At 45.6% G+C, this 254,220-nt stretch overlaps 3 protein-coding genes and 1 long non-coding RNA gene across 9 annotated transcripts in view; 2 read left to right on the plus strand and 2 right to left on the minus strand.

Moving 5' to 3' along the window:
- LOC135907704 (salivary peroxidase/catechol oxidase-like) overlaps nucleotides 1-2,303 on the plus strand; it is a 65,872-nt gene extending 63,569 nt beyond the window's left edge. For all 4 annotated transcript variants that reach the window (XM_065439412.1, XM_065439413.1, XM_065439414.1 and 1 more), the window contains 3 exons: nucleotides 32-201; nucleotides 1,724-1,826; nucleotides 1,961-2,303. In XM_065439412.1, coding sequence (XP_065295484.1) covers nucleotides 32-201; nucleotides 1,724-1,826; nucleotides 1,961-2,042 — 355 coding nt within the window. In that variant the 3' untranslated portion in view covers nucleotides 2,043-2,303. The remainder of the gene's footprint in view (nucleotides 1-31; nucleotides 202-1,723; nucleotides 1,827-1,960) is intronic.
- Nucleotides 2,304-23,840: 21,537 nt separating this feature from the next.
- LOC135907736 (uncharacterized) lies at nucleotides 23,841-27,219 on the minus strand. Its single transcript, XR_010566100.1, has 3 exons — nucleotides 27,147-27,219; nucleotides 26,976-27,036; nucleotides 23,841-23,998 (listed from the first exon to the last, which is right to left on the minus strand). It is a non-coding gene; the product is annotated as an uncharacterized lncRNA (long non-coding RNA).
- A 36,576-nt stretch (nucleotides 27,220-63,795) lies between these two features.
- On the plus strand, nucleotides 63,796-117,523 carry LOC135907707 (S-adenosylmethionine synthase-like). Its single transcript, XM_065439419.1, has 9 exons — nucleotides 63,796-64,020; nucleotides 89,973-90,050; nucleotides 90,185-90,307; nucleotides 91,290-91,402; nucleotides 96,996-97,139; nucleotides 98,484-98,702; nucleotides 101,077-101,259; nucleotides 108,509-108,642; nucleotides 116,312-117,523. Exons 1-9 carry the CDS (start codon nucleotides 63,891-63,893, stop codon nucleotides 116,412-116,414), a joined length of 1,227 nt encoding a protein of 408 aa, XP_065295491.1. The 5' UTR covers nucleotides 63,796-63,890; the 3' UTR covers nucleotides 116,415-117,523.
- sfl (N-deacetylase and N-sulfotransferase sfl) lies at nucleotides 116,879-243,583 on the minus strand. 3 transcript variants are annotated; one of them, XM_065439416.1, is made up of 16 exons: nucleotides 243,418-243,583; nucleotides 199,265-199,350; nucleotides 193,892-194,517; nucleotides 188,333-188,562; nucleotides 181,877-182,080; nucleotides 180,487-180,613; nucleotides 180,282-180,397; nucleotides 179,920-180,105; nucleotides 168,558-168,686; nucleotides 161,117-161,299; nucleotides 160,366-160,462; nucleotides 158,319-158,442; nucleotides 155,308-155,482; nucleotides 136,402-136,572; nucleotides 134,783-134,892; nucleotides 116,879-128,620 (listed from the first exon to the last, which is right to left on the minus strand). In XM_065439416.1, exons 3-16 carry the CDS (start codon nucleotides 194,457-194,459, stop codon nucleotides 128,398-128,400), a joined length of 2,643 nt encoding a protein of 880 aa, XP_065295488.1. In that variant the 5' UTR covers nucleotides 194,460-194,517; nucleotides 199,265-199,350; nucleotides 243,418-243,583; the 3' UTR covers nucleotides 116,879-128,397. The 3 variants fall into 3 exon arrangements, with proteins under 3 accessions (XP_065295488.1, XP_065295487.1, XP_065295489.1); XM_065439415.1 differs by lacking the exon at nucleotides 243,418-243,583 and adding an exon at nucleotides 206,598-206,750; XM_065439417.1 differs by lacking the exons at nucleotides 199,265-199,350; nucleotides 243,418-243,583 and adding an exon at nucleotides 206,598-206,750.
- Between the last annotated feature and the right edge of the window lie 10,637 nt (nucleotides 243,584-254,220).

Here is a 254,220-nt window from a genome sequence, read left to right on the forward strand (position 1 = left end):
GCGAGGCCTGAACGCGTGTGCCGCTCCGCAGGTACCCCGACGACATCGACCTGTTCCCCGCGGGCGTGAATGAACGCTCGGTGCCCGGAGGCACGCTGGGCCCCACCTTCGCCTGCATCGTCGCGGAGCAGTTCCGAAGGATGAAGAACGGAGACCGCTTCTGGTACGAGAACGGAGGACTGGAGTCGTCTTTCAACGAAGGTCAGAGCACATGAGAAGCTTTACCGTTGACTTCCTCTGTTGCTGGTACTGCTCCTGATCATTGTCTTCTGGCTCGTAAAAGCGGTTGTCTACGACAACCTTTTCGAGCGAAATAGATGAGCGTACGTGAGCTTCTTAGATTTGTATAATCAACGTCAGCATGTCGTACTACGTCTGGATGATATGTAAAAAAAAAACAAGCAAATAGAGCAGTGGGACCACCGCTGGTCCCCTGTTCAGTGGCTCTCTCTTTTGCTGCTGCTTTCTACAATAAAAAATCGAATAACTGTGTTCGAACCGACAGCAAGACCAGTGCCACACGTGGTGCTGAGCACGCGCAACTACAGGCACTCTAATACCGTAGCCTCAACTATATCTCTCTGTGTTAAGGCGTTTGGGACGCTTTGTTTGGAATGCGCACGAACATCCACCATACTGACGTACTTGGAGCATCCCCATAGAACAGTTAAATACAATAAACAAAGAAACGAGCACGACCAGATCTATGAGAAGCAATTTACTCTTTCCAGCACCTTCCAAATATTTAGTGTTTTTGTTTGCCAGACGGCCGCAAATCGAGATCTGCTACTCTGTTCGTATTTGCTTCAATCGAGTTTGTACAAAAGCTTAATCTGGACTGCGAAATCCCGGCTGTGCCACAAGCGTTCGTATTTTCGCCTAGAGTGCTTCAGCAGTGACTGAAAGAAGTTAACTTCGCTCGCCGCGAGCTTTGCTTCAAGAACGTCAAGCAGTTTTCTTCACCAAAACATATGTGAAGGCGCACGAACGCGCCTCGTGTCACGCGCGAAGCGTACGACCCGCCACGCGACTGCTGTCCTTCGAGCAGCGCCCTCTCAGGGCCGCGACAAGGTCTCGGCGCACGCTGTTCGCTGACGCCATGCGTGTCGCGCACAACGGCGCCAGGTGGGAGTGGCCGTTGGTGAGCTCACTTCGAACACGCGCCTTTGTCGACGCTGTTCGCGCGCAGATAGTGGCCCCTCTGCCCAAGCAGAGTGCCGCATTTTCTAACTCTTTGTCATCGTTGGAATCATGTAGAGGGCCTCGATAAGTGATCAACCTTCTGCGTGCACTGATAATCAATGGTAGCTAGATGTGACTCGCCAATCTCTTTCTTTATTTTCCCTTATTCCAGATCGTTATTTATAACCTCGCATACAGTAAAAACCACCAGTAATGTTGAGCATTCAAATTATCATTGCGGCAATAACGCAGTCAACAGAAATTGCCTATACCTTCTAAACCTTCAGACAGGAAAGTTCGAATTTCAGTAAGAATGCCACTCTAGTTCATTACAATCATTTACACTGTTTAGACACTTAAAGAATACAATGAATAGAATATAAGGGGGGGAAAACGAATGACCGCAGTTTTAGCATTCGCGTTATGTTATATTTCGTTGGGCTCGGCTTTGCATGCTTCACGACCCCCGCACCTAAGCTTGCTTGTTTATGTCCCAATATGATGTCTTACTCCCTCTCGCTTTCTTTCTTTCTTTTTTCAGTGCAAGTTGAGCAAATCCGCAAGGCAAGCTTGGCTCGCATCATTTGTGATAACACAAACTTGCAATACGTACAGCCCCTCGTTATGATCAGGGAAGCAAACTGGTGAGTGCCTAGAAACATTTTCTTTCCCTTTCATCGAAGAATAGGCATGATGTTTACAAACAATAAACATTGCAGTTCTTTCTTCAAACTTCAAAAAACTTATTACCATCGCACGTTCCCTCCGTTCAACACAGGAATCCTAAGGTCGACTGTAGCGGTGAGGACATCCCACGAGTTGACCTTGACAACTGGCAGAACGAACCAGTCTGGACTTAGACTTTCCGCCACCTCCACGTGCCAAGAGTCAATGCGGCATGCATCTTCCCTTTCTGTGCTAAAGCAGTTCCCTCATGTTTCATACAGTGTCTCTTAACTATGTTTTGTGCTGTTCCAATGTGACCTGTGTTGTAAAGTGTTCATTAAACAAACGCCAAAATGAAAGAAATTACATCCTCCTGTATTACTAAATATGGGCCTTACTTTATTTGGCGCCTTACGCGCTCTAAAGCGGGGAGAAATAAACATTTTAGCCCCTGTCTTGTCGTAGTGCACATTTTGCCTCGCAGGCTCACGCAAACTTCGCGTGCACCGATTGCCACAGCGCGTGTATCTGCATAATTCTTTTTTTTAAGTTACGGAAGTGGACTTCGTTCTTCGCGAGACATAGAGTCGATCTTTCCGAGAGTGTTATTAGAGGAAACAAGAATGAAACGGGATAACGCTCCAAACGCACCAATGCAACGTGAAGCAAGTCCCGCCGCAGCCTTCTGACGACAGGAATTCGACAACGTCGACCAAGAGGAGACGCATCTCGATAATGTATACGAGCAATAAAAACAGCGCTAAACGACGGGACGAGTGAAGGGACACAGACAACAGCGCTGACTAACAACCAAAGTGTGTTTATTCCGTCAGTCAGCAAATATATGCTCCGCCGCTATCTGAAACCACAGAATCTACAGAATAGGGCTAGCGCAGGGGGAATTGCAATTAATGTGATAAGAAGGCAATCTCCTTCGGAAGGAGAGAAATGGACGGAAGGCTTACACATGCTTCGCCACTAGCGTGAATGTGGAAGGCTTCGGATATAAGGCGTGCGCGGTCATCACGATATTTTGACAGATAGGTTACACCTTCGAAAGATGGCTTGCAGCCACATTCATTGCAATGCAGTGACAACTGACTATCTTTTGCCCGTTTTTGAAATTTGTTGAAGTGCTCGCGCATGCGGTCGTTGATGCAACGCCCCGTTTGGCCGATATAAAAACGCTTGCATCCCCCTTTCATGCAAGCGTTTTTATATCGGCCAAACGGGGCGTTGCATCAACGACCGCATGCGCGAGCACTTCAACAAATTTCAAAAACGGGCAAAAGATAGTCAGTTGTCACTGCATTGCAATGAATGTGGCTGCAAGCCATCTTTCGAAGGTGTAACCTATCTGTCAAAATATCGTGATGACCGCGCACGCCTTATATCCGAAGCCTTCCACATTCACGCTAGTGGCGAAGCATGTGTAAGCCTTCCGTCCATTTCTCTCCTTCCGAAGGAGATTGCCTTCTTATCACATTAATTGCAATTCCCCCTGCGCTAGCCCTATTCTGTAGATTCTGTGGTTTCAGATAGCGGCGGAGCATATATTTGCTGACTGACGGAATAAACACACTTTGGTTGTTAGTCAGCGCTGTTGTCTGTGTCCCTTCACTCGTCCCGTCGTTTAGCGCTGTTTTTATTGCTCGTAATCATGAACCAACCAGCCCAAATGCGTACTCTTTTGCAGTTTATTTCGATAATGTCGTCGTCGAGTTTTGGTGCGCGTGATATGGAATTGTTACCGCAATCGATTTTGACTATATTAGTGCATTTCCGGGAATCACGTTCGCGGTGCAGTTGCCTCGAAATCAATCGTTCAGTGTCAGCTGCTACTTCGCTTCCTACACTGCAGTGTCTTTGTCGCGCCGTCATTTCCGTGACGACAACCTCGGGGTTAAAGCGCACACTGACCGCCAAACAGGGGTAGGATGTGGGGGAGCACACCTGCCCCTCCCCTAAAAAATGACGTGAGACAATAACCGCCAGCCTCCCCCTTCCCTCATCCCTTTCCTCATCCTCCCTCTTCTGATCAAGAAGAAGAACAAGAAGAAAGAATTCCTGGCTATGCCGCGCTCGTTTGTCGGCTGACCATGACTTTCATTTAAACAACTACAAGTGTTTTCGATTGGATAGACCTTCCCGAGGTGGTGGATTAGTTTTTTTCATTTCGTCTAAATTCTGTCATAAAGCAAAAATTTCACATCATACTCTATCAGCTGATTGTGCAATCCTAATATTAGAAATAACTATTCCTGGTCCCCCCCCCCCCCCGCTTTGTATGATTAACTCTTTCCCGCTGGGGTGCAAGACGTACGCGCACTTGATGTCGCAGTGTCCTATTGCAAAAATAACATATTGTCGGCGGGAGACTTCAACTCACACAATGTGTCATGGGGATTGCGCAATGATTCATCTGGGAAACGCTTATAGGATTGGACTAATGCAAACAATTTCACGTGTTTGAATGCTAAAGTTGCCACTTTCATGCGTTCGCAGTCGCGATCTGTCCTAGGTTTGACAATTGTTACCTCAGGCGTTTCCATCTTTTCTTGGGCTGTGGTCGATGCCGCCACTAGTAGGGACCACCGTCCGATTGTCATTGATATTAACAACCCCCTGATTTCTTTAAATAAACATGCGCAGACTTTTGTGGACTACTCAAAATTTAAACATAATTTACAGTGAACTTTGTCTTCTATGACAAGTATGGAAAGAAATATTAAAGCGGTGAGCCTTTGTGCAATATTGAGAGGTACCATTAAAAAATCTGAATGTGTAGTCTCATCAACAAGAGGCTGTAATGATTGTCCGTGGGGGAATAGTGATTGCGCACGGGATTGTAGACGCCGGAAAGCTGCATGGAAGAAACTTATTTTTAATCAGTGCCCTACTAATTGGAGTAACTGTAAGTATGCTGCTGCTATATTTAAAGGAACAATTTTATTAGCGAAGTAGAAATATGATGAAAAACGGGATGATTCTTTATTGAAAAGTGCTAATAAAAAAGCACTGTTTAGGTTTCTCCGCTCTCATAAGGCCGTTCCAATGCCCATAAATATTGACACAGTTGTTCTGTCCCCAAAGGAATTGTTGGAATCACTAGGTAAAATTGTTAAAGGTTTAGAACAGCGCTTTACAACTCAGCTGCAGGTAAACTTCGTAGGAGCTCTGGCAGGGGATAATTTCGTAGAGGTAACAAAGGAAGAGCTTCAGCACGTTGTTCAACTGCTCCCTGGCACAGATCCCGGTCCAGGTGGCATTACATCAGGCATGTTGAAAATATTGTTTGACCTCTCCCCGCAAGACCTCTGCAATATAGTTAATTACTTCCTCATGAACGCCTGGACACTTCTTCACTGGAAACTCGCAAAAGTAATCCCCCTGCTTAAAAAGCAAGGAGCGTGAATGCATATATATAAGGCCAATCGAACTAACTTTGAATGTTATAAAATTGTTAGAAAGGGTATTGTACATTCGTACCATGACATTTTAAAATGATAATGCACTATGAAGCCCATGTTCGATTGGATTCAGACCTGGATGCTCGATATGGTGCGCACATGTTGATTTAGAGGGACGCATTAAGCTTGCTCGACACAGGCGGCAGTATGCAGTTTTAGTGGCACTTGATTTAGATAAAGCATACGACAGCGTAGAGCATGTCACACTCCTTAATGGTTTGAATAGCATGAGTTTTCCTCGGGATATTATAAATTGGATATATGAATTTTTAAAGCATAAGAAATTTTATTGTTCCCAACGTGGCTTGTTGACGAAAAAATATAATCAATCAAAAGGAATTCCCCAGGGATCTGTCCTTTCTCCTATATTGTTTAACATTTTATTAAGCTCAATCCCATTGTGCGATACCGAACAAGTATATGTTTATCCAGACGACATAGCGTTTTTTGAATCTGCGAGTGATATTCACTCATTACAAAGAACACTGCAATCATATTCAGGAACGCTTGAAGCTTGGTTTGCGTATATTCGAATGTTGCTTAGTGTCAACAAAAGTTCCTTGATTGTGTTTCCATTAAATGTACCAGTTAATATCTCTCTCCAATACCATCAGGAAATAATTCCGCAAGTGGACTTCATCAAATATCTAGGTGTAATATACAACGCAAAACTGAACTGGCGAAATCACATTGACCATGTTAAATCTAGGGCATCACGCGCTGTTGGCATGATAAGCAGGCTTGCACGACATCGCGCTGGGCTACGCAGGGATACTCTAATAATGATTCATCGCCTGTGCGTTCGATCGATACGGGAATTTGGGTGTGTGCTATTCTCTGGTGGGCCAGTATAAATTACCCAAAGTTAACCCCCTGGTTCTTCTAGAGTGGGAGGCTCTCCGGAATGGTCTTGGTTTACCTAAATTTGTAGCTAACAATGTTTTACATCAAGAAGCACGACTGCCTGCTCTTTCCTGTCGATTCCGCATTATAACTGTGAAGAGGTATTTAAACATTTATGAATCTTCTTTGAGAGGATTACAGTTTGTAACTATTATTGAAATGAAGGCGTTTTTCGATGAGCATTGGTCTCGCTTATATAGACCTCAGGTTTTGTTTGTACAAGCTGAGCTAGATTCACTAAACGTTAATGTACACGAGATCATTTGCCCAAACAAGCTCATGCCTAATCTAAAGATTGAATATGATGATAGATTTCCATCGAATGCCAAACTCTTGCCTACTACATATTTACTGGCATGCATCAAGGTCATTTAACGCAATTGGGAATAGACCATGTGGTCGCGACTGATGTGTCAATGAGTGAGGCGAAAGCGGGTGTGGGTATTTTCTACGAGTCACTATCCTGGTCATATGCATTACGCTTTCCTGATTTCATACCCGTATTTCTGACTGAACTATCAGCCGTTATCTTAGCTCTTCGAAAACTTCCTTCAAATTATTCAAGAGTGGCTATAGTGACTTTATTTACTGTCATTACGCACATCACTCACTTCATCTTCAGACATTACTGTAGCAAATACATATAAATCATTAATGCCCTCAAACTTAATCCTGGTGCCGTTGGTATGGATTCCAGGTCATTGTGGTATGTTCCTAAATTAAATGGTAGACACACTTGCCCGTATGTCTCTTGATGGACCAGCCATGTCCGTTACGCCTATTTCGGCGTATGTCACTTCGGCTAGGTTTAGAAAATTTTCTCTTTTCCAAGATTCTACAAAATCGAAAATCCAAATATCAGAATTTAACCATTTGTCTTTTCATGGGACAATAAATGGTGTCCCATACGTAAATTAGAAATCTCCATAGCAAAATTACGATGCCGAATTCCACCATTAAATTTTTGCCTATGCAGGTCTGGTCTGGCACAGTCCCCTCTGTGTCCAACCTGCCAGGAACCCGAAAACATTGCATGTCGTCGATTTAGAGAGCGGAGAAAGAAATTAGAATTTTCATTCCGAAAATTGGTTATTTCTTTAACTACTCAAAATATCCTCTCCTTCGAGGCTTATTCATTGGGCTTTAGCCACAGGAACATCTGCGAGGCCATTTGCGACTATCTCTGTGACACAAGAAGGCTACCATGTTATTTCTCGAAATCAATAATTGGATTCATCCTTACATCCCTGATTCTGTCTTCGAAATCATTCTAATACCACCCAAAAAAGAATACAAAATTTGCTGTTTAAATAGGATTAGAAAAAAAAAATGTATTTCTATGTCTGCCCCGTAAATCTATTTTTTATTAACATGACCGTTATACTTCATCCCGATTTAATTTTCCGTATAAGTTTTTTTTTTTCTCTCCCTTTCCCTATAACATTTAACCTTTAACCACCAGCTTCTTGGCCATTCCCCCGTAGTTAGTAAGCGCCACAAGTGAAAGAACAAGCAAGAAAGCAAGCCACTGCTATCGACCCTTTATGTTTTTTTTTTTAATACGTCTTTATTTCTGCGTTTAATAGGCCAAGCCTTGCGGCAGAAAAGGGGAGCTCAATGGGGGAGGGGGACCGGTGCTCTCTTCTTCCTCGAGGTGGAGTGGTCCCGAGGTCGGCTCTGCAAAGAGGCGGCCAGGCCCTTCCTTGTCCCTGAAAAAGTCCAGAAAAGCACTCCAAAGCAGGACTGCGTCCTTGAGCCCGATGTGCGATGGCGGGTCGAGCCACTGCTGCAGGGTGCCAGGTCGGTTCCCGCCCAGGGAGCGTAGTGTCCTTTCTCGGACCGTGTCAAAGGCAGAGCAGCTCCACAGAAGTTGTTCGGCCGTACCTCTGGCTGGGCATACCGGGCACTTAGGGCTCGGGTATGAGTGCGAGGTTGATGAGGTGTAGCCTTGCTGGTGACAGAAGCTGGCCGGTCTTTATGCTTTATGCTTTATGCTTTATGCTTTATGCTTTATGCTTTATGCCCTTTATGCCCTTTATGCTTTAATTACTCAGAAGCGGTCGCCAAGTCTACGTTCACAGTAACCGGTGACCTCTGTTAATTCAGACTAGCCGATGCCTTTAATATCGAGATTTGCGCAATATATGGAATCGACAATAGTTTCAAGATTAATGTGCAGAAAACAAAAGTAACGTTCAACTGCCTGGCAAGCGAATAAAATTTCGTGATATGTATTCAGTGTCTTGAAGTTGTGCAGTAGCACACGTTTATTTGAGCTAGGTAGTGACGGGGCACCCGGATCAAGAGAAAGAAATCTCCAGAGGAATACAAATTGGTTGGGACATATAGGGCAGGCATTCTCATGACATTAACGGCACCTGACCAATATCCATAAGAGAAGGAGTATTATCAGCGTATAATGACAGTGCCAACCTGTGCCTACGCTTAAAAAAAAAAGAAGAGAAAAAAATTGTGAAGAAGTTAATTAAGGACCTCGCAGTGAGCGATAGAATTCAAATGATGGGCATAATGTTAAGTTGTGGGTTTTCACGTGCCAGAGCCGCGATTTGATTATGAGGCCCGCCGTATGTGAGGGACTGCGGGTTAATTTTGACCATGTGGGATTCTTTACCGTGCACCCAGGGCATGATGTTAAGCGACAGTATGACTGGTAAGACAGCGTTCCGGACTAGCAATTAAGCAGTGTAGATTAAAAGATACTTGAGAGCAAGGTCAAATATTGCGTGCAGAACTGCGATGGTTGGTACTCTTCAACAGAAGCAGTGTCAACGGAAGTAAAACGTAGTCGAAAATGGCAAGGATTAGGTGATTAGGTGCGAATATTGTGTGGGTCAGAACAGAGAATGTGCTTGAAAAATAGCGGAAGAGGACGCATAGCATCATGGCGAGCGAGTGTGCTGGGCTGTTCGGCGCGTGCGCTTTGCTCCGCGGTGCTTTGCGGTCATAGATTCTTGCATGTTTCAGATTCTTTCTTTCATATATACGTGCCATACTTTGTCAGCCGGTCTCTTGCTACAAAAACTTTTTTAGTCGGAGTGAGAAATTCTTTCTCGGTATACCACAAACATGTCACTAGAAATTCGTTCGTACTGCACTCGTGCTGTATCAGGTATTGTTGAGTATTCCTTTCTTTTCATGCTTGTGCTGAAAAACGAAAACAAGCTTCATTTCCCTAAATTTTCTTTATATGTTTTGTGCGGCGTTTACGCACTGCTTTTCCCTTCCAGACAGGTTTGGTTAGGTCTCCTGAACTGCATATTTGAATGGTGTCAGCCTAAGCTAAAACAAACAAAAAGGACCACTCTTTCCTCTGGGCTAGAAAACCCTCCAGACGTGTGTCGCCAACTCGTCTATGTCATGGTGTCCTCGACGACAGAATGCGTTGATCAACAGAGGGCAGACGTATTTATCTGTAGCGGCTGCCTTGCATCGCTCGGGAGAGCCGCACTCGATGTTTTATTGCAAATCGCTGCTGGAAGAGCCCGAGTGCCGATAACAGACCGGTTGGGGCCGCGCGCCGGCGTCCTTGCCAGAAAGATTCATCCGGCTCAGGCCGGAATTGTGCCGCCGATTTCGAAACATGTACTTTGCCGATCAAGATATAGCCATTATCGGCACGCGGCGCGGTCGAAAATCAACGCTGGCTCCTGTCAAAGTGGGCCCGTAAATAAGCGAAAGAAGCGCACGCGCCGGAAGTCGACGCGCCCCTTCATCGCTCCTGCCCTGCAATGCCGATTTAACTCTGCCGCACTGTACTTCGGCCCTCGAATGATAAACACTTTCGAAATAGCGGGCGCACGACTGTATAGTAGACCGAGGCCTAGCTGACGGGTGTTTGAACTGTGAACAACAAAAGGAAACGGCGCAGACATAAGCACAAAAGAAGCTGGATAACCAACAGGCCCATCAGCCATATCGCCGTCGCGCTTTTTCTCCCGAGCATTTGTGCGTGTTTCCCTCCGTGATATTTAGCTGTGTCTGGGAGAGCTGATTACGACAAGCTGCCATCTGAAATTTGTAGGGGCTAAATAAAGCGCACCGCAAGGCGAGGATAAATTCCGACAATTGTAAAACCGCAAGCAATCCACTCATTTGTAGTATACTGGTTTGTCGGTGCTTTTGGTTTTGCTGAAGTGGACGCCTCAATCCGCCTATACCTAATAACGAAATGAATCGCCTGCCTCTGGCACACATTACGCGCAAAGCCGTCACATCTCCGGTAAAACCAGTTTTTTGTTCGCTTCAACAAGGTGAGAAGCCTTTTTATTTCTATTCTTAACTGAAATTGAAACGACAGACTCGTTCTCAGCAACGGAATTCCGTGGGCATTGAGCCACCACGCAGAAAATACCTTCATGCACGCTGGCAGCGTGGCTCACTGCAAAATGCGAAGTTGTTAGGCCGAAAGTTATAACAAGCGTGTGAACTGCAATGGACACGGAGGCAAGAACACCGTCGTAAATTATTCAAATTACGGCGTTTAGCTTTTTGGCAAGCAGCCCACTTTTTTCTTAACGAGGCATTCTTCTAAAGTATTCGTCAGAGCGCTGCTTTTTCTTCATAGACATTAACTTACTTCATAAGATTCAAGGCGCGCCTTCATTTTCTTTCAAAAGAATCGACTGATGTGCTAGTTGGTATATTGCATTACGTGAGGTATATAAGCGAATGGGGCACGAAGACGAAGTTATCGTTAGCTTCCCCCCCCTCCCCCAATGGAGGATCTGGCTGCTGCTGCTGTGCCGAGTAGACAATTTGGGTGACTGGGTAAGCGTTATGCTGAGTCTGTGCTCGAATATACAAGCAGAATAAGAAGCGAAGAATTGGCAAGAGAAGCAGCCGAGTGTGGAAAAAGGAGTGAAGAGAACAAAATGGGACGAGGCCGTGCTCCAAGGCAACAACAGCAACAAGTCCGTTAGGTGAGCGAGCATGCCGTCAGCTATAGATAGAAGTAAAGAACAAGTTAGCAACAAGAAATTGAAGAAGTCGGCTACAAAGAAATATGTAAAGTTCCGTTACACTTACATAATTTTGTGCGAACCATTCGCGTCATTGGCGTTACGTTTGCTTAGCATTTGCTTTATAACATCAAAGAAAGCTTCTCTTAACACCCACGTAAGCGTGGGATCCAACGAAACTTTCTTTTTCATTTCTCCTTTTTAATTTTCTCCTCCCTTTTTCTTCGTTTCTTTTTGTTTCTTTCGTGTGTGTGTGTCGGTGCGCAGTGTTAACCGGCTCCAAGGTAGCACACACATTCTTCCCTTATTGTCGTTTTATAAACAACAACAACAGCAACAACAACGCGATGCGTGCATATCATTCTTTTTCAGAGTCGCGCAGCTCCTGAAGGGGCGTGGGGGCAAAGGGTGGCCGCGTAAACAGTTGCGCCACGACGAGCATGGAGTGTTTGCACAGCGCTCTGCACGTGCGTCGCAGGAGCTTCTCCGTCACACCACACCGGCGAAAACAGTGGCTCGTGGCCAAAGGGACGTTATGAAACGTCATAGTGTATCGACCACGGGCAAGAACTTGTCTCGCATTTCGTAATAGGTGCCGCGCAATGGAAAACTTGCCTGGCAATTTGTTCACTACACCCTTTCTCAACTTCCTTTTGTAATAATAATAATAATAATAATAATTATTATTATTATTATTATTATTATTATTATTATTATTATTATTATTATTATTATTATTATTATTATTATTATTATTATTATTATTATTATTATTATTATTATTATTATTATTATTATTATTATTATTATTATTCAGTTGTTACAAGGATACCAACGCCCTTCGTCAGCCCGCAAAAATCATCACGAGAGATATTACGTGCAGAGGACACAGTGGAGTTATCCGCATTGTGGATAACGCCTCCGTCGGAGTCATTTTCGTTTGCACTTTGTCAACGTTTAATAGGTTCCGGAGCCTATTCACTTGGTAATGGTGGAGCGATGGGACTTCGAAAAAAAAAAATTTCACGGTCTCCTCATGTTATCAGCCGAGGGAGATGCAGTGCAATAAGCACCTGGGGGATTCTGCCACTCAATGAACTCTCCATCAGACAGGCATTGGCACCGAATACGCCCCTTCGTGGTGATCCGCGGGGTCTGACACTGCTCCATCTCAGTTTCTGCCTCAGCCTGACAAGGAGTTTCGCGTTCGGCTGCAGCCGTCCTCTTTTTCCACACGGCTTTTGATGCCGCCAAGCTTCGATGCCATGGCTTTCGATGACTTCCAAGTGTGGGTCGGACGTTTCGGCAACCCGACGCTCCCGCTCTGCTTCGGACTCGCGACACCGTCTCTCCGCTCAGCACTGGCCACTGTATGTGTGCGCGCGCGTGTATATTTAGCCCAAACATTTCTTTTAACCACACTTAGGGCGATTCAGCCTGCTCAGGTGAATTACCTGAAGGGAGGATGTTACTTGCGCGACAAATTGCTATGTTCAGGTGGCTAAATAAAGAAAATTTACTAATTAACGTTCTAATTGTTCACTTCAGGGCAAATGTTCTTATTCTGCAATTTAAGCCCAGCAGTAGTGAGGCCCTGTCTGCTTAACAGAAATCCTAAGACTATTGCGCTGCTTTCCAGATATCTCCACCCGATATTTGATAAAGAAAGGTGCATTGGCGTTACAGTTAAGATCATGCCACACTGCCTGATGCAAGCTTTTGGTATACTGTTCACTAGAACGCCAATGTATATATATATATATCGCAGCACACATTAAGGCCGGAAATCTCGAAAGTTATGCGAGTCTTACGATTTCTGCTAAGCGGGCATCACAACTGCTCGGCTTTAATTTCGCGATTTCAACATGTTGCCCAAAGTGAAGAATTAAAACGTCTATTAGTGAACATATTTAAATGGCGACCGGGACATTACCATTTGTCACCCAAGTATGCTACACTTCTTCAGATAATCAACCTGAGCAGACAGATTGATAAAAAATATGCTCGAACTAAAGTAAACAAAAAGCAGGTGGTATAACAAACGAAGAGCGAATTTTTCACCTTTGAAAAATTCATGCATGAAATACCCTTTCATCTGAAAATGTCTAATGAGCTCAACGAAGTGTCAACAGAGAATACAACACCTTTTTTTTCTATAACAATTTCCGTAAGTGATGGAGCAACGCGCCTCGCATGCGCACTCCTTTCCAAACCACGGCGGAGGACAGTGTCACGAGACGCTCATGTAATCGCCCACGCATGCCTCCTCTCCCCTGCCTAGATCCTTTTTATTATTATTATTATTCCCGTTCGCGTCCACGTGCCTGCCCCTCACGTCCGGCTGTTTTCGATGATACCCCATTACGCCGAACGCCCTTGAATGACACACATAATTATGTCGCATTAATACGTAGAACGAGCTAGTTTGGTAAACAGGCCATCTCGGGAAGCTCACTGGTTTGAGTCGAGTGGGTTGGCACGAACACTGGATCGTGATCCGCCCGCAAGGAGGCGCCACTCGGATTGCGCAATTATTGCGGAATATTTATAACCCGGTCAAAACGTCATGTTGGGCTGCATAGCTGGCTTGTCATGGCTTACAAACGGCGCCAGAGGGCACGAAGGACAAATGGGAAGACATCGAGGCGATCACTTCCGTCTTCTGTGGCGCCGTTTGGAAGCCAAAGGAATTTACCCCCTGGCGCAGGCACTCGCAATATTTTAGCTTGACGGCTGTTCCATATGCCCTATCTCAAGCTCCATGAAAAGTGCGAGGAATTAGTTTTTTTTTTTTTATGACCGCCCTACCAAAAGTATTCAGTGGCGGCCGCGATATGTTTAGGAATAGCATTAAGGAAAGTAAAAAAAAAACAGTATGTATACGGAGCATCAAGGGAGGTCGATAGACCAGTCCTGAGACTATCGCTCAGCACTTCAGCAATCATTTTCACAGCATTTTTTTTCTTTTCGTTTTTCTTTTATATAGCCTGTCAGCAAACAGCACTACACGAGACATTTCAGATATTAACCTTGTAACTTACCATGGCGTCGTCAACATGTTTCCTAGGCTAAAAGTGAAATCCTCACCTGGACCCAACGGTATAGTTAGCTGATTAATGGATTTTCTTGGCGCAAGGGCCGGTTCTGGCCAAAGAGCGTCAAACACAAGGTGTAATAAATTGACAATGATACATGAAATATGGATGTAGCGTGGCTGTAAAGAGGGCTTATAATCAGTTGCGGTAAATTGCTTAAAATATAATTGTATTAAAATAATGAGAATGATTAGTGATGTGTGCTGCGATAATAAAACGTTTGCGATGAAGCATGATTAGCGTGACGTATACGTGACAGCAGCACTAGCACCTCCGCTGGGCTCTTGGACGCAAAGACTTGGAGACACGTGCTCTACAGATATCCTTGCACTGCAGCTTCAACCTCCAAGTGGAGGTCATGGTACAAATGGCCTGGTCTAATAATTTTATGGTGCCAGTTTCTGCTAAAAAGTTTAACACCGCTTTAAAATTAAAAAGTGGTTCATTGTTGAGAAAAAATGTTGCGTGGAGAGGTGTGTGCTCACGATATAGGGAAGGGAAATACTTTTTTCGCTCAGCTTCTATTGCGGGATAATGAAGAAGAACGTGGGTAACTGTAAGTCCAAATGACTTTCGTTGGAAATATGATGATTTGCTGAACCATTAGTGAAGTCTCTAGTGGTTTCTATTTAGGCATCAATCGCAACGGCTATACTATTCCGAAATATTGGAAAGCCGCTTACAGTGTTCCAATACTAAAAAAGGCTGACCCATTTTCATGTTGAAGCTACCATCAAAATTAAATTGATCATCCTCTTGCAAATTGTTCGCAAACATTGTGGCAGCTTCCATAATGAAAGTAAGTAGAGCTTGAAAATGGCATATTTGGTGTAGCTTCATCGTTCTGTGGCGCTGTGGCAGGCACGGTGACACACAGAGTTAGTAGAAAATAAGGGAGACACTAAGACAAATGAAGCGCAAATTGTCAGCGGAGTTTTATTTAAAAAACTAATTTATACTCGTAACTGCAATCACTAGTAGCGGTTTACATGCGCAAAAAGAAAAAAAAATGAAGAATAAAGGATGAAAGAAAACAGGCGTGACGTGCGTCCCACTTGCATCATATGAAAGCAATATTATCTTAATAATTAGGTTAGAAGGTAAGAGCGTAACATCCCAGGGAATCTAGCAGCGGATGAGGTGGCACGACAAGCGCACAAGAACAATGAAACATCACGACTTCCTCTATCAGAGCTATTGTCCACGCCTTCATTTTTATCGCCGGCAGAACATGGGGATCACGAATGGGGCTCCATAGCACAGCTGTACCGAGCACTTTTTATCGGATTTCTACGCTAAAGCTATCCCGTTCTTTCCAAAACTTGCAAGTCAAATCTTCGAGCACTTGATAGGGTGCAAGCACATGCACTACGCGTTTGCCTAGGCCTTCCGCGGAGCGCCTCAATAGCAGGAAAAGCTATAATAGCTCGAGACCATCCGATCACGACTTACATTACCACCGACACGCTGAGGGCACATATTCGCCACCTTTCACGGATGTCATCGACGTATCTTGCTTGCCTGCCAGAAAAAGGTCCACAGTCGTCGTTCCGCAACGTAATCAGCACTCATTGTGCCTCTCTATACCTTCGGGTTTCACACCCTCGGCATTTTCACCGTCAGCCTTGTGGTGTATTCGACAACCTGAAGTGCGCCTTTCCGTCCTAAGAATAAGAAAGAAGACTGACCTACCTACCTTGGCTTTGAAGCAAGCTACTCTGGATTGTTTGCATACTTTGTACTGTGACCGAGTCCACATATATACGGATGGCTCTTCCACTCAGACCAGCTCCACCAGCGCATTGGTTATGCCATCAGTGTCAAGAAGCATCAGACATAGAATTTTGCATGTCACAGCATCGACCGGTTCGGAGCTTGTTGCCCTCCGAAGCGCCGTTGATAATGTTAACCGTCAACAGGCTAATCGGTGGGCACTATTCTGCGATTCAAAGGCAGCCCTACAATGTCTTTTATCAGCTCTTGCTCGCGGGCGCTGTGAACAACTTGTGTCGAACATACGAGAAACACATCATCATGTGATCGCGAAAGTACACAACGACGTGTTTCAGTGGCTGCCGGTTCATTGAGGTATATATATATCTCTCCGGCAACGACCTCACCGACGAAGCTGCTAGGAAAGCACACGAAGAAACAAATAGTGTTTCTGTACTTTTATCAAGGGCTGACGCAGTGCAACATTTAAGCAAGCAAGCGCACCGTATGACATTAGCGAAGTGGCACACGCACAGGGCTGGGAAAAGATACTCTGCAATTGTATCACGATACGATACAAGATTCTCGGGCAACAAGTACTGGAGATACAGATTCAAGATACTGCCGCAATTATTGTAACCGATAGGGTACTTTCCATTTGTATCTTAAAATACTTCGATACATTCGCAAATTTTTTATTATATATTTATATAATGTAGGAGCTACCGCGTATGCACAAAAATGTTTGCTTGGAAATTTCTGAATTCTGACCAACCTTATTGCATTTGAATAAAATGTTTTTTAATATCTCAAAGTTTTTGTCTTTCTTGCTCAAACTATAATATTTTTATTCCGAAGCAACTTATTGGAGTTGCTTTAGCTACTTGTCATGAAAGCCCTTTACACGCTGTGCTGTCGGCAGTTTTTGCATGTCACTTTTGTAATTGATGGGAGTCGCTGTTCTGCTTGCCGACCAGCTATAGGGAGTGCCATCTAACTTCAAGAACGTCAATAAGAAGCCTCTGCACGATGGTGCAAATACCACTGTGAACTTTTATCTTGTCCGTAAATGTATTACCTTTAACGCAATACCGGTTTAACGGACAGGTGTGTAGCAGCAACAGTGTTGGCCGAAAGATAAAATAATGCCACTGCCTTTAGTTTTATTCAGGTGGCGTAGTGGCAGCAGTATCAGCTTGAGAAGCAGAGTTCAGCCAACGTTTATAGTTCCATACGGTGATGTTGCGATAGCCAGTATCTTGTACCTTTAAATACACGATAAATTCTTTCAAGTGTTGGAAATGCAGATACAGATACACGTCTTGTCAGACGTACCATGGTACAGATACAAGATACCCAAGGAGTATCCAAGATTGTATCTAAAATACATGTATCTTCGATACTGCCCAGCACTGCACGCACCTGAACTTACTCACCATCGATTTCATTCTCTCGACCTATCTATGCAACTGCGGCTGCTATCTGGGCTTCCGTAAGGTGATGAAACAATGCTGTGTCGCTTACGTCTGGGCGTTGCATTTACCTATGCATGCTCATTTTTTATTGGAACGGATGATAGCACCGAGTGCAATGCCTGCGCTGTCGATGATACCATAGAACACCTATTGTGCTACTGCCAAAAGACATGACTTCTGCACAGCTGTAATTAAGTTGGACAGAAAACACTTCACCTGTCCGTTTGTGATAGAGAACAGAAGACTGTTACTTCGTCGGCGATATCCACCGCGGAATTTCTGTCCTTCTGCTTATCTTTCCTTCACCTTTTCCATTCCCTCAATGCAGGGTACCCAACAGGGCTATGTCCTGTTTAACTTCCCCGCCTTTCATTTATTATTTCCACCTCTCTCTCCCTCTATCCCAAGGGGAGTTGCACCACATTTTAAGACAAAATTCAACACATAGTTGCAAAGCAGCACGGTTTGACCAAAATTCAAAATCTTCAGTACTATTTACAATTGACCCTTGACTTTGTTTCATTATACCACACACCTAAGTACCAGCAGATCGTTTGAAACACTAGTTTACCGCTTGAGACTTGGTACCGCGTTTACGAAAATATTCCTACATAAAATTTGTCGCACTGATAGTCCGCAATGCATTTATGGCCACGCGCATGAAGATATGTATAGTTTGTTGCTGGAATGCTCTACGTTGTGAAACTGAAACAGGTCATCTGATACGCACCTCAACGGCAATAAACAGCAAGCCCAGAACTCTTCAAAAGATTCTAGGCTGACAGATACATTACAAAGGCGAGCGGTATTGACCCTCCAAAGGTTTCTGGAAGATCGTAATATTGTTGGAAATTATTGATTGCAGTTTGTATTCCTTTCTGATCCCATAATCATTCAAACTGCTGTGACTTGACTTGGTGTTTTCTTTATTTAGTTTATGACAGCTGACTTCACTTTCTCGGGTGTCGTATATGACATGTGTTGTGATTTGTATTTGTTGTATATGAGCCGACTTTCCGCTCTAATTTATGTGAGATGACTGTAGGATCAAAATTGTTTTTGATGCGGTGCGCGTGGTGAAATGTTTCAGTGCATTTAAGTCACTTGACTTTCTCGTTGTTACCTTTCTTTTGTTAAGTGCCGGCTCGTTATGTCATGCCTCCTATATACTTGTTCTGTGGAAAAATGGGTAGCTGGTGCCACCTAAAGATGCCAACTTCTCCTAAATACCATGTATTAAAAAAAAAGGAACTGTCGCTCTATCGATGCGCAGCATTGTTGCCTCACCCGCCGAGCACACTTTGGCGTTTGTGACGGGCCTCAAGCCCTCGCTCTTGGCGTCCTTCACTGGCTCGACAACGCAGAGAAATGTTAGCGACGAAGCTTATCGTCGAAGCCACTCGTCGCCAGCCGTACGCCGACGCAGCCTCCAGAGAAGGGCAGCAAACACGCTCCTCTGGAAGCCACCCTTCCGACCCGCCGTCCTTGCTGCATAGCTGCACAAATGCTAACATTCCTGTCACTCCGACATGACACTGTGACATACACACACATGTGGCCCTGAAACACTCAGATCGCATTCGTTGCCCTGCACGCGCATGATACGCATTAGAGTACATTTAAACGCATTTCAAAATGGAATGCTGTGTTGAAACACCGTGCTTTTATTGCCTGATTTATCGATGGATTCATGGTATTGAATGTCCCAAAGCAACAACCGTGCTATGAGAGAGCCCGTAGTGGTAGGCTTCAGATCACGACCGGCTTTTAAAGCCGGTCGTGATCTGAAAAGCACGACCCGCTTTTAAAGCCGGTCGTGCTTCAGATTAATTTTGACCACGTGCCATTCTTTAACGAGTATCTAAGCAGACGAGCATTTTTTTTTTTTTTTTACAGCGAAGCTCTATATGGCTAGGCGATTCGTCCGTCCGTCCATCTGTCGCTTGTACGCCGAAAACTCCTCCGGCGCAACTCCATGCGCATGCGCGAAAAAAAAAAGAGAAAGAGAGGCGCGCGATTGGCTGCGCCAGTAGTGACGTCGTTGTTTTCCGTCGCAGCCGAGCGAGCGCGCAGCAGTTTCTCTCTGGCTCCGAAATGGGCAGGCCACGTACTCCTGAGAAGCAGGCAGCTTTCGATCAGCAACGCCGCGAGCAGAACCGGGAACGAGCTTGTCTACGCCGTGCCGATGCTCTAGCCCGGGCATAAGAACAGTCTCGTGCAGCCGAGCGCAAGCAGCAACTGTGTATACCGAGAATCCGGCAACCTACCAAGCCGTCGTTCAATGAACCATGGGGATTAACCCAATGACAAATACCGGGGCCACACATTTCAGCTTCACTGGTTAACCATCTGTACGGAGTGCTTGGGCGGTGATTTTTTTAATTGAGTCCTTATCGAAACGCGTGTACGAGCGCGTGTGTGCGTGCGCGTTAACGTGCGTGCGAAATTCAATTGTTTCAATCAATCAACAAAAGCGACCACGCGAGGGCACGGGACTAAACATGCCTCACAGTCACCACTTCAGCTACCACTAAGTTCTCCAAAGTAATATCGCACGGAGTACTACAGGGTGTTCATTTTTCAGTTTTGTGAAATTTTTAAAAAATAGCCTGTTGGAGAGGGAATGATTCTAGTCCTTGAGCTGGATTATTGTGAGATGCGGACATTACTTCACGAGAAATCGTAACACATATTCAACTAATTAACAAAAACCACGAATTAACTTTGCTGTCGTTAGCCTATCGTGAACACGTGAAACAAAACCTGCCATACATTACGTCCCTAACACAGTTAGTTGGAAACAGAACAGAGTACAGCACACGATCACCCGAACAATGGCATGTACCACGCCCTCGAACCAACTGCGCTTCTTAAATGCTACATCATCGCTTACCACGCCTGTTAATTAAACACACTCATGCGCAGTACTATCGATATCACTTCCTGCCCTGTTTCGAGTTTGAATTAGTTTTTCAGCGAAATTTGATCTTGACTGAATTTGCTGTTTTATGCTGCTTTTTGCAGTTTGCTACTTTTTTTTCTTTGCGTTAACTGCGGATTGCTCGATCTTGAATAGTGTTTCTTCTTATATTGAAATTTTCTTTTTTGCCGGCAGAAGTTGATGCCAAAATAGTATTGTATTGTAATGTATTGTTTGTGCTCTCGGTCCTGAATCAGCACCTGTGCCTGCCGCTGCTGTCCTCAGGCCGAGTTTTAAGGCCCGTCAAGTTGCTGCGTGCAGCTTTTTTCGTTAAATCTCCCATAAATTGTACGTTTATGGAAATAAAGGCAATTCAAGTTTCAATTCATATGAATTACTTTATGGCACATATCGCAAATTACGAATTGCAGCCGGTGAGTTTGCAAGGCGTATCCCCTTCAAATGAGTTTCCAGAATGACACCAGTTTGGAGTTATGCGCCATCGAACTTGCCCTAAAATGCACTGTTGTTCCACTTACTTTTTTAAGAAAACGCTCGTTTACGCATTGAAGCTCAAAAGTAAATGAACGCCTATGTATTTTGTTCCACACTTTGGGATATAATATATCGAAGCTGGTGTCATCCTGGAAATTCATTTCAAGTGGCTACGTCTTGCAAGCTCACCGGCTGCAATTTGTAAATTGCAAAATGCACCGTAAGGTAATTAAGAAGTTCATTGGTGAATATTTTGTTAATTAGTTGAATATGTGTTTCGATTTCTAGTGCTAGTAATGTCCGTCTCTTCGAATAAGCCATCTAAATGGCGATAATTATGCTATCTGCCGTAGGCAATTTCTTTTTTAATTCCGTAAAACTTAGAAATGATCATCCTGTATATTACTTTGCATTTATCCGAGAACTGAGCAACTAGTGTTTATATCCCGGCCCTTGCAGAGACCTTTATTTGTGCCTACTTTCGCCAGTAGACGGAGTTCTCCTTCTTCTCAGGAGTTCACGGATCATGCTATGAGAATAAATATTACACAAATGAATAAAAAAAAGGAGACGTTGAACGTTTGCGACTGAAAGTGACCACATCACTAAGAACTGTCGCATACTTGCGACATCAACTTGTGTTACATTTAGTAGGCGCTCAACTCAAGTGCACTAACCAAGACCCTGTTGTTCTGCACAGGTCCGCAAACTAGCCCAAGCGCCCGTTTACAAGAATTAGCGGCAGCAGCTCAGTAGGCTTTAGCTGATTCCATTTGTGCATCGCTGGCCAGCCTGTCGCGCCAAGAGGAAGTAGCCACAGTCAGCAGTAGTGGAACATCAACTTGGCCGCACGCTCTTGACACCATTTTTGATGGTGCTACAAGCATTGAGTGCGGCGCACTAGTTCATGCTGCAAGTATACCGCGCACAAGTAGAAAACACGTTTCTCCGGCATTAGCATTATTTGAATAACCAAAAAGCAGGATCCTTGTCGCAGCCACAGCTTCGCTGCAAATAGACGCATTGATTTCAGTTTTAGCCCTTCTCTTACCCCAAGTCCCTTCATCTACTTCTTTTAGAGTGCAGCTCTTAGGCGCCCGTTCCTACGGCAAGTGTCGGCGTCGGCGACGTAACCGAGCGAACGAGCCCAGCGAGAGATCAAAGAGCGAATGCGGAGCGGGATATGAAAGACGCGAGCCGCGAGCCGGGAACGGCGCAGACCAACGGGAACGGCCCCTTCAGTGACGTGTGCGCGGGAAACCAGTGTCATGCATACCCGTCCAACCACTCGATGCGTACTCGTAACTGGTCTCAGCCGGACCGCTCGTTTCGTACTATTGTATGCTCGCGTCAGCTCTTGCTCGCGCTTGTTTGGTTTGCTTGGTTTGGTATCGCATGCGCTTGTTTCGATTGCCATGGTTTGCGATTGTTTCTCTAATCTGATTGATTGCGCCACTCTAATTGTGAGTACTTTCTGGAAGCCACGAGCACCAGCGAATACAGTGGAACCTTCGATGAGTCATCTATAAAACTCGACGCGCTTCCCCCACGATCACATTTTGCTACATGTCTCTCTCAAATTCTTTTCGTCAGTATATCGCGAAATGAAAACACATATAGAGCTGCGCTCAAATTTTGCAATAGCGAGTAATCGTCGGTGACTTTCTTTTTACTTTTCGTGACGAAGAGTGACAGTACGTTTCATTCACTCGTTCATACCTCGTGTTTTGAAGGCTTTTGAACAACACCTAGGCGGCGGCCGTTATCAACGCTTTGAAAAGTGTGGTGTTAGGTCAAGGTTTATCTCAGGGCCCTAAAACGCGATTTCGATTTCGTTCCACACAGAGGCACGTGTTCGAACTGCACTTTGAAAATAGCTATAGCTGTATAAAGCGGAAACAAATATAAGATTATCTCCCCGCCATTTCCACAAAACGATAAACGCAACGTCATACGATCGAAGCTAGCGGTCTTTGGATTCCGAGAGGCACACTTTCTGTCCTAGATAACGAAGGTATGTGCGCTCTGACTCTTATGTCGCCTGGGAAGGCCGATGCTCCCATTGAAATTCATGTATTGCAAGGAAAAAAAAACAGAAAGAAAAACAAAAGATTATCGGCGTTATAAGCTTTGTCTGCATTTTCTATAGAAATACATAGGCTGTTAGTATTCTTACGTGACATCACGGCTTAAAAGGTGCAGGCGGTGCAGGTCTCCTGCTACCCAGTTAGTGACTGCTCGATGAAGGCTGTGCAAATTTCAGCATCTTGGTGCTTAGTGTTCCGAGCCTACAGCACGACGGCAGACCAGCACAAAAGAAAGCAAAACAACAAATATAACGCTTACAACCAAGTGAAATTGCCTCTTGAGACTCTTCTCCACAAAGGGATGACCGATGACAGCGTTGCCTACTACCACTGCGGTCACAGCCGATTATCATGTTCGATGTAATACTACTGCGCGCCGACACTGTGTGCTGAATATACGGACAGGGGTACTGTGTACAGAGAGAGTCCCCCTTTAATGCGTTCAGCCTTGCAGGACGACTGGAGTCTAATAAAAACAGATCTCACCAACCCCATCCATAACACTATCAGAAGGCGATGTAGGCACTCAAAAGACCTGCATGAAGGTCCACGTAAAAATTCACATTTTCTTTTCTCCTGTTTGCCCCCCAAGTGTGTTGTCCTTTCCACGGTCTCTCTATCTCTTACACGTACACGTCGATCTTTTTCTCAATCCTGGTGAAGTGAACAAAACCGTAAGTTTGCCTTAGGTTAAACTCCCCCCTCCCCCCCCCCCCCGGTGCCTTTTCTATTATCTTTCTCCAACCCCGTCTTACTAGTGCTTGCAGAAAAGCATGCTGCCTCAACAACAAAAATACGAAACACCGAGAAGCAAGAGAGAGAGAGAGAAATAAACTTTATTGTTAGACCAAGCTTCTTGAGCCCAAAGGTGGGTGGCCTCCTCAGTCCAGGTAGCCAAAGCTAGCTGCCGCCGCCCGAGCCCTGTTCACCAACCGTAGCTGGTTGTCAGGGTCTTGGGTCACCAGCAGAGCCTCCCACTGGTCTTCCAATTCTTCCTTTGAATCCGCTTCTTTCTGCATGTTATCGGTTGATGGGGATGATGACCGTAGTGCTTCTCGATTATTCCTGCACCCCAGCACCATATGGCGCAAGGTGTTTGCAAGTGCTTGCAGAAAAGCACGCTGGATCAATAACAAAAATACGAAACACCGAGAAGCAAAACTAGAAATAAAAACGAACCGGCATACAAGCAAGGCCACACTCCTCGTGCATCACTTGATGTCTCAACTCCTTATGAGAGAGCTCAAGCCAGAACACAATGACAAATTTGTCTCTGCAGCGCATCATCTTTGCTGCTTTATTTCCTCTCATTATCATACATCATCCCTCGTGGCTACGAGAGCCAGCGACGAAAGCTGATCTTGCGACCACATTCCGCGCAGCTTCCGGCCAGATACTCTTCCTCCGACACAAATTATTGCCATGCTCTTCTCATACAAAGGCAGCATTAATCACACTGACTAACGCAGCCTCATTCTTAGGAAAGTACAATCGTATACACTTGAGTACGATGCCTCGACTTGGGTATACAGTCGAGGCATCGCTATAAAGAAGCCGCATGCGACACTAAAATATATTCGTTACGTCCAATATTCTTTACAAGCATATTTATTTATTTATTTTGTTTAGTTACATGTACTGCAGCCCAATACAGGGCTATAGCAGGAGCGGGAACATTTTAATGTGTAATTTATAGTTGGGTATAAACACACATATACACAAAAAGATGAATGATCAAAAAGAAGCTCTTTACATGTTAGCGAAGTGCTTACCAGTGGTAGCTATGAAGTCGTTTAGTGATAATGAATGAATGTTACCGGGTAGAGAATTCCGAAGCTCCATTGTACGTGGAAAAATAGAATATTTGGGGTTTTACGTGCCAAAACCACTTTTCTGATTATGAGGCACGCCGTAGTGGAGGACTACGGAAATTTTGACCACCTGGGGTTCTTTAACGTGCACCTAAATCTAAGCACACGGGTGTTTTCGCATTTCGCCTCCATCGAAATGCGGCCGCCGTGGCCGGGATTCGATCCCGCGACCTCGCGCTCAGCAGCCCAACACCATAGCCACTGAGCAACCACGGCGGGTTAAGTGGAAAAAAAAACTACTTTAATGTGTTAGTACGGGCATAAATAGGCGATATGTTCAAGGCGTGCAAGCTACGCGTACAACCTGCGTTAGTAAATGTAATATAGTTACAACGAGAAACACCAGAGGTGGAGTTATTAAATACATATAAAAGTTTTAAGGCTTCAATGTGATAAGTAATGACTCAATGTTCAAAAATTGTTGAGCCTGTGTTGGTGAGAAAGTGCGGCTGTAATTTTGGCAAATGAAACGGATAGATTTTCGTTGAACGTTATGGAGCAAGCTTATTTCGTATTGTTTGTAGAGGAAACAAACGAAAGATGCATATTCCAGAACGGGGCGAATTAACGTTTTACATAATGGCAGTTAAGTATCAAGAGGGGTGTTAGCTTTTTAGGCCTAACTTTTTAGGGTTTTCCTGTTTACATATTCAATATCGTTAGACAATGAAAGTTGTTCTTTTAGAATGACACCTATGTATTTCTATTGAGACACTCTTTTAAGTTGGATGCCATCTAGAGAATAATCGAACGAGAGGGGCTCTGTCTATTGGCACATGGCATCACAACTGTTTTATAACAGTTGATGTTCATTTGCCACGTTTTGCCCCAAGCGCAGAAAGACATAAGGGATTGGGCAAAAGGGTGGTGGTAATCAGTGGAGTTAATTGATTTGTATAATACGCAGTCATCTGCATAAAGTCTGATTTTTGTTCAGGTGCTCCGAGGTAAATCATTGATGTATGTTAGAAAGAATAAAGGGCGTAATACGGATCCCTGAGGAACGCCTGACGTAACGTCGACAGGAGTTGAATAATAATAATAATAGTTGGGGTTTTACGTGCCAACACCACTTTCTGATTATGAGGCACGCCGTAGTGGAGGACTCCGGAAATTTTGACCACCCGGGGTTCTTTAACGTGAGACAGGAGTTGAGTCCACTGAGTTAAAAGAAATAAATTGTGAGCTAAAGGAAAGTAGAAAGTATAGAAAGTACTATAATATGTATTGGCTGCCTTTGGAGTCGTGCAGCATGGTAGGCTACTGCTCGGTGCCGCAGTGCCGGACGTACGCAACGGAGCCCGGTGTCAGCCTTATTCACACGTAGCCGCAGGGCAAGGAGCTGCGTGAAACTTGGCTGGCGAAACTTAGAACCGGCAGACAGCCATCGGCTACAACTCGGATATGCAGCAAGCACAGACGCGAGGAAGATTTCTGCTACGGCACCAGGACTGCGCGATGTTCGGTAAGTAGCAGAAAACGCGCACTGAGACGCTCGCCCGCGCCCGCTGCCCCGCTAATGTCATGACACTTTATTAGTTCTATGAACTTGTTGATACTAGATTCTGGCAAGTTCACTAGAATGGAAAGGGAGCGGTAAGAAGCTCATTAAAAAGAAGGCATGACATATGGTCATGTTTGTGCTATGAATTAATGCACTGGATTACGAAAAAGAAGCTGAGGGAAATCGCACGCTGAGAAGACCGATAAACATACAGTGCGACGCAACTTGAGAAATAATATTGTAATGTCCAAGAATTTAGAAGACAAGAAAATATTGAATAGTCACGACGGCACATCACAGTCGCCGTATGCGTCGAAGTCTTTACAACGAAATTATTTTTGAACAGTTCTGATAGCGTCCACGCAACAATGGTTGCTAGTGTACTGTTGAATGCTCATATGCTGCTGCCTGAAGCTCACGGCACGATGCAAAAACGCGCTCACAGCGAAAGCAAAACATTGTGCGCGCGCGGACATGCATGCAGACGCGTAGTCGGTCACAGCGAACCCGTGCGATCGCGGCATTGAGGCTTCATTCTGTCATGCTCCATTTGGTCATACAGACATCCCGCTATAAGAACATATTTCACATAGCTTACTCTCAGCGTTTGCCTACCTTTCACGCAAGAAGCCGGTTCGGGAGACTCCATCGCGGCGACCGCGCGCAGTGGCGTTCCCTGTGCGTATTCGGTAAAGAGATAGCGTCTGTAAACGATTCTGTGCTTTCAGTTTGCCCAAGATTACTATATCGACAGTCGAAAACTTCCCTCGTTTTGAGAGTACCTACATAAATGTCCAGGAGGGGTGCCGCTTGGTGTTCTTGTTGAGCGCCGTAAGCGAAGCCTATGAGGCGCGCGCCGCGTGATCCCTCATACTACGCAAGCGAGGCGTTTCCGATAGATGGCGACTCCGTAACTCCTCGCCGTCATACCGCGCGAAAGGGAGGGGGGCGGCTTCGACCCCGACCAACTAGTGCGTGCTTTGCACGGCCGCACGCAGTCGCGCCCGCGCTAATTACGAAAGGGATCTGCAGACGGCTCCTACGTTTGTGCGCGCTGTGTTCTCGCCGCTCTTGCGTTGAAGCGATAGACCGCACGAATGTCACTTCGATCGCGGCTGCTGTCGCGCTTGCTTACACCAGCGTCCAGCGTTTTGCAGCGAGTGTCCGCGCTCATCGAGTGCGATGTGTTCATGTTTGCTTGTGCGCGCTGACACAATGCTCGTTAATTCAGTTAGTAAGCGAATGTTTCCAAGTTTATTCGGCTGATAAAAGTACTATCCTTACTTCGTATAGCTTTGTACTAAATTGCTATCGCAATCGATGCTTCACCTTTCGGGCGAAACTGCGAGTCTTATTTATAGACTCCCGCAGTTCAAACTTCGTAAGTGCTTGGCAAAGCACGAAATTGGACCTCAGTAAGCAGCAACTCGAGCTATGGAAAGAAGAATGATAGGTGTAACGCTAAGTGATAAGAAAAGAGCAGATTTGGTGAGGGAACAAACGCGAGTTAATGACATCTTAGTTGAAATTAAGAAAAAGAAATGGGGCATAGGCAGGACATGTAATGAGGAGGGAAGATAAGCGATGGTCATTAAGGGTTACAGACTGGATTCCAAGGGAAGCGTAGCAGGGGGCGGCAGAAAGTTAGGTGGGCGGATGAGATTAAGAAGTTTGCAGGGACAACATGGCCACAATTAGTACATGACCGGGTATAGTTGGAGGAGTATGGGAGAGGCCTTTGCCCTGCAGTGGGCGTAACTAGCATGATGATGATGATGATGATGAAACAGAAACTCTGAATGCGTGATATGCGTTGTACTCATTTCCGCGACAACATTCTAACTGGTAAATTGCCTCTGTGATTATATTATATCAGCGACAAACACCGTTTCAGCGCGTATACGCAGCTCACGGCATTTCGCAGTATATGCGCAGAATTTTCGCCCCTTGCCTCCGAAAACAGTGACGCGGCTGAAGCCTATTGACTCCACATAGCAGGAGTAATACTATTGTGTATCCGCGCGTCTCTGCTTGTTGCGCATATTGTGTGCGTGGTACGCGAGATTACTCTTGTGAAGCTCTGCGAGACCCAAGTCTTGTCTCCACACCATGGTTTCCGTCGTAGTATGGCATTTCGCGTCCTGTAAATGCATCTTTCCCTTACTTGTTTTTATTGAACGCCACTAAATTAAATGCATGAAATAGGACCACGAGTAGTCGGGGGAACTTATGATGTCTTTTTTCTGAGATTATCTTATTTTTGATGCGTAAAAATGACCTATACGCGATATGCCATTCCGACAGATAGGCGACGCATAGCTGCGGATCAAGTGCATGCGCTGAATCAAGAACCTGGGCAGCTGGATAACGCAACAATTCTATGACGATTATTTTCCTTCCCGAGCTTCATCAGTGGTTCGAGCGGCGCTCCGTAATCACCAGGATCGGGCGGTCCTGAGCGGTGGGCGATAAGAAAGGAATAGAATCGAGCAAAAGGAATGGCTACATTATACTGGTCCTATTTTAGCGACGATCACGGATAGGCCATTGTTCAAGTTTGCGGGGGTTAACTCGAACGAAACTCCAAAAAGTGGTTGAAAATTCGCTCGCTGCGCGATAAGACCAACCAGAAAACCAGGCGGCGGACGTGATCTGTCAGAAATCGAATTCAGTCTCGCCATTTTTTTTTCCATCAGGTCACCAAGCAGAAGTTGCGTGGCGGGTACAACAAACGCCGCGAAAGTTACATCAACCATTCCTGAAGGCGCCAGCTTGGCAGCGATGCCAGCAGCAACATATTTGAGCACTGTCGTCTCCTTGTGGCTCTTTCGCCCTCCAATGCGAACGTTCCCTAAGACGCCCAGAACACAAACGTTCGTTGAACCCGCGTCGCAGCCGCTATAGGCTGGATCTCCCGGCGGGCTGCTTGCTCCACGAAAAACGGTATCGCGCACCTGCGCCAAGCCGCATTCAAAGGCGCGCAAGGGATGAGTTTATCTCTGCGCAAACAAGCACTCGCTGTTGACATGCCGCGTCCTCGAACAACACAGGTGATCGGTGCTCGTGCGTGGCGACACAGCCGCGTGTCCGCGGTGGGGCTCGCCTTCCTCGTTGCGGTGACGTTGTCCAGAAAAAGGGGGTCGACAGAGAAAAAACCCTGGACTCAGCTCCTCTCCTCAGGCGGTGCGCGGTAGTTCGTGCAGTAAGAAAGGACCGATAAGCGCTCTGAGGGTTTGTGTGGGCATTGAAATCATGCACTGCTAATCAGGAAAGAAGGCGCCATTTGTTTGGTTTTTACTGTAGCATCACGGGACTCTTATCGCCATTACACGAACAGCAGCGAACGGCCGCTCTGAAGTGCCTCAATTATGCAAAAATGAAAAGCGGCGCGCGATTAGTCGCGCGCCACTTGCCGCGCGACTGGCCGCTCGAGGCCCTTTGCGTGTATTCGCGGGCTTCTTTCACGCTTGGAAAAACAACCCTTATGTAGCACGTATTGAGAAACAGAAAGCTGTATCGGGAGCTTTCCATGGTACTCTACAATTTTCTAATTTACACTTTTCATGTAATTATAATAATTGAGAAGCTGATTAATCAACTAACACTAATTATCAAATTAGGCGTAATGTAATAAATAATGTATCTCCAAACGACGGCAAACAGAATTGCCTTGGTTCTGTCCAGTTACGTGGAATTAGCATATTTTTAAAGTTTGGCTCATGTGAAACACGCTGCATGTGCGCATCATTTGATATGTCTGCTTATTCAAATAATAGGTGCTGATAACAGAATTATTATTTTTATTCGATGCACAATTATGACCTCTCTTGTCTATTTAGGATCATAGGCAAGTTAAACAAGCAATATACCGTGCTGTGCTGTCATTAAGTAAAAAAAAAGCGCCGGCTTCGAATGTTACTCTCTCTATAGCGAGATCAGGACAGACAAAGGAAAGTTTGTGAGCTGCATTTTCCCGTCACTATCTGCTCCTGTCAGTCGCGCGGCGGAGTGCTTGGTTCGAAAATCGCTGAGAGCGCACCCCTTGGATCACAAGGCACGCCGAACACTTCACCTTTCCTCTCTTTTGATATCGCTGGCATACAACCGCAGCGGCGGTCACGGCAACAGTATGACGTCAGGAAAGGATTCGCAGCGTCTGCACGGCACCATGCAGAATATTTCACCAGCGGCCATATACTCAATTCATCACTTACAGGGACAGTTTTACTTCTGCATGACGCAACGTCCAGCGCGATCTCCTCACTGGAGAAGGCGGCTTCCTGTCAATCCCATAGACAACTATCGGACGCGAAAACAACGCTCATGGGAGGTTAGCTAGTCCTTTCGTCACATCCACTTCCATCGGTTCAGCCGACCAGTGCTCACTTAAAGTGATATACCCGAACGTGGAATATTAAGAACGCGATCCCAGTCCTCGATGTGGATCCTCGGAACGTGTACTGAACTTCCGTTTTAAAAAAAGAAAATTATAAAGGAAAACGCAGGTTCACCCGAAGTGCGAAGCACTGGCAGCTGCACCTAACGGCAATAGTGCGCGAGGCGGGGCTTGCAATATCCCACGCACTATCACTCACAGCAAACAAAAACAATGGCGCACGAACAACGTCTGAATCACTGGCTGGGCTTTGTAGGCAGCCCATGCGAAGGCATTGAGAGCGTACCTTGGCCCGGTCCCCGGGCAGAGAAAAAAGAGAGTCGTGTAGCCTATTAGCACAGCTTGCGAGTCAGCCCATACATATGGTGAAGCGCGGGTCGAACGCTACATCTGGCCTGATGGCAGGAGAGTTATCGTGCTAAAGCCTGTTTCCCATAGGCGATCTTGCACAACCATCGTTAAGTTGTTTCTGCAGCTTATTTTGTCCAAAAATCTACTAATACAAGAAACACAAATGATTTTTCACCATTAACGAAGAATTTCTTCTTCTACATATCCGCTTAAGTTGCTTGTGCTTGTGCTAGAACAATGTATAAAAGCAGAATGTATAGGTTACCAGAAACTATAGGGCATGCTTTTCTACACTCGAAGTAGTGTTGCCACGGAGTTAGTGGGACATCACGGCGCCAACGCCACGAATGCCGCTCAGAAGTCTGCATAACAGCATATCACCGTAAAATGCCAGTAACTTTCGTTTTCCTCGCAAGCGAGCGATGCTGCAACTACCTTTGCAACTACCGTCACTGCAACGACAAAAGTTGGTCCTCAAGAACGCCCGGATCCCCCCGAGGTGCTGTAGTGAAGACAGCGTTCGCCTACACCACGCTCAAATCAACAAGGCGATACGGTGATGCGAACTGACCGCGATAAGGTAGCAAACAATGCTGTAACAAGTTCGGGGAGCAGATGATCAAACAAACTGATGTGAGCACAAACGGGACATAAGTGTGCGGTGCTCGTATGATGAGCGGCATATGTGACTGCGTAAGGATTGGCGGATTATAGCGCATGTGCTTTTCTTTTTTTTATGCCGGCTGTATTGCTTGCACTTTAAGAGAACCGCAACTGCAAATACAATGTGTCTTCATGTTTAGGTAATCTATTTGTGGCTCTTCATTCAGAATTTATTGTACGGGTCGTGAGACTCCTATCCATTCTCTTGCAGTTTCTCTGTGAGCACGGGTTTTAGGTTATCGGGTTGGCATGGGCGTGACGTAAGCGGCATGATGCAATGCGGTTTGGCACGTTAAGCCTCATAATGTAATTTTCTCCAGTCTTCGGCTACTGGGTCAAGGATTACAGGTGCCCATATTCATCGCGTGCACAGTGTGTCGGGAACAAGACGCACAGCAGAGCAGTGGTGGGACCCCACGCGCAAGACCTTTCACAACATTTAGCAGACTATTCAAAACATAGTGCTTCATGCAATAATCACTACAGGGAACTGTGGCGCTGGTGTCTACGGGAGCTGCAATAGAGGCGGTTGAGCCAGCATGAGAATTATGGGAAGTACATGGATTTGCCTAAACTTCGTCTTTCTAGCTTCAAGCGGCTTCTTGACTTCGTAAACTTGTCATTTTCAGCGAAGTGCAGCGCAATCAACAATTGAATAGACATTGTTGAAATTGTCCGGTGGTAGGATTCGAACGCAAGACCTCTAGAACAGAAGCCCGATATTGAAACCATTACGCTACGGACTACGTCTAAATAGCACAACTGGTCGCCAGTGGTGGGATCGTCCTCCGAACCCTTACAAAGCTTGCATCTTCGTGTGAACCTTTCTCTTGCTTGCCGGTCTTGTGAAAAAATGAGCGGCTGCGATAACGTCACAACACCTTGAAAGGTATACGCCCCGCTCAACCCTGTCACAACCCCCCCCCCCCGCCACTGGTGTCGTGCCGCAGGAAACCATTATTTGAGCTCCCGCGTGGGACAACCAGAGATAAAAAGGTGAGGCCACGTGATATCATAGAAGCGCGCCACATTAGGACGCACTGGTACTTGCGTATAAGTTCTTTCTGTTTGCCTTTTTGAGTGGGAAATAGACTTGCTGGAGAGTGCCTTGGACAGAGTGTATATATGGGCGAAGTTTGGCATTTTGTATTTATTCTGTTTTTCGCAATATCGGTTGCTAGTCAGCGGCTGTCTCGTATCCTTCTGTATTGTGTGCATAAGTCCCTCACGCGATACAAGTAGAAAGTGAATGTCGAGCAACTCGCCCAACTAGTCCAACGCCCAACTCTATGGTCGGTCTAGAGCGCACGTCTCGCGTTTGCAGTACCGCCTGCACAACGGGATGTGACCGCACCGGCAGCTTTTTTTGGTGGGGGCGCTGATTGCAAAGACAGATGTGACCAGGCTTGCAACTAAATAAATATGGGAGCCCTCCCCCAGCATGCTGCAGTCATCCATCAATGTGCGTTGATGGATTGATGGACATTGATGGATTACTGGTCCTGATTAGTTCCTTCCGGCCTTATTTTAGTGAATAAGAGAGACGAGAGATAAGACATTTAAACTCGAGTGGGCGTTTATTTTTTCGCAAGCATTTAGAATAGGCTGCGGCATCATTTCTGTTCACTGCATACGCATTTCTGAATTTGCTACTGCGGGCTTTTCTGTGCCGTAGCATGCAAAAAGAAAAAGCTTAAAGCGTGAGAGAAACAATCCTTAATAATCCTTTTATTCTAAAACAAATATTGGGGCTTCTGGTAACACAGACAACACGATTCTCAAAGGGTACTATTTGTTTGACCAAAAACAAACTCTACATCCTTCGGTAATTATGGCACACCGTTGCGAACGGTGGTCGTTTCTTGTTGTGTTCAATCTCTTTGTGATGTTGACAAGCAAGGCCCGCACTAATTTCGCTGTGATGATGTTCTCCAAGTATATTTTGCGGCTGTGACATGCACAAAGGCTTTTTCCTGTGGTTTTCGAACGGGTTCAGTAGAAGTGCAGTCGGCTTGTTGACCCCGTTTTGCTGTATCAGCAGCGCCTCCACAGCCTTGTGTTGCACATTGTTTACGACATATATTTGTTTTGCTGTTAATGCAGCTATCGCCTTCAGTAGTTTCCTCGTTTTTGTTCCAGTATGGGCAAGTCGGGGGGCACAGACGACCTATGGTCGCTATATGCCGTAAGGCAACAAGTTCTGGAAACGTGGCCTCCGTGATCTTCACTCAAATCGCTTGTGCTTCTTCTGGCTCTGTGCACAATGTATCACTCGGGACAAATTCCAACGATTTATTTAGACGCCGCCGTTTTGCTGCCCAAGGTGCAAGTGCTTTTGTTTTAGCCGGTTGCTTCCGGACTGCCTGCAGATGGTGCCTAGTATGATGGGTACCCAGGTAAAATTGTCGTAACGGCTCCGGGCACAAGCTACCTTGCAGTATTTTCTGCAGTCTTCTTATTTTAAGCGGCGACTGCGCAAGGCTGACAAAGAAAAGTTGTAGTAGACAACAAAGTGCTTTCGGGATATGTTTGCCATTCATCTCTGTAACAAGAGCAGGTCAGCGGAAATCTTGTGGAATGGGACGCTACCACAACATGTTTATGTGTTATTACAGAAAGGGACGCAACACGCAACAATTTCTAACTGGCGCAAGCGTCAGGACACCAAAGCACGAAACAAGCATTAAACAAAAGTTCACACAAAGCCGCCCCATGTTGTGCGCAGCCCCCAGGCAGATAACAACGTGATGACAGCACTCGCGAGACACCCGCGACACAGCTGACTCGCGGGGGCAACGACGCGCCATCGATCAGCGTGTCTCGGCAGTCAGCACGCAAAGCAGCCCTTTCTGAAACCCCACACGGTGCCTGTCAAGCTGTAGAATTTTACAGTTGCGGAGACCGTATACCAAACGCGAGATGCGCGCTCCAGACCGGCCGTTACTTGTGCTTGTCTGGGGGTCCGAAGATGTGGAATGTACTTTGCTCGTGGAGGAGTACGGGAACGTGGGGCTGGGCCCGATATCCAGGACGTTTTCCAAAAAACTTTATATTTACATAATTACAAGAAAATTCAATGTAGTACAGAAAAAGTTCAAGAAGAAGTTGCAGCAGTCGATTGCTCCTGCCATCCGTTTGTCTTTTTATGCCCTTCGTGGTCATTGTTCAGTGACCTCCCCCAATCCGGCGTTAGGAGACCGATGACATCAGGTCTCACCAATCCGGAGGTCTGTTGCCCTTTCCCTCCGAAGAGAGCTTTGTCGGAAACACACGCACATCACTAGGCACCGACAGGGGAAGGGGTATGGTAGACTGAATTCGTTTCCATCTAAGCCGTGGACGTGCCGATTAGGGCGGCTGACAGGTGATGGACCGTATCCTTGCTAATTGCCCAAACCTCTCCTGACCGAGTTGCTTCCGTGCTGGCCATAAATCATCCATTTTGAGAACCATCTTGACGAGGTCGTCGAGCCGTTCCCCATAATCGCGGTAGCCGTGACAGGAAATTGTCGCGGGCTGAACGGCCGATCACAACAAGCTGAACGCGCCTCCTCTCTACTCTTCGGAGCCCGCAATTATTCGAGTAATTGATGGCGCGAATGCAGCGCGCGGAACGTGTCACGTTTCAAGTGAAAAATTGTTTAGTGTTTCTGACGACTAGGTATTGCGCTTCGCGTTACATTAGAGTGACGGTTCAGTGGCGCTGGAGTTCTGCTGCGGAGTGCAAGGTCCCAGGTGCGGGACCGTTGGCTGGAAGCTGAATTGCATAAGAGATAGAGAGAAAAAAAATAAAGAAAGAAAGAGAAAGAAATCTAGTGTACCTTAATTTAAGTACGTTAAAAAAACTCAGTTGGACAAATTTATTCCAGAGCCCTCCGTCCCGGTGTCTATCACGTAGACAGAGTATGTTGCTTTGAAACGTTAAGCTGCACCAATTATCGTTAGCGCGTTGTAACATCTGCAAATTTTCTTCTCCCATGAAGCTCTTTTATTTCCTTCTTTTCCTTTTTTTTTCATGAGCCCGTATGCTCAACAATACTGAAGACAAATTTCAGAACTTCCAGCATTCGTTCACATTCAAGCCCTGTTGATTTGTCCCCGTCCCCAGAATTTTTTTTTTTTTTTTTACGACGGAGGCGTAAAAAAACAAAGTTCACAGTAGGGGTTCAGAGTTTGCAACGCTATGCCAGGATTCCGCCCTCTGGGCGGAATTCTGGCAAAGCGTTAACAGTATAGGGCGAGTTTATTCATTGCTTGCGAGAAAACAGAAGCGACCCACGCACGCGTGCCGAGCACTTTATGCCTGCGTACTACCTGCGGCGTTTATTTTCTAGCGGCGAAGCCTAGCCTTCCCTTCCGTTGTGATTCTTAATGTTCATTTGTGACGCTCGCTCGCTCTCTCGCTCTCTCGCTTGCTGCTCCTGCCGCCGCTGCTGCTGCTGCTGCTCTAGCTGATTCAAACTTGTGCCTGAGAAATTTCCTAACTTCATCACCCCACCCAGTTTTCTGCCGTATCCACCGTTTATCTGTCCTACGCCTTACATGGCCTCCATTTTTTAGAGTTCAGCTTTTAGGCACCCGTTCCTGCGTTGAGCGTCGGCGTGCCTCGGCGTTGTTGTACCTCGTAACCTCGTGAACAAGAACAGCGAAATATGAATGCGAACGCGGAGCGCAGCGGGATATGAAAGAAGAGAGTGCGACAAGGAAAGTGGAGGAAGAGGCTACAGTGAAACCTTCAGGCGGAAAGCGGAGGGGGGGCGGAGGGGAGACGGCCTCCACATGCGCTGAGTTGCCGGCTGCCACGGCACCTGCAGCTGCGTTGGCGACCTCATCTGCGCTTCCGAAGGGAGGACAGGGTAGCGGGAGGTGGGGAGGGCTCTGCTGCTGAGGCCAGTACACAGTACCAGCGTGTGTGACGGGGATCACTGCTCCTGCAAGGGGTGATGTCAAGCGGCTACGAGTGAGGCTCGATGTGACGCTCCCTTGGGTGTTGTCGCCGCTGGCATTGGTGGCACGATTTCCCCGCTACGAATAACCGTTGTGGTCGTTGGCGGAACGAAAACGTGCGAAGAAAAGCGTAGTGCCACGCAAGACGGACTGTGCGGCGACGATCGCTAGGATATGGCGCCAGAGTAGCACTCGTCGTCTGTCTGTCTGCGGCGCCTGCTGTGAATCACGCCCTCGCGTCACCTACGCGCTGCCTCTAGCGACCTCCCGATTATCGAGGCAGTCGCGCCACACTTCGCTCCGTTTGCAATGTGCCGCACGAGACAGATTGTCCGAGCCAGCTACGCTACTCACAGCATTCTCTTCCTAGTATAAACAGTGTACCTATGTAATCATAATACAAAACGTTCACACGCGAAATGAAAACACGCATAGAGCTGCGGTCAAATTTCGCATTAAGGAGTATCGTAAGCGTCGGTGAATTTCTTTTCTCTCTTAATGTCAACCAGAATATCCGCTATCCCCGTTTGCTCTCTGATTCACACGGCGGTCTCTTCCTGTCTTTTAGCGTTACGCTTAACACTCTTCGTTCCATCGCTCTTTGCGCGGTCCTTAACTTGTTCTCTAGCTTCTTTGTTAACCTCTAAGCTTCTGCCCCATATGTTAGCATCGATACAATGCAATGATTGTACACTTTTCTTTTCAACAACACTGGTAAGCTCCCAGTCAGGATTTGATAATGCCTGCCATATGCAATCAAACCCATTTTTATTCGTCTGTATATTTCCTTCTCATGATCAGAGGAAGAGAGAGAGAGAAAGAGAAAGGCAAAGGAGAGACAGGGAGGTTAACCAGAGATTATCTCCAGTTGGCTACCCTGGGTCAAAGGAATGCGATAGGTGAGAGAGCGCAAAGGATCAAAAATGTAAAAAAAAAGAATAAACACAGACACACACACACGTACACACGATACACACGAACTGTTTCTGTGGGCACTGTCACGCAGTCTGCGAAGGCGTTCCTAGTGTTACGCAGTGTCACCGTACAATCCTACGTCACATAGCGTACAGTCACAATTTGTCCGAAAGTCCTGAGTCTTTTAAGTACCGCAGCAACGCATTCATAGCGGATCGCGCTGATGTTCGCGTAGGCCAGTTTCCAAGGATCTTGTTTTCTGTCATTGGGCGCTTGTCCAGTTTGTCTAGGGTGTCTGAGAGGACGGCTCTTTGCGGGTTGAAACGAGAGCACTGACAAAGAAGGTGCGCGATTGTTTCATTGCAACCGCAGAAGTCACAAAGTCGGATGTTGGCCCTTCCTATAAGAAAGGAGTACGCATTTGAAAATGCTTCTCCAAGCCATAGACGGACTAGAAGGGTGCAGTTACGTCGTGGAAGGTCGGGCGGAATACGGACCTGTAAATTAGGGTCCAGGGTACGAAGGCAGGCACTTGTGAACTCGGATGAATTCCACTGAGCATATGTCAGGCCACGCGCCAGTGCGAAAAATTTTTTCGCTGCGTCGGCTTTCGCAAGAGGAATGGCAACGCAATTGATGCCATCATGGGCAGATCAGGCAGGGTCAAGGTCATGATCAGGGTCACCAGTGAGCAAGTGACCTAGATAAACATACCCCTGTACAGACTCTAGAGGCTACTGGCGATATTAAATTCTTGCTTTATTTCTAGCCTACTGAACATTATTCCCTATGGAGTTTTCTGAATATTAATCTTGAACCCCCCTCTTACCCTTTCTCTGTTAAGGTCGTCAGTCACTTGTTGTAATTCGTATCCAGTGTTGCTGAACAGCAGAATTTCATCTGCAAACCGAAGGTTGGAGAGATATTCGCCGTTGATCTTCACTCCGAAGCCTTCCCAGTCTAACAGCTTGAATACTTCTAGTATGCAGTGAACAGCATTGGAGAGATTGTGTCTCCTTGCCTGACCACTTGATAGGTAACTATCTATTTTCCTTGTGGCCCCTATGTTCGGATGGTGCACAGATTTCGAGACTCGAGGTATCCTAATCTCTGCCCTTCATTTTCGGACGTCGCCCAGAAAAGTGAAACTGAAGTCGGTAGACTGGGAAGCTTACACAGCAGCCGTAGACAAAGGGATCACAGACTCGACTACGAATGCAGAATTAATACCAACAATAGCTCATTGCCTCAAACAAAGTACCCGCTCTGCCACTAAGCATTGTAATGTACCAACTAACGACGAGGAATTTGAAAGGTTATGTGCCATTCGAAGGCGTGCCGAAAGGAAGGCTCTACGTACTAAGAATATCGAAGACCACAGAACTTGTCGTGGGCACAGACATATACGACGTTACCTCACCAAACTGGACCGAAAAAGGTGGAGGGACTTTTGTGGAACACTGGACAAACGACAACCGCTGAGCAAAATCTAGCGAGTCGTCAGAGGCATTCGCAAAGAGCAGCAACAGCTTTATCCTTTTATCGCCCTCTCATTACATGAGCGTGCATCCCTGAAAGAGGTGGCAGAACGCAGGCTCCTTTCCAACGGGGCATAACCTTTCCGGCAAATTGCAAGTCATCAGCCTAGTCCACCTCCTGACTTCCACTCTTCCCGACTTAGAATTACCATTCACTATCGAAGAGCTCACGGCAGCAACCGGCGACGTAAACAAGCGATCAACACCTGGCCATGGCGGTGTGAGTTATGAAGCGCTCGCAAATGTATGCCACACATCTCGCCTACGCCTTCTGTAGTACTACAACGCCTCATGGATAACTGGGGAGGTTCCTACGGAATGGAAGCTTGCGAAAGTTATTCCTATATTGAAGCCAGGGAAGCAGCCAACAAATTATGCCTCCTTCAGACCCATATCTCTGCTTAGCTGCGTAGGGAAGCTATTCGAAAAAAAAATGATCTACAAACGACTAAACTGGTTCCTGGAAACTACAAAAGTTTACCCGGAGCAAATGAATGGCTTCCGGCAAAATAGTTCCGTAATTGATAATGTCATTGCCTTGGTCTCATCAATTGAAGAGGAACTGATCTCTGGAAACATACCTACTGCATTATTTTTAGACATTAAGGCAGCATATGATTCGGTCTATCATAAAGCAATACTTGACGCTTTGGAAACCCTTGGTCTTGGAGGACGGCTTTAGTATGGATTGAAGACTATCTTCAAGGACGCCAACTTTTCATGTGTACCCCGGATGGCCCCATGGCGCTTCATGCCATCGAGAAGGGAGTGCCACAACGAGCTGTGTTAAGCCCGGTATTATTTAATTTAGTCCTCATCCATCTGAGAATCACACTGTATGCGGACGACATCTGCATTTGGAGTGCGGCGCGTTCCCGCAGTACCACCCAACAATGTCTCCAGAGAGCACTAGCAAATATATCGGCCTTCCTAAATCCAAGGGGTCTGCAATTGTCTCCCGACAAAAGCGTTGCCATGGCTTTCACGCGGAGGTGTATGGAAAAATACCCACTAGTGTTGGGTGGTCGTGCCCTTCCATACGTCAAGACGCAAAAGTTTCTTGGAGTGACGATCGATAGGAACCTCACATGGTCGCCCCAACTGAAAAAACTGAGTGAGAAGATTTCCTCGGCGTCGCACGTATTCCGATTTTTAGCCGGATCACAGTGTGGCAGCAACTGTTGATCAATGGTGCTCCTCCATAAGGCCTACGTCGACGGAACACTACGATATTACCTCCCGATCCTGCACAAAATGTCTCCCACAAGCAAGAGAAAACTTGAGGCAGTACGAAACAACTGCCTTCGTGTATGTCGTGGGCTTCCGAAGGGGTTGTCCCGCTCAGGAACTGTAGCAGAAGCTGGATGCCTGCCTCTCGAAGTGCTATCTTCGCAGGAGACAATTCGGATTCACCTCCGCCGCGTCATTCATACGAAGACTCACTTCTTAAAGGACATTTCTAGAACCCGTGCTACATCTAGCTTTGGGCAGGCCGTCGGAAACATATCTATTTCGTTTCCTGCTCAGGCGTCACAAATCAAATTATGCCACGAAACATTTCACCATGGACACTGTCCCCACTGGAAATTGTGCCATATATACCTGGAATCAGTGCGAAAAAGAAAATGCCTCAAGCAGCGACTTATCAGATAGCTTTGGAATATATGCACAAAGAATACGCAGCCGCAACACACATTTTCACAGATGGCTCTACAACTACACATCTTTCATCGTGCGGACTTTTTGTTCCCTCAAAGGGCAACGATTCTCATTTCGTCTTGAGCGAGCGACATCATCTACTTCAGCGGAGCTATATGGCATTAAGGAGGCCCTTGTGTATTTATTTCGACAGAAGCCGCCAAAGACATGGGTGATTTTCACAGATTCAAAAGCAGCCCTACAAAGTATGTGGAACAGGCACAAGCGTTGCAATAATCAACCTGCAGCATTTGACATTGCTTATCTTCACCACAGGGCTAAGATTGCTGGGCATTGCATAAGGTTCCAGTGGATACCTGGCCATGCCGGCATTTCAGGAAATGAAAGAGCGGATGAAGCTGCCAGAAATGGACTCCAATACCGCAAGTTCAAAAGAACATTTTTTACAAAAGCCGACGCTTCAAACATGGCAAAAATATGCCTATCAAGAAAAAGACCACATCTGGAATTTGCCGCTTCACCATGATATCTTCCTGCGTTACACTGACCCAGAAATGAGACCGAAAATTCCACGACCACTTCCTCGACACTTCGAGACATTGTACCATCGTCTTCGACTGAAAGTGGCATACACGAACAATTATCTGTACCGCATAGGGCTTACCACTAACCCATACTGTGATAACTGTCGCAACTTAGAGGCAATTGAGCACATATTACTAAAATGCCCCGCGTACCGCGACGAGAGACAATTTTTTGAGCAACAAATGGACATGATTTACCACGAACCGTTAACGTTACCGAGCATCTTAGGTCCAATGCCACGCCCTACAAACAGCGACGGGTTTTGGATTTATTGTTCAAATACCTGCCAAAAATTGGTCTAATAGGAAAGCTTTAAAAATTGCACACTTCATATACAAAAGCCTAAATTTACCCGTCATGTCACCTGTAAATATTAGTATCAGGTTCACTCGGACATTTCATATTTATTTTTATCCTCTTTTTCTCCCACTCTCTTCTGGAATCTTTTAATCCCATTCCCCATCCCTATACAGAGTAGCATACCAGCGGTTATATATTGCGCCGGCAAAATTCTCTGTTTTTCTAATAAAGAGCTCTCTCTCTCTTCTTGTGGAGGAGCAAGGTAGCTGTGGAATCTTTGTAGATATTTCCCAAAGTGTTTATGTATGCCTCTTGTACTCCTTGATTGCGCAATGCGTCTGTGAATGCAGGTATCTCAACCGAATCAAATACATTTTTATAACATATGAAAGCCATATAGGGAGGTTGATTGTACTCTGGCAGATTTATCGATTACTTGATTGATGACATGGATATGATCCATTGTAGAATATCCCTTTCTGAAGCGAGCCTGTTCTCTTGGTTGATTGAAGTCAAGTGTTGCCCTGATCCTATTGGAAATTGGTAATTATTTCATTCCGTCCGGTGTGGAGCAGTTGCAGCGGAGCGCCGGCGCCAGAGGACCAGCGTAGCAAAAACCCCTCGGTTCCCGACACTGCTGACTCCGGACTACGAGATGACCAACCCTAGCAACCTACCGCTCTCAGGCAAGCTTCCACCTGACGCTACGTCGCGCCTTCAGGACATCGCAGCTCCACCGCTTCACCTGCCCCCGTTCTTCGCCACTTACTTGAAAACGTCTCTCTTGAGGTTGCTCACGGGGTGGCAGACGTCCTCGCTGCACCTTTGCACCTCTGGGAAATGCCCCGTACCAGCAACTGAAGCAGATCATATTGGACCGCACCATGGCGTCTGCGAGCGCGTGCCTCCAGTGCCTGCTCTTCTCTGAGGAGCTCGGAGGAGCTCCTCGGAGGAGCTCCGTCCTTCCCAGCTGCTCAACAGGATGCGACGGTTCCTGGGCTCAATCAACGTCGACGTGAACGGTGTGCTGTTGAAGGATCTCTTCCTGCAGCGCTTGCCGCAGACCAGCCGTCTTGTCTTGGTCGCTGCAGGAGGCTTAACCCTCGACCGCCTCGCCCAGTTAGCTGATCAAGTCCACGACGCGACTTTTCCTTGCCGCCAATACAATACTGAAAGCGAGGTCATGGGCCTATCATTCTTTAATTGTTTAACGTATCCCTTCCTACGGATTAGTACAATGTTGGCATTCTTCTAGCTCTTTGGTATACTTGAAGTCGTGAGGTAACGCGTATAAAGGGCCTCAAACTTTTAAGGAATTATATCTTCTCGACCTTTGATTAAATCGATTGTTATTACATCTTCTCCTGCCGCTTTTCTCCGTACCAATGATATCTTGCAAGGCGGCCCTTCTAACTGTATCGCTAGTTGTAGAAGGAGCCTCTGTATCGTGTTCATCACTAGTTTGAATGAAGGTAGTGTGGCTGGCTCTGGATACTGTACAGGTCAGTCAGTATAGAACTCTTCTGCTGCTTTTACTGTATCATCGAAATTGGTGACGACATTACCCTGCTTATTCTTCAGTGCATACATCTTGCCTTGTCCTATGCAAGTTTTCTTTCCGCTGATTTCATGCTGCGGTCATTTTTTTACCACTTCCTCAATCTTTCTCATGTTTTAATTTCGAATATCCCTTACTTTCTTGTTGTTGATCAGTTTTTACAGTTCAGCGAATTCTGTCTGACTCTCTTGAGTTGGACACTTTCATACTTTGTTGTTCCATGGCTACAGCATACTGAGTTTGCACCTTTCTCATCGCTAATTCGACCGTCTTCATAAAACTGTTCTATTTCTTCACCATTGTGACTGGAGGTTGGAGCGCAGGCTCGTGCTACCTTTATTCTATATCTCATATTCAGTTTTATTGCGATGACTGCTACCCTCTCATCAATGCTGTAGAATTCATCAATGTTGCCTGATATGTCCTTATGGATTAGGAATCCTACCCCGTATTATCTCTTATCTGGAAGACCTCTGTGGCAGAGGATGTGGCCGTTAGTGAGCACTGTATAAGCCCAACCAGTTCTTCTTACCTCACTGAGGTCACTAATATCCCAGGCAGTGCCTGATAATTACTCAAAGAGCCATAAAAAAGTAAATTATGGGGTTTAACGTGCCAAAACCACTTTCTGATTATGAGGCACGCCGTAGTGGGGGACTTCGGAAATTTCGACAACCTGGGGTTCTTTAACGTGCACCTAAATGTAAGTACACGGGTGTTTTCGCATTTCGCCCCCATCGAAATGCGGCCGCCGCGGCCGGGATTCGATCCCGCGATCTCGTGCTCAGCAACCCAACACCAGAGCCACTGAGCAACCACGGCGGGTTCAAAGGGCCCTGCTAAGCTGGCCTCTCTCTAGAGGGTTCGCCTGTTGAATGTTGCCAGGTTCAGCGACGGCCTGTCCGTATCCAGATATTCTTAGTGCCGCTGCCGCGTCGCAGGTCTGACGGTCGCCTTGGTCAGGTGCTCCGCAGCCGCTGGGTACTTAACGTCATGGGTTAACTGCAGGAGTCATGAGGGAGGTAGTGGCCGAATACTGCACCATGGAGGCCAATTCCTGCCCTGGTGAGCGAGTGGCTTTGTTGAAGCTTAGTGGGCCTTCTCTATTTAGCTGCACCTAGACTAGTATAGCCTTATTGGCTTTCGGCATTTTTTTTCTTGCTGGTGTCAGGCACCACTGCTAGCCTGAAAATGTAGTAAACTGGGCGAGTATTCGAGCTTACGACCTTCAAACCCAGTGTTCTACCCCTGCTCCACGCCACCAAGGATTTGCCCCATGTACTTGGAAATGACTAACCTAAAGGTATTTTTGTTTCTCGTCTAGCGGTTACACAGATTTGTTCAAATTCGACTTCGGCTTTAAGCTCTAAATAAACATAGGAAAGTGCATCAACTCCTCCGAGGATTACTGCGAACAGACTTTCTCTGTTTGCGTGGCGAGACTTAACAACTGTGAAGGAAATGAAAGCTGGGGAAGAGAAGGGAGGTGACAACAGAAACTCTTTCCTCAAACGAGAACGGCACATTTTTTATGACCACTGGAACATTCACAAAACGAGCACAAGCAGACAACCAAAAACTATCAGCGGCACATTGACAGTAATATATCAAAATCACTTGATCTAGGAATACGGCATGTACGAATCTTTATCGAAGAAAGCGAAGAATTAAATTGCACGGACAATTGCTGCAATACGTAGAACATGCATCATGTGGCGTATTTTAGCCTCGTCTGATTGCATTACGTAGTCTAACTGAAATAGTCATATATATTGATACTGTGCAAGGCAATCGAGGCCGTAACTTCTGAATCTAGAGCTGCTCCATGCACCTGGACACGGATTTCATAAGAATCGGCAGCATTGAAAATCTTCATCTGTCTAACCGTGTATATTGCTTCATTCATTCACAGTAAGCCTTTACGGGCTGTTACAGGGTGGGAACCATACAAGCAGGATGGCTACTTACGCAAAATTTATTTCAAGATAACGGCAAAAGATTAAAAGCTTTGAGCTGATGCTGTCAGCTTTTCATTTTTTCCTGTGAAGACTTCCGCAGCGAGGCCATTCAAATCATATATTGTTCGCACAAAGAAAGCCTATTTGAACCTTTGACCTCATGAATTGCAAGGCAAAACTACATCAGGATGGTACGTGCATGGATTGGCTGTTCCAGGTGGACCCAAATATTATGCAATATACGGAGTTAATGACGTTGGACAACTGAAAACGAAACTAAGTGGGTTATTTTTCTTCGAATGGCTAGCGACTGTGTACCGCCCGTTGCCCGCCCGCAGGAATGATGTGGATTGGGTTTGTCGGTACAGGCGGAATTGGTAAATTTCCCTGCTAATTTTTGGACGTGTAATCCGTTACAGTGATAGCTGTTATGGGCTCACTACACATCGCTGACTTAGGTAACCTTCGCAAGAGTCCTGAAGTGTTTTGCGGGAAGTTTAAAAAAAATATAATGTCCCGTATTGAACACCGGTCAAACACAGTGACATGCGGAGATTCTAATTCTCGGTCAATACACCAATGTTGGAAAAAGCGGTCGCGTGGCTAGGTGTTATGATTGGCTGACGCCACGCTGTGTAGCTTACCTATAAAACAGCACCTCAGTGGAATAATTTAAAGGAATTAAACCAGCGGTAAAATGTGAAACACGGGAAAGGAAAGAAAGGGACCAATAAGCCGTGTCTCTCCACCACCTCCACAAATACGACATGGACTAGAGTTGACATTCAAGGAAGTTTTCTTTTTCTTCTCAAAACAGATTGCTCACGTGCCTCTGCGAATGATTATTTCAACTGATGCCCCACCTATAGCTGCCTTGCTTTGCATCATGGGCAAGGCTGCTATTTTTTTATTGTTGTTATTGCGGGCCTGGATCTCAACTTATCCCAACACACACACACAAAAAAAAGAAGAAGCAATGTACTTCACAAATTTACCCTCAATTTCCTCGCTAGTCTCATTTGTACTTTAAGGAACACCAGAAACCAGAACCTTCTTACGCCTCACTCTGGCCTCTTCATTATCTTTTTTTTTTCGCTCCTACATACATTTACGTCCCCTAACCACATTATCCCGGCTAAGCGCGATTCGGCACATTGCGTCTTAAATGTATTAATCTTTTTAAAGCGACTAAGAAGGAAGTACAGAGCAAGGCACCGAGAACATGCACACCAACACAGCCGTTCACAGCACACAGCCACGGCACAGGATCATAGCACGACTTGTAGGGGTTGAAGGACGGACTTCGGAATGAAAACCAAACTTGGGAGGATTTATTTTACATTATTTACAGAGAGGTGAGCGTCCAGTAACAGTCGTACAGTCATTACGGGCCGGCAGCCACTCGGACGCTGCGGCCCGCTGCAAGAAGTTCGAGAGAGGTGAATCAGGGAATCAGGGACTGCTCTGGTCTCTCTGGAAGGCTTCTTATGAACCCTTCGAGCACTGGAAGTCGCGTCATGTTCGACCAATGGGAGAGTCCGCTCAGATGACGCCATTTTCAGCCAATGGTTGGCGCCCGTATCGCGTTGTCACACCCGGCGGTTCTCTGCGGTCTTGCCTCGCAGACTTGCAATGCACTTCTTCTAAGGTGGAGAAGGGGGGGGGGCGCTCATGCTCCATTGTACGAGGGCCCACCTGCTCCCGGTGGTACGGCTCCGCAGTGGTGGCAAATGCCTTCTTCAAACGCGAAGAGGGGTGACGATTGAGCTCTATTGTCCGATGGCCCCTTCTAATCCCGGCGGCGTACGAACTTGTTTGCAAGTGTCCTGCCTCAGGAATGTGGCACCCCTGCTTCTGCATTCCTCAATTAGCTGTGCTGCGATTCGAAGTGGTTTGGGGAAATCGAAGTAGCCTCAGGAAACGGCGCCATATCTAACAGCTCGTCCTCGCCCAGGTTGTTCTGAATGGCCGGTGAACTCAATTCGCTGGCCATGAGGAACGCTGAAAGAAGCTGCAGGGTACTGGGGTCGAGCCTCGTTTGACAACCTTCGGGATCCTGGGCCCTGGAGAACATACGTCAAACAAACAAAACAACACAGCGCTGCACCACGCATAAGCGCAGGCTCTTCACCCCTGACTCGCCAGGCTATTACTGAATCAAAATGAACCCTGATCTTTTATTTCCCCAATTTTGACAAAACAGTTCCAACCACCCTTCCAAACAGCTATCCATTTCACCTCAAATGCCGACAAGACCAGACTACTATTGTTGTTGCAAAACAAAGTGTCGTTGACGTAGCAAACAACAAATGAAAACAGCCGAACATAACTTAAGTGGCCTAACTACACGAACAGCATGTTTCCAATCTATCGCAGTGGCGTACTTATCGCACGTATTGGTGCCACTGAACAATCTGGTCAACCTCACAAGTACGTAATCACAAGCGCACTAGCCTTGTGGTCACTAAACAGAACGCGTACTTGCGTTGTAGGCAAACTTTTCATTTACGCTTACTCACGTTTCTTCCCTGAAAGTCCTATAGAACACGTGACTTAAATGAACAATTAAACTTGCGGGACTTACACACTCCGCAGAACCCTTAAAATAATACGTCTTTTAATAACTCGTTCCACGCATACTTATCAGAGAAGTCAGAATACGGCTGCCCTCAACACACGCGAGCCACCCAGTCATAAATCTGCTTCCTTCCGTCCACACAGGACATGCGCTAATGGAACTAAGAACGCTTCTCAGTGCAAATCATGCACTCACTGAAAATCTACGCGCTTAACCTTAGAAAATTCAAAAACACTTAAAAAGAAAGAAGGTTAAATAACACACGCGCATTACCATAGGCCTTTCGACGATAACCTTGACCTTCAGGTTACTCACAAACACACACACAAAAAAAAGCCTATCTACTTATTAATGAGCATCTCGCGAGACTACATGTTTACCTAAAACGCATCTTTCAAATCTCGAGCTTCTCAAACGAAAACACAAACAAAGCTCAAACCTTACACATTGAAAGATGTCCTAGTCTCAAATCGCGAAAACCTTCCGATGCTCAAAACAAAACACTCCATTTCTACGGAAGCGCTCTTGGCCTCCCTTTCCAAACGCTTATGTCTGACTCATACTTTGAGTCTGACTCGAGGCGGGCGCCGTTTGAAAACTACTATGGCTGCCGAGGAAACACAAAAGGGCTGACTCACTATCGGCTCCCCCAAGACGTTACGGTCTCCTGCCAATTTGCGTCCTGGCGCCCAGCTTTCTTCACAAACTCGATTGACCGCGTCGCTACTCCCCACCTGGTCTCGTCCTGCCACCTTGCGCTTCTTCGTACTGCACGCTGAGCTTTGAAAAGAACTACGGAACGACGAGGAGTTTAACTGCCCCGTGCCCTTTGTCCGCGTCCGTGCAGAACATGCTTCTCGGTCTCCTTTTGACCGGTGGCTCGAACGTTTTCGATGCGTCAACATCGTCAGTGACGACCGCACCTTCTTCCTCGCGCCCTGCCCTTTTGGGTTTCTCGCCATGTTTGGCGGCGCTACATTAGTTACCGACTTTCGGTCTTTACCGCGCTTCTTTTTACGGCGCTTTCTCTTTGCACTCGCCTTCATGTCGCCTTCTCGTGCCTCATGCTGGCCGGTACACATTTCGTCGGCCCGGATCGGTCTCTTACCCGCACAGTCTGAGTGATTCTCACTTAAATCAACACTCTCTCTGCCTCGACTGGTGGACAGCTCAACCGACTCTGGAACAATGCAGCAGGCTTTACTCGAGTTAGACAACTCGCACTCTTGCGAACTGCCCTCTACTACATTGCCCAGCTCACGCTGTGCATCGGCACACAGCCCGTCGGTATTGATCGCTGTCTCACGCGCACAGTCCGAATGATTAACAACTGAATCATCCCTATTTAGGCCATCTAGACTGGCGGAGAGCCGCACCGATCCATGAACAATGCAGTTGTTCTCTCGTGAACTACGGAGCTCGCCATCCCGAGAACTACTCTCAACTGCATCGCCCAGCTGGCACATTATTTCTGCACGCAGATCTGACTCGACATGAGTGCTCGCGTCTGTCGGGTCGGCAGTACCCTTTTCTTCGCTAGCAACCTCGCTAACATTACCAGCGACGCACACGCGCGGTAACTGTGCCGATTTGTTCGCAGCTGGCCTAGCTGTCTCTACAGTCATCTGTTGGCACAGCACCTCGTCGCTCTCACTGCGGCCTTTAACGGCCTCTGTTGCCACTAAGGCATCGTTAGCAGCTAGCCTTTTCCCTTCACTTATGAATCGGCAGCCAATCTCACAGGCACTACTCTTCTCGTCAGCTTTTGGCGAAAATCTGCTAGACACTTCCTCATTCTTTCGCTCTGTACTTCCTACAGAATTCTCAGACAGCCGTTGTCTCTGTGCCAATAACTGATCACAATGCTGTATCTCTTTGATCAGTGCTGCCTTCTCTCTCTCATACTTTTGCTCACGCTCAAGCTTACGTTCCTGATACTCACGTTCGCGTTCATTCTCCCGTTCGTGACGCTCACACCTAAGAGTAAGTTCTTGAAGCTCATGCTTCCGTTCATTCTCGCGTTCTTCACGCTTACGCTCACTCCTAAGTTCACGACGCTCTCGCAAACGTTCACGACGCTCACGCTCCCGTGGCTCCTGTATCACCTCCCAAGCAAGCTCAATGCTTTTGCCATCATTGCCACTATCGTTAATCGCCCTTATGATAGCTGGCGTTTTCATCCGTTCGTCCGCCTCAACTCCCAAATCGTCGCACACCAACAACAAGTCTAACCTCGTCAACCTTCTAAGATCCATGGCAGCTGCCCCGACAGGTGGTTAGAACTGTTTTCCTTAATTTGTGCAAACACACAATGCAACAAACTCCTGATTCCCAGAACTATCAAAATGAACACACAACATTTGAGTCTGGCGAATCAAAAGGAAAAAAACCACGCACTCACTTACGGTTGCAGCACCCTGCCATCCGGTTCATTCGTCCGCTGTTCCCGGTTCCTCCGGACTCCCTGGGTCGAAGGCTCCTTCCTTCTTCGCTACTCCCAGTTTCTTCGGACCTCTTTCGACGAAGGCTCTCTCTTCTTCGCTCTTCCCGGTTCCTTAGGATCTCTCTCGACGAAGGTTTATCCGTAGCGCTGCCACCAGCTGATGCATTCGGAGGCGATCTCACTGCTGCCAACCAGATGTAGGGGTTGGAGGACGGACTTCGGGATGAAAATCAAACTTGGGAGGATTTATTTTACATAATTTACCGAGAGGTGAGCGTCCAGTAACAGTCGTACAGTCATTACGGGCCGGCAGCCACTCGGACGCTGTGGCCCGCGGCAAGAAGTTCGAGAGAGGTGAATCAGGGAATCAGGGACTGCTCTGGTCTCTCTGGAAGGCTTCTTATAAACCCTTCGAGCACTGGAAGTCGCGTCATGTTCGACCAATGGGAGAGTCCGCTCAGATGACGCCATTTTCAGCCAATGGTTGGCGCCCGTATCGCGTTGTCACACCCGGCGGCTCTCTGCGGTCTTGCCTCGCAGACTTGCAATGCACTTCTTCTAAGGTGGAGAAGCGGGGGGGGGGGCGCTCATGCTCCATTGTACGAGGGCCCACCTGCTCCCGGTGGTACGGCTCCGCAGTGGTGGCAAATGCCTTCTTCAAAGGCGAAGAGGGGTGACGATTGGGCTCTATTGTCCGATGGCCCCTTCTAATTCCGGCGGCGTACGAACTTGTTTGCAAGTGTCCTGCCTCAGGAATGTGGCACCCCTGCTTCTGCATTCCTCAATTAGCTGTGCTGCAATTCGAAGTGGTTTGGGGAACTCGAAGTAGCCTCAGGAAACGGCGCCATATCTAACAGACTATATACTCAACGCCGGCCGGCGCTAAAGCCTTTTGGCCTCGTCGCGCATTGCTGCGACGACTGATGTGGTCTGCTTTCTGAAAAACGTGTTCAAGGGTCTTCTCGAAACCCAAAGTGATCACATTTTAATATTTTATTATCATTTTAATACCGGTATCTTGATACCGATTACAAAACCTTCATAAAGGCTGCTCCTAGCCATGGCCGACAAAGCAATGTTACTTCGCCTCGACAGAAACCAGAAAAGGATGCGAATGCGCATAGTCTAAGCGATGCAGTTGAAAACGTGTCACGTTCCACACGAAACACATACGAGCACACGATGGTTTCCAGCTGCATCTGTCCGTGACAACGGTATATTCTTGTTCGCTGTCTTCAAAGCTGGCCGAACAGCGTGCTCGTTACCTATGACGCCGCAGTGATTTGAAAGCTACTGAAAAGTTACATGGTGTCCCTTCTCGGCCAAAGCTTCAATAAGCTATCTAATAATAATAATAATATATGGGGTTTTACGTGCCAAAACCACTTGCTGATTATGAGGCACGCCGTAGTGGGGGACTCCGGAAATTTTGACCACCTGGGGTTCTTTAACGTGCACCTAAATCTAAGTACACGGGTGTTTTCGCATTTCGCCCCCATCGAAATGCGGCCGCCGTGGCCGGGATTCGATCCCGCGACCTCGTGCTCAGCAGCCTAACACCATAGCCACTGAGCAACCACGGCGGGTAATAAGCTATCTAGTCTTGAATACCAGTTGTTCGAGTGGTCCGCACTACAGGGAGCACCGCCACTGCTGTGGTGAAAGCGTTGCAACCGGTGGGGCTCGGTGAAGACGGTAGTCCTGCCTTTATTTCGCAGGATACGGACAATTTTCCGAGATCGTTCTTGGCTGACGAGACAAAGCACAGGGCGAAAAGCTGCAAGTTTCGCAGCACTGATTACCAGAGCGTCTGTTTTAGGCACAGCAGCAGAACAATGCAAGAATAAAAAGCGTGCCCATTTGATATACACTAGGATTGTCTGCAGAATACACTTGGGTAAAGTGAGACATTTCAGTCCAGCAACGTTGGCGATGACACATGCGTGTTGAGAGCACAGCGATATCACCGCTACGCTCGAGCGAGTGAAGATACCCTCCAGTGCGCGAATCCTGGGCCATCGTTGAGATAAACCTCCTGCAGAGCAACGATTCAGGGAAACCGCGTTATGCATGAGTGTGTTTGCAGAAGCCGTGAGAAGCACTTGCGGAATGAGCTGTTCCATGCAGGCTTTCGAGCGTTTGCGATCGTTTGCAATCTTGGTGTCGTCCTAGTCTTGAGGCAGTTATTGAAGCAGTTCTTCGTAGTTTATTGCAGGCATTGAAGCACTGTGATGCATATTTATTGAAAATGTTTTTTATTGGCCTTTTGGGCATCTGTGTTGCTGCGGTGGCTGTAAAGTCTCGGGAGATTAATCCTTCCTCTACTATTGGCGATACTACATGATGACGCCACTGGAGGCAGGTCATTGCCTCTCAGCTTGGACTTGAATTCGTAGTTATGAAGCCAGGCGCCGACCGAGAAAGCTACCGGGTTCTCAAGAAAGTTAGTGAGTGGTCACCAGAACTCCATGGCAGCTGCTGTGCAAGAGGAGTGCTTCGGACAGGTCCACTCGTGTAGTGAGGTAGCCCTGATGCCTCGATGTGGCCTTGCGAGGGCACGGCTGCTATTTATGGAGTTTACCGGGCGAGGTCAAGAGTAGTGTAGTAACGAAGATCGGTCACGTGGCGCGTTAGGTGGTTTAGTGACTTCTGTGTCTGGTGTGCGGTTGAGAGTATCGTAAGGTGAGCGGACGGTAATATATATAAAATTGACGCATTTAACATTCTGCCCTCCTAGGCTGCGATTCACCACCCGTCAGAACATGTGTCTAGCCTGTTTGATCGTCTTGACTGTATGCTTCAGTAAGGTGGTTACCCGCATTGTTGGTCAGGTGCATGCCTAGAATGCGAACCGACGCCTTAGTGTGAAAATTACGTCTCCAATAGAACGGCGAAAGTTTTATTTCTCTTTACGTCTGACATTTGTGGGCTTTTCTTCACGTAGGTCACCCGCCATTGTGACTTAGTGGCTTTGGCGTTGCGTTGCTAAGCACGAGATCACGGGATCAGATCCCGGCCACGGCGGCCGTATTTCGATGAAGGCTAAATGCAGAAACGCCCGTGCACAGTGTATTGGGTGCACGTTAAAGAACTCCAGGTGGAAAAAATAACCCGGACGACAGAGCAGAAACGGGGCTCCAACTGGCGCCGTCGCTCTCGGCGTCGCCTTCAAGGCTGACCACGTGACACCGTGACGTCACGACAGAGGAGAAACGGGGCTCCAACTCGCGCCGTCGCTCGCGGCGTCGCGGCGGTATTGGCCTCGAGCTCCACCACTGGAAAAGCTGGCGCCACCGTCGGCGTGACGTGCTAGGAGGGATCACGTGGACATAGCGGCCGCGTCGGCTGCTTCGGGAGCGCCGAAGCGAGCTGAAAACGAGTTTAAATTCCCTCGTACGCTGCGGTCCTCATTTAGTGGCGAAATTTTCTCGCTTCGAGTGTCTCCTTTACAACGCTTGAAAGCACTACAATAGGTAGTGGCTGCCTTTGAAGGCGCGCAACATGGTAGGCTACTGCTCGGTGCCGCAGGGCCGAACGCACGTAACGGAGGCCGGTGTCAGCCTTATTCACGCCTAGCCGCAGGACAAGAAGCTGCGTGAAGCTTGGCTCGCGAAACATAAAACCGGCAAACAGTCATCGGCTACAACTCGGGTATGCAGCAAGCACAGACGCGAGAAAGATTTATGCTACGGCGCCCGGTCTGCGGTGTTCTGAAAACGCGCACTGAGGCGCTCGCCCGAGTCCGCTGCCCGAGTAATGTCATGACGGTTTGGTCTATGATCGAACTTGTCGATGCTATAGATACTGGCAAGTTGAGTGGAGTGGAAAGGCAACGGTAAGAAGCACATTAAATAAAAAGAATGGCATATGGTCATGTTTGTGTTATAAATTAATGCACTGGATTACAAAAAAAGGAGCAGCGGGAAATGGCACGCTTAGAACACCGATAAACATACAGTGCGAAGCAACTCGAGAAATAATATTGAAAGGTCAAAGAATTTAGAAGAAAAAAAAAGGTTGAATCGTCGCGACGGCACATCACAGTCCCCGTAGGTGTCGAAGTCTCTACAGTGAAGTTATTTTTTAACAACTCTGGTAGCACCCACGCAACAATGGTTGCTTGCATACTGTCAAATGCTCATATTCTGCGGCCTAAAGCTCTTGGCACGGTGCGAAAACGCGCGCGCGGAGAAAGCGAAACAGTGCGCGGACAAGCTTGCAGACGCGCAGTCGGTCGCTGCGAATGTACGCGATCGCTGCATTGAGGCTTCGTTCTATTACGATCCATTTAGTTATACAAACACTATAAGAACATATTTCACATAGCTTGCTCTCAGCGTTTACCTACCTTTCACGCAAGAAGCCGGTTCGTGAGACTCCATCGCGGCGACCGCGCGCAGTGGCGTTCACTGTACGTATTCGGTAAAGAGGTAGCGTCTGTAAACGATTGTGTGCTTTCAGTTTGCCCAAGATTGTTATTTAGACAGTAAAAAACTTCTATCGTTTCGAAAGTACTTACAGAAATGTCCGGGAGGGCTCGCGCGTGGTGTTTTCAGTGAGCGCTGCCAGCAAAACCTATGAGGAGCGCGCCACGTGATCCCTCATACTACGCCAGCGAGGCGCTTCCGCTAGATGGCGACTCCGTAACTCCTCGCCGCCAATATAAGCAGCTGCGCTTGCCTCTGCTAGACACTCACGAGGTGAGATGCCTCCTGGAGACAGAGCTGCTCGTTGGAATGAGAAGCGAAGGTTGCGGCGTGCTACAGTGACTGTTTCTAGGTGGCTTTGCTACGGCGCAGCGACTACGCGCCCCGCATCGGCGCGGTGAGCGTCGAGCAGCGCAGCGTTCGGCGCGACAACGAAATGTGCGCCTGAGCAAGCGCCGCACGCCTGAGCCGACGCCGACGACACCGGCTTTTCTGCGACACGAGCTCCTTAACACTGTCGCGTTAAAATAAAGGCTAGTATGCTTCGCATCCTGGGCTTAACCTTAGCTAAGCCTGGCCATTTTTTTTCACGTACGTGAACATCATTCGTCTTGTCAAGGGCCGTAAAAAGCCACTGTTTAAAGTACATATGAATGGTGTCGAGGGCCTGATTTTTCTGGTTCAATTACTGATTGAGAACGTGTCCTCATAAGTACAGCGTCTGCATACGCGCGTGCTCGACGTTAGGGATTTTCGACAGTCTGCTAAGTAGTTGGGACACCGTGATATTGAGGAGTTCCGGTGAAATCACAGACTCCTGAAAGACACCGACCCTGTTGCGACTTGTCGTGCCGGTTTCTTGCCCTATCTGGACTTGTATACTTCTGCTCATAATAATATTCGTCATAAAATTATACACGCGTCCTCTTTGTCTCAGGCCTCGCGTTTTTGTCATGCCAACGTCGTCAGCAACTCCGTAAGAAGCCTTGTTGATAGCAACACCAACCACATGCTTTGGTTACGGTGACGTGGCATCAAAGTACATTTTCCTTTGCTGTAGGATGATATCGTGTGTTGATAACCCCCCTGGTTTAGTCCGTACTGTGTCGGCGCGAGGTGTTCCTGGTCTTCCCCAAACCAACTTAAACGTAGGTTCACCATGCTTTCCGTAGATTTACATGCCCATTACATTAATAATTATGCCGGTTTCAGCTTGCTTAGAGTGAGGAAATGAACTTCGGAGCAACAGGCAGTTCCCCATTTTCCCCCATATGTGATTGATTTCGTCTAAGAAGGCCTGTTTACGTGTATTGGGAAGTAGCGAAGGTATGCAGCGGTCCATCGTCAGTCTTGCGTTGGCCAAAGAGCGAGCGGAATATAGCGCAAAGTTTGAGAAGGATTGTGTACTCGTTGATGGCTTCACCATAATTTTAACAGCCATGGGCAGCGTCTTCTCTCTATAGTGAAGATGCGAAAGCTCGCTGGCTCCCCAACGTGAGCGTCTAGACGTCTCTCCAAGTTGCCTGTCAGGTGCCTGTAAACAGTGATAATCAAGCAGAATTGGGAGGGAGCGAGACACAGGCACGAGACTACGGTGAAGAACAAGAAAACGCATCCTTCGTCCTTCACAGGCTGTTGAGCCGTCGAAAACTAAGATAGAAATAGTATGAACATTTTTTCGCAAGTTGTATTTCATGTAAAATTTAGATCTCAGGCGGCAACCTGAATCTTGCGCATTGACGTCTATCGGCCTTGTCAGTCACGCGAGAGTTGGTGACGGCGTCCTAAAGTTCCATTGCAGAAACCTGGTGAATTTATACCAATAAGATACATACTATACGGCATTGACACGAGGCCTGATGTAGTGCGGAGTGATAAGGTGTTAAGTACCCACTGGCTCGTATATAACAGAATGAGCAATGCCGTGCAGAAAGTGGAAGTTTGCCAATCCGAACGTTGCGGGGATGAAAGGGCGCAGAAGTGATAAGGACTCGGTGAGCAGGGCGCAGTCGAGTGAGGGAATAGCTTGAGACACAGAGAGCATGATGGGTGTTTCCGGAGCGCTTGCAATTCGGGGTTGTTGCGCTGTGCCTCTGATAGGGCATCCCAATCGATAGCAGCTTGCTATTGTGTGGGACTGTTGCCGATGGAACCAATCGCCGTAACACGGAAGAGGGCATCAGCTGCTCCGTTATCAGCTCTCTTGACATGCAGATGTACTCCGGGATGTACACTTAAGTGTACGCAAGATGCCGAATCTCTCAAGCGACATACTTGAACTCGTGCTGACCACATGCTATGGGTCAGAGGCTTTCGTCAGTCAATATGTGCAACTCCCGCCCTACCAGTAAGTGGTGAAGTGCTGTATGGTGGCCAGCAGCTCCCGACCAAAGACGTACGTGTCTAGCCGGATTGTAGCCTCCGGGAAAAGTAGCCCAAATGGTGCCATTCAGAACCAATATATTGTTGCAACGCAGCACCAATGCAACAGTGGTGGCGTCCGCTAATTGGCGCGACCAAATGAGGATGCACCAGAAGAGGCACATCAGCGACTGCTTGTTTTGAGCCTCAGGCGACCAAGGTATTGCCGAAAACAGGCTCCATAGGGCTTTCAATAGGCAGTTGATCGGCTGTATCAAGGCCGCGCAGTGGGGAATAAAACGGCATCAGACATTTGCGAGGCCCAAGAACTCGCGAAGCTGGCGGAGGATGTTGGGTTTCGTGAAGTTCTTGACTGCCTGGGACGGTAACGGGAGGATGCCGAGCGCAGAAATGCAATGGCCCAAGAAATACAGTTCGGAGGCTTCGAAAACGCCTTTATGTAGGTTCCGAGGCTGTGAAATTTGAGTCACTACAAAAGCTCACGTAGGTGACACTCATGGTTATCCAGAGTGGCGCTAGCGATCAGGATGTCATCGATGTACGCAAAAATGTCCGGCATATCACGAGTCACCTCAGTGGTGAAACGTTGGAACATCTCTCCGGAACCGTGTAACCTAAAGATCATGCGCTCAAACCCAGTCAAGACGAAGGCCGTCGTGATGAAAATCTTCGGAATGTCAGTCGGTTCCATCGGAATCTGGTGGTAAGCCTTGACCATGCATTTTGTTAAATATCTTGCATTCATCCAAATTAGATGTGAAGTCTTGAATGCACGAAAGTGGGCAGCAGGTCATGAACGGTTTGCGCGTTGAAAGCGCGTAATCACCACACGAACCCCAGTCACCCGGACCCTTCTTTGGCACAAAGTGCAGCGGCGATTTCCACGTGCTGGACGAAGGACAAATGATGCCGAGCTGCGGCATGTACTCGAATTCGTGCTTAGTGAGACTAGACGTTCATCAAATAGGCGGTGAGGACAGGAAAATAGTGGAGGACCAAGTGTGATGATGTGGGGTAACCAAGTGCTTGAAAGGTTGGCTGAAGTTACACGACTTTGGGATCTTAGGGAACTCGGCAATAATGTTCTCGTAGGGACTCGATCGATGGGACAAGCGTGCGGGTGTTGGTGGGGAAGTCAACCGAAACTGGATAGGAATCCAGCGACTGACAGTCGAGTGGTGCCATCGATGAGCCGTTGGCGCAGTATGCTTACGTCGAGGTCGTAGAAGGACACGAAATCGGACACGATGACGGGAAGGACTACGTCAGCGGTGAAGAAAATACCCAGTACATGCGACGCAATCCTAGATTGATGGAGAGTGAACGAAGCCCGTATGTACCTATGAGCAAGGAGTTCCAAGTCACCGAGGCTTGGAACTGCAGTCAGTGTCAGGCGGCGGCACTATATTGACCTGAGCACTGTGTCAATAAGGAAACGTATGCCTAAACTCCTGTCCACAATGGTAAGTAGTGAGCCAGGTCGAGGAGCGAGGTCACATGCGGCAGTCAGCGATCTCGTCTAGCCTTTTCCGACCAGGTGCAGGGTGGCGCACACTTGCGAGTGAGGTGGACATAGTGCAGATGGTATTAGCAGGTCCGTTGGCACTCAAGGGTCCTTGCGCGAGTGTAGCGAGAAGAGGAGGTGTGCGAACTGGAAGTGAAGCGGCGCTGTCTATACGTGTGGAGCGAAGCGATGGCCGCGATGAGGTCGCGTGCCTCGAGCTGAGCGACCGCTGAGCTCTCAGGCGTTTTGCAACGGCAGAAACCAAAGGAATGGCGGCCTGCGGCGCGATCGGAGATATTTTGTTCGATACGCGTTCTGTTCGGTTGCTGCAACGTCACAATGTGGCAGTATGCAAAATTTGTGACAACGGGGCGGAGAGAGTAGCCAATCAGGAAGCGATGACCTCCCCGGAAGTTTACTTCCGTCGTTTGTCGTCTGCTTGCGGACAGTATACTACAAAACGAAATGTTTCTCGTCTTCCAAATGAATGAAATTATCTAAACAAATGTATTTTTTATTCTCAAGCCCAAACACGTTTTCAAACAGTATTACGTGTGACTACTGCAATTTATAACTGTTAGTTTCTTTGCGTCGTCCCTAGGTGGTGTCGCGCACAGCGAGAAGAAAAAAGAAAAAAAAGAAACGACGGGAAGAGTGGCGCACTTTTCAAGAGGCAGCGACAACATTCCAGTGGCTCGCTGGCACCGATGATGGGGTCGATTTCTCTGTACAACCAACGAACAACCAAAGGCGACGGCAGGAATGCGCCTGGAGTGTCCATATAATTGCTATCCGAATAACATAGTAAGACTTGTATACGGGGGGGGAGGGGGGGCAACAGAATAGTCCCGTGGGCCCATTACTTTCCGCAAAAGAAGAAACAAAATCGAACTTTCACCATGCGACAATTCGCTGCGACGCAACAATGTCTTTTTTTTGTGTGTGTGTGTGTGTGTGTGTGTGTGTGTGTGAGGCGGGGGCACCAAAATGAAAAAAACAAAAAACTCAAAAGAAAGCATGTTGGCCACAATCGAATGCCTACTTTGGCGACTTAATGTGCCTACCGAAGGAATATTGAAGAAAACCTGAGACGCTTGGTCCACAGAGAACCATACACATACTGCTCGGCATCCTACACCGGCGAGACAAGACTTTCCGGAGATGTTGCGTTTAAGCGAACGCATTGTAATCTGTCGAGTCGTCACAGCAATGGCGGCAAGCGACCATTGTTTCTTTTTCTCGTCTGCTAGCCAGAAAGTGACCAAAACTCTGCCAGGCGAAAATCCACTCGGCCAGAGAAAAAGGAATGCGCTCTGGTTGGCTCTCACAGCCCGCGGGTACCAAGGCAGGCAGGCAATGAACTTTATTCAGGTCCCAAGGAGCGACTCCGAAACCCCCTTACGAGAGAGGAGCCGCCGCGAGCCGCTCCCACATAGGGACGGGCAGGCCGTGCCTGACCGACGCGCCGCGGGCCCTCTGGACGGCCCGTAGCTGAGAGGCGAGGTTGGAGCTCTTGAGCGCCTCCTTCCACTCTTATTCCGTGGTGAGATGATCGAGAACAGGAAAATTGAAGAGGCTCAATATGTCCTCGTGAATAAAAGTCAAAGTAGATAAATAAATAAGAACGCACTTGTATACATTTGCTGACTTGAGTGTGCTGACATGGACGCTTTGGCGCAGGTGAAAAAAAATGATATTTTTTTTCTGTGACATGACGGCAAATGAACCACCTCAACGTTTCGTCTCATCGGACCTCGCTGCGTGCTTTGTCAACTTGTGTGATAGTGCGTTGATTTGGCTTGCCTCGTTGTACATTATGATGTACGACTTTAGAAAACTCAATGCACCTTTGGTGTGAAATGTTTATAACAACATTAAACCCACAAAGTTCCGCAATTGAAAATTTAAAGCACCACTTCTGAAATGTCAATGCCCCTTTGAATCTCATTGGAGGGGACGAAGACGAAGTGTCTGCGAGCCAGAACGCTATTTCGCTAGCTCAGCTGTCTTTTCCTTATTTCTGCGTACATCTTTGGAGAGCCGGCATGGTTCGTGGCACGGATGCAAGTTGACGTCCCCGTGCCTCTGCCGGGAATGGCGACTTCAGCGGCGGCTGCGTCTAGGAAGCGGACCGGCCTCCAGAGCGACACCGACGGCGATGACACCAGCGTCTACTCGCTCGGCATTGAGGACTTCTCTGATGACGCCTTCGAGCTTGTGCGGAGCCACAAGGCGAAACGAAGACACACCACCAGGGCATCCATGTCTTCGAGCACGCCAACGGTAGGACCATCTCAGAATACCGCAGTCAGTACGATTCTATTTGTACCAGAACCCGCTACCGCCAACCTGAGGCAACTCAACAGACAGTCCGTATCGGTTCAACTTGAAGCGGTGGCGCCAAATCAGATAGCAGACGTTAGAGTCAACACACGAAAAAATGTGTCGGCTATCGACGTCACACATGAGAGTGCGCTGAGAAATTTGACTACAGTTAGAGAACTAGGTGGCGTTAAGCTCCGCTCGTACATCCCACAGAACAGTGGTTCAACTACTGGTGTCATCTACGACGTAGACGTCTCCATCTCCAGCGCCGACTTACCGATCCTGCTCGTCCTGTGGTCTTCTCTGTCTTTGTCCCTGCTATTTTGCGCTAGTCTTTTGAATAATGATGACACACCAACTAGCCCAGCTTTCTGCCTTGATTGCCTTGATTACCGATTCTAGTGAAGCCTGCCGTTGATGGCGTCGCCATAACACATGTGTATCGCCTCGGCACATCCCGCTGTGTGAAAATTATATTCAAGGGCGAGACTCTCCCTTCGCACGTCAAGGTAGGCCACTTTAGACACCCTGTGCGACCATTCATCCCAAGGCCACTGCAATGCCGCAATTGTATGAGGCTGGGACACGTGAGTGCCGTGTGCGAGAACACGGGAGTTTGCTCACGCTGCAGCGATCCCCACGCTGCAGACTCTTGTGCAGCCACGGTTCTCAAATGCACCAATTGCCTTGGGTCCCATGATGCTTCCTCGAAGGACTGCCCCAAAATGAAGGAGGAAAAGGCGATCTTGAAGCAGATGGCGAGAGACCATTCGTCTCGTCGGGAAGCTGTTGCGGCCGTTAGAAAGCGACGCTTCCGACGCCGCCGGACTTCAAAGAACGCTGATACCTCTGATACGCTGAGGCCTGGGGCAATTCAATCTAAATCGGACAAGGCCATGGCGGAGAACAATACAACTTGGTCCTCACTACTAAAGCAACAGCCAAAGCCAGAACAACAGCGGAAGTCACAACCGAAGCCACAGCTGATGCCGCAGCCGATGCCACAGTCGGTGGTACGGCCGATGCCACAGCCGGAAGAGATGCCACAACCAGAGGCGATACCGCAGCCGATGCCACAACCGGAGGCGATGCCGCAGCTGATGCCACAACTGAAGCCGGAGCCACGTCAAGTGATTCAGCTGCACTCGGCTGCAGAGCGAACAGCGCTGGTTCCTGACAAACTGCCCGAAGAAGACCGGCAAGTCGTTATGATGCTCCGGTCTCTGATGAATACCCTTCGAATACCCTTAAATAACCTGCACACTCCGTCAGCGCGAAGTGCAATGCAAGTGCTGGATGCTTTAAATTCAGTACTTGCAACTCTTGAGTAGGCATCATGGCTCACCCGCATCATTATATTCGCACTGAAGTCAGAACGGCTGGGGTTTAGCTTAAAAATATACTGCCACGTACTGCAACGTACTGCTGACGCCCACGGGATCATTGGTCTTCACTGGTAACTTCAACGTGCATCACCAGCTATTAACCACCAAGATTCACGGCAGCCTAACGTATCGACGGAGCACTTGCTTTGACTTGGACTGATTTCCAAGCACTTTGCTGCGTGCACCGACAGTGATCTCTCTATCCCGCTTTCCTTCTTTCTGTTCGCCCTTTCCCTTCCCCTAGTGTAGGGTAGCAAACCGGACGCTCGTCTGGTTGACCTCCCTGCCTTTCCTCTCTTTGCTATCTCTCTCTCTCAATGCCCCTTTCGCATCAAAAGTTGAAGAACTTCATAGCCATAAAGTTTCGGTATTGAAATCCATGCGCTCCGTAGATTCCGCGGCCTCCGCGAGATGCCGCGACGAGCCCGCTCGCGATCAAAACGCCCTTGAAACTTTGTGCTCGGATGGGGCTCATTGCGTTATGTGACTCCCGGTACATGGGTGTTGCCGCGAAATCGAACCTGAGTTCGCAATGTGCGCGCTGAAATCTCTTTTCGAGCATGGAAAATACATTCTAGACAAAAGCCGGAATGATTTCTGACGCCAGGGGTTCTTTTGGTCAGTGGTGCATGGACAGCACACAAAAATTTCGGGGGGGAGGGGGGACTGAAGCCCCACAAGAACCCCCCCCCCCCCCCTGGCTGCGCCCCTGATGTGTACGGGTTTTCTTCGCTGTTTGCGTCTATACTTCGCGCTGAGCGTTGCTTCCGTTTTAACCGGGTACACGTGGTACGGCACGGCGTATACTGTCTGAGGGGGAATACAGCAGCCCCCTAATGGCCTCGGGATGCGATGTAAAAATGCGTTCATTTCCGACACGGTCAACGCATGCACGTCACAGTTAAACACCTGCACATTCAACACTTTCATGGCGGGTAAGATATAACAATAACAAAACATAATATTAATACAGTGCAAGAAACATGTTACTCTTAACTGACTGATATCATCATGTACAGCGCCTACTGTCGGCACCATCAAGACGTGCTCGCCCACTGTAAAAGTAATATGTATATAGTAGAGGTTTCATGGTAGATATTGAGCAACGCAGTGACGTGTGCGTATTTCCGAAATAGTTTGATGGCCGCTTCGTACAGTGAAATAAACGGGATTTTTTTTTTAAGCCCGACCGTGCACTGCGCCGGGCGGAGCAGCGATTACAACCAGCGGACAGGCGCCAGTCGGAAGAGCTCCTGCGGGAGCTCCCCGCCGGTTCGTTCGAGGTGAGCTGCAGGGACCGAAATCGGCGAGTGGGAGGGTCGGCATCGGAGGCCAACGGAATCGCTCCGGCGGCCGAAGGGCCCGCGCGTCCACAATTTCGCGAAGGGTAGCACCCGCGAGTATAGAGAAGGGAAAACAGGCGATAAGCCTCGCGGTTAGTGGAAGGCGTCGCAAGCGGAGGACCTGCGATCACGTGATCACGCTCGCGCTGCGATTAGTATAAAGCAAGCAAGGCGGGGCGCCGGGCTCCAAATCAGTGTCGTCGCCGATAGTGTGCGACATAGCGCTCGGAGCAAGCTTGTGCGGCCGACCCCCCTCGACGCAAGACACGCAGCATGGGCACCCTGCAAGGATCCAACGGAGTCGGCGTCAACGGCGTCCGCCACGCAGACGGACAACAGGAGATGCCCGGCGAAGAGGAGACCTTCTTATTCACCTCCGAGTCGGTCGGCGAGGGACACCCCGGTGAGTATGGCCTATAAGATGAAAAAAACTGCACAGACGGAAAAAAGAAAGTTGGAGCATTAGTACTGCACTGTCACCGCACGCCTCCATGGCGCCCTGACCTGGCCCAGGATACGTGCCGTGGGAGCTGCAGTGACTGAAGCGTTGCGTGCGATGTTTTCCGTGGCACTGCGCACTGGTCACGGTGCACGCTCACCGTCAGCGGTTCCTCAGCCTTCGTTGCGATAACGAGAAACCATGCTGCAAAGCCTCAGCGATCATGGTATTGTTTCTTTTTCTTTACTGGTCATATCTAGGGCCGCGACCGCAGTACTCAATTCGCTGAATGGAGATTTAAACACCAAATATAGGACGCTTTGCTCCTCGTTATTAGTTAGCAATTTCGGACACTTTAGCTCAACAGTCTTTCGACGGCAGAAAATTCACAATAAATACACGTGCCGGAAAAATCGAGCAGAATCTTTTTGGCTAGCGGAACGCTTTCTTGCCTGGCCGCAAACATCATCGGGACTACGGCGTGGTTCGTAAAGAAACGCACTTAATTCGCGGTGGGGACGAAATATTTGCATTCTGAAAAAGAAAAATAACCGCTGCCTTGGACAAATACCTGCACTTTCGCTGCATCAAAGGCAAAAATGAACAGATCTAAATCATCGTGCAGTGACTCCTAATACGTCAATAGGTGTACTAAATTTACACTATGCTGTTTACAGGTACAACATTGAACACAGGTTATTATTATTTTTAAATACACTATACCCTGAAAAGCAACAAGTGTGAAAACACATCCTTATGCCGGTAAAAAAAAAAATGCAAGCGAACTGAGGGATTTAGAGAAGCAGCCACACAGACTGTCAGAAACGTCGAAGAATTGATAGTTTGCGCTCAGGTGTCGGGTGTTGTTTTTTCGCTCAAGTCCTGTCCCTTCGTCGCTCTGCGCAGAATACTTTGGGAACGCAGAATACTTTGGGCAAAACAGTGTATGAAAAACTGAGCTCGTGAACGCACTACTGAATGTTATGCCCCACTTCACGATGCACACATGCACAGGAAATGGCAGTGACGAGGAGCGCAGTTTTGCGCAAGCAGGTGTCAGCGGCAAGCGGCATTTTGTGCTGTGGCCCGCCGCCGTTTTCATTTCTTGGTTTAAAACAGGAACAGAAAAGAAGAAACGCCTAACTTTGTGGCTATTGAAGAACCTCCACTAGTTGACGCAATCGCAATGAAAGAGTTTGTCGAACATATCGTATTCACTTGAAGTATGGCATATCATTTTGGAAAACTGGAATCGACAGGATTGTTTGCTATAGGAGACTTAATAACACTATGAAGTAGTGATACCACACGTTCGCTGCTTGCGACTCGTTACTTAAATAACAGAGACGTTCCCACAGGCGCTGCGCCATCTTCACTATGCTGACGGGCGAACGCTTAACCTTGCTCTGTAGTATGTTGCCTTCTTTTTTATTATTATTTATTTTATTTATTTATTTATTTATTTATTTATTTATTTATTTATTTATTTATTTATTTATTTATTTATTCATTCATTTTTTGCTAAGATCATCTGGGTGATGCATGCATGCAATGTAACGCGTATCGGCAGTGCCTCGACCATGCTCTCTGTAAAGTCACACTAGCAGTCATGCGACTGCCAATTGAAATAATAATAATAATGGCAGTACTGGCAGAAAATATCACGTAGATGAAGCGACGATAACTATTTCCAGCGGGGTATACACAATTCCTGACAAAGCGCAGCAGAAATATGTTTTGTTGTTGATTTGGAGAAAAGCTATCGTGTCTGATGTTCTGGTCAATCACTCAACGCTATAAAGCACTAGTTCTTCCTGCTTTCCTTATTTCGTTCCATTATTCCGTTACGCTTCATGAGAAAACTTGTGCAAAACAATATTAAAGCCTTCATTGATTTCACGTGCACATAATCATCATGATCGCTTTTCATTTACGTCTTCACGTTCAGTCGGACACATGTTTTCTAAATCAAGCTTCCGATCGGCTTCCGTCTCTAAATGCGAAGTATAATGATAAGACCGTCCCCCTTCCCGCCTCCCCCCCCCCCTCCCCGAGGAAAGAAAATTACCTTTATCGTACATATTTAAGTCACATGACAGCTGTGTGTTGGTTTCAAATGGTTCGACCTACCTGAAAGCCTGGCCTACGGTTGTCCTAACTTGAAATTACGGTGGCGCTTCTCGAAGGAAGCGCTTCATGCCATCTATCAGCAGCGAATGTTCGTTACAACTAAAAACTATGTAAAGAAATTGTTAACGAAGCGTTGCGGGCATATCAAAACTCTAAGAGTGAAGCCGCTATGAACTGACATTTTATCATTATTGTAATGACCGTGGTAATCCTCATAAGACGTTTCCACAAGCTCACATAATCTATAGTTTCCCCGTAAACTGTGTCCTTCGCTGGCTATCCTTTCTATTGTAGTTTCCTGTATTAGGGGACTGCGAAAGCGAGGGCAATAGTTGATGTGATAGAGTGAATAGGATGGCTGGAATAACACGTTCTGTACTTTCTGAACTATTGCATCATGTGATAAATATGTGGGGAGAGACATTAACTAGGAAAGAAGAAGATGGAATGTGACGATGTAGTAAGTTATAACGAGTAGCGCCTTTCATGCACAATGTGCGCACTGTTTCCATGAAAGATGAGTTCGCAAGAAACGAGGACACTCGAGGACGTTATATATGGACGCATATTGTGCCTGATTTTGATGTAGCTTACATATGTACGCAAGTGCCAGACATACTTTACAGCGGGGCCATTCAAGTCTCTTTCACCTGGTAATCTCCAACATCGCTTTTGTTGCGCGCCTGTTGTTGTCGACGTCTGCCTATGTGCCCACTATCCACTCCATCGGGACGACCATCCTGAGTGCCTTCCGTTCAACAGCATATTGAGAAAACAAGCACTGAAATTAAGATACGGTCTTCGGAGCGTTACAGAAGTAGCAGTCAGGGCTATGCCTTTACGCCTAAGTTTACAGGAAAGACCTTAATGCCTAAGTTTACGGATGTATACATAATTTCTTCATTCTATTCTTTCTAGTACAACAAATGCCCCAATCCACAGGCTTCTACATGAGGGTTGGGCAAGGAAACGCATAAGGAAACAATAAGTAAAAAAATAGAAGCAATGAGAAGCAACAAGCGTAAATAAGTGCACTTTCAATCCGTGGGGTGGCCTCCAGAGTTTCGAATAGTGAAGTTTAAATCGGTGCAGTTTTATTCAGTCGCGAACCTCTGCGGTTCCAGATGCAAGCCGAGAATCGTGAACCTGCCCACCTTATTGACACTCCAGCTGGAGTTCTGTAGAAACTTTGAGGGAATTCTAGTAAATGCGAGGAAGAACAGCAAACGTTAAACATATACTATGTTCGCATCGTGGTAGCTAAGGTTGCTGTACATCAGGGGACAACGAACGTAGGTGAAACATGGGGAAAACGTTCGCGGTCCCACACAGGAAATGGACATTCACGAAACATCGAGCGTGGCCCAGCCGCATCGTGAGTCCGCGAAAGCGGGATCAAAACGCACAGACCATTCTCATGCGCAGAGTGGGTGGTTTCGTCCACGCGATAATTCCCATTGACACTGCATTGCGATATGCTTTCCGCATCGGAATGGCCGATAGCCCCACAAGCCACATATGCGCGGCTGTGAATCACGCGCTTTCTTTGTGTCAGCTTGCGCTATATTGCCGAAAGGCCGAAAGGGCAAGTGATGTGCGCCGTGCTGAAATGACTGAGCCAGCGCATCTTCTGAAAAAAAATAGGAGAGGCGCTGGCTGAGCAATAGTTCACTATCAGAAAAGAAAGTCCTAGGCCAGTGCTCCCAAAGTAACTACGCGCAGAAGGCTATATCTGCGCTGCTAAAGTTGCTAAGGTCTACGGGCCTACTTAATATACTGAGTTTGCTTCTTTTGTATTCCTCTCTCTTTATTCGGACTTTCCAGATACACTGACGGTGTCGCACCGATTTTCTGCCAAGCCGTATAGCGGCGATAGGTTCCCGGCTTATGGAGTTTCCGCAGCGTTTAAGCGCTCTTTTTTTTTTTTTTTTGGAATGGCAGCAAACGATCGACGGGCGAAAAATAACCGCATATTCATTGTGCCACACGGTTAAAGTCATGGAATATCGGTGAAACCCGCCGTGGTTGCTCAGTGGGTGTTGGGCTGCTGAGCACGAGGTCGCGGGATCAAATCCCGGCCACGGCGGCCGCATTTTGATGGGGGCGAGATGCGAGAACACCCGTGTACTTAGATTTAGGCGCACGTTAAAGAACCCCAGGTGGTCGAAATTTCCGGAGCCCTCCACTACGGCGTGCTTCATAATCAGAAAGTGGTTTTGGCACGTAAAACCCCATAATTTTTTTTTAATATCGGTGAAGATAAGCCTCCACAATTTTCCGAAGGTCGTCTTGTGGGCGATAAAGATGCGGATTGGTAAGAATGTGAGCGACGAATGGTCCTGTCAGCGAGTATTTAAAGAAAGATTCCTTCTGGGGCAATTTCGGTTAGTGCTTTGAATGTTGCGCCAATATTCAGTGTTTCTACTTCGCCTTTTTTTTAGTTAATTGTGATAGACGGTCGATAAAGAGGTAATCACGGTGAATGCAACTGGGGAGGAATGCTGTTCCTACGGAAATATACAATTTATCCGGAAAGACTTTTCCGCAAGAGAAACGTGACCCTATAGCGTCCCACTTTTACAAAGTCGCCCTAAAGCACGCGAAAACGCTATACCGCACATATTGATGGCAGAGACAACGCGCGCTGGCACAGCCAATAGTCTCGCGCGCATCTTATTACTTGGCACTGCTAAACTGGGCCCATACTCACAAAAACGTAATTATGCTATAGAACTGTTTGTACGAGTAGATTACAGCCAGTCATGATGTGGAACGTATCATTAGCAAAAATTGTCGTCCAATAATAAACAGAATGTCGTCCAATAATAAACAGCAGAACTTAACACGAACGAAAAATTTCGCTAATTCGGTCGCTTTTTCCGCGTAATTTTGCGATTCTTGAAAAGGATTGCACGACTAAAGTGACGCTTTGCGGCATGCCTGTCGTCGTGAATAAACGCGACGTTTATTTTAGATAGCAGCGTGAATGGCAGCACTAGCTTCCTTTCATCCCTGAGTGGTATGAGGCTCAGCGTCCGACCAACTACTGGGTGCCTGCTCTAGAACAATACGGAGATAGATATCAGAAAACACGACCAAACATGTGATAATTTGTTCGGCACCGGTTACATCGAAAACTCGGACCTTTATCGTATGTGACGAGCTTTATACATCCCTTGTTATCTGCAAGCAAAGAGAGTAGACGTGGACTACGGTACTCGTGGTCTCCTTAATTCCGCGACACAATGACGTGTCAGGCGTTAAACGCAGCCTCACTTTCGACGATATACTTTTGCGTTTCATCAGAAAGGCGGAGGAATGTTCTGAGATGCTCGTACGCCGGCTGCTTCCGAGGCGCGCGTGTGTTCTTGAGCCCGCTATCACCTCTGTCCCCACCACGTTGAACTACCGCCGCGCCACTTATGGGTGCCGGAAAGCGCGAGTGTCTTACCAAGGTCGATCCAAATAGGTCGCGAAGCTTCGGGCGAAAAGCGGTTCAGTACAGATTGTCACCGACATCAGCATGGGGGGTTATGGGAGCAGCGATTGAAGCGCGACTATGTTTGGAGGGAACAAACATTGGGAAAGAAAAACGCGTTTTTTTAATTCAAACGAGACACAGTTAGATTCATTCAACGAAAATAAAATTCCTAGTCAATTTTATATATTCGTTATGAGTTAAGAAAATACGTTTAATTTTATTATTATTAATAAATGCATTTTTTTTCAGCGCCCATCGCTACAGGGGGCGTTGACGCCACTATCGCTCGCAGTGCAATGCACGTCTTGAAATGGACAGAAAGGCGCACTCGTATCACCTGTTGAAATACGCCCCCCTCACAATTTGTGCTTTCTTGCTTGTCGAAGTTCGTCTGAATTTGGTGACGCGGGTAGCTTCACTGCTTCTTAATCTGTTCAGTCAAAAGTAGTGAGTTACGACCGCCAGATAATTGTGTAGTTGCTTTCGTGCGACTACGCTGGCCGACGGGCTTGGCATCCGACAATAGGATCAGCACTCTACACCGAAAGCTTTCGTCGGCCTCCAAAGAAAGTATGTTCCATATGTTCTGTGCAGGGATACGATTTCGACAACCGTACGGCTGGCCTTTTCCTGCATCGCTTTCCACGCTGAAAGCTCGAAACGCCCATCAAGTCAAATGGCGGGGAATTTGAATATATAGCTCCAAAGGAAGAACAACAAAACAAATTTCGCGCTTTCGAAAACAAAATGACGTCACTTCTGCTTTTAACGGACATGGCGTCACGTTATTTTTTCTTCCGCCGGAAGTGTTCCCACCACATACAGATGGCGCTAAGCCCCATGAACCGGCGATGGACCGCCATGTTTTGAACGTATGGGCTCCTATGGAAGCTTCGCTACCAGGTATATTTACCTTGGTCTTACTCTCATTTTCACCCGTACAGGGTATCCAAACAGAACTACCGCTGGTTGACCGTCCTGCTTTCCTATACAGCCTGCCTTTCTATACAAAATTCCCTTCCTGCTTTCTCTCTCGTGACAGTGCTGAGTCAACGTGGCCAAGTACACTTCTTCTTAATTCACAATTATTGCATGTTATTATCGCAGCTGCGTCTGCCAGCTCAATGCAAGCACTGTTCATCACGGCGACTTGGAATTCAAAGCAGCGAAATGCCTCCCTCGCCGGAAGGCACTTCAGCGACAGCAGCAATTATATTACAAACCCTGGCATAGGCGCCAACTACAGGGGGGGGCTCCGGGGCAGGAGCCCCCCTCCCCCCCTTCTCCACAAACACAGCTAAAATGTCATTACCAGAGTTTTGTCCTCCCATCATTTAAGGTTTCTTTTGACTTGCCTCGACCTTTTTCGATAAAATTTTATTGTGACTAATAGCTTACTGCATCATTGTTGGCGCGGACGAGCACGGCTTTTAATTCATACTTTCGTTTTATTTATGCAAATTCTGAAAATAGGAGAGGTGAATTAGAAGCACTGGCGGCGGCTACCTCATCCGTATTTTTTCACTTCAACATTTTTTTTTATTTGCATTGTGAACACCATGCACAGACACAATATATTTAAATATACACACAGGACAAAGTTTATTATATTTTTGAAAGAGGAGGAGGTAGCCAATCAGCAATTATTTCTAAAGGTATGTGTAGCCTATGCCTAGAGAATGAATATGTTGCTGTATGTTCATCTCGCTTCAAAACGCTTCGAGTGCTTTTTTGACACCGGAAAAACTGTGCAGACTTCAGTGACTCCTTCGGCAGAGTCTTTTATCAACGCCGTGTGAAATGCAGGTGAATGATGTGTGTCTCAGTATTGATTCTCTTTCCAGTAAGCAATGCTTATAACTCATGATTACAATTATTAGGGATAGAAACATCGTCACTTGCACGCAAATGTTATAAATGTATACAAGGTATCCCAATTGAATGCACCCAGATTTTGTTTTTAAATACCAATTGCGTTACTCGAAGACAACATAGTGCACATTGTTTCCGGTACAATGGAGTAGCTCTCAGTAATATTTTCAATACTGAGATTAATGTAGGTAATTGTAAATAAATATCTAGCTCGACACGTACTATCCTAATTATCAAAGTGTCAATGAGGCATTTGTAGGCAGAGCCAAGGGACATCTAATTGCGGCATTTTTCGCGACGTACTTATTGCGTACTAATTTTTCCGACTGATAAGTAAACCCCGCGAAATATGAATAAAATAGCACGTGACTGCGTTCCCACCCGGTTCATAAAACAGCGCCCTCGAACACGCTCCCTCTGAGTTAACCAAAACGAAACAAACGAAATAACGAAAAACATCAGGATCGAGCTAGTTCCTTATCTCCCGCGCCCTGGCTGAAGTAACACGTCTCGTTTGGGGTTAGTTGGAAACAAGCTGTGATAGCTGTCGTCTTAGCGTCGATTAAGGGTACAGATGGTATTTTTATTTTTCTCTTTTTGCCGCAAAACCTATCATCACAAAAGCGAATTGACAACATCAGTGCAAATGTTTAAAGGGGCGTTTTGTTTCGTCCCAGTAGACGTGTTTTTCTCTAATGAGCAGAAGGTAAAAATTATCCTTGCCTTGGGATCTGCAAATGGCAACAAGAGAAAGGCCGCAAATAGATTTATCAGTCATGGAATTGTGGCTGCCGACCAAACGCATCTACTATCATCCGAAATTATGAAAACCTGAGACAAACCATCAGCTTCCAGAAACAGCGGCGGATGACTCCATCTTTGAGTCCTAGCCTACGCACGGATGTTCTAGCATTTATGGCCTCAAACACTCATGCTAGCGTGCGGGACGTAGCCGCCCAGGTACCCATTTCCATGTCATCAGTTTGGAGGATTCGAAACGACGGCCTTTCACCCGTACCACCTTAACCAGCACCAATGCTTGGAAGATAGGGGCCTGTAGAATTATCTAGATTTCTCGAATTGGGTCCTCACAAAATCCGATGAGTCACCGGACTTTATGAGCAACATCATGTAAATTTGCATGATGCAAAATATCGGAGTGACTATACAATGCACACTGGGTAAAGTGCAATCGGCACCGGCACCAGTACCAGTGGCGTAGCCAGAAATTTTGTTCGGGGGGGGGGGGGGGGGGGGGCTACGCCACTGGCCCAACTTATATATATATATATATATATATATATATATATATATATATATATATATTTATATACATAGCTGCACGTTGCAGCTCCGCCTCCTCCTTAAGAGGAAGCTTTAGCTCGGGCGCTCCTATCTAAACACATATAAAAGAAGAATTCGTTTTTCTCGGCAACCACTGCACCAAATTTGATGAGGTTTGTTGCATTTGAAAGAAAAACTTAAAATCTAGTGACTACTGGTTTCGAATTTTTCATTTAGGTGGTCAATTATTCATTAAATATTGGCCAAAATTGAAAATTTTCAGAAAACGGAACTGTCAAGTTTAAAACTCAGTGACTCAACAATGAAAAATTATATCACAATTCCGTGAATTGCATCTAATAGTACATCTACAGTGGACAAAATAGATATGTTACACATGAATCTCAAAAAAATTTAGTATTGTGGAAATACGTCTTTTGCAGAACCCTTGTACACAACGTAACCAATTCACGTAAGATACAAATTGACACAGCAAACTTGTCCGCTTTGACTGTTATAATAAATGCCGTTCACAGAACCACAATATCTGTTCTTCATGCATAGCTATTAGTTTGTAAACGTCGTGCTTCTATATTTTCAAACTTTCGAATTTTTCAAAATATTTGTAAAAAAATTCAGGCCCTAAATCGAAGTTCTGTTTCCAACAGACACTAGGATTTAACTTTCTCTCTCAAATGCAACCAATTTCAATAAAAGCGATTAGCAGGATTATCTCAGAAAAGCGTTTCTGCGTTTTACAAGTATATGAATTAATAGGCCGCGTCGGATTGGGCCCGAGCTAAAGCTTCCTCTTAAACAATTTATCGAGGGATCAAATACATGAATAATAACTGCATTGTCATTGCCAAAGATGCTGCAAACGAATTCTTGAAAGCTACGCACTGTAAATACAAGTAAAATATGTATTTTTTCATAAAATATTATGCTTGTATGTGCCAAAAATTGTGCCCAACATAACTGACGTCAATTCTTCCATGTTTTTTGTCTATTTATTAAGTAAATAAAATATCACACGAACTTTAGACCTATATCAGTTCGAAACCAGGAAAGCAGTGCATGCCGCTGATATGAAAAATTAAAAGGCAATGAACTGAACAAGTTGAGGACAAATATGTTAATGAAACTTTGTCATTCAAGAACCGTGCTTACATTTTTGTATATATGCAACGGCCAGTGAAAAATCTCAATGACGCTGTCGTTTGTTCTAATGTATTTCGCATGGGTAGCTGTCCCTTGTCGTGTATCGTGAGTAATTGCACCGAAGTTATAGTCGCGACAGAGAGCACGCATAAAAAGCAGTTCTGCAAGATATATGAGGGCAAGTCAAATGAATGAGCCAACAACGGGGTACCTTATTTAAAAGTAGTCTGCGTGAAAATTTAGACATTTGTCCTTTTGACTAACGAGTCGCGTGATTCCCGTCTTATAAAACTCCTTGGGTTGCTGCTTCAAAAAGTCTGTATCTGGTTCCGTTGAGCTGTTTCTTTCGGTTGCCCCAAAATGTAGAAGTCGCAAGGTGACAGGTCTGAACTGTATGGCGGATGTTGCAGCGTTTCCCACTTGAACTTTGCCAGTTTTCTATTAACCACATAAGCGACGTGGGGACAGGCATTGTTGTGGAACAAGATGACCCCATTCGTCAATTTTCCACGTTGTTCGTTCTTGATTGCGACACGCTGCCGTTCTGGCGTTTTACAATATCGGAAACAATTGATAGCCTCTCAAGATTTAGCGAATTCTATCAGTAATGGACCCTGTCGATCGAAAAAAAAGTCAACAACACCTTTCCAGCGGAAATGATGGCCTTTACGTTCTTTGGGCGTGGTAAATTCGAATGTTTCCACTGTAAGCTTTGCCGTCGTGTTTCAGGCTCGTAGTAGTGGCACCAAGGTTGGTCCCCGATCACAGTTGCAAACAAGAAGTCGTCATCCTCATTGTGATACCCGATCAGATGAGTCAAGGCAGCGCGAAACTTCTCCGTCTTCTCGCGATGGATCCAAATCTTGGGGATCCATTGCGCACCAAAGAGCCAATAACCGAGAAGCTCACGAATTATGGCGTGAACCGAACCGTGACTGATGTTCAGACGGTCTGCCAGTTCATCGACGCTTATCCTCCGTTCTTGTTTCAGCAGCTCATGAACCTTTGGAATTGTGGGGGGGGGGGGGGGGGGGATGATTGCACGATGGTTTTGGCCCGGTCTTAGAATGTCTTTGCAACGTCCTTTGAACCTTTGCTCCAATGCTTCACAGTGGTCAGTGAAATGCAGTGTTCAACGTACACGGCAGCCATATGGTGATTAATTTCTGTTTTGGAAACACCTTCAGCTGTCAAAAACTTCGCGACACCGAGCTGTTCAACTTTTGAAGTGTCCATAATGTGACGCAACCACATTCAACCCAGTGTATGAGAGCATTACAGAACATTTTTCACACCTGCGTGTCACTTTTGTAAATGAGACATGCCGTTCTCCTACGCGCATGCCTCGCAGGTAATGAGCCGAACCATTATTGCGTGGTTAGGGTAGCCTCACTTTCATTTGACTCGCCCTCGTACATTAGAAATGCGAAAATACGGCTTGATAAAGGACAAAAAAGTGTCACTGGAAACAAAGTTCACTGCATGTATACACGAAACCTCGCAACAAGATATTTAAGTATACATTTAAGTCTCCAATGAGTCTATGTATGTAAGAAGAAGTAACTGTATATAATGCGCCAAACAAGGCAAATAAACATGTTGCACAATCATAGATTCACAGAATCCTAGATTCCGCCCCCATTCCATCCACTCCCCCCGATGCATTGCGCGCGAAGGAAAGCGACGCGCTTGCTCCCCGCTTTTCTCCTTTGCGCACACAAGACTGAGTCACCATCGTCGGCTCACCCATTCTACCTCCCCTCCTACGCTTTCACTCCCACATACAGCATGCAGCGCGTGGTCACGATGTTATCACCCTTGGACTTTATACGAAACATGAGGGCGACGGCGACGGCAGGAATGCGCCTGGAGTGTCCATATAATTGCTTTCGCAATAATATAATAAACGTATCCGTGAACTGAAGCGCCCCGTCGCCCATTACTTTCCGCAAAAGAAGTATCAAAATCGAACTTTCACCATGCGACAATTCGCTGCGCCGCAACAATGTATTTTCTTGCGTGAGGCGGAGGCACCGAAATGAAAAAAAAAAAACGCATAGGAAAGTATGTTGGCCAGAATCGAATGCCTACTTCGGGCACCTAATGGGGCTACGGAAGGAATACCGAAGAAAACATGAGACGCTTGGACCACTGAGAACCATCCGCATAATGCTCAGTATCCTACAGCGGCGAAACAAGACTTTCCGGAAAGGTTCCGCTCAAGGAATGCGGTGCAATCCTTCGAGTCCCCACACTGATGGCGGCGAGCGACCATTGTTTTTTTTTCTCGTCTGCTAGCCAGAAAGTGTCCAAAACTATGTCAGGTGAAAATGCACTCGGCCAGAGCAAACCGAACACGCACCGAAGTGCACCGCACGGTGGTCGGGGCCATACGAGAAAAACGTATACGCTCTGGCTGGCTCTGGCAGCCCGCGGGTAGGGTAGCGAGAACAAAAAAAATTGAAGAGGCTCAATGTGTCCTCGCGAATAAAAGTCAAAGTAGAAAAAATAAATAAGAAGGTAGCTACTTTGGCAGGCTTTAGTGTCTTGACATGGATGTTCTGGCGTAGGTTAAAAAAAATGTTGATATTTTTTTATGTGACATGACGGCACAAATGAACCACCCCAACGTTTCGTCTCATAGGACCTCGCTGCCTGCTTTGTCAACTCGTCTGCTGGTGTGTTGATTTGGCTTGTCTCGTTGTATGTTCCGATGTAAATCTTTAGAAAAGTCAATGGACCTTTGGCGTCAAATATTTATAACAGCATTAAACCCACAAAGTTCCGCAATTGAAAATCTAAAGCACAACTTTGGAAATGTCAATGCACCTTTCACATCAAGAGCTTATGAGATTTATACCTATAAAGTTTCGCAATAGATATCCATGCGCTCCATAGATTCCGTGGCCTCAGTGAGATGCCGCGGCGAGCCCGCTCACCATCAAAGCGCCCTTGAAACTTTGTGCTCGGGTGGGACTGCTTGGCGTTATGTGACTCCCGGTTATGGGCGTTGCCACGAAATCCAGCCCGAGTTTGCAATCTTCGCGGTTAAATGTCTTTTCGAGCGTCAAAAAGACATTCTAGACAAAATCCAGAGTGATTTCCGGCGCCGGGGGGTCGCTTTGGTCGGCGGTGCATGGACAACATGAAAAAATTTCGGGGGGGGGGGGGGGGGCTGAAGCCCCATAAGCCCCCCTCCTTGGCTACGCCCCTGACCAGTACCAGTGGTCGTTCAATGTGGCATGCGGAATTTACGCCGTTGCTATAATCAGAGTCCCATATTCTTCGATCACACACTGACTAGACAGTGTTACGCGAACGAAATCCTTGAAGTAGTGATGGATGAGTTTCTCAGCGAAGTCCCGCTGTCACGTCTACAACTTGCGCGGTATCAGCACGGTGGAGCGCCATCACAGAGCAGCAGCCGAGCACGAAACTTACTGAATGCGACTTTTCATGCACAATCGATTGGAAGGCACGGGCCTGTAAATTGATCGGTTAGGTCACCTGACCTCTCTCCACTCGGTTCCTTTCTTTGGGGTTATGTGAAAGATCGTGTTTACTTGATCGAGACGGACGTCTGATGAGCTCAAGGCAAGGATAACGGATTCCTGCAGTAGAATTCCAGCATCGGTCGTCAGGAAGGCCACAGAAGATGATAAAGCGGACTCAGTACTGCGTAGCTGCAGAAGGAGACCTATAAGAACGTGTCCGCTAGGCAGCAGCTGGTGTTCAACAGCGCTTATGAATTCATAGATCATAAGGGCACGTTGAAATATGATGGTTTTGAATGCGTAAACATTGCTATCCTAATCCAACTGAAAGACCTTCCCTCCGTCCTTAGCGCCCGCAGCACACCCGCAGCAGCGAGCGAATTCACCTGCGTGCATCCTCTCGCTTCAACGCCAACGAAGCGGCGCGAACACAGCGCTCACAGAGCTCTCAGCACATGCTGCACTCTGCTTGCTTCGCAGTTCACTTTCAATGTATGGGCTGCGCCGCCGCGCCAGTCTTAGCCGCCTACAGAGCACGGTTGATCACGGTTCATAATGGTTCAGTGTGCCTAATAAATGTTGCATGCAGGCAGAACGCCGAGTCTTCCAGCTCTACTCATTTTGTGAATTTCTTGGACTCTGCCTTGACCTGCTGTTTCCTCCTTAACTGCGACGGAGATGGAGTCTCACGCGCGTCCGCCGGAGTCGGCAGTGCCCACGACGGCTGCCTCCAGGAAGCGCAACGGCACCGAGAGTGACACTGACAGCGACGACACGATGCAGTACTATGTCAGCAGTGAAGATTCTTGTGACGACACTTTCGAGCTGGTGCGGAGTCGTAAAGCAAAGCGAAGATTTCTCAGCGCATCATCGAATTTGAGTGAGTCCACCGTGAGATCTTCGCGCAATACCGAGGAGCTCACCATCCTGTTCGCGCCAGTTCTCGCCACTGACAACCTAAGATGCCTCAACAGGCAAGCCGTGTCTTCACATCTAGAGGTGCTAGTTCCGAATGAAATCAAAGACATCAGAGTGAACACCCGTAAGAACGTCCTAGCGATTGACGTAGAATACGCAGCTGCGTTGGATTCTTTGCGCAATGTCACGGAACTTGACGGGATGAAAGTCCGCCCTCATATTCCGCTGGGCAAACAAGTCAGTACTGGCGTAATTTACGATGTTGACGAGACCATTGTCGAATCCGATCTGTCGATCTTAATCAAGCCGGCTACCGAAAATACCATCATCACAAACGCGTTTGGCCTCGGCACGTCACGGTGTGCTAAGATCATATTTAAGGGCGAATCCCTCCCATCGCATGTAAAAGTGGGCCACTTTCGACACGCAGTTCGCCCGTTTATACCAAAACCGCTGCAGTGTTGGAAATGCATGAAGTTTGGACATGTGAGTAGTGTGTGCAAGAACACTACCGTCTGTTCTCGCTGCACTGGGCCCCACACCACTAACACGTGCGAGGCCAATGTGCTGAAGTGCCCAAACTGTAGCGGCCCTCATGATGCATCCTCGAAGGAATGCCCTTTCATACGAAAGGAAATGGCAATATTGAGAAAAATGGTTAGAGACCACTCGTCTCACCGAGAAGCAGCAGCATCTATTAAGCGACGACGATCACGACGCCGACGTCGATCAAGAACCTCCAAAGCCTCTGCAGAACGTACATTACCACCCGCGTACATTACCACCTGCTCTTCCGCCCCGGCCAAACGCAGTCAGCTCAAAGGACACAGGTGCATCGAACAGCACGGCTGCTGACGCTTGGCCTGCACTCCCGCGGCTACATGCCCCTACTGAGCGAAATCAGAGCTCTACAGCAAGGGATACCTCATCTGTTCCTGATAAATTGTCAGACCAGGATCAACAAGTTGTTGTCATGATAAGCTCTCTGATGAGTGCTATTCGTGTTCTTCTGGACAAGCTACAGACACCAACAGCTCGAAGTGCGTTGCAAGTGCTGGATGCCATCAATCAGGTTCTTGAGAGCCTTCAGAAGTCCAGTGCTTGAGGGCTTCTACAGCAGAACCATGGCTCATCGACAACAACAGCGATCGTTCCGGGATCATGTCAGAAGTGCCTCCATATTCCAATGGAATGCGAGAGGCCTGAGGTCACGTACTTGGGAGTTGCGGCAGTTCGTGTTTGACAACCACTTTCCTATACTGGTTATCTGCGAACCGAACTTATCAGCCTCCATAAGACTATAAGGATGTGAACCTTTTGTTTCAACCACGTGTGTCCGTAGTAGTAAGGTTTTGGTTTACATCCGCAAAGACCTTACGTATTTTTCCCAAGCCGTAGCGCCACACGACGGTAACCAATACGTCTGTGTTACTGTAAAAAAGAAGAGGCTGTCTTTTACTCTTATTGGCGTCTACCTATCTCCAACCAGTCAGTTTAATAGCAAAAGACTAGAAGATATTATGACTGCAACTCCCGGTCCTTGGATAATAACAGGGGGTTTCAACGCTCACCACTATATATGGGGAAGCTCCAGGATAAACTCGAGGGGCAGGTCACTAATATCATTTGCATCAGGCCACAACCTATGTCTTCTAAACGACGGAAGCCCGACATTTCTGCGAGGAACAACGTACAGCAGCTGCCTTGACTTGACTTTTGTGTCACGTTGCCTGACTTCGAGCGTGCAGTGGTTCACCGATATTGAAACCCATGGAAGTGATCACATTCCGACCTATGTGAGAATCGATGGACTAAACGCCGCATTACCGGTTGTATCTCACCAAATCGACTGGTCAGTCTTTCAAGCTCGTGTAGAAGACACATGCAAGAAACGTATCGCACGCAAATTAGAAGAAATAATTGCTGACGCAATGCAAGCTTGCACGCGTTGCTTCACACATTCATCAAAGCGTACAGAGAATGACATTGAGTTGGAAAGGCTTCGTGCACTTCGTCGCCGAGCTGAAAGGAGGTACAGGCGCACGAAGTCAATTCTTGACCTCAGAGAAGCTCGGCGCATGCAAAAGAAGATAAAGCGGCGAATGGATAAGCTAGCGGATCAAAGATGGCAATGCTTTTGCGAGTCACTGGACCGCCGCAAGCCATTATCCCGTGTGTGGCGTACCCTACGGGGCCTTAGCTCAAGCCCCCAGCAACAACGCCCTTTCAACGCCCTTGCTCTCTATGAAAACCGCCGTGAGGTAGAAATTGCGAAGGAATTTTGTGCGAAAGTCGCCGGTGGCACAGTTTTAGCCTTTGACATGACTTTAGGTGACATCCCCGGTCCACGAGATACAAGTATGGACGCTCCATTCTCTATGGAAGAGTTAGAAGCTGCTATGGCGCTCTGTAGGTGTTCATCTTCACCAGGGCCCGATGGGAAAACATATAGTGCTTTGCGCCACCTAGGTCAAGAAGCACGAAGAGAACTCCTCAGCCTTTTTAACAGCTCATGGCGAGATGGTGTCGTCCCACAGGAATGGAAACGAAGCCGCCTGGTACCGCTACTAAAAACAGGAAAGTCACCGCTCGAACTGGCATCGTATCGGCCGATAGCACTTGCCAGCTGCGTCGGGAAACTCATGGAACGTATGATCCTCATGCGTCTCGAATGGTACCTTGAACACAACAAAATTTACCCTGACTCAATGGCTGGATTTCGACGAGGCCATTCATCGATTGATAGTGTCATCGATCTGGTACCATCTGTAGAACAACAAAAATCTCGGAAGCGATTATCAGTCGCACTCTTTCTTGACGTGAAAGGCGCTTACGACAATGTTTCCCATCAAACCATTCTAGACGCACTTCTGACAGTTGAACTAGGAGGGCGAGTATATCGATGGATCAGAAACTACTTGACACAAAGGTCCTTGTTCGTGCGTACGGAAGATGGTCCGACTACCAACCACTACACATGCCGAGGCGTTCCCCAAGGCGGTGTTCTAAGCCCTGTTCTTTTCAACCTCGCGCTTCTTGGGCTGGCTGAATCCCTACCGGAAACAGTGAGTGTTTCAATATACGCCGACGACATCTGCATCTGGACATCAGCGGTCACTCGCCTGCAGGTTCGCGCAAGGCTACAGCAAGCAGCAACACAGGCATCTGACTATCTTCAGACACAAGGCCTTACCATCTCAACAGAAAAATGTGCGTTAGTCGCTTTTACGCGAAAAGCGATGTCTGGTTATCCAGTATACATCAATGGCCAGCCTATCAGCTACAAGAAAAATAATCGGTTTTTGGGTGTCATTGTTGACCGGGACCTCTCTTGGAGCCCTCAGGTTGCCCACTTGAAGAAGAGGCTCACATCTATTGTTCACATCTTCTAGTTCATCGCCGGCAAAACTTGGGGATCGTCAGTGGGCTCCTTGCTACAGTTATATCGAGAACTTTTTATCGGATTTCTATGCTATAGTTCTCTCGTGCTTGCTAAAACATGCAAGTCAAATCTTCGAGAACTTCAGAGCGTGCAAGCACAGGCACTACGTGTTTGCCTAGGCCTTCCGCGGAGCGCCTCAACAGCAGGAACCATTATAATGGCTCAAGACCATCCGATCACGACTTACATCAGCACCGACTCGCTTAGGGCCCATGTTCGTCATATTTCACGGATTCAATCAAGCTTTCTTGCCCGTCTGCCAGAACGACGACCACAGGCATCCTTCTCCAACGAGGTCAGCAAGCATCGTGCCTCCCTACCATCGGGGTTCACACCATCAGCACGTTCAACCTCAGCTTTGTGGTGTTTAAAACAACCTCAAGTGCGTCTTACGGTTCCAGGGATAAGAAAGAAGACCGACCTGCCTACCTTGGCCTTGAAGCAAGCAGCTCTGGATTGTTTGCACACTTTCTACTTTGACCGAGTCCACATATATACGGATGGCTCTTCCACCCACACCAGCTCCACCGGGGCAATGGTTATACCATCACGATCACTAAGCATCCGATACAAGATTTCTCACTTGACAACATCGACCGGTTCGGAGCTTGTTGCCCTCCGAGGTGCCGTTGATTATATTAACAACCAACCGTCTAATCGGTGGGCAATATTCTGTGATTCAAAGGCGGCCTTACAATGTCTTCTGTCATCTCTTCGTCGCGGCTCCTGTGAACAACTCGTATCGGAGATACGAGACGTTCACCATCACATGATTGCGAAAGGGCACGACGTCGTGTTTCAGTGGCTGCCTGGCCATTGCGGTATCTCCGGCAACGACCTCGCTGACGACGCTGCTAAGAAAGCACACGAAGGAGCAACCCTTATATACCTTTATCGCGTGCTGACGCAGCCCAACACTTAGGCAAGCTAGCGCACCGTATGACATTGGAGAAGCGGCACACACCTGATTTCCCTCAACATCGATTGCATTCCCTCGATCCATCTATGCAACTTCGGCTGTTACCAGGGCTTCCGCGTAATGAGGAAACAATGCTGTGCCGCTTACGCTTGGGCGTCGCATTCACGAATGCATATACGTTTTTGATTGGACTGGCTGATAGCCGAGTGCAATGCCTGCGGTGTCGAAGAAACTATGGACCATCTACTGTGCTACTGCCCATCATTTGAAAATGAATGACAAGATCTCTGCACAGCTCTCAACCAGTTAGATAGAAAACCGTTCACCTTGAACAAGATCTTGGGACCATGGCCTCGCATATCGCAGCTACAAAAGGCCACAAAAGCGCTGCTGCGATATTTGCAAGATACAGGATTGAGTCAGCGTCTGTAATCCGGACTGAGTGACTGAACGATATCTCCGGTGGACTTTCTCTTCATTCTTTAATCTTTCCGTCCCCGTTTCCCTTTCCCCAGTGTAGGGTAGCCAACCGGGCTCAGTCCTGGTTAACCTCCCTACCTTTCATTTATCATTTGCTCTCTCTCTCTCTCTCTCTCTCCTTCATTTGCTACATCTTCTTGGTCACTTCATCGAACGTTCACATCCACTGCGGGCTATCTATACCACCAGTGAACATTGCTTCTACTCGCCCCTTCTACGTCGTCTCGTGCAAGTCTCAACAGTTGGGTGTTGCAACCGCGCTTCTCCGTTGCACGGTTCTTTCGCGGTCGTTCTCGCAATTATGCGGAACACACCAGCATACTACAACGAAACACCGCGCCAGTACTACGAAATAAATGCCAGGGAAGATTCATCGTAGCCTTTTTTTTTTTTGCAGACATCCCGATTGCTAATTCGGCTATCATTTATAGAAGCGGTACATTTACTTTCTTGAGCGCCTCAGGTTTGTCTTTTTTCTACACGTGAGTCGCTTCCCGGTATGTTTATTTAGCTATTTTGTTGGCATGAACCTCTTTTTTGCAGCATGTGTACACTCTAATGAAAAATAATATCATCACTTCAATTTGGCTTTGGTCCGTAGCAAGTTTCTGCCGCGAAATATAGCTGCGCGTACAATTTTTCGATGCGCTACAAGCAGAGCCCGGATTTTGAAACATTCTATGTCTCTTCCATTGCTTTTTGCTTTTTGTACGTGGTCAAAGCGGCGCTTCGGCCGCGTTATCAAGGGGCTTTTGTTATCAATGTGATTAGTCGGCCTTGAGAGACGGATAATAAGTGTGACGTAGAAATGAGAGGAAAGAATAGCTGTGAAGCCAAAAACCTTTATCAAGGTGATGCGCTGTCTCCTCGGGCTTGCGGCAGGCGAAGCAGTTCAGAATCAGAATTTATTATAAGTGGGGTCACATTACAAGTATATAGTATACAGTAGGTGGTTCCATAGTCAAAGACTGTATCGGGACCTCCTATTGCTTTCAGTCATTTTATTTGAGGGCGCTGCTTTATGATGCGGCTGGGAGCACAGTCACGTACGTGGTAGTTGTCAATTTTCGTGGGGTTACTTTACCAGTCGGAAAAAATTAGTACGCAATTATATGTCACTAAAAACACCCTAGTTAGATGTCATTGGGGGATGCCTACAAATGCCCTATTGAGGCTTTCATAATTACGACAGTACTTCTCGATTTAGGTAATTAATTATAATTACCTAATTAAGTATCAGTAACGAAAATATTACTGGCGGCTACTGTAAACAATATGTACTAGGTTTTCTTCGAGTAACGCAATTGTACTTTCTTAAAGACCTAGTGCATGATAGTTGGGACACCCCGTATATCCTTCAAAAGCTGAAGCGCCAACAGTGACAGCACACTAAGAAGGAACAAAGACAGGACAAGGCGAACAAAGACAGGAGCGCCTTGTCCTGTCTTTGTTCCTTCTTAGTGTGTTGTCACTGTTGGCGCTTCATCTTTTGAAAGCTATGCACCAACTAGCCCCACAACGTGTTTTACACCCCGTATAATTCACTCAATAACCGAAATGAGGTCAAGCCAGATTCACTCGAAATCAGTATCAACAGCCGTCATGCGCAGCAGCGCTTATACTCGGACTCACAGAGAGAGAGAGAGAGAGAGAGAGAGAGAGAGAGGTGCTACAGTCTTTCTGGAAAGGCGAAGCACTATTTGTGATAGCGAAGTATAAAACAATTTCACGAAGGAAGATTACACGGCCGAGAGATACCAGATTCTTTGTGGTGCGGGACTCAGGCTGTGAAACTGAACTTTCACCTACTGCGATATGTTGTAAATACTCATATAGGGCCGTCACTTTAAATGAACCATTATTCAAGGTCACACGAAGTTTCTTCAAGTGCAACGGCGATAGATAGATAGATAGATGGCATCGCACGGTAGAGCATCGCACGTGTAATGCGAAGACGTGGGATCGTTACCCACCTGCGGCAAGTTGTTTTTTGATCCAGTTTCATTACCATTACCTTAGCATTTCCTTAATTCAGTTAGTAAGTACAAGCAACATATATATATATATATATATATATATATATATATATATATATATATAAGTCATATAATGAGAAGCCAACAAACACTGACACCAAGTACAACATAGGGGAAATTGCATGTGCTTAATAAATGAAATAAAGTAATGATAAATTAATGGAAATTAAAGTGGATGAAAAAACAACTTGCCGCAGGTGGGAACCGAACCCACAACCTTCGCATGTCGCGTGCGATGCTCTACCAATTGAGCTACCGCGGCGGCGTTTCCCCATCCACTTTCTTGGGTATTTATGTGTACTAGTAGAACCCTGGGAGTGTTAGCCAGCGCCCCCACTCACAGACCTTGGCGGCGGACGTGGAACGTCTTTTTTGCCGCAGGCGTCACGAGAACGTGATCTTTTCGGGTGAAGGCAACTGGTCAATAAACCCACATATGCTACCTGAAGGCATCAATGTTGCCGGATTCGAGACCCTCGTTATGTAATAAACGAGAAGAAAGGGGGTTAACCGAGGGTCCCTCGGTTAACCCCCTTTCTTCTCGTTTATATATATATATATATATATATATATATATATATATATATATATATATATATATATATATATATCTTCAGAAGCCAACAAACATTGACACCAAGGACAACTCAGGGGAAATTACGTGTACTTACTAATTGAATTAAAGAAATGATAACAGATGGGCTAGTTTAACCCTCTTCCTTCTCACATATATATATGTGGAAGCTGGTGCCCCCCCCCCCCCCCCGGCAAAATTAAAACTTTCCGCCTATGCAAACCAGCTCGATCGTACGTTTCTGGGTGTATATAATTACCTATTAATTAGCTGCAATGAGGACCTTGAGTATAGCAAAATATTGTTCAGCGGACTTAATGTGCGCTGTCCTGAAGCGCCGACCAATGCCCTTCCCCGGTGCGGTCAGTGCTGCCACATGCAGGAGAGGCTAATTATTTCTGACGGCATGTTTGCTATTGCCGCGCGTCGGAGGAATGCATTATGCGAAGACTGTGTAGTTGTCTTTTATGTCATCTATAGGATGGTGTCATGCCAAGAGCGTTGCTTCATCGAAAAGTCCGAAAACACTCTCGGTATACAGTGAAAGCTCGTTAATTCGAACTTCAATAATTCGAATTTATGGATAATTCGAACTGTACGATTTGGTCCGGCCAAGCTCCACAGAAGTCTATGTATAAAAAAGTCCGTTAATTCGAACGCGAGAAGGGTCCCTCACGGATAATTCGAACTACGCTCGCCTGGCACACGGCCAGAGAAACGCGCTTACTGCCTACACACAAGGCTGTATTGCCTCCGAAACGGAGAGAATGGCGAGAGAAGGCAAAATCGGAAAAAATCTAACCGACGCAGGGTCAGCCAGAAGGCAGCGGCGGCTGCCGCCTCTCCGTTCTACGTAACCTCCGAGACTTCTTGCCCGTTTCGAATCTCGGAGGCTTTGCAAATCTTGTACAGCTGCTAATGTTGTGTGGAGATGGCACGGCAAGCGCCAAAACACAGCTAATCAAGTACGTCGCAGCTGCGCTTGCAATCAAGAACCAACGAATCAGGGCCTTCGCCACCTTCACATGTTCAGCGCCTTTGCCTCGGCAGTCTTCATCGGTTGTGCACCTCTGTTTTCAGCTTAGGAGGTATCGGCCGTCGTGATTCATTGTGATGATGTTAGGCCTCGGCTAACGTTCGTTTCGGTGGACATCGGTGGTGTGGCACAGTCGGAACCAGAGTTTCGACTTGAAGGTGGCGTGTGCCCGCGGCACACGCCATCACTTTCTGACACGCCAAGTTTCTGACATGCCCTACTGCTTCCAAATCGCAGTGTACTGTTGCTGTGCTTCACTTTCGTTAGTTCGAACTTTCGTTAATTCGAACTGAAGCGGCTTCCCCTTGCGGTTCGAATTAACGAGCTTTTACTGTAATACACAGTGGAGCTTATACTACAAAGTATGTGTCTCCTATAGTATGAAGATGTTAAACGCTGCTTTGACAGCCTTCGAGTAGGTGGAATCGGGTAGTGCACAGAAGATAATGATCTGAGGGTCGTGCTGATGTCGAGTTAAATGTCACAGGCGAACTCGAAGCGATTTTGTTACGGAGGTAGACTCATTCCACAGCCTAAGTCCGCGACATACGATCACCAGATCTGTGTTCATAAAAGAAAAGAAAAACCGCAAGTCCAAAAGCACCCGTTTCACAGAAACAAAACGGTCGTAACGACTATAGAGTGCGCCTGACGGCACGACAGTACCGCATTGACCCTGTGTAACTCAAACGTTTTCATGATCTCTATCCTACACTCCCTGAACCCTTATCTTGTCACCATAGAGTTTCATTCAATATTATTGTGTGAAACTCTATGCTTGTGACGTCGTCTTTCGCCTTCAATGTAACGGTGTCGTGGATGTACGCTGTACCGTCTTCAACAAACTAACATTCGTTTCTTACTGAAATTACCTAGAGCTTTGCATGTGACACTCGCCGTTGTGACGAGACAGTCTCACCCCTTCTTTCAGTCTGTCCACGTGATAGTGCGGAAAGGCAAGTGTTGTTCACTGTGTTTGACAGACTAGACAATCGACCACTTCAGAACAAGAAAGATCCTATAGAGCAGTGTCCCCAACAGACGTTCACGCCACTGATAGGGGGCTTCTGAATTTCCCATGGTCTGCGAACCTGCAAGCCTTGATAGCGTTACGTACCGCACATCATTTGTGTGCAAAACGATTTCCTCCCCTTGCGCCAATAAAGCCCATATGTCATCAAACGGGTTCTTCTCGCTTGAGCCTCCTTTTTGCAGCGAATAGCTGATAGGGGGTAATAAATGGGCTCAATGTGTACTGCAGCGCCGAGGCTCATGACGTCAGAGGCACGCAGCTCAAGAGGGGGAAGGCGCGAAAGCTTGTGGTCGAATCTTGGCCCGTCAGACAGCAATTATTTCATGTATGTGCTGTAGAGTAGGGTTGCATCAGTCAGACTTCTGACTCGAGCCGCTTCGAACCTGTTGTTGCAGGTATAGCCCTTCCAAAAATCGAACTTGTCGCGCTGGTAAAAAGAACAAGGGTACACACACAAAAAAAAACTTTGAAAGTTCTGCTGGGATTTATCTAATCGATTTTCCGTGGTAGTGCCCTGTTTGCAGTTGTGAAATTTGTGGGATGACTGCGATAAAGCGATTCAACTCAAGCGGAATTCCGCTCGATTACGCTCAAGGTCCCGCGCCGTGGTGCTGATACGATGAAAGCGCTGGATGCTGTCTCATGCTCTCGCCAAAAACAATACTTTTGAGTGCGCGTTTCTGGTGCAAGCCGAGCAAAGAGCGATCGGCCAACTCACAGGAATAACTGGGCTTCTAAACTTGACAAAAACCAAACGGCAACAGATGTGTATCTTTGAGAATTGTCTATCTTCCACGTTATCTCTGCAATGTGCATGAAAAACGAAAGAAAAAGTTCAACTTTACGACTCTTCGATAAAACAAAAAAATGCAAAATTCCCAGGACTCTATATATTCACTGAAAACAGTTCTGAGCTGCCAATTCTTCGATATGTTTAAACTCCCACGTGATCTTCAAAACAATCTTTGGAAACTGAGGAGCTACTCCTGGAAAACAGAGAACTGCAGTGCCACCTGGGAAATGATGGGCAACGCTAAGAGGCTCCCCGTAATATTAATATCAAGCAGCATGCCGCTTGCATGGAGCAGCAGGCGTTAAATACGGAGGGACAAAATTCTGGCAGAGATTAGCTACCTCTAATTGTCAAAGTATGCGATATCATTCTTAAAAGTTGGAGAGGTATATATTTGTGTAATTACAATGACGTCAGATCCAACGCACACGCTGAAATACATGCGAAGCGAAGCTTTTTTGATGCGGTCATTTCAATGTTATGAAACTGTCCAACTTCTGCACCACATTTTGCACCGTGGCAATTACTGAGCCCGCGGCACCAGTTTACTATTGCGCTATCTCCGAGATCGCCCAACGTTTTCTGTTACGTGGATACTAACAAAGTGGGTGAAATCCGTTTATAATGCTATCGCATTAAAAAAGAAAAAAGAAAGCGGTCATGGAGCAGCAGTCAGAATACTCGGCTTGAACTCTCTCTATCGTACACTCGATCCCAGGTCAGAAAGAGTTCTTCACGTCACGTCGTGCCGCGGTCCGAGCCGTTTCCTTGCGTAGATATGCTGTTCGCAGTAAAATGCGCATCCCTGTGTGCTTCAGCATGCGCAACTGTTGCGTCGCGACGGGCGCTTTGGATGCGACTTGCTTATTTCTGTTTAATAGCGACAGCCATTTATGAGGTCATAATGTCTCTCTGCGTGTTTGTTTGTTACCAAAAATGCCATTGAGCACTAGCTGCATAAAGGATTCAGAGCTCTTTTCCCAAAAATGCACCTCGAAGCCATAACACATGTGGTGAACAGTGTTTATGAAGAAATACATCCTTTGTCAAAAATACGCAGGCTGGCGCTCCGATCGCCGACGTTATGAAGGGTGAGGTCTCACAATGTGATGTGGGTTATTGCAGCCAAATGTTCGAAACAAACCAGACACTCAAATTAAAATTTGTTGGTTTGATTAAATTGCTGGTTTCGGCTGTAGTCTTAAATGACTCAACTTTCGCCGTAACCACGAGCTTTTTCTCTCGTGACTCCTTTATACGCAGACAAGATGTGCGACCTCATCAGTGACGCAGTACTGGATGCATACCTCACCAAGGACCCAGACGCAAAGGTAGCATGCGGTACGTGCGCATTTTGTATACAAAGTAGCCCATTAAGCTGGCAGCAAAACAAAGAAATCACAATAATAAAAAGTCAACATCATAGAGCGAAATAGTGTAATGTTTCTTTCTTTTTTATCTTTCCTCCTTTGCAGAATCGGTAGCAAAAACAGGCATGATTCTTCTTGCCGGCGAGATTAGCTCTACTCACACGATCGACTACCAGAGGGTTGTCCGAGATACCATCAAGTACATCGGATACGACGATTCCTCTAAAGGTACGTTTCATATGCTTCGTATACACCGATTGCACCCACCACAAAGCAGTAAAGCTATAGAAGAATATCGGGTGGTACCCAACATCAGTTATTCATGTGAAATTATTTATTTGTTCTGATTCCATGGCCTACGGGCAGCTTGGTCAAAAGGCACCTGCACTTCATATGAACATGGGATCGCCGTGAAACAGTACATAAGGTGTACAAATACTTGTTTCTCACTCTATTATAGGATAGTACTTCAGGTATTTCTATTTTGTTTATGTGCAAACATATCTGGTTGAAGAAGAATAATTACTACCGAATTACTGCGCAAGGTTGTTCACCCATGGTAGTTTTGCAAAATGGCTGCGAGAATACAAGGCACAATAATGGCTGTCTTGTTCTGAGCGTCGTGTATATGTGTGTTTCTGCGTCGGATAGCTGCACGTTGAGCCTCATCTACAAAAAGGCTGGCAGATATGCATGAGCGCTCACGTGCGCGTCGTTTGGGAATTGACGTAATTGTGCTCATTAGCCTCGCTATTTGTTGATGCTTTTTGAAAATGACTCATGAAGCTTGTGGCTTGAAGCGATTGAACGGACAATGCTCAGCCAAACGTCATCAGATATTTAACGCTGATGCCAGCAACCCTGTTTTCCATTACTTCCGCAATGCAAAGGGTTCGAAGGAAATCGCTTTCACCGTGGCTCATAATCCCGGCGGTAAATAAAATTTTCGAGAGCGGTAGCCGATATGGCTATATAAAATGCGCCAATGATTATGGAGATCTATAGAAGCAGTCACTGCGCCTTGTCTTCAAAGCGACAATGTGTCGTAAACCGTACCTGTTCTTTACGAACTACAATGTCAATCCTTCAATACAGAACAATTATTAATGCGGTTTCAACGAACAATATGAGGCTTACTAGAAATGCGTACAGCAGCGAAACAGGATTAAATAAAAGAGGAGCTGTACGAAATAGTGGTATTCTCGTGCAGGTTTTGATTACAAGACGTGCAACGTAGTCGTCACGATCGAGCAGCAGACGCAAGAGATCGCCAAGGGCGTTCATCACAACCGCGAAGAAGATGACCTCGGCGCAGGCGACCAGGTGAGCGTGCCGTGGACAGCTCAGACTAAACGAGCTCTCCGTAAACGTCAGACACATGTTCACGAGATGGGACCACGCGGGTTGCCGCACGAGTACACAATGAATGCAGATTGCACACATATGCGAACGAGAAGAGACCGACCTTTATCAGTCATATCATGAGAAGCCAACAAACAATGAAACTAAGAACATCATAGGTGAAATAACTAGCAGTTAATGAATGAATTAAAGGAATGATAAATAAGTGGAAATTAAAGTGGATGAAAAGAAAGTAACTGGCCGCAGGGGGGGAACCCACGTCTTCGCATTATGTGTGCGATCCTCTATACCAGTTTAGTTACCGCGGCGCCCTTTTCCCATCCACTTTCTGGAGTATTTATGTTTGCCTACTAGAACAAACCCTAGGAGTGTTAGCCAGCGTAGGCCAGCACTCAGGGCCTTGGCGTCGGATGTGGAGCATCCTTTCCGCCGCAGGCATCACGTCTACACAAACTTTTAGCGAGAAGGTTTTTCTTTTTTTCTATGGGGGGGAGGGGGAATGTTTTTTTCGTCCGCTTTCATTTCCATTTATTTATCATTCTTTAATTCAATTGAGAACTACAAGCCATTTCCCCTATGCTGTCCTTGGTGTCATTGTTCGTTGGCTTCTTGTGATATGACTATATATATAGACCATGAGTAAGGCTCAGAATTTTTGGCTTCTAATCATTTTGTTTACCGTACTTTTGTTCTTTCTATTTGAGGACTTACGCGTTTTTCCCGGCGACTATTGCATTTATATGAATGTTAAGCGGCGTTCTGGCGACTTAACTCTTCCAGTGTATGGTTTTTTCGAAGGTGACGCACCCGTAGCGTTGGATTTTTTTCTCAGATATTTTTGGTTACGGAGAAGGGGGAAAATGATACGGTAGATGGTAAATCATTTCTTGGCATGGCCCTCGCATTTCTATGTGACAAAAGGTGTAAAACCCACAGCAGGCTCAGCAACACCATCGTTATCAGCACTTTTTCACGGTGTAGGGGGTCGAGAATTCAACGCGGTTCAAGTTGCGTCTTCCCCACGCGCATGACAAGCTGTCATCGTAATATTGAGTCTGAGCTTGCCTCGTATGTGGAGTCTTGAAGAGCCGCCGCTCCAATCAACGGTTGAACGTGCCGCGCGAGCAGCCATATGAAAGCGATGCCGTGGCCACGCTCAAGGAAGGGGCGCTTTCGTTTGTGCGAACTCGACCAGACAAAGCAGGTAGAGCAACAGATCAAAGAGATACAACAGAGGGCAGAGCCGTTCTGGGGAAAGCGCACCAACGAAAGGAGCATCCTTGTCTCAGGAAATAAGGCAAGCTGCAGTGGAGATAGCGGGAGACGGGAAAAAAATGACAACCATTCTATTCTGTGAAGATAGAATGGCAGCGAAAGCTGACGACAGTCAGAGCTCTCAAACGAAAAGCAAACAGCTTTCGCTGCCATTCCATCTTCACAGAGTGGAATGGTTGTCACTTTTATGCGTTGCGAGTCTGGCGTCGTTGCTCGTTCGGAGGTGCCGGGGCTCGCGATTGTCGTTTTCGTTCAGCATCGCGGGAACGTTCTTCGTCGGTGGTCGTTTCGCGCTGGCGCCGTTTACATTCTCGTTGCTGTTCCCTCCGGCGCTCCTCGTACGCATGTTGTTCTTCAGGTGTACTAACTATACGTGCCCGCCCCATCGATAACGCAGCTGTTTTTAGCGCTGGTACCTCTCCTGCTTATATACTGTGATAACATTGACGTCACGCTATTGTTCACAGCGAGTGTTCTAATCTGTCCCGCATTTTGACATCTGTGCCGCCGCACTGCACCCGTATGGGTTTGTTATAAATCGCTAAGTCCGTTTCTGTTGCCGGATGCCGAAAACCTACGGAAGGTCAGTCATATACAGCTTTCACTGTAAAAATAAGAAGAAATCTCGTATAAACATACGAGACATTGCAGAAACACCCAGGAGTCATGGCCTTGCGCTACAGCGCGAATATTTGTAGAGAGAATCGCCGCCGTAGCGATGTACTAAGTTCGGGAGTTACCCCTCCCATTTGCTGACGCGCGTGCTCTGAGCGGTACAACTACATCCACGTAGAGGTTTGTTCTGAGCCGCCAAAAAAAGCCCCGACTGAGCAAACCCAGAATGAGGAGAAAATATACTTCTAGAAATATACAACAGATGGCGGAACCACCTCGGAGCTCGCCAACTTCGTGTTACTACAAACATCTGAGTTGACAACGTAGGAGTACGTCACTGGCATGGCGTGATATGAGCGCGGGAACGTAACAGTACGTCAGTATGCTGAAACGGTTAATAGTTTACTTTTTTTCCCAGTAACATACAGTCAGCACAACGTGCCCTGATCACCGGGTTTATCGCCCGTATTAACTGAGCATTACTGTATTTTTGTCAGTGCAGAGAAAGCGTATAGTTGGGGAATCATGTTGCTTAAAGGGAGCCATACAAACTCAAACACAAAGAAGGAATGCAAAGGTGTTTGTTTTGACCTCTTGGTTCCTCCCTGTGTCCCTGTTTGCACGCCTGCTTTCCAGTAAAGTGGTTGGGGAACTTCCGTCATCATGCATGGTACATATACAAAAATATAGCCCATCCAGCAATTATGTAACTAAGCCGTGCTAAGGAGTTAGCTGGAAGTATGCAAGTTCAGTAGTTGCATTACACGCGCCAAAGTATACGCCCATCCTTAAGAAGAGTGTGTTGCACAGTCCTAAAGCAATTCCACCCTGGTCGTAACCCCATAATGACTGCAACAATTTCAAGAGAGAGAAGAGAGAAATGCAGGGAGGTTAACCAGGCTAAGCCCGGTTGGTTACCCTGCACTGGGGAAAGTGAAGTGAAAGATGAGAACGAGAGAAGAAAATTTCACAGCACACAGGCACAAGCGTTCGCTGTTCAATCTATCACAAGCGGTCAAATAGGCTGATGGATCTTGGTAAACGCTGCACCGCTTTTATAGCCTTGCAGATCGTATACGGACGAGGCCACGGTCCCAGAATACCATGTTCTTTAAAATGCATGTCATCTACGAGGGACGTTCCGAAAGTAAGTTTCGTCATTTTTTTTTAAAGAGAAGATGGTACACCAGGTGAAACAAACAGTCGCCATAAGGGGGGGGGGGGGGATCCATGCTTGTTGCTCGTTCAGCGACGGATGGAGCGTCAGCGGAGGAAGAATGACGCATGCGCAGAGCGCCGAAGAAGAGAGAGTACCAGCAGACCCGCGTGCGCTAGGTTATTCGAGTACAAATCACGATGGCAGACAGATGTGCGTTGACAATGTGGTCGCCAATGGAAGTGCGTGCTGTTATCCGGTATGAATGGACACCTGTTCCCTGCATTGAGAGCCGCACTCTCGGGACGTCACTTCCAAAACAATGCTGATGTGGAGCAGGCTGTCCTACGATTCCTTGCATCGGAGGGCACCGAGTTTTACCCGAGCGGTTTCTTCAAACTGATTGTACGCTACAACAAATGTTTCAATGTCGGTGGCGACTATGTTGGAAAATGGTGCAAGGTTTATAGTTCATGATGCCATTGTGTATTTTTTTTATAAAGTTTTCGTGCGAAGATAAATGACGAAACTTGCTTTCGGAGCGTCCCTCGTAGTTTTCCGAAAGCAGATTGAAGGGCATGCCTCTGATACTCACGCAACAGGTGTTTTACAATTTCTCATATGTCACAAATGCCACCATTGGTGCTACCCGTCATTCCCATTGAAATTAATAGGCGTTCGTAAAAGCAACACCCATTTTGCTCTATTCAAATGCATCTCTTATGTTTTAGTCCTTAATGTCATTCAAATCTACTGCGCTTCCGTGCTATCCAACGTCTTATTTATTGTTATTATTATTGAGCTGAAAATAAATAGAGCTGTCTTTGTCGTGTATGTTGGCAACGGCTACACCTTTTCACTTGGTGAAAGTTATAATTCAAAGAAAACGAATGCCTCCTGTTATTCAACTTCACATATACATAATCTTTGTCTGTGCTCTTTCTTTCACGTAACGCTCTTCATACGTCACCCTCAAATGTATACCTTTTTGGGGCTAAAATAAATGTTTGAGAATTAATTAGGTGTTCTTTGTCAGTGTGCAAAACGAAAAACTGAGCGCATGAGCTGGGCAAGTAACGCAGTCACATTTGTCTTTGTCCGTCTCATGTGCGCTGTTTATAGTCTTCCGTAACGGCTATACGTATGCCAACTGGTCAAACAACAAGCTCTTCTGTAGTTCTCTCAGTTATTCAATTTTAATCGAGAACGCTAATTATATAGTACGAGAGTGTCTGTCAAAAAGCAATTATTCTAAAAATTACTTCTTGCCCTTTTCTTTTAATCGGAAGATAGATAAAAACTCAGTCTGACAAAGGCTGTATGCGCATGGTTAGAGGAGTCGGATGGGCGGAATGTACCAACCCCACCCAACTACCATTGCTCACGCTTCTCCACTTGTTGCACGTGAAAAAGAGGTGAACGAACTGAGCAAGTCGTAGCCGCTTACGTGCATTGAGGAAAACTAAGGTGCTCACAACTGTTGCAGTCATACAAGTCAATGCACAGACTGCACAATTATTTAACGTTCCCGAAGGGCCTTTCGAAAAGCGCCATTTTGGAGCGTTGTCCCTCGTAACTGAGCGAACGAACGCAGCGAAGGATGAAAGCGAATGCGGAGCGCAGCGGGAGATGAAAGACTGTGACAGCGAAGAGAGAGCGAGGAGGAAAGTGGAGGAGGAGAGTGCATCGGAATCATGAGGCAGAAAGCGGAGGAGGAGGGTATGGAGAAAGCGTGAGAAGCGTAGTGCCGCTCAAGAAGCGCTTTGGGGCAGCAATGGCTACGAGGTGGCGCCAGAGCGGCGCGCGTCGTCTGTATGGAAACAAAGCGCTGTATGAGCGGAGGTCTGTCTGCGGTGGCTGCGGTGAATCGCGCCCCAGTGTCACCCACGCGCCACCTCTCGCGATCTCCCGATCAGTGAGGCAGTCGCACCCCCCCTCGCTCCGTTTGCAACGTGCCGCACGAGACATACTGTCCATGCCAGCCAATATACCACGAAATGAAAACACGTATACAGCTGCTCTAAAATTTCGCGTTAGACAGTATCGTAATCGTCGGTGAATTTTTTTCGTCTTGCACTTTCCCCGATTCTCAACCTACGAAACAGAACGACGACAGCGACAATAAGCGAGGACAGGTGCTGTCTGTGATTCATCAATGTCTCATGCTCATTGCAAAGATGTCGCTCTGATTACAGACAGTGTGGTCTTTCGACAGCGTTTGTACACTTGCCCACGAGAGTAGTCGGAATGCCGCCCGCGATGCCCAAGCGGTGCGCTTATACTAACACCAGACAACACGCTTAGACGGCGAAATGTTTCTTCTTTTTTTTTCCCCACGGTTTGAGTATTCCGGAAACCCTTGTCGGCACATTAAGGCGGGCAACGAGTTGATTTATAAGATAATTTTAGACAGAACTCACCCTAAATCAAGCTCCTGGCGTGCGCAATGCAAAACGCTCTCTAGTACGAAGAATCCCACGTACGAATGAGGCCGTTCGTTTCGTGCAGGGCATCATGTTCGGCTACGCTACCGACGAGACTCCCGAATGCATGCCGCTCACCGCTGTATTGGCTCACAAGCTGAATGAACGGCTCGCCGAGCTTCGAAGGAACGGCACCTTCTGGTGGGCCAGGCCCGATTCCAAGTCTCAGGTGGGTCCGTGTCATAGGCGCTATAAGACTTTCTCACAATATATGTGATACAATAAGATACTATAATACTATATAATAAGATACTATAGATACTATATAATAAGATAATATAATACTATAAGACTTTCTCACAATGTCCAGGGTCCAAACAGGTTCTATGCGAGAGTGAATAGCAAGAACAGACTAACGGGCTAGTTGATATACAGTGCATATGTGGGGTTATGCAGCTCAATAGTTTAAAATGAAATTTAGCTAAGAAAGGACAAGCAGAGGTTAACTTGCAACTAACATATTCATAAGCTGACTTTCTATCCCATTTAAGCGATTGGACAAACGATCAATTAAACCATGGCAAAGCCGCATTATATAGGTGCACTTGTCACCCATCAAATGACTCCGAACGACATTCAATCGCCATAACCGTGAGTATTGCCACGGTTTTTGTGCTCAGCTTTCCGATAAACTTGTCAGTCGTAAGTCAGTGCTCTGTCTTCTTCTTCGCCCCCTTTCTTTGAAATGTTACCCACATGCAAACCCACGTGAATGTCAGCCAGTAGGACACTCTGCGAGTATTTTCGCTGAAGTGAAATGCCCCAAGGATTTCGAGGATGACACCACTTTCGAGATATTTCGAGATATTATTTCCCAAAGTGTGGGACGAAATACATGGGCGCTCCAGTTAATTTTGTGCTCCAATGCATCAAACATCGTTTCGTTTAAAAAGCCGTGCAAACAGCGCATTTTTACGGAGAGTTTGATGGCGCATATCTCCAAACTGGTGTCATTCTGGAATTTAATTTCAAGTTTATACGCCTCGCAAACTCACTCGCTGCAATTCGTAAATTGCAATATGTGCCATAAAGTAATTAAGTAAGACGTTAATTTGTGATTTTTTGATAATTACTTGGATATGTGTATAGATTTCTCGTGCAAGTAATGTCCGCCTCTCTGAATAATCCAACTCAAGGACTACAATTATGTTATCTGGAACAAGAGATTTCTAAAAATTCCATAAAATTTACAAAATATCACCCTGTCATAATGAGCGATAGCTGCGATTTTAACAGCGCAGATAAATAAATTCCTTCGCCAAAAGACGTTGCTAAACTGCACGAACAGTGTGTTATTGATAGTCTGTTATCGCAAAATCTTTCGCATAATCGGCTAGCCAACAACTGTAAAGCAATCGATAGCACCATCAGTAGCGAACGTTGGCGTCCCATGTCGTAATACTTTATCCTAACTATATCGTCTTTTTTCACTACTTCAATAACTATCGCGATGCTGTCGACAGTCAACTCACCAGATGGTCCCCGACGTGCCCCGCGACCCTCTCGCTCGCAGGTGACATGCGAGTACGTGTTTCGACACGGCGCCACGGTTCCGAGGCGCGTGCACACGGTCGTGGTCTCGACGCAACACTCGGGCGAGGTTTCGCTCGCCGAGATCCGGGAGCAGGTCATGGAGCAAGTGATTCGGGCCGTTGTGCCCGCAAAGTACCTGGACGACGAAACCGTGTTCCACATCAACCCTTGCGGCAGCTTCACCGAAGGCGGACCCATGGTGGGTGTCCGACGCTCTTCCCATTTTTCCGTCCATGGGCGGTGCCATCTTGAAAACGATGGACCAGTGTTACTCTTTGTGAATCTCAAGCGTATTACTAATTCTTGCGCTCAAGCTTCCTTCGTGTTCCTTCTCTATGTGTTGTCCGTTACCCGTCTCGCGTAATTAGTATCAGTCCTGAATAATGAACCCAACTAGGCCCGCAAGATCTTCTGCGTATACTAATTTAGATAGCGCATAAACTAGTCTGACGAATACATAATATCCGCACCTGAATAACCACGTCTGACGAATATTTTCTCTGATTTAACTGACTCTAGGGACCCTGCGAAACATTTTGAACATCGTAAATAAGCCATCCTAATCACCAGACAATGTTTCCGTGAACGCTTGCGCGAACTATTTATTACCCGCCCTGCATGCAGCAGCAAGCCTACACTATCGAACTGAAGGTCATTCGGGGTTCTCCAATGGTTTTATGAAATTACCGTTAGCTATCACATAGGTGCAGTATATATATGAAGGTCATTCACAAATTATTGAATCATATTATTGGCCCAGTTCCTATTGTGACCACGACGGATCAGTGAGATAAGAGGTGGTAAAAGCAACCGCTAAACAACTGGCAGATGCTAGCCAATGGGGTCTAAAAAGCACGACTGAGCGCAAGCTATCGCTCGACTTCGGCGATGATCCCCGATGATTTCTGCCCAATTTTTAACTTTCGTAACATCTGTACCTGTAAAAAAACGCTTGCCGGAAGAGATTCCTGAAGTAATGTCCCTCAACGCGTTCCTGAACTTTGTTAATAAGTGCTACGGCCCCTTTTAGACATTTGATGTTGGCACAGTAAAAATATAATCTCGTACTAAGGCGTCATTGGCGGCGGAGGAGGGACGCAGGCGTCACGAGTACGTTAACCTTTGGGTGAAGGCAACTACCTTAAGGCATAAATGTTGCTGGATTCGAGAACCTCGTTATGTAACGAACGAGAAGAAAGGGAGTTAACCGTGGGGCACGATTTTTATTAAACATATCATAAGAAGCCAACAAACAAAGACACCGGGGACAACACAGGAGAAATTACTCGTACTTCCTAACTGAATTTAAAAAAATGATTTCCTCTGTGTTTTTCTTAGTTTCTATGTTGGCTTCTTATGATACGATTATTAAAAATCGGGCCCCTCGGTTAACCCCCTTACTTCGAATTCATAGTATATATATATATATATATATATATATATATATATATATATATATATATATATATATATATATATATATATATATGTATATATATATATATATATATATATATATGTATATATATATATCTGTGTGTGTGTGGTGTGTGTGTGTGTGTGTGTGTGTGTGTGTGTGTGTGTGTGTGTGTGTGTGTGTGTGTGTGTGTGTGTGTGTGTGTGTGTGTGTGTGTGTGTGTGTGTGTGTGTGTGTGTGTGTGTGTGTGTGTGTGTGTGTGTGTGTGTGTGTGTGTGTGTGTGTGTGTGTGTGTGTGTGTGTGTGTGTGTGTGTGTGTGTGTGTGTGTGTGTGTGTGTGTGTGTGTGTGTGTGTGTGTGTGTGTGTGTGTGTGTGTGTGTGTGTGTGTGTGTGTGTGTGTGTGTGTGTGTGTGTGTGTGTGTGTGTGTGTGTGTGTGTGTGTGTGTGTGTGTGTGTGTGTGTGTGTGTGTGTGTGTGTGTGTGTGTGTGTGTGTGTGTGTGTGTGTGTGTGTGTGTGTGTGTGTGTGTGTGTGTGTGTGTGTGTGTGTGTGTGTGTGTGTGTGTGTGTGTGTGTGTGTGTGTGTGTGTGTGTGTGTGTGTGTGTGTGTGTGTGTGTGTGTGTGTGTGTGTGTGTGTGTGTGTGTGTGTGTGTGTGTGTGTGTGTGTGTGTGTGTGTGTGTGTGTGTGTGTGTGTGTGTGTGTGTGTGTGTGTGTGTGTGTGTGTGTGTGTGTGTGTGTGTGTGTGTGTGTGTGTGTGTGTGTGTGTGTGTGTGTGTGTGTGTGTGTGTGTGTGTGTGTGTGTGTGTGTGTGTGTGTGTGTGTGTGTGTGTGTGTGTGTGTGTGTGTGTTGCACGAAAATATAGTAGTTGGAAGCCAGCGCTTGCGTCCGTTGTGCCTTTGCGTCCTTTGTATGCTGTCGCGCTGTGCACATCATGCCTAATAGTTGCCAGGGCGCTGATTCTACTGCGCAGCAGCAGTTGCCTAGCGCGCTATGTTTGGTTTATAAGAGGCTAAAAATTGAAATCCAATGATATAGCGAGAGAGGTACTTACAATATCCATTCTCGTGTAGTACACATATCCGCGTCATGTCGGCCACTCTTGTGCGAAACAAAAAGTGCTGAAATGTGGAAGTTACACGACACCTTTGGCGCAGGGTGACGCAGGCCTGACAGGCCGCAAGATCATCGTGGACACGTACGGAGGATGGGGGGCGCACGGGGGCGGCGCCTTCTCCGGAAAGGACCCGACCAAAGTGGACCGCTCGGCCGCGTACGCCGCCCGCTGGGTGGCGAAATCGCTCGTCGTGGCCGGCCTGTGCAAGCGCTGCCTCGTACAGGTGAGCCATTCTCTACTGCACTATGCGCTTCATTCTTGAAGTGTGCGCGGTGTTCGTGAGCGAGGGTAACCGAGAGGCTCGATATTTACTAACAACCATATGAAGCAAATAGACATTGCAGCCAAGGAAAGCATAGGGGAAATTCAGTTTTATTGAACTGGGGAACTTATTGCATGTGATAGTTAAATTGGCGGTAATCAATAAAAAGAAGAAAATGAAAATGCAAGAAATTGCAACTTTTGCTGGCTGATACGCAGAAACCACAGCAGGTGAACGCGCTATTAAACTAGGTGGCAAATGCCTTAATAATCATACAAAAAAAACATGAACGAGAATTGGAATGGCATGTATGGAATGGAATCTATGCAAAAAATCCTGGGCTTCGAACCTACGATCCCGTACTCAGCGAGCAGGACTCTTTGAGGAACTATCAGACATTGTTTGGGATATCATCGGCCTTATTGATATTACAAGAACTGGTGAGGCTTATACAGTGCTGACCAACGGCCATGTCCTCTGCTATAGAGGTCTCCCAGATAAAAAGCAATACGAGGTAGGATTCCTAATCCATAAGGACATAGTGGGCAACATTGACGAATTCTACAGCATTAATGAGAAGGTAGCCACAGTCGTAATCAAACCTAATAAGAAGTATAGATTAAAGGTAGTACAAGCCTACGCTCCAACATCCAGTCATGATGATGATAAAGTAGATCAGTTTTATGAAGATGTTGAGTTAGAGATGAGAACAGTGCAAATTCAGTATACTGTAGTAATGGGTTACTTCAATGCAAAGGTGGGGAAAAGGCAAGCTGGTGAACAAGCAATTGGCAACTACGGCGTGGATTCTAGGAACACTTGGGGAGAGATGTTGGTAGAATTCGCGGAAAGGAATAAGCTGCGAATAATGAACACCATCTCCAGGAAGCGTAGCAACAGAAAGTGGACCTGGAAAAGCCCTAATGGTGGAATAAGAAATGAAATTGATTTCATACTTTCTGCCGATCCCAGCATAGTGCAGTATGTAGAAGTGTTAGGGTAAAGTGCAGTGATTATAGGTTAGTGAGGGCTAGGATTCACCTCAATTTGAAGAAAGAGTGAAATTGGTCGAGAAAAACAGGCCAACCTAGATGCAGTAAGGGTAAAAGCAGACCAGTTCAGGCTGCTACTTGCAAATAAATATGCAGCCTTAGAACAGAGAGATGAAAATGACACAGAGGTAATGAATAAAACCGTAACTAGGCTGGCTTCACAAGCAGCAATTGAAGTGGGAGGTAACGCACCAAGGCAACCAGTAGCTAAGCTATCCCAAATAACAAAGGACCTAATAAAGAAACGACAAAGAATAAAAGTGTCCAACTCCAGAGATCATATAGAATTCGCGGAACTGTCAAAACTGACCAACAAGGAGAAAATACGGGATATTCGAAGTTACAACGTGAGAAAGACTGAGGAAGCAGTAAAAAAAATGGACGCAGCATGAAATCATGGAGAAGGAAACTTGGCATAGGACAAACCAAGATGTATACACTGAAAGATAAGCAGGCTAATATCATCAGCAATCTCGAAGATATAATAAAAGCAGCGGAAGAATTCCATACTGACCTGTACAGTACCCAGAGGAGGCACGATACCTCGATTCGAAGCACTAATGAACAGGTTGCAGTGACTCCTTTTAAAACTAGCGATGAGGTTAGAAGGGCCTCGCTACCCGCCGTGGTTGCTCAGTGGCTATGGTGTTGGGCTGCTGAGCACGAGGTCGCGGGATCGAATCCCGGCCACGGCGGCCGCATTTCGATGGGGGCGAAATGCGAAAACACCCGTGTACTTAGATTTAGGTGCACGTTAAAGAACCCCAGGTGGTAAAAATTTCCGGAGTCCTCCACTACGGCGTGCCTCATAATCAGAAAGTGGTTTTGGCACGTAAAACCCCATAATTTTTAGAAGGGCCTCGCAAGGCATGAAACAGGGAAAAGTGGCAGAAGATGGAATAAGTCTATTTAATCAAAGATGGAAGAAACATGATGCTTGAAAAACTGGCGGCTCTCTATACGAAGCGTCTATCGACTTCAAGGGTCCCAGAAAACTGGAAGAATGCAAATATTATATCAATCCACAACAAAAGGAGATGTTAAAGAATTTAAAAATTATAGGCCCATTAGCTTACTCCCAGTATGATATAAAATATTCACCAAAATAATTTACAAAAAAAAATAAAGGCAACACTGAACTTCAGTCAACCAAGGGAACAGGCTGGCTTCAGGAAGAGATACTCTACAACGGATCACATCCATGTCATTAATAAGGTAATCGAGAAATCCGTAGAGTACAATCAGCCTCTCTACATGGCTTTCATGTCAAAGGTTAGGGTCGCCTACCATTTTTTAAACATTTTTCAATGTGGGCCCACGCGTGTGCGATAAAATCAGGAAACTGCTAACAGGGACGATGCGATGGGTCTCCCTAATGAACATGCGCGTATCAACTCGCTGTGAATCCTTACACATACAGGATTTGTTCTCGGCACTCGTAAGGAGGTACGTGAATCATTGGTTGTTTGACTAAGCGTATTTGTCCCGTGCCGGAATGTCGGATCGCAGTGATGCACGCTTTTCACGGTAGTTTTCCAGGTGGGGCCGTATGCTCAGATGTTTACATAAAATCGGAGCTAGTATCCCTTCTAGCTTGCACGTGTCACTGCACAGTCTTTAATTTAGAAACGCGGCACGTAAGCGAGGCTCCACTTTACTACGTTCTCGTGTTGTGGGCCACCCGTGGGAACTCTTCGATGGCGGCGACCCCGACTGGGCCCCGCCGCAACCCTTTTGCCGCCAGCGCTGGCGTACACGAATGCTACTATATCTACAGATACTTCCGAGTACGCGAATTGTTTTTCAATTCAGGTTAACCGCTCCCAAACACTTGTTTAGTGCTCCAGTGCGGGTGCATTGAGCGCATACCCCATGTGTTGCAACGAAGCCCACTTGGGGTTGCAATTATCGAAGAGTTCAGACGGGTAGGCTACAACACGAAAACGTAGCAAAGTGGAGCTCCGTTTACACGCCGCGTTTTCATATGAAAGACTATGCAGCGACACGTGAAAGCTTGAAGTGATAATAGCGCCGTTCTATATAAACATGCAGGGTGCTACATCTGTCCATACGGTCCTGCCTGAAAGAGCGCAAGTTAGGGCGTGTTGGTATTCCATAACTGAGATTTTTTAGCGCACGAAAAGGGACGAAATACATTGTCCGCCTCTTGCCACTGTTTTTCGTCCCTTTTCGTGCGCTAAAAAACCTCAGTTATTGTCCTGCCTGGAAAGCCACAGTGAAAAATGTGCTTGACCGCGATCCGACACTCTTTCACGGTACAAATACGCGTAGTCAAATAACCGATGATTCATGTACCTCCCAAAAAGTGCCCAAAACCATCCCTGTATTTGTAAGGATTCACAGCGAGTGTATCTGCGCATGTTGGCACGGGAGATCTATCGCGTCGTCGCTAGTCGGAAAGTTCTCTGTTTTTATCGCATACCTTGGAAAATGCTGCAAATAATTGCTGGCTCTCCCGTAGTCAAGAGTAGATGTAGTAGATGTAAGCACGAAATGGCAACCAGCAAAGCAGATTGGTGGGAGATGATACTAGCCACAATCTTAAAACGGGTGTAGTGCATGTTCGCAACGGCACACCTCACCACACCACACCACCCCACGTCCTACTGTGCACTAGTCCAATATGGACGCTGCCCAGCTAGAAGAAAACCGACTGAAGGCGGCACGACAGACAGCGAAAGACGCCAGGGAGAGAAAGCGCCAGCTAGAAGAATGAAATCGGGGTTTTACTTGCCAAAGCCACGATTTGATTATGAGGCACGCCGTAGTGGGGGGCTACGGAATAATTTTGACCACCAGGCGATCTTTAATGTGCCTCCAATGCACGGAACACGGGCGTTTTTGCGTTTCGCCTCCATCGAAATGCGGCCGGGATTTTATCCCCCGACCACGTGCTGAGCAGCGGAACACCATAGCAGCTAAGCCACAGCAGCAGGTAATAGCGTCTGAAGGAGGTGCCACGCTACGTGGCGTCATCTCTCGAGCCGACGCAAAACCCGCGCCGCCGAACTCACGGCCCACTGGCGTTCAAAATAGCGCTCAGCGCCAAAAGATGACAGAGAAGTGTATGGTGCCCTGTATCTGGCCTTTTGAACGTCGCCATTGGAAATGTCAAATAAAGCTCAAGCGTACTAGAAGTTACAGCTTGAGTGATATTGTGAACAGACATTAGGAAGAGCTCGGAAGCAATAGTTTATGTAACTTGTTTGAACAGTAACTAGCGTATGTAATGCTGTCCTGTGCAGAGGGTTGGGGGCCAGAGACCGCATTTTCTTAAGTTTTGACTGGTTGCACGGATGATCTCGCTTTGTTCTTGCAACAGCGCCAGCTACATTTTGTGGTGCTTCCCTAACATAGCAGAACGATCTCGGCAGTCAAATAGAGCAATGTACCCCAGAATGCGGAAACTACGGGTGATAATATGGGGTCATCTTGAAGAACAGTTGTTCAAACTCGGTGAAGCCGAGTTTCTTCGCCGCTGGTCTACGCGGTACATAACCGTCTCCCGAGGCAAAGTCTTTCTACAGCCAGAATAATGCTCAATTCTGTTGCCTGAGTTCATACTGTATCTGTATGTGCCCCGGGTACCTTTCATAAATTCGAGGCTGACAATAATGCTTTTGCGTGGATGCGGTAATGAGTTTTGTTGTTGTTGTTGCTGTTGTTGTGTGTGGCAAAGCCAGTGTCATGTAGACACCATTTATTATTTCATTTGTTAATCTGTGTTGTTTACATCAAGTATGATGTATTACATGTGATGTACTTTATATTGTACTTTTCGTTCATACCACAGTTGTAAGCGTGCCTACGAGTCAATAAATTTCCTTGTCAGCAACTTGCCCGGATAACGGCTTAAGGTTACTTGAAGATAGCCGACAACGGCTGCTAAAAGCATTTCATGTTTTAAAAAATGTGTTTGCGTACCAAAGCCCCAATCTGGCTATGAGATGTGCCGTAGCTGGGGTCTCTGAGTTAACTTTTTTAAGAGCTATAGTCCTTTAGCACAGGTTGAGTTTGTACGGGATTGCGAGTTGTGCACACGCAAGTGATGCGGGGATCCCGTAGAGCAACTGCTGTAAATGAGTTTAGAGCAGAAGGAATGGCTAAAGCCTGCTGGTTCATGTTTTGTTTCGTAAGCGGGCTTTGGGTTGAATGCTGTAATTTATGGCCGGTATACAGTCGCAACACGTTAGCTAGCTATTGCAGAGGAAGAACGAGCCTCGAGGCGACAAATGCTCCTCGTCTTCCTGCGGGAGCGACGAACTCTGCTTCTAGAAGCGCTACTGTTCTGCTTCACTGCATTTTATTTATTTTAGCACTTCACCTATCTATGGGAATGCGGCCGTCGTTCTGAGGTGGTGACTTCTCATTTCTTGAACGAACGATAAGAAAGACAAAACGTAGCCGCTATCATTTTGCTAAGTGCCCAATTAAAGCTGAACGTGTCATCGTTGTTTCCACAAATCTTTCCACAAATACTAGTATCACTAGTGGTACAGTCGTACGAAGTTATTCCTCCGCGTAAGATTCTGTGGTTCAATACGTGCATTCCTTCATTGCCAGTTTATCCAGCTGAGCTGGATTAACTGGCAATACATGAAGCACTGACATTACGAAAAGCTCGCCTCTATAGAGGCAGGCTTCGCGTAATTTCAGTGCTCTAAAATTTGCTGCTATGTATGAAACATCGTGAGCCGCAAACCACAGGTCATGGATCGCTTTAGCAAACACTGCACCCACCTTCAGATAGGGAATTTGCCCAAGGACATATATGCTGCGACTTTCCGCTGGCGTGTGCGACGCACCGGCCGATGAAATGTAGCCAGTCTGTGCGCTTTGACTTCCTTTTAGAACACGTACGGCGTGTCTAAACCGGTTGTAGCGCATCTTCCGCGCCGAGGCAGCAGTTCTTGGATAACAGCCTTTTCTTACTGGTTCACGTCAAGCCGCAATACAAAGTGCATAGCCTGGATTTCAAGAAAATTAGCAGACATAAGCGATTCTTTCTGCACTAAACTCATTTTTCGCGAAAGCAGTAATCGTCCCCATTTTCCCTTACATGTGAGCGAAATTCCTCCAGTCCTGCAACTTCTCCTAACGGTGTGCAGCGACAGCATGACTTCAACGTCACGGTGACGGGGGCGGCATGACATGCGCCGCTGCGCTATGGAATGGACGGACGGGGCAAACCCTGATTCTAGATATGTTGTTGCAGTTAAATGTCGCATGTGGTATCGGTACATACGTTGCACTAATCAACGCTACATTGATCACGGCGCGACGACCCACGCCACTGTGTAACGGAACGGACGGACAGGCCAAGCCCTCTTTCAATCTCGTATCTGCTTTCAATAATAATAATAATAATAATAATAATAATAATAATAATAATAATAATAATAATAATAATAATAATCAGGGACTCCGATTCTTTTGACTCCCCAACCTGTAACGAACCCATGAAATATTTAACCTGCCTGCATGCCTCCTTCGGACAGATATGTTCAGCCCACTTCTTCTGGCTCATAACAGCCGTTGCTTTTCGAGTTTCGACAGCCTGGCGTTTCTGCGCAGAAAATCACCCCCTCCCCGTCCCCAGCGCAGGGCGTGTCCGACATTACGAGCCTCCACGCGGCATCACAGGTGCGATTGTTGCCAATGGGCCGAACGGGCACGTTCAGCAACTCCCATTTCATAGTTCATAACTGCGATTCGCAGCAAAATTAGACTGTCTGCACTCACTTCCTTTCTGTATTTCCCGCGCGAAGTGTCATATGTTGCAGCGAAAACGCGGTGTAGGGCGTCCGCGCGGTGGCGCAGGTGATGACGCGTGCAATTGAACGCGGGCGGACGCGTTCGAACCATTTTCTATCCCATAACTGCTGTTCGGAATTTAAAAAAAAATTAATACCCACAAAGAACAACTTGCGTCTCGCGTGCAATCGTATTATTTCCTGCCGCGGGTGAAGCGAGATATCTGGCTTACATGTTGATGACATGACAGCGACTAGGCGGCTTACTTGCCAGTTTCATAAAGTGTTGCACAGCCATTTTAAGCAAAATGAAGCTATACTATCACACATCCCCAAATACAAGCATGGTTGGCATTCGTAATAACCTGCCGCATTCGCTCGCAGCTGTCTTATGCCATTGGCATCGCCACGCCAGTTTCCATATCCATCTTCACCTACGGCACTGCGACCAAGACACCTCGGGAGCTGCACCACATCGTGAAGGAGAATTTTGACCTCAGACCTGGCAAAATCATCAAGTAAGTAGCGGGGAGGTTGAGCAAACTGATAGGTCTACAAGCAAAAAAAAATTATAATAAATTAATTGATCAATAAGAAGGCCGCGTTATACGCGGCTAGAGTACACGAGACTAACCCCTACTTGTAGACAATTTCCATGACAGAGACGAATTAAATAGTACGCACAGTAACAATATCTGTGCTATGGCGAAGGACGGCAGAAACATTAAGCCACTGCTCTTGAGTCACATTTTGTTTCAAATGACTCTGCTGGCGCAGGACGCACTTTTGCAGCTCGTTGTTACGCGAGGATAGAGCAGCAAATTTTGTGCACGATAACCCACTCGTCGGATAAAGTCCGCCTCTTTCTTAACTCGCCTGCGGATATGTTTTCTCGATCTAGCGAAATATTTATGTAACCACATGAACCAATGATGAACCGCCACGTTTTGAGCGTACGGGATGGCGTCTCTGGATGTTTCGCTATCAGGTATACCATCGAGGGCTCGTCCTGTGCCCTTTCTTTTTGTGATGCCGTCCTTCTCCTCGCCGATTCGAAAAATGCATCATTTCCAACTCGCCCAGCTTCCCACCTTACTGCAATATCGGGGGCAAATGAAACGCGAACAGCGCCGCGCATGGCCGATCGAAGCAGCTGAAGGTGCGCGCCAATGGCCAGTCATGCTTGTCCACACGCGCGCGGATACGATTTTCACGTAGAGTGCGGGGCCGCTGGCCTTACTGCGAGCGATACTCGATATTGTTCGGCCTCGTCCGACCCGCCGCAGCGCCATTCCCACCACGTTATGGTGGCTAGCTGTAGTGTCGCTCGTGCAGTGAGATATATTCCTGGCGCTGTACACGGTTATATATCGCGCTGTACGAGCGACGACGGCGCTATATAGCCACCGTAACGGCATAATGGCGCTGCAGCGTGTCGGACGAGGAAAGAAGTGCTACCAGGGCGAGCAGCCCCGCACTCTGCGCGAAAACCACGTGCGCGCGCATGCGATCGTGGACAAGGATGACTGGCCGACGGCGCACACTTGTACTTTCAGTTGTGTTTCATGTAACTAGAAGCAAACTTTAAAAATACCACGATTAGACGAATTTAGACCAACGGCATATTGTTGGCAGTCGTCTTGAATTACTCAGAATATTTTTGGAAGTTCCATTAGTTAGCTAATTAGTTACGTTTAATTATGCTAAATTTTAAATATTTGTTTGAACCATTAGGGGATAAGTGGACTTAAGTTGTTTCTATAGACGCTATCTTTTAGGCGGTTCATTTTTCCGTGCTCTGAAGAATCCCGCTACATATGAAAAGAAAGAAGGACGTCAGTGCGCGCTTGCACCTCTGGATAGCAGCACGCATGTTTCAATAGAACGAAGCCCTCATGTCCGTCGAAAGCCCACGTGTGTTTGCATCCGTCTTCAGCAGCTGCCTATTATCATTATATCATTTGCGTTTATCATTTGCGACCGTGGCGGATTTCGATCTTCACGACGGTGGTGGGGACGTCACGTTGCACGACGTTGACAATAGAGAGTTTTAGCCCAGCGGGTTTACGGCCAGCGGAGCGGAGCGGTCTCCACCGTTGCGCCAGCGGAGCGGCTCGCGAAAAAAGAGTTTTAGCCCAGCGGATCACCCGCTCGAGCGGGGTAAAGAGCGGGGCGCTCTGCTGCCCCACCTAGTGGTTCGAATAGGAGTTACTGAAAAATGAAATTGAATTACGCTTGCTTTTATTATGCAAGAAATGTTGAATAAAGATATATTACATGTTCTCAGTGCATTATTTCTTAATAATGTACTGAGTACTAATGTACGGGTCAGCGCGGCAGTCGCCGTCGTCGATGCAGAACTGCCGGCGTTCATGTTCGCGGCTGCCGTCTTGCATTTCCCATACACGCCCGCGCGCCCTTACGCACGCTCGCGCGCTGCGTATACCCTCCGCTGGGGAGTGCTTTCCAGCGGGCGTAAACGCTGCTCCGTAAAACCGCTGGCCGCCTCAGCGTGGTGCGCATGCGCAGTCGCGTCTCCGCTCGCCCGCTCCGCTCCGCTGGCCGTAAACCCGCTGGGCTAAAACTCTCTAATAGCTTTCTCTCTCTGCAATTGACAAGCGGGCTCCGTTCTTTCCAAACACGACTGAGAGCGCTGCCATACAGAGAGAGAGAGAGGGAAGGGAAGACGGAAAGGCAGGGAGGTTAACCAGACTGAGTCCAGTTTGCTACCCTACACGTGGGGAGGGAATGGGGAGTGAAAGAGGAAGAGAGAGAACTTAGGTGTAGGATGTCTATAGTCGGGCACTCAAGTATGTTGCCCTCAGGTAGCGAAAAAGCGCTCGAACTGCTTTCTGGGCCAGTGAACTGTGAGGCCAGGCTCCCAAGATCTTCGCTTCCGTAAATGGCCTGTCATCCAGTCTATTTAAGGCACACTTGAGAGTCTAACGTTGATTATCGAAGCGAGAACAGTGGCACAGAAGGTGACTGATGGTCTCTTCAAACTCGCACTTAGCGCACATTGGTGAATCCGCCATTCCAATACGATAGCTGTAGGAGTTGGTGAATGCTACTCCTACCCACAGCCGACACAGCAGTGTTGCGTCACGTCGGGAAAGGTTCGCTGGTAATGTAAGTTTCAGAGATGGGTCGAGGCTGTGTAAACGACACTTAGAGTTCTGTGGTGTATGCCAGCAACCTAACGTGATTGTACGAGCGAGACTGCGAAGCTCTCTTGCAGCGTCGACTCTGGATAAAGGTATAAGGAGTGTCGGTGAGCCAGCCTGGGCACGTCGGGCAGCGTCATCGGCGAGGTGATTACCAACGATGCCACAATGTCCCGGCAGCCACTGAAATATGATATCATGTCCTCTTTCAGATGCGCAATGGCAGGTTTCGTTGATTTGCGACACCAGCTGTTCATAATTGCCACGTCGTAAACTTCGCAAGCTCTGGAGGGCTGCTTTCGAGTCACAAAATATTGCCCATTTGTTGGGCGGTTCTTTTTCAATGTATTCGACAGCAGCGCGAAGAGCGGCCAGTTCAGAACCTGTAGATGTCGTTACGTGTGAAGCCTTAAACTTGACGACGACCGATTGAGGTGGTAGAACAACGGCGCCCGTAGAATTTTCCGAGACGGAACCATCCGTGTAAACATGAATTCGGTTAGCGTATGAACATTGCAGAAGTTCCAATGTGATCTGCTTGAGAGCCGCGGTGGTCAGGCTAGCTTTCTTCACTATTCCTGGAACAGCAAGGTACACAGGAGGCTTCTTCAAGCACCACATAAGGGATGGCGTTCTTGTTGCGGGTGAGTGCCTCAAAGACAAAGAGTGCCGGTTAGCCGCAGTTGATCTGGAGAACGCTGCCTTGGGTCTTTTCTCAGGCAAGCGGGCGAGATGGTGGTCAGGGACTCTGGATATATGGCGAACATGCACCCGGAGTGCGTCGATATCTATATAGGTCCTTATTGGGTGGTCTCTCGCGGCGGCAATTGTTGCCACGGTTGAAGCATTTCGAGGTGGCCATACAGACGCGCAAAAGCGCAGTGAGGTAATTTTTTTTATAAATATATTTTTCGCGTGCTTCCACCAGAGCTCGGAAAAGAAGAACCACGGAAATTTGAGATAACGTCGCGGAGAAAACTATATTAGGTGTTGTTCTCAGCACACTCTAGAACTTTTTCAAATACGACTTATGCCCTAAAGCGAATATTTGAAATTTTGCATGATTAAACGTAATTAAACAACTAGTTGCTCTTAAAAAAATAGTAAATCAAGACGACTGCAAACAATACGCTGTTGGTCTCATTCGTATGAGGCACATCACTATTTTTAAATTTGGTTCTAGTTACGTGTAGAGGCATGCGCCGTGTCGGTTTCGACCGGCGGCGGCGTGGTGGTCGATTTCATCTAGGGTGCCTCGATGCGCGCGCCCCGCTCCGCCGAGCGGCGGAGGGGGGCGCGCGCATCGAGGCACCCTTAATGCCCCTTAAACTTCGTAAAGTAGTGCCACGCTTTGAAGAATGCCGCCTCCTCCTCGCGCGCTCTGGCCGAGGCCGACGCCGTGTCGCTATTGGCCTAATAGCATCACGTGGGCCCTCGCGCCGTGCATCAGCGCCACTTTTGCTCGAGAAGCGTCTACGAAGTGGCGAGGAGCGCATGTTGGCGCCGTTGCTACGTTCGAGCACTGTAGACGGCGCCACGGTCGAGGAGGGAGCGTGAAAGAGAGGAGAAACGAGGAGGAGGGAAGGCGGAGGTGGAGTGTCGATACTTTACGAAGTTTAAGAGGTTTTACGCACCCTCATTTCGTCGCCGACGCGGCGCTGGGTATTCATCGGCGGCGGCACACGGCCATTTTTCGTTGGCGGCGGTGGCGCAGGCGGCGTGGAAACCGAAACCACAAATAAAAAAGCTGCTTCGCTACACCCTTCTTTGCTAAACTGGTTGAAATTCTGGCCTATTCACACTAAGGGTTGAGAGGTCCGAATACAAAGGTGTTGACAGTGAGAGAAATACAAAACGTTTTGCAAGTCGCTTGCTTTTCAGCCTGCATATTAAAAAGAAATGGCCACCTTTCTAAAAGCGTTTATGTTGAGCGTTTGTATATTCCATCCTGCACGAATGTGCAGAGCCTTGCTGATTTTGCACCATTGAGCAAAGTCAGTGAATTCGTCTCACCGACGCACGTGACACTATCTAGTTACGATAACCTTGCTCCCACTTGTCCAGAATGAGATTGCGTTTATACAATATGCTTTACGCAAAAAAAAAACACCTCTGCTGTGACCAACTTTTGCTGGGTTCAGCCTTTAAGCTGTTAACCAATCAGCAGTAGTTATAACGCACATTCCCGACTGGAAAATCAGTGAAATCACTTGTTCTGAATCTTATTAACCCTTTGCTCATGTAACTTTTCTTATAGCCTTTTTTTTTCCCAGAAGAAATTTTTTTTTTCTGCAACAGCTGAACTTTTCTTAAGCCGTCGTATGATGCGATAGAAAACAAATTTGCTCAATTTGTTAACTCGTCGTCACCACGTTGAATGAATGAAGTGTGGATTAGTAGAAATGCAGGCATTTCTCAGATGCACAATTATTCCCGAAAAAAAAGTTTTTTTTTTTTATCTGCAGGTTGAAACTGTTTTATAGTGCAGTGTAGCTATCGGTATCAGTTGCATTCAATTATTTATATGAATGCTACAAAGAGACAGCACCATGCAGTAGACGCGTTAAATATTTTTTTACATGTAGAAACTTCTTCGAATGCAACGGCCAGAATAGTGCGAAAACTTCCAACCGGCACCTTAAGCCCATCGGGACCAGAAATTTCTATCTTGCTACAAGTTGCATCTCTCGCGCCGATGCCGCTTTCAGACGTATCGCCGATTCTACGCGCAACTACAGTTTTCACGACCCTCAAGCCGCGTTTCCAACGTTCCGAGGTCGCTGTTTATTCTCGTTACTCTATATTGCGCTTTTGAAGAAGTTTCAGAATCTCATGTTGTGATGAATTGTGACGACACGCATGCACAGACGCGTGGAGAGCAGGGTCACTTGTTTTTATTGTGTTGCTTCATTGCTCCCCTGCTTAACATGATTCTATGCTTGAGACAGGCAAAGGAATTAAGCAGGACAACACAAAATCTCTAACGAAGCTGGATTGACTTAGAAATATTTATTACTATTTAAATGGCGCGCCGACGTCGCCAACAAGAAACATCGGCGGCGGCGCACCGACGTCTCGGCGAATACCTCTAGTTACGTGAAACACCCGGTATATCACGACGTAACTTGCATCTTGTCCTCCCCTTATACATTTGATCCATGAATAATTATCAAATATTCTATATTAATATCTTATTTTGCAAAAATTAATATTTGGTGTTGCTCAAAAGGTCCCCGAAAAAGTTAGACATAGGGTGCCTCGATGCCTGCACATCAAGGCACGCCAGGTAGAAAGGAAAAGCAGTGCCGGTGGCAATTCATCCCGTGGTGGTGGCCATCAGTGCGCTATAAACGTCGTGTTGCGTAACGCTCATTTGGCAAAAAGAAATAAAGACACAGAAAAAGGCATAAATTGTGAAGATTATGCCGCTACCGACACCACTACATTAGCAGATACAAGATAACGCGATCACGAAACGTGAAGAACTTGACCAAGTGGAAGGACACAGCGCGAGAGCTTGGCCAACTCGAAAAAGGAACCTAGCAGGTTTACCAACGTCACAGAGCTTACAAACACGAAGGAGAGAAACTGAGAAACACATGATGGCAAGCAGTGTTGGCAACTCGCTCCACTCAGCGCTCGAACCGCACGCCTGCGGTCGTGCGTAAAACTGCACATGTCGCACACAAGTGCCAAATTTACACTGGTTCCACACAAGCAGTGTAAACCTAAATTCGGTTACCTGTGTGCTACACGTGGTTTTACGCACGACCGCAGGCGTGTAGTGTGGAGTGCGGTTTGAACGTAAGTCTGCCCGCTTCTCTGCTACGTCGCTGCAAAGGCAACAATGTTTACAGTTATCAATGCCGAGAATGCATAAAATGCGGCAAGCAGAAAGCAAGCGGCACGGCCTGGAGAAGGTGGCGGAAACTCCGGCCGCCTGCGGCGCCCAAACCTGCCACGAACTAAGCCACGTACGAAGTGCTGCTCCCAGGATTGAATGCGCGATGCGAGCATTTCGCATGATTTACCCGAGTGAATAAGTGGGACAGAACGGCGTCAGAAGCTGCCTTGCGAAGGCTGACTGCCTGACGTCATGATCCCTCCTGCATGCCAGACGATGCCGCCGAGACTGCACACCATTGCCCGCTGTTGCGTCAGCATTTGGCCAGTACCATGCCGTGCTGTGCCGAATTATGGGCTCTTGTCTTGGGGTACAAGCTTCTCAATGCCCGTTAAGAGCGCGCCTTGTTTTCTGCCCGAACATTACACCATGCTCATTATGCATGCATAAGCGTTCTTGCTGAATTCGAACCCCTCTGCACCACCGCCTCGAAGTCATTGCACCGAACTGGTCTCTCGTCATTCGCAAACCCGTGCCTCTTAACGAAAGATGGCTTTCCCGCAAAGCTTACGCTTGGTAGACAAGCTCACGCCACTTGCAAAAGCGAAATCGGTAAAGAAAAATATAATCTCGCGTTATATTCGTGAGAATATGGTATTACTTTAGAAATCGCGGTCATCTGTCGGGCTAAGCTTTCGTCGTTACAGATTTTAGATACCAAACAGTGTCGATGTATGCAACTTTCTTTCTGGGACACCTCATACTACTGTCAACTTTTCCACGAGCAAAATTTTTTCTTGTTCCATTCAATTTTGATATTCCGAAATTATTGGCAAGACAATATTTTTATCACGTGGGTAGATATCTAATTTCATTATTCAACATTCACGTTATTTGTGGGGGCCATGTTTTTCCAACTGCTGGTAATTTGCAAATTGCACAAGAATTAGGCCTTTGCAAGCAATGTCTACAGCACACTAAAAAAAAAAAACTCTGCTACAAGCATGATTAGCAACAAACATTTATAACCTACAATACAGGAATGTTGAGCCTACCTTTACAGGATGTTGCCATGTACGATTCTGTAAAATGATCAGCAGCTAAGTGTCTGTAGAAGCTTTGCCTAAAAAAAAAAGGAGGAGGAACTTGGGGGAACTCACACGAATTGTTATGTTACAGAGACCTCAAGCTAAAGGAGCCCATCTACAGGAGAACCAGCGCATATGGACATTTTGGTCGGTCCGAGTTCACATGGGAACAGCCAAAAAAGTTGATCCTCTGAGATGACGGCACATCACAAGCTACTTGTTCATGGCTTTCGCTGCAAAAGACAGCTTGTAGTTTGATGCGATGTGGTTGTGGCTCTTCATGCACACAAGGCCACAGTTCTCCAACTTTCAATACATGGCTCCCATGGAGCTCACTTCATGGTTATTAACTAATTAATGCTGGCACATTACAGAACTGAAGACATGTCCTGAAGCTGCCCTTCACAACACCAAGCCCAGAAAACTGTGCTATACACAGTACGAAGCCATTTACATGCTAACACGCCATTTTTCACATGAGCCCTTTGCCCCAAAAGCTTCAACACTTGAGGGTAGTTTTAAGGTAATTGGGGTAAAAAGTGTTTGGATTACTTTTGAATGGCTAAGCAATGGTTCTCAGAAGTTCTAAGCCAACTCTTGGTGGTAAATTCCAACATTAGCTAGAACTGTTCAACCTTCACAAACTTGAGTCACAACATCAACTGCTTTCATTTTTATTGTGGGCAATATAACTAGTGAACACAGGGAACATAGGTGTTCATGGCTTTAAAACATCAATAAATTTTGTGGCAATTTAGCACATATACATTGCAAACAAAGCAAGGCTAAATGATGCAAATTATAACACACATCTGCAAACTGTAATGTACAATATGCACACATTTCATTTCTTACAACTTGCTAGCATATGAAGCTTTCACAGAAAGCAAATAAAAAGATGGCATAAACAAAGTCAAATAACAATGGGAAACATTGTATATTTACGATGCTATAACAGTAAATTTTCTGTACACCCTTGAAACATGCTGCTGTATGAGAACTGCAGTCCAAACACTAGCCGCTGAACAGACCCCAAAAGCTGGAAACCTCCAGGCTTTAATGCTTTCACGCAAGCCTATTGTGCCATCCAATCTTTTTCTTTTTAAGACTCTTTTGCCCCATAAGCTCAGTAACTAATGCTATTTCACATTTCCACAGACAAAGAGCAGCTGCTACACAAACAGTACAAAACAAGAAGCAATATAAGGAGCCAAGATTCATTAGTGGTTGATGCCAGCTTAATTAAAATTAAAAGTATACCTTTATGCATGTGCACAAGCTTTTGAATAAATATTCAAAGTTCTTTGCCTCGCTTCTTCACTGGGACGGCCACACGAGATAAAAGATGTGACTGGCACAGGGCCTTGGCCAGCTGGTGCCAGGAGTGCCTTTCTCGTACCAAAAGTTGCCTAAGGACACATATTACATCTGCAGACATTTAGTAAGTAGTAATCACGACAAGTGTATAAATATAAGAACAACAGCATTGCCAAAAAATACTGCAAGTAGAAACTCAGATGGGTGGCATTTGTGCAGGCAGGATTTCATACAACTGCTGTGGCTAGCACTTCTGAGCCAGTGAAAAAAAACAAATGACAAACTTTTTCATTTTGATGAACAGACGTCAGCCTGCTTCATAAAGCAAAAGAAAAGCCAAGCAGATGGTCTTGAACTACTGTCACTTCGTTTTTTTAGTTTTTTGTTCTTGCTGTGGCCTCATGTTTCAAAACAATCTGCAGCCTTTTAATTCTCTAACTCTCTACAGTACATAATTAGACAAAAGTCAACAAGGACAAACAGTAAGACATAACACACATCAATCATTAAATTAGGCAAACAGAAATTACACCAGCCTTTCAATCTACCCTGAGATAGACAAACCCAAACCACCAAGTATGACGTTACCATATGTTTATAACTGCACTAAAAAAAAAGCAAAGACATAAAATCCCTTCCATTGCAAACACTTCTGTATTACACAGAAAATAATGCACATTAATATCAACACAATAGACAAGAAATATCTATTGCCTTCTATTCTGAATTGAAAGAGCTAGCACCATGCAATAAAATACTAAAACCACGTCAAGCCAGACAAAAGTAATTAACAGACCTGTAGACAATCTAATTGAATGACAGATTGTCACGAGTCAAGAACAGACATGACTTGGTACAGAGGAGGAAGGCATCGTAGAGGGAGGGCAAAATTCTGGAAGATGAGGCACATAAAACAGCTTCACTGGCAGTTTAATGTATGGCACTTCTGTCGCAAATGTCACCCTGAAAGACTAGTGGTTTGTTAGTGAATGCGGGGTCATGAATGCACCCAGCAGGGAGATGCAGCACACCGCTTGTGCTTTACCATTAGAGGTAATGAGCTGCGATTCCTTGCATCTGCTCGTTAGCAAATCATATGCACCATCACTGATAGCACTGTGCATGCCATGCTGCCAACACGCTTGCTCCAAAGAGGCAGAAGACTGGATTCTTGCTTTCAGGCACTAGCTGCTGGAAAATGGATGAATCCCAGCACACCACTTGATTTGTTTCCACTCACTTTACGATTATACAGGTAAAGAACACAAACTCCCTTGCTGCACTACACACAGCCTTCAGGAACAAAAAAGAAACAGCATACTATCCATAACATTTCATTCAGTATGGCACAGTTCATAAGGTTTAAACATACAGCTTTTGTGTACAATATCCCAGCCTTCTACCCATGTATCATATCATGTATATGAGCAAAAGATGCACACTTAAGAATTTATTTGTAGAGCTGTGGCCTCTGGTTTCCTGGTTCCACTAAACAAACAAAAATAAAAAGCATTCTTGGAATAATTTATCAGCCAAATAGGGCTGGAAAGCAAGAACATTCTTGTAAAGTTAACAAAAAAGAAAACTGGCAAAAAAACTTGGAGCAAAGATAATCAGGTCACGTTCAGAATCAGAAACTGGATGGTTAATAATTTGTCAAATATGAACTGCTAAATATCAGTCACAGGTTACAAAAGCAAGAAAAAAAAAAGCTGCCTCAAATGAAGGTGGCTTCTGATTATGTTCATAAAGTATCTGCTGCATGGTAGAAAGAATGAAATTGCTTCCTTTTAAACATTGTCGATTAGGGCTCACAGTTCTTGAATGGCATTATTCAAAACACACTGGTGGCCTATGCTGCCCTCTAAAACGAGAAAAATGACATAAGATAGGAAGCCTATCATCAGTCGCAGGATAAGAACGCAGCGGCAAATACACCTCAAATACATTCAATCATCAGTCAGTTATGCTACACTGCCTTAAGTGACCATGAGTTTAAGTGACCACATGTGATCAAGATGGCATGTACAAGTCTGACTGCACGTGGCTGCCAATAGTGAACAGTTAAAGAAAGCTTCTCTTTGCCTTTTTATGCCAGCACAAAAGACCTGCGCCATAATAAAACCTTATTTCACATTGCAACTTCAAGCTTTAGAATGCTTTGGAGAGCTGCTGCAGTTGCAGAAGGGTACATGAACACTGAATTGTGTACTAGTAATGCATGCATACATGCCCGTTCCTGTTTAAAGCAGTCGAACTTTAGTTAAGATGTAGCAGACTGTCAGCACTTGTGATAATTTCTAACACAGTATTCCTACTTCAACATATACAAGCTATTGTGACGGTCAATGCTGAAGTTGCAGCAAAATTTTGTAGGGAAAATGAGTGGTATGAAATCTGGCACTATAAATGTTCAAAACATGCCGTTTCCTCTGGTAGGAGTTTGGCCGACTTATCCTATGATGGCAGAGCCACATGTCCACCAGCCAGGTGGTTCATGATGCACTCACGCATAGAATTTCAATTTTATTGATTGGAATATTTCAAAGTTTATTATTATACAAACCCGCAGCAATTTGGGCCTGCTGGTATACAATGAGAAGGGATTTTGAATAGCGCAAGCACATGAGTAGAATACAAGGACAGGTCTGTCTTTCCTTGTAGTCTACTCACATACTAGCACTATTCAAAATCCTTTATTATTGTAGTTCTTAATGTGCAAGAGCACAGAAAGCTTCTTTCTGAAAACAACTACATACAAAGCACGTGGCTGGCCTAATATGCTTTGCAGAAGAAGCTTTTCCACTCTGAAATCTTGAGTTGTTTGCGACTACAGCGAGGATCTCTGGCCAGTGGTTTGTTTTTCTTTACATGAGGCAGGGAACATAATGCAGTGAACCTGAGATGATTAATTATTTGATAAAGTGATTTTAAGTGCAGCTATGTGAAAAGCAGCTGTATGCTCAATGCTGATGGCAGTGCCACCAAACTAAGTACACGGTTGTTTGCTAGGGGAGAGGTGAGTAGAAAAAGACAGCCAGCCCCTATTTGAATAGTAAATGATATATTCGTAAATTTCAGCAACTGCTCACTATCTCATCCCCATAAACATAAATGGCCATGTTAAGGGACACTAGTGACCTGCTGGCAAGGGAAAGAACTTAAAAAAGTCTTCATTTACTGCGCAAGAATTGTTTACTATGGTCATCTCTCACAAAGTGCAAAGGAAAGCCCAAATTCCGGAGGCTTCTTCAGTAGTCATCAGCAGTTAGCTCATGTGATAATGAGACAGTTTTCTCTCCAATAAAAGTTCTCAGGCTGTTGTCTGATCCAAGTAAACTGGAGAGGTCCCATGTGCATCATCGTGCAAGAAAACAGAACGGTTCATTTTTGGAAAATGTAGCTTTACAACATTATGAAATGTGCCCACTGAGAGCAGTACATTTTATCTTTTCTATTTCATGAGGTGCAGCTGCGTTGGCCATTAAGGTGCACAAAAGGAAATACAAGTACCGATTATAAACACAGTTAAAAAAAAAAACTACTTTATTGCAGCAGAATTGTTTATGCCATATATTAGGAGCCCCAACAACAAAATTTGAGACAGTTTTCCTTCCTTAAATTATTAATTTGAGTTAAAGATTAAAGAAATATCACTATAGAAACAGAGGAAAAATTTTAGATGTTGAGATTTGTTATGCAAGGACAGCCCTCACACTTTTCCCACAACCAAGTCCTCAGAAGTCGCCCTCAAGCTTGAATACCAACCATATTCTTGATCATCCCAATTAAATAACACAGTTGTTGAAGTACCCATAGCTGCATGAACCAGCAAAAGCGTAAGAAACTATGCATCAAACAAAAATAGCAGCTAGTTCTGACATATCACTCTTAAGAAACCATTATAATGTTGAGAATGTGTATTCCATACTGTGGAAGTAGTTATATTATCATCCAGGTCATGTAGCCTGTCAGTAATTCTTTCTTTTTATTGCTTTCACAAATGCGATCTGTTCGTTCTCTATGATCCACTAAAAAGCAACGTGTTTTGCTCTTCTGTTGCCCCCAAACATTTAGGTTGCACAGCTACCCTGGCTTGCTCTAACAGATTCAGTGGTGCCATGGTACAACCAGTAGGAAAGTTACTGGCAGCCTCTGTGTGTCAGTGCCTGTGTATTAGATGCCAACAACATGAGCAAAGCAACAGATCACAACTAACCCCAATATTAACCCAGTGCCCCACGATAATATGGGACCCACGCAAGTGTATGACAAGATCAATTTTACGAGACCACTCACACGACCGAAAAACATAATATTAATGACACAAACATTAACAAAAATGAATACATGTACATGACTATTTTTCTCCACAACTCCATTTAAGTAGTTCATGAAAGCAGGTCACTAACTCCAATGTACTTCTTTGTCAATAACTTTCCCAACTTTTGTATACCAAAAAGTAGAACCTCGCTGACATGTTCTTGGGGTTCACAGGCACATAATAGGGCATGCCAAAAATACCCCTATTTCTTTGCCTGTCCCTATGATCCTGACAACACAATTTCCAAGTTTCACAAAATGTTGATTAGAAGGTATGTTCCAGGAGTGACAGATGGCATGTTTTACTGTGCCACTTATAACAGCCTCCTTTAAGTGAATTTTTACTTAATAAAAAAAAGTCCTCTTTAACCAAAAATCTCAGTAAGGAGCCTACAGACTGCCCCCCACGTACAATGACACGGCTGCTGTGCCAGTTTGGATAAAACAGGCAGACAAAACTGCGGCACAGTTTCATCACAACTACCCAACGTTTAAATCAAGAAGTGTGAAGGAAGCCCTCCTAGCTTGTGCATTTGAAAATGAGAGGAAAAGTATGTTAAGTGCACTGGGCGGGCAGTGTGGAGGTAGGGGGGGTCCTAAACACACTAGAGATTGTTTAAACTTTCATGGTTGCCTTCCTTGCACACTGAATGTTTAGAGGGACAACACGAGCACAGACAAGACTGTGTTCATGCAGTCTAATCTTGTCCCACAGCTTCACACTGTCCCCAAGCATTCTAGTAGATATGTACCAACTAGTTCACAGCAGTGATAGCCCAGTGGTAGTGCATCTGCCTTGAATGAGGGAGGCACTGGGTTTAAACCCTGGTGCCGGTGGAAACCCTGGTGCCGGTGGAAGCCCACTGGTTTTTCTAATGGGTAGAGATGTCCCCCGGTCTGGCGCGCCGCTACTTGTGGGGGTTCGCATCTCGAAAGGGGGTGTACAGGGATCATGTGGATGGTCTCCGAGTGCCCTTTGTATAATCCCAGACAGCCTTGTTGAAGGGCATCCACTGGAGCTGTGGGAGGCAGAATAGTGTTGCTGCTGGGTACCTACTGGTAAAAATAGGCACAAGTGCGCTCCTGGCTAGGTGCTCGGAAATTAGGGGACCTCAATGCTTGAAAAGGGGAGTTTGGTCCAACACAAGGGCATCGCCACCTAATAGGTGCATTGAGATGCCACATGGGAAATGGCTGCCATGGGAGTGGCCTAAACCTCATTTTTGTGCTCACAAAGGTTTCGACAGGAATTTAGGGGGCACGCTCCATTCCCAAGCGTATCACCCCTGAAGAATGCTGAACGTGAGGCTGGGGTATGCTTGTGCCCATGTAAACCAGTGGCTGTCTGGTTGCGATGGGAATGAACCCACAACATTTCTAATTTGTAGTGAACTCTTTTGCTGCCATGCCTATTCTAACTGATCGTTGGTGATTGAAGACTTCAATCAGATTTCAGTATGTTACTGTTCTTGGAACATTTGTCGTTGAAACATATATTCTGAATATCTTTTGACATTTATATATATGGACTTTTCTTTTTTAAGTGGCTATGAATATGCTGGCTTCATAAAAATTTTTTCATTACTTATTACAGGTTTCTTGCAGGTTATGGAAAAAACTAGATTTATACAATTTATAATAGAACATTATATGCTGTAACCTTGTCTATAGAGACAAAAAAAAAGAAAAAAGAAAAACTTGTTTTCTTGGTTCCTGAAAAATGGTCATTTTCCTATGCTAACAAAAGAATTAAGCATGTTTTAAAACAAAGAAATAACATAAGGAATGTAATAACATAAGCAAAGAAATAACATGTTTTTGGCAAAAGATCACTTTGTGCATTATTTTCACATGTGAAACAATCCTACAATCTAACAACTCCCTCAAGGGTTGTTTTAACACCACGAAGCCCTATGTAATCATTTTCGATATGCTGAATTTGATGCCTAAAGGCTCTGATTTACATGCTGGAATCCTGATGTAGAGCCCATACTGGCATCTTTGATATGCTAAAGGGAGTTTTCAGTTGTAGATAGTTATGCAAATCAATGTATAATTAATTAACTGTAATTAATAATTAACCAATATATTTTGCATGGCCAGAAATAAATGTGGACAAGTTGATTTAATTTTCTTTGATGTGGAGTGGTGCCGGTGCTTTGTTGGGTCAAGAGCAAGTGAAATGAACCTCTCTTATAGCAAACATTTCTTGTGACCCAAAGCAGTTAAGTTGGCTTAATTGTAAGAAAGTTATCAACATCCCAGAGCACAAACCTAAAGTGTGGCAGAAATCATGTCAGAGATGCAAGAAGATGAAGTCTTCCATTGCAATGACAGTGGCAGGAAAGAAGTTACTGCAGCAGCTGCTCTCACTCAGGCAGTTACAGGTTTTGACAGCTGTGTAGTTTCTTGCACGCTAAGAATGGCAGACCATATTCATGGCCTCTTAAAACAAGCTCTCCTCTCAACAAGTTGGAACATGTGCCTGTAGAAGGTAACCAATATATTTTGAATGAGTGAAAACATCATTAACCCTAGTATTCTGAAGTGCATCCTTAACTGTAACATGCTTGACTTCATTTAAATGACGCCTGGCAAGAACGTGCTCAAGACACTCGCGGTGCTTTATTAGGCACATTCACAACATTCATTATTTAGTTCAAATCAAGCATCGGCTTAAAGATGCATTTCTGAATGAAGTCGAACCCTCTTATAACGATACCGGTTTTAACACTAGGGTATATTGGATATAACAATGAGCAGTCAATGCACCATCAAGTTTTGTATGTGTTCTATGGTAAAATAAACCGCATACTACAATGCTCTCATGTCACTTTGTCGGTTATAAAAATTAAATCTGGCTACTGGGTGTGTGTGCTGAAAGGAAATGGAATGCAAAATTCTTGCAAAAAGAAAAGCACAAGAAGCGTGAGTTGCTTTTTCACACTCACCTTTGAGCTGCGCATTCCGTATGGCACGCGTCATATTGCCGACATCGCATGCACCTCTCCAGTCTAATTTTCACCCTATAGCAGACTTCAGAGGGGTGGAAGGGAGACCAGAGAGGACTGACAATAACATGCCGTGCGGGGTGCGTGGCACAAACGTGCAGACTCCAAGTAGCCAGATTTAATTGTTATAGCCAATAATGCGGCATGGGAACAAGCGGTTTATTTAACCATAGGACACACACAAAAGTTGAAGGTACAGCTGCTGCTCATTGTTACACCTGAGTAATGTTAAAACTGGTTAGGTTATTTGCACGCCCGTAAATTATCACCCTGGTTCTTGAAAAAAAAAAAAACTAGAAAAAAATTGTTACTAGCATATTTTGTGCTCCCTGTCCTGCCCCGCAGAAGCCCATCAGCACAAGCTCGTAAGCAGCCAGCAGTATCGGCATGATACGACTACCCACGTGAAACCAGAAACCTAACGACATATGCGTGAGAAGTCCTGTGTGCTCGTGCGTATACAAAGCTCCGAACTGCATGTGTGAACATGCGTATCGGACACAATCTGCGGACTTTCCGGTGGGTAATGGGTTCGATTCTTGCACATGCTCTTGTGCCTTCTATACGCGCTAGGGGGGTATTCTCTGGCTTTTGCTTTTGGAGATAGTTTCACTTGCGCAAGACTTGGCACTGGACACGCAGGACATGTTGAAGTGTGCGGCTGACAAAGTTCTTGGCACTGTACGAAGTTAGCGAGCTTGGCACAGTGCTCAAAATACTGTCGGTTGTATACACGAATGCATCCGGTGACAGGAGCAGGCACTGCTGAGAGAAAATGCCGAAACAGAGAAAGTGCAACCAGGCGGCAAAGAAGGGGGAGGCAGTTGAGTGACATAAAGAGAGGGAAGGGAAACGAACAATGCGATGGCAGCGAATACGAGGGAAGGAAAAAAGGAGACAAGGAAGGAACCCGTAAATCAGTCCGAGCTTTCCGCGTGTGAAGGGGCACTCTCCCCTTTCTAACGGAGGGGACGGTGCTGTGAGGGAGCTGCTGGGAACTGACGGAGCTTCTCATTCATCCGGTTTTGCAGTTTCGCATGGGTGGGGAGTTCACCGGGACTGCATAAATCTGTCGTAAAACCAGGGACGTTGAAAATCCGAGGACGTATAACTGGGGGTACACCGTAGACATTTAGGATGTGTTTGCAAAATTTTCGCGTGATTTGTGTACCCCCCTTTTCGATGTGCTAAAGTAAGAAAAAAGGGTGCTGAAGTTATGCCAGTAAATATAGTACTTCTTTCTGTCTAGTTAAAATGCTTGAATGCTTGCCACCTGTTTCTTTTTGTACATCCCGACTATAACAATTACCAGTTATAACAATGAATTTCTTGGCATATAAAAGTATTGATATAAGTGGGTTAAACTATATGTGTCAATTAGCCGATATTCTAGTTGACATTAGGGGAAGAAAATGGAGTTTGGCAGTCTGTGTAACGTGTAAAGCAGATAACCGGTGGACCATTAGAGTTACAGAATGAGTGTCAAGGGATGGGAAGAGCAGTTGAGAATGACAGAAATTTAAGTGGGGTGACGAAGTTAGGCAAATTTGCAGGTGCAAGTTGAAATCAGCTAGTGCAAGACAGGCATAATTGGAGATCACTGAGAGAGGCCTTTGTCCTGCAGTAGACCTAAATATAGGCTGATGATGATAAATGGGTTTGGCTGTACAGGGGTAAACGCCCTTGTACTAGGTCTTAGCTCTATTATTCCTCTTAGTGGCTTCAAATCACATGCTTACCTGAATAATTTTTCTTAAACGTCCTCCCCTCAGAAACATAGCAGCGAGGTTCTACTAGATACACTGTATATTTTTATTCCAATGTAGGCATGTTTTGACCGTATTGTGCTCAATAAAGCACATATAGCTTCGAATAGCTTTTTGATTTCAAATTGAGTCACATGAAACATAAAGCATTAACTGCAAAGTTAACTGCGAAATTGCTGCAGCGAGTAGTGCAATGTATACGTCTTTGGAGTGTGTAATTTGAGTAAAAGGCAAAACACAATAACTATAGAAAAGAGAGTTTCATCTGCAAAATGCTTGTGAATGTTTCTGCAAAACTAAAGCAACATAGCAAAATATTTACATATACGGACTACAAGTTCGACATCTTTTGTATGTACATTTTTTTTTCAACCACCGCAAAGACAAAAGAAATGTCAATCGGAATATACCCATAGCATATTATGAAAATAAATTGGCTCAGTATGGCTTTCAGGCTATTACAACATCCACATATACATATGACACTGAAGTTGCTTTCTGTCTCAGCTCCACAATTTGTCATTACTTAACCCAGTCTGATGCTAAAAGACTGACGTAATTTATACAAACTGAGCATAAATGTACATGTAACAGTAAAAGAAAGAAAAGGTAACATACTGCTCCAGGTTTTCAATATTTAGGAGAAAACCATGTTTGAGCCACCTATGAAGATCCATCTGCAAAGCCAAGCCAACTAACTGGCAGAAGACGAACACCCAGTGAGCAAAGGTGTTTTCCCACTGTGTATATAAAATGTCTGCAAGGAGAGTGACACACTTCAGGACACATGGCATGAGTCCAAAAAATATCAGCAGCAATTCAGTTGCCCTAGCTGGCACAGCATTCACAAATGGAGCACACGGCACAGAGGTACAAACAACATCAATGTTCCACCAGGCGCTGCTGGTCTCAAGGCCTTTGGCAAGGAGCATCAGCAGTTTCTTTTATGAGAGAGGCGCAAGTGCACCACACATTTAGTTAGGCGAAAGTGGACACTCCTGCTCCTAGTGGCAAGCCCACAGACATTTCTTGTATACAAGAACCTATACGAACAATTTAGTCCTTATAGAATGCAGGGACATCAGGACCCAAACTTTTCACAGACAATAGGTAGTTGTTACGAAAAGTAAACTTGCGCTACTCAAAGCACCAAACTTTCCCAACATATGTGTGAATCAAGCTCGGCATAATGATAAGCTACTTATGAAAATCTCAACTTAAGAATACCAGGGCGACTGCTGAATGGTGCATTAATGAAGTCTGAAGACCAATTATACCAAGGTGAGAACTTAAAGAATAAAAAAGTGCAAAGAGCAGATGCAGACATAAATGTCAGCTGATTATAGCAACTGCACCTCTCCTTCAGCAATGCTGAATCAGGGAGGAAGCCATTCCTTCATTTTTTTCACCCTTTCCAAAAATACTGAAAAAGTATGTGCTCTTTCTTTTCACTTGAAAAACAAAGACCAAGTGGCAAATGGCCCAAGAATAAGACCCTGGTCTATTTCATGAAGAAATTTCCGTATAGCATCTTAGTTTATACAGCGTCATGAAAACTCCTGGTAAATCTCAGGATGACATGGAGCACAAAAGACCTATGTGCCTCTTTTCTATTAATTTCCACAAGGCAGTCAAGCTTGCTGGCACAAGTGGTACTATGGCACAGTGTTCCATGATGCATTGCTAGGCCAGGGGAAGAGCCTGACTTTGTCATGCCCTTTAATACGGGCAAAAATGGCAAACAGAAGAAGCAAACAGACTCATCCCCGTGAAAGGTCTTCTTTGAGCCAATGGGGCTGAGGTTGCCTGAGGTTGTTGAACAGCTTGGAGAGAGCCACATTGTGTGACAGGTAGTAGGCCTTGAGGAACTTCTCAGCCCGAATGTCCATGGGTGGATAAAGGCGCCCTTTGCCCTGCCCCAAGCACTTGGTGCGGTTGTTCTGGGAGAGCACTTTGCAGAAGAAGCCTTTGTGGGGGTCGAACCTGCAAGATGTCACCAGCATTGCACAATGTCTCCCACTGCAACTGATACAGGGCTGCTTTCCAGTGGATTCAGTAAAAGGGTTAAAGTGTAGAAAACTGTGTTCTCTGTACCACACACTTTCAAAGTTTGTAACGTGTTGCGACTTGATCACAAGATTTTTGCACCTTGTCTCAGTTAAGATTTCTTGTGTGTGGAAAAAAAAAAAGCTTATGTTGGAAAAGTAGTTACTGTTCTGCTGTGCGGAAGGATTTTTATGCGTAATATAAAAATCTAAGTGAGAATGAAAAATATTTGGGACCTGTTTTGTGACTGTCCTCATTTGAACATACACAGCTGGCTCATCCACTGCAGTGGCACCATTGTGCTTTCCTACTGGGCTGGTGAATCGTTAATGTACACAGAGAGCATTTCAGATAGCAGACTTAATTAGAGATCAATGTCAGAAACAGGTTTCCCCGACTAGTCTTAAAAAACTTGCTGTACATACACATTCTCATGTGCTTGCTGCCTCAAAGTACCATAGTAGGAATATAAATGCAGGAGCCCTGAAAACTCAAGCTCAACTCATTTCATGGCTAAAAATAGGCCAAGAAGACACAATCTGATTCGCACTCCTTTACAACAAAATGAATGAGTTCAGAATTCAGCATGAACGCGATTTTTATTTTATTATTAGAATGAGACATGTCGTTGGAATGATCATGCATGGTCTTAAAATAGGCTCAATTTTCTCACTTAAAATAAAATAATGCAACACGTTTTTGCAGTACTAGATTTACCAGTCTTGGGTGAGTATTCTATACAATTTTTATAAATATTGGCAATGATTATTTCTTTTAAAATGTTTCTAAAATGTTGCAATTGTTGCTATATTTTCAATATTGGCATTTATAATGAAATAAATATGGGATGTAGTTGCATACTTTAGTTAGCGAGAAAGCTTTTGAAGACTTGTCAGAAACGTTTTTCAGCTTCTGCCTTGGCTAAAATAGCCAAGAAACCCCCGATTTTCGAGGTCAGTCAGAGACAGTTGCTCAAAAGCCAAATTTGGCAATTTTTCAAAAACATACTCTGGGTCACATAAATTTGACTTGATGGGGCCCAATAGTACTAGCATTGTAAATTTACTGGAAAATTTTGGCAGGGTACAATGATTTAGTTTTAGACTGATAGGACTTCGAATTTGTAAAATCTGCAACTCATTAAAATCTTCTTTTCCACCTTTAATGCAAAAACTTTTCAGGAAATCTGCGTCAAGTTTCGCAAAACGAAGGTTAATTCCTTTCTAAAGAGACATTTTCCCACTTCATACAAAAATGTTGCTGAAAACTATATATAGTCGGGACCCCTCTTAGTCTGCCCTTAACAATGGTTATGTACTCACTCTCCTAGTCGTTTTGATGTACACCGCTGCCTGTCCCGAGAATCCCTAAGTGATTTGCAAAAGTTTATGAATTTTAAAAAATTCAGCGGTGATTTGGGCGCAAATGCGAGAGAAATGCGTTAATATTACGTCGCACCTATTTCAACTCCCTGATCCATGATTTAAACTGCACCCACCAGATTGCAAAGTGTTGCTCAGAAGTTCATTCAGCACATGTCTTAAAGGGCGCCTCACCAGGCCCCATAGCAAATTTTGGTTATACGCTGGAAGTTATGTGTCCTCTAGGAAGTGTTTTGTAGTAAAATTTTTCAAATTGGCTCATTATTAGCCGAAATATAAATATTTCAGGACCGCGAACCAATGCTTTTACAAGGCGAGCTCCACTGCATAGCGAGACACTCTCTCCACTTGCCCCATTTATGTTGAATTCCAATGGCGGAGTCGGAGCAAGTTTTTCTGCTGGTTTTGGAGCAAGTTTGTTCCAATGACAGAGGGCGGGAGTAAGGTGTTCCAATGAGATAGTCGGAGGGGATTCAGAGCGGGAGTCACTCCGTGGAGCAGAAAAAGATGCTCCGTCAAAATCGGCGGAGTGGACCCGAACTCTGCGTGACGTATTTCCTTTACAACGTTTGTCTGCTGGGAGGCGCCACCGGTCGCGACTCGCGAGGAAGCAAAAGCTGCTACTTAAAGAAAAAAAAGAAAAGAAAAAAAAAGAACAAAGAAAAACCAGATGAACGGCGCTGAAGAGACAAGTGACCGGTGCGGCGGTTCTGGGAGCAAACAGCGGAAGGAAATGACAACACGCAAGGTATCCTGGGTGACTCGGTGATAGAACTTCCGCTTCCGCCTTGCTCCGGCGGCGCAGGTTGTGTTCCACTCGCGGATCTGGAGGCGTTGCTCTGCGCCAGAGTCGAGTGCTTGCTCACGCAGTCTGTCGGCTGCTCCGACTCCGCCATTGGAATTCAACATTAGCCTCTGCAAGTGAAATTCCTTCCCTGCGTTCCCCTATACTGGAACTTGAGGATAGCGTGACGCCTACGTCACGCGACCACATGGCCTTCATTTTTTTTTTGCCTCCTTGTCTTTTTCTTTTTCCCGGCACTGCGCACTTTCGCTGATGGCGTTGCGCGCGACCTGTTGTGAACTCTCGTTTTGCGCAGTGTATGATTTTGCGCACTGCGTACAAGGACACATCACTAGCGGTATAATTCAGTGCTACACGAATACTGAGGCAGAACAAGCAGATTGCAGAGCATGATCACGCACTGGATGACGGTAGAAAATGGCATAGTTTCAGTACTTGTGCACGTGACTGCCCAACCATGGGAACAAGCAGACGAAGCAGAAGTACAACTGTCTTGTTTTGGTGCGAAGTAAAACAAAAAACATGCAGACAGTTCGTTTGTGTGTTTTATTATTTCTCTAAACTTCAATTCGTCCATTCAAGCAACAGATCACACAAATAACAGATTTTGCCTTGAATAATTCTCTAAGTCATGTGTCACCACAAGCGATGTCGCATTGCAAACCCGACTACATAGGCACATGGACGTGACTACGTCACCGAGAGAAAGAGAGAACGGCATTCAGATTGAAATTTCAGACCTTTCCACATAGCGTAGCAATATAATTCTTTGCAAACACGATCGTTAGCGCACATTGTGTGCTCTGCACTTGTCAGCTCCAAATGGCCAGACCTGGTGAGGGGCCCTTTAAAGGGACACTAAAGGCAAATACTAAGTCGACGTGGACTGTTTAAGGGACACTAAAGCAAAACAATAAATCAGTTTAGACTAATGAAGCATTGTTTGAGAACCCTGCAGGCAGTCATTTCAAAAATATAGTTTGATTATTAGATGAGAAAATGAAGGTCCAAGTATCAGTGTTTGAATTTCGCGCCGAAACCCCAGCGCCAGTACGTCAGCATGACGTCAGGGATTCTAAAGTATGTTTTCGCATTTGGGCCGTGTTGGCTGAATAAAGGTTCCCGAAACTTGCCATGTTTAATATTTGGTTTCTTTAGAACACAATGTAGTCAATCTGTACCCCTACATATAATTAGTAGGCCCTAGAAGATGCCATCCAAATCCAAGACGTCACAGCCCCCAGGTGCGGGAACTTAAGTAGGCGTCGCCACCTGTATTTCGTTCTTGCGCTTTTTGTGGCTTACCAAACGTCTTATTGTTGTAAGAGTGGCGTTTTCGGTGTTGTAGAACAGTAATTTACTGATGCAGAAGAAATCATTTTTCACTTTAGTGTCCCTTTAAATACCTTTCCAGAAACCTCGCAACGCTTATTTTGTACCAAGAAAAAAGCAGTTTACATGAAAATTGCATCTGAAGGGTCCAAATAGCTTTATTTTAAATTCAAATCTCCTGCCACACTATCGGGGAGTGGTGATGTTGCATATGCCATCACCACCCTTTGCTGCCGTTGGTGAGTCAAGCGGCGCCCGACAGACGGCAGCACCGAGCCAAGACAGAGAGGCAGATTTGCCACTGCAGCTGCTTTTTGGTCAAGTGGCGTAGACCGTTCGGGAATCCCACGACATCATATGGAAGTTGAATTCTCTGCTACTTGCAGTTTGTGCGAGTTTCGCGCACCAGCAAAACCAGTGCAGCACTATGCGATCAGGAATGTACTGAAACGTGAAAGTGTGGGCGGCGCAGAGTCTAACGAAAACTAAACCTTTCAACTGCTCGCGTCGTTGTCAGTGGTAAATTCAATTAGTTCTTTTTTCTAAACATGAAATGGAGCTGGACAAGTAGCATTTTATTTCATATTACAATACAATACAAGGATGTTTTTTGCAACGAGTAGTTGAGTACTGGTGACAGAATTTACCGGAGGAGTGCTTCCGTCATCGAGCAAGTGCTTGAATGTCCTGCGGAAGTCTCTATTCATGTCCTGCATTTACCTTGATTTCTTGATTATTAAGGCTCTGTTCGCAATAATATTGATGCCTTAGAGATCCTCGAGCACTAATCTATCACTTTAGCTTGACTTAGTATTTGCCTTTAGTGTTCCTTTAACTGAACACACCGATTACAAGGAACTGCACATACTATACACATGTGCAAACATTACGATGACACTCGTAACGATGAGCTGGCTCATTATTGCAGGTTAAAGGCCGTTATCATTCATATTTGGCATACTCCACAACTTTTATAAACATCAATAAACTTCAATATTTATTTGCGCAGAATGAAAAAGGTATTCATGAATAGCATGAACACTCATCAAAATACAGTGAGCACTGTTTGTGTAAAGCCTTCCATTATTTTTAAAATTCTAGGCAACATTTACTAGTTTGGAGAGCCATTATGCTGAGACTTTCATGAATAGCCATGGTTAAGGACCCAAACTATGGTGGACACATGATGCTCTATAACATCAGGGGACATCTGCACTCATACATATGACAATATGTTTCCAGTGAAAGCCCGGTAATGAAATGCCCAGGCAAGCAAATGATATCCCCTGGTTTGAGCTTCAAGAATGAGTAGCATATAATATTGTTAGATGATGTAATATAACATCTTATATAAGTAAAACCTTGTTAAACCGTACCCGCTTAAACAGTAGTTTCGTTTTAAAAGTAGTAAAGTCAAATCCCCGACACAGCGGCCATTGAAGATGATGTGTTTTGTATCCGCATAAACCGTCCCAGCTTATTGAGTACGCATCAGTTAAAACATAGTGTTTCCACTTTTCGTCGTGCAAACACGGCGGTGCATCGTCTTCATCGGGCGGCCCGGCAGAACAACAAGCCTCAGAGAGTGGAACAACGGCCTCCAAGCGCCCTGTGCGTTTGCGCGTGAAGCCACATCAACATCAACATCATTTTGGCACCGTGCCAGAGAGCGTTCTGGCATGTTGGGCAAGCGAGGACTCGCGTCATGCCGAAGCTCGGATAAAAAGGACGCCGGGTGCTCAGCATAGAAGAAAAATTAGACATCATCCGTGCTATCGAACGTGACACAAAGAAGTCGGCGCTGGCATGTGACAGAGATCTGCTGTTGACTACGGTGTGTGGCATGTCGACTACGAGCTTCAACTTTTCGCCATCGTTACTTCTGTTGTTGCCGAAGTGTCGACTAGCGACAGTGATGAGGACGACAGGGAAAGCAACAGCACCGGCGATTCAGGCCCGACAGTGGCAGAAGCTGCGGGTTACGTCAGCCTCATGAAATCGATTGTCGCGACGAGAACAGCACCCAGCAATGAAAAAGGCACCCCAGGACTTCTGCAGCTCTACCGCGTGCTTGCACGGAGAATACGTAACACCAACGAGGAATCTGCCATGCGAGTGTTTGCTGAGAAGAGGGGGCTGGCTGAAAAGCTGGCACGCAGCTTCATTAAGTTTGAGGCCGCTGTCGTCGTGCTAGGTTGCCGCGTCATCGAACGAAAATAACAATTTTGTAGCATGAAGTGAATAAATACTGCATGTTTTTTTTCCCTTTTATCGCACTCTCTCTGAGTTCCGTGTTCCGTTTTCTACAGGTAAGTGAGCGATCTGATGCTATTTCGAATAAACAGTACTACCATTTAGTACGTACTTTTTCCGAGCTACAGCCAACTACAGTTTAATGAGGTTTCACTGTAGATGGAAATAATAAAAATAAAAATGAGGCATAACTTCACGATGGCTTAAACAGTAGGTTGTGTAGTGGCAAAGTGTGCCTAGGGCACTGATAATGTGGATAACAGTGGAAGCATACAGAGATAAAATTTTAGCCACAGAATGCTTAGGGTTCAAAATATGGAGACTTACCTCAGCGATCCACTGTAATCGAAGAATGGGGTGATGGCAAGGAATGTTTGGAGCTTGTTCATAACACGTACTGGATCAGACTTCAGTTCTTCTCCATCAATGATCATAAGCTGGAAAAAATGCATGAAGTTCTTTCACTTACAGATTATTAACTGACAATAACCAAGTGGTTTTTTTGGACCACACCTGTGTAAACGTCCACAAAAACAAATACAGAGAAAACAATACTATTTTAATACAATTTTACTTTACCAACTAGCATGTTAACTTATTAGCTGTTAAAGCCAGTGAACTGCTGGACATAAGAACAGAAGCCATATTTGCCAAAGGTGGCGATTTGCTGAGAGAGAGGTATTTTTGGCTTAAACATTATTTGTAGATGCCACAACAGCCAATATAGGCTGGACATGTTCAGAAATGCTGTGCATAGATGATACTAGGTGTCCACTTCAGCACAGTGGGCTCATTTCCTTTGTCAGATTCCGCCAAACCCTCGCAAACAAAATGTATCACAGCAGTGCAAAGTGTGCAGTGAAAAAATGAGAAAAAAAAATGCGACAGCACGCGAGTAAAAATGTGCGGTGGTGCTCTCTATACAAAGATGAATCTGTGACTGGCAGATTAGTTCTGAAATGAGAAGTGCTGCTCCATATAATAAATAAAACTAATTCCCATTTTTTCAGCATTTATTACTGCACAGCATTGTATTAAGAATGATAGAGCAGAGGTTTGCATAGCCTGTGTGCGGGGCAAAAATAATCACAATGGCAGGCTGTGCTTACACATAATATTTAGTAGCCAATCGGTTTTTCATTTTTTTCAGTAAAGCCATGCCACTGCAACAATATCTGCTTAATGTTTTGGTGCCCAAGTAGTCCACATTCCTCATCATGTAACCTGTTGCTCGTCACCGTGATGTAGCAAGTTGTAAGCAAACTGGCTGCACACTGCCACAGTGTTGCACAAGTTCCCTTGGCAGCTTGTGACAATGTGCGTTTTTTTCATTACGCCTATTCAGCGCACAAGAGAATTTGCTACTAGTTGTGGGCCACAAACTGGAAAGCCATTTCTGATATACTACCACTGCCAGCCAAGTGCTAACTCAGTATGCTGATAGAACCAGCAGTGCTAGGCGACAACAATCATTGTGCTTGCTGTTATAAAACTTCTGGCTTGTGTAGCTTGAAATTATGTAGCAACTTAAAAATCTTTGAAACCTTGATGCCGCGGGCACTCATGCGTGTTTGTTGTTGGTTCGATCAAAATCACCTAGCTATTAGGCTGAATGACCAAATGGCACTTGGAAAGCCAAGAAAACATCCTGTCACAAAAAAAAAAATGCAGTCAGTTCCATCATTTCTAATGGTGATATTTGGGATCTTAACTGAACTTATCATGCTGCATCCAAATTTTTAGCCAGTGTGTTAGACATTGGCCATGTGCTCTGAAGAGGCAATGGCCACAAGGTAGAGCTACAACAAAGTCCTAATACTTGATAGTATCTGAAAAATTGGAGTCCGAAAAATCAGTTTGCTTTTGTGCTTGCATTCACACATCAGACGCAAAGCCAAAAAGAAAAAGCAACCATGCATAAAACATAATGTTAACACTCTGTGTACCTGTTGTGGTGGGTAGAAACTGAGCCAACGTTCTAGATGCTGTGCGTAAAGACCAGGGTTAAGACACCTATTACGTAGCTCCCGTAGAGGCTTGGGTGAGTGGTCATTGGCTGTGATCACATCATAGAAAGTAAAGTTGAGGGCAACTGTGTCACCGTGGGACCGCTGGTGCTGTTCCGAAGAAATTACAAAAAGAAAATTGCACTTCATTGTGACTCTCGGAAATGTGCAACATGTACTAAGTATCAATACCTTTTCACAAAATACTATTGCAGCATACACCCTAAAATAAAAAATAAAATAAAAATAAAACGAAAACCTTTCGAAGCAGCATTGAAACCTTTTTCTCAAGTAGCAATTAGCTACACTTTTTAACAAAATGTAAAATCAAACACAAAACATTTACATTCGGTGGAAGTGAACCAGAAAAAAGAATAGGAGGGTCTTCAAGGGTTCTCTTCGGGAAATGCGTCTGAAACACAGATGGCATCAGTAAGACTAAAAGGCTATCAAAGCTACTTTATTATAGTTTGTATGTTTATGACTGTTTGGCATGTGATGTCCCAGAAATTTTGAGAAAACATTTTTGAGTGTATACCTGGAGATAACACAAAAACAATGAACTCAAAAGGCAGTATGTGGTTAGCAACGTAACTTATTGTAAATAGTTGCCATGCTAGGATTAAATGTGGCTGCATCTAAGCTAGAACTGCAGTGTGCCATGCAGACACGAGCAACAATAGCAGCACTCATGTAACAGCTGCTACCATTCCCCAAAATGCTGTCACATCGAATGCCAAACTTCACCAGAGAAGCCAATTCAAAAGCTGCAATATGTATGGTGTGCTGGTTTCAGTGCTGCCAAGAGCATCAACACTTGAATTACTACTTGCCACATTCACTTATGCCAAGGTGTTCTTCCTTTGGGGTTTGCAGCAGTACTATACACATTTGTTTTCTCTTATATATTATTGCCTTGTTTCCAGTGTAATTTAGCACAGAGATGACTACTGCAAGCTTTCTTTCTCTAAAATTATATTACATTTAATTAATGTATTTGTATGTTCTGTTCAAAATAAACAAATGCATACTGACAATGGGGAGTCATAACCTACGAAAACTCCTGCGCAAAGGTTAGTCATGCCATCTGTTGCCAGGTAAAGACACCATTGTGGCCAAGGTATCTGCCTCTGTAGCATGTGCTTTGCAGTGTTTTTTCGTCAAAACACCGTTTTCAAGGAGGCAAATTTCATGCGACCAGTCAATAAATGTTATATAAGCCTCACTATAACAGTAGTGGTGCAGAGTAAAGTGCTGAAGATTCTATTGACACATTAGCCTGCCTCCTGGAAGCTCAAGGAGTAGATTTCCCATATAAAGAAGGTTGCAAGATGGCAGACCTCTGCACAACTCTGCTCCCTGTAGGCGCATACTGAGTTTACATTTTTTAGAACTTGAATGAAGCTTTAATAAAATGTGGCACATCTCAGGTGAATGAGACTCAATGCACGCTCTTTGCAGTATACTTGAGTTACTAAGACTATTTTTTTGAAATTTGATTAGTTAGCTAATTTACCAAGTTCGATCATGCAAATTCTTAATTATGTAGGGCATACATACATTTGATTGTACAAGTTGTAGGGCAAGCTCAGAAACACCCAATAAAGGTGTCCTCGTGACATCTTTCATGAGATTCTTTTTTTTAGGCTCTGAAGAAAGCCCACGAAATATTAAAAATATGATGCTGCTGCTTGCAAATCTGGCTTGCAGCACGGTCAACCATGATTTCCAAAGCATGGCCACATGTCCGTTGTAAATAGAAGTCATTGACCTTGGCACCAGGCATCTAAGTCAGCACCATTGTCGTGAAGATGGAAATCTGCCACAGTCCAAAAATATAAGCGATAGACCATTGCTGAAAGTGGATCAAAACACTTGTTCGCCTCTTTAACAACTCTCATGCAGACTTTGTTCTTTGTAAACGAGGTTGAAAACCCTGCAAATCGGATGTGCAATTGTGCCGCGACAGTGCTATTTTTGAGGTTTCACTGGCTTTCTCCAGGTATTAGAAAAAATAACCACGTAAGGAGCAATCTTTTAAAAGCAACTTCACTGCGTTTCTGAGCACTTTCTACAATTATAGTCAAATGTATGCCTAAAAAATATTTAAAAATTTGCTTCATTGAAATTACATATTTGCTAATTGCACTTAAAAAAATAGTTTGAGTAAATCATCATCATCATCATCATCAGCAGCAGCAGCAGCAGCCTGGTTACGCCCACTGCAGGGCAAAGGCCTCTCCCATACTTCTCCAACAACCCCGGTCATGTACTAATTGTGGCCATGCCGCCCCTGCAAACTTCTTAATCTCATCCACCCACCTAACTTTCTGCCGTCCCCTGCTACGCTTCCCTTCCCTTGGGATCCACTCCGTAACCCTTAATGACCATCAGTTATCTTCCCTCCTCATTACATGTCCTGCCCATGCCCCTTTCTTTTTCTTGATTTCAACTAAGATGTCATTAACTCGCGTTTGTTCCCTCACCCAATCTGCTCTTTTCTTATCCCTTAACGTTACACCTATCATTCTTCTTTCCATAGCTCGTTGCGTCGTCCTCAATTTGAGTAGAACCCTTTTCGTAAGCCTCCAGGTTTCTCCCCCGTAGGTGAGGTAAGTTTACTACAAACAATAAGCTGTTGGTCTCACTTGCCTTAGGTGAGCCACATTTTATCAAAGTAAAGAAATTAATTTTAAATTGAAATAGACTATTTCAGAAATACTTTTCTGCAAAAATTACTTGAATACGTTCAGCAGAAGAGAAGTTATTGACAATCAAAGGTCACCTATGATCCCCTTCGAGATGTTTCTGCTCCTTTTTCTATGCCTTGCACTGTGAAGGCTATGGTGGACTGAGGCGCATCCACAATGCTCCACCTACTGAACATCCCCATGGTGCGCAGTCAAAATTTGATTTTGGATGTTCATATAGACACGACTATTTGCGATTTCGGCGCCTATGGTGAGCAAGACCCGGTTGTTCTCAGTGAGGAAACTCCTCACAGCACCCCGCGATGGCCACGGGTATCTACACTACATAGCAGACTGCAGTCACATGTAATGGTTGTGCGTATTCACAGCATTTGCTTTGTGCATGACAGGGCTAGAGTGCGTACTCATGTGCTCCAGTCTGGCCGTGCAATGTGATGTGGACAGGCTTTGTCCTGCACCGGTTTGACCAATGGGTAGTAGCCACATTCAAATTGCGCATTTTGAAGCACTGTCAATGGCTCAATACGAAGCGAAGTATGCCCAGACGTCTAGCCAGGAGTAGCCAGGAGTAGCCAGGAGTGAGCGCGTGCTAGCAAGAGTGCGTGTGGTCTGACCTTAAGTTTCGCGTGGTTCGAGGCTAGTTGAGTGTTCAAACCTAATCGAAATGAGCGAGACCTGACAGCTACGACACCAATGAGCAGTCTGACCAAAGGTTAGTTCTTATGTGGGCAGCCACGGCCGAGCATGAGCAGACATTAGTTGGCTTCTTGCAGATGTATGCAGAATTCTTATAGAAATTCGGAAGCACATTTTCACTTACTTCAGTCTATTTACTAACTGCGTCAATAAGTATACACAGTATACTTATTGACGAAGAAGTGCACTGATTCAAACACCCTTCTTGGTTGATGTCAGCTATTGGCCAATATCAGTCGCATATGGGAACATGCTATATGACGAAATATAGCATTAGAAAAGAGTGAGGAGAAGGCTTCTGTCGAAAAGTGAGTGTTTGAGAAAAAGGTGACTACTTGCTCTGCTTGTTATTTCCATGCATCATGGACGACTGCTCGAAACACATGAAAGCTTGGTTCAAGTGACGTGAAACACCCAGTAAATATGGGAACACTACGTTTTGGAGGTCAAAAGCGCCATCAATCTTATGAAAGCAGCAATTTCAAGCTACAGCTACAAATTTACGTTAAAAGGTCCTCGAAATGGTTTTTGTTGTATGACTAAATGCAAAGGGCATCTCTCAAGAAATGCTTTCTCTCGAGAATTTCTTGTCAGCACGCTATAACAACACACGTACGAGTAGTTAAGCATTACCCTCTCGTCAAGCCACGGAGTCTCCCCTCAACTTTAACACTGCTCATTCATCTATATGTCCCGCCTCCTTCATGCAGTGATGCAAGTTTTGTCTACTGGTCGATTTGAACTGGGTGTGCTCCCATGTCACAGTTTTTCTTGTTAAGCCTGGGATACATGGGAGCAAAATTTCAAGATAATTTCGTGCAGCAGATGAAGACGTGGCAGCACCATGTGCAATGTTTCCTGGCTTGCAGTGCATGAAGCAAAAGCAACATATGCCACCACAGGCATTCGCTGCATATCTGCGAGCATATATGCATGTACGAACTACAAAGTAGCTGTTTCCGGTATTATTTCAGTTTGATAATCGCCTAATAACATGTAAATATCTAACAAAAAGTACGCTTATGATTGCCTTTATATTATGCTGACAAGATTTCTATGGAAAAATATAAGCACTGCCGCAGCTAGGCTAGAGCCGTCATTAACTTGTGAATGCGGTGAAATGGACTACTTGTAACGTTTCCTGAACTCAATAATAATAATAATAATAATAATAATAATATTAATAATAATAATAAAAAGAAGATGATACCACTTAATTTCTAATTTTTTTCGTTCCAGTTCACCGAAAACGGTTATGTTCAGGTTAACTCCAGAGGGGAAAAATAATGGTTCAAACCGGTTTGAACTGGTTCAAGTTCATTTGCATAACCGAATAATAATTACAGGAAAACGGCACAAATTTATTTCATATAGAAGCTCGAAGCTGCTGTTAAGTTTCACTGAAAAATTACGCTTGTTCTTTAGGTCAGAAGTAGTTACAAAAAAGTTGTGCAGATCCAACACCAATGCTGAAATTTATGTAAAGCAAAGCTTTACTGCGAGAGAGAGAATATATCAAGGAAATGCAGAGAGGTCCTAGTCTGCTACTCAGCTCAGGGGGAAAGGGTAGAGGAGAAAAATAGGGGATTGAGGAGTAATGATGAAGACAGGCAGTATGATGCAATTATTTGCCCATCTGCATTTGAAGGGCCCATTCACAGCCTAATATTCCAAGAGAGCCTTGATGGCTCACTTCACTGATATGTCCGATCAGTGGCCCAGTAATGCTTTTTGACTGAATGGCCTCTTGTTAAGTGGCACTAAGAAATTGATCGATGCCTGCCGGTCACATTAAAATTAAATTATGGGGTTTTACGTGCCAAAACCACTTTATGATTATGAGGCACGCCGTAGTGGAGGACTCCAGAAATTTCGACCACCTGGCATTCTTTAATGTGCACCTAAATTTAAGTACACAGGTGTTTTTGCATTTCGCCACATCAAATGTGGCCGCCGTGGCCGGGATTCAATCCCGCAACCTCGTGCTCAGCAGCCCAACACCATAGCGAATGAGGAACCATGGCTGGTTGCCAGTCACAGTCACAATGGGGACATGCGACAAGTACCAAATAGATTTGTGTAAGGCATGTGCTTTTTTTTTCCACAATTCTGACGAGATGCGACTCTTACACAAGGGACCGAACCTTTTGGTCAAAATGGTGCTGCTATGACCAGCGACTTGTGCACACCCCAGATTCGTGGATGTACCATTGCATCAGAGGTCAACGTGTAGCTCTCACCATCTAGTAGTGGCACGCAGAAGTACACAGCGAACGAAAATTTGCCGATGCAAGCTCGCAGTATCGGGGCACCGAACATGATTCCTTCTCCACTGGAAATTTTTTCTCCCAGAATTTTGGGCTGCCAAGCTTGGGGTGCGGCCCTTACAAAAGTGTGGCCCTTACACGAGTCTATATGGTCTGTGTGTTCAACTGTCTTGGGTACCTTACAGATACGACACTCTGGTGAGTCTGCGCATCAGGCACGATGCAAATATTGTCGCATTAAGGTGGGGGTACTACGGCAGCCATCTTGCGAGCAGTTCATATTCCCCCACCAGGCGACGCCACTGAGTCATGACTGAAGGGATGCTCTTTTCCTATGCAGCGCAGCGTTCGCTCGGAGCAGGACCCGCTTTGACCCGCCTGCATGTATCGAAAGTTTCTCGAACGTTGTCGATGCTTCCATCCGTTGTCTGTTGTCACCGACGCTTACGAAATCCGATTGTATGAGCGACGCAAATTGTCTAGTACTTACTGGAAGACTCGCGGGAAGCAGGGATTACTCTGGAACCTTCGATGACCGATGTATAAAACCCGACTCGTTTCGCCGCTGATCAGATTTCGACGATCGCCGACTGTGTTCGCCGCTATCGTTGTTCTTCGAGTGCAACTTGCCTTTGTGGGCACAGGATTGCCCAATAAAGGCCGTTTCGTCATTCACAGTTTTGCGACTGTTTTCTTCGCCGTCACTACTACGTGGAATACAACTGAACAATAGTATGACAAAATCCTTCACACCATGAAGCTCACTGCAGGTTGCCTTTGCAGCGCCACTTGATTAGTGTCTATTTAGGAATCTCAGTAGCGTGAAGGAACATAAAAGAAGGGTAGTCTGTCGACCTCACTGTCTCCGCGACAATGAGACATTACCGGAAAGACGAATGCGTCCGTGTCCTGGGTTCTTTTTCTCCTTTCCTTGTATTTGCGACCGTCTGCCTGGCCGTCCCGACGCACTTACCACGTGCAGATGACAAGGCGTGGATTTTATTCGTGGTTTTGAGAAGAAAACGCTGAGGGAAGTTTTGCTTGCCTGACAATCCGGATTGCTGGCAGCTGAACATCGGCCAGCAGGAGCATAGGGTAAATAGTAGAGAGGAGGGAAAGGGATAACTCAGCGCACTCTCGCATTGCGTGCCCAGCGCTGTCTTGCTCCGCGCGACATGCAGGCCATGGACAAAAGCGCGCACGTTCGCTTTCGTCTGCCGAGAGGATGCTGTTCTCGAACACGTGGAAAATTTGAAGGTATCTCGTCAAAAAGGCGCATTCTTGTAGAGCAAATTTCGCTATTACTGCTTTCTTCCCTTTTTTTTTTATTTGAAGGCTTTGCTAAAGCAGGCGTTTGTCTTCTTTATTGATATGTGATGTATGCAACGTTTTCACTCTATTACATTCCTAGCTTACTTCAAGGTCGCAAAAACTCGCTACCACAGATTGAAGTACAGAAAAACGAAGATAACGGAAGCACGTAACAATGTTCTTTGTCACACTTTCTCGACACGTATGTTATAGTGCAAAACAACACATGAACGAGAAACTATAGCTAATAAGGCTGTATTTCGGATCCCGCCATTATTTACATGTTTCGGGAGGAGGGGGGTATGAGCTAGCGAGAAAAAACACAAATAAACGGGGCATTCGCAATAAAGCTGGCCACGAGGCTCCCTTTTCATCTTTCTCGTCCGTGTATTTCGGGACCCTCGTCTGCATACCGTATGTACTAAACGGATGTTTTATCATGTATTCATCATTATCAACATATGAGCTGCTCTTTTTTGCGCGCTTCGTCACATGTTCTCTCCTTGGCGTTACTTATTATGACAATGCAATATGCAAAACTTTTTGCAATAAGTTCGCTCTCGACTTTTAGTGAAGTGTTAGAAGAGTACATTGAAAGGCGAAATTGCACATCAGGTTTGAATAGTCTGCCAAAAGATGTCGTAATCGATAAATACGATCTCCGCGGCGTTCGTTTTTCGGAATGGTCGACTGTTGGTGAGTTTTCCTTAGAAGGTAGGGCGTTTTAGGGCCGCCAACTCCCATATATTTGCAAATCGTCTGTTAGGTTCGTTTGTAGTCACAAATCAAATCGTAGGGCACGTGCGATCCCCACTTCAGCAGTGCATACTCGGGTCGATTTTATACCGAAACATTGCCAGGGCGCACGTGCGCAAATGACAAAAAAAAACGTATCGATTAGAAACGTGCGTCAAAATAGGCAGGACCCAATTATCTAAAACATGACACCTATAAGACAAAGAGGAATCTTTGACAGCATTTTTTAAAATTTTCTTTCTCTGTCTTCGGGAACTAGACCTTGAGGTCAGCTATTACAATTTATGTATCGAAACGAACGACAAAGGAAAGAGCGTACGTCTGACAATAAACCCACAGTACACTATGGCTAGGTGCTTGGCGGTGTTCTTGCCCAATATCAGATAAGCAGGCATGAAAAAGGCCATTGGGTCCACAATCTTGTTAGTAGAATATGATTCGCGCATATTTCACAACATCTGCTACCTTTGTCATGTCACCCAGGGTTCACAATGCTTCAAACAAGGGTAATTTTGCAGATTCGCCGCCATAAAAATGTAGCCGGTACGGCCTGGTGTAGAATCAGTGACCTTGATTTCAACAGCGGACACGTGCGTCACCCGAGTCAATATTATTTTTCTCAAAACATATGGTGAAGAAATTCTGTTGGACACACGTTCAAGTATCATCGCACTGAGCGCGTCTCTGGCTGGGACACGCCAGTTTGTGCTGCTGACAGGTGACAGCGTGTCATTGCTAGTTTCTCAAACCTCTCATGAAAAGTATTCCCGCGCTGGTCACAATTCATCCGTGTCGAGAACCATTTTGTCGAGGCTGTCGGCCCTTTCACCATAATCGGGCGAGCCGTGACCGAGGGGTGTCGCAGAGTGAACGGCCGATTACAACAGCCCGTCCACCGGCTCGAAAGGGGGCAACTCCTCGGTGCCCATTGAAGAGGCCATGGCCGCTCAGCAGGCGCAGCTCCCGCTCGAAGTCCCAGGCTCGCCAGGAGGATTGAAAGACCGATCACAACAATGCTTTGTCCTTTATTCTATGCTAGTCTTATCCACCGCTCACGTCCGGTTGATCCCGTTCATAACGTGAGCGGACCGTCGCTCTAATCACTGACCAAGCGCGAAAAGCACGAAAAGGCATTATCATCGGAAAGGCATCGCTACATAATACCGGCCCAGGCCAATGGGTGAAACCATGTGGTGTATGGGGTGCAATTTGTTCTCTGCAGTCTCGTCTTACTGCGCGTTGAGTACTACAGCATGCGTGCTTTTCGCGTCGCTCATACAATCAGATTACATAAGTGTCGGGGACAACAGACAACGGATAGAAGCATCGATAACGTTCGAGAAATTTCCGATACATGCAGGCGCGTCCTGCGCCCGGTGAAAAGCGGTCACAGGTGAAAGATAAACAAGTACACGTTTCAATACAACTCCATTCCACTGCGTTGTGTCAGCCAAAGAAAAAAGGAGAAGATTCCTCTATTGTGCTACTGTAATCGCGCCATCTACAAGGTCGACGACTGAACCGAAGTTACACGGAGTCATTTTAGCGCACCATGGGCGAGGCCTCCTTCCTTCTTCGGCCACACAGGCAGCTCTCATGCTTGGCTGGCACGTGCTTTCGCCGTGGCTGCTATGCACGTGCTAACCCAGCAAAAGCAGGAAACAAGAGCGTGTCTCGCGGCCTTGGCTATGCCTCTGGGAGTGGTTCCTCTAACTATTCAGGATGATTGACAGGCATTGTGGGGGAGTCCAGGGGAGCAATCCAGGGGAGCAACGGTTCAAAATGCGAACCGGGGCCGCTATTCTGGACATTCCGCCATTTTTTTCGAGGCGTGACGTTGACGCGACGCGTTCAAAATGACGCTGATAGCGCCGTTTTGCTTTCGTAACGTGACCCAAGCTTGACGTTTTGCCTAAGAAACTGAAATGAAGGCATCTAACCTAACGTTCTTGATGAAGGAAAGCAGTTTTCCTCCCCAGTAAAAATAAAGCAGCTAGCTCAAAGCGTACGATTATTCCGTCGAAAACGCTTCTCGCTTCTGTCTGCTGTGTACAAGCCGTTGTCTGCTTCATTAGGTAGGATGCGTGTACCCGGTAAACGGAATGAGTCATCGTACGTTGGTGCCAATGCGCTTGTTTTCTACCTCGAGGAAACGTACGCGACCAACGAGTGGTGATGAGCACACGTTCTAGGCCGCGTTATCGCTATCTCGCGAAACGCAAGTGACTCAGCCCAACTCGGCTGGCTGAGAAACGGCCTTATATCCCCGATAGCGTTTCGCGCGCCAGAGATATCCGCTAGCGCGACACAAACGCCGGCGCTGCCCTCTCTTGTTTAGTTCGCTGGTCACTCGCACCGCTGGAGGAAACTTCAAGGCGCCGCCTTGCGTGCGTTCCTTTTTATGAATTAAAAGGACGCCGTTGCCATAACATTTGATTGTGCGAAAAGGCATCAATCTTGATTACAACACAAACGCAGCAGTGGAAAGTGGACAACGTTGAGAAAAGTCTGCTATGTTCAACCAGTATTATTTCTTATAAACGCATTATCTTAAAGAATGATGGCCCAAAACACAAATGCCAACACCACCCGAGAGCGATGCAAATACTATGAGCACGCGTTAGGAACAAAATATTTTCATGGTGCCACACGACGGGGAAAATGTGGCGATACGCATTCCTCTCTCCCGCCATTGCATATGGCTGCTCATTACCATAATTCGCGCGTCTCGTCGCACTACAAATTATGGCGGAAAATCTCTGCAATGGCGGCCCAGCGCAACGTCACGCAACGTCAAATTGACGTTTACGAAATGGCCCTTCCTGTAACGCTCCCCACAGCACATTCCTTCAGCCAATCAGCAAACTGACATGGCGCATATCTTGGATCCCCACCACATATTCGCGAAATTGTAGATGCATTGCACTGGCTTCTGTACGCTACCGCTCACTTTCTTTTTGAAGCGCTAACGTCGCAATATAGCTGCCAAGGACCAAAAAAATGTATTAGTCGATAAAATTTGTAGCTCCGGGTCACGTTTCGTTATCTTGATGAAAACGCAAAATTGCATTTTGCGGAACATCCATTTCCCGGCCAAAATTTCAAGGCACGTGAGCTCTTGACGGCCAGAGAGTCAACATGGCGGATAATGGCGGCCGTGCAGCCGTCGTACGTGTCAAGAATAGCACCCCGGTTCGCTTCACCGCTTACGTCACTAAATAGGCCACTCCTAAGCCGGTGGAAGACGCGACCAATAAACGAGAGGGTGCTGCCTCTGAAGTGTACGTCATCATATGACGAGTTAAGAATTGCAGAATCATATAATATTACCATTTGTGTACTTGTTCGTCGCCAGGTGGTAATCCACGCGTTAAACATTGTTACCCCTCGAATCAAAGGAGATAGCCCCATCGCCATCAGTTTTGTGGAAATTTTGAAAGTTTGTTCGTTATACTATGATGTCGTCGCACAAGGACATTTTCCTCGGGCCGCACGTCTCGCACCGGCAAAGGGCGATGGCTGCTCGTCTCCACCAGTTCGTCGCACAGCCATCGGATGGTTCCCTTTCACAGACGATAATGGCGCCAAAACACCTCATCTGTCAGCTCTGATAACGTGTCTCGCACCTCCAGTCGTTGACGGGTCCGGGAGAGTAACTTGAGGCAAGGAATGAGGGGGCGCCGCCATGTTTTCATGTGTATGAAGTCGCACCTCAGAGATGATCAACGCGCGCGAGCGCTCACCACCCGCGAGTGTCCGAGGCGGCGCGGCCATGGTTGCAAGCAAACATCCAAGCCACAGCGACAGGAACCCAAAGCGGACTACCTCTTCGCCGGTTCCACTCATGGCCGACGACGGGTTCGCTTAAAAAATTATTGACAGGTGCGTGACGTGTTCAAAATTTGCGTATCGCAGCGCTGTCTCTGACGGCCACTGATGCAACCACAATTCTGACGAATCACGTGAGGGCAAAGGGAACAGTTTCTCTTTCGAAACCATTATAAGATTTCGCCCGAGGAATCGTTCGGCGGAAAAGTATAAACGTTCGTTCCTGAGGTAAAATGTTTTGGCCCGCCACATTCGGAGAAACTGTGAACTTCCCGGTCCAGCACTTTTCTGACAGTCGTACAGATGGCGCTAGGTGTAAATTTTGCATGTAAGTGCAAAAATAGTATAAATTTCTTCCTTTCTTTGCTGTTTGTCGCTGTGATTATAGCATGTTACGATAACAAATGACCATAGCTGCTAATGCTTGAGATATGAGTTTTTAGATTGTGGTACGGTTTGAAGATTGCGTCGACTTTATCTATGTTACCAGTGGAAAAAAATAGTAAAATTCACGCGTCCCGTACAGCGTTTCTTTTTGCTTTATTGGAAAAGTATGCGTTGAGATTTTGAATTCAGGCTTCTAGTTCTCTCATCCAAAACGGCAGCTTCGTACCTTTAGTACCTTCACGCAAAAATGGGCATAAGTAGGACCAGAATTCTAAATATTGCTTAATTTCGGTCGCATTATTAGGAGAACTAATAAAGCTGCATAAATGAAATGTTGCGTCCTAAATGGAAATTCCTTGAACTCCAATTTGTACAAAATTTAGCTTCCTTGAGTGTGTAGTTTCCGGGCTGTTCACAACAAAAGTTGCGATATTTGGCAATCTTCAAAAGCAAATTATCCAAAAAGTAAAAATTCAACATTATTTTACTGCATCTAGGAAATAGATAAATATGTCCTAAAGCTACAGAGCAAGCCGCAATGCAGTAGATGCAGTAGTTTCTTCTAAATATGGTCACAACTGAGACACAGTTCGCGAAAACCATTTATCTTATGCTTGTTCTTGAATATATATTTCTAAATCACGATAATCAATTTATACATATTATGTTTATTTGGAATATACAAGAATTAAGCTTTTTTATGGCATGTACTACAACTTTATATCCCAAGTCGAAGAGCCGCCACGGTTGCTCCAAAAGTACCGAAAACGGCGGGCTCGTGTCGCCGGAGTGGGACCGCCACCTTAACACAGCACCTAGCCTGCCCCTCGACGCAATATGCTGAAAATCATACTAACCATGCTGCTACATTTACAATCACTGGGAGATGGTGTGTACCTACATATGAGGTAATGTAGTTGAGCCACAAGTGTAGGTAATGTATGGATGAAAAGCCTCTCGAAAAGGTGTCTAACCAGAATTGAAAACCATTATATTTTCCTTTCAGTTTCGCTCCGGATTGAAAGAAATCGTAATCTTCTGGTTCAGTTCTGGTTCGAGCAAAAATAAAATTTTCCAGTTTTCGGTTCAGTTCCGGTTTCGCACCCTGGTACCACTACACCAAAGTCTTTTTTTTTTCTCCGATGGTATTTAGTGTATCATGTGTATCATCTGACGGACGTTTTGATACGTTGCAAGGCCCATTCGACTGCCTTCGCAACACTTTTTTTCAGGATCTCAGCTTGTTTGGATATTCTCCTGCTACCACTGCGGGCCAATTATACACAAAAGTTGTCTTTCTGACAAATTCCGAACCTGTGGTTACAGCTAAAAGCACCTTTCTTTCCAAAACTGCAGGCAATTGGTGTATTGACCAGAGATGTTGGTGTTGACATCGACGTGCAGCGCTCGCGTCTGCAGTTACTGCAGTTTACTCACTGCACACACCTAAAGTGGAAGACAAGCGTAATACAGTGCTGGTACCATTCATGCTCCTGTTGCCAAAGAAGACATCACTGCTCCTATTTTCTTGTGAGAGCTGCATGCGCATCCCATATCGGCTGCCATCACCAGAGCTCTAGCAGACAATCTGCATTCTTAGGCAGCAGTGGGCCATTGGTTTTAAGAAACGTCAGCATTAATTGCTTTGCGCACTTATTTTTAAGGGTACTCAAATTACCATGCATAAGTAGTGTGCTTTTAAAAATAGGCTTAATGAAGTAGCTGAATGGCTTAATGAAGCATGTTTCAAGCATTCCTGATGATGTTGCATTGGTAGCCCATCGGAACACTCGCCCAAGTGACATCGCTCTCCCACACTACGTAGTGTAGGAAAGGGCAGCTGAAAACAGAGGGGCACAAAGTCACTGTGATCGGTAGTGATGCGCATTTTTAAAACATCATAATAGATTACACACTTTACGTGGAGCGCTTAAATATGTCTGTTAATCATCAGAAGGACCTACTCTACAAACTCAGTATGTTTGTACACAATCGTCCAAATTGTTTCATGGTCCCCTTAACTTTATTTTTGTATCTGGTAGCGCTTTACAAGCACTTTGTGAAGAAAGCTGAAGGTAAAAAACTTTCATGCTGTAATCTGTGTACTAGGTTCACCCAAGCTTATTTGTGAGAAATCTTGGGAAACAAAAGCTGCAGTAATTACAGTAGAACATTGTTCCCACACTTTGGGGAAAAAGATGTGAGAAAAATTGCACTAACTGAAAAAACATACGACCCGAAGTCAGTGAAAAATTTCGTAGACTTGACTGTAGTTGACATCTATGTAATGCAAAGTAATGCGAGGATCATTGCAGCAAGAGACGTCAACATGCGCGGAGCTGGTGTGGCCCGAGTGCCCTGAGAAATCCGTTGTTTATGCGGCTTCAGCAAGCTTACGTTTGCCTTCCTTGAATTCAGCCTAGACCAGCAGCTTCTTCGGGCAGGTCATTTAGGTGGGAAGTTTCAGCGTGCCCACTCGGCGAGAATCATAGCTGCAAGAGATGCCGATGCATGTCAAGCTGGTCCCGAGCGGCCCCAGTGGTCCGAGACGCACTTACGTTTTCCTATTGCATATAAATTTAAGCAACGGGAGACCAAAACGATTTGAGCTGGTGGGCTACGCTGGAATACAAGGCCACCAGAGTGAAACATGATGCTCACTTCGTGAGCATCAGGGAACCTGCAGCAGGGAACGGCAGCGCATTTGGTTATTGTCTATTATAGCATGCAGCACACCTCCAACGGCACTATATACCTCATGCACTGTGGAACAGATAGGTGAAGATGCTTATCGCAAGAGGGTTGGTGGCGATAGCTGTGAATGCAACATGCGCTGACCCGTAAAGAGATTTCTGCTACCGGAATAAGAAATTGAATGTGTGCCGGCATTTTCATGGGGCATGGGCAGGCGAATATTGCAGGGAAGCTGCCGTGGCAGGTGGCTAATGCTCTCGATTGTGTGTGCCTTGTGCCTTTTCTTGTTCTCATGTGGTCTAGCAGCTGGACAACGTACCATACGATCAAAGTTTGGCGATGTACTTAACGGTGGTGCCAAAAGATTGTGTTTCCTAGGAACGTATCAACAGGCAAAAAAGAAGCGTGACTGTATTGGGTCACGAGGGTTGCAATGTGGGCTTGTTGATAATGTATCTTCAAGGGGAGTAGGGTAGTGCGATTAAAAGACGGGACAAAAAAAACACACACAGGGACACACACGCGGTGTGTTTCCCTATGCGTCTTTTTTTGTCCCGTCTTTTAATCGTGCTACCATACTCCCCTTGAAGATGTATTGGGTCATTTTTTATGTGTTCTCGATCGCAAATGTTGGAACCAGGAAACTGTACAAGACAACATTGGATCGACGAGGTTATGGGTCTACATGATTTGAACAGAGGTACGGACATTTTCAGTTAAGAAGTCGGGTGTACACAGCGTCTAATCAAGCCACCGAGGTAAAATAGTACTGCTCACAGAACTGCAGGTAGCCCATCATTTCAAAAAAACTTGTGCATTATTTCTGGTGGAGGCCCCACTTTGCACGTTTACTGTCTTATGAGATTAACAAAACTAATGTCACTAAAACCTTGTTATAATGAAATGAGTTATAACAGACTAATGAACATAAAGTAATCGTAATTCCCCTTGAAATTCCTATAGAAACACATGCATTTGAAATCTCACTTCAATGAAGCTTTTCTTATGGATATACTAACAAACTTTTTTCTTTTTTTTACAATTACGAATGAAAATTTACTGATAATTTTCTGGCAATTAGGCCAACATCTGGCTGTCAACTGCCAACGCTGTCAACTTCCACACTCTTTTGCACTCTGTGCACAGAGCATGCTGTATCTTTGTTTTAGGTTGCATACCATTGTGGCTAACCGTGGCTGTGATGAAATAAATGTTTGTTCTCTCTTGCCCATAAATTTCTGTAAGTAAAAGGTGCTACATGCACATTAGGCATGCAGCACAATCCCAGTGTGCTACTCCTAAATTAATGAAATATAATTTCTCAACAAGACATTATGTGCTCTGACTGCCTGAAGCATGACAGCCATTGTGCTGTGTAGTGAATTCGTGGTACAAAACTACAAGTACAGTAAAACCTCAATAATTTAAACTCACTTAATTCAAAATTTCGCTTAATTAGAAGAATTTGAGGGGTCCCATAATTTTCAATGTGTAATTATACTGGACAATTTGAATAGCTCGCGCAGCCCTATCAGGATAATTTGTAGTTTCTGGCTGGCAGCAACGTGAGACTCTTAGGTTAGGGTGCGACATAAGGTTGCCAACCGATTATCCAGACCACGCGTGGACTGAAAAATAGCCCCCGAAAAACAAAATTGATTAGCCTTATAGTGGCTTAAAGATGTATAATAATGCTCTGCCTCATAGTATGCTTGGAGGTGATCAGATTTGCTTGGATTTGCGCAAGAGTGACATTGTCTCCGTATACACTCAACAAAAGCGTCACCACGCTGGCAATCTCCGCTAACGGAGTTCACCATGGAGATCGAAGAAACGAGCTTCGCACCATGTTCTGCCTCATACGATGCTTGGAGGGATCAGACTTGCTTGGAAGAGTGACGTCTTCGTATACACTCACCAAGAGCGTCACCACGTCGGTAATCTCCGCTAACGGAGTTCACCATGGAGCTTCGCACTAGATTCTCGCGAAAGCACAGGAGGTGGCACCAATCACACAAATGCAAAGCTGCACACACCCCCACAAAGATGCGACGTCTCCAAGACACCTGCTCTGTGGACACACCATGTGCAAAATCGCAAACAAAAGTTTAGTGTGTGTGTGTGTGTGTGTGTGTGTGTGTGTGTGTGTGTGTGTGTGTGTGTGTGTGTGTGTGTGTGTGTGTGTGTGTGTGTGTGTGTGTGTGTGTGTGTGTGTGTGTGCGCGCGCGCGTGTGCGTGCGTGTGTGTTCGCACGCGCATGTATACACATATAAATATTTAAAAAAAACAGATCACGCATTAAGTGATTATGACGATAGTGCTGACCGAAAAATGAAAGAAAAAAGAACAAGTGCTGTCTTCTGGAGCATCTTGTGAGCCAAAGAAGAGCGGGCATGGCCTCCGAGATTGGATGGCATGCGCTCTCTATTGAGTAGTGTGCACATCGCAATCTTCGGAGGCTATAGAGCGGGCCACTGGAAGCCAAGCCAGTGAAAAATCCAACATGGCGGCCTCCAAAAATGCATAGCATGGCTCAGAATGTGCAATTTAGTCCGGTATATTGAACTTTGGGGCCTCAATTCGTCCGAAAAATTGGCCCCTAAAATGTATTAGCTAAATGGGAACCATGATGGTGTATTTATGAAGTCTAGAATATCCATCAAGTCTGAATTTTTGGAGTCAAGCGCCCACTTTAGCAGCGGTTATCGATTCTTTGAATGTTGCCTACAGCTTTGTTGAGTGCAGCGATATGGTATGGTAAAACTTTACTCTGGTCCTTCAGAATGCACGTTAGCAAGTAGCGGGCCACTCCCACGTCGGCACAGGGTGGTGATATTTTACATGCTATGTGTTGTGAGCCAGCTGGGGAACAAGGAACTAAGGCAAAATACCGTGCCAAGCAATCTTGCATCAGTGAATACTTCAATCATTCTTGGACAGGGAAAATAAAGGTGATTTCTTTTTGCGGCAAGTTCTTGCTTTTCTTTTTTTCTTCGTCATTTTGGTTAATTCAAAAATCCGCTTAAGTCGAAGAATTTTCATGGTCTGGCGGCCTTCGAATTATCAAGGTTTTACTGTATGTCAACTGTGTAAAACACCAAAATATTTCATTCTGGAATTTTCCATGCCAAAATCACAAATCTGATTATTAAGCATGCCACCCTGGGAGATTCCAGATTAATTTTATCACCTGGGGTTCTTTAATGTGCCCCCAATGCCCATTACACAAGCACTTTTTGCATACTTCACTTCTTAGAATGAAGCCACTGCAGCCTGGATTGAACCAGCGACCTTGCGCTCAGCAGCACGTCATAGCCATTGAGCTATTACAGCGGGTGACTGTGGTACAGAGGCCAACTTGCCCGACTTCAAAAATTCATATTTGCTTAAACCAAAAATCAAAATTATAATAATGGGAATGGAATGCCAACCAACAGGCCTATCTAATGCAGTTTGTGTCATACCACCTCAATGTGCAAATTATGGCTGAGAATGGATAACTACTGACATTTTGGTACGTTAGTCATGTTTTCTTTTTTCTTCAGAAAATATGTAAAATATACTGGTGCAAGGAAATCTTTACTGTGAAAATGCAGCTCTGGGACAGTCCAGTGTAAGTGGTCATTGTAGCAGATTTGATACAAAACTAAAGAAATTTGTACCCTTTCCGTACCAAAGTTGCCTTGTACACATTACTATAATTAAAGTTCAATCTTTATAGGTTCTACAAGCAAGGTTGTGAAGTGCCACAGAACAAAATAGCTTTTAGGTAATCTTGCAACACCGTGTTTCACGTACATTAGCAAACCTTGAAGCATATCACTTGATTGGAAAATTTTTTTCAGCAATAATAATTTGTGAAAGACTGTGTGCAGAGAGCAAAACACAATTGCATGTTAAAGGAAAATCTGAGATACTTGAGGGAGACATCTGGGACACTTGGCATGGAATGACACTATTTTGATAGAATAACAAATAATGTAAATAAGCCTTTTTTTACGGCATTGATACTACACAACCTTTCAATTATTTTAAAAAAAACAAAATATTTGGAATCAAATTGATATTCGAGGGTCTTTTTTTTTTTTTCAAATATTCATAAGCAATCCAGTAACTTCACCCCTAAGCAACAGCTGAAAAACTGTAATGTAAAGACAGAATACACATTTTATGTAGTATAACAGGCATCTTCACACCTGATACCAGGAATACGCCCGTTTTGTGGGGCTGATGAGGATGGTCACCAGCTTGGCACGAGGCAGGAGGGCATGGGCACGCTGAGGCACCAGCTCCCCATCGAAGTAATTCGCACTCTTCTCAAAGAGAAAGGGTGCACTTCCATTCTTAGGTGCTGGGAAAAAGCTTTGGTACCTAAGGAAGCAAAGGAAAATGGGGCACACATTAACCCCTTTTGCGGCTCGGTGTCTCATCCACCAATCTATAGAGAAAGGCTAGTTCCACAAAATAAAAATGTATCCGTAGGCAAGCCAAGTGCCTGGGTCACCTTGAAAACAGAATCTTTACAGAATCTCTTTATCGATACACTCTCCACTAGAAACTCTTACAATGTGCATTGTTCACAATGTTTTGTTTTTGTGTGTGCATTTAAGGGCAGAGGAATACTCAAAACAGAGCACATAGTTGGTTCTACACTTAACTGAGGTAAAGTCTTCACCTTACATATTGTTTGGGAGAGTCATGAAAATTTACAAAGGTTGAAGACAGGCTTGATTAAAAGCCATATTTCATTTACTCGACAAACTTGGTAAAAATTGCATGGTTTGCAGCAATCAATAGGCAACCAAAATTGGGTAATGAATGCCACAAGACATAGAGCACAAGCTTTAGTTGCCATATTCAACAGTGCCTAGAGAAGTACTCTAAACTTTAAATAGCAAAAGCACCACTAAGAAACTAAAAATGCAATGGCACTAGAAAATGAAAGAAACATTGACTAACTAGAGGAACATGAAGCTGGGTGCAAGAATCTGGCAGCAATTGGGTAGACATACTGCAGAACTACAGCATCATCTGCACTAGACTTAAATTAGTACTGGTAAAAAAAAGTTATGTTGAGATACTTGCGCCACTCATGTTAATCAGTATACATCATGTCTTTGACCAAATACTAACGACAAACAAAGGTAGAAACATGTTTTTAATGCAGTAATCCCTTGTTATAATGAAGTCAGTGGGGCGGAAAAAAAATTCGTTATAAGCGGTAATTTGATATAAGCGACCACTCGATAAAACCCAAAGTAGTAGAGCTTCAATTGTGCCACAATTGCGAGGAAGTCAAAATACAATATATTCAGTGAAACAAAACTTCATTCAGGTGCAAAAAAGGCAGTGAGCTCTGGCAGTTCTTACTGAACGCGAGCAACCCCTGCTCTAATTTGGCCAAGCTTTGCACGAGGCCGCCCAAGCCTTCAATCTTATTTCACAGCAGGCATAGGTAGTTGGCACTTCACTTGGTTCTTCATCCACCAGCTCTTCGTCCTTATCGGGGCCACCAACAGTGTCGATTAGTACCCCCGCATCCATCGCTGGGGCGACCACGGGAGCAGCAGCATCAGCCAATGTCTCGAAGTTGCCTTCTACCTTTTTGCCAGCAATTTTATGAACAGCCTCGTCCAGATCGCTGCAAGTCCGGTCATCATCTGGCTCGTCATCGTCAGGGTCGCTGATGACGGCTCGGGAAAAGCCGGTGTGCACAACGCAGTTGGCGACCTTTGAAGGTGCGAGTTCTTTTCATGAAAAGTTCAGCACATAGATCACACCAAGCAAATCAATGTTGTACCTCTTGCTGGCATCATACGCTGTGAGCATGCGCTGCAAAAGAGCCTTGCAGTACAGCTTCCGAATGGTCTCAATGATGCCCGGGTCCATCAGTTGCAATACCGCAGTTGTGTTTCCAGAAAAAAATTCCACAGTGATTGCCTTGAGGTTTTCAATCTTCCTGTGGCTGGGACATCTGTCAATAATGGAAAGCAACTGCCTATTCTTTGTGTCAAACCGTCTATCCAGAAGGCGCACATAGTCTTAAAAAATAGCAGCAGTCATCCATGCTCGCTTGTTACTTCTGTAGATGCATTCCTTGGGAATAGTTGCATTTTGGAAGCATTGCGGCTTCTTTGCCTTCCCCTGTATAAACAAGGGAAGCTTGTCCTTGCCTCTTGCATTGGCACCAAACAGCACCGTGACACACTCCTTGCTCTGTTTCCTCCAGATGAAAATCCAACAGCGGCAGTGATCATGCAATTCGGTAGCATCTTGTAGAAAAATGCAGCCTCATCTAGGTTGTAGATGTCTGTCTTCATACTTTTCAAGTAGAGCTTGGAACCGATGTTGGCGCCATATGTCTACAGTGTCATGGTTCACATCATGGCCAATGATCAACTTCGAGGTCACGCTGTGTCGTTTCTTGAACCACTCAAGTCAGCCATTGCTGCACTTGAAATCTTTACAGCCCATTTGGAGGGTGAGAGCTTCAGCTTTTGTAGTAGTGCAGGTCAACGTATGGGGAGATTTGCACTCCTGGCATTCTTCAGCCACTGTACAAGCCTCCCAGATCTAAATCGACCGGGGTTGAAAACATATCCGGTTCGTCATCTCCATGCCCAGAGCTATTTAGTCAAAACATAAAGTGTAATCTATGCTTTCTTATGGAATGCATATCACAATGGAAGGCCTTTTACATTCTTGAAGCAGCATGGCGATCTGCTCTTGCTCATAACGAACAGCCGCTTGCAGTGACACGCATCCTGCATATTTTTTATCTGTAGCAAGTACTACCCTTCAGATTCAATGTCTTGTTTGACAGCATCTGCAAAGACACTGCCATTTCGTTGGCATTGAATGTTTTTGACGGCACGAGTATATGTATAAACGTTGCCCACAAGAAGTGTTTGTGGCCTTGTTAGAAGTGCACTTGCAGGGGAGCAGTGTGGTGCGATGCAATGCAGCACAGCGCAGCATTCAATAACTGTATATAAAAAATGGCAATTAACAAAAGTTCGATACACCCTGTTGGCTGTGCGCCCCACAACGTATAGTACAGCGCTATACTTTTGCATAGGATATTCAAGAGGATGTTACGGCTGTTCGATATAGACAACAATTCGATATATCCAGATTTGAGATATCCGCGATTGATTGTAGAGTCACATAAGAAAGTCAAAAATTACCAATGCTTACAACCACTTACCAGTCAAGACCCCTGTAATAATTTTTGCCATTGAAGAACTGCACTTCCTCAAATGTGTCTGGGCTGGGGTGATTGCTTGCTATTGTTGGATGCAAGGTCAAGAAAGTATACAGCGCAGTTGTACCTGCAAACATTTTTTATCAAGATGAAATACACGGATTATATACAAAATTAATGTACTTATTCAAATATAGAGAGAAGTTTTTTCCCCCAGAAACTTTAGCCTCGAAGTAACCCCCCCCTCCCCTGCCATATACGCGAATTTTGTCTTACAGAGTGGCTTCACGGCAGTGTGGCTTTCGCCTTATAGTGTGGCTTTATGGCAGCGCGCACCACGATGCGGTGAAGCCCCACCATAAGGATATTTTTCTTACTGGGTCCTCCAACTGGCCCCCTCGCCTCATAATCAAATAAATACAGTATCTCTATTATAATCATAGATAGTAACTATAATCAGATTGGATATAATGCAGTGATACAATGCAAACACGAAGTATGTTTTCATGTTTCAACAACTCAAATAATAACTTCCCATGCTTTCTGTGCACCCCTATGGCCTAAAAATAAACACTTGAAAATAATATTTGCCTCATTCATGCTTCCTACATTTCATTGCAACTGTTAAAAAAAATGTTTAAACGTTTTTTTAAATGTTCGAAAACATATCAACAGGTTACTTCTGCATGGAGTTCACTAAAAGGGCCAACAAATAGGCTACAATTTGTTATACAATAGCATATGCTGCGATTAGTATGTTTCTATATAAACATTAATACAGTAGACCTCTGTTGATATGGCTCCGATTATTTAGACTTTATGGTAAATTCAATCCTGACCAAAGGTCCCCCATTTGCGCCCATACAATTCTACGAGTCAAAGCTATGGTTATTTTGATTCTGAAATATTCCCTCATTGGATAATTCGAACTTGACTGCTCAGCAATGCTCGCATGCGCCTGACTCCAACGGTGACCTTAATGGCTACACCATCTGTCTAGGTGGTACTTCTGGGACATTGAATGCACTGAAGACACTTGATCTCCTGCCAAAAATGTAGAAATTCGGACTGCCTCTGGCCAACTTCTAAGCAAAAACAGCAACAGCTAATTTACCTGATTTTCACGCCCGCCTTTTTTCCTAAAAAAAATTTATCAGAAATCTATCTATGTTTTATCCAAACTGGATTCACGGCGTTAGCAACAGTCTACCATCAGAGCCAGTGCAAGATGACATGATGCTGCTTTCAGGCTTTAATTACGAAAGCTCATTCAAAGGATTATTTTACATCCTAACAGAAGAAATGGAGTCGCGTCATGTGTTTTCTGCGCTCCGGAGACTTGCATGCATTGCAAAATAAACTGGTAAAGTGGTCTAGTCTAGGCATGGGCGAACATCCAATTTGCAATCGTTGCAGAGTGGTTTGAGAAATGCAGAATATCCAACACAATGGACTGCAAGGAAGACAACATGTTATGGTCACAACAATAGTCATTCAGTGTAAACAAATTCCCATTCTATGAAAGCCAAGTGTGCAGGTTTCATGTTATTTCGAATTGCCAGAATTTAAAAAAGAGAGAGAAAGAACAATTGGATACACATTAGAACCGTATAAAAAGTAGTGCTAAATAAAACAGTGGTGTGTTTGGACATTTTTTTTCCTTAATTCAACCCACCAGATAATTTTATCGATTTCATTGATCTAGTCAAAGTCAAATTAACAGAAGTAAACTGTACATAAAATAGCTGGAAACTTCTTGCTCCTGCAAGGAGAAAGATAAATGTTCAACAGTGCAACAACAGTAGGTTGGCAAATGTATGATAAGAACTTTTAATGCATTCTCCCTTCTTGCTATTCTTCTTTGAGCCACCATTTACAACTCAAAGCTTTTGACCGTGCTTGAATTTTGGCACGATGATGAAAAAAAAAAATATTGCAAGCCAAACAGCAACTTGAGAATCGAAATTCCTTCATGTTAAAAGGTTACACAGATGATGTTCTGACAATCTTCCCTCTTTTTGTCTCTGCTGTAAAATTTACTATTACTTACCAGTTTTCTGGGGACCAATGACTAGAAATTTTGGCAGTTGTTCACATGACTTGCTTGATGACCAGATTGACAGATGGCGTTTGTCTTCACAAGGATTCTAAAAATAAATTGCTAAATTTAGTGCAAGCTCTTCTTTTATCAAATATGTTAACAAAATGGGACACTATACTTAGATATAATCTTCAAACACATCAAGGTGGACTTGTTGGTGGTTCAGATAAGTACTGTAGCAGAAACACAGGTCACAAAGATACAGGCAACACAGTGGCTTGTTTGCGCATCACTTTCTCATTTGTGTTGCTGCTTGTAGTGACAAAATGCATTGTAGCTTGCAAGCATACTGCTTCTCTCAGAAGCAAGTATAAAACCGAAATATTAGAAGGGTAAAAGCAATGCTCAACAAGGACAAGGCTTAAGTAACTCTCCTTTTAATATTGCCATCATGTGACATACAGGTTACTTTAGGTTCCTTTTTAAAGCTAGTGCAATGGCAGCAGTGTACCCACTGAAATGCTGCTTTACAAATGTGGCAGCACTCTTCACATGATACAGCATAAATACACACGCTGTCATCAAACTTAAAATCCATTTTCATTAATAATTACATCAAACCCTTTAATTAGCATGGGAGCTTCACAGAGCCTTTGCAATACTGTGAATCAGAAATATTAAGCAAGCTTTCTTATCCAATCTGTCCATGCATAATGCATAATAAACTGCAGTGGAATACGTTAGTCCTTCAGCCACTCACCATCCAGATAGGGTCTGTCTCATCAGGGTACATCTGGAAATACTTCTCCGCCAACTGAAGTGGTGGAATGGTGCTCAACTTCAAGTTAGTCCAGCATTTTATGAATTTCAACACAGATTCAAAGGTATACAAAGAGAGACGATCATTTCCATAGTTTGACAGGTGGGTCATAAAGATGTTGATCTAGAAATAAAAGAAGGAGCCCTTCAGGTTATTGGAGTGTAAAGCACCTCAGTAGCTGAGCTGATTATAGAGTGCTAAATGATTACCATATATTTTTGTGTAAAGACCTCCTCACCCTTAGGTCTAAATGTTTAAAGAAAAAAAGGTGAAGTTATTCATGTCTAGGTCTTGTCTCCCTTTTAAATGTGCACCTTAATAATATTTGGGGTTTTACGTGCCAAAACCACTTTCTGATTATGAGGCACGCCGTAGTTGAGGACTCCGGAAATTTTGACCACCTGGGGTTCTTTAACATGCACCTAAATCTAAGCACACGGGTGTTTTCGCATTTTGCCCCCATCGAAATGCGGCCGCCGTGGCCGGGATTCGATCCCGCGACCTCGTGCTCAGCAGCCCAACACCACAGCCACTGAGCAACCACGGCGGGTTAAATGTGCACCTTGTCAGCAGCAGCTGTACATCACGTGCTGCTCTACCTCTAAATCATCTATAGAGGCATATTGGGCTTCCCAAAAAGTAATTCTTGGTGGTAGGAGTCACTTCCTACCAAATGAGGCAACAGATCTGGCCCAGTTTACACAAAGTATTGACACAGGCCATCCATGGCAAGGTAAAAACTGCAAAATTCTCAGTAGCAGTGATGTCTCCTAGACAATTAATTAATTGTGTACTGCTATTAGAGCAAAGAGTGTTCAGCAACATATTTCACTCTAAGGCTGGGTATTAATTAATCATTCTTATAAGATTAATTGGAACCTTTAACAGATAAAACCCACCACAGTGACTATGGTGTTGTGCTACTGAGCACAATTGCACATTTGATTCCTGGCTACCATGGTCACATTCCAATGAGAACAGAATGCAAAAATGCTCGCTTTGGGTGCACCTTAAAGAACCTCAGGTGATAAATCCAAATCCAGAGCCCTCCACTATGGTGTCCCTCATGACCCACTGGGCAGTTTTAAGAAAATAAAATCCTATAATTTAATTTCTTTAATTCATAAATTATTTAAATTTGCGAATTTTCGTACGCGAGCTAAAAAATCTTAACAGGCGATTCATGTACATAAACTTTAAAAAAGAAATGGTGCTACAAATCGAGGTTTGCCTTTGACATCCCATCAGCAACCTTTTGTGCGTGCATGTAGAAACATCAAGCATATCAAGCTCACACAGACAATCAAATTCCACAGCAGAGACAAAACAGCTTGTTAATGTTCACTAAAAGTCTCATCACTGGATGTTTACGCCTCCTTAACATGCTGCCAACTGTTCGTTCATCACCCACGTATCAGCAGCAGAAGCTAGAGACAGTATTCCCCCTGCCAGCTCGACATGCAGAGAGCATGGGTGGTTTGTATATATGTATTCACAAATGCACCTCAGCTCAAGCTACTACAGTTTTAACCATCCTCCACAGTGATCCCTGTGGTTAGAAGTTGCTTGACAAACACCTTTCCATTATCTCAGGTACAGTCAAATCTCGATATAACGAATCATGCGGGACTGCCGAAAATCGTTCACTATTTTGAAATATTGTTGGAATGAAAAACTTGCGGTTACAAGCCAGTGGACAGACCTGGAAATGAAAATGACGTACCTTGGCAGTAGACGTGCATGCAGACAAGCATACTCTCAAATAAAAATGTTTCACTGACTTCAAGGTTGCTTTATTTGAAGAAATCAGTCATTTTCTCCTGGCGCGCGTGGCACGCACGACTGATTAGGAATGCATCTACATCTTCCACTTTGTGCTACCTCATACCTCATCGGGTACGTCATTGCACCGAGCGATGAAAGTGCAGACTTTTCGTGTGCACTGAAACATCAATGTTCGACATGATCTCATCTTCGGTGTTCGATGACCACCTACAGTTGTCTTCCTTCGGGTCGTCATCGTCACTGGAGACGTCGCGAACGCAGTTAACAATCTCTTCGATTGTCAGGTCCGCCGCCGTTAGTGCTGCGCTGTCGCTCTCCACGTAGTCGTAGAAGGAAAACAGCGGGCAGCTGTTCCACAACCTCGGTCCACAGGTCTCCTGGGTTGTTGTCAGTCACCTCCAGGTCATCTTCAAGCTGCACAGGCGCTTTGACAAGCTCCGCTTTTCGCCAGCAGTTGCGAATGGTGGATGCTTTCAAGTTCCACTAAGCTCCTGTGAGCACTTCTGCTGCCTGACGAATATTGATTGCAGTTGGTTGCTTTAGGTGCAAGTTGATAATAAACCGCTGCGCAAGGCACCTACGAAATTCTGCTTTCACACTCTTTATAATGCCCTGGTCTAGGGGTTGCAACAAGGACGTGCTGTTTGGCAGCAGAAATTTCAAGCAAACGTGCATCAAGCGAACATTCACAATGTCAGAGCAGATGCTGACAAACAGTAGAATTCTTCGGTCATCCTTCCTCATTTGGTCGTCAAGTTCGATGAGCCACTCAGAAAAGAGTTCTCTGGTCATACAGGCTCGTTTGTTGGCACGGTAGTCATACGGTAACGACATGACATTTTTCATGCAGCGAGGCTTTGCATACTTGCCGATGACGAGCGGTTTAATTTTCTTCGTGCCTGTTGCACTGAAGAAGAGCAGGACTGTCACGCAGAGATGCAACTTGCTCCCTCCTTTGCACAGCTGCCCTTTGAAGTGCATCGTCTGGTCTGGCAGGAGCTGATAAAAACATGCAGCCTCATTCGCATTGAAAATATAGTCTTCAGAGTACAATTCAGCCACCTCTAGAAAACAATCGTAGCGCCAGGAATCCGCGCCTTCTCTGTCAGCAGCCTTTTCTTGCCCGAAACTACCTGCCAAGTTATTCCGTTCCTTTGGCGGAAACGAAGAGGCCCACCCACACTGGCGTCAAACGCAGTTATTTCAAGTGCATCGGCAAATTCACAGGCTTTTTCTTGGAGCATTGGGCCAGACATGGGAACGTTTTGCAGTCTGGCATCTTTGAACCATGTGAGAACAGCTTGGTCCACATTTTCGAAAGTTTCCCAGTCACAGCCGTTTCCTCGTAGGAGTGAATTGCGATTCCTGGTGAAGCTTGACAATCTTGTCTCGGTCTTTCAAAATAGCCGCGATGGTCGATGGGGCAATGCCACGCTGTCTGCACACGTCAATTTGCTTTTTAATTGTGCCAATTTCCTGTAATACGTCTAATTTGTCCTGCAGCGAAAACTGCTTTTGCTTCTTCTTGGCACCGTCGCTAGCTGCATTCATCGTTGGATCTCGCGCGAACATTGCCAAACCTTTGTCATTAAGTTTTTGGTGAAGCAGTTGGCACTTGACGTGGTGATGATGACAGCTACTGTGGCATGGTGATGGTGATAGCTACTGCACTTATGGTTTTTGTTTCACAGAGAGTTGTGGCGCTGTTACTTTTAGCCGAATTCGTAATACTGATGTTCCTCGGTTACAAACGGGAAAATAAACTATGTGCATTATTCTGAAATATGCGCTGTGTTGAAATTCGTTGTTCTGAAATACTTGAAGAAATAAGCAATCTGGTGGGGATCCTTAAAATATTCGTAAATTTGAGAAATTAGTTAATGTGGGTTCGTAGCAACGAGATTTGACTGTACATGCTTAAAGGGACCGACAATTGGCCAGAATGTGTTCAGAAGCGTTCATGGAAATGAAATGGCCATGATTTATAGTGACAGAATCCAGCACGCTGTTCTGTGATTTAAGTAGGAATTATAATTTTAAATTGGCAAAGAATGTCTCAAAAACCAGTATGTGGTGTGGCCTGGCGGTGAAGTCTTGGTGCTTTAGATGTAGTGTATGAAATTACTGCACCTAAGCTGGCTGTTATTAAGCACATCATACTCATTGGTTAAAATTGCAGTTCACATATTATTAGGCTTTGGGACTTTATTCTATGGTTACTACAAAGTAAAAGAAGTGCACGCTAATGAGAGACGCTGCTTTTGTGGTAATGAGTGGAGCATCAGAGCAGGCAGAGCTGTTCAATGCATTGCAGCGCACGTGAGGGCTGTTGTACAGGCTAGAGACTGAAAGGTCAAGTTATCACTGTATGATTGGACACTCGGACCTGTAAGCTTTCCATTGCACTAAAAAAATGGGTACCATAAAAAATGGCTGTCAGTCCCTTTAAAGCGCCTCATTACACTAAAATGTTCAGTGACCCCTTAAGCTGAGGGGTGGCAGTGCCCTCACCACAGTGGAAATGAAGGAAGAGCTTCACATCAAGGGCTACCATATTTACTCATGTAAGGCTTGCACTTCTTTTCTGGATGTTTTACAGGGTGTGGGCCTAACACGAGGCAGGCTTATGGCTATTCACTGAAGCTTCGAACTGTGCTCAGACTGCCATGCAGAATAATGCAACCACTAGCAGTCGACTATGAAGACTTCTGTTCAGTCGTCTTCATCTTTGACAAGCTCGCTTCATCAGCATTCTCCCAAAGCTGGTCGTCCTCTGTGCTGTCCATTACTATTCAAGATTACCATCACCTTGAAGTTCTTGATGATAGTCTCAAACGAAACCACATGCCACAAATTCAAAATCCATGAGCACAATTCTTTGAAGAGATGCACTCTTACTATACTCGAAAACATGAAGCTGCTAAACCTGCTAAACAATGCGCCTGAACAATGCGCCTGAACACAGCAGATGAAGCACACAGGATGCTGGATCTATGCCACGTTGGCTACATGACTGCGATCCAGCAGGATACGGCAACAATGATGATGGCATCATTGGCAGGACAGTAACTAGTACGGTCAAACACAAAATTTTACAGAACACGAAATCTGGGGAAAAGCTTAATTGTGCAGCCTCACAATGCAGCCTAGTATTCGTATCTACAGCATTTATCAGCATATGTGAACAACATAGTGATTTCAGTTTTACTGACTACTGCTACAGGCTGCTCGGAAATTGATTGTTTTCCCGAGATCCTACTGTCCGTAAACTTTTGTGGTTGACTGTACCGTATAGTAGCAGCTTATTAAAAATGACCAACATGCAACACAGTCTCAGAGATTGCAACAGTGCACCAGTGCAATCTGGGAGGCCATGCTGTGAAGACTTTTTCTTTTTTTCCCTTTCTTTCACATTTTTTCGCTCTAAAGTGGCAATGCAGGACTTACACGAGAGCGGGTCTTACCAGAGTAGTTACAGTATTCTCGCTGATGAGTTGCAAAAGTAGTGCAGTTGTCATGCAACAGATACTTTGTCGCCAATAGTCACTGAAGTCAAAAAGCTAAGGCAGGCATTCACCATATATTACCATGTTAGCGCTGCATCCCTAAATTAGGCCCTAAATATTCCAGAAAAAAGGCCACACCCCTTTTTCCCACGAGTGTGCCTCGTCAGACACAGTTGTGCAATCTCCACATGGTACCAACATGGTATAAACGCTAACAGTGAAACATGTGGCCGAACATACAGTTTGCGCCATCTGCCAGTCATCTTCTGACAAAGCAATGCATATCTGGTTTGGCTGCTGGAAACGAGGATGCACACCCAACAGGGACAATTTGACTTCTGTTTTCTTTCATGCTCATTGTCTTACTCAACCTCTGAAATTCCTGCATGATGCAATGCTTCCATCGATCATTAATGATGTTGCTGCTTGGTAGTGTGGGTGAGGCAAGCAGGCTTGGAATAAAAAACAAAAGCCACAATATTTCTCTTGAGCCTGCATCCTCGCTTCTAGCAGCCAAACCGGATATGTGTTGCTCCGTCTGGTTATAACTAGCAAACAGCAAATACTGCACCTTCAGCCAGATGCTCCACTGTTCACATTTGAGTTGACGCCAATACCATTTATAGGGAAAAACAGGCTATAACAGGGCCTCTTCCCACTCTCGTTTAGCCTCCCATAGAACTTCCTGTATACCTATACTGCTTATAGTGCAGCTGCACAAGACTAAGTACCAGTTATAATGCGGTTTTCGCAGGAAAATCCCACAGACAAGCGCAGTAACAAGTTCACTTCTCAACGAGGTGTGCCCGCCAATGGGAGGGTAGAGCAGGAGACGCTACAAAAGAAAAAAGAAAAAAAAAAGAAAGAGAAAGAAAGGAACAAAGAAAAGCAGCTGCAGTGCAATGGGAGTGCGTGGTGGTTGCCTAAGTGATGGAGCAGCCTTTGCTTGGCCACTTATTAGTGGCATGCACGACGGCTTCAGCTTGTGTGCACCCATTGCGATACAGATCATCGTGAACTGCAGATATCACGCGTACGACCTTGACTGTCATTTTAAGCGGTGTTCTGCGAATTTAGAGTTTTAGGCTTGATATCCACATGCAAGCTTCTGCCGTTCCTACCAGTACATGCACATACAAACTTAGTTGGTGCTCGCAGTAGTTGCCGCAGCCGACTGCTTCAGAAACCAAACTCCGCTTCACACGTGATGCCATCGGTTCAGCCCGCGCACGTGATCGCTCGCCCAATCTCTATGTAATACTCTATGTGTACGAACATATCAAGGGCAAGTTTCCCGCAATGGCATGCCACCTGACACCCAAGCCAGCTGGGCCTAATCAGCACCTCTCGCCAGGAATCCGCGACCAATGTTGCGGTTTCATGCTGAGTCAACGAAACTTGTCGCAGTGGCTGTATGGCACATGGAAAGCAGAGGAACCAACTCGATAATGAAAGTAAGGGCACACAGGTGGCATGGGCAACACTCGAATGGCAGCAACTAGGTCCACGATCTTCAACATCATTCACACATGGATCAGTCCGAGAAATCAAACGAAACGCTGTATGCCGTCCGAAATTTTGGTCGCGATTCTACATTAGTTCTGTGGAGTTGGTGGCAGCGCATGGAATTTCTAATAATCCAGCAGGTCTGGAAAACCAGTGGGCAACTTTCTCCCTAATGTTGCGCGCTCTCTCTCTCTCTTTTTGTTACTTTGTCTGCTTTATGCAAAGACGGCAGGTCCTTGGTCATGAACTTTTCCATGTTCGTAAACTTAGACGAATGCAACATCCTGATTGCATGCTCCGATTTTCGGATATGCGCAGCTACTTGGGCACGTTTTGCCTTTGAAAAATGTTTTGGTTATAGTGTGGATATCCACGACTCTGGTGACTTATTTTATAAGCAGCCTATGCTGCAGTATCAAAAAAAGAAGAAAAAAGAAAAAAAAGAAAAAAGAAAAAGAGACTGCACAAGCCATTTCCAAGCAAGGTACATTCTCAGAGAGCAGCTGTATAGTAATGAATGCTGCTGCATTCCCCAGGTAGTGTAATTTCCAACAGTAACATGTATCTATAGTCTTGTTTCTTACCGGATTGTAAACAAACAAGTAGAACAGATCACCACCATGAATGCTTCTGTCCAATTTTTCTCTGCCACCTGGATATCGCTCAAGGAAGATGGTATGAGTATAAAGGCCACATGTCTGTCTTGGCAGTACCTGCAAGTTCAAGCACAAGAACAAATTTGCCACGGTGCCAAGAAAAAAAAAGGGGGGGGGGGGGAGCCACCCAACACAAAATCAGGGAGAGAATTTGCAATATACTGTCTATGTGCAAGACAACAGCACAGAACCACTCTTCGCTCTCAATAAATTTACCGTATATACTCGAATCTAACACATACCTTTTTCCCGATATAATGGGTCCGAAAATTGCATGCGCATTAGAATCGAGTACGACACTAAATCCGCATTACCATATCACCATCGGCATTCAAAAAAATGGCCGCCTCGTATGCGCTTCTAGCCTAGCTGCGGTGGCTTGCTCCATGTGCATACCTCCATGTTGTACGTGTAACCAGGCGCTGGTGTAACCTAGTCTACCGCCTGTCTTCCCGTTTTCTGCGTTTATTCAATCAGCATGGAAGTGCCAACTGCGAGGACACGCCGAGCTTACCATGATGCCGCATTTAAAAGGAAAGTTATCATGTGCGTGGAGACGGACGGAAATAGGGCCACATCAAGGGCATTTGAAGTTCCTGAAACTTGCGTGCGGGACTGGCGCAAACAGAAGGAGAATATTTTTGCCAGCAAAGCAACAAAGAAGGGTTTCAGTGTACCAAAGCAGGGCTGCTTTGCCAAAATAGAAGAGCTGCTCGCGGAATACGTGCAAGTGCAGCGAGCGGCACAGCGGTCTGTGATGACCGATCTGCTCAGAGTACCCACAGAAAGGGCTAAGGCGGAGTGACTTCAAAGCTATCAAATTTATGAAAAGAAAAGGCTTTTCTCTTCGAAGTCAAACAGGGATATGCCAAAAATTGACGAAAGAATATGAAGAGAAATTGCACAGTTTTCAGTGGTACATTTTGAAGTTGCACCATAGAAACGGCTACCACTTCGGACAGATTGGAAATGCCGATCAAACGCCGCTCTACTTTGACATGCCTGCCACCACAACCGTTGAAAAGAAAGGCGCGAAGCAAGTGCGCGTTTTGTCGTCCAGCCATGAAAAAACTAGAGTCACCGCAATGCTTTGTTGCGCTGCAGATGGGCACAAGCTGCCCCCATATCTTATCTTCAGACGGAAGACGCACCCGAAAGGAATCGTGTTTCTGAGTGGTGTGATTGTGCGCGCAAATGAAAAAGGTTGGATGACCACGGACTTGGTCACTGACTGGATTGATAACGTTTAGTGGAAGAGACTCAGCGGCAGTTTGGGTCTGCGTGGGATGCTTCTGCTCGACACATTCAGGTGCCACCTTGACCAGCGCATCAAGGACAAGCTGGCTGCATGCACCGGCGATCTTTTCATGATACTCGGCGGCATGACATCGCAGCTCCAGCCACTCTATGTTTGTTTTAACAAGCCAGTGAAAGATAGAATTTGGGCACTCTACACTGAATAGTTTGTCAGTGGCTGTCACGAATTCACGCCCACCAATAAAATGAAGAGTGCCTCGCTGCAGGACTTTGTTGGATGGGTGAAAGATGCATGGTGCACGATCCCGTCTGCCATGGTCAATAAGGCCTTTAAAGAGTGCAGGATTTCGAATGCCATGGACGGCACCGAGGATGAAATGCTTTGGTCTGTTGATAGCGATAAGGAGTTGTCCGATAGCGACATCGAGTGATCGAGCGCGTTAAAATCGAGTAAATACGGTAAGTATTTTAGTTCTGAAATCTGCTCTAGCCCTGGTTCCATGCAGGAGGCTACAGTGGCTCTTAGCATTAGCCACTAATGGAAAAACAAAAGACCTTGACTCTAGTGACTGATTCTTTTCAACTCAATTACCGCAAACAGCAGTCATGAGCCCTCAACTCCTCAATGTGTTTAATCCTCTATGGTGCTGTATATCGGGAAAATAAGAGAAAAAATTTATTGCTGGTCTACTGTTCCTACTAAATCATTATGCAAGAACGAATTTGTTTCTTAGAGAAATAAATTATAAATTGGTATGTTGTTGTTTGGTAGCATTGCGCCATAATGTAATGCAAATCTATGCTTGTCACTATTGCTAGGTGCCATATTTTATGAACTAACACGCAACCTCTATAAAAAGATATGGGTCTGAAAAACTGCTTGTGTGTTCCAATCAAATACGAAACCTACAGAGCTTGCGGCATTGGAAACGCGACTGTCGGAGCCATCAGACTCAGCATCATCACCATTACAAAATTACAGCGGAGCACATTTCCTTGAAGGAAATGTCCTCTAAAAGTGATAGCAGCATCTGTAAAAGTGATCACTCAAAAATACCGCCTTGTGTGCTTGGTATCTATGACCAATGAAATGCAAAATTCACCGATGATGCACTGCTTTCATTATGAAAGCATATTTAAAGGAAGCAGTTTCCCTACTGTGAAGGTAAATGCTGCTCATCTCATGTTTTTCTTATTGCAAATGTGAGGACACGCTATACAGTAAACTCTCAGGTGTACGAACATCGGCTGAACGAATATTTCAGAATAACGAACTTTTAGAAAATCCCCGGCAGTTTTTCTATGAATTCAATCCAAAACTCTTTCAGTTAAAAGATTTCTGAATAGTGAATATTTCAGTTCAGCAAACTTCATCAGTGGAGCCGGGCTCAGTTTTTAAATCAGTTCAACGAAGTTTTGCGCTCTGCAGCACTGGCGTAGCCGATGCCCGCCACTGCTAAATCGCCCTCCAGTGGCGGCTATGTGCAGTGTGACAGTGGTTACCTGTGCTGAAATATCAGGTCTGGAAATTATTTCCAATGTTCATCCCGAAGAAGAGTGCAATGAGGAAGATGCAACGGCAGAGGCAGATTCAAATCCTGTAATCCTAGCCGAGGCTGTAGAATGCGTAGCAATGTTGCGAGACTGTCTCAGCAAGAAGCTGTGCCAGAGGAAGCGTACGAAAACGTTGACTCTCTGGACAGCTTTGTTACTTCTTGTGCTTTAAGAGCACCAGTGCAAGTGAAAATTATATATATTTTTTAAAATGAGATAGGCAGCAATGCAACTGTTATGCACTTGGTATACATTGATGTGCATAACTCCATAAATTGCATTTCACACTTTTGACTCGATGTCTGCTGTGCCCTCTGCTGTTCCATATTCTAGTGAACATTCAGTTCAGTGAACTTTCAGTTAAGTAAACTATTCCCTTGGGTCCCTTGAAGTTCACTCAAGTGAGGGTTCCCTGTATTTCTCTTTTAGAAATTGGGGGCATATTAAATTCAGGTGCATGTCACATTCAAGTGCATGTTACATTCAGGTGTATGTTACATTCAGGTGCACTTTTATCTTCTTAGTCTAAGCCTCCAAAATTGGGTGTGCGTATTTGGGGGTGTGCTAGAATCATGTCAATATGCTATGCACTGAACAGGTACTGTTGGCCATTTGTACCAAACTCATGCATTCAACTATATAAAAACTTATGAAGAACCAATCCCGGTTGCTATCAAAGAATGTGTTTAGCATGCTTTTAGAGGTGCTTATTTATGGCACTATGTTGCACTATGTATTATAGGTGATGTTATATAGGGATTATTTATTCATTGAGCATGCAGACACTGCACGGGGTTCTGAACCTGTCCTTGAGGAAATGGCACTCAAAGTAGCACCAGTTGTATGGTGCTTTTGGGTCTGTGTTAGAGGCTGTGTTATTCTTCGGCGTTGGCCACTAAATAAATTAGACAATCACGCAAGATCACGGCAAGTTCCCAGAGAATGCTAAACATATTTAAAAAATTGGACTCAGTTTATGCAGTGAATAGTGGGCCAAATTAGAACATTTCAGGAAAAAGTCCGAATGCTACAACCACTAACGCGGAATGTTATCAAGCAAACCCAAACGCCAATGTGAGTGCCTCGTTACTGTGTGAGAAGCTACGCTATTAAAAATGTTCATGCCTGTATTTCTGATTGCTGCCATCACATATAAGTTTACAGAATGTCTGCGGCTAAGAGACATAAATTAGTGTGGGCATGTAAAAGAAAGAAATACAATAGTATTGCCCAGCCCGCACTCCCAGGCTACACAAAAAGCTGGAAACATACAACCTCTGACAAAAGAAGACCAAATGTTACCCACTTTCGCGCCACGTTACCATATGGCCACGAACATGAATTGTAATGCTTCACGTTTGTAAGAAATGCCAAGACTTTAAAATAAGATGTCGGTCTTTTATTGGTCCTTATGAACATAATTTTATTTTTCATGCAGCTAGGACAACTTCACAAGCATAAAGACAGTTAACAAAAGCAAACTTGAAGAAAATTCGTCAATGAGCTCGCGTGCTTCTGCCTTGATGCAAAATTCACAGGTGTTGCTCTCTGGAGGAGAAAGCCTGAACTAGGAACCTTGAAAGATAGGTACATAACAAAACAGCCGCTCAGCACATTAGTAAAATGATACTAGCTTGTGCATGAACTAGCTTGTGGGTCTCGGAGGCTGGGCAGAAAGTGGTACGTTACAAAACAATAACGCTGCCACATAGAAGGTTAAATACTCCCTCGTGAAATGATTAACAGGTACTTCTGAAAAACTTTAGGACAACTTCAGTGCCACATGTATAACTCCAGGAAATTTCTGAACAATAGTGACACTCAGTATTTTTTCCCGGGTAGCTACTCTAATTGCATGCAGACAATATGCACTACATTCATCGAAAGCACATTCTGCTTGTACACGTTTCGAAAGCAGGTGTCCCTGCAGATTCTCATTGCACATGGCCTGCAGCTGGCATGCAGCTGTAGATGCACTGTCTACAGAATCATCCACTGGCAAGCAGGTCAAGCAAGATGTACAGTTAACAAGCCATCCACATGATGGCACGAATACATGCTCCACATTCCGGACACCATTAATTTTGATAAATCAATTGCAGTATTTACTCGAATCTAACGAGCACTTTTTCCAATAAAACAGGTCCGAAAATTGTGTGCGCATTACAATCGAGTACGACCTTTAATCTGTGTTACCATATCGCCATCAGCATTTCAAAATGGCCGCCTTGTACGCGCTTCGAGCCTAGCTGCCATAGCTTCCTCTATGTCCTGCAGTACGTGTGCTTAGGCAATGCTTCCTTAGGCTTAGGTTAGTGCACCGTCCGTCTTCCCACTTACTGCGTTTGCTCTATCAGTATGGAAGTGCCAAGTGCAAAGACATGCCGAGTTCATCACGATGCCACAATTGAAAGGAAAGCGATCATGTGTGCGGAGACAGACGGAAATCTGGCCGCATCGCAGGCGTTCGGAGTTTCCGAAACTTGTGTGGGGGACTGGCGCAAACAGGAGAGGCGTTCTACACTGGCGGCTGCTACGTGAGGCATGGCCGCGCAGCCCCTATCTTGAAAGCGATCTGCTATAGAGACAAGAGTCTACACATCTAGGCGTATCGCGCTGTGTTCTCGTTGCTTAGTTCACGTTGAATCAAGCACAAAGGTAAATTCCCTCACTCCTGCTACCGCACGTCCTCGCTCCAGCGTTTTACAGAGTTTCCGCAGTCATTGGGTGAGACGTGTTCATGCTTGCTTGTGCGCGCGTGATACCATGCTTGTTAATTTAGCTAGTATGCTTCATACTTCGATGCTTCACCTTTCGGACGAAACTATGACTTTATTTATCGCAACTTTAGTGCATTGGGAGTAAATGTTTATTTTTTCCAAGTGAGAGAAAGTTGTATTTCTGTATGAAAGAATGAGGAGCGCAGTACTGCAATGGACTTTTCTTTTTTGGGGGTTACGGCAAACGGGTGCATGTTACAGTCTAGAGTGTTTTTTTTTCCTTTTTTTTGGTCGTGGAAAACATGTGTGCATTAGAATTGAGGAAATAGAGTACTTCACTTATTCTGGACTTTCCAATGTGAGAAGATGATTTGACAATGAAAGTATGCACAGTCAAATGCAGCAATCCCTCATTATGACGCGATCGCTTCACTCAAAATATCACTTTATCCAAAATTTCTTCCGGTCCCGACCCAAAAGCATGCATTTTAAGCCGCGTTACTCGAAGTGCACGAAGAGCTTGACCCGTTTAGAGCGAAGTGGCGAGCGGAAACATTGCCGTCGCCGAATGGCAGCGGCCCTTTTGCACATGCAGTGTCAAATTAATACCGCCGACGAATTAATTTCATGCAAGCACAGGACAGGCCACAAAAGTACCAAACCCACGACCAATGACTGCCTAGTAATGGGTACCAAGTGAGTGCCGTGTGCTTCCAGCTGTTTACTGCAGAGCGAATGAAAGCTGTCACATTCCATGTTGCACTGTGCCCGAGCCATTAATATCGGTCGCAATCGCATCGCTGGTGTCCCCCTTGATAGAATCCACACGAAAATGAAGTTTTCCTGATGCTTTGACATGCCAGAAAACCGCGGTCTTTTGTATGCTGAAAAGTGGCCAAAAGACTGCGGGCGGACTTGCGCCATAGCATTCCATGGGGTGCACTCGACGAGTTTTAGCACTTTAAAGAGCACTTGTGGTGCTGAAATGTGCCGAAAAGTACAAAAGAAGTGTCCCTCCGATTATAAGTGCCATGTTCGATGTGAGGAGCAACATTAACAGATTTGGGGAAGCCGGCCTAGAAATTTGCTCGCCATAATCGGCCTGCATCACAATAAAACGCCGCCCCTAGTTTCGTTGCACTTTTGACGGCGCAAATTGACTGATAACTTGCCGAAAACACAAAAGATATAAGCGTCGCCAGTCACGAGTCAGGCTGTCAACATAACAGGTCAACGCAAGATCGTGTTTTCCCGGTGATTTTTTCGAGCGGGTCGTTCTCCATTTGTGCCATACGACTGTAGACAAACGGTCTAAATGCATGGTAGGGTCATAGAATTTTGTTCCTAGACATTTATAAATGGTGCAGACACAGCGGTATGCAAACACCGGCACTCGCACCGAAAAAGTAGCACAGTGTTGTTGATAACGGTGCATCAAAAAACTCTCGTTTTGCAAGCTTCGCAGCTGCACACCTCAGAAAAATATTGCCTAGTGATCATGCAAAGTGCAGCTACTGCAAAACTGTTCAGTTTTCACAATCGGGCTATGTACCCACAATGAGCAGCTAATCGTTTTTTGAGCACAACAAACACAACCTCAGACTCGAGACACGGCATTTGCGGCACTTTCCAGCGTGATACTCTTGTAGTATTCCGTGACCTCTGCACCCACCCTATAAACGCGCCTCCCCCCACCTACCTTCCTCTCCTCATTTACTCTCCAGTCTGCAAGCCATTCGGATGCCAATCCCCCATCTCACTCGCCTTCATGTCAGCTCCTTTCCTTGCCTCCTCGCTGCCAGTTTCGACGTTGCTGCTCTTTCAAAGCTGCCCTCTTCCAGCCTGCCCTCCCGAGCACAATCTTCCACCAATGGGTGCGTTTCCATAGTTCCTGCTTCTTGGTCTCCACAACTGCAATTGCCTTTCTTCTGCTACACGTGAAGCCGATGCCAAGCCCACCATTGCAACCGTTGCCATCACCAGTGCGCACTGACGAGGAAAGCAAGATGCCCTGACAACATTTTGAAGCTTCTGCCTTCTGCATCGCCCGCCGCGTTCAGTCACTCTGGCGCAGACGGCACATGCATTTGGATCCGTGCTGCAGGCCATGTGATTGTGTGTTATTTGGGGTGCTTCAATAGGCTTGCCTCGCGTGTGCTTTTGTGGTCCACAGTGATAAATGGCTCTGTCAGTCTCTGGGTGAAAGTGTCTCACTTTGGAGCTCAAAGTTCTGCTGATAAAAGAAGTGGAAAAAGGTGGCATGCAGAAAACTTACATCACGAAGGAATTTGGCATACCCCTGTCTGCTTTATCAACTGTATTGAAAAACAAGGAGGCTGTGCTGGATGACTTTGAGAAGAACTTCTTGGCGAAAAGAAAGAGGAATCACGATTCGAAATACTCCGAAGTAGAAGGTGCACTTCTACAATGGCTGAAGAACACCAGGAGTGCAAATCTCCACAGACATGGACCTGCACTTACTGCAAAAGCCGAAGCATAAAGAACTCAAGTGCAGCAATGGCTGGCTTGAGCAGTTCAAGAAATGACAGGGCGTGACGTTGAAGTTGATCGTTGGCGAAAGCGCAGCCATGAACCATGACACTGCAGACGTACGGCAACAACATCGGCTCCAAGATCTACTTGAAAAGTATGAAGACAAAGACATCTACAACCTCGATGAGGCTGCATTTTTTTACAAGATGTTACCGAATTGCACGTTCATTACTATTGGCGGATCCTCATCTGGAGGAAAACAGAGCAAGGAAAGTGTCACGGTGCTGATGCAACAGGGAAGGACAAGCTTCCCTTGTTGATACAGGGGAAGGTGGAGAAGCCACGGTGCTTCCGAAATGCAACTATTCCCAAGAAATGCATATAAAGAAGTAACAAGCGAGCATGGATGACTGCTGCTCTTTTTGAAGACTTCGTGTGCCTTCTGGATAGACGGTTCAACGCAAAGAATCGGCAAGTGCTTTTCATAATTGACAATTGTCAAAGCCATGGGAAGATCAACAACCTCAAGGCGATCACTTTGAAATTTTTGGCTGCGAACACAACTGCAGTATTGCAACCGATGGATCAGAGCATCACTGAGACCACCCGGAAGCTGCACCGCAAGGCTCTTTTGCAGCGTATGCTCACAGCGTATGACGCCAGCAAGAGGTACAACATTTATTTGCTTGGTGCGATCCATTTGCTGAACTTTTCATGGAAAGAACTCACACCTTCGAAGGTCACTAACTGCTTTGGAATACTGGCTTTGACCCCACCATCGTCAACGACCCTGATGATGACCAGACTTACAGCAATCTGCTGCACGTCTGGTTAAATTGGTAGCAACAAATTGCCGGCCAAGAGGTAGAAGGCGACTTCAAAAGATTCGAATTGGCCGACGCTGCTGCTCCTGTGTTCACCCCAGCGACAGATGCGGAGATACTGTTGTGGTCGGCCGTTCGCCCTGCGAAACCCTTCGGTCACGGCTCGCACGATAATGGGGAACAGGCCGACGGCCTTGTCAAAATGGTTATCGACACGGATCAATTATGACCAGCACGGGACTACCTCATTCAGGAGAGGTTTGAGCAATTGGCAATGATACGGCTGTCACCTGTAAGCTGCACAAATTGGACGCGTCCAAGCAGGAGACGCGGTCAGTGAAATGATGTGGCTGTCACCTGTCAGCAGCACAAACCGGTGTGTCCAAGCCGGAGACGATGATCCGGCCATCACCTGTCAGAATACGATCGGAGTCAGCATATGTTCCCCTCCTTTCCCTGTTTGTGCCCAGGATGTACGTGCATTTCTGACCAAGTTCCCCTTTTAGGGAGGGGCAACCTACCTCCGGATTGGTGGGACCTGATGTCATTGGTCTCCTGACACCAAATTGGTGGGACCAGATGTCATCGGCCTCCTGACACCAGATTGGGGGAAGTGACTAAACAATGCTCACGCAAGGTATAAAAGGAGCTACGGACGGCGGGAGTGATCGGCAACTACCACTTCCTCATCAACTTTTCTGTATTACTTTGCATTTTCTTCTGCTTGTGTAAATATATGCGTGTTTGTCTAACGTCCTGAATATCGAACCCAGCCTCACGTTCACTTACCCCGCCATGAAGAAAGAGGATCCCATGTCTTCGAACCTCGAGTCGCAACAGTACTAATTGACATTGTTGGTGGCCCCGATGAGGACGAAGAACTGGCAGACAAAGAGCCATGTGAAGTGCCGACTATGGTGCAGATGCAAGAGTATCTATGCCTGCTACGAAATAGCCTGCTGCGAAATAAGGTTGAATGCATTGGGCGGCAACCACGGCATTGTGTAATGCTTGGTCAAATCAGAGCAGGGGTTGCTCGCGCACGGTAAGAACTTGAAACAGCCAAAGCTCACTGCATTTTTTTCACCTATGAAGTTTTTCTTCACTGAATACATTGTATTTTGACTTCCTCACAGTTGTGGGACAATTCAAGATCAACTGCTTTAGCTTTTCTCGAGTGGTCGCTTATACCAAATTACCACTTATAACGAACTTTTTCGCCATCCCGCTTACTTCGTTATAATGAGGGATTACTGTACATTCATATGGATTTCACAAAGAAGAGCCTGTGAGTTCGATAAAGCATGTAATTCATTATGAAAGTCTTATAAATTCTTACAACTAAAACATGTCTTCTTTTTTTGAATATAGGAACTTGCTTTAGTGGGAAAAATGCTGATCAGCTATTAGGTGAACAAGCTGACATTGTGAAATTATATGCTCATTAACCGGTGCACATAGACCTAAACAGGTTGTGCGAGCTGATGTTTATGCACACAAATTTTTTTGAGATGCTCTTGCCATTATTGAGTTTCCTACAACAATTACTAGAGAGAACTCTGGCGCTAGGATTTATGGCAGCTACAAGCCTGGCAGTTCAGCCAGCATGGCAATGATGGCTACTACATGGACCTGCCTAAACATAGTCTTGCTGGCTTTGTACGGCTTTGCAACTTTGCAAATGAAATTGTTTTAAGAAAATATTGCATTACGAACAACAAATGGTAGTGATTATGCATATATGACATCTTATCATCTTTTATGCTTAAAAAAGTAAGATTTCTTCGAAATTTAAACAGAGGCAGATGAAGCATAGTAAATAAAGCCACAAGAATGTCTCAAGCCATAAGCATGAAGAAACCATCATTCCCATAGTAGTTGAATGGTCGCAGTTCCACAGTAACTTTAGCAAGAAACTCTACACTTTGCACAGCATGGCTTGTCTTGGTGTCTGCTGCAGCACTAAAGCATACAGGACACCATGGCAGAAGGAAAAAAAAAATCTTTTTTTTCCTTCTTTCATTGCAGGCGAGGCAGTGGTGTGCAGAAATGTACCTTGCGAACTTCCTGCTTTCCTTACTGTACTTAGCCGAGTCTGGCACACACCACTCAATATAATCCGGTCTAAAATGCATACACCAGTCAGAGCCATGAAAAGCTTAGTGCATAAAACAATTTCTTCATGACGAGGATTTACTGTACATCAGTGTTTCAATATAAAAAATTCACGTTCAGTACGATTCTAAATACAATGTATCCAAAAGACTGGAAAACATAAGCTGCAAAATAATGCAACAACAAGAAGCATAAGCAGTCTCTGTCCTCGCTTTCAAGATGCGTAAGCAGTCTCTGTTCTCATTTGAAATAGTGACAAACTGCAATGAATATGATGCATGCTACTTCATAACCAAGCTAGACAGCGGGCAGTGTCAGCCAACTCACCATTATGTTACGATGGACAAATCCACGGCGCAGCCTAGCTGGCCTAAGGTGTGGGTACTCTTCAGTGCTGGTTACACGTATGTTCCAGACCTTCTTCCAGGCATCGTATAAGGGCTCATGAACAGGGTACACACCGGAATGATGAGGTGCCACTGAATAGCCAGAGTCTGTCTGGATACGGTGCTTCTGTCAACAACAAAGGGAAGCTGTTCTTTAGTCGACATTACTTCAAACTGCAGCATGCTGCACAGTTATAAATTACAATCTTAAATGCATGCCTTTATGCAAGAATTGGGATCTATACACAAGCAATTACGTTTTCCATGTAGAACCTTATCAATGGAAAATCACCATCCTTTTACCTTGGCAAACTCACGATTGAGCCTCATTTCAGTCTCTAGTAGCGTCACATTGTCATAAAGATGAGGCTGGCTATGGCTCCACATGTGACAAAACCACCAGAACTCGTGGGCATGAGCTAGGGTAAAAGCAAAACAGTCAAGATTACAAATAAGTCTTGCTTGAAATAAAGGGACTCAATGTCGGTGAAGTGAACCTGGAACTCACAGAGCAGCATGTCATCTCCTTTATTTTCCTCGTGTGATCCACGATGGTAAAATTTCCCAGAAAAGCCAAGATTGAAGCGGAAGCCATGAATTAATTTCCGGAACTGTTGCTGTGCATCCAGTAGTGCCTAAAAAATTTTTAGACATGTTAAATACTGTGCATAGGCAAGCAAGTTGCAAAGAATTACAGAAGCAAGTACGCAGACATGCCAACCATGAATTGGTAAAAGTACTAAGATCGAAGCTAGAAAACTACTGAAATTTGGATGCTGAAATAGTAAACATGTGAAACATGCCAAAATATGCTTTAACACATGCAATGTTGCCCTTCATTCTTCTTTTTAAAGCAAGAAAATGCACCAATATTGTATTTTCAAAAATGCACGAACAAGTGATTTTAACTGCGGAATGGTATATTAAGCAAAACAGAAATATTTCATAGTTTTTTTCCGCTGTTGACAATGCCATTGGACCAATTCTTGCATTTCTTTGTAGTGAAATGCAACAAGATATTATGTCTACTAGGGTAGAAAACCTTAAAATCCCAGTGGTCCACACTACAAAAAATGTATACTTCTGTCCTTGCAGGATTTCATACTGCATAAGAGATGTACAGATTAACAAAGAATAAACGCAGAGTAAGAAGAAATAAACACTTGAAATTACTTTTCCAACATCCTGTCACTGAAACTCAGCAACAACACACAAGGTGCACTTAGCAAGAACAATGGTAGCCACTCTAACCATGATCAGGGATACAAAGCTAAATTCAATGTTAAGCAACACAGAGACAAATGTGCTGAAATTGGTAACCGTGAGGTTAATTATTGGATGCAAGTAAAAAATGACAAATTGACTGGAATCATATAATATAGCAATTATGAATAGGTGCTAAACATCTGGAATTTAATAATTTAATTTAATAATATCATAAAACTTGGCAGGTACGCATGCCAGGATAATACAGCATTTTTTCTAAACAGGAGCACTGACGCCTTGGAAGATCTCTGGGAGATGCTGCTGTCTTGCAGTGTAATTGGGCTGATATTTGAGTTTCAGCCAGCAAGTACAGGGAGTCTCTGATGAAAGCAAAACAAGGAACATGCAGCTCATGCTCCATTACTATGTTTTGCTGGCACCAAAAGTCTAAATAGCCATAAGACACGAAATGCAGCGCTGTACCCTGTGAACATATAACCAGCCAATGCTAGCAGCTTGCGTGCCTAATCTTTATTGCATTTGCCAGTGCTTCTGATAGCCTAAAAAAAAAAAGAAAACTTCCGAATTGAAGCAATACCACATCATCAAGCAATAATGCCAGCCTGGAGCCCTTTGATGGCAAAATATAATTGTCAACGAGGCAATGCTAAAAACAGAAAAGAGGAATTAACCTGCACATCATGGGTCATCATACGACTGCCCCGCTCAGCCACAAAGATGTCATCGATGTCTATGAGAAGGTAGCGCTGCAGGGGCAGACTCAGCTTGCCATGTGAGAGAAAGGAAATTGAATCCAAGAATAGCAATTTGTGCAACCAGAAGCCAAAGCCATTTCCAAAAATAACCCTCTGGATGCCATCGAATCTCCCTATGTCCTGAAAGGCAAAGAGAAGAAAAAGAATGTAACCCACTTGATGAAACATATTTCAAGGCATTTGCTCCAAACTTGTTCCAATTAAAGTTAAAAACATCGATAACCATAACATAATCTCTAATACTAAATGCGAAAAATTGCAAGGGCATTAAATACACTTCTTAGAAGACAACATTATTTTGCACAATGCATGATCTGAATGCTGAAAAGTAAAGAAGATACCGCAACCAGTTTACTCCCTTCATTTATTGCACATTAAGGGGGTAATGACACCACAGAGATCATGGTTAATATGGATTCTGCTATACAGTCCTCATGTTAAAAGAAATGCCTCACATTCTACATGTCACATATGTCAGGAAAATGTCACAGCAGTCGTGGCACAAACAATCTGATTGGGTACATTCCTTTTTGGAATAAAAAAGAAAGCAATGATCTGAACACATTAGGCAGAATACAAATGCAACTATTGAAGCAGTATCCGTCTTTGCCATCGCCAACAATATTTGCCACGAAATCGAACTACAGGTGGCAGCACCGTCACCACACTAGGGTGGATAGGCGGTCAACAACACGCATTGAAATGTACATGCAGGCTGTGAACTATTTGGCCTGGTAATCTTGTAATGAAACATGCCAACTGCCATGAACTGACCTTATATTGCCCTCAAATTGCAGATTTACTTTAAAGAAGTGCAAACTGTCATTGAGCAGTGGACTGGCACTCAGCCACACATTCTATTTTGGCACTTTCTTAAGGATTTTCGTGTGCTTTGCCTATTCTGTTAATATTGTTGTGCAAGTTAAATACTACTTAATTCTCTGCGAATCATGCACTGCTTTCAAGAAGTCTGCATTCCTATACAGTGAAGGTAAAGTAGCAAGTTAATGGGTACTCTACGTCATCAATTGTACGCACATATCTCCGGTTTCTTTCTCTTTTCTATTTTTTATTCTCTCTGAAATGCAATTAAGTAAGCTAGGCCACTGTGAGCGACAGTAAATTAGTAGGATGATCAGGTTGCTTCAGACGAGATTGTTTTTATAGTCCTTGCCCGCTTACATGCACGACAGTGATACAACAAAGATGCAATTAATTGAGGAGCTAATCTGATTAGTTTGTTTTTATTTGCAGGTAAAAGTGGCCACTGTGCTAACAACGCCACAGTCAAGAGCAAAAGCAAATTGTAATAGCCGAACTTTCAACTCAGTGTTATGACATCCTGTGTTTACAGACTACCGTTTCATACATGATCCTCATATAATGCCCTATATTAGCTTTAATTTCGTAGCAGCGAACCACAGTACAAAAGCCTATATTTTAGTTGTGAGGCAGAATGAATTCACCATAGTGGTTTCAAAACCACATGTTAACCTTTTAAGGATCAATGCCGTAAATATATGGTGCCGCAGACAAATTCCAAATCGCCAGTGCCATATATTTATGGCGCCGTCTGCACATGTGAAAACTGCACCAATTTTTCAACTCTTTATTGAACAGCAAGTACTGCCACCTTGTGTGGATACAAGGAATTTTTTTTTTTTTGCTCCACAGTCTATTGGTTTTCATTCCATGGCTTCTTCATGTTGGCATTTCAGCAACTGCTAGTGCATCCACGCGTGCGAGGCCATGTGGCAGTTAGTTTTCGCCTCGTCCCGTGAGCCATTTCCGTTCGTTGCATTCGTAAAATATGACGTCTGTCTGGTTTCGAATCTCTCAAAAGGTCACCACTAGATGGTTGTTTGTTGCTCACTGGGCTGCATTTACCTAGATCTGTTCGCAGGTAGGTGCCGGTACTGTATTTACTCGCATAAAGATCACACTTTTTTGTCCAAAAAGATTGACGCAAATTCAGGGGTGCGATCATTACACGGGTTAAATTTCCCGCGAAAAGAAACATTTTCTTTTTCCTCTCGAATTTGCTGCGGGATGACAATGGGTCAACAAGCAGGCGGCTGCTGCTGTCAGTGCGGGACACCAAAACAAAAATGGCAGCCGGCAGAGCAAGCCGAACGCGCCGAACACGATTATTTTTCGTCTCGTGAGTATATTACGAGCATTGAAACAGTTTCTTCTGTATCAGTAATGAATAATATCGTTAATATCGGCAAGTTTGCAACAATAACGTAGCCATGTCCACTTTGAGGGGACAGAAACAGAGGTGGGCGTGCTTAGTTGCCAGTGACAGAAACCCATGGCGGGCATGCTGCGGAAACTGCAGCATTTGTCTTCACTGCTATCCTAATATGGCACACTTCCGCTAAGGGTGGGCGAATATCTTAGCTGTGTTACAAGCGTCAGCATATGAATAGGGTACACTTCTAACGTATCGGTGTAAACATGGCCACTGTCGTTGCCGCTCGCAATTCGTTGCGTGCCCATGAGTGCAGACGAGAAGAAGTGAAAGGTGCCTTTTATGTTCTTGTTGTTGACCAAAACCATTATGAAGTCTACAAATAATAAAGCCGAGGCAAGTTAGGTTGTAGCTTTTTTTTTCATGGAAGTATGGAAAGTGATGAAAGGAATGAAATGGGACATCTGCTTAAGAATGTTGGGTGCGTGCAGACTGCTTGGTATGTCTTCAAGAGTCCTTCGTGTAGCATTCAACAGATCATAAGCGCAATCATCATTAGCTAGACTTGGCACACAACATATCGCTGCGACAAGTTCAGGGTGCGATCATTACACGGGAAAGAAAAAAATTGAATTTTGACGACAAAATTCAGGGGTGTGATCCTTATGCGAGTGCGATCATTATACGAGTAAACACGGTATATACATATGATGCTGCCATACATGAACGATGCTGCCATGCCTGCGTTTCTTTTCTCGAGACTTGGGTCGTGAAAACTGGTTGCCAATCATTGGAGACAGAATGAAAGATTACTGAAAGTCTCCGACTCCTTTGGTTTTTCTGACGCGTGCACAACTATTGAGTTTTCTTGTATGTGCTCACATAGACGGGTCGATTATGTTATGGGCGCGCATGCTGGTTGGTTGTTCTGCTGCAAGGGAGTCGAGTGGCGAGTCCTTCGATGCGGACTACTAGTCTACTACCCAAGTGCACAATCAGAATATCTCCTTGCTATATCTATTTCAAAGTATATCTCCTTTATTTTTATTATAAGTAGTATTTATGGAAACTCATCTGTATTCGTGAATAAATAATGCATGTTTACCTATAGAAAATTTTTTCTATAACATTATGGTGACTGCAAAAAATTGCGGTAAATTTTTTTCTAAGTAGGTCCACCGTATGAACATTTTAAATCTGCAACAAAAAAATTCAACCCTGAGGGGGGGGGGGTCGCATTTGGCTAAAAAAAACGAACCTCAGAGGGTTAACTGAACACCTCTGGTTGTGTAACACTGAGCAAGGGTCATGCAATTATTGAAACTGTTATAATACATGATTTATGATTATATGTTTATATGCACTATGTACGTCCACGTCCTGTCCTTTACGTTCGTCATTATGACACCTACGCACAATATAATCATGAATGTACACCAACCAGCCCCATTCATTGCTTTACTAAATGATATAATAGTTATCGTATAATAAAGTGTATGACACAATACAATATGAGTGCATGCTTACGATTCTTTTTTCTACTGCTGAGTGATATCATGCCACCCCGTTCATGTTTCGTGGTGTCAGAGATTGTGGAAGGATCAACACATTATGACAAGTCACTAAAGTGCGACATTCTCGTCTCACTGCTACCACTTCATTTAATTAAAAAGAAATAAAATGCTCTTCTTTTTTTCATGTACTCGAAACACAAAGTGATAATAAAATTGATATGATTGTGGCAAGCAGAGGCTGCGACAATCACACATCACGTGCTCGACACAGGCAGTCAGTCACTGATCTTACTACAGCGTAAAGAAAGACGGCAGTGCAAGGCTAAATAATTTTGTACATCGTCACAAAGTGCAGACCAGCAGTTGCAACTATGCTACAAACACAGAAGAAGCTGTCTTTAAAGATATTCACGCCGCACATGCACATGTAAACACGGAGTGCCCAGTAGACGACGTGCGGTGCAACCCATACTATCCATGGTTCAGCCAGTGCCCGCCAGGCGAACACTCTGCTCAATCTCACAGCCAATAGTGGTTAAGATGCATTTCCATAGATCACCTTTCAGTTTTAATCCCTCTTCACTTTTTACTGGGCTTGTATCATGTTGTACATTAAAACATCTGCTTCTAGATACACATCAGTGCCAGCCAGTTTTCGCATTCAAATCCTTGTTTGGAATGACAAGGGTATGGTGAATGCATGACATTCAAGAATGGAATTTGGAAACAGGTGAATTAGGTGTACCCATGAGCAAAGCAGCTCCTGTGACAGACTAGACAGAAAAGAAGGCGTGAATCATCAGTAAGCTCTTGATGAGGGCTAGTTGGTTCATATTTAGAACTGAGGTTGAACAGAGTGAATAAAACAAGGACACAAAGAAAGAAATACCACAGACAAGCGCTGACTGCCAACTGGAAATTTATTAGAAATTCTCCAGCCATTTTATACCTTTTCCAGCAAAGGTATGCGTAAACTAGTCGCATCTACATCTAAAAAATTAGCAACATCATAATCTTTCATGCAAAAAAGCTATTTCTTTTTCCGACAAAGTAAGAGAGGGAGCGCTTACACACTTATCTCCTTCCTTTGATATGTGATATGCCTCCATTATTTTCCTTTCCTTCTTACCTTTTCCTTTCCCTATGAATTTAGTTTTTTTCAAATATGGGAGTGCAAGGACACTTGTTGCAATGTCCTGCTAAATGACTCTCATAGCCATTCTTTATGTTACTGCTATGCTGACGAGCTCTATCATCGAAATCCTGTCTCATTTGTCCTTATATAAGTTTTTCCACAGCTCAGTGGTATGCGATAGATAATGTTGTGCCTGCAGTCAGTGAAAGGAGATTTATGATTGGTGGTGCACAGGGGCCTTTTGAGCATTTTCATACGATCGCATCAAGGAAAGCTTGCACGGGGCACCAAGAAGTACATTAGCACTATGTCTATTGGAAAGTTATTTTAGATTGCGTGACAACTTGTGCAAGTACGGCACCACGTATGTGCGCTGGTATCTTGTCTTTATTCTTTTCCTTTGTGTGCTGGTTCCAATCTTATTATCCATTCTTTCTGCAAGATGGCTTGAGCAAAGTGTGAATGAAGCGAAGTTTTTTAAATCAGATACTAGCATGATTACAGAATGCAGGTTTTTCTCGTTCTGTCATCACTTCAGTATGCAAAGCCATCTTGCAGAGAGAAAAAGGATTGGAACCAGCACACAAAGAAACGAGTAAAAAGAAAAGACCAGCGCATGTGGTCACACAATCTAAAGAAAGTTTCCAATAGACATAACGTTGATTTACTTTTTGGTGCCCCGAGCAAGCCTTCCTCGACATGCAATTGTATGAAAACACTCGAAAGGCCCCTACCCACCCAATCATAAATCTTGTTTCACTGACTGCAGGCACAACACTATCAGATACCGCTGAGCTGTGGAAAAACTTATATAGGACAAATGGGACAGTGTTTCAATGACAGAGCTCATCAGCACAGCAGTAACATAAAGAATGGCTATGGGAGTCATTTAGCAGGACACTGTAACAAGTGTCCCTACACTCCCATATTTGAAAAAACAAAATTCATAGGGAAAGGAAAACGTAAAAAAGGGAAATAACAGAAGCATATCACATTAGAAAGGAAGGAGACAAATATGTAAGAGCTCCCTTTCTTGCTTTGCCAGAAAAAAAAATAGCTTTCTTGCATGCAAGATAATGACGTTGCTGATTTTGCAGATGTATATGCGACTGGTGTATGCATGCCTATGCTGGAAAAAGTATAAAATGGCAGGAGAATTTAAAATAAACTTCCAGTTTATTTTTCGTATGTCCAAGCTGCCTTGTAGTCTTGAAGCCCCTTTTACCACGGGCACCCTGTGGATGCTCCATATTGAACATGACTGTACATATTTTCTGCAACCATAAGAGGTAGGATAATTGAGATTGTACTGCATAATAACGAAGAGAATTGCACATAATGTACTAGGATATCATTTTTGGCCCTTAAGTAAAGGCATTTCTTCAAAGGTACTAACTACAAAAACAAACAAAAGATCTCTCTCGTAAATTATAAACAAGTATGACCAAATTTACTGCCTTTGTGCAGCTAGTAATTACCATGTCATCAAGGCACTGTTCATAGGACAAAAATACCAGAAAAACAATTACCTGTACAACAGTAGTGTGCGGTCCATTGCCATCAGCAATATCATCATGCTGTGATCTGGCCTGTGCCAAGGGAACAAAAGTAGAATGGTTGGGCTGAAACACTGTCCAATCTTCACCAGGCAAGTTGCCAGAAAATGTTTCTCCAGCCCGAGCAATCCTCAAAATTGATGACAGAGGGTTCAGCTGGTAGTCCTTCAGGGCCATGTTTGTGTGCATGTACAAAGGAAGACCTGTTCAAAAGACAGGAGGAGGATGACACCAATTACATGCAACAACTATGTGATACAAAGCATATTAAGTATTCTCTTCGCTACCAAATCTGCAAGTAAAGCCCAAGAGATAATTAAAAAGGATAAATGTGGTATGTATTACAAAGGCTACCTTGCCAGCATCCCACCTGCTGACTTGAATAAGTGCCATCTTGCAGCTAGGGTACAGCTATGCAAACTAGAATGTGGAGCATGAAGAGAGTCCCTGTGCAGCTGTCACTGAGAGCCAGCACTCATGGCACTCAGAACTACACGCATTACAATGAGAATGAGAAACAGAGAATACCAAGGTAAAGATGCCTGGAAAGGAAGCCCAAAATGTATAGTACAAGGGCACAGTCAATGCATGTCAACATTCACACACGACTGCAGAATACCAGGGCATACGTATGACAAATATGCTACACATCCATGAGCTGAGGAACAAAGGAAAGTAGACATATTATGCTAGGCAAGGTCCCTAAGTTCAGAAGCAAAACACTGTTTTATGAAAAGCTATATCAAAGAAGCATGCACCTAGTAGCCTAAAAATTAAATTCTGAGGTTTCACATGACAAAACCAAGATATGATTATGAGGCATGCCATAGTGGGGGACTCAGGATTAATTTTAACATGCACCCAATGCACTGTACATGGGTGTTTTTGCATTTCGCCCCCATCGAAAAGCGGCCTCCACAGCTGGAATTTGATCCCGCACCTTCAGGCTTAGCCACGCAACGTCCTAGACACTATGCCACCACGGCAGGTCCGCCTAGTAGCCTTTTGGCATCTTCTGTACATTAATCATCCCATCAAATACCTCCAATCAAACAGATTCGAACATTAACTGCTAGTTACTAATGCACAGACCTATCATTTCCTTGTCTGCCTAAGTGAGACAAGCGACGAGCCTACCATTTACATTACAGCCCCGCAACAAATATGCACTTTTTAAATAGAGAAACAAATAATTTACATAAAGCATGCTTTGGCATCTGCAAATTTATGAACGTTTGTTGAAAAAAATGTACAATATTATCAATATCATGCACAAACTAACAGGATAGCATGGTGAAGGAAGTATAAATGTTAGTATTATGCACAGTTCTTTCCAAGAGGTCTAGCCAGTTCCAACATGACCAGAGTCAGTGCATGTTAGGCTTTGTGGCAGCACTTAAGTTGGCAGCACAGGCCTGGCTTGATATTCTAGTAACAATAAAGATGTCAAGGGACTCTACACTAAACAGGCAAACAAGTTCAGGCAACAGCAGTACCACCACAAAGCCTAAATAATATCCTGGTCACTGCAGCAAAGAAATACGCTTTTATGCAAAAGACAGCACATTTATGCGACATTTGGGTACGACAGGCCTGACTTCACAACACAATTTTTGTTATCACAAATGAGAGAGTGTAATAGACTATCAAAAAAAGTGGAAGGCGGGGTTTGGCAACACCTGGGTCTGAACTGAAAATTAACACAGAGGAAGAATTTTTGAGCAAACACAGGTCGCATGAAAATGTCATATTGGGCATAAGATGGGCACTCAGAACACACCAGGAATTAAATAATTATATTATTGATGCAGCTACAAGTTGCCAGATATATTGCGTGTCTCATTACTCAATAAAGCTTTGACTGGGGCTAGCTGGTATGGCATCTTTCTGCTTGCTGCACTATACTGTTATACGAAGGACAATAAAGAGGCAGACATACATGTGCGCACATGTGTGTCTGTCTCTTTTTTGTCCTTTGTATAACAGTACAGTTCCGCAAGCAGAAAGTTCTCATTACTCAACAAACCCTGCCGGTGATTGTTTTTGCCTGACACAGCAGATCAAGAGTGCATGCTCCTGATAAAGTGCTTGTTGTGCTACATAAAAGTGTTTTTCCGAGTGTGAAAGAAGCCCGTAAATGCATGCAAAATTGCTGCGCAACTGGCTGCTCAAGGCCCTTTGCATGTATTCGTGGGCTACTTTCACACTCTGAGAAACACTTTTATGTAGCACATATTCAGCAACAGAAAGCTGTATCGGGAGTTCTTCATGTTGCTCTACAATTTTCTCATTGATACTTTTCATCTAATAATATTTGAGAAGTTGATTAATTGATTAAGGCTAATTATCTAATAAAGCATAACGAAAAACATAATTTGAGAATCTCCAAGCAACGGCAAACAACATTACCTTGGTTCTATCCAGCTACATGGCATTCACATAATTTTAAACTCTGGCTAAACTTAGCTGGGACACCCTGTATACATACTCTCCCTACTCCTTCAACTCATAAAAACTACATAATTTTGCTAAAAACACAGAAGAGGCTTTAACAGAAGGAGGACAACACTGTGATTCCAAACCATGTTCAAAGAATCAAAGATTTGAAAACCTTTTTCCAAGCAACAGTACAGACTGACTCGGAGTATTAGTGCTGTGTTTTGACACTATAATAGTGCCATTACATCACTTTATTACCTTAATACGGAGGTCTAAGATGCTTGAAGGGCCCCTCACCAAGCCGCATAGCAAATTTCGGTTATACGCTGGAAGTTGTTACATGTCCTCTAGGGAGATCAGTGCCGCAAACTCATGATTTCAAGAGGCGAGGGCCAATGCCAAGAGTGACACTCTCTCCACTTGCCCCGTCAGCCTCCGCAAGCGAAATTTTTTCGCTATGTTGTCCCAGACCAGAGCTTGAGAATCGTGTGACGTGTACGTCACGGGCCTCGCCTTCATTTTCTTTCCTCGCTTCTTTGCTGCACGGCGCACTTCTGCTGACGCCGTCACACGTGATCTGCTGCGTTTGTCTCGTTTTGCATCGCACACGATTTTGCACGCTGCGCCCGAGAACATCTGACTAGTGGTATAAGTCAGTGTTGAGGCAGACACAAGCGGTTCATAGAGCATGATTGTGCGCTGGAACACAGTAGAAAATGACATACTTTCGGTACCTGCGCGCGACTGCACGGCGTTGGAACACGCAGACAATACGGAAGTACAGCTCTCTTGCTGTGGTGCGAAGCAAAACAAGAACATGCAGACATTAGGTTTGTGTCTTTATTACTTCTCTAAGCTTTAATTTGTCTATTGAAGCAACAAATTACACAAATAACAGATGTTGCCTTGAATAATTCTCGAAGTCACACGTCACTACACGCGACGTCACAGCAGTGCGATGTACATAGGGTGCACTTGTGCGATATATATAGATCACCAGCTGGGAGTGCGGCGCCCCCGAGGAAAAGGGCAAACGGCATTCGGTTTGAAATTTCAGCTCTTCCTGCGGCGTGTAGCAATGCAATATTTAGCAGACATGAGCGTTAGCGCACATTGTATGCATGGCGCTTGTCAGGTCAACATGGCCAGACCTGGTGAGGGGCCCTTTAAATAAGCCTCTTAAAGGGGCCCTGAACCAATCTTTATTGAAGTCGGGACATGCATTGAAAGTTAAAATCCGGTATTTCAGAAATACTTTGCCATGAAAAGTACTTCAATGTGTTCAGCAAAAGCGGAGTTATTGGAAATGAAACAGCCACTTCGTGGTGCTTCCGCTCCTTCTTCAAGGATTTGTACTGTGAAGGCTACGGCATAGTGGGGCGCGCCCACAATACTCCGCCTATTGAATGTCACCGTGGCACAGTTCAAATATGATTTTAGATGTACACATAGACGCCACTACTTTGGATTTTCGTGCCTACAACGTGCCAAACACTGTTGTCCTCAGTGAACCACAGTGAGCGCAGACAGTGGACTCGTCGTGGCCCCCCACAGCGGCTGTGACATCTACACTACGTAGCAGACCGCAGCTACATGTCACTGTAGTGCGTATGCACAACGTTTGCTTTGTGCACGAAAGCGCTTGAGTGGGCTCGAGCGCATGCTCACGCGCTCCAGTCTGGCCATTCTATGCAGTGCAGACCGCCTTTGTTCTGCACCAGCTTGATCGTCGAATAGTAGCCACATACAACTTGTGCATTTTGAAGCCCTATCAATAGCTCAATACGAAGCAAAATCTGTCAAGGCATCTAACCAAGAGCGGCCACGAGTGAGAACGTGCTTGCAAGCATGTGTCTGGTATGACCTTAAGCGCTTTCCTTTCAGACGTCGTTGGCACGCGGTGAAGTTGGCTGCAATTGTTTATTTTCTTTGTGCCCGTGTTGCGCAGTTTATTTAAGTATCGCAATGTTCGAGGCTAGTTGAGTGTTTCAAAACAAGTAGAAATTTGCGAGACCTGATACTACGACACCGATAAGCAGGGTGGCCAAAATTTAATTTCTACGCAGGCAGCCACGGCCAAGCGTGAGCAGACGGTAGTTCGCTTCTTCCGGAAGTACGTAATTACATTATCGAAATCAGATTACTGCTTCATTCAGCCTGCTTATTAAATTGCATCAATAAATATACACAGTAGCAATAGGAAGAAGTGCACTGCTCCAAACACCCTTCTTGATTAAATGAACTGACAACCAATTTTCATGGCACCCATTTTTTTTAGTGCAATGAAAAGCTTACTGGTCAAAGTGTCTAATCATGAACTGCTAATGCAGAAGACGCCATGGAACATTTCTTATCAGAATTTTTCAATCTACAGTGAGGATGTAGTCGTTCGCTGGAAGCATAATGAAAACGGTGTAGGTGAGCGCAACAGTGATTATATGCTGGCATTGGTGGGAGGCAGATGACAAGCGTGGCCATAGCTGTTACAAAGTATGATTTTGTTGATCATGTCGATGTTCCTGCGATTCATGTTTTCTGAATTGTTAAAATTGGCTGAGATGTTCACAGCACCGTATGCTACCCGCAGGCTGTGTTTTTTTACCAAGCCCAAGGGGTGGTTCAGGACCCCTTTAAGAAAAAAAGGCAATAAGCATGGTCTAGCTAGCAGAATAAAAACATGCACATGCATGTGCGCATTACAGTAAGTATATATGATTGCCTTTACCATGACATGGCCCTGAAAATTTTCAAAAATATATGGACAACCAAGAAATTAGTCGTATCAGCAATGATGAAGACAGTTTAAAACCCATTTTCCCAGTGGCTGTCGAAGTGATATAAGCTTCAAAGCATACAATTAACAGTACAGTGAACCATTCCAGAAAACAGTACTACTATGCCAAATTAAATTCAATACAGGAGAAACATTTTAAAAGTGTTAACTCGAGGGAGGCAAAACACAAAAGCAATAACAAGATTTTAAGGCAGATACGCCAATCCATGACTATGCCAAATTATGGGTGAACACATCCATTTCATTAAGAGGAACTAAAATTGCAGCTGTATTCAAAATCTACTGTTTTTTTCACTTACCAGAGAGCTGTGCACCTGTATAGGTGTCCTCGCGTGGTCGAATGAAGCCAATAATGCCGACGCTGTACTCCCGGCAGTACTTGTCAATGAGCTCCCTATTCCACTTGTGCATGGCGAGGTATTTTTCAAAGTTCTCAAAGACAATCACGGCAAACTTGCCCTTGTCCAGGTTTGTGAGCACCGGCAGCGTCTTGCCCGTTGTCTCCACCTTGAAGCGGAAGCGGCTTCCCTCAAGGATTTCACAGATCTGCTTGCCCAGCTTGGAGAATTGTGTTTCCACAAACACCAGTACGCGAGGGTCAAGGCGGAGCTGCGCACTGGAGGCATGTACATTGGCAGCACTCTGCTCGCGAGGTCCACTTCCATCAAGCTGCGAGCGGCATTGGAAGGTGGGGCGTGGTGGCACGGGTGACCGCAGGAGACCCCCGAACGAGTTGTGGTTGATGACATAGACAGACAGGAGTAGAGAGCAGAGGCCCAGGGCCAGTGCCCCGAGCATGCAGCGCCGGATGCTGAGTTGGCTGGCATGGCACCAGGGAGACACGGCACTCAGGCTTTCCAGAAGCATGGCTCAGCCGCCAGGAGCCATGCTCCAGGTGGCACCCGCCAGCTGTGCCTTTCACATCCTGTTCCAAAAGATGCACACCCCATTATGACTCTCACGGATGCCCACAACAAGGGCCTATCATGCACAGGCCAATGCAAACAAGTCCAAACAACCCCACCATTCCCATTTAAAGTAGACGCTTGAAAAAGAACATTCATCCAGGCTGGACAGAAACAGTGATAAAGGTGATGCATCACCATAGCTCTTGCACTACTATAACAGTTTTACACAAGATCACTTGGCATCAAGAGCTGCTTCAAGACAGAGCCTATTCTTTACTTCAATGTTAAAACAGGCCACTTTATACATGCACGCCAGGAGCACCCAATAGTGCTTGTTGTCATGCTGTCTGGTCTTTAATAAAGGCCAATTTTGTGGCAAAGCTCCCCTTTAGAATAAACTACAAGCAAACGTACAGCCTACAAGGGAATGCAGGTGAGCTAAAAAAGCTGTATGAGCAGTGATTTATGTATAATGGTGGCACATCTAAATGGAGGTTGCTGGGTGAACAAGATGGAGTGTAAACAATGATTACGACTTGCATCAAATGATTGAGAACTACAACCAGCAAAGTCTGAGGATTGATGATTAATATGTAGAAAACTAAAGCTATGTTTGTGATGATGTTGATTGTGTTGCCGCAGAAAGAAGGATAGCATGGCCACAAGAAAGCTGTGTGCCGTGCAAGAAAGTGACCCTCAAGAACTGTAACAGCAGCTAACTGACTGGCGGTTACAGAGCTCACAGCCATCGAATACCGGGTGTCTTGCTTGCTGTGTGGACCTGATGGCCAATGTACCAGCGGACTTATACAGCTCATGGCCTGTGGATCTGGTGGCCAGCTGTTATAGCAGCCTGGTGTACTGCTGCCTGCTCTGCAGACCAGGTGCTTTGCTGTCATAGCGACATGGTGTCTAGAGTGCTGTTCGGAATGGATGGTCCGATGTGCTACTGAACTGCTACTCGTGAAGCCAAGGCAACTGGCTAATCGCTTGCCAGCTGACAGCTGCGCCCTAGCATTTTGCCAGCCTGCTGTCCACCTGCCCTACTGCCTTGCCTTGGTTGAGTACCAAGGTGCTCAACCGGTGCATGCACATGGTCAAAAAAGCGGACATCAATGTTCAAGCCACTTCAAGAAGGGGTCTGCAGACCTCTGGACAAATAGCTGCTCGTCGGCAATGAAAATCATAGTGACAATCCTTTGGGCGAGTAGGACAATTACAGGTGCTTAAGTGCACCTGGATGTTTTGAACTCAGAGCCATAGTTCCTTGTGTGTTGACGTAATTCTTTGTAGTGTGCCATCTTAACATGTAACAGAATATAGAGACTGTTGTGTGCACAAGCCCTTGACTGCTGTGTCATTCATTAAAGCGATCCTGGGCCCAACATTCCATCACAATGTTCAAGAGCCTGGAAAGGAAGCTAGAGTTCATGAATGCCAATCGGCCTTTTGAATCTATGAAGGAAGCCTTCAGATGCATGAAAATGGGTAGAGCACGCATGACAGGCATTCTCAAGTTATAATGAGCAGCTCACCAGTATCCAAAAGAAAGTCAGACAATCAGTGCAATGTGTAAACACTAACCTATGGTGCTGAAACATTGCGAAAAACAAATCAACTTGAATAAAAAAAAAAAACTTCAGGAGCACACAACGGGTGATGAAACTGAAAATGACATGCTAAGATAAAAAGACAGGAAGGCAGCATCATAGATTAGAAAGCAAACATAAGTAGGTAGTATTCAAGAGAAAGTGGAGTTGGGTAGGTTGCGCTATGCATAGAACAGATAACCAGTGCACTATTACAATAACAGGATAGGTGCCAAGGGAGCAAAATAAGGCCAAAGGGAGCAGAGGATCAGGTAGTCTGGTTAATCAGTCACTGGTATTGCTGAGACAGGAGTTCTGTGAAAACCAACACGAAAATGGAAACAAGCTGCTCCCCTCAAGCTAGCCAGAGAGGGGAAAGGAGAAGCAACAACTTCATTTTGGTGAGTTCTCCAGGAAACTTCTCCAGGAAAGGAGAAGTCCGTAGGTAATGGGTAAACTAGATAATAATGGGCACAAGGCTGTGAGTAGTAGGCTGTGTGACAATACTTAGTGTAGAGACGGTGCCACTTTCCAACAAAAGCTCCCTGTAGTTACGTGGGCAACAAAAATGGTAGGCGACCCTAATCTTTGACTTTGGTGCCTCTTAGTGGCACTCGCACCTTGGCATTGGTGTTCTTCACATTAACTTTAGGTAAACGCAATGCACAAACTGACCTTGGAGGCAACTGTTTTCCATTAATTAGCCAGTTAAATATCATGCCACCTTCTTGTGTGTGACACCATTAATGGCATCATTACTTCCGCTTTCTACTTCTGGGTTTGCAGGAATTTCACCAAAGTTGTGCAAGTCTACAATTCTGTGCTTTGGTGAGCGGTAATCAGTGATTTCTAATTAATTATAATTATTCCAGACACTTCAGTAACTCAACTTGTAACTAAACTTATGCTCTGATATCATATCTATAATGAAACTATGAATCTTGTACCGTATTATTTTATATATATCTTTTTCGATTAATTTTGAATTTTCTCTCCAGTCATCTCAGGAGGTGAACCGGAATGCTGTGCAAGAAACAAGAGTGTCACTCGATGCTTGTGCCCCTAAAGAAGTCAGGTGCAAATGCCCCACTTTTAGTAGCAAAGAAATGAATTCTGGAGGACAGAGTATACTTGGCAGCAGCTAAGGTACACAAATTTGTGTTGTGCCCCATGACATGGAAGCCTACTTGTGATGTTTAACTACTCTGTGTTGACTCATGTAATCCTCTTGCAACTTTCTGCATCAAATCAAAAATATAATTCCTCATTTAAGGAATAAACTTATACTTGCTTCTATCATTAAGGCAATCTCTAGGAATTAATTTTTTTTTTTTAGGTGACCATATAGATAGAAACTTTTGGCAAACCTAGACTGGCCATAGCACAAATAATTAGTAGCAGATGCTAAATAATAGAAATGCTTTGTATTTTTACGAATTCGCCCGAAAGCAGTACACATAATATCATGAGTGTCTCTGAATTCCTCAATGTTTCACGCCTAGCTCAGAGTTTTCCTCTCATCTGCTTTGCCCCTTTTAGCCAATTGCCTTAACAATATGGCATTTGTTTTTTTCAGCAGCCTTTGACAAGTGCACAAAAAGCAACATGCCACATATGACATCATATTGTGTCAGCTAAGTAACATGTGTAACTTCCTGTCATTCCCATTCACTGTGTTTAGAACACAAAAACCTTTAAATATTGGAATGTTTATGGTACTGCACATGCTTCCTTCCAAGGGAAACTAAATAAAAACACTAGATCAATTTAGACTTGATAAAGAAGTCTTTCACGGCTGTTCTTTTTTTTTTTCAGTTTCGTGACAACAGGTTCATTACTGGAAGAGAAAGTGAAGGATAAATTTGCAATCTTTTAATTTCATGCCAGTACCCTAATGCCAGTACGTCAGTATGGCATAATGGATTACAAAGCATTTTCTCGTGTTTGGGCCACTGTGGCACAATAAAAGTTAGTAAAAATAAGTGCAGTCCTCAGGTTCCTTAAAATACAATGTTGTCCATCTTTACCAAAAAAAACAATTAACTAGGCCCAATGAGATGCCGTCAAAATACTGGACACCATAGCGAGCTGGTACAGAAACCTCAATGCAGTTTGCCACCTGTCTTTCGTTTTTCCATGTTTTCTGGCTTATCAAGCCTCCTGTCACGGTAAGGGAGTTTCTTTTTTGGTATTACCGAAATGTGACATACTAACACAGCTCAGTAATATAAGTCCTCAAGCTGTCAAGTTTATCACAGATTTCAGCTATTAGTCTTTTAAAGAGTTTACTGTGTTCCAGCACTAGAAAGATCTGATTTGGTGTGAAAGACTAAAAGCTAATCTTTCTTCAATAAATGTCTGCTTAGAGCATAATATTAGGCGCTCTTGCCAGGCAAAGTATAAGAAATGGTGCAAGTAATTTTGTTTGTATACTATTTATGCGTTCATTCTGTCAGCTATACTGTACACATTGCCTAGCTTTGCAACTGTTAGCACCCCTTCTGAATTTAGCAGTGAGCTTCAAACATTCTGAGAAAATGCAGGCACTACACTGGATGTTTTCAAGGCACAGATCTGGCAGTATTTATGCCATAACCTACAGAAGGTAGTACACCAGCCAGCTGGCTACTCCAAACTTCAACTTCACTGCTCTTGGCACCTCTACAACATATGTTTTGCACTTGTTGCTGCAGTTAAAAGGCAGTTCTGGCAAGCATTCTCATGTCTAGCACCCCCACTCTGTAATCTCATGTCTAGCATATCCCCCTTCCTTTCACACACACATATTTGTAATAAAACAAAGGTACAATGAAGCATTGTCTAAGAGTTACAGTTATAATCTTATGTATAGTTAAACTGTAACTATTCAAAAATACTTTACTGTGCCTTCGTTTTGTTTCAGCTACAAGGTGACCCACCGAACCCCTTTTTATGCTGCCACACACACGCCCGCACGCACGCACGCACGCACACGCGCGCGCGCGCGCACACACACACACACACACACACCTGCAGTGCAACAGCAGTTCAATGACCTTTGTCCAGACCTTTCACTTAAGTTAAACTTCAGGAAAACAGAAACGAAGTTCCACAATAATATAAACAAGGTGAGCATAAGAAACAAGCAACATCAATTAAGCTTTCATGTTTTGGCGATTTTTGGATCGCTTCTCACCTTTTTAGAAAGATAATCATCTGAGGCAAGGAAGGGTAGCAGAAGTTGACAGTGAGTAAACCTCTGTCAAAATGTGTTGCTCCACACTACAAACAAGAAACATAATTCATAGAGGAAACATTACCTTTCACAAACGATATGCACATGTGTAAATGTCTTATATCTGAACACTCAACACATAATTAAGCTCTCGCACAGGTCTTGGTGACTGTGGTTGACACACTTGCAATATTGTGGCAATAATGATCACAAAAAAGGGAACGCACATTGTAATGACAAGCTTCGCACAGAAAGAATTCCACAGCTTTCATTATCAACTGCTCAGTCAGAATACTGCAACACAGGTTTAAGTGACTGGCTGTACATTTTATGTATTTGGCACTAACCAAACTTGACAATCACTGAAACATTAATTTATCATTGCACACAGGCAATTTTAAGAAATAGTATGCATAGCATTAGTTTCACATAGGTTACTTTTTTACCACCACAGTAAATTTTAGTAATAATTAAGATTACCCAGCTCCTTACTTAGCCCCACAGAGCAATGTGATGTGATAGTATCTGTGCACTACCACATTGCTTTTTTTTCATGCATTCTTGGTGAAGATCACCTGGGATTGTCTTTTCCACAATATGCACTGGGGATAAAGGAGCTGTGGTGTTCGAATGACTGCCAATGCATAGTGGCTATGCACTACACAAATGTTGCATAATTTAATTTGCTCCATGGTTATGATGTGTTGCACCTTTAAGGCAAATAACAGTAATCACAAAAAGTAAACAAAACTACAGGATCACAATGAAGAAGTGGACAGGTTCATAAAGGAACAGCAAAAAGAAGATATGTTCTAAAGGGCACTTTAGCACATACACTGTTGGTAACAAGAAGGCACATATTTCCTCTTGCATATAACCAAAGCTGCTCCCACTGATTTAAATAGCAGCAGCAGAGACACCGACTCCTGGTTACTAACACCAGTTCAGATCTGCTTTTTGCGTGGTTCTTTCCCACAAGGTTATCTATTTAAAGGTTGATGATGATCATTAGTGGGATTTAAAAATTGTCAATACAACTCATTCTTTTACTGCTATCGCATCAAGAAGTAAATGCTGCAGGGTGGTTGCCTGTTCCATATCTTGCATGTCAATTTGAGCTTGTACAACCCACCTCCTCAAGCTGCTTGTAGAGCTTTTCTTTATCTGGTAAAGAATGGCTATCGACATATTTCTATTTTCACAAGTACTTTCACTGACTAGTCTTCCTAATTGGGTACGCAAGAAAACAAGGTCAACTTTGGACATGCTTTCTAGGGTTGAAAAAAATTTATAAGCCCTTACATAAACTTTCATTGGTGTGCATATTTTTTTTTTTTTTTGAAGAAGAAGAAGTTAAGGCTTACAGAACGCATAAGTGACTCACTCAGCTTGCATTGGTAAATCATTGCTTCAAAATCAAAGAAGACAAGCTAGCCACGTTTATGCCCTCAACTGCTTCAGGAGGACCTAATACATGCTCATGTGGAAGTTACTTTCTATATTTCTTTTTTTGTGTGTGTGAGTGTGTGTGCAAATGCAACTATCCTTCTCATGGCACTACCAATTCTGTGCTCTCATCATGTTTCAAATTTAACAGCTTTTCAGTATGAAAGAAACCACAAATTAAAATAGGACTGAGCCAAAATTAATATTCTGGGAGCATTGCTCCAGCGAGCAAGGCAGCCGATTTGAAAAAGACATTTCATCTATTCAATTCTTTTATGCTCACAACATTAGCTTTCCTGAATTAGTGCATAAGAAAGGTTACTGCATGGCATGGAAACTAGCTTTCCTAAGCTCCCATTACGGTGGAGAAACAGAAATGAGAAAACTAAATTTTCAGAAGTGTCCCATTTCATTTCTTGTGGATTCGTACTTCTTTACATGTAGCATCAACACATTATGTGCTTTCTACATTTTAACATCTCTCACGGCAATAATATTGAGCTTTGTAAAATTTATATTCCACTGCAACTGTACATCAAAAACAATGGATCTCTTATTATATGCACAGGTTAGCAGCATATGTGACGTGGGTGCTAGTCAACATTCAAGCTTTGCCAGGGCTGCTTACAGCCATTCTTGCCATTAGCTCATCATCACATCGACTGTTTTCAATAAAGGCTGTAGCGGTCAGCCACTTCAGCAATCTGAAGTGCCCCGGGGAAGGGCCCCCAAGAAGAAGGCTGCAGCCTATCAGATGGGTCCCAGCATTCTCCTCAGCTAACCATTGCCACGATCAATTTGTTGGAGCCCCACTTTGATCTGCCACTCCCGTAATTTCAGCAACAAGGAATCTAGGTAGGCTAGTTAACCGAGCTTGAGGCACCCCTCAAGCTCAATAGCACAATCAAGGAGTTTAGGTATAAGGCCTTCATTTATGTATTGCCACCTTATCCAGTAAGGCACTTAAGCTTTTTCCTGCTTAGCCCTCACCTATATGATCACCTCAAAGCTGCTGTGCTTGCTCTCTGCAGAGTCACCTCCCACCTGCTTGCATTCTCTACGCAGGCTGCTTCTCCTATAGGTGCACTACGCCTCTGCAACACGCCTATGGTTCAGATATTCATTCTATTTGATCCAACCACTAACATATCAGGGCCAGCTGCTGCACCTGGGCCACTATCTTGTACATTTTCGAAAATCTGACATTCAGTTTTGCCTCATGCGATTGTACAGGCAGTGCCGATATTGTGGCCTAGGCCAATACAGGCTAATCCCATGAGGCAAAACCGAATATCAGCTTCTCGAACACGTACAAGATAGCGGCCCTGGCCACTGCAGTTAGTTCCCCACATCAGTAACCAACCCTCGAGGCAGAGAGTGAAGTCTGGACTTCTAGAAGGTTTCAGACTGCAGAGACTGCTACGTCAACTCAACAGCACTTCTCAAATGATAACCATGAGCATGAAAAAGCTGCTTAAGTGCCTACGCTTGCTCACGCTTTCCACAAGTCAGCTGTCGCACCTGTGCATTCAGTGAGTCAACCAGCCATGCCAAACCAGTGCAGCCAATCTCTTTGATCACTTGTACATTGCCTAGCTCGCCGTCAGCCAGCACTTTCACACCCACGACACCCCCTTCTACGTCTTCAAATAAATGGCTGCCGCATCCCCACAATGCTTTCTCTTAAGCACCCACTCAAAGTGTTACAACTGACAACTCATCCAGGCACTCTGACAAGCCAGACACCTACTGTGTCAACTGCAGGATAGAATGTAGCACTGTGCACCAAAGCCCCTTGTCACTAGCCTTTTCAATGGAATCCCCTACCACTCAATTGCGTAGTGTCTATCAGACGAGTCACACTATGACAAGACAAAAGAAGACACAGTGTGTTGTGGTCCTTTTTTCTGTCATGTCTTGTGTGCACTGCTTCAACTAAAGATGACTCACACAGCCTTTATCGTAAGCACAGCACACAAAGTGTGGTGTGACCACAACGGCCCATCTCACACCTCAACATAGTCACTCCCATATACATTGTCTACTGCCTTAGCATAGCCTCCTGGAATTTGTCTCCAGCTTGTGTAAGCATGCTGTCCTCAAATTAAAATTCTGAGAACTGCACAGACAGTGCCACTACCTACTGTAGTGCACTAGTTTTTTTATGTCGTTACCAATGTCGCAGCATATGTTTAGATCATTCGATCCGGAGAGCTTCACCAGTCAACTTTGGTCTAAGCATGCTGGTCGACCACCAAGAACTTTCTAAACCCTTTTATCGTATCAACTATTCATGTATTTTATTCCGTAGCATGTCTTCCAAGGAGTTCCATCCTGACAAATACTTTTTCTATGCACACATTCTCCCCAATCTCAACTTCTACACACCTGCCAGCCAAGGCCCCTGAAATTCTTACCTGCTCGAGAGAAATTGCCTTAAGGACTGTTTACACATAACACGCCTGTATACACGCCTGTATACACGCCTGTATACACGCCTGTATACACGCCTGTATACAAGCCTGTATACACATAATAAATCTTATACATAGCTTTAACAGACCAGCAAATACTTTGTTTGCAACTTAGTGTGGCTAATAAGGCTGCCCTTCGCACTAATAATAAAAACAGCAGGTAGCATCATGGTTAGAAAGGAAAAATGAGCCTGACCCAATCATTTCTACCACACAGTGGAAGAGGAAAATTTACCAATTTTCATTTAATGGTTACAATGCTACCATGGAAGTTGAGCAAGAAAAGAATGGTAGTCTGTGCAATTACTAATACTGCCTCAAGGTTCCCAATGCAATTATTTTGAATACCACACAATTAAAGGCAATGCAATCAAAAGGCAATGTGTGCACTAGAAACTACCGTATTCACACTATTGTAATGAGAATTTTTTTTTTCATAAATAATTTTGAGAATGTCCTTTTTTTTTGCCCTCTCGACTATGGCTGCCCTTGGAAGTCCTGAGGTCACATTATAGCCATAATACTAATTTTTCTTATTTTTCTTAAAAGTGCAAACTCCCCCCTCGCGTTATTTTCGTAGTCGCATTATACTTGTGTAAATATGGCATATTTACCACAATGATGACTATGTTAACTGCACAGAACACACCTAATACATTGGATAAACTGTCCTTACAAGTCAGAAACATGAATACACACGAGGAGTCAGAACAAGCAATTCTCAGAACGCTACAGTCAGAGCTATTTCCTCATCGCATGTGTTGCAGGAAAACACTCAGCCGCCAAATGACTGTTGCTGCCCATCTTATCTTGAAGTATGTGCAATCAAAAAAGGAAGGAACAGCATTCTCGGTCATTGACACTGAAAGCAACAGCAGCAGTCTGAAAACAGGAAGAGAAGTACCTACATTTCAGCTTGATGTGCTTGCCCCTACCCTACCCCCCTGTTTTTTTGTTTTTTTTTTTGCTTTGCTGTATTTTATGACAGTGCAAAAAAAAAAAAGAAAAGCAGTAAACACAGACACCCTTACTCACCCCATGTGTCTGCAACATTTTACCTACTGCTTGGTGTTGTGCCTTGCAAACCTTGAAGGCTATGCTTTCAAGCTTTACAAGGCTCTATTTAGAAATAGCAAATCCATTTATCTAACACTCCATAAATAACACAATTTGTATGGAGGAACACGTACACAACTGCATTTTACATCTACAACTCCACACAATGCTACACATCACACATCACTTTTATCACTAGTAAATAGTGCAGCAAAATATGCCAGTATTAGGCAAAGATAACAAGCCAAAAATGCTTACAATCTAAAATGCCATTGATTAGATAGCCGCTCATGTCATCTCACAGCAAGCACAATTACCAAACATTGAATCTATATTGGAACCTTGGTGGGTGTGTTTATTACAACATGACCATGGCAAGCCAAAAAATTTAGGTAAAGCAGCCACCATAACTGCTCTACCTGTGAGAAGAGTAACCATAGTGGAATGTGTCCCAGATAACACTGTACCAGTGTCACAGCAGCAGAACCAAATGCAAAAAAAAACATCTGTGACCTGGCTTGTACCTATATTTACCATGCTTATTGGCTACTACAAGCCACATCATTGCTTGTAACCATGAAGGAAATTGCACACCATGAGGGGGGCTGTGAATAGGCCAAAATGTGTAGCTATGTATCTCTTTAGGGACAGATGAATAAAGCTTACACTAATGAACCTCTTTGGAACTCTGCATAAAAGAATTTATGAGTAATCAAACCAGGTCTGATTATACATGTCAGCTGACATATAAACATGCATGAGGCAGCACATTTATGGAGCAATACACACATATGAAGCAAACATATTGAATTAAGCAGCAAACATGTAGTCATCCCAATGCTAAACAGCCTTTTTATTGTTGGCAATAGTGAAAATAGACCAACATATAAGCTTATATTAGTATAGGTAGTAGAGGTTCAACTTGTCTAAAACAATGTTCAACTTCAACGGCACCTTACCATGGCCCTGAGTTGTGCTGCTTGGTTTCAGGTTTAGTGTATTTAACGACCAGCCTGAAGCACTCTAGCAGTTATAAACGTGCTGTACCCGATTATGCCTTAACTGGCTTACTTGGCGAGTAGAAACCCTATAACACAGCTCAGCATAGAGAAGAAGCAGTCAATCTACACAATGGATAAATCTGCTTCTGCATGCTGAAACTCACGAGAAATACCTGTGCCCCTTGGTAGTCTACATAACACAGGTCAACATTTTATACACCTCACAGTTTTATCTTGGATCAAAGACATCAAAGAACAAGACGTGTATAGAGCTAACACACACAAATAAAATTTGTGAGGAATTGACCACGTCTGTTTCAAACAAGAACAAGTGAACACGATCAAGTGTGTTAGTTGCACACATAGCTTTAGAGGTGCGGTTTTGTACTTATGCAGGCCCACAAGCCATCTTGCTTTACTATTAAAACTACCATACATTAACTACAAAAGGCAGATACGCCCAACTACAACCATGCGACAGGGATTTGCTCCAAATGCACGCCCTGAACCTCTACAGACAAACGAAGCGGTGCGAAAGCAAATAACGCAGTGATAAGCCGCCTACTGTTAGACGCAGGCAACCACGCAAGTCGCCTAGAAAAGAATAAAGAACAGAATGACACGACCGGCCAATTGCCGTCTCATTCTGTTCGGTACATCTCAAGAAGGCAAGCACAGTTTACGATGGCACGGTAGGATTGCAGGCACGGAGCACACACAACTGGAGTTTTTCGGAAGGTCTATGACTGTGCGAGACCAGTATCTACAATCTGGTTGTGTTCAGCGAACGTGACGCGCACCGACGCTGTCGCACGTTATTCAAAGCAACAGCCAATGCTAGTAATGCGAGCTTCTCGGACATCCGCAAGGATCTGCAAGAAACATCCAGCGCGCGCGGAGAAAGCACCGTAATAACGCCGAGACGCTTGTGCTTATTCCTTTGGATGCAGACCAAAACCACCAGCAGCGGCGTGAAGTGCCACAGATGGCACACGCCCTTGGACACGGACCCATCTTCACGAACCAATCTACCGTCACATACAAACTACCGACATATCTGCAGTCACCATTCTGCAATATCTGCAAGCCAGGAGCACGAACGATGTCGGTCGGGAAACCTTGGTGTAAAAGAAATACTAACGGTTTGTTTTGAACTGGTCGTGTCCAGTTAAACTTGTGACCGATCATTATTACGCATTACTTTCCAAAAGAAAAACGGGTGTTATGAATGAGATACGTAGATGCGCTCCCGAAAAATATAACTTAGGCTTAAATGCCTGCATCCGAACGGGAGTAACAAATGTGAAAGAGGCTCACATGATAGCGGTAACGGCGATTTCACATTTCAGCAGCTGCTTTCACTCGCAACTCTGCACTCGCAACTCTGCAAACAAGATAGCCACGCAAGGCAAAAGTGAACGAGTAAGTGAACGAGCAACCGCAGACACATTCGTCACAAGCGTCACTGCGGTATCAACAGTGTTGCCAAAATCTTAACGGAAAACCGCTGTAGAGACGAGAAAACTGAGGCAAAATGCGATTGGTGCATTAGTTTTGGAGGGAATTTCAAACGGTGTCCGGCTGGTAAGTGTACGGACGGACGGGAAAAACTTTAATGGGAAAATGAATTGTAGCATTGCCATTTGTTGGGCGTGTTGGTAAATTGAAAGCATATTTAGCGCCAGCAAACAAGGACGTAAGGGAGACGACAACACAGGTTGAAGTTAGCGCATTATGTTGTCGTCTCCCTTACGTCCTTGTTTGCTGGCGCTAAATATGCTTTGCTGGGAAAATGACCTGCGAGGTTGCCAGCCCGGGCTCAGGCCACCCGGGCATTATGTGCGGTGAGGCACCGCCTTTTCACCTCTGCCCGGGCCCGCTGGATAGCCCGTAATTGGTCGTGTAGTTCCGAGCTAGTCAGAGCGCTTAGCCATCGCTCCTCGAGAAGGTCCGGTTCTATCTTGTCCTCTACATATAGTGATAGTGTGCTCTTCCATGTGTGCCATGTCTGCTTGTTCGTGCTTGCACAGCTTGCAGCTCGCGTCTGGGTATTGCGTTGAATTTATTCTGTTTAAGTGTACTGGGTTTCGGAACGTTCTGGTTTGCAACCTTCTCCAATCTGTTTCTTGATACCTGTCGAGTTGTTTGGGTTGTGGGTATGCTTCTCTTTGTTTCGTGTAGTGTTTCAGTATGTCGTGGTACGAGACCAGTCTGTCCCTGTCGTCTTTTATCGCTTCTTCGTCGTCGTCGCCTCCTCCGTCTTCTCCATCGCCTCCGCCGCAGTCCTTCCCCGGGGTTGCGGCGTGTTGCGCCGTCACTGTCAGTTTTCGCGCGGCTCGGTGCGCCTTCTTGTTGAGGTTGGGAGGGGCATTCATGGTTACTTCTTCCATATGTGCCAGGATCCATTTGAGGTACTTGGGTGTAATTTTGCCGTTCTTAAAGACTTCTGCTCTGTGGTTCAGGATTTTGGCCGCCTTAGTGGAGACCCAGCCCTTTGTGAAGTTCCTAATAGCCGTCTTGAAGTCGCTGATTATTACCGACCGTTGATTACAGCCAATGCGATTGCCGTTTCTTCCGCTGCCTCCGACGATCTGGTCCTTACGGAGCCCGCAGTCACGGTCTTTCCTTTCGTGCATACGACCGCCATTGCGAAAAGGGAGCTACTTTTGTCAGCGCCGACACCACCATTGCCGTCCCGGTTTCGGGGGTACCGCGCGGCGTCTACGAAGAGCACCCCCTCCCGCGCGCCGTGGTTTTTGAGAATCGTTTTGTGCGGCATTTTCTTCTCTCGACATTGCGCACGGGGTGCATGTTCTTCGAGATATTTTCCGTGTTTATTGCGGCTCGGACGTCTGGATGGATCTGCGTCTTGGGGCCGTTCATTCCGTAGTAGTTTATGCCGATATTTTCCATGATTTCTCTGCCCGCCTTGGTTCCGGAGAGTCTCGAGTTGCGCTATCCTCTGTGCTTCCGCGATTTCCTCCAGAGTGTTATGTACCCCGAGCTGTAGTAACTTTTCGTTTCTTATGTATTGGGGAAGACCCAGTGCTGTTCTATATGCTTTTCTAATGAGCGCGTCGATCTTGTCTTTCTCAGCCTTCTTCCAGTGGACGAACGCCGCCACGTACGCGACGTGGCTGATCGCGAAGGCCTGAACGAGCCGTACGACATTTCTTTCTTTAATGCCCCTCCTGTTGTTGGAGACTCTGTATGAGCCGAATGGTCGCCGTTACTTTCTTTTCCAGGCGTGTTATAGTTTCCGTGTTTGTTGCCCTGGCTTCGATCTAGATACCTAGGACTCTAATCTTGTGGACCATGGGTATCTCCGTGCCTTTTGTTGTGGTTAATCTGATTCCCCTTTTGTGTAGTTCCGCTACTTCTCTGCCGAGCCTCCTGGGGCAGTAGAACAGCAGTTCCGATTTCTCCGGCGAGCATTCTAGTCCGATGCCCTCCAGATGATTTTCCATTGCCTCCACCGCCACTTGAAGTCTGTTCTCCATATCGCCCTCGCTTGCGTCCTTCGTGGTCGAAATCGTAATGTCGGCTGCATAAACGGTGTGAATAATGCCTTCTATTCGCTCCAGTTTTTCCGATAGTCCGATCATGACGAGGTTGAAGAGCGGGCACGTACGCAGGATTTTTTTTCAGGGGGGGGGGGGGGTAGCTTTTCTATGCAAATGAGGGGGGAGGGTAGCTTTACTAGTACAAATGTGAATAATCCCACCATTCGCCATAAATACCAGTAAACCCACAAAAGAAAATTGAAATAACGTGTATCTCACAGGTACGCCTGTGACCTCTTCTTTACTTGGCAAACAGCAAACCACATCAATGAACTCGCGCATGAAAAATGGGCAGGAAGAACCTTGCCAAGAACAAGTTAACAAGCGAAAGTGCAAAATAAAGATTTCTAGTAGCGTTTTTTGAATTAGCTCTGGAAGAATTACAGAGAAATGAATATTTTTGCAACAATCACAGTTCTTTTGGATCCCTCGTTTACTGCTCTACCAAGTGCCAAAACCGACTCGTGTTGTTATTTGGGAAGTTATGTAACGATGCATGGTCACGTGTCCGTAAAACCGCGTAGAGAGCAGAACGCTTCGGTTCTAGACGTACTGCGCCCACCACGGAAGGTTAGAAAAACGCTCCCATTAGCCCAACAGGGAAGGCTTCAGGGAAGGCTACGTCAGGCGGCTCGATTGATAACTGTAGAAGCGTCATTCAAAACACAAAGAATTATTTTCCACATCAGGCGGCGTTTTCTCTACTTCCTTTTTAAATAAAAAGATGTTGATTAATAAATATTTTTACAAACAGTTTTCGATTTTCCTCCCTGTTTGGCTGTCACCTTGGCTCTCTCCCTTGGTATATCGCCTAATTTCTCATCTCCTTGCGACCCTTGTTTCCAGTCGCCAATTTCGCTCGAAAAGTGCTGTACAATTAGGGAAAAACCAGACGAGGTAACGGGTGGCAATCACATTGCTCATGGTTTGAACGGTTATTGCAATGTCTGAAGTTGGAAGCTGTTTCGCAATATTTTATTTTCCACCTTATCTAACCAATTGCGGGTATATGCTTCCGAGTATCTGCCAGCGTCACGGCGAGCCGTCACTCGAGGAAATAATGAAGCAAAAGTAAAAGGTAAACGCTATTGTCGTTTTCTCCGGCCACAACTCGTTCCACAAGCATACAGACCAGCTGACTATGAACCGAATCCCTTTCTTGGCCCCTGGATCAGTCTAAACAAAGAAGGTTGAACTAACGAAGCAACAGCGTTACGCGTGATCGTTGAATGGAGTGAAATAAAAATTGCGTTGGGCATTATAAATAAAATACTATAATTAAAACAATAAACTACGCCCTGCCGGCTGCAATAGATGGTGACAACTGAATTGATCTTTAGTTAATCGCGCGGGCACCGAATCGATGAGAAAACTGGCCTCCACACCCCAGAAGATGCCGATAACTACCGCCATCCAGAAGGAGTGAAAAAATTGACAACTAATCTACTCTGTGAAGATGGAATGGCAGCGAAAGCTGACAGTCAAACCTCTCAAACGAAAAGCAAAGTGTTTCACATCCGCTGGGGGTCGGCCTCAAAATAGTGCAACATCGGGCCGACCCGCGGCAAAGGTGAAGCAGCTGTTAAGCACTCCCCATGCGTGGGCCGCTCCCGAAGATAGTGCAACACCGGGCCCACCCGCGGCGGAGGTGAAGCAGGCGTTAAGCGCTCCCCATACGTGGGCCCATCTCGAAGATTCCGAAGGGCGCGTTATAGGTTCCCGAGTCCAGAGGGGTATGTGCCATTGATCTTGGACCCTTTTCGCACTATCACCCGGATCGGTCCACATGATGATTTTTTTTGTTAACGGACGCCGAAAAAAAAACTACGGAAGTTAGTCATACACTGCTTTCGCATTTCGATGGGGGCAAAATGCGACAACACCCGTGTACTTAGATTTAGGTGCACGTTAAAGAACCCCAGGTGGTCGAAATTTCCGGAGTCCTCCACTTCGGCGTGCCTCATAATCAGAAAGTGGTTTTGGCACGTAAAAACCCATAATTATTCTTTTCTTCCACGTCTTGCCCCTCTTGATGTTGCCGTCCATGGCGTCGCATACCTCGTCCCAATCTTGATTGCATAACTGGGCGCAGTGTGTTGTGATGTTCTTGTTTAGTTCCGCGATTTTGCGCCTTAGATTTCTATTGAGTTTTTGCCCTTGCAGAGGTTTTTGGATGGATTTTTTGGCGTGTACGAGGTGCGCGAGCCTGCTCTCCATCTGCGGAGAGGGACCACCACCATTGTCGTCGTCTTCGTGTTCACGTCGAGCCCCCCAGTCGTTCCACTCCATCTCGGTCGTGGCCTTTTCTACGTCTCGTAGCAGCTCCCCGTTCCATTCTTCTATGTTGCTTGTAGGTCCATGTTCTTTTTCGTCTCTGATTTTGTGGAATTTGTCCCAGTCTACTAGCCGGAACTTAGGTTTTATTCCTTTCGTGACGCGCGCCTCTCCTAGGGCTATACTGAGTATCCTGTGATCGCTCCCCAGGTCTTCGAAGGTGTTCTCCCAGGTGATTCTCCCGGCTCTCCTGCATAGCGTTAGGTCTGGTGTGGTGTCCCTATAGAGGCCCGCACCCACTCTGGTGTGTGAGGCCGGCTCGTTGAGAAGCGTTAGGCCGGCCTTTTCTGTGAGGTCGGCCAGATCTTTTCCCTTTTTGGACGAGTGTCCATATCCCCACTGCGTGTGTGGAGCGTTGAAGTCACCTCCGATGACGAGCCTGTTGTCGCCCGCGATGGACATCGTTTCGTTAATTAAATCTCCGAAATTGTGTGTTAGGCCCTTTTCGGACGGGCTGCTGTAGATGTTCAGGACGAAATTAAGTGCTGCTCTCCTTCCTTTGTGCGTGGCACGACTTCTATGAGGATGTGGCTAATGTCCGTAATTTTTCTCATAATTCGCGGGATCACGACCAGTCCTTTTTTGACTAATGTGGTCACGACTATGTCTCTCCCCGTCCCTTTTGTGCGTTGTTTGTGGGTGGCGTACCCGGCAATTTTGCCGTGGTCGAATGTTTCCTGGAGAATGATTACGTCGGGCTTTTCTCTTCTTGTGGTCATTTTAATGTGTTGTGTCATTGTTGCTTTTTTGTTCGAGAAGTTGCAGCAGTTCCACTGCCAGATGACGAGTCACCCCTTTTTGGTGCCCGCCATCTTTACGAGATCTTCTCCAGCGCTGCGAGCCGCCTGTCGTACTTAGGGCCTGCGCTTTCCTCTCGGCCTCGCTGTCACTAATGCGCGCCGCCAGCATCTCGAACATTTTCTCCATTTTGTCCGAGATCTTGTTGAGCATGTCCTCAAGGGCGTCAGATTTTTTTGTGTGTGTGTGCTAGGACGGGGTCTCTTGACCTCCTGTACCGAAGCGACCTGTTCGTTGGTCTTGGTCTCCGGGATTTTACGCTTGGCGCCCTGTGGGTGTGCTACATCTGCTAACATATCCACTTTCTCCTCCATGGCTTCGGTGGATGTGGTGGAGACGGAGGCGAAGGCGGCTGACGGGGGCGACGATTGTGTCTGCATTTTGGTAAATATTTCATTAAGTGTTTTCTGTCGTTCGTCAATTTTTTTTTGGCTGATTCACTGTTTTGTTTTTTTTTGCCTTTTCTAGCTCCTGTCTGAGTAGCTGGTATTCCGTTCGATATTCATTCACGCGTTCCTCTATGTGTTCGCACTTGCCCCTATCGTTACTGGTATCGCCGGACCTTCCCGATTCGCGATTGCCTACTACGTCTGACCAGCTCACCTTTGCTGGTGTCGTCTGTTCTTGCTTCTTCCCCTTCGTTTCGGGCTTCCTTTCCCTCGAGGCGGATATGGACCCACTCCCGGTCCTGTCCCTGTTCCTGGACCTGGACCTCAAGGTCGGTCGTCCCCGTGCTCCCGGCCTGGACCTGGATCTGTCCCTGGACCTGAACCTTGAGATCGGTCGTCCCTGCGCTCTCAGCCTGGACATGGATTTGGATCTGAACCTGGAGCTGGGCTTGGATCTGGGTGCGGGAGATGGTTGTGTGTGGTTGCTTTCCACACCGTCGGGGTTTTGTGAGCCGGCTACCCGCAGGAGTTCTTCTTCGTTTCTTCTCGCTGTCCATCTTCTTAGTTTGACCATGTACGGCGTCTTGTATTTAGCCCTGCAAGTCCGGTCCGCCGTGGGGTGAGCCTCTCCGCAGAGCTTGCATTTAGGTGTGCATTCGTGGTCTTTGGCCGGGGTTTTGCTACCGCACGCCGGGCACAGCTTGTCGTCCGGTCTGGGGCACACATCGGGTCTATACCCAAGCCTGCCGCACTCTTTGCAAAAGCCTATTTGTTTCCGATAGAGGGATACTCTCATCATGATGCTGTTGAAGTGCGCCCACGCGGGGACCCTGTTGACCTCGTACAGTAGTACCACGGTGGTCGTACTGCCCAGTCTCTTGGCGTACGCCAGGGAAGGGTTCCTCACGGTCTCCAGCACGTGCACGAGCTGGTCTTGTTCTCAAACGGGGACTGTTTGTCCAGGGGACTGTTACAGATTATCCCCTTGGCCATCTCTTCTGGTGCCGAGACGTACGCGTTGGTCGTGTGCTTCCTCCCATTGATTGTTAATTCCTTGATTTTGTCGACTTTCGTCGCCGTCGTCTCGTCCGGTGTGCTTATCACTAGGATGTTTTGCGTGTGGTTGGGGCAGATCGTGATGATTTCATCGCTGCTCACTCCTGCTTCATTGCGTGTCGCCTCGTTAGGCTGGCGCTGCACGTGTTTCTGATGCTCAGCCCGTCTCTCGGTTTGACGATTATCTTGATGTCGTCTCTAGGTAGCCTGGGCATCTTGATTGCTCCTAAAATCTTGTTCACTATGCTCTTCCCGCCTTTGCGCGTCGGACTTCTCCAGCGGGTGCCTTGCTTGTCTGCCTCTTGGGTAGCGTTCGTGCGGCCCTTTCTTTTGTGTGTAACTTCGGTCCATCCATCCGCGAAGCCGACCTCGGCTCGGCTCGCGGGATCATTCCTTTCTTCTCTGGCGTTGGTATTCAGGGTTCCACACACTTCTGCCTCGTCTACCTCCATTTTGGAAGTGCTTTCGATCCTCTGGTTTACACTGCGACACCGTTTACCGCCCTGCCGGGGGCCGGTAGGTGTCCGTTATAGGCCTAGTCGGCGTTAAGCTTAGCTGTGTTTCTCCCTTCGAAAAATCTTCGAAAAAGGTCGCTCACCCCGGGTCTCGGTGTCCCTGGGTTCGGGTCTATTTGCTCTATCCGATCGTGGTCGGTTTTCAGGTATTTGACTCGATAATCCTGCGGAAAACATTCGTAAAGGCAGAGCCGTCGCGAAGTGCGTCCGCAGCGCTGGCACTTCTTCCTCCCCTGGTAAGTGTACGGATGCTTCAATTGAAAAAAGCACCTGCGAGGTTGCCAGCCCGGGCTCAGGTCATCCGGCATTATGTGCGGTAAGGCATAGCCGTTACACCGCTGCCAGGGCCCGCTGTATTGCCCATAGGTGGTCGTCTAGATCCGAGCTAGTCAGAGCGCTTAGCCATCGCTCCTCGAGAAAGTACGGTTTTATGTTGTGCTCTATCTGATCTCTGTGCATTTCCATAAGATGTGTGCCATATCTGCGTGTTCGTGCTGGCGGAGCTTGCAGCTCGCCTTCTCCTATCTGTTTCTTGAGACATGTCGAGTTGTCTGTGCGGTTGTGGGATATGCTTCTATTTGTTTCGTCAGTATGTCGTGGTACGTGACCCGTCTGTCCCTTTCGTCTTGTATCACTACTTCGTCGTCGTCGCCTCCTCCGTGTTCTCCATCGCTTCCGCCGCAGTCCTCCACCCCCCCCCCCCCCCCTCCAGCGGGGGGCGCGGGGTGTTGGGCCGTCACTGCCCGAGCCGCGGTAGGTTAGTTCTCGCGCGGCGCGGCGAGCCTTCTCGTTGAGGTTGGGAGGGGTGCTCGGGTCTTCTGTGGTTACTTCCCCCATACGTGCCGGGATCCATTTGTGGTATTTGGGTGTGATTTTGCCGTTCTTGAAGTCCTCTGCTCTGCAGTTCAGGATTTTGGCCGCTTCGGTGGAGACCCAGCCCTCCGACGATCTGGTACTTACGGAGCGCGCCTTCACGGTCTTTCTTTTTGTGTCTACGACCGCCATTGCGAAGAAGGAGGTACCCTCGTCACCCCCGACATAACCATCGTCGTCACGGTTTCGGGGGTACCGGGCGGCGTCTACGAAGAGCACCCCTTCCCGCGCGCAGTGGTTTTTGAGAATCGCTTTCGTGCAGCATTTTCTTCTCTCGAGATTGCGAACAGAGTGCAAGTTCTTCGGGATATCATATTGACCGCAAATAAGACGGGGACAGAGGGAGAGAACACATAAACAGCACGGGCGGTAACTTTCAACTGTTTTATTCACAGCAGCCCGTGGGCATATATAGGCAAAAAGAACATGCGCAGATCGCAGCAAACAAGAATACACATCAGCTTAGCGTGGCAACCAATTATCAAAAAAATCTATTTCCGATTGAAACAACCTAATGGAGGTATCGCTAACACAGTCTTGGCCTTTCTTTTTTATGTGATAAGCCTCCATCAGTTCACGTGCAGTCTGGTCATGGCTTCTCCCCAGAATCTTTATCTCCTCAAAAAGAGGTGCACAGCGACAGGCATTGCAGTGCGCAGGTACGTGCGCCAATCCATCTTTCGTTAACTTTTGTTCATGTTCCCTGGCTCGATCATTTAGGCACCGTCCAGTCTGCCCTATGTAGGACTTGCCACACGCCAGGGGGATTCTCCATTAGGTGGTTTCCAGCGATACCTCCATTAGGTTGTTTCAATCGGAAATAGATTTTTTTGATAATTGGTTGCCACGCTAAGCTGATGTGTATTCTTGTTTGCTGCGATCTGCGCATGTTCTTTTTGCCTATATATGCCCACGGGCTGCTGTGAATAAAACAGTTGAAAGTTACCGCCCGTGCTGTTTATGTGTTCTCTCCCTCTGTCCCCGTCTTATTTGCGGTCAATATGATATACAGTAAATACCAACTAGGCCAAAGTGAAGTTCTTCTTCGGGATGTTTTGCGTGTTTATTGCGGCTCGGACGTTCGGGTGAATCTGCGTCTTGGGGCCCTTCATTCCGTAGGAGTTTATGCCGATATTTTCCACGATTTCTCTGCCCGCCTTGGTTCCGGACAGCCTTTCGAGTTGCGCTTTCCTCTGTGCTTCAGCGATTTCGTCCAGTGTGTTATGTACTCCGAGTTATAGTAGCCTTTCGTTTCTTGTACACTGCGGGAGATCCACTGTCGCTCTGTATGCTATTTCTAATGAGGGTGTCGATCTTGTCTTTCTCAGCCTTGTTCCAGTGGACGAATGCCGCCACGCACGCGACGTGGCTGATAGCGAAAGCATGTACTAGCCGTACGACGTTTCTTTCTTTTAATGCCCCTTCTGCTGCTGGAGACTCTGTATTAGCCGAACGGTCACCGTGACTTTCTTTTCCAGGCGCGTTATGGTTTGCGCGTTTATTGCCCTGGCTTCCATCCTGAGACCAAGGACTGATTTTCTGGACCATGGGTATTCCCGTACCTTTTCTTGTGGTTGTTCTGATTTCCCTTTTGTGTAGTTCAGTTACGTCTCTGGACGGTTCGCCTAGCCTCCATGGGTGGTAGAGTAGTGTAATGGTTGGGGTCGGGCATGAAATAGATAGTAGCTGGCGCATCTGTCGTCCAACTTATACACGCTGAGGACGTTTTTGAAGGGAGAGACTTGTTCTCATCGAGAACGAGGAATATGGGATTTATTAACAGTATTTACATGAGAACGTTATAGTTCATAAGTCTAACATGACTGAAAGAGGAATGCGCACTGAGGAGCCACCAACGGCTCCTTAAATACACTCTGTCCTCCCCAGATCCCTAGATAAGGGAAAAACGGCCGTTCGACCAAACGGAGCGTTCAAAGTCATCGTAGCCGACCCGCCTTTGAGGGAGAGGGGTTTACGCACTCACTTCCACACAGGTTTCACTGACCACACGGAGGTGAGAGGGTTCTCGCAGACACGGGTCCTGCCCCGAGCAGGCGCCTCTTCATCCCAGTGTTGACCCTGAAGACAATGGCCGCCGCGTCTGTCCATGACTTCTAAGCCCCATGAGACGGCATGATGGCATGAGACGCCAGGCATCTTCTCCCAGGAGTTCCACCGCTTCTAGCAAGCCGTGGCGGTCACGGTGAATCCACTAACAATGCATGGTCCACCAACCGCGTTAAGTCATAGCGGCGCCGAGGGGGTGTTGACGGTTCACCATGTCGCCCTGTTCTGGTAGTTCACCATGTCGCCCTCGCTTGCGTCTTTCGTGGTCCAAACCGTAACGTCGTCTGCATAAAGTGTGTGATTAATGCCTTCTATTCGCTCCAGTTTTTCGGATAGTGCGATCATGACAAGGTTGAAGAGCATCGGTGACACGACGACCCTTGCGGTGTGCCCGCGCTTCCCATGTCAACCTGGATGCTCTCCTGCTCGTCCAGTCTGATTATGGCTGTTCTTCCCGTAAGAAAATTTCTTATATATTTATACGGTCGTTCGCCCAGGGCCGAGTAGCGCGATTCTGTCGAGGATGGCCGCGTGCTCGACCCTGTGGAAGGCTTTCTTTAGATTTAGTCCGAGTAATGCCCTCAATTCTCGCCCCATGCAGTGGCGTAGCCAGAAGTTTCGTTCGGGCGGGAGGTCTCAGGTTGCAGTTCGTCCTCCTCCTTATAGAATTTGTCGGGGGATCAAATACATGAATAATAACTGCATTACCATTGCCAAAGATGCTGCCAACGAATTCTTGAACGCTTGAAGACAAGTAAAATATGTAATTTTCATAAAAGAATATGTCCCAAATATTGTGCCCGAAATAACTGATATTAATGCTTCTATATTTTTTTGTCTATTTAATAAGTAAAGAAAATATCCCACGAATTTTAGAACTATATCAGTTCGAAACCAGCAAAGCAATGCATGCCTCTGATATGAAAAATGTAAAGGCCATGAAATGAACAAGTTGAGGACAAATATTTTAATGAAACTTTGTCATTCAAGAACCCTGTTTACATTTTTGTACATATGCAACGGCCAGCGAAAAATCTCAATGACGCTGTCCTTTGTTCCAAGAGCAGCTGTCAGCTGTGCAGGAGCAGCTGTCACCGTTCGTGTATTGTGAGTAATTGCACTGAAGTTATAGTCGCAACAGAGAGCACATATAGAAAGCAGGAGTTCTGCAAAATATACGAGGGTGAGTCAAATGAAAGTGAGCCAATGCGAATATATGATATACGGGGTACTTTATTTTAAAGTAGTCTCCAGGAGCATTTAGACATTTGTCCCACTGACTAACGAGTCGCGCAATTCCCGTCTCATAAAACTCCTCGGGTTACTGTTTCAAAAAGTCTAACTGCCTCTTTCACGCTATCGTCCGACACGAATCTGATTCCCTTGAGCTGTTTCTTTCTTCAATTGCCCCAAAATGTGGAAGTCACAAGGCGACAGGTCTGGGCTGTATGGCGGATGCTGCAGCGTTTTCCACTTGAACTTTGCCAGTTTTGTGTTAACAACATAAACGACGTGGGGACGGGCATTGTCATGGAGCAAGATGACACAATTCGTTAATTTTCCACGTCGTTTGTTCTTGATTGCGACACGCAGCCGATACGGCGTTTTAAAATATCGGAAACGGTTGATAGTCTCTCCAGGTTTAGCCAGTTGGATCAGTAATGGCCCCTGACGATCGAAGAAAAAAAGTCAACACCTTTCCGGCGGAAATGACGGCCTTTGCTTTCTTTGGGGGTGGTGAATACGGATGTTTCCACTGTAAGCTTTAAGCTTTACCGTCATGTTTCAGGCTCGTAGTCAGGCACGCATCCAGCCTCCCCTCCCCCTCCCGCCCACGCCCCCCCCTCCTCACACACATTCCTAAAGCGCCGCCAAATCAATCTTGGATAGAGGGATGTGTGTTGTTTAATGGCGCAAAGGCCAGGTATGGCCAAAGAGCGCCATGACTGATAATGCTGTGTTAAGCGCTGATTGGCGAGTTACGATGATGGGGCGTAACATGGCTGTAAAGTAGCCTAAAATTAATCGCTACCGTTGAAGCGTAAAACATATATAGTACAAAATTATGACAGTGATACGTAGAGTGGTCTGTGGGTATTGTACGAATGACAAGTGATCCTGGGGCTGAAATGCAAAAATATGGAAATAGCACATATGCCTCCTTAAGGCCTTTGAGCCCAAAGGCTGGGAGGCAGGTGCTTTCTTTTAAAGCGCTACCGCAGCAGAAACCTCTGTTAAGAGGCTGTGCTACGATTTTCCTGGGGATATAACATGAAAACTATGTACATCTTTTAAAAATTGAAACAGAGATTGATATTTAAAGGGAGGTTCTATACCTATGATCATTTGAGGATGGAGTGGAATTCGCTGCTGGTGTGGTAATGGAAAATGCTTTTTCCTATTTGCGTCTAGTTCAGTGCATTGCATCAGAATGTGAAGCACGGTAAGTGGCTCACCACATTTATCACACGTGGGTGGATCACCACCAGACAAGAGGTATGCGTGTGTATTGTATGTGTGTCCTATCCTAAGTCTGCAAAGTGTTACTTCCATGCGGCGGTTCTTTGATAATGGCGGCCAGTTGCCAAGATATGGCTTGATAACATGTTTATTTTCTGTTTCTTTATCCCATAACCGCTGCCAGTAAGCCCTGAGCGTTTTCCGTATGGAGGGCTTGAGGTCCATTACAGGGACAGTAGTGGAAGAGTTGGAAGCGTTCGCGTGGACGGATGGGGCTAGCTGGTCAGCCAACACGTTGCTTTCAATCTCTCGGTGCCCTGGCACCCAGCATACCACGATATGCTGCTTGGACGCATAGGTAGTGCATAATATTGAGTAAAGAGATACAATTACAGGGTTTTGATATTTTTTGACAGTTTTCAATGCGTTTACGACGCTCAAAGAGTCTGTGTATATAACTGCCTTTGGGATATTAAATTCTTTACTGTGCTTAATGGCGGCCAATATCGCGTAGGCCTCTGCTGTGAAAATACTTGTGCTAGGGTGCAGAACACCTGAATTCGAAAAAGATGGAGCGACCGCTGCTTAAGGCACGCCAGAATAACACTTCGATGCGTCTGTAAAAAAGTCAGGAGAGGAGTATTTGTGCTGTAATTCGAGGAAGTACATTCGGATATGTGCGACAGGCGCGCGCTTTGTAACACCTACGAAAGATGTATCACAGTGCATAGGTTGCCACTGCCAGGGCGGGGGCCGTATAGCAGGGGGCATAAGGTGGTATCAAGTTTCAAGTTTCAAGTTTTTATTCTTCTTCTAGTACAGACTAGAAACGTCCTCCCGGGCTAAAAGCTGCCGTCAGCAGCTTGACTGGACCCAGGAGGCGTTATACATGACAGCGCGATAACAAAAACCTTTTTGGTACAAAAAACGTAAGCAGAAGTTTACTAAACATAAACTAAACATAAAATAATCCAAGCAGTGGAACTCTTGTTTCTTCAGCTATGCCTCTAACACGCAGTGAAAAAGGTTGTGCCACTGTGGGCCGGTTGCGGAAAAGTTGGGAACTGAAAAAATCGTTTATAGTGGAATACGCGGGGTGTTCACTGTTTGCGTTCACTATCAGAAAATACATGAAAGACAAATACGTTCTCTGCAGATGAAGTGACCACTCATCCGATTCAACGTAAAGGCTTTCTACTGGGCTTTTTCTAAAGGCGCCTGTTGATAGGCGAATTCCTAAGTGGTGGACAGGGTCTATAGACCATCTTCAGAGCAGTTGGAGTAGCCGACTGGTAAACTATGGCTCCATAGTGTAGTCGTGTGCGTATGAGGCTTTTATACAAGTTCATGAGACATTTTCTATCACTGCCCCAGGTTGTGCGTGACAGCACCTTTAAGATATTCATTGTTTTCATGCATTTGTTTTTAAGGTACTTTATGTGCTGTATATAAAGGTTAATTTCGCGTCTGAAATTATGCCTAAAGATTTATGTTCCCTGTTTGCAGGCAGACGCTTACACAATTTCTAGATCAGGGTGCAGGCCTCTTTTTCTAGAGAAAACGACACAGGTGCTTTTTTGTGGGTTCAATCTGAACCCGTTCTCATCAGCCCATTTGGAGACCTCTTTAAGACCAAGCTGGACCTGTCGCTGACAGATTGCGGCAGAACTTGATTGAAATCCTATCTGCACGTCGTCAACGTATGTTGAATAGAAGATGTTACGTGGTATGTGTAGACGAAGAGAATTCATTTTTACTATTAAGAGAGTGCAGCTGAGCACCCCGCCCTGCGGCATTCCAGTTTCCTGTACAAATTTCCGTGACAGAACATTGCCCACTCGAACGCGGAATGTGCGATTAGACAGATAACTTTCTATAACATTGAACATATTACCACATATACCTAAGTGTGAGAGGTCTCTCAATATCCCGAACCGCCACGTAGTATCATAGGCTTTCTCCATATCAAGGAATACTGATAAGAAAATCTGCTCATGGACAAAAGCTTCACGGATACGTGCCTCGATACGTATGGGATGGTCACTGGTGGATCGACCCTCCCGAAACCCGCACTGGTATGGGTCGAGCAATTTGTTTGACTCGAGGAAGTGTAGTAGGCGACAGTTAAGCATTTTTTCGAATACTTTGCAGAGACAACTTGTTAGTGCTATAGGTCTGTAACTTGTTGCAGAGGAAGGATCCTTTCCGTGCTTCAGAATTAAAATTATTATAGCCTCCTTCCAAGCAGAGGGGATCTCGCCGGAAAACCATATAACGTTGTAAAGGGAAAGGAGGGTTTTCTTTGTTTCGGATGGTAGTTGTTTTATTATCTCATATATTACGCGGTCTGAACCTGGGGCGGATGTATTACAACAGTTCAGAGCTGCTTGCAGTTCTGTTACGCAGAATGGTTCGTTGTACGTCGCACTTTTTGCACATTTTCTTTCTAACTTTTGCTTCTCTATTCGTGTTTTGTAATTTAGGAATGTTTCGGAGTAGTGTGAGGAGCTGGATATGTGTTCAAAGTGTGTACCAAGAAAGTTGGCTTGATCTTCCAGGCATTCTCCGTGGCTATTTACTAAAGGCAGGGAATATGTTTGTTGCCCATTGACTTTTCTCACTCTATTCCATACTTTCCTCTCGCCTGTGTACGAGTTGATGCTTGATATATACTTCGCCCAACTCTCCCGTCTTGCTTGCAGGCGCGTTCTCCTCGCCTGGGATTTGACATGTTTAAAGTTTTCCAGGTTTTCTGCTGTTGGAGAATCGCGAAGCATCGCCCACGCTTTGTTCTGGTTCCTCCGTGCTTGCCTACATGCATCGTTCCACCAGCGAACACACCGTTTGGAACCCATGCCGCTCGCTTGAGTAATACATTTACATGCGGCATCAAGTATAAAAGCTGTAAAATATGCAACAGCGTCATCTATGGTTATACCGGACATCTCAGACCAGGTCATGTGTGTAAGAGTTCGGTATTGTTCCCAATCGGCTGAGCCAACCTTCCACCGAGGGACCTGCGGGGGAAGTTGATCTTGTTTCGGCGGAGTTAGGATTATTGGGAAGTGGTCACTCCCATACGGGTTGTTAAGCCCATTCCATTTAAAATACGGTAAAAGCGTCGGCGATAAAATGCTAAGATCTATGGCAGAGTATGACTTGTTGGCCAGGTTAAAATATGTGGGCTCCTTCGTGTTCAAGAGACATGTTCCAGAGGAAAAAAGCACCTGTTCAATGACGCGACCTCGCGCATCACAGCGTGAATCACCCCACAAACTACTGTGTGCATTAAAATCACCGAGAATCATATAGGGCTCTGGGAGCTCATCTATTAATGATTCTAAGTCGCGTCTGTGAAGCTGATAATGTGGTGGTATGTACAAAGAGCAGATGGTAATGAGTTTATTTAAAAGTATGGCTCGAACAGCCACGGCCTCAAGGGCCGTTTGGAGCTTCAGATGCTGACACGCTACACTTCTTTCTATCAGCAATGATGGCTACACCGCCAGATGATGCGACAGCATCCTCGCGGTCTTTCCGGAAAGTCATGTATTGTCGGAGGAAGTTGGTGTGCTTGGAAGTTAGATGGGTTTCTTGCACACACAGCACTTTAGGTTTCAACTTACAGAGAATTTCTTGGACGTCATCTAGGTTTCTTAATAGTCCTCTAACATTCCACTGTATGATATTGTCCATGTTGAAAATAAACAAATTGTGCTGTGTGTCTCAAGAGGGAGGAGAATGACATTACTTTACAGAGCCTTTGTTAGGCCCTGTAATTTGTCTTTTTTTTTTGCAGCGGTCAAGAGAAACTCGCCGCTCCTTCGACGCTACCTGCGCCGTTTGGCTTGGACTGGTGTCCATAGCCTCTTGCGAGGCACTGGACACCCGCTCCAGAGAGCGAAGACTTCATCTCAAGCGACGAAGTCTTCGTCCCCACCGGGCCGGAGGTCGACAGGACCCCTGTGGCCTCTGCGGTGCCCTGGCTGCTGCCGGAGCTTGAAGAGGCCACTGGTGTGGACACTTTGGGAGATGGCAGGGCAGCGTTGGCTGCTCCCACCGTAGGGGCGGGGGGCGTTAGCCTCGACACGCTAGGCGTGGTCCTGGCTGCCACCAAAAGCCGTTGTGGTGCCGCCCCCTGTTGCACCACTTCAGCGAAAGATGTTTTCAGTGAAAATAACGAGGAGACCCTTTGTCGTGCTTCACGGAATGTTATGTTCTTAAATTTTACAGTAATTATTTCCTTTTCTTTCTTCCAGGCTGGACAAGCTCTGGAGTATGCAGGGCGACTGCCGTCGCAGTTCGCACAATGTACCTAATCATTATTGCAGTCGTCAGCAGAGTGACCGACTGTGCCGCACTTTGAGCACATACGCTGCCCTCAGCAGCTCTGGGATGCGTGAACAAATCTCTGACGTTTGAAGCAACGTCGCGGTTTCGGAATGTAGGGTCGAACATGAAGTTTTACATAGCCGGTTTCAAGAGCCTCGGGTAAAGTAGTTAAACTGAAAGTGAGTATTCAATGCTTTGTTGGGATTTCATTGTCATTCCGTCTGATTTTGATGCGCTGCACATAGATTACGCCTTGGTCCTTCCATCCTTCCAGGAGTTCTTCATTCAATGCTATTAAGCTTTCATTTGATACTACGTCTTTGTGTTCATAGTTCGATGAGCGCTGACAGAAACAGGGATGCTACCAAAGGCTACGAGGTGTGCGAGTCTGTTGTACTGTTCCTTGTCTTTTAGTTCTAGGAGCAAATCCCCACTTGCCATCTTTGTTACTTTGTAACCAGTTCCAATGGTCTCTTTTAGGCACTTGGCTGCAAGAAATGGTGAAATTGCTCTAGCTTTTGTAGATAATTCTTCACAGCGAAGGACGTGGAATTACGGGAAAGTTTCTTTGTTTTTGGGAATGAATAGCGAGGTTGCGTCGGTGCGTACCCTTTTCGAAGCACGATCGGCTCAAAACGGGTTTGAGGATCCCATAGAAAACACCTGTCAGGGCAGCGCCGTACATTGCGAGGAGGCGGTCTTCAGTGTTTGCCGCAAGATGGCTCTGCGTGTGCGCCAAGCGCAGAAGAAATGTAGCGGAAACGTACTTCGCTACTCGTTTAGCTGCGACTTCTGTAATTTACATGCTCATAATTACCGATATACACCGCAGTATAGCTTTCTACGGCACGTTTCTAAGGCAACACCGCATTCACTAGAGGCGCTTTTGTCCCGCTTTGAACCAAGTATATGGCGAACTCGGACTGCTGTACACAATGCGGATATTGACGCTAGACCAGTTCGCGAATATTTTTGCGAATCGGTGTCCCATTTTGTCGAAGTGCAGAAGGTGCAGTCGTATGTACCAGAGTGAGTTCCAAGATTAGAAATGTTGTTGCAGTTGCCGAAATACTGATGTCTTGTAGTCAGCAAACAGCTGACGGTTCTCGGTACTATGATCCTGTTAATCTGTTCTTCTGATCTCGTAAACTCTGTGAAAAGCGAGGCAATAACGAAAAAAATAAACTCATGGCTATGTGGTAGCGTCTCCGTCTCACACTCAGGCGACCCTGGTTCGATTCCCACCCAGCCCGTTTTGCAAGTTTTTTTATTTATAAATTGCCTTCCGGGATTTTTCGCTGACGGCATACGCCGCCGACGCTGACGACACCGGCTTTTCTGCGACACGAGCTCCTTAACGCTGTCGCGTGAAAGGTGATTTGTTCAGCAACGGCGTATGCCACCCACCACGGAGCCCAAAAAGGGGACGTAGCAGAACATGTAAACAAGTCTGCACAGCGACAGCAGTATGTCGTTGCTTTAACCCAATATGGTATACCCAAGGTAGGACAGCCACACCAGGTTAACCCTTGCCGCCAGGAAAAGTCGAAATGAATGGAAAAGATGAGTAGACAGGAACGATTGAAAGAGAAAGACGAAGATGAGGGTAGAGAGAGACAGCGTGCGTTTGATTTGGGTGCCTGGCCATAAAGGACTAATCATTAATGAAATTGCAGACTCTCTAGCCAAGGCATCGATAAGTGGCCCGATTCTTCCTTGCTGCCCTTTGACTGCTTATGTTACTGCAGCTAGATTTCGCAGGAGTATCATTATACAGTCAGTATCAGGCTCCGCAATTACTAACTCTGCGGATTACGGACATCTCCTGCACCCTTGGAACAGAGATTTTTGCCGAACACGGAAAATTGAAGTGTCTATCACGAAGCTGCGCTGCCGTATACCTGCATTGAACTTCTACCTCCACAGGTCTGGTCTGGTCCCCTCACCATTATGCTCATTCTGTGGCGAAGCGGAGACAATCGACCATTTCTTGTTGTCTTGCAGACGTTTTTCTATTATAAGAAAACGACTACTCGAAATCCCGCTTCGCTCTATTGGTCTAACTTTATCAGTGCCTGTGATCCTGTCTTTTGGAGCCTCCATTGTTGGGTTCAGCAACAGAAATGTTTGCTTGGCGATCCAAAATTACCTCATTGAAACCAATCGATTTCCATGTTAGATTGATCGTTCTCCCTCCCAACCATAGCTTTTTTTTATTTCTTATCTTTTATTGATTATTATTGTTATTATTATTATTACCTTATACCCGGTTTTCATCTGGTTATTTCCTTTTTCTCCAAACACAAAACGTTTACTTTTAAACTCACACGCCCAAATTGTTAACTCCCTTGTTATCATTATTATTTTTAGGCACCTAATTAAACCGCCCGATTCTTGGCCAATCCCCCACTGTGGGTATGTGCCACGGCCACTAAGGACAACAACAACAACAACAACAACGACAGGAAATGCGACTGCCGGTTTCCTCCAGGTGGGTCAGTCTGGAGGTGCCGTCTATGTGAAGCAGAGGCCAAATGGGTGTGTTGCCTCCGCCAGGGGGCCCTAAAGGCCCAAATATCCAGCATCGGCTCAACCCCCAGGATCCCTCTTTCCCCAGACACGGCTAAGCCACGCACGACTATATGCGGGAGGGTCCAACCCTCGCGTGCTCGGGTACGTGGTGTCGCAACACACCAAACGCCTGCTTACGCAGACGCCCCTGCGGGGCCAAATCAATCTTGAGCCTTGATGGCGGTCAACATTTTGCTGCCTTTTTCACTCCCCTTGGATGGCCGTAGTTAGCGGCATCTCCTGGGGTGTGCAGGTGAATTTTCTCATTGATTCGGTGCCCGCGCGATTAACTCGAGATGCGTTCAGTTAGCATCTGTTCCACTGTCACGCGCATCGCTGTTGCTTCTTTAGTTCAACCTTGTTTATTTAGACTGATCTAGGGACCAGGGAAGGGATTCAGTTCGTGGTCAGCTGGTCCGTGTGCACATGGAACGAGTTGCAGCCACAGAAAATGCCAATTACGTTTAACTTTTCTTTTTGTTTCATTATTTCCTCGAGTGACGGCTCGCCGCGACGCTGACAGATCCTCGGAACCGTATAACCGTGATATGGGTTAGATAAGGTGGAAAATAAAATAATGCGAGACGGCGTCCATCATCAAACCCTGAAATAACCCTTAAACTCATAGGCAATATGACTGTCACCCGTTAACTCATCTGGTTTTTCCCTAACTGTACAGCTCTTTCCCTGCAAATTGCCCCCTGGAAACAAGAGTCACAATGATTTGAGAAATTAAGCGATCTACTAAGGGAGAGGCCCAAGGCAACAGCCAAACAGGAAGGAAAAGCGAAAATTAACAAATTTAACCGTTGTTTATGAAAATATTTGTGGATCAACATCTTTTTATTTAAAAAGTAGAGAAAACGCTGCCGGAAGTGGAGTACAATTCGCAGTGTTCTTCCTGCGCTTCTTTCATGCGCGAGTCCATTTGATGTGGTTCCTTGCTTGTTTTCCAAGTAAAGGAGAGGTGTATCTCACAGGCATACCTATGAGATAAATCCTCTTTCATTTCTCTTTTGCGGGTTTACGCGTCTTTATGGTGATCAGTGGGCATTATACAAATTTGTACTAGTAAAGGAACCTACCTCCCCCCCCCCCTCATTTGCATAGAAAAGTTAACTTGGGTTGGGCCCTCCCCGAAAAAAAAATCCTGCGTACGTGCCTGCTCGTAGTAGTGGCACTATGATTTGTCCTCGGTCACAATTGCAGATAAGAAGTCGTCACCCTCATTGTGATACCGGAGCAGATGAGTCAAGGCAGCGCCGAACCTCTCCGCCTTCTTGCGGTGGTTCGAAATCTTGGGCATCCATTGCGCACACAAGAGCTGATAACCGAGATGTTCATGAATTATGGTGTCAACCGAACCGTGACTGATGTTCACACGCTCTGCCGGCTCATCGATGCTTGCACTCCGTTGTTGCCTAATCAGCCCATCAACCTTTTTAATTGTATTGGCGGGGATTGCACGTTGGCTTTGACCCATTCTTGGATCGTCTTTGCAACTTTCACGTCCTTCTTTGAACCGTTTGTTCCAACGCTTCACAGCGGCCAATAAAATGCAATGTTCAACGTACACGGCAGCCATACGGCAACTAATTTCTTTTTGGGAAACACCTTCAGCTCTAAAAACCTCACGACACCACGGTGTTCAACTTTTGGAGCATCCATTATGACACGCAACCGTGTTCAACTCAGTGTACAGGAGCATTATAGAACATTTATCCTCACACCTGCGTGTCACTTTGGTAAATGAGAGATGTCTGTGTGCTACGCGCATGTCTCGCATGTAATGAACAGAACCATTATTGCGCGGGGTTGGTTGGCTCATTTTCATTTGACTCGCCCTCGTACATTAGAAATACGAAGATACAATGGAACATACAAATGCGAAGATACAGCTTAATGAAGGGCAAAAAAAATGTCACTGGAAACAAAGTACACTGCAGGTATACACAAAACCTCACCATAAGATTTTTAAATATGCGTGTAAGTCTCAAATTAATCTACGCATGCGGCGAGTACGCAAATAGGTAGAGTATATCGATAGTTGGCACGAGTCTAGAGCGTGGCTGCAGAGTTAGTGGCACGGTAAAAACAGGGAAGGCGGAGGGCGGAGGAGGCTGCCTTAGCACTGGCAATAGCCTCCACGGAGGCTACCATCGTAGTATCTGACTACAAGACAGCCGTCAAGAACTTTGAAAATGCAGAATCTCGCCGGAAGCACTGAGAATTTTAAACAACTTTCATCCTATATGGGCGCCCGCACACTCCTCCGTTGCCCGGAACGACGGAACGAAATAGCGCACAACCTGGCTCGAGAACTGACGGGCCGAGCAGGTGACACGCCACAAATACTGGGAACGGAGAGAGACCGGATGACCAGCTTTAACAAGACCACCAAACACTATAAATTGGGAAAGGGTCATTTCCCCCCGGCACACTCCTCGCTGAGTAGACGGCAAGCGACGACATGGCGCCTCTTACAAACAGATACATATCCGAACCCGGTGGCCTACCACTGCTAGTGCCCGGACCTTTACACGGGTAGATGTAGATTGTGTCAAGAAAGGGCGGACCTAACACACATGATTGGGGCTTGTCCTCGGACACCCACACAGAATAAAATAAACAAGACCAGAGAGCAGTGAGAGACCGCGTTGCTCAGCTATGCACCGGAAGACCAACTCAAGGCAATCCAGCCGGCCGAAAATGCCGCCAGGGCCCAAGCGCTCAAGGCCGTCGTCTAGGTAGCGAGGCGTAGGTCTCAAATATGCTGCGCACAAATAAAGTTTATTCCTCCTATAAGAAAAAGCCCCTGTATATAATGCGTCAAACAAGGCAAATAAACATGCTGCGCAATCACAGATTCACAGGTAGCGAGAACAAGAAAATTGAAGAGGCTCATTGTGTCCTCTCGAATATATATGTCAAAGTAGAAAAATAAAGAAGAACGTAGTTATCTTTGTTGGCTTTAGTGTCTTGACATGGATGCTTTGGCGAGGGTGAAAAAAATGATATTATTTTCTGTGACATGACGACACAAATGAACCACCACAACGCATCGTCTAGGACCTCGCTGCTTGTGCTTTGTGCTTTGTCAACTTGTCTGATAATATGTTGATTTGGCTTGTCTCGTTGTATGGTCCGATGTACGACTTTAGAAAAGTTAATGCACCTTTGGCGTCAAATGTTTAAAACAACATTAATCCCACAAAGTTCCTGAATTGAAAATCTAAACCACGACTTTGCAAATGTCCCTGCACCTTTCGCATCAGAAGCTTATGAGAAGTTCATACCAATAAAAATTCGGAATTGAAACCCATGCGCTCCGTAGATTCCGCGGCCTCCGCGAGATGCCGCAACGAGCCCGCTCACCATCAAAACGCCCTTGAAACTTTGTGCTCGGATGGGGTTCCTGCGTTATGTGACTCCAGATGAATGGGTATTGCCACAAAATCCAGCCCGAGTTCGTAAAGTTCGCACCGAAATTTCATTTCGAGCGTGTAAAGGACATTCTAGACAAAATACAGAATGATTTCCGGCGCCAGGGTTTGTTTTGGTCGGCGGTGCCTGGCAGGAAGAAAAAATTCGGGGTGGGGGGGTCTGAAGCCCCATAACACCCCCCCTCCCCCTGGCTATGCCCTGATCCAGTGGTGCCTATGATTTGCTCCTTGAGTTGTATAATGGCGTCTTGAGTAGACATCCCTCTTCTGAAGTCAATCGTGTTGCTGCGGTATATGCCGTTGGACTCCAGGTAGCCGTTAACTCTGCCCAGGCAGGCTTGCTCCATCACTTTACCTACGCAGTAAGTGAGGGAGATGGGCCGCATGTTCTGCATTTCTAGGGATTTACCCCTCTTGGGGATGAGGATCACGTCGGGCCTCTTCCATTTGTTGGGTATCCCTCCGTTCCGCCAGCACTCGTTGATATAGTCTGTCAAGCGGCTCGTTGTCTGATCGTCCAGGTTCCAGAGCATCTTGTTGGTCACTTTGTCGGGGCATGGAGCCGACTTGGTCTTGATGGTCTGCAAGACCGCCTTGATTTCTTGGGAGAAGTCTCTGTCGAGGTCCTCGTTTGGATAGCCCGAGTAGTTCTGGTGTTCTACGGCTGGAGGCATAGGCGGAAAGGCGGATATATATATATATATATATGTGTATATATATATATATATATATATATATATATATATATATATATATATATATATACATACATACATACATATATATACACATATACATACACACACATACATACACACATACATACACATACATACACATATACATACATACACATACATTGAAGAAGTAAAACCAAGGACACCGACCAGCATAGAAGTGCTAAAAAATGAAAAAATCTAAAAGACGTTTCGGCTTCGCTACGGAAGCCTTGTTCACAATGCTGATTAAAGATTGGCCATACGCCCGGCGAAGGTAGATGAAATCGAGGGTTCGACGGAAGCCCGTCTGGTCGGGATGAAGCCGAAACGTCTTTTAGATTTTTTCATTTTTTAGCACTTCTATGCTGGTCGGTGTCCTTGGTTTTACTTCTTCAATGCTTCATCCCGACCAGACGGGCTTCCGTCGAACCCTCGATTTCATACACATACATACACACATACACACATACATACATACACATATACATACATACACACATACATACATACACACATACACATATACATACATACATACATACACACATACACATACACATACATACATACATACACACATACATACACATACACATACATACACACACACATACACACACACATACACACACACATACACACACACACATACACACATACACACACATACATACACACATACACACACATACATACATACATACACACACATACACATACACACACATACATACACATACACACACACATACACACACACATACATACACACATACACATACACACACATACACACACACATACACACATACACACACACATACATATACACACACATACATACATACACACACACATACATACACACACACATACATACATACATACATACATACATACATACATACATACATACATACATACATACATACATACATACATACATACATACATACATACATACATATGCACTTGAAGAAACTTCGTGTGCCCTCCAAGAATTGTTCACCGAAGAGACGGCCTTATATGACAATTTACAAGGCTTCATAGCAGGAGGCAGTTCCATTTCGCAGCCTGAGTCCTCTCGCACCACCAAGAATCTGGCGTCTCTCGGTGGTGTAATCTTCCTTCGCGTAATTCTCGTATACTACGCTGTCACTAATACTGCTTCGCCTTTCCAGCGAAACTGCAGCATCTCTCTCTCTCTCTCTCTTTGTCTTTTTCTTTGTTGATTCTGAGTGAACCTGGCTTGGCCTCATTTCAGTTAATGAGTGAATTATACAGGGTGCCCGCACTGTCACGCACCAAGACTTTAAAAAGAGCAGTTGCGTTACTCGAAGAAAAGCTAGTGCGGCCAGTACGGCGGAGTAGCCACGAGTAATTCTTTCGTTATATGATATTTAATTCGGTAATTGCAAGTAGTTATCTAACTCGAGAAGTACTGCAGTATTTATTAAAGTGTCAATGAAGCATTTGTAGGTACCCACAAATGATATCTTACTGAGGTGTTTTCAGTGGTGACGTACTAATTGCGTACAATTTTTTCCGACTGGCAAAGAAATATTCTTAAGTATGAAAAATACAACGTGACTGCGCTCCCACTCGCATCATAAAGCAGCGCCCTCAAATATGCTGATTAAAAGCAACTGTATTGCCTGCCGCAAACCCGAAGAGACAGCGCATCACCTTGATAATGTCCCAGAAGGAGCGCGAACAGCTGGTTTCGCGGCTTCCCAGCTATTACAAAGTAAATATACCTGGTAGTGAAGCTTCCATAGAAGCCCATACGTTCAAAACATGACGGTTCATTGGTGGATGGATGGATGGATGGAGGGATGTTATGAACGTCCCCTTTGGAACGGGGCGGTGGGTTGCGCCATCAAGTTCTTGCTATTATACTGCCTAATGTCCTACCTAGGTTAAACAATAAAAAAAGCAAAAAAAAACTATGAACTTCCACAACCAAATTTTCTGATCCCCTATTGCGAACTGTGCTTTTGTACGTCTCCGTTTTTTGTCGTTTCCCTACTTTTCTTCTACCAAATTGCTTGGCGCTCTTTGGCCATGACTGGCCCTTGCGCCACAAAACCCAACTTCTAATCGCCTCTTACTCATCGCTATTGTCCACATGTTTACTTTCCCCCTGCTCTCACTGGGCCCAAGGGCTTCAAGGAGGCCAGTGGTGCCTAAATAGACCGCTGGGTAGACGTCTTCACATTCTAATAAAACAAGCTCCATCGTTTCTTTGTTGTTGTTGTGGTCCCGTGTGGCCGTGGCACAGCGTTTCCCTAGCTTTACCGCAGCAAGCACATGCTTCTACTTCCTTTTATGCGAAGCATATTACGAGAGCTCAACCCAGCTCCTCAGGCGCGGTGGTGTCGCCTTGAATACCACGTGACATCGTGACGTCACGACAGAGGAGAAGTGGCTTTGGCTCAACTCTTGCAAGATGGGCTGGGTGGGAATCGAACCAAGGTCTCCGGAGTGTGAAACGGAGACGCTACCACTGAGCCACGAGTACGATGCTTCAAAACGGTACAAAAGCGCCTCTAGTGAATGCGGTGTTGCCTTAGAAACGAGCTGTTTCTAAGGCTCAGGCATGCGTCGCTCGCTCAGGCGCACATTTCGTTGCCGCGCCGAACGCTGCGTTGCTCGACGCTCACCGCGTCCAATGCGGGGCGTCCAAGGCGAAGCAGAGTAACGCATGAGTTGTTTCTTCGTCTAGCCGAACCAAATATAGCCAAGCAACAGCAGTTCACCAAGCTAAACAGTGGTTCAACAACTAAAATAAAGGCTAGTATGCTTCGCATCCTGGGCTTAACCTTACCTAAGCCACAGCCATTTTTTATATCTCGCTTTATAAGTGCGTGTTCTAAGGCATCCCGATCTCGCTTCGAAAAGTAATGAGCTTACCTTTGAGTTATCATAAATTGTTTCTTTCCTGATTTCGTTTTTTCCTGTTAAGTAGTTACTCATGGCAGGTTTCTTTTCCATTGTCGCCACCCATGAGATTATTTCAGCTTCTCTGACTTTCCGCTTGACGTTCTTTGTTGCTGTGTTGCTCATCCTACAGGCCACGTACTTGCTGGCAAGCTTCCTAGTTCTTTTCCTCCACTGTGAATCAATGTTTCTTTTTTTTTGTACAAATACCTCAACACTCTCCCAGCCCATTTACTTTCTTCCATATTCCTCAGTCGTTCTTCATAATCAATTTTACGGTGAGCTCACTTCAAACTTTGTCCAGTCCATATCACACTGTACAGCATCATTTGTAGTCTTCCCGTGAGTGCCCAATTTGAGGCGTCCCGCGGACCTTTGGTTGCCATCGAGTCCTGATTGTACCCCTAATTTCAGGCAAGCAACCGCATTTCCAAATGCGAGTACAGGAACCATTGCACCTTTCCACATAGCCCGGAGCACCTCGTACCTATTGTATCCCCATAGTGCTCTGTGCTTCATTATGGCTGCATTTCTCTTCCCCTTTACTGATATTGTTTTTTATTGTGTTTCCATATATCTATTGCCTTCGTTTATCCATATACCAAGATATTTATATGCTTTTACCCGAGGTATTTCCTGGCCCTGTATTTGCCACTGTCTGTTCACTGTTTTCATCGAATACCATAACACCTGATTTTCTAACAATAAATTTAATACCTAAGTTGTCACCTTCCTGTACACAGATATTAGCCAGACGTTGCAAATCACTCTGCTTGTTAGCTAGCAACACAATGTCTTCCGCATAAAATAAACCTGGTAGCTGCTGCTCTACTACTGTACACACCTGTTTGTATGAGAGATTAAACCCGATATTGCTTCCTTCTAGCGCGCTCTCCATCCTCCTCATGTAGATCTTAAGCACCAGTGGGGATAAAGGGCACCACTGCCTCAGTCCCTTGTTGATATGAACTTTCTCTTCGCTACTCGCCCCTTCCTATTCAACGCAAACTGTATTTTTTAGGTAAATCTCCCTTAAAAGCTGTAGACAATCGTCGCCTACGCCTTCCCCTTTCAGAATACCATACAAAATGTTGCGGTCTACGTTGGCATACGCTCCTGCATAGGCGGAAAGTTTTCATTTGTCCGGGAGATGGCGAGGGGGGGCGGGGGCGGGCTGGCCCCCCGACCATCTTTCCAAACCCCATGCATATTATATATATATATATATATATATATATATATATATATATATATATATATATATATATATATATATATATATATATATATATATATATATATATATATATATATATATATCTTGAGCCAAGAATTTAAAAATGAAAGGCGCGTTAGAAGCGAATTGAGCCGAACGCATACTATTCGCAACAGCCTATATTAACTCAGATAATTCTTCCCCCAAAACTCACTAATTAATTGAGTTTAATTACCCAACTTCTTAAATATTGGCTGGGGACCCTAAGTATGATACGCAGATTTGTAGAGCACCTTCAGAAACCACCGATCGAGTTGTTTCCATTACAATACGTCTCACGTAGTCCTTTTTTCAGGGTTGTAAAGAAAGCCCGCGACATATGAAAAAAGCCACGTGATGGAGCGTTTGCGCAGTGGCATTGTGCTGCACTCAAGCGTGCGTTCGGTGAACAAGGTCGACTGCATCGTGACTGGCGACGAGGAGGCGGCAGGGCGTTCTATAAGTCATCGGCAGCGCTCGGCCAGCAGCCTGGATTTTTGGAGGCATCCGACGGGAGCCGACTTTGTTCACCGAACGCACACTTGTGAGCGGCCCGATACCACTGCGTAAGCGCTCCGTCCCATGGCTTTTTTCATATTTCGCGGGCTTTCTTTGCAACCCGGAAAGAAGGAATACGTGAGACGTATCGTAAAGGAAACAACTCGATCGGTGGTGTCTGAAGGTGCTTTACAAATCTGCGTATCATACTTGGGGTCCTCACCCAATAATTAAGTTGTTGGGTAATTAAACTTAATTAGAGAATTATGCGGGAAAAAAGATTGAGTTACAATAAGATATTGCGAATAGTATGCGTTCGATTCAATTCACTTCCGACGCGCCTTTCATTGTTAAGTTCTTGGCTCAAGTTATGTGGGACACCGTGTATATACGAGAACAGTTTATTGAAGTGACGGCCTTATATCAACCTTTACAAGACCTCATAGCAGGAGACAGTTCAATTTCACAGCCTGAGTCCTCACCCACCACCAAGAATCTGGCGTCTCTCTGTGGTGTAATCTTCCTTCGTGTAATTGTCGTATACTTCGCTATCACTAATATTGCTTCACTTTTCCGGCGAAACTATGCCTCTCTCTGCCTTTTCTTCTTTTTTTTTACTTTTTCTGTGAGTTCGAGTATAAGCGCTCCTGCGCATGGCTGCTGTTGATTCTGATTTCGAGTGAATCCGGCTTGGCCTCATTTCGGTTACTGAGTGAATTATACGGGGTGCCCCAACTATCATGCACCATGACTAAAAAAAAAGCAGTTGCGTTACTCGAAGAAAATTTAGTGCATATTGTTTCCAGTACAGTGGAGTAGCCGCCAGTTATTCTTTCGTTCCTGAAATTAAATTCGACAAATCGAGAAGTATACTGTCCTAATTATCAAATTGCCAATGAGGCATTTGTAGGCACCCCTAGGCACCCTCAAATGACATCTAATTGCTGTGTTATCAGCGACGTACTAATTGCGTGGGGATTTTAGAGACTGGCAAACAAACTTCATGAAATATGATAAATACCACATGACTGTGCTCCCACTCGCATCCATAAAGCAGCGCCCTCAAGTAAACTGGTTGAAAGCAACTGCATTGCCTGTCGCAAACACGAAGAGACAGCGCATCACCTTGATACTTGTACGGAAGGAACACCAACCGCAGGTTTCGCGGCTTCGCAGCTATTCATGGCTATTCCTTCCTCTCATTTGTACGCCACACTTACTATCCATCTCTCAAGGCCGACTGATTCCATTGATAACAAAAGCCCCTAGATAATGCGGCTGAAGCGCCGGATGAACTACGAAAAGCAATGTAATTGGCATAGCATGTTTCAAAATCCCGGCTTTGCTCGCACCGCATCGACAGAGTGCTCGCGCAGCTATTGGGGGCGAGCTCCACCACTGGAAAATCTGGCGCCACCGTCGGCGTGACGCGACATGAGGCATCAGTGGACACAGCGGCCGCGTCTGCTTAGGGCTTGCTCCGTGGCTTAGGGTGCCTCGATGTGCGCGCCCCCCTCCGCCGCGGCGGAGGGGGGCGCGCGCATCGAGGCACCCCACGTCTGCTGCTTCGGAAGCGCCGAAGCGAGCTGAGAACGAAAGCTTAAAGTCCCACCTGTGCCGCGGTTCTGATTAAGTGGTGAGGCTTTACCGCCTTGGGTGTCTGCTTGACAACATTTGAAAGTACTTAATAGCTAGTGGATGCCTTTGGAGGCGTGCAGCGTGGTAGGCTACTGCTCGGTGCCGCAGTGCCGGACGTACGCAACGGTGTGAGCCTTATTCACACATAGCCGCACGGCAAGGAGCTGCGTGAAGCTTGGCTGGCGAAACTTAGAACCGGCAGACAGCCATCGGCTACAACTCGGATATGCAGCAAGCACAGGCGCGAGGAAGATTTCTGCTATGGCGCCGGGACTGCGCGATGTTCGGTAATTAGCAGAAAACGCGCACTGAGACGCTCGCCCGCGCCCGCTGCCCCGCTAATGTCATGACGGTTTGGTCCACGAACTTGTTGATGCTAGATACTGGCAAGTTCACTGGAACGGAACGGGAGCGGTAAGACGCACATAAAAAAAAGGCACGGTATATGATCATATTTGTGTTATGGATTAATGAACTGGATTACGAAAAAGACGCAGAGGGAAATCACACACTGAGAACACCGATAAACATACAGTGCGACGCAACTTGAGAAATAATATTGAAATGTCCAAGAATTTAGAAGACAAAAAACAACAACAAAAAAGATTGAATCGTTACGACGGCACATCACAGTCGCCGTAGCTAGGCGTCGAAGCCTCTATAACGGAATTATTTTGGAACAGTTCTGATAGCGTCCACGCAACAATGGTTGCTATTGTACTGTCAAATGCTCATATGCTGCGGCCTACCAGGTGCGAAAACGCGCTCACAGCGAAAGCGAAACACTGTGCGCGGACATGCATGCAGACGCGCAGTCGGTTGCTGCGAACCCGTGCGATCGCTGCATTGAGGCTTCATTCTGTTATGCTCCATTTGGTTATACAGACAACCCACTATAAGAAAATATTTCACATAGCTTACTCTCAGCGTTTGCCTACCTTTCACGCAAGAAGCCGGTTCGGGAGACTCCATCGCGACGACCGCGCGCGGTGGCGTTCCCTGTACGTATTCGGCAAAGAGATAGCGTCTGTAAACTATTCTATGCTTTCAGTTTGCCCGAGATTATTATATCGACAGTCAAAAACTTCCCTCGTTTTGAGAGTACCTATATAAATGTCCAGGAGGGCTGCCGCTTGGTGTTTTTATTGAGCGCCGTAAGCGAAACCTATGAGGAGCGCGCCGCGTGATCCCTCATACTACGCAAGGGAGGCGCTTCCGAAAGATGGCGACTCCGTAACTCCACGCCGCCAATATTTCGTGCCAGAAACTTGTTTCGGACCAAAGCCAAATTAAAGTGACAGTTTTAGTTTTCATGAGAACGTATACGTGCTGCAATAACAGGTTCATGGCATAAAATAAGAGCGAAATAAACCGACCGGGAGTGGCCCACGTGTTCAGAAAAGGCAAAGCCGATGCGTTCAAGAAGGTAAATAACCACTTTTAAATTAGCAGAATTGGCAGTCGGGACGCCTGCACACACACAAAAAACTGCATCATATTTCAGTGTGCCCTTATTATATAGGAATTCGTAACACCGTTGAACACCAGCTGCTGCCTAGAGGACGTCTTCGAATAGGTCTCCTTCTGCAGATACGCAGTACTGAGTCCGCTTTATACATCTTCAGTGGCTTTCTTGATGACTGACGCTGGAATTCTACGGCAGACATCCGTTATCCTTGTCTTGAACTAATCTGACATCCATCTCGATCATGCAAGCATGACCTTTCGCATAGTCCCAAAGAAAGAAACCGAGTGGAGAGAGGTCAGATGACCTAGCCGGCCAATTTGCAGACCCGTGCCTTCCAATCTATCGCGCATGAAATGTCGCATCCAGCCAGTTTGGTGATCGCTTGCTGCTGTGAGCGGGTGCCACATCTTGCTGATAGCACAGAAGTGGAAGACGTGACAGTGGGACTTCGCTGAAAAACTCATCCACCACTCCCTCAATGATTCCGTCCACATAACGCTGTCACGTCAGGGTGTGATCGAAGATGGGACCGATTTTAGCACCGGCGTAAATTCGGAACCCGACATTGAACGACCACTGGTACTGGTGCGAGTGTGCTTTACCCAATGTGGATTGTTGTCACCCCAGTAGTGTGCATTATGCAAATTTACTCGGCCGTTTCTGCCAAAATTGGCTTCATTTGTGTACATGATGTTGCCCGAAAAGTCTGGTGACGCATCGGCCTATGTGAGGAGCCGATTCAAGAAATCTAGACGATTCTGCAGGTCCCTATCTTCCAAGCATTGGTTGGTGCAGATTAAGGTGGTACGGGTGAAAGGTCGACTGACTTAAAATCCTTGAAACTGAAGACTTGGAAACTGGTACATGGGCGGCCACGTCCCGCACGCTAGCATAAGGGTTTGAGGCCATAAATGCTAGAACATCCGTGCGTAGGCTAGAACTCAAAGATGGAGTCCTCCTCCGCTGTTTCTCGAAGCTGCCAGTTTGTCTCATGTCTTCATAATTTCTGATGATAATCGATGCGTTCGGTCTACCGCCTCCCTTCCATGACATATATATTTGCAGCGTTCCTCTTGTTGCTATTTGCAGCTCACAAGTAAAGGATCACGTTTTCCTTCTGCTCATTAGAGAAAGACACGGCGGCTGGGACGAAACAAAACGTACCTTTAAGCATTTGTATTGACGTAGTCACTTCGCGTTTGACCCGCCGTGGTTGCTCAGTGTCTATGGTGTTGGGCTGCTGAGCACGAGGTCGCGGGATTGAATCCCGGCCATGGCGGCCGCATTTCGATGGAGGCGAAATGCGAAAACACCCGTGTACTTAGATTTAGGTGCACGTAAAGTACCCCAGGTGGTCAAAATTTCCAGAGTCCTCCACTACGGCGTGCCTCATAATCAAAAAGTGGTTTTGGCATATAAAACCCCACAATTTAATTTTAGTTCGCTTTTGTGGTGATAGGTTTTGTGGCAAAAAGAGAAAAAAAATGCCATACGTGCACTTTACGCAAAAGCAACCGCTATCACAGCTTGTTTCCAACTAGCACCAAACGGGACGTGTTACTTAAGCCGGGGCGCGGCAGATAAGGAACTAGCCCGATCACGATGTTTTTTCTTTATTTCCCTAATTTCGTTCTGGCTAACTCAGAGGGAGCTTGTTTCAGGGCGCTGCTTTATGATGCGGGTGGGTACATCCCTCAAAATACCGCAATTATATATGTCCGTTGGCTGTGCCTAGCAATGCCTCATTGACACTTTGATAATGAGTACAGTACGTCTCGAGTTATATAATGAAATACAGTTATAGTTAATTAAATCTCAGTAATGAAAAAAATTACTGGCAGCTACTCTACTGTACCGGAAACAACATGCACCAGGTTTTCTTTGAGTAACGCAATTGCTCTTTTTTAAACTCTGGGTGCATGATAGTTAATTGGGACACCTTATATATATTTATGACCACTGCGTGCAAGTGCCGGTGTTTCCATCCCTAATAAATGTCGTAACTTATTAAAAAAGTTGTTTTTTTTCATGTCTCGTTAGCACTGCTTACTGGAAAGAGATGCTACACCGAGACACACATCATTCACATGCATTTCACACGCCATTGATAAAAGACTCTGCCAAAGGGGTCAGTGAAGATTGCAGGTTTTTTTTTTTTTCAAAGTCGAGAAAGCACGCAAGGCGATTTGAAGCGAGGTGAACATACAGCAACATACTCATTCTCTAGGCATAGGCTATCCATACCTTTAGAAATAATTTTTCATCGGCTACCTCCTTCTCTTTCCAAATTTTATTAAATTTGTCCTGTGTGTATATTTAAATATATTGTATGTGTGCATGCTGTTTACGGTGGACATTTAAAACAATGTTAAACTGAGAAAATACGGATGAGGCAGAAGCCGCTAGTTCTTTTTATGCGCTTGTCCTCCTATTGTCAGGATTTGCAGGAATGAAACGAAAGTATGAATTAAAAGCCGTGCACGTGCGCGCCAACAATGATGTAAATTATTAGCCACAATAAAATGTTATGTGTATAGGTCCAGGCAAGTCAAAGGAAACCTCAAAAGATGTGGGTGGCAAAACTCTGGTAATGACATTTTAGGTGTGTGTGGGGGGAGTGTGGGTAGGCGTCGGCGTCACCGGTGGAGGGGGGGTTCTGCCCCCCCCCCCCCTCCGCAAAACTCCGGAGGGGGCCCGGGCCCCGGAGCCCCCACGTAGTCGGCGCCTATGGTGGCGGCTGCTCATCTATTTAAAAAATGGTAAAATAACTACTAAGCATGGAACCACGTTCCCCCGTCAGAGCAGCTCGACGATCTAACCATTAGCCTGCAATCGCACGTATATACTTCAATCGTGCCAGCGCCAACTAGCTTATTGAGATGATCGCCGAGTGTGTCACATTGCGTAGCACGGGTGCGCGAGAGCACATACACCTGCCAGTTGCCTTTACGCCAAACATGCAGGAATAAAATGGGCAATCTTATAGCGTTTGATTAACCGCTTCACGCAAGCTTCACTTCACATAGGGCCCTATAACGTAAAACTATTTCATTCGGATTTTATTCCGATCTTGGGACGTCATGTTTACGCAACCGCCGACGCAAGCATAGGGTGGTGACCCATAGCGTTGTCAGCCCAATGGAACGCTCTCCCCCGTTTTAAGAGTTCACTTTTGTTTCCTTTCAAAGTAATCGGTTAGCATTGGCTACGTTTACATGTTTTTCTTATCTAATTGACTGACAAGAGGCAAGCGCGCAGAGGTAGAGAGGGTATTGGTGGGGCCGAACTAGCGCAGTGAAAGTAGATAACCCGGTGAGGAGTGGTGCTGGCATCTGCGATTGGTCCGCTTCCCCTAGCTTAGCTTGAGGCCGCTTGTCAAAAATCGCGGCGGCGTGTAACGGGGAGATAATGTAGTTGTTATGCCAATGTTTACAAGTTTACACGGCCTATAAAACTACTATTCTTACTTCGTATAGCTGTGTACTAATTTGCTATCGCAATCGATGCTTCGCCTTTCGGGCGAAAATGCGACTTTTTTTCAGCCCGACGAGGCTACATGCGAGGCTGAATCCACGTGACTGCAACTGAAGCTAAATAAGCTAGTACATCTTCCAGTGGTGTACGTTGGACCCTGTAAGCCTCAGTGAAGACGTGTAAACAAACGGCTCGTTTTCACGACCGTATGCAAATCTAACTTGTCAGGTAACAAACTTTGTAACGAATTTTTTCGTGAAAAGTACTTTTCAGAAAAGGTATTCAAATAATTACTACAGTGGTTGGCGTTCAACGTGGCAAATGGTGTGCAAGCTTTTGCGAGGCACACTTCTCTAGCACAAGCATGCACGTGCTTTCATTTACGAAGCGTTTGTCCCAACAACTATAGCCTTTGCCGACACAAAGCGAACAATTGGCACAATGAAAGCAAGCAAAACTAAGCAGGATTTCAGGGTAGTTCATGTGCAACACAGAATTCACAAGAAGTCACATTCAGTGAGACAATTTTTTACTCGCAAAAATGCCCCGCTCCTACTTCATTCGGCATAGATAACATGTTCAATAAACGCCTGTATCAGCTACAGATACGAGTGATACATGTGTGGGGGTCTTCTGGCCAAATTTAAATAAAATAATTAATGCCCACCTCTGGCGCGCGCGCGCGCGCGCGCACACACCCACACACACACACACACACACACACACACGCACACGCGCGCACACGCGCGCACACGCGCGCACACGCGCGCACACGCGCGCACGCACGCGCACGCACGCGCACACACGCGCACACACGCGCGCACACGCGCGCACGCACACACGCACACACGCACACACACACACACACACACACACACACACACACACACACACACACACACACACACACACACACACACACACACACACACACAATTGTAGGCACGTCGCGTGCCAACAATTCAACCCGTTGCATATAGGTTATAGCCAGCAATTTGTCTCGACACGCAAGTTTTTGTCAGGAAGAGGCAGAGATGGACACATTGGCATATGGCAGATAGCATGTGCTTTAAAAAAATACCAAGCACACAAATTTATTGCATTGTCGTCATATCCTTTACGTTTGTCCTTTACAGTAATCTATGCTGAATACGTATAAGCTGTAAGGCAAGAAGTCAAATATAATCGCGTGCCATCAGATAATTATTTTGTAAACTTGAAAAACTCATGATTTTAAGTAAATTACCGTGCGGCTTTCCCTTTCTACATCGCAAATTGCAATCGCAATCGAATTGCAATTCAGTGATTAAACATGTGCAGGCATTGAAAACTTTCGCGTCCAATAAATACAAATTAAAGGACAATAGCACAAAACTGATACGTACGTAGCACACATGCACAAAGATTAAGTGACGAATATTTTCTAAAAAATGACGTAGTCTTGAACAAGCATGAAAACTGCCTAATTGAAATGCACCACGATATCTAAAAATGAACGAATAAACATTTAGCGGGATCAGTTTAGGCAGAGCTGAAAGTAATTCGCATGAATTACGTCACTGAAAGTTTTGCCCTTAATTCGCCAGCACGCCCAAGCAAAGCTCATCTCTTGCAGACGCAGGGCGGGCCTCCACGCGAAGACTGCCTCATATGCAAAACAAGATGTCACTCGGATTCTCAAGAAAATGCCTCAAATCACACCATGCTATTTCCTAACTATGATTCACGAGAGCGCTGCACATACCAGGCATGGTATGCATTCGTCTTGGATTCGTAGTCGTCGGATCGAGGTCGCGCTGGCCGCTGTGAATTTCGAAGCTCCCGTCGCTCCGCAGGACGAAGAGTACCACTTATGGCACACTAACTTGCCATATATGTGCACGCGCAAATGGTCGGTGCATTTCTGTTACGTTCACACTTTTCTTGTCACTCGAGCCGAACACCAACACGTTTCAAACGCAGCCGCGCATGCGTCCCTGCAGCGTGCGTCATCCAGGATGCAAGTTCCGCTGTTCGCAGGGCAACAAGAGAAGTGTCGGGTGAGCAACAAGCATGTATTCATCCGTGACCCAGCAGATCTCGCGTGTCGTTTGACAGCCAAAGGTATACCATGCCTGCAGTAAGGAAGTGACGACATTCCTTTTTTGCAGCAGTGTTGTGCGTGGTTAAAGAAGACACACGGCTACCCCTGCTACTTCCAGTTTTCCCTCCCCGAGTGCACCAAATGTTCTGCGTGATCCCTGGCGAGCGCCAAGTTATACTTGTTTTCTAGTTTTCGCAGTCAAGCTGCACTTTCTTTCTTTTTAGGTTCAACACGACAATTCCGCGAAGACCATTGAACAACGTTCCCGCAAAGTTCAGCTTTAAATTCAAAGGCGAGATGGAATTCCGCAGGCCGTGAAAACCCTGATATCGTGCAAGCAAAGAAAATCACGATGTTAACTTACAAGATGCTTGTTGTACATCGAGTAGCCTCAGAGAAAATGGAACTCGGGGCAATTACAAATTTTTCATTGTTACACATTTCAGTTAGGAGAATGAGACAAACATCTTTAACTATTGCGCTATTTAAAAGAATACGAGGACTGTTAACACGATTCCAGCATTAAAAACAATTAAGAGTAGGAGAAGGCAATGGTGCTCTGCTTTAGTTTTCATGGCCTTCTTTTGAACAGGATGCCACATGTCTAGATGCCAGCTAGCTCAGTTTAATGCGATTTCGCAATATTACTAAAGATGCTAGAACGATAAAATTTCCGAATCGAATCAAATACGAATATTCGAGGAAGATGCAGCCACCGAATATCAAGGCGAATATCGAATATTTTCGCATTTCTAAATCAACACGAAGTATGAAGTTTGTGTGGAGTACGTGTTAAAAAGAAGAAACCAGAGTTATATACAGTGGCACAGGAGGAAATAAAGATAGAAGGTAGGGATGTTAACCAGAAATGCGCCTGGTTGGCTATATACCGTACCCAGGGGTACGGGAGAGAGGGAATAGAAAGATGAGATCATCTTATCTCACACGTCCGCACAACTTGGTATATTGGTATACATGCTGCCTCAAAGTGAGCCATTCTTATTGAATAACTGAAAATTTTTGAACAGATGCTAACTGTTTCGTGCTTTTGCTCAGGAACTGGTGCCACTGTGCAACGATCGCAACTATCCTAAGGCAGAATCATTCGGAACAGTCTTAACATCCGTCGTTTTGTCTTCCTCCAGATTCCTTCAATAGGTGCGCTTTATCTCTTATGCATTCGAAAGAAACGATTATTCGACAACTTCGAATAGCAAATTCTCGAACCAAATCGAATAAAAGGGTCTATTAGATTCGTATCCAAAATTTCGAATATTCGCACACCCCTACATATTACATACCCTTTCATGTGTAAAAAAATAAGTTGGTGGTTATTCGCTCGCACGTCAGCAGAGTGGTCACTGTCTTAATCTGTTCTCCTTAGACGACTTTTTGAGCCTGTTTCTAGAAGCAATATGCTATTTACAGGATTTGTCAAGGAAATGGTTACTAACATTACTGTAGAACGGCTGTACCTGTAGACAACACGAACACGAATACAAGGACCCTAGATCCAAGCTTGCTTCCTGGGAGCGCTAATGGTGGCAAAATAATCTGCCACCTGTAAGCAGAGAGGCACAGAGTCACAAATAAGACCTGGATCCTCTACGAGCGATGGTTCGAAAGTGCGCACGCTGCAAGCGGTACAAAGAGAGATAAGAGAAGAACAAGAGCATACCGCTGCAACAATGTAGCAAACCTCGATAACAGCTCTAAGAGCAGCGGTTCCATAGTTCCCGTTTCAATAATGTGTTGTAGTGGGACAGTTTGTTCTGTGAAATGATGACACACTGCGCTGCGAAGCATATACTATGGACGGGCACGTGAAGTCATGTGTGTCTATACAGCGTCCTATGATTCTTCATGTCTCTGTTAACAGTATTGCTTCGCGGAGCAGTGTTACACAATGTTCCCGTTTCACTTTGGACGTGCTTCGCACTAGGAACCAAGAAGCAGACGAGCCCAGGCATTTAACGCCTATCTGTGGTGCGGCATGGTTAATTGGCGACCCAAGGGAGAGGCCTTCGTCATGCAGTATACGTAAAGTACTACTACTACTACTACTACTACTACTACTACTACTACTACTACTACTACTACTACTACTACTAATAATAATAATAATAATATGATGATGATGATGATGACGTCGTGCGCCGGGCAGCGCAGCACCGGCAGCCAGAGGAAACTGCTGCGCCTGGCCGAACGGAAGCAGTCTTCGTGGAAAAAGTATGTGCGCCGTGACTGCTACCATGGAACATCGTGGTATGTTGTTGTTGACCTTAAAAGTAAGTAAAGTTTCTGGAAGCGTACGTGATTGTCTTGGTTGTCAGCAGTCACTCAATATTTTTTTCGACCTATCATTTCTGCTTGAAACTTTGTACACCTTTACGGTAGCCTCTACATACGCGCAGAATCAACGGTTCAAAGTATACTGCGTTAATTTGATAGCGTCATTTGAAAGTACTTGCGCACTCAACGCCGTCAGCGCTGGCGCAACAATCTGTGGAGCAGCCCGCGGAGGCGGTGCATGGTGTTACGATCGGCCTGCGGGGGCTGGCGATCTTCGGAGAAGCGACCTCCGAACCCTTCCCAGCCCGGTGCGACGACTCGCTTTGTAAAGACAACAATGCGCCGCCTCAACAGCCCAACGGTGCCGGCATGTCTAGCCACGTTCGGCGGACCGAGTATTGTTAGTCGATTCGCTGTCGCCTTCACGGTTTGCTTGGAGCGCAGGAACTCCTGGAAGGGGATGTTTTACGGTGCTTTCCCACGGGCCCCAGAGGTTGTCCCAGTCCATGGACAGACGCGGCAGCTGCCGACTGCGGGGTCAGCTCTGGGATCAAGAGGCGCCTGCTAGGGTCAAGACCCCTGTCTACAAGAAGCCTCTCACCTCGGTGTGTTCAGTGAAACCAAAGTGCGGAAGTGAGTGTGTGAACACTGCCCCTCAAAGCCGGGTCGACTACTATGACTCTCCTATGGGACGAACATTGAACGGCAGTTTTTCCTCACCTAGGGATGTAGGGAAGACAGAATGTTTTTAAGCAGCCGTGGTCGGCTCTTCAGTGTGCTTTTTCTTTCAGTCATGCGAGACTGATGAAATGTAACGTTCTCAACCCTTCATGTAGATATTGTAAATAAATCCCATATTCCTCGTTCTCGATGAGAACAAGTCCCTCCATTCAAAATCCTCCTCAGCGTATATAAGTCGGACGACGGCATGGGCCAGCTACCATTTATTTCATGCCTGACCTTAACTCTTACAACTGGCTTGCAGCGGTGAGAGGGACTTTGCGACGGGATGCTGTGTCTCCGGTGAGTGCTTGGTTCTTGCTTTGACTCTCTAGGCTTCATTTTGTTGTTGTTCTGTTTAGAACAGTAGAGAAGCTGGATTGTTGTTAGCTAGGTTGTGTTTACCTAGGTAGGTTTAGCGAGCAGTATCAAGGAAGTAAAGCAGCAATCATGGAGTTAAAGACACTGCTGAGAGACGAATTGTTGATTGTTGCTGAGGAACTGGGCCTAGAGGTACACAAGGAAATGCTAAAATGGGAATTATTGAAGCTGGTTTCCGAAGAGACCAGTGAGGAGGACATGGAAATTGGGTTCGAACTTTTTAGGAAAAGAGAGAAACGGGACAGAGAGAGAGAAGAACGGGACAGAGAAGAACGCGAGTTAAGAAAAATGCAACTTGACCTTGAAAGAAAACGTTTGGAGTTGTCTCAAGGAATCGAAGGGGCTCTGGGACGATCAAGTGAGGCAGAATCATACCGCATGGACAGGCTGTTAAAGCCATTTGAGGTCTGGAACGACATAGGCTTGTTCCTAGGAAATTGTGAAAGGACTTGCGAAAAGACGAACTTCGGTCCGAGTGCATGGCCACAGCGGTTGCTGTCTCTGTTGCCGTGTAAGGCTGCGGAAGTAATCGCCAGACTCAGTGCACAACGTGCAGATGATTATGGAAAGGTTAAGGCTAGTCTTTTGAAGAAGTACCGCCTTTCAGCCGAAGCTTTTCGGCAAAGGTTTAGAAGCACAGGCAAGAAGGATAGCGAGGGCTATCCGGAGTTTGCATACGGCTTAAAGGCCAACTTAATCGAATGGTTGAAAAGCGCGGAAGCGTACGAGAGCAGAGACATGATTATTGAATGCATGTGTCTAGAGCAGTTTTACATAAGCTCCGCCAATCTGTGAAACTGTTGAAAGGGCGCCTTAATTAGCCGAAGGGTACACAACGCGTAGAAAGCTGAACGCCAAGGACGGCAATTGGGACGATCGAAATGGACCGCGGAAACCATTTCCGTTCAAAAAGGGTTCGCAGACTGGCCGACCGGAGCCTGTAGACGTGGAGGAAAAGAAAATTCGAATCTCTTAGACCGATCCGCTGCTATAAGTGCCACAAATTAGGACATATCGCTGTAAACTGCGGGAAGCCTAGCGTAGTTTTTTCCTAAGTGGATGAAAAAGACGAGAATATGGAACTTTTAAGCACATATCTTCACCACCTGCAAGTTAATGGCAAACCGTGCCGGGTGCTGCGAAACAGTGCCGCCACTATGGACATTGTCCATCCGTCTTACGTGACGGTAGATGACTTCACGGGAGAAGTAGCATGGATCAAGCAGGTTGTAGAAGAACATGGCGTGTTTCTGCCCATGGCCAAAGTCAAAATCAGTGGACCGTTCGGGGAACTCGTGACCGAGGCTGCAGTTTCCAAATTCTTGTCGCTGCAGTACCCTGACATTTTTTCGAATCGGTTGGATCAGTTATTGCAGGACAACGGCTTAAACTGGGAGAGGGCGTAGTACAGGCGTTGACGTGAGACCAAGCCCGTGAAATCGCGTCGCTTTCGGCTGGAAACGCAAAAGCTGCTCCAGCGGAAGTAGCAAAAGAGGTAACTTTAGTAACCGAATCCGATCTAGGATCGAGGGACGAAAAAACGGTTGAGGAACCTCTGCCAGCTGACCAGCTCAATGAGAGCGTATCACTAGGGTGTCAAAGTTCACGCCTGCAGGAAGAGCCAGCCGACACACTCGCAAGCGAGAAAGGGTCGTTATTATCACCGGCCTCAAAGAACTTTGATCAGCTTTTACGTGTGGGCAAAGAGTCACTCGCAACCGAGCAAAAGAATGATGACAGCTTAGCTAAATTGCATCACAGAGCTAAAGAAGGCATTGCTAGGCGCAACGTGACGATACAAGGGAGAGGAGGATTGTTGTATCGGCACTACAGAGACCGAAAGGGCAGGATTCCAGATCAGTTAGTCTTACCTACTAAGTACAGGGAGGATCTTTTGAGTCTCTGTCATCAAAATGGGTGGTCTGGCCACCTAGGCATAAACAAATCAAAGGAACGATCGCTTGTGGAATACCACTGGCCTGGCTGTTTCAAAGACGTAGAAAAGTTTGTAAGATCATGCGATGCCTGCCAGCGCTCGGGTAAACCAGGAGAAACCTGGAAAGCTCCACTAAAATAGTGCCCTTAATTTCAGAACCTTTCAGACGACTTGTGATAGACACGGTAGGGCCTCTACCAAAGACAAAGTCGGGTTACAGGTACTTGTTTACCATGATGTGTTCGGCTGTAAAGTTTCCGGAAGCAATCCCTTTGAAAGAGCTCAGCTCCACCGAAGTAGTAGTACACGCGCTTTTGTCAGTATTCGCACGAGTTGAGTTTTCAGCCGAAATTCAGGCGGATCAAGGGTCAGTATTGGCCAGATTAATAACTTCCACATTCTTACAAAAGTGCGGGGTAAAATTGATATACAGTTCAGTCTAGCACCCTCAGTCAAATAGTGTAGAGAGGTGGTATTCAGTGCATAAGCGAGTTTTGCGGGCGCTCTGTTACGAACACAAGGAGGACTAGGAGAACTGTCTTCCGGCCACTTTGTTTGCTTTACGAACGGTTCTTCATGAGGCTACAGGGTTCTCGCCAGCAGAACTAGTGTATGGGAGGACACTCTGTTCTCCACTGAGAATGTTAAGAGAGATGTGGGAGGAAAGAGTAGAGAGTCCAGCACTGGTATAGAATACATGGGAGTAGCTCAAAAGAACGTCAAGTTTTATTACAACAGGAATGCGAGGCTTCGTATGTTTAACGCCGGAGACCAGGTAATGATCCTCAAATCTTCAAGAAAGAACAAGCTTGAAGTTCACTGAGACGGACCCGTTAAAGTGTTGCACAAACTTTCAGATACTAACTCTGCTCTGAAACTGCCCGGTCGCAGGAAGGAGGTGAGGATATACCACTGCAATTTGATGAAGCCGTACGTAGAGCGGAGCGGAGTCGTTAACTTTACCATCAAGGAGCAGAATAACACTAGTACCGAGTTTAATGTCTATAAGGCGACCTCCAACTCTGAAATCAGCCTGGAAGAAGTGGTAAAACATTCGGTAAGCTCGCACACTCTTGGACCCGAGCAGCTAGATGAGCTAAGAGGGCTGTTAGGGGAATATCTCTACAGATTCAGTGATCAGCCAGGTAGAACCGAAATATTAACGCATGAAATAGAGCTGACATCAACCGAACCCCTAAGATCAAAGCCTTACAGGGTGTCTCCACGACAGAGAGAAATTATGGAGGCAGAGAAACAGCGCATGCTAGATTTGGGAGTTATTGAGCCCGCTGAGAGTGACTACACGTCACCGCTAATACTTGTAGAAACCCCTAATAAGGACCCTCGTCCGTGTGTTGACTACATGAAGTTAAATGTCATCTCTAGGGATCAGCTGTACCCGACACGCAACATTGAGGAACGAATCGAAAGAGTTAGCGCTGCTACATACATTTCAACTATAGATCTCGTGCGGGGATACTGGCAAGTTTCCCTTTCAGAAAGTGCCAGCCGCTATGCTGCATTTATCTCACCTTTAGGCACTTTTTGCCCTCTCGCACTCAGCTTCGGGCTGAAGAACGCGCCGTTTAGCTTCTCTAAGTTAATGGATATTGTCCTAAAAGACTTGCAGAGATTCGCCTTGCCATATCTTGATGATGTAGCAATTTTTTCGGACAGCTGGAAACAGCACGTATCGCACCTCAAACATGTGTTCTCACGGTTGAGGGAAGCAGGATTAACGATGAAGGCGGAAAAGTACAGATTTGGCTGTTCGCAGGTTACTTATCTGGGCCATGTTGCCGGCCAGGGCACGAGACGGCCGGCAGAGCTGAAAATAGCTACGATTGGAGATTTTTCACCGCCGCGCCCGAAAACAGACATTCGTTCATTTTTGGGACTTGTGGGGTACTATCAACGGTACATTGCGAATTACTCGCAAATGGCAAGTCCTTTAGCGGACGCCTTCCGAAATTGAGCACTGAATAGCATGCACTGGGATAAGGACAAAGAGAACGCTTTCCAAAATTTGAAAGTGCTATTTGTTTCTCGTTCTGTGTTTCGCGCGCCAGACTACGCAAAGGAACTCGTAGTTCAATGTGACGCAAGCGACAGAGGTATGGGCGTGGTACTTAGGTCGGCGGCGATAATGGGGAGCATCCTATCCTATATGCCAGCCGTAAAATAACTGTAAGAGAGGAAGCCTGCAGCGCTTCGGAGAAGGAATGTGCTTGTTTAGTTTTGGCAGCCCAGAAGTTGTCGTGTTACTTGTACGGAGTGAGGTCCATTTCGAGACCGACCACTGCCCTCTGACGTGGCTCAATCAAATGTCGCATAAAAATGGCCGCTTGCTCCAATGGAGCCTCACTCTCCAAGAGTACAACTTCTCCGTTAGATATAAGAAGGGAAAGTTGCATTGCAATGCGGATGGTTTGAGCAGCCTAATTTGAATTCTGCGTTTAGGGATCCCGTCTAAATTTTGGGGTTGTTACAGTAAAAGCTCGTTAATTCAAACCGCAAGGGGAAGCCGCTTCAGTTCGAATTAACGAAAGTTCGAACTAACGAAAGTGAAGGAGGGCAACAGTACACTGCGATTCGGAAGCAGTAGGGCATGTCAGAAAGTGGCACACGCCATCTTCAAGTCGAAGCCCTGGGTGCGACTGTGTCACACCACCGATGTCCACCGAAACGAACGTTAGCCGAGGCTTAACACCATCACAATGAATCGCGACGGCCGATACCTCCTAAGCTGAAAACAGGTGCACAACCGATGAAGACTGCCGAGACAAAGACGCTGAACATGTGAAGGTGGCGAAGGCCCTGATTCGTTGGCTCTTGATTGCAAGCGCAGCTGCGACGTACTTGATTCGCTGTGTTTTGGAGCTTGCCGTGTCATCTCCGCACATAAGCAGCTGTACAAGATTTGCAAAGACTCCGAGATTCGCAACGGGCAAGAAGTCTCGGAGGTTACGTAGAACGGAGAGGCGGCAGCCGCCGCTGCCTTCTGGCTGACCCCGAGTCGGTTAGATTTTTTTCCGATTTTGCCTTCTCTCGCCGTTCTCTCCGTTTCGGAGGCAATACAGCCTTGTGTGTAGGCAGTAGGCGCGTTTCTCTGGCCGTGTGCCAGGCGAGCGTAGTTCGAATTATCCGTGAGGGAACCTTCTCGCGTTCGAATTAACGGACTTTTTTATACATAGACTTCTGTGGAGCTTGGCCGGACCAAATCGTACAGTTCGAATTATCCATAAATTCGAATTATTGAAGTTCGAATTAACGAGCTTTCACTGTATTGTTAATTTTGTTCAGCCAAGAAGATCCCCTCTCATTTAGCAGGATTCCCTTCATGATTGCTGAATTTGTCAGCACGAAATTCCTTCAAAAATTGGTGTAGTGAAATACAGCCTTTGTTGCTTCTGCACTTATGTTTTCTTTGAAGCCTAGCGGGTCTAAAGTGAGATCCAAGATACGTCCTCTCGGCGCAGAGCCGTGTTGTGGGGTTCGCTTTGCAGTTGCCTGTCCTTGTTGGATGTTTTGGGGTGGTGTCATAATTTCACATCTGGTCGCAGCAAGCCAAGGCATCCTCCCCTTGCCACCAGCCATTCACTTCCTGCCCAGCGGTTATCAGCACTGGCCAGTCGTGATTTTCCCGGCCTTGGAGGAGCTGTTACGATCGGCTTGCGGGGGCTGGCGATCTTCGGAGAAGCGACCTCCGAACCCTTCCCAGCCCACTGCGAGGACTCGCTTTGTATAGGCAACAATGTGCCTCGTCAACAGCCCGTCGACGCCCGCATGTCTAGCCACGTTCGGCGGACTGAGTATTGTTAGTTGATTCGCTATCGCTTTCACGGTTTGCTTGGAGTGGGGAACTCCTGGAAGGGGATGTTTTGCGGTGCTTTCTCATGGGCCCCAGAGGTCGTCACAGTCAATAGAAAGACGCGGCGGCTACTGACTGCGAGGTCAGCTCTGGGATCAAGAGGTGGCTGCTCGGGTCGAGACCCCTGTCTACACGAACCCTCTCACCTCGGTGTGTTCAGTGAAACCAAAGTGCGGAAGTGAGTGTGTGAACCTTGCCCCTCAAAGGCTGGTCGATTACGATGACTCTCCCATGGAACGAAGGGTCACCATGACTCTTCGAAGTGTGCTAGCACGAGAGCACTTGCATGCGTTGCCGGAGCTCGTGAAATGCCCGCTGCTGGTATTCGCCCTAAATAAAAGGGATATCTTCTCTGGTGAGCTGTGTTGACGGCCATGCGATGCGCGAGAAATTCGGAATAAATCACCGGTAATGAGCACAGATTTCTAGAAAACGTCGCACAGCCGTTTTGTCTGATGTGGTCGGAAATCAGCAACGGCAGCAATTTTATCCGGATCAGGTCGGACTCCTTGGCTATACTGACGACGTGACCGAGAAACTGGAGTTCTTGAAAACCAAAATGTCATTTCTCAGGCTTCAAAGTGAGACCGGCGTTGCGTTTGGCTTCAAAAACAGATTTCAGCCTTCTTATGTGTTCGTCGAATGTTGCGGAAAAGACTATCACTAAGGGACATCTGATTGCGGTATCTTGAGCGAGTACTTATTGCGCACTAATTTTGGCGACTGATAAATAAACTCATCAAAATATGAAAATTACCGCGTGACTGCGCTCCCACCCGCATCATAAAGCAGCGCCCTCGAACACCCTCCGAGTTATTCAAAACGAAATAAAGCAAACAAAGAAAAAAAAACGTCGTGATCGAGCAAGTTCCTTATCTGCCGCGCCCCGGCTGAGGTAACGCGTCACATTTGGTGTTAGTTGGAAACAAGCTGTGATAGCTGCCGTCTTAGCGTAAAGTGCACAGATGTTCTTTTTTTTTCTTTTTTTGCCAGAAAATCTATCACCACAAAAGCGAATTAACGTCAGTGCAAAGGTATAAAGTACGCTTTGTTTCGTCCCAGTTGCCATGTTTTCCCCTAATGAGCAGAAGGAAAACATGATCGTTGCCTTGGGAGCTGCAAAATGGCAATAAGAGGAAGGACGCAAATATATATCAGTCACGGAAGTGTGACGGTAGACCAAACGCATGGACTATCATTAAAACTTACCCGCCGCGGTTGCTCAGTGGCTATGGTGTTGGGCTGCTGAGCACGAGGTCGCGGG

This window comes from Dermacentor albipictus, chromosome 1, assembly GCF_038994185.2.
Source record: "Dermacentor albipictus isolate Rhodes 1998 colony chromosome 1, USDA_Dalb.pri_finalv2, whole genome shotgun sequence".
NCBI classification, from domain to species: domain Eukaryota; kingdom Metazoa; phylum Arthropoda; class Arachnida; order Ixodida; family Ixodidae; genus Dermacentor; species Dermacentor albipictus.

Coding starts and splice junctions, on each gene's coding strand:
- LOC135907707 (XM_065439419.1), top strand. CDS start 63,891: ATGGGCACCCTGCAAGGATCCAACGGAGTCGGCGTCAACGGCGTCCGC. Junction 97,140..98,483: donor GGCCCGATTCCAAGTCTCAG/GTGGGTCCGTGT, acceptor TCTCGCTCGCAG/GTGACATGCGAGTACGTGTT. Junction 101,260..108,508: donor GCAAGCGCTGCCTCGTACAG/GTGAGCCATTCT, acceptor ATTCGCTCGCAG/CTGTCTTATGCCATTGGCAT.
- sfl (XM_065439416.1), bottom strand. CDS start 194,459: ATGCTTCTGGAAAGCCTGAGTGCCGTGTCTCCCTGGTGCCATGCCAGC. Junction 188,563..193,891: donor TACAGGTGCACAGCTCTCTG/GTAAGTGAAAAA, acceptor TCTTTTGAACAG/GTCTTCCTTTGTACATGCAC. Junction 128,621..134,782: donor GATTACAGTGGATCGCTGAG/GTAAGTCTCCAT, acceptor GACATCTTGCAG/GTTCGACCCCCACAAAGGCT.